Below are 276,609 nucleotides of genomic sequence, written 5' to 3' on the forward strand. Positions count from 1 at the left end.
TACATCAACCCTACCATCTTCTAATGCTAACCTACCATCTTCTAATGCTAGCGGTACATCATCACCTATATCTCCAAATTCCTCTTCTTCACTTCGAGGATTCAGCTCTTTTGTCTCCTTCTGTGGACATTCTTCTCTGTCATCAACATCATCAACATCATCATCTCTCGTCTTCGAGTTTCGAGTTGACCCACCAGTAACCTTCTGCTTCTTCATTTGTCTAGGAGACGGAGTAGAACCACCATATGGTGTCCCACGCCTTGTAACCTTCTCCGGAGATGCCACAGGCGACCCATATGGTGTCCCACGCCTCGTAACCTTCTCTGGAGATGCCACCATCGTCTTCGCTTCAACTCTTTTACTCTTCCTCGATCTCCCCGGCGATGACTGACTCACAGAGGCACCGCGTTTTCCACCTTCCTTCGCCGATTTCTTTGGTTCAAAGACACTCCCTTCACCCTTCTTCGACGGCTGAACCACTTCTTCACTCTCATTCTTCTTCGACTGAACCGCTTCTTCGCTCCCGTACTCGAAGTTCCTCATCCCTCCAAAGATCGTTACCGTTTTTCCGTTCCTTGTGAACTTCGTCCTTGCCATCCACAAGAAATCCCCAAATCGATTTGGAATCTGAGAAATTAGGGTTATGCACTTACGCGTTTTGTTTTGTTTTAATTCAGTCATCCACATCTTTTGAACAATAAAAATAAACATGTAGAGTAATCTTCCGAGAAGTCCACTAGCTTAGTGGCAAATAACCCCTTTCCAGAAACACGAGTGCCCGAGTTCGAATCCCACAACCAACATCCTTTTAATTAAATTAAACGACATCGTTTTGAGATTTTGTCTTAACAAAGATTTTGATCAAAACGACGTCATTTCGTTAAACGGCAATAATTAACGGTGAGTTAACACTGTCTTAACTCTCTGTTAACGGTGTGTTAATCTGGAAAGTCAATCGTAATTTTTTTAATATACTGAAAAAGTCAATGATAGTTCAGTGTTTTTTTGGCCAGGCTCGAGTACAGGTTTGTTTTGGTAATTCCTGCAAAGTTCAGTGTTTTTTTGGCCGATTTCCCTAATAATTATAAATATTGTTATGTATTTTATTTTTAAGAGAATTAACCAAAATTATCACATTCCTAAAACTATTTTTCATGTTTATGTTAAACACATTTACTTTTATTTAAAAAAATATAAATATGCATTTATAATTCTTGGATTAATTAATTTATACTTAAGGTTTAGATTTGAAGGATGGAGTTTTGGAATGTAGGATTTAAAGGGTTATGGCCCACTTTGACACTGTACCAATTCAGATTGTACCTCTAGATTCGAATACTTGGTGAAGTAGAAATCGTAACCAAACTAGTGCATGTAATCGATTATTTGTTAGAAATTTGAGATCTCTCAACTTAATAAATCAAATATTAAATGTAAAACTAAAAACGAAAAAATAATAGTTTTAAACTACTTGTCGACATAGTAAAGATAAAAAAAAGGGGTCAGCACTCCTCTGCTCGCCCGTGTTAAGCGAGTCTTCATAACTTGTCTTTGATGCTACCACTAACGACCAACAACAAAATATCCCAATAAACATAGCATACTCAATATAAAACACAACCTGTTGACAGAACAAATAAAAAATAAACATTAAAATCTAAAATTAAATAATCAAATGCTAATTAAAATGTACATTTGATAATTGCATCTCAATTTCTAATAATAAAAAGATTAGTTATCATAAAATTATGGCAAAAAGAAAGACTTTAATTTTACTTCCTAATACTTGAAGGATGATTGAATAACATGAAACAAAATGGTTGACTTGGCTTTACCTCGATGAGTTAGTTTGATTCACAGGTGGTGGTTTCAGTTTGTCTTGAAGCTCCTTGACTCCTAGTTTAACGAATTCATCCACAACTGTCTTCATGAAGACAGCCACATCGGTCCTAAACTTCATGGACCCGCTCTCGCTAGTTCCTTTAACTATGGAACCAACAGGAGCTCCGTCTATATAAGCATTGGCTGCTTTCACTATATCGTGAGCCCGCTCAAAGAAATGGCTACGAACAAACTCTTCAAAGTGCTGCACATTCATCGCAAAGAACAGTGTCAACACAAACCAAGAAAGCTCAAAAGTTTGACTAGATATATTATCACCTTCGGTGGTCTCCTCATGCTGTTAACCATCGTCCTTAACGACAATATGAATACGTTCTCACTGTAACCTTTAGAAAAAGGCTGGCCTAATGGTGTCCACTTGGTCCACACCATGAGCGGTTCGTTGAAATAAGGTTTTTGATTCAAGATAAGTGCTTGGATCGAGACGAGGAGCTGTAACATTGTGGACTCTTGTGGGAGCCAGTTCTCCCTCGTATTTCCGTACCAGGTACCGAGAAGACTCAAGCATACTTTACCACAGCTGTATAGATTAGGGTTGATACTAAGCCCACCGGAATGGTAATGAACCATCTGCCACCAACAAATCAAAGGTCATCATCATCAGAAAAAAAAAACAGAACACATTGAGAAAGTAGTTGGTTGAGGACATTACTGGAGGCACTGAAGGATAGGTATCAGGGAAGTAAATATCGAAAAAGAAAAGACCGTCATGGTAAGGAGTCCCCTCAGCTCCAATAATTACAGCTCTCATAAGATCAATTCTTGATTCACAAGCTCTAGCATATATCATCTCTGTTTGCAAAGAAAGTGTGAAGTTAATAACAAATAGGGGAAGAGAAACGTTGCAAAGCATTGATAAAGTGCATTAGAATATAACACCAAACCTGGCAAACCATTCTCAAGAATCTTCCAATCTGCTTGAATCTTTTTCACCCAAGTCCTTGAGCGCTGATAATATATATATAATAATAATAAAAAAAGAGGCAGCTAAACGTTACAGTATTGTTGAAAAGCAAAGAAACAAGCTCCTGAGATGATAGAATGTAATTCTAACCTGCTTTAAAGAATTCCCATACCCCACAGAAAAATAGTGATGATCTGAGAAATAAGCAACAGTATCAAATCTCTTAAAGTCCCGCAGAAAATTAGCTTGAGCTGCTCCAGGACTAGAACAAGTGTTTCTACTTGGTTTTGAGGTTCTCTTGCTGGCTAAACTCGGGAACCACCAAGGCTGATGAGAAGTAGACATCCCCACCTCTACAGAGTTTAGTATAGACTTCCCTTTGTTCTTCTTATCGACATCGACCACTTCAGGAGTTCCAGCCTACAGCAAGATCGAAGCACCAAACATAAACAAACAAAAATCAATACCACGAATATGATTCACTAGGAACAGATAAAAACAAAACTCATCAAGCCAAAAGCAAAGAGAAACAGTAGAAGCGTTGTAAAACAAAACTCAAGAAGAACCTATAACCCACATAAACCCTATATCAAAACAAAAACCCTAAACAGACATGGATGATCATCGCGCATTAACCACGCCCTAAGAGAACATAAGATCACTTTTTTCCAGGTAAATCAGTAAATTTGAACACTGTCAAAAAGGGTTTAACTGTACTAAAAGTACAGAAAGATGGAACCTTTCTGTCCACGGCGCGCTCCATTGACCAACCCAAAGGAGAAGCGCTTTTTACAAGAGTAATAATATTTCTCTCAATCGCTTTTGTAAAAGTTTATTCTTATTTCACACTTTTAATTGTGAATTTCCTTTTTTTGAGTTAATGGTTTATATTAAAATCATCTCTAACCTATTGCTGTTACTAACTTATTTTTATCTATAATAATGTTTAAAAATTATTTCACTTTATCTCATTACTATTTTTTTTTACTAAAAACAAGTCAACATTTTCTCTGTATATGTACGAGAAAAAGGTCAACAATTTATATTTTCTAACTCTTTGTTTAGAGCAATATTATTATATAAACAATATTGGATCAAACTTTCAATATATTTTAGAGAATTCATATATATATATGTGTGTGTGTTTAGAAAAATAGCAAAAATGCTGATAGATCTCTCTAAAAATTGAAAAGTTTTGACTTGATTGGTTAAATTTATTTTATTTATGTTTTTCTGGTGTAAGATTTCAGATATATTTTTGACTTGAAAATATAATTGTTAAATATTAATTATGTGTTATATGACTCATATATTTATTAATATATGTATCAATACTATTAAAATAGCAACATGACCTAGTGATATAGGTTTGGTCTAATTATTTTAATACAACTATTAAAACATCTTATTAATTATTTAAAAAAAAATACACAAATTATCATAAAGAAAAACATAAATATGAATAAAAATATAAATATGAAAACTAAATTTCTAAAAAAATGTAAAACAAAAAATATACCAATTTTTGAATGGCAGGTTAAATTTTAGTTTATATTATTAAAACAAAAAGTTTTTTTTAAGATGTAATTCTGTTTTGAAAGTATTTACACTCATGTCATTGTGTTAAAATTTAAATTAAAGTTTTTGGAATGTATTTGTATTTTGTAACTTTGAAAGTTATTTTTTAAATAATTATTTATATTTTATATATCTATAAAGGAAAGACATAAGAGTTTTTGTTACTCTAATAAAAATATATTTTTGAAAATGTTCATAGGATAAACATGATTAACGGTATCAATAATAATGTGGAGAAAATGAAATTTATCTTATTATAAAATAATAATCACAATTTTTGATAAATTTTAATAGTAAGTTATTAATATTTTATTGTTGTTCTGATGTATTATTTCAAAATAATGTTTTAATTTCTTTAAAAAACAAAACAAAAACTAAAAAATAGCAAAACCAAAACAAAAACTAAAAAATAGCAAAACCCAAATTGAAAATCAAAATCTAAAAAATCACAACTAAACAAAAGGAAAACCGAAAACAAAAATTTTAAAAATAAAAACCAAAATCTAAAATCCAAAAACTAGAACTAAATACTAGTAAAACAATCATCAGTTCATCACCTAAATGTATTAACATCATAGTTCTTGGTATGTATAAGCAGCATAGTTCTTTTACCAATTATAATTTCAGTACCAAAACTTTGAAGAGTACATAGAATTGTAATTTCAGTATAAAAAAAACATGCTCAATCAAGCTTCACTTGTGAATATATTAAATTAACATCCAATCGTTTCATAGTACTAGGAAAAAAAATGAGTGAGCACCACTCATAAGAAAAACAGAGAGCCAATAGCTAAATCAAATCAAAGGCAACAAAAAGCTTCACTGTTATTTTGTATGCTTGTCTCTCATAGAGAGCACCACTCAGAAGAAAAACAGAGAGCCAATAGCTAAATCAAATCAAAGGCAACAAAAAGCTTCACTGTTATTTTGTATGCTTGTCTCTCATAGAGAGCACCACTCAGAAGAAAAACAGAGAGCCAATAGCTAAATCAAATCAAAGGCAACAAAAAGCTTCACTGTTATTTTGTATGCTCGTCTCTCATAGACTTATCCTGGAACGTTTTGCCACATTGCATGATCTAATGCTTAATCATTCCCACAATTAACCAAATAGATATTGTTTCTCCAAAGAAACTGTAGAAAACGCAGAACACACACAAAATAAGAAAGAGCATCGTCATCTTTGACATCTAAAGCTTAAAACAAAACCCAGAAACAAAATTTGGGAAGACGATAACAGGATATGAACTACTTATAAAACCCAGATTCTTATTTATATAATAAAATACCATTACATAACGCAGTCTCTGCTCCAAAGAGCAACACAATACCAAACACAAACACAAAGACTTTAAAACAAAGAGAAACACACTGCAATAAACCCAATTAGATTCACGCACAAACTCCTTTCTACCAGAAAAAGGAGTAAAACTGCGTTATTGGGACTGTTCCGACATTCAATATAGCATTTTTAACTTAAGCTTAGGGACCCAAAACACATATATAATATAACCCCCAAACCTTTTCTTTCTCAGACAAAGAACATAACATCCTCAAGCTCCTTGTGCAGCTTGAATACTGCTTTTTCCTCCAAACTCAGAGAAGAGAGTACAGTGGCCAGTGGGGGAGGCGCTCCTCGCGGCTGCCTAATGTTCTTCTCCCGTGAACTTGCCTCGTGGTACATCCGTCCTCTAAAGGCGACCATGTCCGCATAATAGACTGGAGGAACGAGAGAGACAGGTTTGGTGCAACGAGTGAAAGTGAAGCACATGTCGAAGATAAGCTTCTGCATCTGATCTGAAGTGAATCCGAGCTCGTCCCAAAGAGCATAATAATGAGTGGGCTTGCTTGTCCCGATGCCTCCATGGTGACTGCAGAGGTAGAAATCGTACTCAAACGGGTGGATGACTTTGGTATCGACCACCGTACCTGAAGGAACATTTCCCTTGTCACTTCCGTCATTGGGTGAGGCAGGGAAGAAACGGGTTTGATGACGTTTCTGTGCCACGATCACAGTTATCTTGGGAAAGTAGTTATTCTTCTCAAAAGTAAGCTTCACATCAAGCAACTCAACATTAAGAACCATGTCAAACTGACCATCACTGACACCATCACGGAAGATGACAATCTTGTTAGGGCGTTTCCTGGTGGCCTGAACATGAGCTTTAACCAGCTCAAGGCACGTATCACCAAATCCTTCAATCTCCTCTTTCCGGTGAGGCTGTGCGATGACTCTAGCTGCGTAACGGTTAGCTTCAGGCCAGTTTAGAGTGCCCACAACAGCAACAATGGAGGGGCTCATCTTATCTCGAGAAGCTGGATGGTTAACATCCGCACCGATGAACATGACCTCATCGTCTCCTTTGAAGAAAGAGAAAGTAGTATCCATCAGCTCAACGTTACTTCCACCAACTTTAGCATTGATCTTGAGGGCGAGATTTGCCCGATACTGGTCACCTCCTCTGTTGGCGGAATTGGTCAAGAAACACTGAGTCACCAGACCAAGTTTGGTCTCGGCTATCCATTTGAGAGTCTTGTAACCATCAACCTTCCCAGACATAGCACACAGAACAAGAGTTGGGCGAGCCCCGCCATGCTTATGATTAGCCTCGTCAATCACTTGTCGAAGCAATTCTTCAAGAGCATTAGCATTAGAAAGCAAATCCATTCTGGCTGATTTGGAAATGATGGGAGCCTCCAGCTGCATCCCAAGTGTCCCACAACGATTGATAAGTAGTTCCACAAAGTCGTTAGCCATCCTCAAGTTGTTGTACTTCTCATAGTGAGTGAAGTCAAGAACAGCCCAATGCTTGACTACTGAACCCCTCGTGACTCCCTTCCTCATAAGGTTCCATTGATTGTTCTGTCTTGGATTAGGTTCCTCACGGACAGGTTTGCCTCTCTCTGCCAACTTCAACGCCGGAGCCTTGAGAACACGACCTTCCACAGGTGTCATCTTTGTATCAACTTTCATTCCAAAGTTGCCAATAATTTCCCCACCGCTAGGACCATCACTTGACTCTATCATCTTCAGTATGTTCTTCTGCCTTTGTTGTGGATTCACTAGTGACAACTTTTTCAACCACAAGGCTGAATCTTTATCCAAGCCTTCCTTTGGGTAAATCTGTCCTTCAACCAAAACGCACAGCTCCATGGGCACCAAGTTTTGCCGTCCGTTTTTACCCAAATCCAAGCACGGAATATTCTTGTGAGCAATGTCTTTCCCATACTTAATCCTGAAATAATCAACAATGGACGTCTTCCTCGGCGGCTCATTCCCCTCTGGATCGATAAGATCGAAACTCTCGTCTTTCGTGGCTCCTCTACTCAGTCCAACTATGGTGAGTTTCTGTTTGTTCTTCCGGTGAGTGACAGTGACTTTCAACCCAGTCAACTCATTTTCCACATCCCGTCTGTTGAACTGGCGCTGCAAATCAGACCAGCCAAAGTACAGCTTCAGATACTCGATGACAGACATGGACTTCCGGAACGCCAACACCGAGTAGTCCAAGCACAAGGACAAACCTTGTGCGGTCGGTTTAAGAGCGTGTCTGTAGCCTTTGGCAGCTGCAACACCGAAACCAAAGTCCTCGTCCCTCTCGGTCCCACGAGTGAAAAAGCTTTTACCAACGGTGATCATACACTTGGAAGGATGCTCCTTCATAACGACATCCATTCCTTGCAATACATCACGAGGGTTGAGAGACGAACCCCCTGTCATGTACTCTTTCAAGTCACGGAGCTTGAGCACGTTCACCTCCTTGATAGTGAACGTATAGCTTCGAGCTCTCGTCCCTTCTTCCGTCTTGGGGAAATCCACCTTATACGAACCAGTAGGCAGTTGAGCAGCGCTGAAGATATTCTTCTGACCATCGTAGGCAGTCATGGCGAGTGGAAACTCGCCGGGATTGTCGGAGAACACCTTTTCCCTGACCATAGAGAGCTCGAACCTTGATATCTTCTTAGTGGGATTCTCTCCTTTGATGTCAACATCATAATGGCGTATGACACTCTCGGGATCAATGTGGACTCGGAAGTGGTTGACAAAGAGGTTAACACGACGCACAGCTACAACACCTCCTTTATCAGGACGTCTTATTGGTACTTTCCTCTCGGAAGAAGCAACTTGAACCTTCTTCTCAGTAGAAGACGAAGAAGAAGCTTGAACTTGTTGTACAGATGGTCTCGGATTCGTCATTACAGGACCTGTCAAAATGAAATTTATTGTTAATCAAAGAAACATTAATCAAAGTTATTGACTAATCATCCAATGTAAATAAATAACGTTCCAGTAATTGATAATTAGAACATTGCTATAAATTAGGTTTTATTGGGGCAATACCACGAGCCGTTTCAGAAACTGTAACGGTTGACGGAGAAGAAACTGGAACCGCCGCCGCATCAGAAGAAACCTGCGGCTTACGACCCCACGCGCCTCTGCCGACGCCTCCTCCTGCCGCAACGGATTGACTCACTTGAGCCTGTGGCGGTTGCTGGACCGCCTGCGTTCGAGTTTGTTGCTGCATCTGCGTCCCACGGCCACCACCTTGACCCGGCGGTGGTCCCCACTGACTCTGGCTTCGGAATTCCTGTTGATTCCGATCGTATCCGCCGCCACTTCCACCGGAACTCTGTCCACCTCGCTGGGAGCCACGGCCACGATCTCCACCGCCACCAGCTCCATAACCACGACCGCGATCTCCGCCGCCGCCAGCTCCGTAACCACGACCGCGATCTCCGCCTCCGCCAGCTCCGTAACCACGGCCGCGATCTCCTCCGCCGGCAGCTCCGTAACCACGACCGCGATCTCCGCCTCCGCCAGCTCCGTAACCACGGCCGCGATCTCCTCCGCCGGCAGCTCCGTAACCACGACCGCCACCACCACTGCTGTCACCACGGGCTCCGCCGCCTCTGCCACGGCCATCACCACCACGACCTCCTCGGTAACCACCTCTCTCCATGCTGATTGGATCTGATCGGGAAAGACTCGGTACGATTAATAGAGGAAACTTTCTTATTCTTATGTGATTTTGCTTTTAACTTGTGGACTGAACCGAATCCGAGAGATGTCTTTATAAAGGAACACAGATAAGTGTGTGTGAGAAGTTTATTAGCTTAGCTCATAAGGAGTAGGACTTCGCGAATGTTCCTCGAAAGAAGTCAAAAAAAGTTAGGGTAGTACAACCGTCTTTAACTTTTCTTATTTTAAAGGAAAAAGTTACAGTCGTTAATTTGTGGTTATATATACTTGGGCCCAAGGAAATAAATTTTGTTCAAAAAAGCCATTTATCAAGTTCAATATAAAAAAATATGAGAATTTAATTAAACTATCAAATTTTTAATACTATTTTCATCTCTATGTTAATCATATTTATTTTTACTTCTAAATTACAACAAAATCATTGTCTCTAATTAATTGAGTGAATTAAGCGAAAATCTTTTAAAAATTTGGAAATTAAGAACCCTTTTTTTTTTTGAAACACAAATGCATTAGTAATGGCTTCCGCCAGAATTTGGTGCAGCATTAATGGCAAGTTCAACAGACAAGTAGAATGAAAATGTCAATATCCAGCATTAACTAAGAACATATCTTTTTTTTTTTTCACAAATTGAAATTTATATATATAAAACGGGCCAAGCCCAATTACATGAATGCAGCCCAAACACCCGGCCCAAACCACATGTAACTCAAAAACAAACCAAACTAAACCAACACCGGTTTACTTCCAACCCTAATAAACCGGACTTTACTCGAACCAAACCAACACCGACACTTCCGAGACACGTGTCTTGCATCCGCCGCCCGAAGTATCCACGCGTCACGCCTGCGACGAATCGACCGTCACCGTTCTGCATCACCGATGCACGCCACGGCCGGAACCCTCGATTCATCGGAGCCGCCTGGTTTTCATTCCAGAGCACGGCGGAGTCTATCCCGTCACCCTCGTGGTCCTCGTCTTACTCCTGCCATGGAAAACTTCATCGGATCTAACTCTAACGCTTCATCCACCGCCGTCGTAATTAGACTCAACCGCTTCATCTTCTTGACCACCGCTTCCTTCCACCGAGAGCTTCAACCAGATACCAAGAGCTCCTCGAGAAGCCAAACCCTACCAACCAACCGGATCGACAACTAATCGAACACACCTAAAACCTTAACTGAACCGCCGTCGCCTATAGAGTCTCGGCGACGCGGAGACTAGAGCCAAACGCCCACCATTGACGGAACGATGCAGCGCCGACGAGCAAAACCGAACGTCCACCGAAAGAGAGGTGCGACGCCGGGAGCAAAACAAACTTTTCTTCTTCACACGCACATAGATCAAACAAGAAAACAGAACAGACGAATAAAACAAACGCCGGGCCGACGGTGACTGAGGAAGCCCCGCCGTCGGCCGGAGAACCAAATCGCTTTTCTTTTCTCTCTCTCTCGAGCTAGTTGACACTTGAGAACCAAAATATAGAAACGGAATTTATTATTTGGCCTTTGAGATATTTGTTTATTACTACTAGAGAATAACTAGGATTGTGTTTATGTTGAATACTTTGGGAGCAACACGAGAAGATGACAAAGGAAAGGAATCTGGGAGACAACTAAGAACCTATCTATAACACAAATTATGTGGAGCTTTTAATTGATCAAGTAGAATGAAAATGTCAAAACTGATCTTATTTGGTTTAATATCATTCACCAATTAGTGGAATAAAATAGCATTTAGGAATAGCAGATCTGTCAAAACACATTTACCAAATAGTGGAACACGGTAGTTTTAGGTATACAACTAAATACACTAAAGACTATGGATAAGGAGTGCAACTACCCATTAATTAAAGAAGACTTTTCAGGATGATCAGAAAAAATTATTATAAATATAGCCAACAAGATTTTTTTTTTTTGTCATCTTATGGATTTATATTAATCTTGAAAATGGGAGTACACTTAAGCAAATAAGATTAAACTAGATTTCTGACCCGTGCGTCCGCACGGGTGATATTTTATTTGTAATAGATAATATTGTGATTTAGTTATAACTTATAGATAGATTATAAATATTTCTAACTTTGTTGGTTGTTTATATCTTGGTTTGATGCTAAAGTAATAAAAAATGATATCTAAATAAATTTGATGATTTTTACTGACACGGACAATTTTTATATTGTATCCGTTTAATAAATAATGATTTTTACTAATGCATTATTTTTTCTAAAAATATACTTATATAGCAAATGTTTTCTTATCTTTTTCAAATTTAAATGTCTCTTTGTTTAATTTATACTGGAAATAAATGAGGAACATACCACACTTAAAAACATAAATCTTAATAACCTTATATTTCAAGTATTACATTTTGATAAATTGATCAGTGATATATTATATAAGTTACTTTTATTTGATCCATATTGTGTATGCCTGAATAGTATATATAAATATTGAGAAATTTTTAGATAGTCATTTTTAAGTTTTTGTCACAAAATAACCTCCCAAAGAGGAAAATGACCAAAAGAGATTTTATTTAAGAATAAATATGCATTTATAACCCTTGGATTAACTAATCTAAGACTTATGGTTTAGAGTTAAGAGGTGTGTTTCAAATATCAAAAATTTAAAAATTAAAATTAAAATTTTGAAACGAAAAATGGCTATTTTTGTCATTTATTTTTAGGGCTATTTTTATGACAAAAACCAAAAACTTAAAAATGGCTATATGAAAGAATTGCCCTATAATATTTGTCTTGGAAAAAAACATTATTACATTTTTGAAAATAAATAGTTATTTTGATCAAAAATAATATGAATTTTTGACAAATTTTGACCAAAAATAAGTTTGGTATTTTTATCTGAGGCTACTAACCTTAATTTTTTCATAATCTTATTGTTTAAATATAGTTGGATAGATAATGTCTATATGAGAAAACTTCACCTTAATATTTTTGAAAACCAAGCTAGTGTTATATATTTATACTATTCGATACTTTATAGTTGAAGGCTTGAAGCATTAGAATATAAAAAAATCAGTTTGGTTCAATATATATATTTAAACAATATATTATAATGGTTGTGTATAGCTAAAATGGTCCTTCACGTGTTGGTTGAAAAATGGTTAACAACTTAACATGTATAGTAAGTAAATCAGAAGTCCATTAGCAAATTAACAAATTTTTAAGTCATAACGTTCGGAGAGGTTTCCATTTTTAATATCCTACTTAATTATGCTAGATTTATGGGAAATTATAGGGCATATAAATTAGAATATTCCTTTTGGAATAGATTTGAATTCCGTAAGTTAATATCGTTAATGCATATCTTTTTTATGGAAACACACAAGATTAGGTTCACTCCGTTTTTGTCTCGAATTTAGAAAAGGTAAGCGGTTCAAATTTAAATCGTACATTTAGTTATTAGGTAAAACAACTGTGTTTTATTCCAGTGGCAATCTTTGTAAATATTAAGAAAAACTAAGGACTAAGTACTTTTTGTACTTCAGTTTTAATAGATTAGATGATCAAAATTTTCATTAAAGAAGCAAATAAGCAATATTTTAAAATTCATTAATCTACACTTAAGCAATATTGCAAAACAAGTATGCCTCCTTCCACCAAACCATTGCTATGCGTGGAGCGTGGTTAGAGCCTTTTTTCACAATGTTTGGTTTCAATTTCTCAATTTGAAGTGTTTTCATAACTAACATATGATCTCTCTATCTTTTATAGGTCTCGGTATTCATGTTTCTTGGAACGTTCAACCTCTCTAGTTTGCTTAGTGAACCAAGAACCATTGCTTTAGGAGAGAGTGATCGAGTATTTGTGGTTCAAGCAGCAAGAAAGCTTCTGCAGGTACTAAAAAATAGCACATTAGGTGACCCTTTCTGAATCTGTAAAACAACAACTAGATCTTGACCCGCCCAACCGGGCGGGTATTTATTTTATGTTTTTAATTTTTAATTTATAAATGATATATTTGTAATATTTAAACATAAATTTAGATTGAAAATTAACATTTGTAGTTATAATAAAAATTAAAAGTTTAAAAAAAATATTTTGATATAAATTTTAAATTCCTAATTAAAATAATATAGAGATTGATCATAATTTTTTCCAATTCCAAAATCTTAGCATTATTAATAAAAAATAAAATAATTTATAAATAAATAAAATATATAAACATATTTGAAATTAAAATAAATTTGTTAAAAAAAATCTTACGCCATTGTTGTTTATTTTTATAGTTTGACCCGTGGCCGTATAAATATTTGCTTTCGCTTCAATTTTTTTCTTTGTTCTAATGATAATATATATATATATATATATATGTAAATTAATATGTATTACATAATTGTTAGTAAAACATTTTAAAACAAAATTTTTATTTATTACTTTAAATAATTATATTATGTGATTTTAATCGTCTATTATATCACAATGTATCATATAAAAATCTAATATTTATAACTAATTGGACTTATACTATAAAAGTGTTATACTAACAATTTATAAATAAAATATTTTATATTTTATTTATATGATATATAAATTGATTTTGATGTGTGATTTTTATTTTATTATTATTATTAATAAATATTGAAAAAATATAATGTTAACAAAAAATCTATAAGGAAATTTATTTTGGTTAAGATTCATTCTATTAAAGAAATCTATTATTTAATTTAGGAAAATACATTTACTTGTTTTGTGTTAAAGATTCTCTAGTAGCTTTATTGAGTTTTTTTTTAATGAAATCCAATAATAATTCAACTTCTAAAATTTGAAAAAAAAGTTAAGAACTTCAAAGGGGTTATACCATTGGACCTTCACAAATTTAATCACATTACAAAGAGTTCTAAACTTCACAAACTACAAATTTTACAACTAAACTAATCATTAGAACCCATTATGGGTTCTAACCAATGGAGGTAGTCTAAGGATGCTTCTAAGGATTTCTAAATTCCAGTTGAATATGTTGAATATCTCATGAACCTAACATCGAACTAACTACCCGAACTTATAACATTGACTAATGTCACTAGGCTCATGTTTAAAAGATTCTAAAAAGGAGCTATGATGTATTTTTAACCTCATAAGATGGAACACTATATAAATATGTTATAAATGAAAAAATATATTATAAAAATATATCTGTTAGTTAAATATTAAAAATATATATTTTACCAAAAATATAGAAAAACATATCAACTTAAATTATGGTTTTTATATACCAACTTAAATTATGATTTTTAACATTAAATTTTAAAATATAATATATGTGATTATTTATATGATGGTATGTATTAAATACTATTAATTTTATGATTACTTATATTATGGTACGTATAAAATACGATTAATTATATGATGACACAAATATGATATGTAATAGTGACTGGAGACGTTCGGGTATCCATTCGAGTTCGGTTCTGGTTTGTTTCGGGTTTTGGGTACTTTTAAATTTTTAAAATTCATTATATACTTTAAATTTCTCAAAATATATAAAAAATTAATATATTATATATAAATTTGAATAACATATGTCAGAATACATAATCTTAACATATAAATTGATTTAGTTTAAATATTTGGATAGAGAATCAGTAATTATTTTTAAGTATTTTTGGTGTTTTGAGTATACTTTAAATATTTTAGAAAAATACTTTTGACTATTTGTACATATTTTCAAGTATTTAAACAACCTAAAAATTACCATATATGTTCTCAATGTTTTTATATATATTGAATCCAAAATAATTAATTTTATAAGTATATAAATCTATTACGGATACATTCGGGTATCCGAAATACTTCGATTCGGATCAGATTTGGTTGCAGTTCTTTAAATACCAATTGAATAATTTAGATATTTAATCAATTTTGGTTCGGATTTGGTACTACATTTTGGATTGGAATAGGTTCGGTTTTTTTGGATTCGAGTTTTTTGTCCAGCCTTAATATTGACATGAAAAATAAATAATAACATATTTTATAAAAAATATACCTGCACGGACGTGCATATCAAAATCTAGTATAAACTTAAAAACAAAGCTAATTAAAATGATATTTACCAGGAAAATAATTAACTTTACGTGTATTAAATAAATTTTAAAACATTTATGGTGGCACTTGCATCCTCCTTCGGCAAATTATATCCGCCATTGCCCTCATGATGGAATGATGGAATCAGTGATAATTCTTTTTTTCTCAAAATTTTCATCATCTGCTCATCCTTTGATGTAGAGAGAATATTTAGATATATCCTAAATATTATTATTATTTATTAATGGGATAATTACTCTTAAAACATTTTAATAGTTATTCTATATTAAATTAGATTAGAGTTTTTTTAAGATTAGTGTTCTATTATAAATAGAAATTCAAGTCTAAAGTTGTATAAGTTTTTATGATGATTAAATAAGAAAATACTTTTATACGATTTTTGTAGCATAAAAATCTTAAAGAACTTTTAATTAAGCACTGAAAAGAATATACTCAAAAACTAAAAACTTCTGAATTTGGTATCTATGGAAAACCATAAATGTTTTTTTTTTTTGAATCTAAGAACCAAACCGAAAAATGAAGTTCAATATGAGTTATCTGGTATCTATGAAAAACCAGAATCATAAAGGAGGTGGAATTATGTTTTTAGCTCAAGAAAAGGATAGAGAAGTTAATAAAGAAATGCCCATTCAAATTGAAGAATCATGTTTTTCACTAATTTTCTTTAGAATTTAGGACCCTAATCTGTCGCCAAAAAAGAAGGACCCTAATCTACAAAAAAAAGACATTACAAAACAGGGTCCAATTTATTTTAATGGTTATACTTACTAAAGAACATTTTAAAAAAATATTTGGACTAGCACTAGGTCCTAACATCCTTTGAGGCGGGCCTGATAACAAGGTTTGGTATGACTCAATCTTATGTTGCCATTCGATGTGGTTGAAATACGTTTTTGTTGATGAGGAATGCTCACCATCTGTTTAATTATAGTGTCTCGCATGTTTGTACGGAGTGTGGTCTAATTCTTTTGTGTATGACCATTTTGTCTCATTGATTGGTAGAAGATGGCTGGTATATTATATTCTGGCCACAGTTTTACCGATGGCTGTGATGGGCGAGGTTTGTGTTTGATCTGCTTTTTGGTGATATCGCCTTAGAGAACTGTTCTAGGGTTGGAGATGATTGGTCTTTGTGACTTTGGACTTTCCGTTTGGGACTAATGTAAAACAACTGGTGGATAAAAATATATACGTTATTTAAAGCAAGAGAATTGCCTTATTTTTTTTTTTTATGAAAAGTAATGTTGGGGGAACTTCTGAATTTTCATAAGAGTAAAACCAAATCAATATTCATGTTATTTCAAGCAAGAGAATTGTCTTGTTATGGCTTCGATTGGTAACCATCGTTTAATCGCAGAATCATGGAAATAATAGTTAAAATGTGGAAAAAATTAATTAAGCTGCTGAAAAATTTAAAATTTGCGGAATGGTGGAATACATATTAATTGATTAAACTATTTTATATGGTAATTAATTTGTTATAAAAAATAACAATAGATAAACTAATTATTACAAAATGTGAAAAAACTAAGACTTATTAAAAACATTTTAGTTTTTATTATAAATATCTAAATTATCTTTCAATATTTTTTAACAATAGATTAACATTTTATAATATAAAAATTATAATAAAACTTTATTTACAACATAATTATTTATCATTAGAAATTTATTGCTATGTATTTTAAATTTTAAGATAGTATTAGTATATAATTTAATAATATAGAAGTGTTAGTTTTGAAAAAAAAAAATTCACCATAATCCACAAAAACTGACTTTTCCACTTAATAAAATTTCTCTTTATATTTTTGTCAGCAAAAACGCAGATCTGCGTTTTTGCGTTTTTTTTTTCATTCCGCAATATTCTGTTGATTGGCAAAATTGTTGCGTAATCGCGTTTCATACGCCATTCCGCCATGGTTACCAATCAAAGCCATATTTTGATGAAAAATTATGAAAGGGAAACTAGCGTTTGGTAGTTTGATGAAAAATAATGGTAAGGAGTGTCAGTGAGAACGTGGTGATTAGATTTCACTGTTAGGATTTGACTGTAAGAAAGCTTCTAACAAGTAAACAATGTCATTGCCGGCCATGTGCACGATTTGTACCAACTAAAGTAAGCTAATAGTGCGTGTGCAAGACGCTAGTGAAACAAACTGTACAATCATATTAACCTACAAATGGGACGAAAATATGCTATACGATAAGGCATGTAACCATATGTTTACGCTTTTTTCACAAATTGACAAGAGAATAATAATGTAAATATATAATATAAAATAAGAATCTCAGGTTCTCCTTTCAGAATGAGTTTGATTGGGATTAATAGGGGATTTACCCAGCATATTATATAACAAGACAATAAAAAACAACACAAAATATATTTTGAAAAAAACAGCCGTTTTAATTCTTTGATCTTCTGAATATGTGAATCCAAACTAGTTATTGTTTGATCTTGTCTGAATTCGGACAGGTGTTTTCAGTTTCCTTTTTACCAAATCTGAAGATGAATTTTTTTTACTTATCCCACAAGATAGAACAATACCTAAATACATCATCAATCATACTTTTCTCTCCATGAATAAACAAGAAAGAAAACCCAAGAGATCCCTAGAGCTATGTCTCCAAGAGCTTGTTTAGGCCATTCATAAGCAAGATCTTCAATTCTCCACTCGAACAAAACCCTCCACGAAGCCATTAACACGTAAAGAATCACAGACCCTCCAGCGAAGAAGCTATGAAACTCTCTGTCCTTCACGAAAGACACCATGAACAATACGAACCCAATGGCAAAGAGAAGCAAACCAGAGAACGACTGAGAAATCTGAATGAGTAGCTCATCATGTGGCGTTGATCCTTTGAGTTTGCTAGCAATCTCGCTTCCTGGTCCGAAGATGGACGCTTTCTCTGTGTAGAACATCATCAGGGTTCCACTTGTTAGAGCTATTACAGAATGGAGTATACAGATTACACGAAAGAGAGACGGGTTGTTCATCGAAGTTGCTGTAGTCATGATGAGAAAGAAACAGAGTTTGTGAATTGTGAGTTAAAAGCGAAAAAGGAAAGCTTTTGTTAACAGGATCTTGCTTGTTTAGGAAGTGAATGAAGGAGGAAGGTATCGACTTGGCTTTTGGGAAGAGAGATGATCTGATTTTGGGATTTGGACTTTCGACAGATTCCATGATTTTAATGTCTTTAATAAGTATATAAAAAGGTTTTATAATAAGGTTCTTGGTTTGATGTGGGTCACTCTTTGAAGAATTTTATTTTCTCTCTTCTAGAAAAGTTAGACAAATTCAAATCCCACGTCCAAACTTATTCTTGATTATATGATTAACTTAAATAAAGAATTATCTTCTCCATGATTTTACCATGATTTTACGATAAATTTTTAACTAGTACTATTATTTAAATTTTACTAGGTGTTTTCCTGCACCATGTGCAGTAATTTTTTTTTTAAAATATTTTCTAACAGATAAACATAAATTATATTTATATCTTTATTAATATTATAAATTTTTTTTTCTTACTAATATTTTAATATAAATTTGATTTAACTGAACATTAAAATTAAGATAAAAACAATTTTGTTTATTTTGAAATATATTTAAGAATGTGCATGTATATATTTAAAATTATAATCTTAGGTAGATTTTTCTATCTATTTATTTTAATTAAATATATTACATAAATATGTAAAATTTCATAATTGTCAAAAATTAAAATTAAACTATATTTATAAAATCTGTAGATATATATATATATAATATAAGAAACTAATGATTTTACGATTTAATTTTGATTTTATGATTTAATTTTTATAATTTTCTAAAAATATGTATATATTTTGAAATATTTTTAGTTTAAATGAAATTTCAAAATTTGAAATATCATAATTGAATATATTTATTTTAATGATGATTTATGAGTTATTACCATATTTTTAAAAATTCCAAAAATATAAATCGACAATAAATGTAATACATGAGTTATTACCATATTTAAAAAGTTTACCAAAAATTTAAATTAACATTAAATATAATTTTCCATGTCATATTAATCTATAAGACATATCAATTTTAGTAGCCATGTCATATTACTTTTGTGAAAATGATTGTAGAAGACATGTGGTAAAATCACTTCTCAAATATAATCTAGGGGATGAAAATTTCATAATTTTCAAAAATTAAAATTAAAAAATATTTATAAAACCTGTAGATATATATAAGAAACTAATGATTTTACGATTTAATTTGATTTTATGATTTAATTTTTGTAATTTTCTAAAAATATGTATATTTTTTGAAATATTTTTAATTTAAAATGATATTTCGAAATTTGAAATGTCATAATTGAATATATTTATTTTAATGATGATTTATGAGTTATTACCATATTTTTAAAAAGTCCAAAAATATAAATCGAAAATAAATGTAATATATGAGTTATTATCATATTTTAAAAAGTTTACCAAAAATATAAATTAACATTAAGTATAATTTTGCATGTCATATTAACCTATAAGACATGTTATCAATTTTATTAGCCATGTCATATTATTTTTGTGAGAATGATTGTAGAGAAGACATGTGGCAAAAATTGTCCATGTCATATTAATCTATAAGACATGTCATCAATTTTAGTTGTCATGTCATATTATTTTGTGAAAATGATTGTAGAGAAGACATGTGGCAAAATCACTTGTCAAATATAGTCTAGGGGATTTTACAAAACATTTCGTTTTAAGATAATTAATGAAAAGTAACCTACTATTATTTTTATCCATGATTTTAGAATAACCATTAATTAATATTATTATTTCTCATGATATTTAAGATAATTAATAAAAATATCTATTCTACCTATATATATATATATATATATTATTTTGTTTTAAATATATATATTTTAATATATATACTTATCATGATATTTAGGATATTTAATTAATAAATAAATATTAATAATTGACATAAACAATATCTACTGATATTATCATAATTATGTTTATCTTATATTTAGTTTATGATTTTGATGACTAATATTATAACCAATTTCTCAGATTTTTATTGGAAATATTGATCTAGATACATAATTAATACATTATTACAATATTAAAGTTAAAATTAAAGATAAATCATAATAGTACATATATCATAAAATATCAATTATATACTTATGTTCAAATATTTTATACATGTTTAATATTAAAAAAATCATATTCTTTATCTAAAATAATTAATTTATTTTTGTGACGAGCATTAAAATCATAAATGAATTTTATGCTAATAATGAATATATCCATAAAATCACAAAAGTTATCAAAATAACATATTTAAACCCAAAATAGTAAATATTATATAAATGTCAAAATGAAAATTAACTATAAATATTAACAAATATATGGAAGCACTAAAAATAGGATTAAAAAATTAAATAAAACTAAAAATTTGACTAATAGTATTTTTTTTTGTCGACCATTTTACAGACTCATGTGGACTCTGTAAACCAAACTGGTTGCTCTGTATCCATATGGACAGTAAAAGACGTTTGTTGCCTCACACTGCGTGCTAAGCTATCCGCCTTGTTGTTTTGCGTCAGTGGTATATGAATAATCTCTGAGCTGTTGAAACTTCTCTTCAGACTCTTGATGTCTTCTAAGAGAAGTATAAATATAATCTAAGAGAAAACATTGATAAGGTTTTGTAACTTATTATTATTTTTTTCTGTCCAAATCTTTTTAAATTCTAAATTATAGAGAATACATAATATTGTAGCCTATTGTCATTTTGTTGATGTTTTGTAAGTTGTGATTGTTTATAATCATAAGTCCCACTAGATTTCTTTGTAATTCACAAATACAATAAGTATTTAGTTTCAAGTCCAAGTTTTCAAATTTTATTATTACTATATAAAAGATTTTGATCCAAATTCTACATTCCATAAATAAAGCTATTAAACAAAAGAACATAGTTTAATATTTGATTACCGATATGAAATAGTGAAGTTTTATAATTTATATATTAATTTAAAATTTTTACCTAATCTAATAATTTTTTTTATAGAAAATAAAAATTAGAACTAAACTTTAAGTATATATATATATATTAGTCCGCACACGATCCAGACCATCAACTAATAACTTATTGTTTATGAGAGAAAAGACTGGATTGCAAATTTATTTTTGGCTATTTCACACATAGTAATATAATAATTATTTATATTAACTAATATTTTACTTTTCACATAGTAGTATATTAATAATTTTTTATTGGCAACAAAAGAAAAAGAAAATCAAGTTGTTTTGGGCTAATGTTAAAAATGTTTCAGTTGGAATTTTTGTTTTAGGTTCGATTTTCTTTGGTCACTTAGCCATGCCACTAGATGGATTAATTGTATATCCAGATCAACGGTGAAGGCAGGATAATTAATCATAAGGGTCAAAATATTGTTTTAATAGAAAACAGTATAAATATTAGTGGAGAGCATTTGAATTAAAATGTGAGAGGGTCAAAATGTTATTTTGTTAGGGTCATTTTTGAAAAAAAGGTAAAATTTAAAGTATATTTTCAATTTTCATGTGGGTCAACTGACTCCTTCCTTAATATGATGTCTCCGCCATTGATTCAGATGTAAGGCCGCTGAAGATTAGTCTCTAGAATTAGAAAATTTCTGAGATTCTCACAATTATAAAAAAAAAAGACACTTGTTAGGACATAAATTACCATTACACATGTTAAAACACAATTTAGTTGAGTTTTACTTGAACTGTTGAGCATCTGTTATTAAATTACATTTAAAATATAAATGCATAGTTAGCATAAAATATCAGTATAAAAATATAATACTGATTTGGGTTTCTCTCTTCTTCTGGGCTTCGGCATAAGAGCATTACAAGGAAGCTGCAGGGCCGGCTTAGCATGGAGGGCGGTCAGTGCGACCGCCCCAAGATCCACCCCGATTTCTTTTTTTTTTTAGTTTTTTTAATGGCATATAGTATACTAAATTTAAATTTATGTAGTATTATAAAATGTGAGTACAAAAATTTAATAAAAATTCAAATAAAACATGCATATTAGTTAACTTATATAAAAATAACTTAAATATATTTTAAATTAGTCATTTTATAGAACCTAATTTTTTTTTCTTTTTTAGTATAGGGTCAAAAAAAAATTTTTTGCCCTAAGACCCTTAATAGTATTGAGCCGGTCCTGGGAAGCTGCATAAGAAAGGGAAAGCCAAAGAAAGGCTCCCGTCTCAAATAGTATTAGATAGGATCACTGATCAATAAAATTTACACACGTCTACATATACTGATATACGTGTCCTTGTCCAGATGAATAACATTTGAAAATATTTACCAAATGGGCATCTTTCTTCCAACATTACAGATAGATAGTACTTTATAACAAGAGTTTCAAAAATATATATATAAAAACTTGTGATTTGATAGAGAGTTTCAGAAAGATAAAGATTGTTTTAGCTCCATAGTGTATGAATTATTTATCAAGAGGATAGATGAATCACATCAAAGATAAACCGAAGATAAGTTATATCTAATAAACAAATTAAGAGCCTAGCTATAGAAAGATCGGGGATCTAGTACAATCCTTATGATAAGACAACTTATTTTTTTTGGTTCAAAACACTTATGATAAGACAACTTAAGATCCAAACACTTACATAAACTTGACGTCCTCTATATGGTCTAGAGAAATGAAAACTTTCTTACCCTTAACCTTTGGCATTTCTGGGATTTCAACTCTTCTGATAGTTTCCCTCTCGAGATTGTAGTAAAAAAAAAAAGGGTCGGTTACTCTGTTCCGAAATAACACAATTTCATTTGTACCAGTGACTCCAGTATAGTAAAACTTGTCCTGTATAACTTCATTCCTCGACATGAGAAACTTGTAAGTATGCTTCGACCATTCTTGTTTTTCAGTGTCTTGTAGAACCCACATGTCAAAACTTATACTTGCTTCAGCATAACCATAAGACCTTTAGGATGCACTGCTCCAATGGAACTTTCGCTGACTCCAATAAACTTGTACTTCTCAGATCTAACATCAAAGCACACACAATCATATAAGCATTTGGAAAAGGCTTTCTCATAAGCTTTGTAGTACAAAACACCACTGATGCATACACCAGCAGAACCAGGAGAATGAGGTGTACCACATTCAATCCTTCTCCATGACATTTTATCAGTTTCTAATGTCAGAACTTGATGATGCTGGTCAGAGATGGCATTATCTCCATGATCCCCTGTTTATTGTCAATACCTTGACTTGCTTCTCAACCGGATCATACCCAAAAAAAAAGTTACAAATCTTCCACACAAACACATCACTACTTCCGTTTAAGAAACAAATTTCGCTAATACAGACCAAGCCATTGACACGTCTAACATTATAGAAACGTCCACACGGCAAACTCATATGAATATATTGGCTCCTATGGAAGACGAGTTCTCATCTGTATTTTGAGGCTGAAGTGAGAAAAAGAAGAACAAAAGCTGAGGCTGAGAAGAAGATCTTGTCAGGAAGGTCTCTGTGAAATCTTGACGACTGAGTATGGAAGCCCAAAGCTTCGATACACAACGACATCTAGCTATAGATCTCGTCGGTAATCTCAAGAGTATCTCGATAGTGAGATCAGATCATCTGGAATCTGTTCTGAGTATTTTTCAGCATTAGCAGTTGAGTTTGAAGATCGTGTAAGGATGGTTAATTTGATGTTCCTTCTGCTGCAGTGATTCCATGGCGCCTAGACACTTTGCGTTAAACCTAGCTTGTTTTACTATATATATACATTATTGTAAAAAAAGGTTTTTGGATATAAAGTAGGTATCATTGTACAAAAGGTTTTTTGGTTTGAATACTCCAAAATTTTGCTTTCAGTTCGGAAAATTATATTTATACTTTTTTAAAAAAGAATTTTTTAGAAAATCATTTTTTGTAGGTGTCATCGTGATGCAAACCACACTTGGAGTGCCACAACTGCATCATGGAACTGGTCCATGTGATGAAACTTCAGCTTCAAAGACTGTCTCCCTAAAACCTCTAGCGTGAAACACACACCAAAAGCAGATCAATGCACAAGAGAGTAAGGTGACGAAGATGACGCTTTGCATATATCAGAGAAAAGAATTGCACAAGAAAACAGAAAAGATGAAAAAACAGAGCCCACATCATGGAACATGTGATCCATCCTTCTCATAAGCTTGTAGACTTCCTCTCCACTCTTCTTCTTGATAAGAATCAAGATTAATAATGCCTTTTTCAAAAAAAAAAAAAAAAAGAATCAAGATTAAGGCTTGGGTTTGGGTTTGTGAAATGAGCCATAACTCTTAGTAAACATGAGCAAAATCAAAGATTCGATTCCATATACATTAAAGTTATACGTTGATGGTTTAAACATATCGAAATCATTGTTAAAACCTTGTCCCAGTGCGTTTCTATTATATTATTCATCTTGTTTTACTATCCTACATCTACATGTTGAAAAATAAAACTAAACACATGGGTTAGTAGAAAACACAAACATAATAATAAATCATATCAAAAAGATAAATGGTTGATGTATGAATTGATTATATACATATAACTAGCGTAGCCGTCTCAGAGAGACAATGGGCCCAAATGTGTTGTATTGTCTAAACTGGAGAAGACAAGTCCATTAAGTTTGGCTGTAATCATAATGTGGATTTATAACATGTTGTTGATGATGATGATTGATGGGGTAGGAATAATATGTTGATTATTGTATTTCTATATAAAATATTTTTTTTATCAATATCAAATCAATCATGTTGCCATAAAACTGAAATTTTGTTTCAAATAAATATCATTGAAGTATTAGTCCTAGTTTGTATTAATGGTATGAAATAAGATTTTTGTTTGATTGTGTGTAAACTAATACTAGTTGACCATTCATTGCAATTATTGCTTTCATTTTTGTAATAGCAAAATTAGATTATAGAATTGTTTTCTGAAGCCAAATTCATTAGTGCAAGGATTATGGAGATAAACAAGAATATTTTTATGTTTTCCTGGTCATTAATGAAACTGGAAGCGAATACGAAAAGACTAACTAACGTCTTTCTCTTTCGTCCCAATACGACGACTCGGCTTTTACTTCTTTTCCACGGAACTTTCAACACTCTCGTCCTACTTGCTTGTAATTGCAAACTTATATTTTTACTCGATTTACTTTAAGCTACTCAACTATTGCTTTCTAAACGCTAAATTTCAATTTGGTTATCTTTTAGTTTCAAGATCCATCATTTAAAAAGGTTGTTTTGTTTATCTCTGTTATATAGTTTTTTTAGAAAAGGTTTCTAGAACAGTAAACATAACTTTGAATTATGGTAGGTAGAAAATTAAAAATGTACGTTGTTAATAGAATATTAAACTATGGAAATATCTGAACAACAATTCAGAAATACAAAAAAGGTTCAATGAATAAAAAGATACATCTGCCCAAAGAAAATAAAAAGACAACTTATCAGAAGAGGGATTTGATTAGTTATCTAATCTATGATTGTGTTAAATACTGTATTGCGTGTTTTTGACGAATCAAGAATGTCTTTCCTAGCTTCGATTTTCCAAAAAGAAAAGCTATTTAAAAAAAATATTTTCTTTAGCTATTTTTGTCTCTTATACGACATTTTACTGTTTTTTATAAGTCCCCTTTTTCATATTTTAACTCACCCACCACCACTACTCATAAATATACGCTGAAAATCTTTAATAATACCGAATATTATTATTTATCAATTTTTTAAAAATATACTTTTTTGCGAAACTTGTAATTCAACTTCTGCATCAACACATACATGTGTCTCTCAAAATCTCTCCGCCCCCTTAGATCCGTTCCTCTCTCTCTCTCTCTCTCTCTCAACCAGCCTCTCTGTTAAACCCTTTTTGATCTCTCTCTCTCTCTCACTCTCTCTCTCTCTCTCTCTGGTGTTAATGAAATTTCCCAGCTTAACATTTGCAACTGCTGTTTTACTCTCTGCAATCTCTTGAGAAAAGGTACCTGCTTTACGCAGACAAGTTCATAGTTTCTGACAATCATTAGTTCCTGAAAACCGTCGTCTTGATCCGGGGCACATTTCGCTAATTCAAGGGAAAAAATCATTTTTTTTTGCCTTTCTGGGTTATACTCAATAGTTTCTAGGGTTCCTTTTAATTTCAGACTTTTGTTGGGTTCTTTCTCTCATGTGGGGGGGCCCACTTGATTGGATGAGTTTTCAAAGTAGCTTCTTCTTCTAGTATAGTATAGTATTAGCAGTGGTTGAGTGAGATTGAGCAATGGGTTGTGTTTGGTGTAAGCCTTCTTCTTCTGCTATAGAAGACAGCAAAGACGACGACAGCCCAAGAGACCGTTTCTCTAACAAGTCCTCTTCTGAGTCAAGACCTGTTCCTTCTTCTTCTTCTAGAAGACTAGACCCTCCTCTTAGGAGGACAAAGGAGCAGCACCCTGATGTTGTTGTTAGACCCAAGCAGCAAGCTAATGTCTCTCGTGTGGAGAAGAGTTTGAGTAGTAGAAAGAATAAGAAGACAGAGAGTCTTGTTCCACCTCCCAACTTTCCACCTAATGGTATCACCATAGCCAAAGGAGTTGAAGGAGAGTATGTAGCTGCTGGCTGGCCTCCCTGGTTGGCTTCTGTCGCTGGAGAAGCTATCAAAGGATGGGTCCCACGCCGTGCCGATTCTTTCGAGAAGCTTGACAAAGTAATCTTCTTCTATTAGCATGTTTCCAAATCTAGAAAACATATCTTAAAAGACTTTTTTTGTTTTTTGTTTTCTTATGCACAGATTGGGCAGGGTACTTATAGTAACGTGTACAGAGCTCGAGACCTGGACCATAAGAAGATTGTGGCTTTGAAGAAAGTCAGATTCGATAACTTGGAGCCTGAGAGCGTGCGTTTCATGGCGAGAGAGATCCAGATTCTGCGCAGGCTCGATCACCCCAACATCATAAAGCTAGAAGGCTTAGTCACATCAAGAATGTCTTGCAGCTTGTATCTTGTTTTCGAGTACATGGAGCATGATCTCGCCGGACTCGCCTCCCATCCCGCTGTTAAATTCTCTGAATCGCAGGTTAAATGCTACCTGCAGCAGCTGTTACGCGGACTAGACCATTGTCACACTCGCGGTGTGCTTCACAGGGACATTAAAGGCTCCAACCTTCTGATAGATAACAGCGGAGTTCTGAAGATTGCTGACTTTGGCTTAGCTAGCTTCTTTGATCCTCATCAGACTCAGCCTTTGACTAGCCGTGTGGTGACACTCTGGTACCGCCCGCCTGAGCTTTTGCTCGGAGCAACTCGTTATGGAGCAGCTGTTGATCTGTGGAGCACAGGCTGTATTCTTGCTGAACTATATGCAGGCAAACCTATTATGCCTGGTAGAACCGAGGTGGAACAGCTGCATAAGATTTTCAAGCTATGTGGCTCGCCTTCAGAGGACTACTGGGTTAAATCCAGGTTGCCTCATGCAACCATCTTCAAGCCTACGCAGCCGTATAAACGCATTGTTGATGAAACGTTCAAGGAGTTTCCTCAGCCAGCTTTAGCCCTTCTTGAAACTCTGCTTTCAGTTAATCCAGACGATCGTGGGACTGCCGACTCAGCGCTTCAGAGTGAGGTAATCATCACAGTTCTTAGGCAGTAATTTGCTCTCTGTTCCTTATTCTTTCTTGTAATTTTCAAATTTTCGTTCTCTTGTTCTCAGTTCTTTTCCGCTAGACCTCTGCCATGTGACCCTTCAAGCTTGCCTAAGTATCCTCCCAGCAAAGAGCTCGATGCGAGGATGCGCGATGAAGAAAGTAGAAGGTCTGACATCATCTTTAAACTATGCTAGATCTCTCTAGTAGTGCTCAGCTTGAATCTTTCTTGCTCTGTGTGTAGACAAGCTGGAGGAAACAAGGGTGACCAAAGACACCAAGAAAGGAGAGGGACTAAGGACTCTCGAGCCATCCCTGCTCCTGACGCAAATGCAGAGCTGGTTGCATCAATGCAGGTATAAAGAATCTGATATAGCGACCGATTTAGATCGTTTCTGTTATAAAACTTATAATCTCTTTTGATGTTAAAGCTTCTTGCTTACACTCGCTTTACTTGCAGAAGAGACAGAGCCAGGCCCAGGCTTCTAATAATAGAAGCAGAAGCGAAAAGTTTAATCCACATCCTGAAGAAGTTGCATCTGGTTTCCCGATCGATCCACCAAGATCATCATCACAAGCATTTGAACCAAACAGAGAATCTCAGGGCAACATTATGGTTCCTCACAAGAGAGCTTCACATTCTGGTCCTCTGACGCGTAGATCTGCTTCCGCAAAGGGTAGAAGGAACTACCAAGATCCCTCCTCTCAGAAAGTTTCATCCATAGCTGGCTTTGCTGCTACAAGAACAGGTGCTGCATCACAGCAAGAGACTTTCAGAGGAATGAGTCGGCTTCCAGGTTCATTCAAGGAAGCCTCTGAAGAAGCAAACCAAGAAGAGAATGGTAGAAGCAACAAGAAAGACCCAATTCTTGTAAGTCCCCTCCTACAAAATAGTCAAAATATTTTCTAAATTTTTAGTAACCAAACCAACTTTTTTACTTTGTCTTGTTTTGTGGTTGCAGTTGGGTTATGGATCAAAAGGGCACAAGATTCATTACTCGGGACCTTTGGTGGTTCCATCAGGAAACATGGATCAGGTGCTAAAAGACCATGACCGACACATCCAAGAAGCTGTGAGAAGAGCAAGAATTGATAAGGCTCGAGTTAAGAAACATCAAGCTGAAGAAGAAGCATCGAGCCAACAAGTGTCAACCAATCATCCCTCATCTGTTTCTAGCCGTTGACCATCTCTCAGAGGCAAAAAGTATATTATCAAAAATTCATTTGCTTGAAACTTGTTAGCACGGGGTATTTTGAGTGAAAAAAATAATGTAATTTTTGTTGATTCATGATCATAGAACCAAGTCGTGTCACGTTTTTTTTTGGTTTCATGTAATCTTAGCGATGTGTAAAAACAGGCTATATATAAATTAAAATCTAGAAGAACAAAACCCATAAAATATTATTACTTCTGAACTGTTTTTATAGATATATGAACTTTTCTTGTTAACCTGATCGTTTCTTTTTCTTTTTATTGGAGAGAAACACAACATCTATCTCGGTAGTTGAGACATCCTCGTTGTAGCTTCTTACAAGCGTGCATCCTTGACTAGTCAGGCTTTCTTTGTATTTGGGTTTTGGCCATGTGGATGGAAACCTTTAGAAGATTTGTTACTTGAACTTATCAACTTAACGTCAGGGTTAAATAATTGTATTTTCATTCTTTATTCGGTAGTTTTGAGTTGAACTAATAAAAGAGAAAATGTTTTTCTTTCTCGTGTTCCTTGTTTTTGGATATTCCTTTGAGCATAAAGACGATGAAACACTCGGTTTACAAATTATAATCTCGCAACGATGTGCAAAGTTAACGCAAGTGGCGAGCAAACTCAGCATGATTCCACCTTAATGAATCAATGACATGAGGTTTCTTTGTTCAAAATCCACGACAACATACTAGGACAGATCAGTATCAAGATTATTATTAGTAATGAACCTGGCTAATAAAAAAGTTACATGTACGTTCAATAAAGCAGTGTCATGATGATCGATGATGTATGGAAAACATAGTCGGTTGGTATTATGATTTTAAAGATCGAAGATAGATTAAAATAAATAAATAAGAATTTCTTTAAGCAATTTGAAAAGTATATATAGCTTTAATTGGTTGAACATATCATAAAGTAATAGCAGAATGTTATAGAGCACTTACTAAAAGATGTATAATCTATAATATGTTCTAATTATAGAGCACTATATAGTTCATATAGAAAAAAATATCACATTACATTATTAAATAAAATTTATTTATAAATAATATATACTTATATCGATAGTATGTATTTAATATTTTTATTATAACTCCACCAAAATTCTGTTATCACACTTGTTAACTTCTTGCATACCAAATAATTATGGTTTATTTAATTATATATTACATTATATTTAAAATTTAAATAGCATTTTTATAAAAAGAAAAAATCTATTTATTTTAAAAAATATATTTAATTATTGGATACAATCATAAATTTCACACTATTAAAGAAAATAAAAAATTATATAATATTTCGTAGATTTAAATAATAACGCTCTGCCAAATATAGAGCATTTACAATTCTAAATGCAAATGTGAAAGATTTTCTATTAATACTAATTTAAAAAAAAAAAAATTTGTTTTGCAATGCTCTCTCAATCGATGCTATGTATACTATTCTTTAGAAAAAAATTCTTTCAAAAAATGTTTTATTTTGTCTTTTTTTCTTTAACACTAATGTTCAATTTTATGTACCCATAATATTTATAAGTTTTGGTTTATTCGTTATCTGTTTCGCTTCAAACTGAACTATTTGGATATTTATAACTATACGAAAAATAAAATACTAAAATTATTATGAGAGAATATCAGATCCGATCAATTATATGATATACTAGATTTTGACCCGCACGCCCGTGCGGGTGTATTGTTCAAAAATATGTTGCTATTTGTTTTTTATATCAATATTAAGGCTGAATAAAAATTCAAATCTGAAAAATCGAACTGATCCCGATCCGAAAGAGTAGTACCAAACCCGAATCAAAATTGATTAAATATCCAAATTATTCAAAATTTTGATGATTAGAGAACCAAAACCGAATTCGATCCGAATTGAAATATTTCAGATACCAAGTGACACAAACTGTAAATATTGAGATGCATTAAGGTTTAATTCAAATTTGTACTTCAGTCTATTTGGATATATTTCGGTTCTTACAAACCTACCCGGAATTTTATAAGTTGTGCAGTTTGTTTTGAAATTTTTATAACTTGTGCATTTTGTTTTCTATGATATTGTACTAATAATTTATTAAAAACTTGATTTTTGTTAATTTATTTTAAAATTTAACAACATTTTAACACTAATGTTCAATTTTATGTACCCATAATATTTATAAGTTTTGGTTTATTCGTTATTGTTTCGCTTCAAACTGAACTATTTGGATATTTATAACTATACGAAAAATAAAATACTAATATTATTATGAGAGAATATCAGATCCGATCAGTTATATGATATATATACATATATTAAAAGAATTATACATATTATATAATTATTATATTTTATGTAAGTTTTATGATAACTTATAAAATATCATTTTATTTATTAAAGCTTCAATTTTTTTGAAATAGAATAATTTTATCCTTTTTTAATTTTATTAATTATTTATTTTTATTTTATATATACAAATCCATTATAAATATAAAATCTTCATGACACCCAATCGCCAAATATTGGATAGTTGTAGAGTGGATTGAATCAGATGATTAATTATTAAGAAAACATATCGGATCATTAATACTTTCAAAAATCCGGATATTCGGTACATCCCTACCTATTTTGTTTTATAAGATTTGAAATTTTTTGTAATCTAACTATATATTAAAAAAAATACACGTGGCCTGTTCCAAAACGCTTCCAAAACATGTGGTTTTGTTTTTTTCGTGCTACCACTATAGACTTGTCTCAATCCATTTCATGGAAATAAAACTCCAATCTGCTTAAATTAAAAGCTCCCACCAATACATTCTCTTCTATTCACCAAAACAATAATACAAACAATTTTGTTTTCTTGTCATTCAAATCGTAGTACCTTTATTTACTTTTGTTAGGTCTTCAACCAGTTTGTTAGGTCTTCAACCATTTTGTTATTGTTCTCATTCTCATTTTGTACATCTTCTTTCGGACATTTATCGACTATTCGTTATATGCTTATTTGTTTTATTCAGGTATATGTACATCAGTACTTGTAACATGCTTAGATTCATAATGTAGGCTTACAGAAAATAAATAGGATGAAAAAAGTCAGGACTACAAAAGTCAAACTGTGCTTGTTATGTGTTCAATTTTGATTTTTCTTTTACCAAATACTTATTTTGACTGATCAATTTTTCAAACACACCACTGATATATATTTTTCCAAAAGTATTAAAATAGTAATAGTAAATTTTGGTAAACTAAGAAGAAATTATATGCAGCTTTGCAAAATTCCCCAAAAAACGTTTGTTATCATTATTGACCCTATATCTTCACTTATTTACATAATGGAGCCAAAACGATTATTACGAAAAAAAAGGTTGAGCCTTTAACGTTCCTAGGTCGTGGTTTCACCACGTTGCTTGCGTGGAAAGAGAGAAGGAAGAAGAGATTCCAATCAAATAAAAACCCTCACTATGAAGTAAACACTCGTAGGCCCAAAAACACAACAGAACTTGTGTGCTTTTGGCGATGTGTGGTTCCAGTTTCTCGGTGCCTCTTAAACCCCAAACCACTTCTTCTTATCTTCTTCTTCTCCCTTCCTTCTCTGCTTTATTTGCTTCTATAGTTTAAGTGGTCGAGAAGCTTCCTCTTTGTTTGTCTCTTTATGTCATCAAAGGTTGCATTTTTATATCTGAGTTTGGTCTTTTTCTGTCAAAAGGCTCATTTAAAAATCATTACTTTCTTTTTTAAAATCTCTTTGCTTTTTAGTTAGACATGAAGTAATTGGTAGTATTGGTTTAATCAAAGTCAAGTAATGGATGGTTCTTCAGAATCTAACTCCAGAGGATTAAACACCTCAGAGTTCTTACCAGCCGAGAGAATCATTGCAGACCGTTCTAAGTCCAGCTTCTCTCACATTGGTTACGTCAGAAGCTTACTTGGTTCTTCACACAAAGAAGAAGACAGCTTCAGAGTTAATTACGATGATGACTCTGGTGGTGTGAGAGCTTTGAAACGTGAAGATGTTAGCTTGCGTCAGTGGCTAGACAATCCCGAACGATCGGTGGTGGATGCGTTCGAGTGTTTTCATGTTTTCAGACAAATCGTCGAGATTGTGAATGCAGCACACTCTCAAGCCGTTGTTGTTCACAACGTTAGGCCTTCCTGTTTCGTTATGTCTTCGTTCAACCGTGTTTCGTTTATCGAATCCGCTTCTTGTTCTGATTCCGGGTCTGATGAGGAAAGGCCAAAGGAAGCAGCAACAAGAAGAAGAAGAAAGTCTGGAGAGATTGGTGGTTCGAGCAAAGAGGAGTTTCAACCTTTTCCTATGAAAGAGATCTTAGCAAGGGAGATGAGATGGTATACAAGTCCTGAAGAAGATACTGGTTCTCCTGGTAGTTATGCTTCTGATGTTTACCGTCTTGGTGTTCTTCTCTTTGAGGTTTGTGATCTTTAGATGTTTTTTTTTTTTGCTTTCTTGAGAAAAAATATGATGAATGTTGTTAAGCGGTTGTTGCAGCTGTTTTGCCCTGTTTCCTCCAGAGAAGAGAAGTCAAGAACCATGTCTAGCTTAAGACATCGTGTTCTTCCACCTCAAATACTTCTCAACTGGCCTAAAGAAGCTTCTTTTTGCTTGTGGTTACTCCATCCTGAACCTAGCTATCGACCATCCATGAGGTGATTCATTCATTCTCTCTTTAATGTTTTTGTTTCTTTGAGAAAAAGTTCTTTAGAGTCTTCTCTCTGTTACTGGTGTGCAGTGAGTTGCTGAAAAGTGAGTTTATCAATGAACCAAGAGAGAGTTTGGAAGAACGTGAAGCTGCGATAGAGCTTAGGGAAAGAATCGAGGAACAGGAGTTACTTCTCGAGTTCTTGTTTCTGATTCAACAAAGAAAGCAAGAAACCGCAGACAAGTTGCGTGATACGGTCTCGCTTCTTTCTTCAGACATTGATCAAGTCCTAAAGAGGCAGCTGAGCTTGAAGCAAAAAGGAAACGACGTCCTTTCCTTCTTGATCTCGAGAAAACGGATCAGACAAGGAGCTGAGGGAGTTCCAGCAGACGAAAACGAGGACAATACTCTAGAGAGCAGCACGCTTCTTGAAAGCTCTCGGTTAGTGAGAAACTTCAAGAAGCTGGAATCAGTCTACTTTGCAACAAGATACAGACAAATCAAGGCTGATAAACCGTTGGCCAGATACTATTCAGCGTTGAGTAGTAGTGATGGTAAAAGTTCACTGACACAACAACCATCTAAAAAAGATCAGAATGATTCTAGACAAGGCGGTTGGATTGATCCATTCCTAGAGGGTTTGTGCAAGTATCTGACTTTCAGTAAGCTAAGAGTGAAAGCAGATTTGAAGCAAGGAGACTTGCTGAACTCAGCTAACCTCGTTTGCGCGATTGGGTTTGACCGTGACGGGGAGCTTTTCGCCACGGCTGGTGTCAACAAGAAAATCAAGATATTTGAATGCGAGTCCATAATAAACGATGGCAGGGACATTCACTACCCTGTGGTGGAACTAGCTAGCCGGTCTAAGCTAAGTGGTATATGTTGGAACAGCTACATTAAGAGCCAGATTGCATCGAGTAACTTTGAAGGCGTGGTTCAGGTTAGTTCTGTTATATTTGAGGTTATGCTCTTTCTCATATCATTTAATGGGCTAAAGGGGATAAGTATTATTTTTGTTAAGGTATGGGATGTTGCAAGAGGGCAGTTAGTTACAGAGATGAAGGAGCATGAGAAGCGTGTATGGTCCATTGATATATCAACAGCAGATCCAACATTGTTAGCAAGTGGTAGTGATGATGGTTCTGTGAAGCTGTGGAGTATCAATCAGGCAAAACTCTAAACTAAAAAACCAACATGTACTTAAAATAACGGTTTCTCTGATTTGTTGAGAGTTTAGACTAATTGAAAGGGTTGTAACATTGTTGACGGTTGAATTTGTTTTTATGTGGTTTTCAGGGTGTCAGTATTGGAACAATTAAGACAAAGGCAAATGTGTGTTGTGTCCAGTTTCCATCAGACTCTGGTCGGTCTTTAGCATTTGGTTCAGCAGACCACAGAGTTTACTACTATGATTTAAGGAACCCTAAGCTACCTCTCTGCACAATGATTGGTCACACCAAGACCGTAAGCAATGTCAGGTTTGTAGATTCATCAACACTTGTGTCATCTTCGACGGATAACACTCTGAAGCTATGGGACTTATCGATGTCTGTTTCTGGTGTTAATGAAGCGCCTGTTCACTCATTCATGGGACACACTAATCTAAAGGTACCTGTTGAAAACTTTGCTTCATTTCAAGCCTTGCTTTTTTTTAGATGATGATAAAACACATTTCTATTCCTGCATTGTGTTTTAGAACTTTGTCGGTTTATCGGTGTCTGATGGCTATCTAGCAACAGGCTCGGAGACTAATGAGGTATGTCTACTCTCAAACAAGCAAAGATGATGATGAACCTTTGATCCCAATGTTGAATATATATAAATGTGACTTTTGTTGTGCTTCACTGGAACAGATTTATGTGTATCACAAGGCGTTTCCAATGCCGGTTTTGTCATACAAGTTCGAAAATATAGACCCTGTGTCGGGGCTCCAAGTAGAAGATGCCTCTCAGTTCATATCTTCGGTCTGCTGGCGCGGACAATCTTCCACCTTAGTTGCGGCAAACTCCACCGGCAACATCAAGATCTTGGAGATGGTATGAACCACCACATGTGACTCAGGGTTAAGTTAAAATAATAGTTTTCGGAGGTTTCTTATTCTTGGTTTGATTGGTATAGGAAACAATTTTGGGAGTGTGAGTAGAGTAAAAATGGAAAACACTGTTGCTACTGTGTAATTTGTGTATAGAAGAATATATGATCTTTGTATAATGTATATATAGAGTACTTGTTTTGAACCCTGATTAAACCAGTGAGTTACTTGACAGACAAGGAAGCCTTAAACCTATTCACACTGATTCTTTCCTGATTTAGCTTGTAACATAATCTCCATGGATGCAAATGTCTTGACCATCTTGACTCCAAAAGCACAAGACAAAGTTCAAAGTTTATCTATTTTTTGATCTCTTTGTTGAGTCGTAGGAATCAAAAAGCATTCTACTAATAGTTTTGTGCAGCTTCAGATTGTGTATAAATGGAATGAAAGGGGACCTTACCTCATGAAACTTCAACATAAACAAAGGGATTTTTAACACTAAAACCCCTCAACTAAGTTTATTTTGGGTAAAAACCCCCAAACTAAGTATTTAACGAAATAACCCCCAAACTAACTTTATTTAATGAATTAAACCTTCTCAGGTCATAATTACCAGTACTACTGGTAAATATTTAGTTTATGAGTTTTTACATTAAGTAAACATAGTTGAAGAGTTTTATCATTAAAATAAAAAATAAAAAAAATCCAAAATATAATAACATTATCTAAAAATTAGTAACTTTAATTTTAAAAATTAGCATTTTTAATTTATATAGATATGTGAGTCTGATTTTTTTGTCTAGATCCTCTCTATATGTATAAAAAACAAAATTATATATGTATAACTTTAATTATACATTTTTTATTTGTACATATATAATGTTGATTTTAAAAAAATCTGACTCATATATTTATAGAAAATTTTAAAATGCTAATTGTGAAAATTAAAGTTACTAGATAAGATATAATGTTTTTATTATATTTACTTGTCTTTTACATTTTTAATTTTTATATAATTTTTATTACATGTAAAGCTTTAGATAAATTTTTTTCTATTTTTGGATTTTTACATTTTTAATTTATACATATATAGTGTTGATTTAAAAGAAAATCAGACTCACATATCTATATAAATAAAAAATGCTAATTTTAAAAATTAAAGTTACTAATTTTTAGATAATGTTATTATATTTTGGATTTTTTATTTTTTTATTTTAATGATAAATCTCCTCAACTATGTTTACTTAATGTAAAAACCCATAAACTAAAGATTTACCAGTAGTACTGGTAATTATGACCTGAGAGTGTTTAATTCATTAAATAAAGTTAATTTGAGGTTATTTCGTTAAATACGGGAGTTTTTACCCAAAATAAACTTAGTTGAAGGGTTTTAGTGTTAAAAATCCTAAACAAAGCTTGTAGATTGTATCAATGTTGAGAAACCTTCTGAGCCACGGAGCGTTTTTCAAAAAAACTGTGTTTAGGATGAGAAACCTTCTAGTGGATTTAGAGGCTTTCTCCTTCCTTTTAGCCGAGGTATCAGAAACGAAAGAGAGAAGGCTATGGCTGTCACCAGCTTAGCACCTCCATGGCTCGTTCTGAGACAAGCGTTCCGTGGAACGGTCGCAGCTTCTTCTTCTTCTTATCTTCACACAACTTACAAACCTCTAATAACAAATCACCCTTCGTCTCCACTCCGACACTCAGGTTCATTTCCCATAACTTAATCTTTGTTCTGTTATGTTCTGTCTGGAAGTCTTTGATTTTTCGATTCCAAACATCATCATTCTCATTAATTTGATTCATCTTGATGGAAATTTAATCTTTGGAAATTTTGGAACTTTAATTGAGAACGGATGCTTGAAGTTTTTTAGTTAAATTAGATTCAATGAAAAGTTGTTTGCTTTGATATATAACCCACCAAAGAAAAAATTGCAGCTTTGAGAAGATGTCACGTAGCAAAAGCAATGAAAGGAGATGTAGAGCTTCTCCTCAAAGGAGTTGTTGGAGACCAATCTGTTGCCAAGGAAGTCAAACACATCCTTGAAATGGTATTCCTTCGCCCCTCCTTTTTCAAGTCTTTCTCTCTCTCTGTTTCCAATCTCATTCTCTTGTTGGTTGGTTGGTTGTAGGCAAGACGTGCAACATCAAGAAGAGAAGTTCTTCACACAGACTTTCTCACACCACCTGTTGTTAAGGAATCAGTTTCAGTCTTGGGAAAACTTGCTGATGTTGCAGTCGTTGCTCAGGGAGGTTACCCTGAAGTAAGTTCTCACCTTTTAAGTATATGTTTCCTCTGAGGTTGTGTAAGCTTAAAGCTGTAGAATTGTGTTGTCTTAGGCTGAGCGGTGTAGGATCTCGGTTGGACATCCTGATGCCTTAACCAATGATCCAGATATAGTTGCAGCTTTGAGGTACGGTACAACAACTAAGTTCATGAATTCTTGAGCTTTTGTTCTTTGTTTGAGTCTGATTATGTTTTTTTCTTTTTTCAAACTTGTAGTATCACAGGGAATTTTGGGTTTCAAGCTTGTTCTCATGGCGACTTCCTTGGAGCCATTCTTGGCTCTGGAATCACCAGGGACAAGCTGGGGGATATATTAATTCAGGTTATATATCATATGAACTGATTCTGTATAAAACAACACTCTTCAGCTCCATTAACATTGTTTTTGTTTTGGCTACTTGACTTTGATTGGTAATGAAGGAAGAAAAAGGAGCTCAGGTCCTGATAGTTCCTGAACTGGTTGACTTTATTGTTTCAGCTCTCGACAAGGTAAAATATTCATAATAACCCATTAACCAAGATCTCGCTCAGCACTACTCTTGACCTTATGAGTGTGTATCTTTTTTCATAGGTTGGGAATGTTTCTGTAACTTGTAGTAAGATACCTCTGCTTGCTCTTGAATACGAACCTCCTAGGTATAAGCTTCCTCTTTGCCTTGAAAAGAGTTTCTGCATTGGTTTCAATCTTCTTTTGTCTTTTGTTTTTTGTTAGGACTAATACCTTCAAAACCATTGAAGCCTCGTTGAGAATTGATGCAGTAGCTAGTGCTGGTTTCAAGATTTCGCGGTCTAAGCTAGTTGATCTGATTAGGTAAGTTAGTTATTTTTTATCTTTCATTGCATTCTCATGTTTGCTGAGAAAAAAAAAGAGATCATTCTTCTTTGTTGTTACCTCGCAGTAGTGGGGACGTTCGGGTTAACTGGGCAACTGTTACCAAGAACGGAACCACGGTAAAGACTGGTGATGTTGTCTCTGTTAGCGGGAAAGGGAGACTCAAGGTAAGTGAGTTTAGTTAGTAAGTGGTTTCAGAAACATTGATGTTTTGTGTTAATTGTGTGTTTCTTTTAATGCACAGATTGGAGAGATCAACGAAACGAAGAAAGGGAAATTTGCAGTTGAAATCATCAGATATCTGTAAGAATGAAGCTGTGACAAGTTATCAACGGGGATCTTTATTTTTTATCATAAACTCATACTTTTAATCTCTTTTCTTTTATTTGTTGACATTTTGTAGAGCAAAGTTCATACGAATAAAGTTCATTAAACTTGAATTTATATTATTCTTTTTTTTTGTAATGTATAAAGCCAAGGAGTAGATCAAATATATAAACCGACCAAAACCGAGCCGGTTTAAGATCCGTTATTATACTTTAATCTAATGGTTCTGCATTTTCCGGTTATAGCGCAGGATTTAACTTCTCCATCAACAACTGTCCAGCATATTAGATGGGCTTCAGTAAAGCCCATTAATTCAAATTTCGAAAGTTTAAATTCTCCTACGCTCTCTCTCCGTCTGGGTATCACAACGTTTCATCTCTGCGACGACGCTTCCTTTATCAATGGCGAATTCAAACTCATACCTTACCACGCCCACTAAAACCCCATCTTCTAGAAGAAACAATCAGTCTCAATCGAAGATGCAATCTCACTCCCAGTCCCAGGATCCGGCCGCTTCCGAGACTAGGTCACGATTCGAAGCCTACAGTCGTCTCCAAGCAGCCGCCGTCGCCTTCGGCGAGAAGCTCCCGATACCGGAGATCGTAGCCATCGGCGGTCAATCAGACGGCAAAAGCTCTCTCCTCGAAGCTCTCCTAGGGTTCCGATTCAACGTCCGCGAGGTCGAAATGGGAACGCGCCGTCCTCTGATTCTCCAGATGGTTCACGATGTATCAGCGTTAGAGCCACGGTGTAGATTTCAGGTAATGGCATCTCTCTCTCTCTCTCTCGTAACTTACTATCATCTTCTTTAGTTTGCTTTGGTTGAGAGGAGGAGTCGTGTTGAAAATTTGATTTGGTAGGATGAAGATTCTGAAGAGTATGGAAGTCCGATTGTTTCGGCAACGGCAGTGGCGGATGTGATTAGGTCAAGAACGGAGGCGCTTTTGAGGAAGACTAAGACGGCTGTTTCGCCCAAGCCGATTGTGATGAGAGCTGAGTATGCTCATTCTCCCAATCTCACTATCATCGACACCCCTGGCTTTGTTCTTAAGGTTGCTTTCTTTTTTTTGATTTTCGGTTAAGAACTAATTCAATCTTGGTTAAGAGTTTGGTTTAATTTCAATTCCATAGATTAAAAAAAAAAAAAACAAATTCGGTTATAGTTAACCGAATAACTCATTCCTGCTGGTCTATTTGTATCCGAGTTTGTAATTTGAATAGCTTGTTAACACTTTGGTGTGTGTGCAGGCGAAGAAAGGAGAGCCTGAGACCACACCTGATGAAATTCTATCGATGGTCAAGACACTGGCTTCTCCTCCGCATCGTATCCTCTTGTTCCTTCAGCAGAGTAGTGTGGAGTGGTGCTCTTCTTTGTGGTTGGATGCTGTTCGTGAGATTGATTCAAGCTTCCGGAGGACAATTGTCGTTGTCTCCAAGTTTGATAATCGACTCAAGGTACTACTAGAATGTTTGAAAACACAATCAATTAAGTTAAATGATTCTTTGTCGTAACATGAGTATCCAATCACTTCCAGGAGTTTGATGATCGCAGCGAAGTTGATCGTTACCTCAGTGCTAGTGGGTACCTTGGGGAGAACACTCGTCCTTACTATGTGGCATTGCCTAAAGACAGGAGCACTGTCTCAAATGATGAGTTTCGTAGACAGATATCTCAGGTGGACACTGAAGTTATAAGGCATTTACGAGAGGGAGTCAAGGGAGGATTTGATGAGGAGAAATTTCGTTCTCATATTGGTTTCGGGTCGTTAAGAAATTTCCTAGAGTCTGAGCTTCAGAAGAGGTACAAGGACGCTGCTCCAGCAACACTAGCTTTGCTTGAACAGCGCTGCTCTGAGGTGACTGATGATATGCTGAGAATGGATATGAAGATTCAAGCTACTTCTGATGTCGCTCATCTTAGGAAAGCAGCAATGTTGTATACGGCTTCTATTAGCAATCACGTGGTAAGTAAATTGTAAAAGTACAGCATTTTGTTGCACCATCATATTTTTGAAACTATATTTGTAAATGAGTTGAAAAATGACATTGTTTTGCTTTTGTTTGTTAAGGGAGCATTGATTGATGGAGCTGCAAATCCAGCACCTGAGCAGTGGGGGAAAACAACTGAAGAAGAACGTAGAGAGAGTGGCATTGGGAGCTGGCCAGGCGTGTGTCTGGATATTAAGCCGCCTAATGCTGTTCTTAGCCTCTATGGAGGAGCTGCTTTTGAAAGAGTGATTCATGAGTTTCGTTGTGCGGCTTACTCAATCGAGTGCCCTCCAGTGTCAAGAGAGAAGGTATATTTGATCTGTTTTACTCAGTAAACTAACATTTTTTCTTTACTTTCAAACTCAAAGTTAAACAAATAGCCTCAATTTTTCAGGTAGCTAACATTCTGCTAGCTCATGCTGGGCGTGGAGGTGGTAGAGGAGTTACAGAAGCTTCAGCAGAAATTGCTAGAACCGCAGCACGGTCATGGCTCGCTCCTCTTCTGGACACAGCCTGTGACAGGCTTGCCTTTGTGTTAGGAAGTCTCTTTGAAATTGCTCTCGAAAGAAACCTGAACCAAAACTCAGAATGTAAGAATCTTTTAAATGATCCTTGATCTTTTAAAATCTCATAGTTACCCTACATCTCATGAAGTCTCTTTGATAGCAGACGAGAAGAAAGCTGAAAATATGGATGGGTACGTTGGTTTTCATGCTGCTCTACGGAACTGTTACAATCGTTTTGTCAAGAACCTTGCGAAACAGTGTAAGCAACTAGTTAGACACCATCTTGATTCAGTGACCAGCCCATACTCCATGGCATGCTATGAGATGGACTACCACCAAGGAGGAGCTTTTGGCTCTTATTACAAACCTAACCAAGCCTCAGGTAGTGGTTCGTTTTGCTTCGAGCTCTCTGATACAGGGCGTGATGAGCCAATGAAAGATCAAGAAAACATTCCTCCTGAGAAGAGTAAGGCCCAGGAGACAACACCAGGAAAGGGAGGAGAAACCCACATAACAGTCCCTGAGACGCCATCACCAGACCAGCCATGTGAGATAGGGTATGGTTTGATAAAGAAAGAGATTGGCAATGGTCATCATCATGATGGTGGTGGAGCCAGAAAAAGAGTGGCGAGAATGGGAGGAAGCAGGAACATAGAGCCGCTTAGGATTCAGAACGGAGGAGGTGGGCTTCTGTTTGGTAACACGGATGACGGAATGAAATCAAGCTCTGCTTACAGTGAGATATGTTCATCAGCTGCACAACATTTTGCTAGAATACGTGAAGTACTTGTGGAAAGAAGCGTAACGTCGACTCTAAACTCAGGGTTTCTAACTCCTTGGTAAGTGTTCTACTTGTTTCATCGCAAAAGAAGAAGATTTTTATTTAATTTGATTGTTTTTGCTAATGCAGCCGAGACAGGCTAGTGGTTGCACTTGGAGTGGATCTGTTTGCAGTGAATGATGAGAAGTTCATGGACATGTTCGTTGCACCTGGAGCTATTGATGTACTGCAAAACGAACGTCAACAGCTTCAGAAACGTCAGAAGATTCTTCAGTCTTGCTTGACTGAATTCAAAACCGTGTCTCGTTCTTTGTAATAGGAAATGAGAATGATCATTGTCCTTAATGATGTTTCTATTCACTGTAACAGGGGAATATTGTCTTGTGGCTATACGTTGTTTCATGACTAAACCAAGAAAATTGATCTTGTTTTATTTGGAGGACAAGTTATTTGAAAAACGATATGGTTGGGTTAGGGAACATGTTAAATGAAAATTAGGAAGGTTCGGTGATACAGATATAATACCAAACTTAACTGTAATTTATAATGGTGTATATATGTAAGGAACAAAAATACAGGAACCAGTTGGTTTTGTTACAGTAGTAGAGAAAATACAGGAGCCAATTGATGATAGGCAAAAATACGGGTGCCAATTGGTAATAAACAAAAATACGGTAACCAATTGGTAATAGACGAAGATGTAGGACCAACTAGTGACAAACAAACAAACAAAAAAGAATCAAATTATTTGGTGTTTTTCTCTGGTCTTTCTTTTATATGTTGCTTGTCAAAGTGTTTATTATGACGTAATAAATGAGAAGGGGAATAGATAGCAAAAGAGCTAAGCTGGATCGCATAGATGGAAACACAGAATCTTTGAAGAAAGAATTGAAATTCCCCTAAACGAAGAGACAAATCTTGTTCCTCGTGTGTTCGAAAGTAGTATATTATAATATAACGCTTGCCTCTCTTTTTTTAACAGTCAACAACGCGAATCGATTCAAAGAGTGTTGGTACTACTAATCTACAAAATTTCGTTTTAACAAGCACGCAGAGAAAGATGCTCTAATTTTGTTGCAGTCTTGCAGATTAGTATTGTTTAACCTCTGACGGGCTGTTTTACAGTCTAACAACGCGAATCGATTTAAGATTATACTGTTATGTAACCTCTGACGGGATATTTTCGAGAACAAGTTTTTTTAAGAAAATTGTCTCTTACATGTTTATCAGTTAAGAAAATCTCTTACATGTTTATCAGAATGCAAAGATAGAATCAGATGGAATAGTTGAGGTCTTATCTACATGTTAAGGCTAATACTAGATATTCAAAACGCTATATATCACAATATTAATATTTGTTTCGTATGATATCAGCGAACTATATATACAACCCTGAAAATGTTAGACATATAGTGAAAATTCTAAATACTAAATATAATAAATAAGAAATAAATGTAGATTAAAATAAAATATAACATAATTCAAATAATAAAATTTTGAAAACTTTTAGCTATATACACGGTCTTACTGAAATTATAAATTAACAATTTCTATATATAAACTTGTATAAAGTTTATATAACCATAATCAAAACATTGTATTATTTATTTTTATAAAATAAAATTCATCTATATTTTTTATTTAATATTTTGGTGTATTTTATATACAACTAAAACACATTCATATTTTAGGATATTAATTCTAATACTTATATTTAAATAATCTAACAAAAGAGATGAAATCTAAATCTATAAACATTAAATAGCATATAATATCGTGAAATCAAATTTTTTTTTTTCAAACAAAATTGAAAATATTTTTTATAAATATAATATAAAAATTCATCAAATTGATAAATTTATAAATCAATAAATAATCATAATTAAAGAACTATTAGTTTATAGAGTTTTTAATGTATATGTAAAATGGTTTTATATACATCGAATAATAAAAAAAATAGCAAACCATTCCTAAAGAATTTACCAAAATATCAAAAATAATTTTAATATTTGGCGTTAAACAAATCTTGTTTTGTTTTCTTGGCAGATACAACAGATCTTGATACGTGGCGTAATACAATTGCTATGAACAAAACTTATATAGTTTGGATTCTAAAGAAAAACAAAGGCATCTTTAGATACTCGAGTGTGGGTTACGGTCCTACGGATAGTTACGTCCATTTTGTTTGGTAACGTCTAAAGAACGACGCGGAGGAACGAATGAAGTCATGCAGACAAGAATCTTTACTAAAAGGATCGAACCATTAAAAAACGTTTGAATGCAAACAAGATGTAGATTATCAACCCCATGGACTCTTTTTTTTTTTTAATTATATCATATTATAATATATCAGCCCGAAAACGGGAATTCAGTTTCGGTTACAAGGCTCGATTTGAACAAAAGCTCATAAATCAATCTATTACATTCTAGTTTCACCCACTAAACCCAGCACGTTCCACTAGTCCGGTTTTTGATATCTTTAAGAATCGATTGCTGTTCTCAACCATTGGCGATAATCACAGGAAGGTGAAGTTCTCCTCATTTTTTCGGATACCGGGACTTCCCAGATCGCCTCTAGAGTAGCTAGCGTCTCGAGACAACGTATCCAATAACGCGCTTGACGAACTAAAGAAGTGAAGGGATCTCAACCCCATGGACTCTTCTCTATGGCTGAGATCCAATAAAATAAATAAATTATTCAGTTGTCATATATTCTTATGTTTGTGAATCCAAAACTTGAATGTCAAATATTTGACTAGTCAAATGCAACATAGGTTTTTTTTTTCTTGTCAGAAGCAAAAAGATTAGCAGGAGCATCATGGGTGGTCCGAAACGAGAATGGCCAACTCCTCATGCACAGCCGAAGGTCATATACTCAGGTTGATTCTCTAATTTTGACCAAAATGAAGAGTTGGAAATGACACTTTAAAGTATGAGAAGTCTGAACCTCGATAATGTAACGTTTGCATCTACATCCCAGGATATAATTAAAGCGCTAAGCCAAGAAAATGACCGGTATATTTGGGGCATTTGGTTCTTACTGGATCTTGTCAAAATAGCTCGAAGTGTAGTAAAAGAACTGCTACACTCTACAGTCCTATTTTAACGATGAGATGAAAACTGCCGTAGTGTAGTAGTCATTGGTTTTGCTTTGTTATTGTATTAGGAGGGTGTTTTGCTGCTGCTCTTACGTGAATCGTATTCTGTGGTTGAACTTTGGATTGTTTGCTTGAGTATGAATGGAATTTTTTTTTGCTTTTTTTTTGTCAAAGAAGTATGAATGAATTCATATAGAGGAAGAAATATTTTACCAAAGAAGCTTTCGGGGGGAATTATTTTTATTTTACGCTGACATATTTTTTTTTTTTGTCAACTGGTCATTTTTAGATCTTTAATCCTCAAACTGAGGTAAGTAGGAGTCGAACTCCAGACGTCAGGGCCCGAAGGCAGAGCTCAGCAGCCACTTGACTACGAACAACCCGACATTTTACGCTGACATATAAAATTTCAATTTCCAAAAGAAAAAAAAACAATCAGTGAAGCGTAATGAACCATTGTTGTTCCTTATTATTATCCATTGGTTATAAAAAGTCATTATGGAGATATGACACATGGAAATTCAGAGTCCATTTATACCACATTAGACCATTTTCACCAAAGTCATGTTTGTTTTTGTATTTGGACTTACCTTCTAATCTGGATGTTGCATTCAAACGTTTTGTTTTTGAACTTATTATTCACATCCAGATAAAACCTTTGTTCGGAAATTTACCAGAAGCTTTTCGATTTTGTAATCACATATGCCATGTTTCCGGAGGAAAACTTAGGAATTATTGTAGTCCAGTGGTTGTTATATCAACATTGCCTAACAGATCTTGTGTTCGTTGATTGTCTTTTCTTTATAAGGTAGGGTAAGAAGATCATTTTTGCTTAATATTCCTTCTTCTAACCTACAACCCAAATTCTTTCAACATATTTCTTCAATTTGATAATTTGCTTCGTTTAATTTTGTTTCTTTGTATTGATGATTTTATACTCGAAAACCCCAAATTTTTTGTCCGGTTTTTCCCGAATAATATAGAAACGCCATAGAACATGGCCGTGGAGCGCTTAAACACAGAGGAATGAGGAATTGGCTGAAATCACCACATTTTAAAACAAGGGATAAAAATTTGGATGCTAAATTAGTCGTTTTTTAATTTTATAATAGCATTTGAATGCTATTAAATAAAAAAAAACTAAAATTATATTCGTTTGTATTTGAATAGTTATATAAATAAAATTATTTATAACAAAATAGTTATTATATTTGATGAGAAAGCAAGATTTCATGCTTTTGTCGAGAAAATTTAGTTTCATGTTTTAACGGAAAAATATTATTTTGTGATTTTGGCAACAAAAAATGTTTTGTGGTTTTAGCCGCAAAATCCACTTTCGGTTTTAGCCGCAAAATCTAATTTTTTATTTTGACGGAAAACATGAGTTTACGAGTTTGGCAACAAAATTTGATTTCATGGTTCTGACGGCAAAAATCAATGGTAACCTTTTGCGAAAACATGATCTTGTGATTTTGGTGAAAAGTTTTGATTGTAAGGTTTTGGCGAAAAACATGATTTTGTGATTTGGGTAGAAAACTCAGTTTTACAGTTTTGACGGAAAAACATAATTTCTGATTTTTGTAGAAAAAATCAATTTTCTCAATTTTACATTTTTAGGGAAAATCATGATTTTGTGGTTTTAGTAGAAAACTCAATTTTACGATTTTGGCAGAAAATTTTGGTTTTGCAGTTGCGGAGAATATCTTTTTGATTTTGACGAAAACATGATTTTTTTGATTTTGGGAAAATATAATATTACGATTTTGGCAAAAAAACTGTATTTTAGGGTCTGGCGAAAAAATTGAAATAGGATATATAGTTTTACGGTTTGTTTTTAGGTAAACTTGATTTTTTATTTTAAAATATATATTTGATAATGATAATAATTAATAGAAAACTAGTTAATTTATATTTGTATTGAAGAGTGTTTAAGTTCTTTTATTTTAAGATGCTAATTTTACTTCTAAATTTTATACTTTTTGCATCTCAAATATCTAGATATTTTAAATGTTATAGATTTTAGTTTTAGATGCAAATATAATAGAGTCCGAATAACAGTTATGGGTTCACTGATGTTTCTACACTAGAAGGTCTGGATTTCAAATTCCAGTAAAGATGAAATTATGCGAATTAATGGAAAAATGCTTACAAGATATCTACATCATAGCGTAAAGAATGCCGTCAAACGTCGATACAATATGACGGCTCATGCATGAATCTTCGTAAGGCATGTAGAATTATTGGTTGTAAAATCGTCTGTAATATTTTCATAATTTGTAATAGCATAATTATTTGGTGTTAAAAAAAACATTCGAGCATTTGCATCAACAATCAAAAACGAGCAGGGCCTAAACCAAAAAACGAACCAGTCAGTTATATATGTTTTCTCAAACCAAGCTAGTTTTAATCGAATTCAAAACCAAACTAGGTCATGTTTAATCATTGAGTTATAAACATATTTTTATTTGTTTACCAGTTTTATAAGGTTTATAAACCAAACGAAATACACTACAATTCTAACCTAATAACTAATCATCTTTCTGGACCAAACCAAACCGAAAACTCTTAGAGACTACATAATTACGCATTCATTTATTCATAAACAACAAATACAGCTTTTGGAAAACAAAAACAAAAAAAAAGCTAAGTTGCATCAGGGAGAGTACAATGTGGCATGTGAAACCTTTGTGTCTTGTCTCTTTCACTAACCAGTAATTCTAGTATTCCAGTTTCAGTCAGATACATATATATAATTCTGCACCAAAAACAAAGGAACAACAGTAAAATCAGAAGATGACAGAGGTGAAAGAGGAAGTAAAACAGCTTATCTGTTTGCTTCTGCTACTTCTTTAACTCAAAGATTCAAAGTTACATTCATTTGTTTCAGTAACTCTATTCATAGTTTTGAGGTTGTGGAATCTGTCAGCGATGAGTTATTGAGTTCTCCACAACACAACACAACACACTGTTAAAAACTAAACTGAGAGACACTATTACTTTTTTTTGACCAAAAAAAAAAAAAAAGAGACACTATTACTTTTAAACAGCTAAAAATTACCTTAGAACTCAAAACAAATCTGTCAGCTGGTTCAGGATATCTGTTTGCATCAACCCATTAATTAAAGTTATCTCATTGTTCTATCTCCATCTTTTCAATCCGTAATTCCCCACTTCCACAAAGAATCTTTATATAAGCAGTGGTGATAATAAATCCTAGCACAAGAAAATGAAGAGAATCTTTTTATAAGCATCTACTCTATTTTTTTCCTGGTCCAGACACATCTAACATACATCATCAGCTTAGGACATCAGATAAACACGATCAAAAGTAAAACAAACAAGAGATCAAATCCTAAGATTTGAGTCTAGCAAGAGAATACTCAAGGTTTGCTGAGGCAAGAAAATGAATTCAAGTCACACAAATTATTGATAGGACTTTTGTTTAGTTCCTAAAGAACAGAAGAAACTGTTATATGTGTTAAGTCCATGTGTAAATTATGGACCGTATGTACTATTGCATACAGTGACAAAGCCAATAAAAACATACTCTATAAGGCAACCAATGATATCTTCAAGATAAAACAACCAAGCAAATGAACATGTCATACTTCTAACCTCTATATACCAAAGTCAATAAATCAAAACAAACAAGTAAAAACTGTCAAAAACCTTTTAAAAGTTTCTATACCAAATATATCTAATCTATGTTTCTTTCTTTTCCACTATTTTTTAATCTTTCTGAGCTAGCTTATCAACGTAATCGTGCACTTATTCCACCAGAAAAGCAAACAAGAACACAGTGGTCCATGACCCAACTTTACTTCACCTTTTAAATACTTCAAAATGCTTCAACCTCGTCAACAATATCACCAAGTCCCATAACATTTCTTAGGCTACAGCAGCTTCCAATTCCTCTTCAAGACTAGAGCCTTAAGCTACAGCCAAAAATGGAGGGTAAAAAAGCACAAGGACGAGGGTATCTGAAGAAGAAGGCTAGTGTATCAACTTACCTTGTGGATGAAGAATTAGAGGATGATACGGACGGAGAAGAGGAAGTTGGGAGAGAGGAAGAGAAGAGGAAAGGAGCGATTAAAGGATCTAGCAGCGACCGTGTCTCATCGCGGCTTTGTCAAGTAGATAGATGCACAACTGATTTGAAAGAGGCTAAACAGTATCACCGTAGGCACAAAGTGTGTGAAGTTCATGCAAAGGCATCTTCTGTCTATCTCGCAGGCGTTAAACAACGCTTCTGTCAACAATGCAGCAGGTCCGTACCATATACACTTTACCCCTTCACCACGCTTCTGCTGAGTTTTATCAGCCACAGGGCCGGTTCACGGAGCCGGCTGAAATTGGAAGACATGCCCAAACCCAAAATAGTTAGGAATCCAATTTTATATTTTCAATTAAAAATAGAAAAATTTAGACTGAATAATATTTATTTATTTTAGTTTTCATCACAAGATATATAAATAGTTATTTCTACTTCTTATTAGAAATTATTACTTTTAATAAATATAAATTTTTAAAATCAATTTTTTTTTTGTTGGAACTTTGAATGGTTTGAAACAGGTTTCACGAGCTCCCAGAGTTTGATGAAGCTAAAAGAAGCTGTAGGAGACGCTTAGCTGGACACAACGAGAGGCGGAGGAAGAGCTCTGGTGAAAGCTTTGGAGAAGGGTCAGGTGGTCGAAGAGGGTTAACTGGGCAGGTGATGCAGAATCAAGAAAGATCAAGGGTAGAGATGACACTTCCTAAGTCAAACACATCATTCAAGAGACCACAGATTAGATAGATAGATAGAGAGAAGCTGTCTGCTCTCTCTCTTCTGTCATCTAAAATATCTCTTAGAATCTGAAATTGTTGGTACTTATTATTAAAATATCAAAAATCAGCTGAGTCAAGGTATTTGACTCCTGGTTTGGTATAAGAGAAATAAGTAATAACTACCAATCTTCTATGTATTCCTGTGATGGATGGATACCTGTTCCAAAAATGCTAAGACTTTTGCTTAACCATGATTCTACATACAAGTATAGTGTGTTCAGAAGATGTGTAATATTAATTGCTAATTGGTAAAAGGTTTTCAATACAGATTCGAGTAAGGGGTGTGCGTTATCCAACAGCACAGGAGACACTGAAGTTTCAGAGCCACGAATGAGAGATATCCATCTTAGCTTTTCATTGCAAAAAATCTTCCTCTGAGAGATACTTCTGTTGGCCATTATTAGTTAAACCTTTCAAAGTCTGTAATTTGAGTGGCAGTAGTTGTAAAGTAAAGTAGAGAAGAAACAAGAGGAGAAAAAATTGAGCTTGACATGTAATAAAATCATAGTGCTTTGCACAATATAGATCAGTTTCCTTCTCTCATTTCAAACAATAATCATATAGAGTGGAGCACCAGTTCGAATTTCATTGAGATAAAACAAAGGTTTAAATTCGTCAGCTCGATCGGCGGAGCTGTCTTTTTGACGGGTTTTAAAAGGAACAGGGCTGTTAATCTTGGCGCGAGGTCTATAGTCCTGGATTGGTTTGGGCCTATCTGATGGCCCATTAGTATAGTCTACTTTAAACTAAACGCTGCGATCGGGTCGTTGAATAGCAGTAGTAACATGGGTCGGAACATTATTGTTAAGGTTTTTTCATGGTTAGAAGAAAATAATAAGAAGTAAATAATAATAAATCGAAATCAAATCGAGGAACTTCATAATAAGCGAGGAGCACTTCTTCTCGATCTCTCCTTGGTGCTCGGGAGAGAGAGAGAGAGAGAGAGAGAGATCATTTTCTTGTTGAAGACTGAGGAGAAAGAGAGAAAAGGAAGAAATCTGCACAAATTATATTGGATCGATATCTTCTCATTGGTTGAATATATAAGGTAATCTGAATGCGATCCTGGATTTTGTCTAATCGCAATCGATTATTAACAATTGAAATTGAAAAAAAAGGATCCCTCATTTTGGCTGTGTAAAAAGCAATCTTCTTTGTCTAAAATCTCTATGCGTTTCGATGATTAGTGATAGATCTCAAATTTTTGACCCATTTTGTAGTGGAATTTAATTAATTGCTAAGTGAGATATTTGGATGTTGCAGAGGGGAAGAAAAAAGAATGGATGATGTATGTGGTTTACAAGAGGCAGCTGGAGCCAGATTTAGCCAGGTTGAGTTGATCGGCAGAGGTTCCTTTGGTGACGTCTACAAAGCGTATGTCCCTTTCTTTATCACAAGCAGGCTTTTTTGTGTGCCTTGGTGAACGACCATACACATGAATCCTCACAACTAGGGCTACTTAGGTTTCATGTGTGGTATTATATTATCATCCAGCATTACCAATAGGAGACCACCAATCTGATCCATTCTGTTTTGACATTTCTTGCTTGGAAGACGCTGAGCGTTGCGTGGTTTGTTGATATCAACTGAAACAGCAGAATCTTTGTGGAATAAACACTAATCCCATTTCCAGCCTTGTTCTAGGAGAATCTTGAGTGGCGTTCATTTCTGTTTTTTCATATAAGAATTTACTAATAACAGTGTGTCTTGTCTGCCTTATTCTTATGTTGAGTTCTTTTTTTTTTGCATCTGCTTATCAGGTTTGATTCGGACCTTAACAAAGAAGTTGCCATTAAAGTTATTGATCTTGAAGAATCGTAAGTATCTGCGTTTTCTTAATATGATTTTCTCGTTTTCGTCTACCCGGTCTTCACTTGCTCTTCTGTTTTAATATAATTGACATTGATACTCATAATCTTTTGTATTTTCTACTCTTTTTTTTTTGCGATTCTCAAAGGAATTAATCGATATTTGATTTTATCCGCAAAATAGCTATAGTTTGCAGCCCTGGCAATGATCAGTGCCCTTTACTAATTAGACCTTTTACTTCATATCTGACAGAGAAGATGAGATTGAAGATATTCAGAAGGTATCTCTTGGATTAATGTTAATGGTTATAATTATTAGCTATGCAGGATCGTCGTGCTCACTCACGTTGGGTTATTAACCGCAGGAAATTTCAGTGTTGTCACAATGCCGTTGCCCATATATCACCGAATACTATGGTTCTTACCTCCACCAGACCAAATTATGGATCATCATGGAGTATATGGCTGGTGGCTCAGTTGCTGACCTGGTACGTTATTTCACTCCCTTGCTTCTGAGTTGAGAAATACAATTTTTTTTTTGTGTGGTGATGCACACATCTCTGTGGAGTTCTTATTCTATACTTATTGGTGCAAATTATAATCCTCTTTAAAAATATTGCGAATGTAGCTACAACCAGGTCATCCGTTGGATGAAATTTCAATTGCTTGTATTACGCGAGATCTACTTCATGCTGTTGAATATCTCCACACTGAAGGAAAGATCCACAGAGATATCAAAGGTTTTGGTCTGCTAATATATTTTAAAATCTTATGCCTCTTCTTGATCCAACTGTGCTCTCATCGCTTATTGCATGACAATTTTTTTGTTTCCTATTTTGCAGCCGCAAATATTTTGTTGTCCGAGAATGGTGATGTTAAGGTATGCTCTACTTGTGAAACTTAATTCATCAAATTCGTGAATTCTTTATGTCCGAGTGGTTTAGTTGCACTGCTGATCTCCAACTTCATTCACACATCTCAGGTTGCGGATTTTGGTGTATCTGCACAATTAACCCGGACAATTTCAAGAAGAAAGGTGCTCGTCTTATTATGCTAATGAAACTCGTGTTTCATTCTTCATCATGTATAGTGCGTATTGTTCGAGGAATTAGAGTTCTCCATAAATAGGCTCCCATTCACTTTTCTACCCTTGGTTTTGTGCACTTTTAGTTAGACCACGTCACATAATTTTGTACACGTTTTTTCCAAGCCTAATCATTCCAGTGTTCGAACATGTTGATAATCATAAGTGGCCCCGTTAAAAGTGGTTTTAAAAAACAAGTGATTCCATGAAAGCTGAAGGACATAACTTTTATAATATCTACTTCTCCCCTGTGATAGTTAAGTGTTAATATACAACTATCTTTGCTGCATTTACTAATACTATACAATTGACAGACATTTGTAGGAACACCATTTTGGATGGCACCGGAAGTTATTCAGAATTCAGAAGGGTATAACGAGAAGGTGTCTTGTAGCTTCTTACTTCTTCTAGTTTACCCAATGTTCTGTCTCTTCATGTTTTTAACCCTTTCTGAACTTTTTTATGTCCTATCGTTGGATTGGTAAATCGTTTCCAGGCAGATATATGGTCGCTCGGAATCACAATGATTGAGATGGCAAAAGGAGAACCTCCCCTTGCTGACCTTCATCCTATGAGAGTGCTTTTTATCATTCCCCGGGAAAGCCCTCCTCAGGTTTCATAGTTCTAATATTATTTTTGGCATTTTTTAGGAGACCTAATAGTTCGATTGAGATATTCAACTTTTTTGTATTTCCTCCACAGTTAGATGAACACTTTTCACGTCCTTTGAAGGAATTTGTTTCATTATGCTTGAAAAAGGCTCCTGCTGAGGTATTAGTAGTGCAGTCTCTGAATTTTATCGCCAGCAGTGGCATACCAAGATCTCTTATACAACTCTTCCTTTATTCAGAGACCAAGTGCCAAAGAACTTCTCAAACATAGATTTATTAAGAGTGCTAGGAAAAGCCCGAAACTTCTCGACAGAATAAGGTGTGATGCTTGTTCTAGTCATGTTGATTTATGACTCTGCTAATTTTCATATGTAACAATAGTTTGGTATGTAGATGGTTTTCCACTAGGTGCTTTTTTTCGCTCTGCCTTATGTCAAAAGAAATTACAGAACAGGATGAATTTTTATGCTGTCCTTTTGTTTTGTTTGAAGAGAGCGACCAAAATACCAATTAAAAGAGGACGAAGAGACTCCAACAAGTGGTCCGAAATCTCCAGCTGATTCATCTGGGACTGTTAGAGTGGCTAGAGATGACAGAGGCCATGGAACTAGGTTGGATAAATGTTCTACTCTTTGGATTTCTTCTCCCTTTCTTGTTATGACAATGTTAAGAACTTGTCGTTACAGTTTTCAGGGAAGAACTATCAAAAATGCCGGGTGGGATTTTAGCATTGGGGGTTCTCAGGGTGCTGGAACTATTAGAGCTTTAAAACCTCCACAATCTAGGGAAAGACGCCAAGAAGTTACTTCTGATCAGAGTTTTCAAAAATCATCACGAGCCAGTAGTGGTAGTCAATTGTCTTCCACTTCTGGTCCTACAGTCCCCGAAAGCTCTGGAGGAGGTTTTGTTAAAAGAGATTCTTATCAGAATGACTTCCAAGAAGAGGTAAGATTCTTTGCCTCTTGTGTTTCAGGTTACTTTGTTAACCTTCACTTGGAGGAATATGTAACCTGGGTTTATCAATAGACATTAAAAGAATAGGAACTTGGTTGATCATACATTTTCTCATCCTTGTCATTCTGAATTTTAGGATGATTCATCACTCAGTGGTTCTGGAACTGTTGTCATCAGATCTCCCAGAAGCTCTCAATCATCTTCAGTATTTCGTGATCTAAGCTCTGGGGTATTGGAAAATTCCTTTCTCCCTTTTTGTTAGAACGAAGTCTGTATGCTCTGCCTTGGTCCATGTCTTACTGTTCCAACAACTAGTATGTCTGATTCCATCTATTTGTAGTCTACCAGCAGGTATACGTCTTTTGATGATGCTTCTACAAGTGGAACTGTTGTTGTCCGTGGACAGAATGATGATTCTGGATCACCTCGAACACCAAAATCTAGACTAGGTCTTCAAGAAAGAAGTTCCAGTGCCTCTGAAGATAGCATAGCAAATCTTGCAGAGGTTGCTTACCTTGATTAATACTTCTATCTTTCTAGTTTAGCTCCCATGTTCTTGCTTATTAAGTATATTCGCTTTTCCTTCTTCTTTCAGGCGAAGGTAGCACTTGAAGCAGGTTTCAGAAGGGGCAATGCTAGAGAAAGACTAGGTAATGGGAAGGTTAACAAAAGAAGGGAACAAGCAAAAGATAGTTCTGATCATTTGAGGTTAGTTTTTTTGTGTTAAGTATACACTAAGCTTTCAGCTGATCACATACTTTTTTCTTTTATTTCTGACCTGAATTTTTTTACGTTGCAGAAGTTCTCGCGATGATTCTGATAAACAAAAACCACTCATAAGATCACAACAAGTGAGTGATGATGAAGATGAGTCTGAATTGGCGTCATTATCTGCATCATTGTCACTATTGCTCTTGCCATCCCTGAAAGAGGTGAGTTCCATATATATATATATATATGTAATATCTATCTCTATTCTACGAACATTGGCCAATCTTCCTTCTCTGAATAAACTGCGAATGATGTAGGCTGTTGGGGGTGACACTTCGAAAGGATCAGTTGGACATAGAGTTTCGAGAGCCTTAGTGAAGATGGAACGCGAAAAGGCTGGTTCTTCTGAAGCTTTTATCGCCAAACTGATTGAACAGTTGGGAAGGTGAGTGAAGCTGTAAAAGACGAAACACACACACAGAATTGCATAGATTTATCAGTCATCTTATTTGTCAATGTACCTTGAAAATTGTCATGCAGTTCAAAGGAAGTGTCAGTGAAAGAAGTGCAAGACATGGCGATCCGTGTGTTCGGTAAGACAGTGAACAATGACGCAGAAAACAAAATAAAGCAAGCTAGCAAAGAGTTCACTTCCAATACCAACGTTAGCCCACTTGGAAGATTTTTATTCTCAAGGTTTGGCTGATGATGAGCATTATTTTCTTCCTCGAAAATTGAAATCATTGATAGCTTTATTTTTCCTCTTCGTGTTTGCAGATGGCTAGGCCAAACATCACGTGATCTTAACCCAAGTTGAGACATGGAGAGAACATAAGGCTGGTGTTTGTGTTTGTGTGTCTTGACATTGGTTGATGCATTGAATTTTGGTACTTATGTGTATAATTAATTTGTTCAGCAGAAGATGGGTGTATTTATGAATTTTAAGTTTCTTTTTATTGGGATCTTTAATTTTTATCTTTATTATTTCTTCCTGTTTTTTTCTCGAGAGGAAGCATATTCTTAGTTGTATAATTAAGGGCTTGCAATGTGTACAATTACTCTTTTAACATTCGTTCATCTATTACTCACGATCGAGCGAGGGTATTGCATACTTATTTGGTTCATCATCTCGTTGCTGGTTTGATTGAATAGAAGACCGGTTTGGCTCATGTCAACGACCAGGAGAACATTTGGGACAACGCGATCAATCTCTTACCTTGAGAGGTTAATCTCCTACGACTTCTAAACTAAAGGGTATTTGGTCAGAGCCGTGAGTGAAGGTTTCATGCCCATGTCTCATTTACATTATGCCCTCAACTCACATAATGTTTCTTTTATTGAGTTCTCCTGAGAGAATGAGGTGTGTATGTTTATGACAAGATATGTCGTATTTGGAAAGCGGGATGTCAAGTATGAACAATAATGTATGTGAAGCTGAATACATTATCGATCAACTAAGTCTTTGATTGATAGAGCATTAGCATTAGTATCATCCAATCAACATTTGTTAGTAAAGCATTTAGAAAAACATTTACTAAATGCTAATGTTCTCCAAATGCTATCTAGTAAATGTTTTCATATGAAATTTTTGGAAGAGCATTTGTATTTATAATTTATAAATTTAAAAAAATATATAATTAGTTCATTTATTTTATTTAATAATATTATAAAATTATTTTTATATCCCAAAAATAAATTTTGATTTCTAAAATAAATTTACAGTATAAATATTTTTCTGAAAAATAATATTTCACATTTAATTGATATAATTAAATTATATTTTAAATGTAAAATGTTATTTTTAAAATATACATTTTAATTGTAAATTTTATTTAAAAAAAATGTTTTTCGATATAAACATAATTTTGAAATTAGTAAATAAAATAAATTAATTATATATCTTTTGTTTATATATATATTCATACTGCTCTACCAATCAATTATTAAACAATTTACTAAAAGCATACAGCTTCTGCAAGATACTGGTCTATAGCATTCTGTTACATTGATTAACACCAAAGTTGAGACTGTATAAGATAATTTTGATACAGAATGATTGATTAATTGTCAAATCTTCAGAGCTACCACCAAGTATTAGCTTTTGTAATATGATATGTAGAGTCTTATAAAGAAAAAAAACCATGCACAACATTCAAATAAAAAGATTGATTACATATAATCAGGGAAGAAAACTTAACAAACAGTATCACATTCATTTTTATTTATATTGAAGTGTTTTTCATGTACGTACTTTGTTTTGAAAGTTCTATAACGATTTTGTAAGTTTATTTAATATTTAATAAAATTGCTGGTTGAAAATATACAAAGGTAAAAGGATTTTTAAAAGTACGTAGTAAACAAAATTTAGCAGAAACTTGTTCATTCTGTCAAGGAAAAATATTTATTTACATATAAATAAAATCAGTTCTTACCGATGTTTTTAAACCAGACCCGAACACTAAATCGGATGACTTTTTGGATTACCAGATCATTTAATTGATCGCGGGTGAACCGAAGATTAATAAATAAATTAATTTTACTATAGAATAATATATTAGCTATGAAAATAAATATATAGAAACTAAAGTTAAGTATTTTCTAATATTTTTATATAACATAAAATAATATTTTGGATATGTATATATTTTATGTTTAAAAATAATTAGAAAATATTTAATTTTATTGTCTATTTTTTATTTTTATTTGACATACAGAATATCAAAAATAGTTTAGATTATTTAAAAAAAATTGTAAAAAGTTAAGTTTTATAACATTTAACAAAAAATATCAAGATTTAAAATTCATAAAATATCTATATGTCTAATGTGAATAATAAAATTAAACTTCGAATCCAAAACGAAAATTAGAATCATTAATAATTGTCTATAAAAAATCTGAAAAACCTAATTTTTTAATTAAAGATTATACAAAATAGATTTTAAAAACATAATTAAAAACAAAAAAAAATTGTCTATTTGTTCAATTAGTGATTCAACCGGTAATCAGGTTCCGGGTTTTAATAATTTTTAAAAGTTTTTTTTTTTTGAGAAAATAGTTTTTAAAAGGTTTCTTTGAGTTTTTAAATTTTAAGTTTTTCGTAATACTCGGACCAGATTTATTTTAGATCACCGGATTTATCGGTTCCACCGCGGATCCGGATCGAATTTCAAAACACTGATTCTTAGCCTCTTCATCAAATTGTTAGCTTCTTTTTGTTCGTATGTATAGAGCTTCAAAAACGTAAACGTAGGCATAACGCATTATATTATGTGAATTGTGATTAATGTCTCCAAGAACGAAAGGACCTTTGTCACAGAGTTTTTTTTTAATTTTATTAATTAAAACCATATAGTCACATACTCACGGAATCATAAACGGCGTTTTGTTATCATCCACAGTTCTAGAAGCCGCACCAAAACAAACACACAGAGTTGTACTTGTATAATCGTATTTGTATATGTGTGACCCCAGTTAAACTGAAGTAATCTCAACAGACGTGTCTGGACTCTGGAGTGATTGTCTATCGCCTTTACATATATGACATCACCACGTGTTTTTACACGTGGCATTTGTGCAATTGCAAATATTTTACACTTCCTTCACGCAAAACCGTTTACTTTATGGATTGTAGCCTAAATATGTAACGTAAATGGAAACTTGTCTTTTTTTTTGCTAACTTGATTGCAAACTTGAAATAAACAAAATATTTATTTCTGTTGGGTGTAAATTATGAGAGTGATATGCAAATATATATACAAGATGCACTGTGCTTGGTCGTGCCAGCACCTGAGTGGCGTAACAATGTAACATGAATACAACTTGGTTGAGTGGGATGTAATGTTTAGGGGGGAAGGGGCCAAATGTCGTTGATGATAAGATATTCAACTGTTAGAGACATCGGCATAAACCTCGTCTACACGAAATCTGTATTACAAGTCCACTTTACTAGAAAAAAAAGGTCCACTTACACTTCATACGTTCCTGATTCTCAGCCGCATGCATTCATACTTTCTGAAAGTGAGCCGTATATATGAATCGTATATTTTGTTTTTTCGCATAGTTTTGTTAGCAAACATATTTATTCTTTGTAATTGTATAACTACTAAACATACAACAATAGTTGATTTTAATTTAAGTACACAAAACGTCTTAATTTTTTTCTGCCTCTCAAAATCAATGATAACAGTAATGATCGAAGGTAGTATATAAATGGCTTTAGTGGAGCATTAACACTCCATAGTATAAATTAGTTGAAACCTCTTGAGACCCTATACTATATTTGGTTTTCTGATAACTACTAGAGTCCCTACTAGACTCACTAACACGGGTTCTTTTAAAGCATTATCAACTTCATTCTATTTTTTCTTCTTCTATAAACTCTTAAGTAATATGTTGTACTTGATTTTCTACTCTATAATAGAATAAAATGAGTTTATTAATATAGTAATTCATTTATTTTTTGTAATCATTCTATATTTTCACTGTAAAATAGAGTATCACTAAGACCATATTTATGCAGAGTTTTTAGGATGAGGTTCTTAGCATAAAATAAAAATCGTTTCTAAATTTTTAACTAAGAAAAATTAAGAATCAGTTCTTAAATATCTTATTTAAGAGCCGGTTCTTAGTTTTTCTTAGTTAAAGTTAAGAAACGATTCTTATATTACGTTAAAAACTCCACCCCAAGAATCCTGCAATATGCATGACCTAAAGTAAAACCCAACTATATTATTAAGTTACTCTATTTTTAAAAAAATATATTTATTAAATTATTGGAGATGGTTTTAGTAGTTTTAAACCATGTTCGAAAACTCGCTAGGCGCGAGTCAGGAGCTTGGTCTGGGCCTAGCGAGTTGAAAAGAAATCGGAGATTAATCGTCGATTAATCGGGGATTAATTTTTAACACTGTTATTAATTTTCTGATAATTATATATATATTAGTGAACGATTTGCATGAAGGACATTGTTTATTGATGCGGCCTAGTGGAAAGTGGCAAGGTTTATATTGCTTGGTTGTCAGGTTCGATTCCCAACTAGTGCGTTTTGCTCTTTTTGTGTTTATTTTCATTAATGGCATAACCGTAAATTAATCATCATTTTCCTCAACATTTTTTTAGGGTTACGCAGATTTTTTTACAGAGCCGCCATGCTTTCTTTTACATATTTCTTTCATTCTTTTTGCGTTTTTTTTGCTGGGTATAGATTAAATTTATAAATTTAACATGTATCTTCCGATTTCAAGCTTTAAAAACTTAAAAACGTGAATGATAATGGTGACTCCGATTTAATGGCCGCCTATGTCGAAATCGCCGCGCTTCACCACTGCGTAGCGCTTCTCCGGCCGCGTACTCGCCGGTGCGGCCGCGTTTTAGAACCTGGGTTTTAAAGTATTTGGCTCATTTAACTTTTTGTTCTAATTAAGGTTATTAGTCTTTTTTGTTATTATCGATACATCCGTCTTTTTAACTATTGAAAATGTTATAGTAAAATATTATATCAACGATTTTGAAATTGAAAAATGAAAGTAGTAGTATTGAAATCAATTAAACAGATTTTTAGGAAATTACAAATTTATTTTATTAGTAGAAGTTACAAATTATTATATCACCTTGATTGATACCAGCAGATGAGAAAGAAAAAAAACTCGAAAAGAAACTTTTTTTTGGACAAATCTCGAAAAGAAACTAAACTTACAAATTTTAAACTAAAACGAATAAAACTGAGCACCTTAAACAATAAAAAGAAAATGTGACTGGATGTGTGTTTATGCAACGTCATTTCGTGCCATTAATAATAAAATCAATATTTGAAAGAGAAAAAATGAACTAGTTTATGTTATATGGAACCATACGCGAAAGTGAAATTGTATAAAAGCAAAAAAAAATTAAAAATTAGGAAATTGATATGTACTGTGACAAAAAAAGGATATGTATTTGTAAACGTATATCTATATATATATATATATATATATATATATATATATATTTAAAATATAAGATTATTAAATTCATGACTACAAATTATATGATTCAAATTGATAGTGATAAGAATGCAAACGTTTTTCTACCGGTTGTTGTAGGCTTGTAGCTTCAAGCTTTTTTAATTCCACAAAGCCAGAAAATCAAGAGAAACAGTTACTACGTTCATCCACGTGGAAATGATGATGACGCTGGCCGTTGGATCTAAGCGATAGTGCTTAACTGCTTAGAGCATCATTAACCCTAGCACTCCATTAGGAGTGCTTATTCATTTTTTAGTAATAATTATGTATTAAGAACTCAAATTAAAAAACTTCTAAATTTGATCCTCCAATGCAAAGTTGCTTATTTTGGGATGCTTAAAAAAATTGTTAAGCTTTTAATGTCTTTGAGCTTTCTGAAACTCTTTGAGAACTAACTGCAAATTTTTTGCCAGTTTAGCATCTGTAATGTTCTTAATTGGCTGCACATTGTTTATATTCAAACAGGTCTTTGCACATATCATCTATGATCCAATAGCTTCAACTAATTTATAAACCAAAATAAAGCTCAAACTTTCTCTAGTTCTCACAGAAACAAGCAACTCTATGGTTCCAAAGAGAAACATAAACATCAGAGGTATACATGATGTGTTGACGCAATCATCCTTCAAAGAGAAACATAAACTGAATGTTGTAATTCAGCTCTGTTTTTATCTAAGTTGTAAGAACAAGAACATGCTGACTACCAAAGGAAACTTTGCCAACAAATGAGCAAGAAAAGCCACCGACTTACACACATAGCCAATGAAGTCTCCCACTTCTCAAGTATCCTCTGGTCACTTCTGAAGCGTTGTTACACACTCCATCACACCTGCGTTGTTACACACTCCATCAATACATATCACTCTAAGAAAACCAACGACTATGTTAGACCACAAACACAAAGGAAACATGTAATCAATCATATACAGCAGAAATCTTGAATCTTTACTGACTAAAACAGAACAGGATAATATTGATAACATAACAGAAACTTCAAAAAGGCAAAACAAGAAGTGATTTAAGAATCGAATCAACTCAGCATGTGATTTAACAGGATAATCAAATCGAAACGAAAATAGAGCTATAAGCCTAAAACGTAGGCTAAAACAGAACATGATTCAACAGGATAATATTGATAACATAACAGAAATTTCAAAAAGACAAAACAATACAGTTATTCGACCAGATTAGATTTACCCCAGGAATTCATTGAGAGGATTTTGATTTTTCTTTTCTGCAGCAGCCGCCGAAGTAGAGGTCTCGTGGAAGAGTTTTATGTCTTTGAGAGAAAAGCTTGAATCTTTTAACAAAAGCATCATCATACAGATCAAACACAGCAGCAGCCAAAAAGGCTCAAACTTTCGTATCAATTCCACAAAAAGACTCAGACTTTCAATCTTACCCCCACTCAACATTGAGAGACTCGTAATCCCAATACTCTTTGGGACGGGATCATGTTCACGTCGGTGTAGATACACGAGCCTTCGACATCACGGTGGGAAGAGAGATCTCGTCGAGTGGATATGGATTGAGATGAGGATCGAAGCTGCTTCCTTTAGTGACGACGGTCGAAGGTGAGGTAGGAGTCCGGTAGGAGAAACCGACTGATCAGTCGGGAAAGAGATGTAGATGAGAGAGAGGAGAAGATTTCCATGTATGACGCGTGTCCATAAGCAACGCTGCTTCTGCCTCCTAATTAAGCCACGGCGCTTCAAATAAAAGGTAATTTTCTTTTTTTTTTAATTACAAAAAACCCTAAGCACTCCACTAAACACTCCCGTTAATGCTGCTCTTATACGTTTTGATACCCAAGTGGGGACAAGAATCCAATCAGGTCTCACCTTCCTTGTCTCTCATTATGAAACCTCCTTAGACGTTACTGTTTTAATCATTCCAAACTTGTTAATTAGTAGGATTAGTCTTTTAAGTTAATTTAATTTCTGTAAACTCAGAAAGTCAAAAGGTAGACCAAACTGTGAACAGCAGGGCCCATGAAAAATGACATAAGCGTAAAGCGTTCCTCAACGCAGCCAAAGAGTGGGGTCCTCCAACGACTGGTGCGTGTGTGTGCAGTACAGAACGCTTAATTTGTCCATTTTTTTCAAGGCCGACGATTCTACAACTATTTATTTATTTTCATTTTATAGAATACTTCAACTATAGTTATCACTATTAAGAAGTGTTTTTTAACACGATCACACGACCGCCAAAAGTACTATAATAAGTATATATTTTTTCTTTTTTTTTCTTATCGTTGCAAAAAAAAAAAAATACTACAACAAAAGTTTATACCTTCTGTTACACGCACACATTATATTATACATTACGATCTTCCCATGTCAACTTATTTAACCATCTCGATATTTTATAAAACGGGTAATATATATATATATATATATATTTTAGACAGAAACAAAAAAAAAAGATACTATATAGGAGAACGCACTTTCTCTTAATTTAGAAGACTCGACGCGTCACTGTCTGGAGAAGCGACTTATTCCGCAGGAGGAGATAAGCTAAGGTCCAGGTTGAGCTGCTGAGGCTTCTCCTCAGCTTCATCCTCGAACTCAAGGACAGACGACGAGTCAGACTCGCTCTCGGCCCCGCACGTAGCACACGCCGTCGTGTTACAGCAGTAAACAGGACGTTCAGCGAGAGGACGTGCAACAAGAGGACGTGCAGCAAGAGGACGTACAGAAAGAGGACGTGCAGCAAGAGGACGTGCAGCAAGAACCTGAGGATAACATGCGCCGCGGCTGCCGCCACCTAAGCTGAGCGGGAGCTGCGGAAGTGCTGCAAGTCTCGCCGCCAGGGGAGAGACCGAGTGGACGGTTCTGCTTTGTCTAGGAGCACGAGTGTAACCGCTGCCTTTCATTTGAAGCTCAAGAAGTGTGGGGAAATTCGTCTTAGCGTTCGCGCCGCGAAACTCACGTGCCGCAGCGTCGTAGGCACGCGCCGCATCCTTAGCAGTGTCAAAGGTACCGAGCCAGACCCGGATTCTCTTAACCGGGTCTCGGATCTCAGCTGCGTATCTTCCCCATGGACGCTTCCTCACACCTCTGTAACGAATCCCTTCCGCATTGTTCTCGACAGGGTTCGGGTTGGGGTTCGAACCACTCTTCGTCATGATAATCAAGAACAAGAAGTGCGTTGGAAGAGTCTTGTGGTAATGAGTAGAGAAGCTGTCTTTTTATAGTGAGAGAGAGTAATGCCTACACTCCATCTAGGCACCTTTAGATGGGTTATTACAGTGAACCGGGTTTTCTGGCTTGTCGTTTGTATTATCCACTTACATATGATCCACGTGTTTACGCCTTTTTCTTGCAAATATTCTTATTTTCTACCTCGAGTTTTTTTTTTTAACATGGACTGCACAAGTCTTGTAGTACAGTTGATATTTTACTCATTTCAACTGAAGTTACTGGTTTAACGAGTAAACTGGTATGATTTGGTTATCCACATTCCAACATATTGTGTAAAAAGCGAATATCACATGACCACATGAAGGTTATTGTCTCAGATAAAATTGGTAAACGCAATGACCAGATATATCTTTCAAACAAAAGAAAAACACAATGGCCAAATATATTTATATCACACAAAATTATAGGTTAGGATGAAAACATTCATTTATAGAACAAAAAACTATCGAATATAACTAAAAAGAAAATATCGTAACCCGGATATTTTCTTCGTAAACGACAAACTCGATCACTTCTGAAAGATATTATAGAATATAGCGACAAAAACTTTCTATTTCGAAGAAAGTTGTCGGATACGACTATAAAAGGAAAAATATCGGATATTTTTTTCGTAAACGACAAACTCATTACATTTGAAAATATATAGAATATAGCGACAAAAACTTTCTATTTCGAAAAAGTTGTCGGATACGACTATAAAAAGAAAATTTATCACACCGAGTAAATTAGCTACTATAACGGTAAAAGTTATTATATCAAACAAATTATTAGTTACGATAAAAAGTTTTATACCAAATAAAATTAACGGTTAAAACAATAACAATAATATTTTATCAAATAATTTGGTCAGATATATATGATAACAAAATAACATACCAAATACAATTATCAGATTTAACGATGATAAAACTATTATATTGAATAAATTATCGTATTTTATATTTATACGAACCAACATATAGATGTTATTCTTATGTGGTTATTTATATTAAATTTTAGACGCAATAAAATCATTGTGGAATAAGCATCAAATAAAATATATTGGTGAAATATATTCTATAAAAAATTATTCTGATGTGTTTTATTTAATTAGTTTTAATGTGTATTTTATAAAACTTTGTTAAATAGTTTTATTTGCAGCATGGAAATTTTTTATAGTAAAATTATATATATATATATTATACATATGGGCTTATTTGTGTAATAACGAGAAAAATGGTTTTATAGAAAGAATAGAGATAGTTAGAAAGATAAAGTATGAGAAATGGAATGATTTTTGATATTTAGTGAATTTGTGTTTTTTTGTGATTATATTGCCTGATTTCCCTATACATATATATGTATAGATTAAGAAATAATTTCTGTTTAAGAAACAAAAAGGTTATACTAAGATATCACAAAAGTAAATGTTAGATGTATTTCATTGTATAAGTGTTGCTTTATGATTTTTCACATAAATAAAAAACATGTAAACATTTTTTATATTTTACTAATGATTACTTAATACTTTGTTATATTTTTACTAAATAATTACCTAAACTTTTATCTAATTTATAAGCTGAGAAACTTGTATGAAACTGAAATTTCATTTAAAAGGATATATACTAAAATTGAAGTAACGAAGCTTTAGAACGATGTGAATTTGTAAAATAGATAAAATATAATTTAATAAATACATCTTCAAACAATCAAACATATGTGTGCAGTTGAATTTTTTGCATCAGCCAATTAGTGGTTGTTTTCTAGGTTACTTTTTGGCAAAGTAATCGTAGTCAGTCTTCACAATGTTAATTGTGAACATCATAAACATCTAACTACATGGTAAAGATATGTTCACCGAAATTGAACAGGTAAAAAACTGTCCTATAAGTTACATATTCAGGAAATAAATATGGAATCCAGCTTATTAAAGAGATGCAGATTCTGGCGTTAAATAACCTACAAAACGACGCAGCGGCTCATTAAAAGTTGAGAAGTTTTTAGTACTTGGCACTCACACGAGGACGCGCGGCCCAGGAACCGCGTTTTAATGAAGCTCGCGTGAAACTCACGTTCTTAAGGGTCCCACTATCGTCACTCGAGAGCCGTTTCAAGGAATCGCTTGAACGAGCGTTGAGCGTTTGACAGATCCCACGGTGACGTAAGCAAAAGCAGCCGCCCTTCCTTAATAACTCAAACACTGGGTCCCACTTCTTTCTATTGATCACGTGTTTGGAGAGGAGGCAGGGAGAGACAATATGAGTCCACGTGGATTTAACCACAGTTCTAACGATGGTGGGTCAACCGTTAATATTTAAGTTTTTTTCTGTGATAGGACGGTCTTAAATTTGACGGCAGGATGAGACCGAGACCGTGAGGTTCTGATTATACTAATCTAGTTTGGTTAATAAGTAGTTTAGTTATTGTGGACGTGTTTTTTCCCGTAACGACTCGGTCAACAGTCGACACTTAACACCTACTTATGCCTTGACGCCTTGATCAATGGATTGGGTTATCTTGTGCCCACAGATTAAAAAAAAGCTAACATCATCATCACTAGACTATAGTATTTAATTGATTAGTCATGACTGTAACGCAGAATCCAAAAAGCTTCTTTTATTTTTGCATGCAACGGATACTAGAATATTAACTTTAAAAAATGATAAAATTTCCAACAATTATACACTGGAGTTAATTATATATAAACTCTAACCCTTGTATTAACTAGTCGAGGCCTAAAGGGATAAACATGAAGAGTTTCCTATTCCTAATATGATTTAGCCTTATCTCTATTGTACCTTTACCTAGCTAGCTTAGGATCTCATATGTTGTATATATACTCATCATATTGTATTAATAAACGCACGCTTGCTAATATATTTCAAGCCCAAGTGGTAACTCTTGAGCACGAATTATGTGCGTTATCAATTCATACCAAATTATTTTGTTTGCAGTTTGTGATGATCACAACCAGACCAATTCTAAGATTTTGGAGATTTGAAATATTTTTTTTTTATGAATTTTAATAGAAAAGAATATTCTAGAGTTTAGGATCATATGACTAAATAAAAATCTTCGAAAACTTTTAAGGATCAAAGGCAAATGTTTCACAGAACTATGGCCAGATCCGACTTTGGCTACAATGAGTTGGTGACACATTCGTCATATTTTGTACTACAAATACAAAGTAGTATACATAGCCGGCCTTGTAAGTTCAAACTTATTTAGTACATTTACATAGATGGTTCAGAAGTAGAAAAAAAAACTATTTTGGTCCACTTAGTAAAACACATGAAAAAAAAATAATTCATGGGTTGGATTCGAAACCAGCGCCATTGACACTCGAAACGACTTTACGAGCAAAGTTACTAAACGACTATGATCTAATTTGGCCCTTATAATTTATAAATGTTTCACAGACCCCAAGCATATGTTTCTCTGGCTTCTATCAAGAATCAGTTCTAGCGGATATATTACGAGTGATTAGGTGAAGACCCTGAATTAGACACTGATCAAGAGGCAGCCAATACGAATATCTATGTGATCTATGAGCCACCACCAGCCAGAAACAAAGAGATCACACTAAACAAGGATGTACCGTATCTATTTCTACTCGCTTACATCCATGTACCAATGAATTTTGATTTCAGCTCCACCAGTGACTCAGTGAGTGTCTAATTACAAGCCACCTTGGCCTTTTAAGAGCCCACACAAATGGAGAATAAACCGTACGAGCCCAATCCTACATATCTGGTCCAACGGGTACATTTGAGTTGAAATAAAAAATTTAGTCTATTTGAGTGTTCTGTGAATAAAGTTTTAGCACGATGAGATTCTATGACAGAAGTCGACATGAGTCAAGTATATGTTCACAAACCAGATGACGTATATGTTCACCATAAACGATATCCATTGGAATAAGTGAACATTCGAGTCTAAAACCTCTTATCCAATCCAAAAATAGGCATTCTGATGATATTTTATTTTTTGTTCTAAAATAAAGTTTAGAGTAAATATATTTTAATGATGTTTTATTTCTCATTTCAAAATCGAGCTAGACTTTGATCCATGTGACTACGCGAATATTTAATTTGTGTTTGTATTTAATGATATATTAGATTTGACCTGCCTTTTTAAAAGGCGATATATTTTTGTTTTAATTTCTTTTGAAAATTCTAATTTTTATATTTGAGTTTTATTTTATAATCATATTTATAAATTGATAGAATAGTCCATTAATACATGAAATTCATAGTTAGACATAGTATTTTATCTATATATTATGTATTGTTTTAATAGAATAGATTTATAAAAGTAGTTGTATTTTTAAATATAAATATTATATTTGTACTTAATTTTATATTTTAGCATAAAATATATCACCGATATTGGATATCATATAAAAAATCTAACATTTATATAATAAGATATATGTCTAAGATATATAACGAAAAGATTTTTTCAATGAAAAGTACATAAATAGACAATTATGAATTAGCATGCTATTTATAAATTATAGATTATTTATAACATTTGTAAAAAAAATAAAATGATTGTTAAACTTCTATCAAATTTGGAACATATAAAAATTAAGATTTAAATTAAAAGAAAATGAAATGAAAATATAAATTTGATGTAACTGATAAGAAATTATAAACTGTTTTATGTTTGTGTATATTTAAACCACACCCTTGGGGATGTTTGTTTTTATTTTTGTAAAAAAAAATATTTTTCCTAAGTGAAAATATATGTTTTAAAAATTAACATGTATTAAATAATTATTTAATAACATTTATAAGTATAATAATTTTATAGTTTATATTGTTTAATTTTAGTTGTCTTATTAAGCGTCAATTGTATTACCACCATTTTAGAATATAACCCGTGTACCCATACCAATGTTTTTTTTGTAGATCAAAATTTTATGATAATGTCTAATAAATTATTTTATATATATGATAAGTTGGTAAATAATTATAATGGTGTATGTAACATATTTATATTGGTAAAGATGAAGATTTTGTTAAAAAAAAAATAGTAGCGTGAGTTGTGGGGAGAATGCTATATTGTTACATAAATATTTTATGTATATTATTGATGTTCATTAATGTTTATAATATTAATATGAAATATGTTAAGTTAAAAAAATTATATTGAACTTATTGTGAATTAAATTTAGAAAATGTTTATTATTATTTTTTTTAAATGGAAACATAGAATTAGGAATAATTATCATTTTATTAGTTTTGGAAAAGACAAAGATTATTTATTCTATTTAGATTATTTAGAAGTCTAAATGGTAATTTTAAAGTATACTTCGATTTTAATAAGATAGATACCATTGAAATAGAAATCAATTATATTATAGATTTATTCTATTTTTTTTTGGTCGGCAAGATTACAGATTCATATTGACTCTGTAAACCAATTTGGTTGCTCTGTATCCATATGGACAGTAAACGACGTCTGTTGCCTCACACCACGTGCTAAGCCATCCGCTTTCTTGTTTTTTTGTCCTTGATATATGGATAATCTCCGAGCTGTGAAAACTCTTCTTGAGACTTCTGATGTCCTCTAAGTAGCTTGCAAAAGCCGGCCATTCTTCTGGTTCTGAAACCATCTTCACCAATTGAGAACAATCCGTTGCAAAAGTAACATTATACTGCCTTAAATTCCGCATACATTCCATTGCCCAAATAAGAGCTTCCACTTCCGTATGTAAAGGTGATTGACTTGCTCTCGTATTTCTAGCACCCAGTAATCCTTCAGAGCCTGGTAATGTACTATACCAACCATGCCCAGAGAAATTATCTCCGGTTTTCCAAGATCCATCCGTAAAACACCATCGTCCTGATTGAAGCGGTAAATCAGGCTCGGATCTCGCTGGAACCTGATTTGTCTGTGTTAAAGCCCGTTGGGCTTCCGACCAGAGTAAAGATTCAGTCATAGCCAGTTTAAGAGTATCCTGTGGATCTATGTCCAAATTGCTGAAAACCTTATTATTTTTTCCTTTCCAAATGTACCAAAGTATCCACACAAAGTAATGATCGTCCAATGCAGGTTTGATTCTCCAGAATAAATAATCCATATTCGTGAAGAAGGATTGTCCTGAGAAGTAAGCCAAATTATAGATTTATTCTATTTTGAATAAAAAATAGAGTTAACAATTGGAAATGGTTGATAGTCAAACGGTGTTGGTTACTAAACCCAAAACAGCCTACGTTTTACTAATTAAATAAAAAGGTTTAAAACTTATAACTACAATCTATGAGTAAACAATATATTCGGACTCAATTGATCAAAGGCTTCACATAGCTAAAAAGGTAGAACAGTTTTATTGCTGAAAGTTCCAGAGAGCAAAATCAAGTTCCAAGCGTTACCAAGTGAGAGGAGAAAAGCTCAAACTGATTTTCTTTTTGAAAATACTATAATGTCAACAAGGCATTATATAATGTAATACAATTGTTTTAATTTTTTGAAAAGGGGCTTTTTAATACCATTGTTTGCGGCTTAAGATTAGTGCCATTATTATTATGAAAACATTCTTCATTTGCACATATTTGCGGATTTATCTTTCAAGAACGAAGAATGATATCAATTAGTGCTTGATTTTGCAACACGCATAAGATTATACGTTTTAGAAAGATTTATAACGGGAAAGAGAAATTGACCAGATATTTTATATTCCTCGTTTTTAAGTAGATTTAAAAAAAGATAGATTCTATCTCTTTAGAATTCTAATAAAATACAATAGAGTATGTTTTTTAACTAAAAACTAAAATACAATATAGTGTTAAAAAGATGGAATAGAATGTAGCTCAAAAGAGCTGTATTTTACTTTCGATAATAAGAATATCTAGGTTCTCAACTAATTTTCAGAAAAAGTAATACTCTTTTCGTTTTTGAATAAATATCACTTTGACATTTTTTACACATATTAAGAAAGTGACGAAAATATATATAAGTTGTTATTAATTACATATTTCTTACCAATTATAATTGAGATAAATAAAATTATTTATAAAATCAATGTAGTTTGTAATTAATTTTCAGCTGAAAATAAATATAATTTGCATTGAAATTATATAATGACATTTTTTGTGTAATAAAAAAATGACACTTATTATGAAACATAAAGAATATAGAAGAATTGTTGCTCATAGAAAAAATATATAAAAGAATATATTGGTTATTAATTTCATTTAATAAAATCTATAACATAATTTCATTTTCGTCTACTCAAATAATAACAACTTAGTTTTTGTTTGTGTGCTAACAACTTAGTTCTTAGTTCTTAACATAAATTAAACTCATTACCACTAAATGTATGCAGTACTTTATCTAGGCATCCATGTTCAGGTAGTTGAGGAAGTTAGGGTAGTTCCGGTTGGATAGTTGTAACTAGGATAGTACGGTTAGGTCAAAATTTCGCCGAATTGAATTAGAAAAATTAGTTCAGGTTCATAATTAGGATATTTCGGGTTTTAATTTTTTTATCAAAAATATCCAAAATTTTTAGTTTTGGTTATAACAACTAAACTTTTGGCTAAATTCAGATAATTTGGTTAGTTTAGTTAATTCGGTTAATTTGATAGTTAATTATTTTTGAAAAACTGATTACCAATTTGAACCAAAAAATCAAACTTAAACCTGCCGAATTAAACCGAATTGTAACTGAATTAAACAAAAAATTTGATTTGGTTTGGTGTTATTTCGGTTTTTGGTTCAAAACTGCAATCAATCATAACAACTTTATTTAATGCAAGAGAAGCAAAGAAAGAGAGCTATTTAGAACATCAAGCTATATATAGCTCTTTCATTAATATAATACTACATTCCATCTCAGATGTTTATCACACGCATTTATATTGAAATTTTTTTCCAAGAAAAATCCTAATTACATGGACTAAACTTCTCATGATATACAATATTGACATGTCATTTACTCATATGTGCTTCATCAACTTTTTAGTATCCACGTGGTTATATACAAACACAAAACCCTCAATGCCATGGCATATATCTATATTTATTAGAGCCATATTAAAATATCTTATAAATCACTAATCGAACCAGTTGTCATGCATACATACACATTGCGGCTCTGTGACGGAGATCCAGAACTCGTGATTATTGTTTTCTATCTACTGATTTTTATACTTTTTTAAGTATCATAAATTTTGTATTTATTCTCCAAGGTACATGGCTTTAAGGTCTTTGTATTATTAACGACTACAGTTTTACTATATCTATGCTTATTGATCTAGATAATCAGAGGATAGACAAAAAATGTATAGAAACAGAGAACTCACATGGCTTTTGGAGGGCCCTGACAGTGATTAATTATATTTTCTTAATTATTATGTATCACTTAAGCAATCATAGCTTTGTGGAACCATATTTTTCTTAGCTATGCCAAAATCAATTATTTTATTTCTCATAAAATTCATTTTACTCTATTTGTTTTTTGTCTCTATAGACTGGTGAATATTCTATGCTGGAGTAAGTTCCAATTTTAGCCTTATTTATACCTGGAAAATCCTTATACTATTTTATGCAAAAACCAATATATTCACTCCAGATATATATAATAAAAAATTGTCAAAAATAATTGAAGAAAGGCTGCCCATGTGGGCACTTCCAAGTAATCTCCAGAATCGATGCTTCAAATACATTGGATGTTTACTAAACAACACATATATGAACAAACAAACACCCACAAAATAAGATCAGAAGACCCAATCTTTGTTATAAACACACAACTTATCTCTTTTTAGAATCTCTTGTCTTACGTTTTTTTAAAACTTTCTAGTCTTTCTCTTACTTTTTTCAATCTCTAGTTTGAAAAGGAAATGGATCTTGTAAGTTCGAGTGAATTACTTATTGATGATCTTTTAGAAGATTACTGGTTCTTTGAGAACTTATTTACCAGGAGATCGAGAGCCTTAAGGTATTGTCACTCAGATCCTTACCCTTCTTCTTCTTCTTTGACTTCTCCTGAAAAAACGGGAGAGTCGGATGAGAGGAAGTCTCTAGAAGCTTCCACAGGGCGATGTTTGATCAGGGCAGCTTCTATAGATGGAAGAGAAGGAGGATCCGAGACGAAGCAGTTGTCTGAAAATATTAGGGTTCAAGAACAGACACCAGTTGGGTCTTTCTTGCATAAGAAGGAACCTGTGGTTCTTCCTAAATCTGGATCTCGGTCGGCTCCGGGGAAGATTCAAGAACCTTCCACAGAGCGCAGTTTGATCCGGGCACCTTCTTTGCCACCTCGGATAGACAGAAAAGAAATGGATTTAGAGGCAAAGAAGTTGATTAATAAGCTGACTCGGCAGTTCTCTGAGAAGATTAGGGTTCTAGACCCGGCGACAAGGAGTGATCGTTTCTTGCAGAAGAAGAGAACTATGGTTCCAGAGAAAGGCAGTAGTGAGAGAAACAGAAGAGGTGGTAGTAGTAGCAGTATCAAGTTTAGTTTGCAAAGAACTCAAACGATGCCAAATAACATTAGAAGAGGAGAAGATGAACTCGAAGATCAAGAAACTGACTCAAGAATGGGTTTCTTGATACGTGAAGCTCTCGCAAGCTCACAAAATGTTCAAAAGGTAAATAAAATGATTCATTCTTAATGTCAAAAGGAAATGGTTTTGAGGAATCTGAAAAGCTTTGAATCTTGAATTCTTGATGTAGGTTTCAGGCAATCAAAGGCAGAGACCACCAATAAACTTGAGGTCAGAAGCAACTGTTTTGGTCAAACAAACAAGCCCAAGACCCAAAACGCTGCGTAAAACGGTAAGCAGCATAGAAACAACCAAAGAGATCCAAGGTTATGATGACCAAATGGTCGAGCCACGTGTTGTGAACGGGTTAGCTACACCACCTAGGGTTCCCAAGGATTCGAGGAAAGAAATGAAGGATCAGATCAAGTTTTGGGCTCGAGCTGTAGCTAGTAATGTCCGACAAGAGTGCTGAAAACTCTTCTAATAACACTAATTAACTCTGTTCTTGTATGACACTATTCCGTACAGATGATTCTTATCTTGAACTCGTAGTGTTTAATTTCTTTCTAATCCTCCTGAGATAATGAGATTCTTCTGTTTATGTGATGATGGTGTTCTTTCTTTATTTTGGGCTAGAAGAAAGTCATGATTATCATGAAGAAAAAAGGAGATGAGAAAAAAAAACAAGGAAGAACATAATTTCTTTAGTGAACGAGAACATAATAATAAGTGATTTGATTGCGATTTATGCAGCGTTTCCTAGAAGCATTCGAGTTAAAATACTCTTTCAGTTTCGCTAACATTACACGTAAAATACGTTGAATCATGTTGGGTTAAATATTTGTTTAAGTAATAACGTGGAACTAGCTAGATTGAACCGGTTCTTGATTGCAGAGATCTCTCGTAAGACCTAAACAATAATAGTTTATGCATTTATTCAACTACAAGAAGTTGATGTCAAATGTAATAAACAAATAACCGAGCATCCTTTGAAAGGATACTAACGCAAAATCTGATAATGTAAGTATGTAATAGTTGCCAGTTTCAACAAAAAAAAAAGTATGTAATAGTTTGCATAGAGAAAATGATTCCATAACATGTGACCGTTAATTACGGACTACTGTAATAGGAATTCTTACTATTTTTGCGACCAAATCATCTTTCAAAAAGAGAAACACATTTTAACTAACAGACAAATCTCACCAGACTTTACATGTTAACAGATGACAGAAACACAGTAGCTTAGGTCAAATCTCAAAGTAGAAAATGAAGAAACTATGACTTTTTGAAAGCATTCAGAAGAAAAACTAAAGCAGAAAAAATAATTTACAAACAAGTAACCAGTTGGTGTGAAACAAACCAAACAACAAGCCATTTTTATTTTTATTTACAAATGACCATCTCTACTACGTATTAGTTAAATCACTCGAACATAACTGATTAAAAAATAAATATTTAAGAAAATTATCTATAGATGCATTGGAGTTGCTTGTCTAAGAGCATCTCCAACCCTATGCTATATTTGCCTCTATACTCTATAATAGAGTAAAATCTACTCCAACCCATCTCTATTTCTTCCCCTAAAATAGAGATTTGCTATTTTCACCTCTATATTTAGAGGAAAAAATAGCATTCCTCTATAATAGAGGCATACTTTTTTATTTACAAAATGATCCTTTAACTTTTTGTGATTATAATTAAAATACATGTTTATAGATAAATATAATTCTTTTACATATAATAACACAGTTTTAGTTTACATAATAATTTTTAAATTTTCACAATTATAAATAATCATAAATAAAAAATACTATTAATTTATTCAAAATTGAAAAAATTAACAAATGAAATTTAACGTTTTATTTAACTGAAACTAAGATTAAAATTTAACTATTAAAAGTTTTACATATCTTTAACATATTAATAAAATTTAACTCTTTTATGGTTAGGTAATGTATACTTTATTTTATTTTATTATATATGATAGCTTTTTGTAATAAAATTTTTAGTTTAAATAATATTGCAATTTTATGAAAATTAAAAAGATTACATGATTGGGTGAATTTTCAATATTTATAAATAAAAAGTCTTATTTGTAAAATAATAAAAGAATCTTTTAAGAATATTCTTTTTTAGAGGAAGAAATAGAGAAATACATTGGAAAAGAACACATCTCTATTATAGAGTTCCTCTATTATAGAGGAAAAAATAAGAAAATACATTAGAGATGGTCTAAAAGAAAAAAATAACACATCAAATATCACACACAGATTAAATAATAGAACATGCAAAGAACTTTCAAACAGAGTCATCATCATGAATCATCTTGTATACATAAATAATGTAACTTTTGAGATGTGACAACTCTTTATTTTCTTTTTTAGAAAAAGTGACAGTTTCCGTATATAAATGTTTGGCCAATACTAGCTTGGTTCAATAAAACAAAACAATTGACTAGTCTTTTAGATTTTGCCTTTTCTAAAACCACTGTCCTGATTTTGTCGTTGTGGTAGGTAGGCCTGGGCACGGATCGGATATTCGGGTTTTTGAAGGTATTTGTGATTTGCTTCGAATGTTACGGATATCTAATTTTTCGATTTGCTTTGCTTCGGAAAAATACGGATATTTGGAAAAACGGATATCCGGAAAATAAATAGATATTTGCGGATATTCGCGGATACTTACGCATCTCTCATTTGTTTTGATTAATACAAATAATCTTAAAAATTTGATACAAATTTGGTTTGTAAAATATATTTTTTGCATGATATAAAAGATAAAAATTAAAAGAAGTTGTGAATCTTCATATTTTGTAAATTTTTAAACTTAGTTAAAATTATAATAACACAAAACTTAAGAAAAAATTATAATTGTCATAAATATTTTCTTTTCCTTTTATGTAATACTTTTATATAAGTAATAATATGAATAGAATCTATCAAATAATATATTAGAATAATAATTATATAATTTTATACATTTAAAACTTTAAATATAATCAAAATATACATGTATTTATATATTGACGGATCGGATCGGATATTCGCTTCCCAAAATTTTAATATTTGTGATTTGCTTCGATTTTGACGGATATTGAATTTTAGTATTTGCTTTGCTTCGAAAGCTTACGGATATTCGGAATTTTCGGATCGAATAGCAACGAATAACGAATCGAATCAAATTTAACGGATAAAATGCCCAGCCCTAGTGGTAGGTATTTAACGATTTTTATGTGGGTTAACAGTTTAACTCATAAATCATCGGTAAATCATCACAACAACGACGTTCATATGTGGGATATCTACCTATGGAGCTTGTCGCAGATTTTATGATTATTTTATTAAATATACTAGGGATTTGCCGGCGCTACGCGCCGGTTTTGCTACTATAGTATATCCGTGCTTCACGCAGATTATTATTATTTTATTATTATTTGTTATTTTATATTTTTTTAATTGAATTATTATTTTATATTGTTATTTTATATTTGTATTGGATACATACAATATTTTTAAAACTCGATTTAGACACTGACCTGGATTAGTAATGAGCTTTATCAATGACCTAAACAGAGAACCACTGAAGTCTAAGAAATAGTTTTCCAAGACTACTTGATTTCTCAAATACATAATGCTCTTAGCTCATCAAGAAGGTGCGAGTCATGTGACCAAACATAAACTAAAAAGATCTTTAGAAAATGTTTTCTTAAGCCTACTTGACATCTCAAATACACAATGCTCTTTATCATCACTGATTTCTTCCATTGAAACCTACAACATTGAGTTTAAACTTTCCTTCCATTGAAAACTCATGTTTAGAAGTGTCACTATACAAAAGAATGTGTTGAAAAAAAAGCAATCTAATATTTTTATTGAAAAACTATATGATACATTGAAATAATATTATAATAAAATTTTCGGTTAGTCAAGTGGTTTAAGTTTTGTTTAGGTTTGACATTTGAATGAGATGATTTTTTCAAAAATCTATTTTTTTCCATGATGGAAAATAGCTTTATCAATGACTTGGAAAATAATTTCTTGGACTTTGGTGGTTGTTCCGTGGACGACGTGGAGGGTTACCAAACGGACTCCTATCACGTTCTTTGTTGCTTGATCTCCCGCTCACTCGATCCATCGATTCAGCCGAGTTCGGTTCCCACGAAGAGGACGTTGAGTAACCCTTACGTTGAACCACACAGCTACTTCCCGTGATATTGTTGCTTCCGGAAGATTCTTGCTCCTCCATGTCCTCCACGGAAGAACCACCTCTTTTAACAGTCATGTACTTCTCTAAGTTTGGCTCCATTAGATCCGCTTTCTTCATTGCTGCTGATGTGAAATTGTTGAGCTCGGTTCTTTGGTGTTTATTCGTAGTGGAGTGAAGGTCTGAAACTGCTTCAAAGATGGAGCAGGCTTTGGACAAAGATGAGCTTATGGCATTGACATTCTTCAGTTGGAAAGTTTTGAATGTCTTCTAAAAGCAAACTGCGTAAGATGCTGGTGCATTGTTATTGTTGTCGATGTGGTTTAAGAGCAATGCTTCAGGACTGAAATCGAAATCAAATCACGTGACTTCCTCAATGATCTGCTCCTGCTCATAATTGGAGGCTTAGGGATTTCAGTTCCTGACACCACTATCTTACACTCTTCCACTGCCTTTGCTGCTCCTTGGTAACACAACTCGGGCTTGCGCTTCTGCGGATTGGAGCTTGAGTACCCTTTTTAGCATTCACCTTCTGAAACACAAACATTATCAAAACACATTTACATTCCAATAATACCAAGTTCTTGATTGTGAAGCATGGACATCAACAACAATACAAACACTTGATTGGATTCATTACTGCATAGCTATGAAATTCATACATGGGCCTTGAGATTGACATATTCATTGTCTCTGTTCATCATCTTCTTGTTGCAGTTAGTGTTACCATGAGGTTGTGGGTACGCCAAAGTGTTTGGATCAATCTCCCCCAATGGGTTCCTCCTGTACGGACAATGTTCCATTTTCCTCATGAGCTTCGACGGGGAAGGCTGAGCGTGCTGCTTGTGTTAACCGCCGCTCTTACCGGAGACGAGCTCTAAGAGATGCCGCTCTCGCCGGCGACTGTGACCTCGGAGACTCCACGTTTCTCTTGACAGTAATCCGTTTGATAGACGCATCTACGTTGTTATTGCTCTTCTCCATAACCCACAAAGCTTTATCCGTAGCAGGAACCGAAACGACCTTGGCAGGTCTATTGTTGTTACTCGAATTTACAGAACTGCCACTGCCGGTGCATGAATTAGGGTTATTAGGGTTTATCTCCGATCTTCTTCCCTGAGATCTGCTTACTCGTCTACTACCACTCTCCCTCTCTCTACTTCCCGATCGATAGCTTTCCGAATCTTCCCTTTCTATGCTTGGAGTTCGTCCCTCCGTTCCCGAGGCGACTCTCCCCCGCTTTGGCGCTGCCGATGAATCCGCCGCTCAGCTTCTTCTTCTTCTCCTCCGTCTTCCACATCAGCTTATTTGGCGTCACCGTTTTTGTCGTATCAAGAGGAAATCGTAAAGGTCATAGACGACCAGAAACTTCAATGAATATGGGCCAGCATTATAAAATTAGAAACCCATTAATTGAATTAGAATAAGAAACACAAAAACCGGCCTGCATTGAAACGAAACAAAACGTTTAATAAGGACACGTGGCGTTTTTCCCCCAAAGGAGAAAAAAAGCCTACTTTATTAGTTAAGATATGGTCACAGTCACATTTGGTCCACAAAACATCGTTCTCATCCCTATATACTAAATCACAAGTCACCTAACCAACAAAATTTTGACATGTGGATTATGTTTTTCAAAAAAAATTAATTAAAAATCTGAACATTTACAAAATCAATTTATTTAGAAAAATAACTGCCTAACCAAAAGACTTCAACGAGACCACTATCCCTAATTTTATGGCACAATTTCAGTTGTTTAATTTTCTGTATAATTTTCAAGTAACTAATTTTTATCTATCTTCTCTCTTTTTCTTAATCTTTTCATATCTTCACCATTTTAGCAATAAAAATCAATGATCATTGCTGGCAGAAAAATCAATAGAGCATTACAACTACTTTTTATTCAAATTCATTTTTCTTTGCTTCTCAAAATAATACTCTTTTATTCTTTGTTGTTTGATTCATTTTGTTTTTTTTAAGGATTATTCATCAACGGGGATATTGACAAGGAGTTGCAGTTGCAAAATAGATTTAGAACTCAAACTATGAAAATGTAAGTAAATATTTTACCACTTCTTTTCGGTTAATATATAAATGTTTTATTGTTCTTCAGTTTTGTTTGGGTGAATTTTTATGTTTATTACATGTATAGAAAAAAAGAAAAACTAGAAATCATCTTCGCATTAAGGTATGTGAAGGCAATTAAGGTATGTGAAGGTAGTAATGATGTGTGGAATGATATAGCGCAAAATAAAAACTAGATTTTAAAGTAATAATTGTAAAAATGGTATTTTAGTTTATAATGATTATAAGTTGTTATAGTTTTCTAGATATATTATCAACAAATTATGGCTTTATGCAAATACACATTAACACTCTTCGAGATATATTATCTACAATCTATGTGATGTTAGTATATTTTAACAAGAAAATATAGTGTTAATACATGTTAAAGATTTAAAATTAAGAAATTATCATCCGTACGTAGTACGGGACTAAACACTAGTGTTCTTAAAAAAGAGGAAATCAAGAGTACGCAAGAAAAAAAAGACCCCCTGGAAGTTAGGATGCTTTCTATAAATCTTCTCCTTAATACAGGCTCAACTATAAAATGCTGCAGAATTTAAAAAATGAAAATAAATTTTTCCATTGATTGTAAGCGTTTAGAGCATCTCCAAAGGTTCATTCTATTTTTTACTCTAAAATAGAATGATTATATAACAGAGATAAAGTTTGTTCCAATGATACTCTACTTAGAGTAAAAAATAGAGTGATGAACAAAAAAAAATAATTTACTCTATATTTGGAATAAACTTATTTTTCACTCTATTATAAAGTGAGAAATAAAGTACTATTAGAGCATCTTTTACTCTAAAAACTATTTTAGAAATGAGTTGGAAATGCCCTTAATTTGGCAATATTACACGGTAATTACAAGCAGATTTGACTACAGTACAGTACAACCATGAACTAACTAGTTTGGAATCTCCAAGACTACATAACCAGGTTGAGGGTGCAACTCCGGATCTTACTTCATCCTCAACTATAATTCTTATTAATCCGGTTGTGCAGCACAAGACCATACCTTGATACTAAGGTGGGTTGAAAAGGGAACCCTTCCAGTGATGTACTCACACGCCGGCTGAATCTTCAGCCCTTCAGAACAAAAGATGGGTTGGGAGGGAGGCAAAACTTGACTCGAGTTTCAAAAACCTACAAAAGAAAAGAATCAAGGTCTACCAAAACGACAAAGGAGCCAATTCGGTACTGGGATGACCACACACTCCAAACAAGTCTCTTCACCGTAAGAAGAACCAAATGAAACCATTGGACCCTCGAAAGGATGCCTTGTTCTAGGGACAGAGAACCTGACCCAGTCTCTACTGCTCCACATCGGGTGACAGCAATGGGTAGATTGAGTCACCCAAACGATGCAGTTTCTGAACGTACGAGCTCATAACCTTCGTCTAAAGTGAGAGCACTCGAGGTAAGGTACGGGGAATGCACAAACAAGGAAAGAGCTATCACCAGAGAAGGAGACCCCACAGCCATAGACGACAGAGAAGAAGATGTTGCATACTTTTGTTCTTCCTTTGCTTTTCTTTTCCTATATGAGCATATCTTTTCTCTTCAACTGATACGTGCCTGTCTCTGAAAAACTATTAATATCTCCTAAAAATATTTTTGGATACCTAATTCACAAACTCAAATCAAACAACTGTTGATTGATCTGTTTTTTGAAATATTTTATAAAAACTTGTGTTTCATTGACATGATATCATATATATATATATACAACTCAAAAGTATAATCCTAATTAACAGAAATTGATAAACCCTATAATATTGCAAATCCAATAGAATTAGAACTATATCCTCCATAGCTTAATGCCCTCTCTTCTTAAATTTGTAGTGTTTTGAATGTACAACTTGAAAAGAAAATATTAAAATGTGGGAGTTGACAACGCCTTTGTAAATAAGCTGTGGGTTGTTGTTTTGTTGATATGTGCTTAGTAGTAAGTAGTTTGTGTTGAACTGCATCATGATCATATGGCAATCATGAAATACTGAATTATTAGCTATATGGGTAGCCGATTGACCATCGCAAAACAAAACATTAGAAGAAATTTGAGCCATTTAAAATTTACAGCATCTGCCATTAATCGATTATTCAGTCTCTACATAAGATTGTGAAACAAATTACTTCTTTTTTTCTTCCACGATACTAAAGAGTTGTCGAGAAAGGCTACATACACACTAAAATACCTTCTTGTAATTGGACAAGCCGACCAATTAGAGTCGCAACAAGCCTCCAATCGCATATCAAAGTCAGACTTGAGCATAATCCCTTGGTTAGGACAACCTGTTAAGCACCTTACCGCACACAATGCAGTTAACATGTGATATTTAAGGGGTTCCTGCATGAATTGAGATGAAATATATGGACAAGTAAAAGAGTGAAAAGCAATATAGATCAAACTGCCTATCAACTGTCGATACTTGCTTGGATCAGTAAGAAATGTTCATTCATCAAGAGCAACTCCATAACCCTTTACAAGAATGTTTATAGTGTTTATAAGACTTTTACTAGCAAGAGCATAACCCTTAAGGTCAAAAGCTCTAATACCAGGACAATGCCAAGTCCAAACTTCAAGACAGTAATACCTCCGAGCCAGAAGAGATTAATCTATGGTTCGTTCATTAGCCATTTTAGTCTAGTGTTTTTCCCAAGTTATGTCGATGGGCTTCTAAATGGGCATTTACTATTATTCAATGTTTAAAGCTTAGCGAATAATAATTTTGGGCTTTCTATTTCTGCATTTTAGCTTTCATTTTTGTGGTGGTATGTATATTTTTTTTTGTAATACACAGTGGTATCTATTAATCACAATATATTTTAATCTGCCATTTACTTCTTGTCCTGTTATAAAACTTGGTGATTCAAACGAAAAAATGATGTCATTTTGATTAAAAAAAAAGACATTGCACAATTCAACTGGGATCTTTTCACTCATGTTTCACACAGTGTATAACAAAATGATATCGTTTGTTTTTGCTTTATTAATGCAAACACAGAATTATGAGATAAATCTGTATCTGATACTGATAGTTTGTTTTGTTAAATGAGTTTCTTTTTCTATAAAATTTGATTATATTTCTATATCACATTTGTATGTGTAATCCAGTTGATTCGTATATACCTGAAAGAAAAGGAATAAAAGAGAGCATATTCTCTTCGTTGGTTAATTAAGACAGTCGAAAAGAATCTGATCCAAACTCTACAGTTGGAAGCAATTTTAAATGTGATTCTTCTTTATACTCCCTCCGTTTCATTTTAGTTTTCACTCTAAGTTTATACATACATATTAAGAAAACATATGATTTTATATATTTCCAAAATAAAAACACAATTACCTATATACCTAACCATATTTCAACCAATATAATATAAAATGGAGAATCTATTTAATAAAGTTTGCATTGAAACTCTAAAACGACATTTATTTTGAAATGAATTTTTTTCCCTACAACGACAATTAAATCGAAACGGAAGGAGTATGTGTTTGCTTTTCAAAACACATACTCCATCCTTTTCATATTAGTTGTCGTCATTTTAGGTTTATGCACATAGATTAAGAAAATATTTAATTTTATATATTTTCAAAATAAAAATATCATTACCAATACACCTAACCATGTTTTAACCAATAAAAAGTTGAGTATAGAATATTGTTAATAAATTTTGCATTGAAAACCAAAAACGACATTTATTTTGAAATGAAAATTATACCCTACAACGACAAATAATTTGAAACAGAAAGAGTACGTGGTATGGCTAATACGTATATATACGGCGTATGTCTAAGTTTCTTTTGTATAGCTACTTCTTCAAGTATAGTATTTCTAATTTTCTGCAAAAAAGTATATCAATTTGTAGAATTACTAGATGATACCAAACATTTCAAATTTTTCTGCAAAAAAAAAAGTATCTTTTTTTTTGAATATATGTCGATTTATAGAATTGCTAGATGATACCAAAAAGTAGATATTGTACAGGTGACGGGGATTTTGATATATATTGTTGGCATTAAAATCACATACACTAAGAACAATGTCATAGATTTTAGTGTGTGTCGATTTGATTCTTCTCTATATGTGTTTGACTAAAAAGTCAAAGTGTACATTTTAGCTCGACGTACGATATTGTTTGGTCTGCAAACAAGTGATCAACATATGCTCTCTTGGTTCGTTTGAAAGGTGTTAACATTAAACAACATTTTACAGAAAAAAAAAACATTTGAAAGGATTGTGCATTCTTTTTTTTTACTATAAACGATTGTGCATCTTTTAAGAAGAAGACCCAAACCATAGTACTTTTATAGAGAATAAGACATCTTCAGATGTTTTACAAAAAAAAAAAAAAAAACATCTTCAGATAAAACTTGATCATGTGCTTTCCAAAAGTTCTTACTAGCAATAAAGAAGTTTTAATCACTTGACCAATTAGCCGTTGGTATTTTCTGTAATTTTATTCCACATTTACCTCTAACTAGTTTTTAACGCTGATTTATTACGATATTACAAGTATGAAAACATTATATAGACGATTTAACAATCTATAATAGTATATGCTTTACGAAGATCTATGGCCGTCATATAAAGATCTACGTATGACCAGATTTACTTGGACCATGTTAAAGACTTATTCTGCATAATTGTTTAATAAACCATTTTTCCGAGATTTGAAACCTAGATCTTCTGTAACTTAGGATTCAAATCCCAGATTTTGGTATATAAGTTTTTAAACCTTAACCATTAGGTTATGGTGCTTCCGGTATCTCTAACTAGTTAGGTTATTGATAGAATTTTAAAGTTTATTTATTTATTACAAATACACGGTTTTAACTGTATTTTTTAGTAATTTTTAGTAATGGAAGTTTTGGATCTTATGCTAATAATCTTCTTCAGGTATAAACTTAGTTTTTAAGTATTTTGATTTAAAGAATAATCCTTCTTTTTTTTTGTTAAAGTCAATTCGGTTTTGCCTTTAGTTTTAATAATCTTTCATATTAAATATGGTGAATCTTTTAAGATGAGAACAAGAGAATAATCAACCCCATTACAATTTATGGCTACAGAACACTGTGAACAATCCCATTACACTAATTAATACTTCCTCTGTTTGTTTTTTAAGAAAGTGTTATTTTAGTTTTTTTTTATACAAAACATGTCATTTAAAATTTACATGTAATTTTTAGTTTAAATACTGGCAGAGCTGGACCTGAGAATCCAGAGGTCCTAAACGAAATAAAAAATTATGCAATTTATCCAGATTTTTATATTTTATTAGAAAATAGTTACTTCCTTCAAAACAGTTGCAAATTTTGTAGTTTAAAAACAAAAAAAATTGTCTTAATATTTACTATAATTTTGTTAATATCAAAGTTATAAATTTATATCATTTTATAAATTATTTTGTTATTTTTCTTTTGCATTTTAATATTTTATTCATTATTAAACTAAAAATATAAAAATATGTTTTTTAAAAAGAGCCCCACATAATGGGAGCCTCACACAAATGTTTCACATGTATTGGGTCAAGCCCAACTCTGAATATTGGTTATAGATGCATTGATTTTATAAATAATTTTATTTAGTTCAAATACTATTGGTTAAATATTGTAATTAATAAAAATTTAAATATATTTAAATTATTTTTTAATATGTGTAAAAAATGTTAAAGTTATACTCTTTCTGTTTCATATTAAGTGTCATTTTGACTCATTTTTCTTGTTTCACAAAGAATGTCATTCTACAATACCAATGCAATTTATACAATCTTTCAGCTCAAAATTAATTGCAAAATGCATCGATCTTATAAATAAAACTATTTATCTAAAATACTATTGGTTAAATATGTGATATTAATTAAAAATAAATGTATTTTAATGAACTTCTTAATATGTGTGAAAAGTGTCTAAGTGACACTCTTTGTGAAACGGAGGGAGTATTTGTTTATGATGGGGAGAGAATATTGAAAAGTGTTGCATGAAGATCAGTACTTTAAATCTGTTAATTACACAGCGCATTTGAGTATTAATATCTTGGATAAGATGTGGTTGTCTGGTTTAGATTGTTCACAACGTTGTGTAGCCATAAATTGTTAAATTAATGTTTGGGCATAATTAGGTATCAAGCTGGTTCAGCAAAGAAAGCACATGCGTTGGGGCGACACTTTCTTAAAGCTTTGTGTTAAGAAAACTAAGCAATTAAATAAATTTTCTTAAAATCTATCTAAATGCAGAGATAAATAAATACTCTATTGAGTTATATATTCCTTAACAGACTTGTAACAAAAACCAGAAGAACCATTTTTTGATGTAGTAATCAAGTTTAATAAAATCATGTTAATTTGGATCATTTAATGAAGATAAAATCCTCTATGATTTTTTTTAACTTGATTAATAAATGAAATTTAATTCATGGTTGGCATGCTTCATCAATCAGCTATGATGAAGACCAAAAAAACAAATTCTGAGATTAAAAGCTTGTAATAATTTAAGTTAGTAGTAATAAATACATAGTACTCTATGTATTTAAAAGATTAATATTTTCTATTTTTCATATTAATGTTTTACATTATAATGAATGTATTTTTGTTTAAATTAAAATATAAAAACATGAGTATTTTTTTTGGTAAGAAAATAAAGTTTAAACTGGTAAAAAAAATCATAATATATAATAATAAATAAAAGTGGTTTATCATTTATGCAAAAGACAATAGTAATGTTTTAACGGCGTTAGGTCTATAATTAGGGTACTGTCTATTTCTTTTTAATTAACTAGAATTTTTAAAATGCTGCAAAAATGAGAAACCAATGAAAAAAATAGAAAACTAAATTAAAAGAGAAAATAAAAATGAAAAAGGGATAAAATGAGGAAAAAAAATAAAAATAAAAAGCTTTGTTCCGTCAGCGTGCGAGAAGAAAGGGTTAGAACCAAGAAACCGACGTCCCTCTCTCTCTCTCTCTCTTTCCCCTCACCTCTTCTTCCTCTCTGCTTCTGATCTCTCTCTTCTCTCTCTCTCTCCCTCTCCCTGATTAAACCTTTCATAATCAGGTAATTATCACGTTTAATCATCACGATAATCGGCTCCTGAAGCCCTTTATTTTCTCTCTTGTAATTCTCCCAGGCTTCGAATCATTTTATTTATTTGTTTTTTTCTTTGGTGGGTTTTTGATTATTACGATGATGATGATGAACTTTATGAGAAGAGATTGCATTGTTCTTGGTTTGTTGGTTTTGCGATTCTGATCATCGAAGATTGTTCTAAACCTTATCTGCATGTTTGCAGGGAGCTTCGATAATTACAAGTCTCTTTTTTTTTGTCTTGTCTAGCTCGTTGCAGCCCCTTTAGACACATCTCCAAGCTTTCTCCTTTTTATGCTCTCAAGGTCTGTCTTTTTCTCTTCCTTCCTTCTTGCATTAGATGATGATGATGATAATTATTCTGATTTTAGTTTAGGCATGATGGCCTAGTTTCATCTTTTTCTTTTTTTTTTTTATTGTATGAAAGTTTTGATCTTTATTTTCTTAGAATTGTTCTTTAGTTTCTCATTTTGATTTTAGTTCTACAGCTAAGTTTGTTTTTTTTCCTTTCATGAAAATGATGATCTTGGCTTTGCCCTGTCATCATGAGTTTTGAGAATGCACAATGCAATCTGTTGTGAACATTTGCTTTATATGTTTTGATTTCGTTAATGCTAAAATCACAAGTTGATATATATGCAGCTTACAAACATGTAATATAAGCTTTAGCTTAGTTTGTAAGTATCAGCTTGAGAAGGTGTTATGATTTTGCATTAATTGATTACAAAAAGCTCAAATTCTCGCTCAGTTTGTACTTTGTTGTGTCATCATTATGGTAGCTGAGACTCTGTTTTATCGTCCTTCTCGCATTAGATGATAGTTCTGATTTTGGTTAGGCATGGTGGGCTAGTTTCATCTTCTTCTTTTTTTTTTATGTATGGATGTTTTGATTTTTGTGTGGTAGTTGTATAATTGTTCTACAGTTTTAATCTAAAATTTAGTGTTCATGAAAATGATCTTGGCTTTTTACCCTATTATCATGAACTTGAGAATGCACAATGCAATCTTCCGAAAACATGTGCTTTGTATGTTTTAATTTCGTTAGTTCATTCCCAAAATCACAAGATGACATATGCAGCTTACAAAGAGTGACATTGATTATGTGTAATAATGTTGCATTGATTGGTTCCGTTAAACTTAACAAAGTTCAGTTTCTTAATCAGTTTAGACTTTGTTGTGGTTTGCTGATGTTTTTTTCTTTATAACTCAAAACCTACCAGAAGTTGACATATGCAGATCACATAAAGTGATAGTATGTGTAATAATGTTGCATTGATTGGTTCCATTAAAATAAAATAAAAAAGTTCAGTTTCTTACTCAGTTTAGACTTTATTATGGTTGCTGATGTTTTTTTCTTTATAACTCAAAACCTATCAGAGGGCTTATGCAGCAAGCGAAATGGGACAAAGAAATAGAACAGTCGATTTAGAAATGGAGCAGCAGCACCAATCTCAACCCTCTCTCCAACCAGGACCTTGCATCCTTCTAAGCAGCTTTCCCCAACAACAACAACCACCTGATAATAATAATAATAATACCCTACCTGCAATGGCTGCAAGCTTTCCTAATTTAGAAGCTCGTTCTCTTCAAGACCCAAACTTCTATGACATGTTCTACGGTCTTCCTCAGTACCATCATCACCATCAACTTCATCAGCCTGCTCCTCCTCCTCCGAATTACTATGTTCCCTATATGGCATTTCAGGGTCCATCCTCAAGCAGTCAAGGTGTAGTTGGAGTAAGTTCTGATCATGAGTACGAGAGGAATGCTCACTTTATGGATCCTACAAGAGGGGCGTATAAGAGAAAGAACGCCGAAGGAATAATACCTATGAATCATCATCAGTCTTTAAGTACTTTAGCAGCTCCATTCAACAATACACCTGAGATAATAGCTCCTTTTGGAGGCCCAAGGAGCAGGCCAGGAGCTGTTCCAATGAACCCTGTTCTTCCTCCTCCTCCTCATGCTCCAAATAGCTTCGTTCAAGGGACCTATCCTGGTCATCATCCTTTCCCACCTCCTGGCTCAATCTGGTACGACCAACACCATGGAAGATCTGATGGTTCACCCTCGTTTTGGCCCCACTCACCTTACATGCACGGTACCTACCGACCTATGAACTCTTTTTTTGAAGCTTTGAACTTTTGTAATCTTGATTATATATCTTTTGTTTGTAGCTGGTTCCATAGAGTCTAGTAGTAGAAACCCTGCAGCGTTCATGTATCCTCCTCAATTAAACCCGAGGGACCATTATTATCATCACCCTCCACCTCCTCCTCCTGTACAAGGAGTGAGAGGCCAGAGCGCCACCTTATACCCTCCCATGGCTTCTTCACCCTCGTTTGGATTCCCTCCTGGGAACTTTGCTCCTCCTCCTCAGAACACAATCAATAGAGGTGGTCCCTCGGGTTCAGAGATGGGTCCAGTTCAACCAGCAGGGTTCCGGATATACCAGCACCATCAGCGAGATGACTCTGTACCTTTAGCAGCTCTTAGACAACACCGTGGAGGAGTTCCTCGGTTTAGAATGATGCCTGATGATGTATGTAACTTTCTTTCCTCATTTAGTTTTTTTCTCTAATACATTCATCGTTGCTCAAGATTCTGTTTGGTTCTCTCTCTCAATGTGTGTAGGAAGTTGCGATATTGGAGTTTGGAGACTTCCTTGGTGGTGGTGGTTCTGGAAATAACCACCACATTGATCATCATCGTGATATGCGTTTGGACATCGAGGAAATGTCTTATGAGGTGACTCACATCATTATTTCTTTACCTATGTTTTCTATCAGAGTTAGGCATGTAGCAGCTGCAAGTAGCTTGTCTTTTTATTATCAGAGTTAGCCGCACGTGGCTTGTCTATTTATTATCGGAGTTAGGGTATGTAGCAGCTGCAATTTTCTGTGATCATTGTTAGGTTTTTGTTGAATCTGATTTGAAAAACCGTGTGGGTGTTGAACAGGAGCTACTTGCGTTGAGCGAGCGAATTGGAACCGTGAACACTGGTTTGCCAGAGGAAGATGTCAAGAACCATCTGAAAACAAGAACATGTTCTGTAATCAACCTTGCAGAAGAGTCCTCGTCCTTCTCTCCACAAACTAAAGACAGAGAAACAGAACCTTGCACAATATGTCAGGTAAAAAGAATATAGACAAAGACCAAAGCTTTTTAAAAGGATTAAACTCTTAAAGAATTCTCTGGATTTTGTGTATTTACAGGAGAGTTTCAAGAACGAAGAGAAGGTTGCGACTTTGGATTGTGGGCACGAGTATCATGCAGAATGCTTGGAGAAATGGCTGGTTGTGAAGAACGTTTGCCCAATCTGTAAAGCAGAGGCCTTGGTCATGGAGAAGACAACTGTTTAATCTATATATTGGGTATATATATATATTTATATAAAAGAAACTTAACAAGAAGAGGATAAGAAAACGATAGTTTGGGTTTATTTGCAGCTCAAAAAAGGATTCTGTAAATTTGTACTCTTTTTTGTTTGTTTGTGCACATATTAATATGTGTTAATGGTGTCACTCTTTTTTTCATTTGGTTTCTTGGCTTATGTGACACTGAAAAAATGTACAGGCTAATTTGCTTTATCTTAGGGCTTTTTAAATCTTTTATGTTTTCCTGTTCGGAATGTTTAGGGCTTTTATTATCTTTTTCACAACAAATGGAAAATTCTATTTGAAGACATGTGTCAAATTAAAATTTTGAATCTATGTGGATAATATTGTATAGGTTAAATTCTTGCACTCTTTGTCATGCATGGTATCTTTTGGTAATCTTCTATTTGGATTTGAAAGTTACACCAACCCTCTAGGGTAGTAGATACTATAATTATCAATTCCGAATTGTTAAAATATTTTATTACTATCAAAATTTAATCATGCATTTTATCGCCAAAATTAAGGGTTCATCCACAGAAAATGCAAATCCAACTAATAGTTTAATACATTCGAAGATAAATTGCCAAAAATTCTCGTGCTACTTGATATCCAAATTTAGCTATTTAACTGTGTATTCTTTTTATTTTCTAAAGTGACATCGCAAACAAATCAACTCTTACTGTACAACTAATTGACTACTCAAGAATGATTGTTGCGTCGTCATCTTCTTCCAATGATTGGAAAACTTTGGTATTCCATACCTTCAAAGTGAATCAATTAGTTGATCCACTGTTAGGGTAAGTTCCGAATTAATATTGTTGACCGGTTTATAATCTGAGATCCAGAGGTCACTCTCAACTAAAATGGAATCACATGTACCACCTTTTTGTCTTTGCTTACTAACCGAATAGCTTACAAAATTCTGACCTATCGAACATTGTGAAGAAAAAAACTTCAAAATCAAAATCTGTGCATACATTTTAGTAGGTCCGTATCCCTTACATCAAAGTGAATCTTACAAAAGAAAATACAGTCAATATTTAGTAAACCAAGAATGTACCGTGTGTAAACTATTCTAAGTTGTATATCTTGTTCCAGTTCTGTCTGTGTCTTCGCACAAAGTTGAATAATTCTAAACTATTCTTACCATTCTCCAACATACCTATGTTGTTACTATCATTCTCTAACATACGAATGTTGTTTCTACAATTCTCCAGCAGACCATACACTTTTGTAACATAGCCAAACTCTGGTCCGTAGAGACGACTTGCACACGCCGCTTTGAAACTCACCAATCTCAACATCTCCATATCTCCTGTCAACATAAGAATTTAACAACAATCAAATAATTAAGAAAAAACAAACACAGAAGACTGAATCTGGAAACAGGGTTGCATATAAAGATGTACCGTTTATCTGTCCTGCCTCGAGCTTTTTCATTTCTGTATCCAGTATCTCCCGGGAGAAATGTCGGTTAAGCCACCACTTAGCTCGAAGTGTCCATGTCGTACCGGTGAACATTCTAGGTGTCGGGTTGTATCGAACAGAGTATGTTTGTTGACACCCTTCTTCTCCATCTCCGTTGAAACAGACAGACATTCTGTCTTCATCAACATTCTCAAAGAAGAGAATCAACAACTCTGCAAACTCTCTCCAGATTTCTGGCTCGGGGAAAGAAGCTTCTACATGCAATGCTATCATTTCGATTAGCGACTCTCTACTATACCCATCTGCAAGTTTTGAGAAAAAAAAAAACAAATGGGTATTAGAGACAGACTTAGTAAGGATTCAAGGTCTCAAGAATGATGAGATCCTAGTTTTACCTTCTTTTGACATTTCAATAAGCTTCTTCAGGGTGGTTACACAACTAAGGTCAATCTTTAAGATATCTTCATAGCATTTTGCAAGCTCGTCGCTGTTATTATGAAACTTCTCCTTCATAGCGGCCTTAATCCTACAATTTGAGCAAAACAAACAACACTTGAGAAACTTCCTAAGGAGGCACCTATTCTAAACTAACACGGACTAAGAGAGATCCTTTCTTACCTGACAGGTTTGATGTCATGTACTTTGTTGCAAATCTCCTCAACCACTTTCATCGCTTCATCTACACGGCCTCCAATTAAGAGAAGCTACAAGAAAAAATTGAAAAAGAAAACATATAATTAGTCTAAGACATTCAAGGTTTAAAGGAGGAGGAACATTATGAGATTACCTGTACAAGCGGATGTAGTGCAGCTATAGATACATAACGAGGAGACTGCATAGTAAGCCGCAGATATTCCACTGCGTCCTTATAATAAGAATCATTGACAATCTTTCCATGGCAATCAGGATCTTCTGGCGGTTTCAAAGGAAGCAACCATGGATCCATATCCCCTAACCAAACAGAGAAAAAACGACATAAGCCATGGAATCAACAGACTTGTTGCATAGGTAATAAATAGATTTGAAAGCACCACTACTACTAACCAAGAATTTGAATAAGAGCGGGATCAAATGCAACTTCAGTTCTCAAATTCTCTTCGTTTTCTTCAGACGAGGCATAGATTCGTGGTGGTTCGGTAAATTGCTGAGGAATCTCCTCCAGTTTCACATTCTCCAGTTTTACCTTCACCTCCACAACCGACCCTGAGTCACGCGTGGAGGCATCAGAATTCACTTCATTATTGCCGACAGATGCCTCTGACTCGTTTCTATCAGAGGCCGAAGACTCCACGGAGTAAACAGACTCGTTCCTGGGTGAACACTCGGCCATAACACCAGATCCTGACTCCGACATGTTAGATATGCTGTCACTGCAGTCTACATCTTCAGGCTGCAGCTCCTTTGAGTATTTACGACACCACAATCTGTAGCATGTGATTCCTATATATAGATTGGTCCGCGGAAGGTTTCCCAAATCACGGCTCCTCATCATGCTGCCAAAATAATAAGATCAGCCATCAAAACTGATTCAAGCAAGATCCTTATGATAATATACGCAGGTACAAGAAAAGCAAGCTACATGAATCCTAACACATCTTTAAAAGACTGTACCCTATTGCAGCATACTCGGCCTCCTTTTCCATCCCATGCTCGAGTAAATGACATATTTGTTCGAACCAAACCAGGAGCCTCTCCTGTCCAAATAAACTAGTTAAACTCAAATGTAAGCCTCAAGCGTTGGAACGATACTCAAATCAAAAGATAACTACAAGTTCTCTTCTCGTGCACAATGTAAATAGCTACAACACAATCAAGCTAAAGAATGACAAAATCTAAAAAAGGGACCTCTTTGTGCTGTTTACCAATCTTCCCTATCCAAGTATCATATATTCTTGTAATCTCCTCAACATTGTTCTTGTCTGGTTGCAAGTGACTAAGAATCTGTATTTGAGCCTGCCAAACAAAACACAAACCAGCAACGACAACATGTGAGAAACGGACAGAGTAACTACTACAACACCATGTAAGAAACAAAACAAACAACTCAAAGCACAACTTCCAAAGCACAAAAAAAAAGACAAAACCAAAGAAACATGAACATATAAGAAACAAGACAGCAACAACAACACACAAAACAAAGAACTAGTTTCATCATTTTCGGAGCCTAAAAAAAAAGGGAAAAAAGACAGAACCTCGTATTTGAGCCGGTTCATGGAAGGAGACGCATCTCTCATAGTCCCTTGCATCAGAACGCTAAGCACACCGCTTGCTTCTCTCCAGTTTCTCTGGCGAAGCATCTCGCTGAGGATCTTCGGCAACCGTTTGAGGTAACTGCTCCGGGTACTGCTTCGCTCAATAAGACTCAGAAGGTAAGACGGTTTCGCCACGCAGAGGACGGTTCTCTTGAACTTCCTATCCACGGCATCGGCGGAGCTAACGACGCGGCGGTGCTTACTGTCTTTGATTGTGATGTCATCGAGAATCTCACTCTTCACTTCGGTTTTCACTTTCACCATTGCCTTATTGGAATCTTCGATTCAGTTCAAGAACAAGGGGGGGGGGGAATTAGGGTTTGTCCCCGCCGAATCGAGATTCAAACGACGGTGGTGGTTCCGGCGATAGGAAACTCTCCGGCGACAAGCGATTCCCGCGACAAGTGTGTTTATATATACAGAATCTGCAGATGATAAACCCTAGGCTTAAATAAATTTACTCATTAAGAATTGGGCCATTTAAATGGGCTTTTCTAATATTATTGAGGCCCAGTTTAGTTAAGACCAACCAAATCATATAAACCGTAATGTGAGGTTAACCTTAAGAACCGACAAAACCCGTACCCAAACAAACCGAAATTGTATTTCGGTCTTTTCATTTTGTCTCCTTTCTAAAGCCTGAGCCTGAACCGAACCAAATTAATTTGGGTCTAAAACCTGAAGTGAACTGAAGCATTCATTTTTTTAGTTGCTCAAAAAAAAAAAACTGAAGCATTTTTTTCTTTTACATCACTCTCATCAACACATTTATCTTTTTAAGTATGATTTTGGTCAGCGTATTTTAAATATAAAAAGTGTGATTTTGATTTGATTTAGTATGGGTACCATGTTGCCTAATGTTTTATTAGAGGGCCTTGTGTAAGTTGTGAGTGGCTTAATATTACACGTGTTGCCGGTAAGCAAATCTGGTAATAACGAATAACGACTGGTTCTAAGGTGAAGGCAGTTCCCTAATTGCCCTTCTTCTTTTTTTACCATTCCCTAATTGCCCTTCTTACCTACTTTTTTTCTTTTAGCAGCCCATAGGCCCCATACCTACATTAAATTTTTTTAATCGGCCCTAAAAGTTGTTAGATTAACGTTCAAACTAATTTCAATTCTTTAACTTTCTTATAAATATATTCTAAAGTTAGAACAAGCATATTCTCTGATTCGTATTTTAAAATTCGTGTTTGATACTTTAAAATTCATGAAAAATATAGCCAAATTGATGACAACCATATATGTTATCATATTTTGAGGTCATATATTATTTTATTAGCTTAACTTTTTATAGAATATTACAATAACAAAATAGTGGGGAAAAAAGTAAACAAATGCTGAATAATTCAATGTTGAATTGGAGGAAGGCCATTAACGTAGGGAGAAGTCAATAAACTTTTATTTTGTGAATAAATACTTTTTTTTTTGAGCAAAGTCAATAACTACTTTGTTATCTTCTTTTTCTGAGGTGGACAATATATTATAATAAACTTTTAATTAAATAACGTTACTACACCAACAAATATGTTTATTTTATACGTAAGGAAACAAATATACGGTAAATAAAAAGAAGGTGGTATGGTTAAAATGGTAAACAAACATCCTCTGCCCTCTTCATCTTCCTTACTGCCCCACACGATTTATACACACTTAAGACACAAAACATATCTTCTGTAATAAAAGCTCCGATTATATATATACACACACGTATATATACATTATTACATACTCATCCACACATGAACGTCATCCTCTGATCTTCTTTTCAAACACATCACAATGAGACTCAGATCTCTCTTCTCTCTCCTCTTCCTCGTCCTCTTCACCTCATCGGCCTACGCTCGGTTCGTCGCTGTACAGCCATCTTCGACCGGTCTCATCTCCGATGGAATCAACGGCGGGAGTCTCGACTCCGGATCGATTATCAAAACCGTGGTCTCTGCTCCTCCGGCTGAGGAGAAAGAGGAGGCTTGCGAACAGACCTATGGGTTCATGCCGTGTACAAAGACGGCGCTTGGGAACGTGTTCTTGATTCTGGTTTATGGGTTTCTCATGTACACGGCGGCGACGTATCTATCCGCCGGAAGTGAGCTTTTGCTCGAGATCTTGGGACCTGGTATCGTCGGTGGTTTGTTTCTTCCCATGCTCGGAGCTCTTCCTGACGCTATGCTTATCATGGGTAGGTGAAATGTTGATTCTTTGTTGGTACTGTTTTTAGTTTTGAGAGATAAAGAGTCAATTTTTATGAGTTAGTAATGATGATGGTAACTGAAAGGTTGGTTCTTTCTTGTTACTGTTTGAGGTTTGAGAGATAAAAAGTGAATCTTTGTTAGGTTTTGTGAATCAGTAGTCAGTTTATGATGATGATACTTTGATGGTAACTGATGATGAACTCATGTCTTGTCGCCTTCTGTTTTTTAGCCATTTTTTTTGTTTTTTTTGTTTCAATAGAATCTTCGTTTTTTTTTTATTCTTGATGGGGGCCGCTATTGAATTGTATTTTATTTTTGCAGTGTCTGGACTTTCCGGAGACGCAGCAACTGCGCAAAGCCAAGTATCAGTGGGAATGGGGTTGCTTGCTGGCTCCACCGTTATGCTTCTCACTGTTATCTGGGGAACTTGCACTGTTGTTGGCAAGTGTGACCTTCGTGACAACATTGCCGTTAACAACCAAGACACCAAAGGCTTCCATCTTAACGGTAACGAGAAAGCAACTTATATATAACTAGTGGTCGATGATGAACATACAAAAGGTGAAATGCTAATAATAACTGTTGTTTTGTTGTCTATAGATTCTGGTGTAACTGTTGATGTTTGGACCAGCTATGCTGCAAGAATAATGGCTATATCGGTTATTCCCTTCGTCATTGTCCAGCTTCCGCAAGTGTTGAACTCAACATCTGGAAGACACTTGGCCGTGTTGGTTGCTCTAGTCCTCTCGGTCCTAATGTTGATCTCCTACTGTGTCTATCAGGTACATAGCCACTAGACTCTGTTGTCTCTTTTTTTTTTTTTTTTTTTGCTTTCTCCATCTTGTTTATGAGATTATTCTTCCTTGTTGTATATGTATATAGGTGTTCCAACCATGGATCCAAAGGAGACGCCTTGCTTTTGCAAAGCACAAGCATGTTATATCAGGAATCCTAAGGCACTTGAAACAACATGCTTTGGGAAGACTTCTTGATGATGAAGGCCAGCCTGATGAACATGTCATTCGAAAGTAACTCAAATTTTATTTCAGTATCACTTTTTAAGGTTCACCATGTGCTTTAAAGCTTAATCTGTTTATTAGGTTGTTTGAGACCATTGATGCAAACAAGGATGGAAGCTTATCAGCTACTGAGCTTAAGGCGCTTATCATTGGGATCAGCTTTGAGGATATAGATTTTGACAAGGATGATGCTGTGGGAAGAGTTCTCCAAGATTTTGACAAGACTCTCGATGAGCAAATTGATCAAGAAGAGTTTGTCCGTGGGATTAAGCACTGGCTTATTCAGGCAATGGGAGCTTCTGGTCATTCTGGTCCTGATGCTGGTCCTAGAACAATGAAGTTCCTTGACCATTTCCATGTGGTGAGTGAACACACTTGACCCACCCACCAAAAAAAAAAACCTTTCTGGAGTTAACACAATTGTTTTTGTTTTTGCAGCAAACAAAGAGAGAGCATGCTCTGTTGGGAGACAATGAAAATGGTGAGAATGATGAGGAGTCTGGTGAGGTTGCAGACCCGAAATGGATCACCATTAAAGCATCTTTGCTGCTACTGTTGGGAGCAGCCATTGCAGCTGCATTTGCTGATCCTTTGGTGGACACAGTTAACAACTTCTCTGCAGCCACAGGGATCCCATCTTTCTTCATTTCCTTCATAGCTTTGCCTCTAGCCACCAACTCAAGTGAAGCAGTCTCTGCCATCATCTTCGCTTCCCGCAAAAAGATCAGAACCGCCTCCTTGACTTTCTCTGAGGTCCGTTTATTCTGTTATGAACGAACCGTCTTCTTGTCTCATTAATACTTGTTACTAAAACCATTTTTTCTTGGTGTGTGTGTGTGTGTGTAGCTATGTGGTGGAGTGACGATGAACAACATTCTGTGTCTCTCGGTGTTCTTAGCGATCGTCTACGTTCGAGGACTAACGTGGAACTTCTCATCCGAAGTGTTGGTGATACTCATTGTTTGTCTGGTGATGGGATGTTTTGCTAGCTTCCGCACAACGTATCCTCTTTGGACGTGTTTCATAGCATACCTGCTTTACCCATTCTCTTTGGGCCTGGTCTACATTCTTGACTACTGGTTTGGCTGGTCATAGAGAGATTCCTCTCGTTCAAAGATTTCTTCTTGGAGTGTTTCTGTTCCTCTCTCTCTTCTTCTTCTTGTTTATGTTTATGGATCACAGAGGGTAAAAAACTCTCAAGTTACATTTCTGAGATTTGCTGATGTGATTGAAACATTCTTATTAAAGCTAATATTATATTTCTTGTTTCTTTGAGTATATGTTCTTCCTTACAATAAGATTATCTATACTATTAAAAGATAATCATCCCAAAATCTACTTACAATAAGATTATTGCATCTATTCAATAGCTAATTATTATTTTTGGTCTTACTTAAATATTTTTCTTAACTAGCTTTTTAACATTGATACTGTTAAAATCAATCATATCCATTTTATATTTTGTTTTGCCAAAAATGTAAATACTTAAAAAACAACCTTTTGAAAATAATATTTAATTTTGACAACTAATTTTGATGAACCTGAATCATTTTAAAATATATAAAGCAAAACTATTTACAATATAGAGTATTAATTTATCTAATTTCATCACATAAACATTGCTCAAATATGATTCATAACATACATATATTATTAACTAACTAAATTTCATACATCAAAATATTTTTTGAATATAAAAGTTTGAACGAATATTTTAAACTAACTATTACTGTACATAAAACCATTCCTCACATATTCATACCTATCATGTTAATTCTACATCATGGTTTCTACGAAATTAAAATTTTGACTAAAAATTAATTAGTATTAATAGTGATTATAAACTTTTAAATTTTGAATCTAAAACTAAATATACAAATTTATAATAATTATCTATAGTAAAAAAACAATACTGAAAACCTATCATTATACTTTAGTTTTCTCTGTCATGTTTATCTATTGTTTTTAAATAACATACATAGTATATATTCTTAAAATTATAAAGAATCACAAATAAAATATTTTGTTCAATTTCATGTACTAATCAAAAGATATATAATAAGTATGATCAATTTTCTAATATATCATCAGATTTATATTATTTAAAAGGGTTGCCATTTAATTTTGGGTTCAGTTTGGTTCGGTTTATTTGAATTTAAGAAAACCTTAACTAAAGTCAATTCAAATTAGTTTGTTTTGGTTTGTGTTCGGTTTTAATTTGATTTGATTTGTGTTCGGTTTGGTTTTAGTTTGGTTTGTGTTCATTTCGGTTTAATTTGCTTTTGTTTGTATTTGTTCAGTTTATTCAAATTGAATTTTAGTATTGTTATAGTTCAGTTACAAAAATATTAGTTATAAAAACATAAACAAATCAACATTTGACACGAAATCATTATTTTTATATTTAAACGTAAAACCAAATATCACAATAAATCGTAGAAGACGTAATCCAATCATTTATGTTATTATCTTCAAACCTAATATAAATATCATAGATAATTTTCGGTTTTGATGTTCATGTATGAAATTTATATTTATATTTATATTTTAGTTTAGATATGTTATTCTATTCATTTAGAAGTAAAATGATAGTTATATTTAGCTGTTTAGGTTAAATATTAAATATATTAAATTTCATATTATTAGTATTTTAATTAATATAATTTAAAATATTTCAGTTTAAAACTGAACCATATCGAACCATTTGAGTTGATAAAACTTTGAACAAGATGGTTTAGACATATAATTTGATTTTGTTTGGGTCATTTTGGGTTCAGATGGGTCGGTTTGATTTGTTTTTTCCACATTTTACATGGTCAACCAGTTCCAGTGACGGGTTGATAACAAAGTTTTGGATTTTTGCCAAATTTGATCAGGGATTTAAATAGTTGCTTAGTTAAATCCGAACTGAATTATATATGTCACTGGGTTATTGGTTAAACCGTAAATCCTGGCCAGGATATAGTCTACACAACTATAAATGTATTAGGCTACAAAATTTTAAAACACATAAATTTATAATTACCAAATAAATTCTTATAAATAAAAATTTAAAAAGGAAAGAAAGGTTCAACAGTAAATCTGGGTCATGTATAAAAATAATGGTCAACACAATTATAAATGTATTAGGCCACAGAATTTTAAAACACATAGTTTTATAATTACCAAATATTTATCTTTTATAAATAAATCTTTTTAAAATAAATTTTGTGTTTTCCAAAATGAGATCAAAATCTAATTGTTTTATCAATCATGGATGTTAGTATTCTACTATTACTTCAACATTACTTCAAAAAAGAAAGTTTAAGCCACCTCGCTTCTAATCTCTCTTATACATGTGCTGATGTTTATTAACTTTTGGTGAAAAAAAACTTAAAAGAAAGATAAGATGAAATAATTGATGATCAGTTCTTGTTGTTGATGTATATCATAGGGGTTTCTTCTATTTCATATTAAAGAATAATATGTTTGTAAAGCTCCCGTAGCTCAGTTGGTTAGAGCGTTGGTCTTATGAGCCGAAGGTCGCGGGTTCGAGCCCCGCCGGGAGCATACTATGATTTTTCTTATATTTAAGCATGTTAGTTTAACTATGTGTTAACAAAATAGATAATGGACACATTTTGTACAATCTTAAATTCTTTCTTTCATATTTTTTCTCTCTTTTCGACCAATACGGTGTCTTCATGTACTAATAATCTCATGTCTCATCCTTTTTTTACTTACTCGATATTATATCCTAAATCCTTCTTAAAGTATGTGTTAAATGTAGACATTATGCTAGATACTAGACATCAATATCTCTTTTGCACTTTTTCATTACATGTTTGCTTCAAATAGCCACTAGTAAGAAAGTAATTTAAAAAAAAAAATTCCAGAATTTGCAATCAATTGATTAATGAACTAAGAAATATGCAATACTTATATAAATCCATCATTCCAAATCCAAAACTCCAAAAACCAACATGACTAAGTAACACAAGATCAATGATTGTTCCAAATTCCCTTTAACTCTCAAATATTAGCAGTGGAAATGAGTCCAAAAATCAGACCACAATTGCAATGTATAATTAATAACAAATGTTTATAACAATTCTATGTAGACTAATAAGAGATATTTTTGACGAAAACATTAAACCCACATATAAGCTTGCGGTTATTAACCGAACCGAATCTGCCAAATCAAACTGACATGTTTGGTTTTCGGCTATGTTCTATTAGAAGGTCGGTTCGATTGAACAATTAAAAAATCAGTTCAATTAATTCCGTTTTCTAAAATAAAGTTTTTAAACCAGATTATACCAATCTCAACCGAAATTTTGAACCGAACAAACCAAAATCCAAACTGAAATAATTGAACTGTTATTCTTCTTTTTGAATTATTTACCAATTTAAAAAGAAATTTGACTAAATTCGAAAAGTTCGCCGTTAGAAATTTTGAATGCAAACTACCTGAAAACTAAACCAAACCAATCTGGAAAAAAAAAACTAACCGAGTATCCACATGGAAAAAATGGCAAAAGCTTGAGACTTTAGCCTTCAAGTTGGGTTAAAGGTTTCCAGCCTAAACAACAACAAGAAGAACAAATATGATACATGATACAATGTCACATGACCAGAACATAATTGAGCTTACAGGAAGTTTTCTAATTGATACATAATGACAACAAATTATCAATGGCTTGTAATTTTAAGAAGAATAAGAACCTGAAAACACTATAAGCCCAAAGCCCACAGATCATGTCAAGGCCCAATGCTCTTCAACTCTATCTTCTAACGGTAATAAAGGCAAAGATTGTGTGACGACTAAAGGTGGTCTTTGTACTGGTTTTACAGCTAAGGACATCCAGCTATCCAACCGTTTTGAGACCTTGGGATTGTGTGCTGTCACATGCTGAGCTGTGCTCTATCTTGTCTTTACCTTAGCTCTTCTTCCTCTTTATATACTGCATCGATTGTATGTAATGAAACCAAGTTGGAAAACATCAATAACAGAGTTACCTTCTTCATTAAGTTACCCTTTTGTCATCAAGCTTTTATGGTATCAGAGCCATGGAAGATGATCCATTTTCTTCTCCTTTAACTATCACTCAGTGTGTCACCTTAAAGCTCAATGCTTCAAACTATCTCTCTTGGAAATTTTAGTTTGAACAGTTTCTTAACAGTCAAAACCTCCTTGGTTATGTTACCGGTTCGATAGCCCGCCCTCTTCCAACCCTCACCGTTCAGAATGGAGAAGAGACGACGGAGACTGCAAACCCGGAATACGCGAAGTGGGTCCGTACTGATCAACGAATCATGGCGTGGTTGGTCGGATCTCTATCAGAAGACGCCATCAAAAGTGTTTACGGCCTCCGTTCGTCTCTCGAGCTATGGAACTACCTCGCTCAGAAGTACAACCGTGTCTCTCCTACGCGCAAGCTCGAGCTCCAAAGTCGCATCCAAACGACGAAGAAGGGATCTCGGTCTCTCTCTGACTATCTCTCTGAGATAAAGTCGATTTGTGCTCAGCTTGACTCGATAGGCGCTCCTCTGTCCGAACAAGAGAAGATCTATGGAGTTCTCCGTGGCCTTGGCAGGGAATATGAGTCCATAACAACAGTGATTGAGAGTTCTATGGATATGTTTCCTGGCCCCAACTTCGAAGATGTGGTTTTTAAGCTCACTAGCTTCAACGACAAGCTCGCCACTTACGAATCTCCAACGGATGTCTCTCTTCAGCAGGCTTTCTACACCAACAGAGGAGGTTATTCTTCTCGTGGTAGAGGACGCGGTGGCTCTCGTGGCAGAGGTAACTACTCCACCCAAGGTCGTGGCTTTCCACAACAAATCAGTCAGTCCTCGGGTCGTGGTTCCTCTGCTCCTGATAACCGTCCAACCTGTCAAATTTGTAACAAGTTTGGACATCCTGCGTACAAGTGCTACAAGCGGTTCGATCATTCTTATCAAGCTGATGAGTATCACTCTGCCATGGCTGCTATGCGTGCTCAAGACCCTCCTTACAATGCTGGTAATGAGTGGTGTGCTGATTCTGGTGCTACGGCCCACATCACCAACAACCCCTCTCACCTCCAGTCGGTGCAAGCCTACTCAGGAAATGATACAGTGTTGGTAGGAAATGGTGAATGCTTGCCTATAACGCACATCGGTAACGCTGTTCTGCCTAGTCTGCAAGGTAAAATACCCTTAAACGATGTTCTCATCTGTCCTGCAATGACAAAATCATTACTTTCAGTGTCTAAACTTACAGCTGATTATCCTTGTTCTATTGAGTTCGATGCTGATAGTGTTGTTGTGAAGGACAAACAGACAAGGCAACCTCTAACCAGAGGAGTTAGACAAAAAGATCTCTACGTCTTGGAGGACCTGCAGTTCACAGCTTACTTTTCTCACAGGCAGCAAGCTACTAGTGGTGATGTTTGGCACATGAGGCTAGGTCATCCTCACCATGAAGTCCTCCAACGTCTTGCAACAAATAAGGCCATAGTTCTCAATAATCTCAACCGTCAGCTCTGTGAGGCGTGTCAGTTGGGCAAGTTTAGTCGTTTACCATTTTCTAGTTCTGACTTTGTAGCTACCAAACCTTTAGAAAGAGTTCATTGTGACCTCTGGGGGCCTGCTCCAGTTGTGTCGACTCAAGGTTTCCGGTTTTATGCAGTCTTTGTTGATCATTACTCAAGATATACTTGGATGTACCCTTTGAGAATGAAATCAGACTTCTTTTCTGCATTTTTGAGCTTTCAGAACTTAGTGGAACGACAACTTGAATGCAAAATACAAGTATTCCAATGTGATGGTGGTGGTGAATTCATAAGCAATCAATTCACCTCGCATCTAGCATCTTGTGGGATCAAACAACGGTTATCTTGCCCCCATACCCCTCAACAGAACGGTCTTGCGGAAAGGAAACACCGTCATGTCACTGAGCTCGGTTTGTCCCTAATGTTTCAGAGCAAGGTACCCCACCAGTTGTGGGTTGAAGCGTTCCTAACTGCAACTTATCTCGGTAACCTGATGCCTTCCTCTGTTCTTCCAAGCAACAAGAGCCCTTATGAAATGCTTGTGGGCAAACCTCCTGTCTACAGCTCTTTGCGTGTCTTTGGAACGAGCTGCTATCCCTTTCTTCGTCCGTATGGGAAGAACAAGTTCGATCCTAAGAGCTTGCATTGCGTGTTTATCGGTTACAGTGAGAAGCACAAAGGTTATCGGTGCCTTCATCCTCCCTCTGCACGTGTTTACATAAGCAGACATGTTCTGTTTGAGGAAAGTAACTTCCCATATCAGAAAGAATATCAGTCTTTTCTGTCATCTTTAGACACCCCTCTCTTGTCCGCTTGGAGATCTGAACATGTTCAACCTCCTCCTCCTCCCCCAGAACCTGAGTTGCAAGAAGAGATCATTCCTCGCAAGCCACAACAACAAGCTCCTGCTTCCCCTGCTTCTGCAGCTTCTATCTTCTCAGATGATGATTTCCCTCCCCTACCATCTCCTGTTGCTTCTCCTGTGCCTCAAGTAGAGCAACCAGCCCCTGCTCATCCTATGGTAACTCGAGCTAAACATGGGATTCATAAACCGAACCCACGTTACGCTCTAGTCTCTGTTCAGTCTCGCTACCTTGAACCGAAGTCTCTGGCTGCAGCTCTCAAAGACCCCTTTTGGAATAATGCTATGAAGCATGAGAAGAACAACATGGAGATCACTCACACTTGGGATCTAGTACCTCCTGATCCAGCTATCCAACCGATAAGTAGTGGATGGGTTCATAAGTCCAAACTCAATGCCGATGGGACTTTGAACAAGCGCAAATCACGGCTAGTAGCTCGAGGGAATGAACAGTCTGAAGGTATTGATTTTTTGGAAACATATAGTCCAGTCGTCCGTACTGCTACCATACGCTCAGTTCTTCATGTTGCAACAGTCATGGGATGGAAGATAAAGCAACTTGATGTAGAAAATGCCTTTCTACACGGTGATCTCAAGGAGACCGTTTATATGACACAACCTCCCGGTCATGAAGATCCTGACAAGCCACATCTATGGTCTTCGTCAGTCTCCACGGGCTTGGTTTGATAAGTTCAGTAACTTCTTGCTGGAATTTGGGTTCAAGTGTACACACGGTGATCCCTCCTTGTTTGTGTACCTCCATGGCAACGATGTCATCTATCTCCTCCTCTATGTCGATGACATGCTGCTTACTGGCAACAACGATCATCTGATTGCGAAGCTCCTGGTTACACTGAATACAACCTTCAGAATGAAAGACATGGGTCCAGTACACTACTTCCTTGGCATCCAAGTTCAAGAACATTCTGAAGGCATGTTTCTCTGTCAAGAACGATACACTATGGAGCTCCTTGAAACTGCAGGAATGTTAGACTGCGCGCCTATGCCAACGCCACTGCCTATGCAGTTAGATAAAGTCCCTGGAGCTGACAAGTTGTTCTCTGAGCCGACTTACTTTCGAAGCCTTGCTGGTAAACTTCAATACCTTACACTGACAAGGCCCGATATACAGTTTGCAGTGAACTATGTGTGTCAAAAGATGCACTCTCCGACGGTAGCAGACTTCTCCAATCTGAAGAGGATTCTTCGTTACCTGAAAGGAACCTGTCGTCTTGGTCTGAACATCAACGCAAAGACTGGATTTCTTCTTTATGGCTTCAGCGACAGTGACTGGGCCGGTTGTCGTGAAACGAGAAGGTCTACTGGTGGTTTGTGCACGTTTCTCGGCTCCAACATCATATCGTGGTCAGCCAAGAGACATCCAACGGTGTCACGATCCTCCACTGAAGCAGAGTACAGAACTCTGTCTCTCACCGCTACTGAACTCAAGTGGATAGCTTCATTGCTTGGTGAAATGGGTATCTCGCTTCCTGACACACCTGAGTTATTTTGTGATAACCTCTCTGCTGTCTACTTGACTGCAAACCCGGTATTGCATAACAGAAGCAAGCACTTTGACACCGACTTCCATTACGTGCGTGAACGTGTTGCTCTGGGTGCACTCGTCGTCAGTCAGGTCCCTGCAGTGCTTCAGTTGGCGGGCATCTTTACTAAATCTCTTCATCAACAACCCTTCCTTGCCTTGCTTGACAAACTTGGGATCACGAGACCTCCTGCCCCAAGTTTGAGGGGGTGTATAAGCCCAAAGCCCACAGATCATGTCAAGGCCCAATGCTCTTCAACTCTATCTTCTAACAATAATAAAGGCAAAGATTGTGTGACGACTAAAGGTGGTCTTTGTACTGGTTTTACAGCTAAGGACATCCAGCTATCCAACCGTTTTGAGACCTTGGGATTGTGTGCTGTCACATGCTGAGCTGTGCTCTATCTTGTCTTTACCTTAGCTCTTCTTCCTCTTTATATACTGCATCGATTGTATGTAATGAAACCAAGTTGGAAAACATCAATAACAGAGTTACCTTCTTCATTAAGTTACCCTTTTATCATCAAGCTTTTAAACACTACAACGAGAACACATTCCTTATTTTGGGAAACTCCCTGAAACGTCAACAAGAATCTAAGTTACACCCAGTGATGGCTCTAGCCGTGTGCTAGCAGTGTATATGCACAGTGTCTTTGCTTTTTATTAACTGGAGTTGTTCTTCCTTCCACTCTCATGTGGTATCATACACCTCATCATGTCTTATCTAGGAAGTAAAAGTAAGACGTCAAGTCTTAGTTGGTATGTTTACTGCTTTAGTTAAGATGCCATTAAAGTATGTGTAATGCTAAAGTTTATGAGCTAGCTCTCAGAGTGTAATTTCCATACGGACTGTTTGTCTTGATACTTTATATTTTTGAACATTTGAGTTCGGACCGGTGCTGGTTTCCACAGGTGAATGTGACATGATTAGAACAAAGGAAACGTCGAACAAGTGAATTTTTAACCATTATCTTTTGCAGGAAACCACAAAATCAAAAAAAAAAAATATAGAACTGCAGAACCAAAAAGAAGGCCACACAGGTGCAACATTAACAAGAAACAACCACATTGACATGTGATAAAAAAAGGGCTATAACTATTTCAGAAGGAAGAAAGAATCCTAACATAAACTGACATGTTACATTGGGAATAACAAAGAGCCTTAAACCATGGATTTACTGATGCAAACCAATAAAGGGAGGGAAGGCAACTATAACCGGAAAATTGGAGAATAAACCGATTCAAATCGGTTAACTCATTGTTTGACAAACTTAACTCCCTTCTCGATGGAAGACTTGAGTTCTGGCTTCAGTGCTTCCAACCCTTCCTTTTCAAAGTCTGAGAGTGGCCCTAAATCAAGAACCTCCTCCACGCCGTTCTTCCCCAATCTCACCTGAATCACATTGCCAAAACCATCACGTTCATCAACTGGGTGGGTCACGAGCACATTGTGTGTTTGATTGATGCTCTAAGTTTAGAGGATTACCTTTGAGGCAAAGAAAGGAAGCTCAGTGATTGTGGATTGCACGTATGAGCATTCTACAACATCTGGAACTCCGTTGAGTCCCTTCAAGCATGCATCAGCGAATAGTGCTCCAGCATAGCTGTGATAATAGAGATTGTAAAGAACCAAAAAGTGAGGGCAGGCAGAGAGAAAAAGAATGCTTACGCCATTGACAATGTAGCAGAGCCCCTTCCTGCTTTAGCCTCCACAACTTCTGTACCTCCATCTTGAGTACGCTTGGTGAGGGCGGTGAGTACGTCGCCTGACAAGTTAGCTTGAGGAGTGGCCTACAATGTTTACAAACATAGTGACTTAGTCAAACAAGTTACAAGTAAGGCATTCAACCAAACATAGAGAGGAAGTGAGAGAGAAGTATAACCTGAGAGAAGAGTGGGAGAATAGTAACCCCAGCATGACCCCCAATCACAGGAACATTAACGTCTGCAGAGACAACAAGAACCTTAAAACACAGCTAAGAAATAGGAAGAAAGCTTATGATTACAAAAAAAAAAAGAGAGGTACAGAAACCTGCAACAGGGAGATTAGCATTTGCAGCAAAGAAAGTCTTGGCCCTAACAACGTCAAGAGTGGTAACACCAAACAACTTCTTCTCATCGTACATACAAGCCTTCTTGAATATCTCCGCTGCAATTGGAACAGTAGAGTTCACTGGGTTGCTGATCATATTAACAAGCGCCTGATTCAACTCCAAAGGTCAGTTCATTTGATTAGAAACAAAAAAAGCAGAAAAGGAGACATTTTTACACCAAACAAATCAATGCACTTTGGCTTACATGAGGGCAGTACTTGGCGATGGCAGAGGAGAGGGTTTTGACAATGGCAGCATTGATGTTGAAAAGATCGTCACGGGTCATACCAGGCATCCTGGGAACACCAGCAGGAATGATAACGAGGTCAGCTCCTTCAAGAGCTTTGTACAAGTTATCATCTCCCGTGTATCCAACAACCTTTACAAATACAACACACGTGAAAACGAGAACGCATTTTTTTGAAAAAAGCATCCAAATCAAAGGGATGGTGCTGTGGTGTTGGTGTACCTCAGCTCTGGTGTTGATGTGACCGACATCAGCGGCGACTCCAGGTGTGTTCGCGATATCGTAGAGGGAGAGAGTAGAGACGAGAGGGTTCAGTTTCATCAGGAGAGCAAGAGGCTGACCGATTCCACCGGCGGCGCCGAGGATGGCGACTTTACGCTCGGGGACGGACCCGGAGGAGAAGCTACGGCCGAGAAGCCACTGCTTTGCCGAGGATGATGATCGGACAAGCATAGATCTGAACATTTTGGGATGAGAGAAGGAGGGAGATCTAAAAGGAGATATGTGTTTTTCTTCCTTAGTTTATGTTGGTGAAAGCTCTGGCTGGCCGGCGAGACAGTCGATGATGATCAGATATGTAATGACTCTCGGGGTTTAATGCTTCCAGGGTTTAGATGTTTTCGATAATTTTGGGTTAATTTTGTGTAAAATTAGATCTTGGGATACTTGTTTGTAATATTGAAAATAAGCTTTTAGTTTAATTTGGTTTTGAAGGAAAAATATATGGATTTCTAACTTGGACCTCATGGAAACATGTTTTTTATCAGATCAATCAGATGTGAGCATACTATAACACATTGTTGTCTCTGTAGAAATTCAAAAACAAATCCCCTACTCAGTGTACAAGAATCTGTGTAATTTTTTAAAACATAAAACATGTTTTAAGTGGTTACTAGATACTGACCCGCGCTATCAAAGCGCGGGATTGACTTCCCGGTAAATATTTGGTTCAGTTTGAAATAACATTTTATAATATTAATATTTCGAGCGACATATTTGATAAAATAGTTATAAGTTTTGAGTTAGTGAAAACAATTTTTTCTATTTTAATAGTATAGATATATATATATATATATATATATATATATATATATATATATATTTCCCTAAACCCTAACCAATATAATTTAAAATTTATAGACATATTAAAAATATAATTATGATTATTTTATATAGTAATCATATAAATTTTATTAAGTGTAATTAAGAATAAAGTGTGATAATTTTATTTTACAATATAGGATAACAAATCTGTATCTTAAAGTTATACTTGCCTAATTTATAATTTATATTTGTACTATTAAAAAATGATTATGAACATAAAATATATGATTATGAAGATAATTAAATGGGCCATAATACAGATTTTTTGGAAATTATAAAATGGGCCCAAATATCACTCTAAAAACGTAATGCACACAGCCCATGTTACAAATATAATCGAATCTGTGAAAATAGAGTAAGATCGACAGTTTTGTCTTTGTCTCCTCTTTTCTACCGACAGCTTTTTTTTTTTTAATTTCAGACACAAAATCTTTGAGTAATAAAAAAAAACGATTGCAATGATTCGGCGCTTGGACGATTCGACTCTGGTTAATTTAAAGGTTCAATATTGTTTGTTTTCCTTAGAGATCTATTTGATAATTGGAAACAAATAGATGTATCAATGAGTTATTTTGTTTTGTTTTTTATTTCATAGTATGGATCCAGCAAAAGAGAAGCCGATCGGAGACATGCAAGATCAGATCGTGGTGTACTCGTACATTTTTGGAATATATACGAAGATGGCGAGAGCACCGACAGAAGAAGTTCATCCGATATATAAGGGTAATACAAATTAAAAATACTTGCGTTTCTTAAAGATCTTGTTTATCTGGTTACGTTTTTACTCATTCAAACGAAGAAGAAAGCTAAAACAAATCTAATTTTTTTTTGTTTTTTTTTGTTTTGTTTTATTGCTATGAGATGGAAAAGTGTCGTGACCACTCAGAAGCTGGAATTTGTATTTTTACAGAGTATATATAAATTCCTAAAAGGTAAGACTTTTTATTAGTTATGCATTTGAAATCCTGGAAATATATATTATATTTTTCCTCTATTAAATTGGTTAATAGAAATTAAAAATATTTGCTTTTTTTTGTACAGACTTAAGGAGAATCAAAAATGGATATATATACAAACAATGCTGAGATGAGGCACGACTACGAAACCGTTTAATAACTAAAGCAGGTAATCAATACTACTCAAATAGTATTAGTTATGAATTAGGAATGTAATTGATATTGGCTAGATAGGAAAATGGAACATTATGAAGCTTGATGTGATGATCCTATTTGCTTTAGGGGTAATACACATTTAAAAGTTTTGCCTATCTTTTCTATAAAAGTTGACCTGGTTACGTTTTAGGATTGATAATGAAGAAGAAAGCTAAAACAAATCTAATATTTTTTTTTGTTTTTTTTTGTTTTGTTTATATTGCTATGAGATGGAAAGGTGTTGTGACCACTCAGAAGCTGGAATTTATATTTTTAACAGAGTATATATAAATTCCTAAAAGGTATGACTTGTTAGTAGTTACGCATTTGAAATACTAAACATAATGTTTTATTTTCCATATATAATGGTTTATTTGGTAGGTCGATTCATACCAGATGCTGAACTTAATAAAAAGTTGGTAATAACTTTCCATTCTCCAACAACAAATTGGCTCTCGAATTGTTCCAGTAGGGAATGTTTGCAAATGGCATGGATTTTGATACCCTATAAGATCATACAAAAATACCAAATTAAATCATATACTGAATCAATATGCATATACATAATATCTAAAGTGTATAGAAAGTGAGGATAGAGAGTAAGGGTTTCTCACATTTTTGTCGCCAAGAACCATCTCAAGAGATGCACCTTTTTGGTGACTGAAGGAATTCCATTTATGAATCACTTTCACAGCAACTCTCCATGAATATTTAAATGGCTTAACTTCACTTAAAGTGCTGATTTTGATTTTGGATTCCATAAGTGTAGATGAGGATAAAAAGTTTTGAGATTTCGAATGGTTAGTTTGGTGAGTTGTGTTACCGTCCGTTATTTATATAGTTGTATACGGGGTAAATTTTTATTAATCGCGAATATACCAAAAGAATATAATTAGGAATATTCAACTAAAGCTATATTAGAATGTTGTTTTGATTTTATACCAGATTTTAATGAGTTGGTATTTTTAATGATTTAAATTGTGTGTTTAGATAGGATATTAGAATGTTGTTTTGATTTTATACCAGATTTTATTAGATGTTAATTTATTTTCAGTTTTATAATTTTTTCAAATCGTATTATTTTTCTTATACAGAGAGAATATTATATGGATTTAAAGATTCGAGATCATTATACCAGAAATCAGTTTTTAAGTTTAGATATTATACCAGAATGTAGTTTCGATTTATAAATCTGTTTATAATATTAATTAAAAAAAATATTGCTGTTTATATGAAATATTTTATTAGTATTATTAATAAATGAGAAATCAATACTATAATTATTCAAAGTATACGATATTATTCTGTAAACATATAAAACATAGTATTTGAACAATAATAAGAGTCTACATATATATATTCATATAAACGTGATATAAATATATATGTTCATTATTGTTGATGCATCAAATGTTTAATCTATATAAAACGATGGTTATAGGAGTTGGTGAGATTATTTTAAAGTATAATCAATTAATGTAAAAGACAATGACCAATTATAAGAAAATCTAGATAAATAAACCGGAAATCTATGAAGCAAGGAAATCTTAAATAATTAAGCCACGATCAGGAACAAATAAATAAAGAGTTAAATAAAAACAATACACTTAAAAAAAATGCAGTGGCACAAAAACGTAAATATGATTGAAACAAAAGGTCACCTCAAAAAAGGGCCTTCTGTTTTAATAGTATTGACTAGATTCTGACCCGCCCTTAAAAGGGCGGGTATATTTTTTTTTTATATTTTTTTTAGAAATTTAATTTTTTTTATATTTGTGTGTTTTTAGTTTTATTTGTGTTTTTCTTTGTATATTATTTTTCTTAAATGATTAATTAGATATTTTAATATTTATTCTATTAAAACACAAGTATGACCAAATTTCTAATTAATTTATGTGATAATTAGAGATTTTAATATATTCTATTAAAATAGTTGGACCAAACATATATCAATAGATTATGTTTTTGTTTTAATAGATTTAGATTAAAATATGATTAAAAGAAAAACCTTTACTATATCATTATATATAGTAAAATCTAAATTATCAGATAAATTATCAAATTCATATTTGTTTTCTAATATATTCTAATGATTTTTATATGAAATATTTTATCATAAGTTTCCTTAAAGTCTAGATTCTTACCCGCCCTTTTAAAGAACGGGTATATTTTCGTTTTAATTATTTTGAGAAATTTAATTCTATATTTCTATTTTCTGTAATTATATTTGTAATTAATATTAATATAATTTAATATAATTTTTGGTAACTATATTAAATATGTCATGTTACATAACTATATACTTGTGTCATATGCCTTTCAAAAATTATTTTTAAACTTTATTTCTAAAGTTTGCAACATATTATATTTTCTTATTTGTTACCTAACATAATTAGTCAAGAATATTCGTATTAAAAAAACCGATTCAGAATCGACCAGAAAATCAAAGTCTCATAACCAATGTTTTGAAACCTGACCCGGACCCGCAGTTAAACCGGTAAATCCAGTGACCAAGCTAAATTCGGTTTAGGTTTTGTGAAAAACCTAATATTTAAAAACCCAGTGAACCCGCAAAAAATCACTAAAACCCGGTTGCCGGTTGAACCATTGGTTGAACTAAAATATAACTTTTACTTTTTTTATTAGTTTTTAGTTATGTTTTGAAAATTTATTTTATATAATTTTAATAAAGAAATAAAGTTTTTATTTTTGTTATCGACAATTTATTAGTAACGTTTTACTTCTGATTTACTTTGGATTTGAAATTTAATTTTATTATTCACATTAAATATATAAATATTTATGATTTTTAAGTTTTGATATTATTTGTTAGATGTCATAAATTAACTTGTTACAAAAAAAAATCTAAATTACTTTTGATATTTTATCTATCATGAATATAAATGCTATTAATAAACCGGTAAATCCAGTGACCAAGCTAAATTCGGTTTAGGTTTTGTGAAAAACCTAATATTTAAAAACCCAGTGAACCCGCAAAAAATCACTAAAACCCGGTTGCCGGTTGAACCATTGGTTGAACTAAAATATAACTTTTAATTTTTTTAGTTTTTAGTTATGTTTTGAAAATTTATTTTATATAATTTTAATAAAGAAATAAAGTTTTTATTTTTGTTATCGACAATTTATTAGTAACGTTTTACTTCTGATTTACTTTGGATTTGAAATTTAATTTTATTATTCACATTAAATATATAAATATTTATGAATTTTTAAGTTTTGATATTATTTGTTAGATGTCATAAATTAACTTGTTACAAAAAAAAATCTAAATTACTTTTGATATTTTATCTATCATGAATATAAATGCTATTAATTGTTATTGATAATATATATATATACAAAATGGTATTTGGCATGGAGAAATCAAAACATCTAATGTATGAATTGCTTGCTTTCAATTAATGTAGTTGAATATTCTTGCTTTGCTTATATATATATATAGTTAATGCATACGTGATTTTTTCTAATCAAAAAGAAGGCATCCCGAAATTATAGGAAGTAAAGTGGAGGAGGTTATAAAACATCAAGTCTCGTTATCTATATATACTTGTCAGTTAATTTTTCTTGGCAGCCGATTTTTGCAGTTACCTTAATATAAAAAGGTGTATTAAAAGTATATTTACTGGCAGTTATAAAATTTAAAAAGTGGATACAACTAATATCAGTTGGTCATACTTCAACTTTAATAGTATTGATACAAATGGCGATTGGGAAAGGACTCTTTTGTTAATCTTGATTCTTTTCAGCGAATCTCTTCGCTGGTAAATCTTTTGATCTTCATTCTTCATCCTTCATAGATAGTTGAAGCTACACATATTTCTGAAACAATTTATTGATTTGTTTTGAATGTCATGTCAGATGGCTTTGATGTTATGGATAAAAAGAAATCGAAGCCGATCTGAAACTTTCTGAGGTAGATCCTCGTTAAATCATCCAATTTGATGGCTTACTGCATAAAGATAGAGATCCACCATAAAAGCACTTCAACAGATCAGTAAAGGTAAATTGAACTTAACATCTTTGTATTTCTTCTTGATCCATATATAGCTAATGCAATATAACGTTCACGAAGAACAAAAACAAAACCACAGAAATTATAAGAATAACATAGATGTTAACTTACGCGATTTCATGAAAACAAAACATACACAAAATAAATAAATAAACAGATCGATATTGAAGCTTTTATTTTTTAAATTGATTGATTAACAAAACCATATAAGATTTGACTGGACATACTTTCGCTACAATAACAAAACGTACTCTTTCAAGATGATGAATAATATTTACCTTTTTATCTGCAAATATGATTTCCAAACTCTCACCAAACCCGGCGTTGGATGGTTTGCAGGTGTGTAGCATTGACTTGGATCAACCATATCCATTTCCATGGACTAAACCATATCCATTTCCATGGACTAACTTCGTCAATGTACGATATCTTTTGAGTGGAAGACATTTATAGCTATTATTCATTGAAAAAAATATGATTGCTTTGAGGTTTAGAATGCAGTATATATAAGATTGGTCAAGGCCGATATTTTAGCATACAGTATTTCCATTCAATACAGTTTGAGAATATTTTTTTCAATATTACAAATCTTGAGTATCAAGTTAGTTTAAGTTATGGAAAATAAGATTTTCTAAATCAGCATATCCGACAGTTTGTTAGAAACTTCCGATTTATTTTGTTTCTATTTGAAAAAATGTATTTGTGGAAGATTGGTAAATATAATGATTGGCCTAGTGTATTTGATTTGTAATGTTAACGACTTTTAATTTTCTAGTTTTTGTTGTTTGTTATTAATTTGAAAAAGATTTGCAACTATAACTGGAACAGTAGTTTTAATAATTATAAACGAATTTGGCATAATAATAAATTTGATATATATATATATATATATATATATATATATATATATATATATATATTTTTTTTTAAACACGCCGGCTTTAAGTTAATAATTATCTATAATTGTATTTTTGTGGTTTTTTCAATATATGAGGGGTAGAAATAAAATAAAAACATTAATATTTGGGGTTTAGGATTTGTGAATTAGGGCTTAATGATTTATGATCATATACGTTAGGGTTTCATAATTATGAATACTGACAAAATACATTATATCAGGTTTTAGGTATATATATATTACCTGTTAATTTGATAACCTTGAAACTTTGAATCCGATATGTTATTAGACCATGATGGTGTAAGTTTCGATACACAAAACCCACATACATCCATCTACCTTATAAGCAATGAAAAACAAATGATTAATGATTGGTTACGTTACTTGAAATTATAGCTACTGTTTTTTTTTATGTGCAGAGAAATAATATGGATCGGTGATGTTACGATCGGCTAAAGTGATTTGGTTGAACGGCAAAAGAGAGATGAGGCAACAGATTGTTTGTTGGAAGAAAAAAGATATCGTGGAAATATATATATTTATATAAATCATAGCTTAAAAAATAATTCAGTGGCATAGCTGTAAATATTATTGAAAAAGAAGGTCACCTCAAAAAAAGGTCTTCTGTTTTAATAGTATTGATACAGGATATTATTGTCATGTTTCATTAATCAAAAACTAAACTCGTGATCAGGGTTTTCGAAATTCTTTTAGTAGATTGATGCAATGTTATGGTTTTTAATGATATATATAAGTGGAGCTTTTAGCAAAAAACGAGAAAAAAAACAAATCCAAAATACACAAAAAAACAATTATGCATAATCAAAAAAAAAAAAATCCACCCCAAAATGGTTGATTAAACACTAGCAGTGTTGCATACAAAAGTGTAACGACACATTTAAATTACATGTTACAACGAATTAATATCGACGCTGTCTTCTCTTTGCCACACCTCGGTCGCACCAGAGAAAGCCAAATAAAAAGGAAAAAGAAAACAAAAAAAAAGAGTAAAAACAAGAAGATGCGACCACATGATCACCAACAATGACACAAAGACTAGTCTGTTTGTGGTGGACACGAAGAGGGATCAGATCCAAGTCTTTGTCTTCACAGAATATTTTACCCAAACAAAGCCATTAAAGGACAAGTGTTTCTGACATAAAACCTCAAACGACCATTGAAAGTAACAGAATCATATTAAACTTGTTGTCATCTGAAGCAGAGTTCTTGTCAAACAATGAATAACATATATTCAAAAAGCTTCTATCATGTATGGTATTGACAAGTCTACTTGGGAAAGAGACAAATATATCAAAAGCTGCTAAAGCAAAGACATGTTCAGCACTTTTTAACCTATGAATCAACCAGTGAGAATTGATTCACAAAGAAAACCAGTGCCACTTTATTTATGTCAAGTAAAGGATTCTGTAGGTAGGTAAACGCCCAAACAGATGTCCTCAAAGATCACAGACAAGTAGAGCGTTGTGGCTACGTTTCAGAAGATTGAAAAGGAACAATAACCAGAAAACATAGTAGAGAAGAATACAGCAAATGTTATTGAAAACTCACTAATCTGACAAACAAGACCATTCATCTGACAACTAAGCCTATGAAAGAGAGAAAATACAGGCTAGACTAATCAGTCATAGAGTAACTAGGCATTCAGAAGCCAAGGGCACATTCAGTTCAAGTGCAGAGAGAGAGACAGATGTCAAAGCAGTAATACATTCATCAATCCAGAGATTTTTTAAAGAAGCTGCAATCACGTAATCACCACTAAGCACAAAATGCATCTTCTCCGTGTCACAAACCTGAATCATTCATTCACAACTCAATTTGGTCATTAGCATTAACAAACAAGTCACTTCAAAAAAAAAGATTAAACTACAAGCAGAAAACAACTACTTTACAATCATCGTATAGAGCAAATATGAGAAACATCACTGTTGCAGAAAGAAGCAAATGATGATGATGTTGGCTGCAGACAGACTAACCGATTTTGATACTAATGAAATGAACAGAATACTACCGCCTAAAATAATTATAGTTTTAGGTTTATCGAACCATTAACCAAAAAGGTAAATAACATAAAGATACTCACGTACTCAGGAATTGCATAGCAAATATCACTGATCGCAAGCAAATAGCCCCAAGTGGACACATGAAGGAGAAAGCAGAGAACGTCTAGCTAGCAAACAAACCTAAGCACAGCAGCAGTAACAAAAATACAGTGAAGAATACGTCAAAATGCTAGGACCCTAATCATGCACAAAAAAGCTCTACAACTAGCAAGATCAAGCCTAACGAATAACTCAATTCAAAGAATAGCAATCTCACCATTCAGTAATTTGGTGCACCGTTGGGGTACATTCCTCCAAGAGGAACTCTTGGCACTGGGGAGGCACCAACAGGCGGATGCTGTCCAGGATACGCAGAAGCTGACGAATGCCCATAATGCCCACTCTCTGGATAACCACCACCAGACATAGAACTCGGCGGCATTCTATACGGACCACTTCCAGCACCTGGCCCACCATAACCACCACCCATTGATCCATAACCCCCAGATCCTGCACCACCATATCCACTATAATGACCAGCATATGCACCTCCATAACCACCTCCTCCAGCACCACCACCACCACCCATAGAAGCTGGCGTGGAGTTCAAGTGATACGGCGGTGGTCCTCCCGCGTATCCACCGTAAGGACCCATCCCACCAGGTCCACCGTGATTATAAGGTCCAGGACCATCACCGTGACCACCATGCCCTCCAACCCCAGCGCCACCATCTTGTCCCTGCGGCTTTCCTTTCTTCCCATCTATAGCCAACTTACACTGCAGATGCTTCCCATCAACCACCTTCGTGGGATCAGCAAGCGCCGCCTGAGCACCTTCACAAGTCTTATAAACAAACAAAGCAAACCCACGTGACTTCCCCGTGACTTTATCAAAACCCAAAGGACCTTCCTCAATATCTCCATAAGCAAGAAACTGATTCAACAACCTATCCGCAGGCATATCAAACGGCACATTCGCCACGTATATCTTCCTCGTCGATACATCCGAAGAAACACGACCCCCCGCCCCCGCCGCCGTCCCCGTCCCACCTTGATTCCCAGCCGCAGCGAGCTGCGTGACAGTCACGCGCCCGTCGATCTTCTTAGACGGATCCTTGAGAGCGAGGAGAGCTCCGTCCGCGTGCTTGAACGTCACGAACCCGTACCCTTTCGATTTCGCCGTGACCTTGTCGAGGATCACGACGGCTTCGTCGAGGTCTCCGTAGCCGGAGAAGAGCGATCGGAGACTCTCCGTCGTCGTCTCCGCCGCGAGGCCGCGGATGAAGAGCTTCCTCAAGGAGACGTCGGAGTCGGCGGTCGATCTGACGAGATCGAGGACGTCGGGGTGCCGGGCGACGGCCTCTTGCAGGACGTCGAGGAGCTGGTCGGTGGAGAATCGGTCGATGAGCTTCCGAGCGTCGTGCGGGGTCAGTCGGGTCGAGATTGTTGTGGTGACGTGTCCGTCGTTGTTGAGGAGGAGACCGATGCCGTTCTCGTCGAGACGTCGCTTCTTCAGCATATCCATGATCGAGGGGTGGGTTTGTGTGTAGAATGATGAGATACGTTTCTTCTCGATATCCTTGATCTTAATCGAGACGACAGAGGTTACAGTAAGAGAGGGAAGGTGTGCGTATGTTGTTTATTTTTATAAAGCCTATAGTGTTTTTTAAGCGGGCTTTTTAAGGCCCAGACCAGTTAAATTGTAATTTAAGGTATAGGATAAGGCTCGTTATTGTTCCTTGGTCTTCTTTTGCCGTTGTTTTCTTCTCCCGCTTTATTGCTCTGTCAGTGTGAAGCCAAGCAAGGCCGGACCAGAAAATTTTAAACGCATAACATTTTATTTATGCTCTGTTCGTTTGATAATCGATAGCCATAGCAGTCAAATGTTGTTCATCTAGTTATCACAATGAGTATTGATTAATGACTATGCTATTAAATTTTTGGATTCAGCGGTAGTTATGAAACAAACAACAATAGCGGTATGGTAATCGATGTCGCTTATTTGCTGATCGTTTATCACTACCGATGCATAAACAAAAATGTTTTACATATGTTTTTAATTAATTCTTTTCATTTCAAAATTATCCATGTTATAGAAAATTTTGTTTAAAAGATATAATTTACACATTTTCAGTACATTTTAAACTAAATTGTAAACTTAAAAAAATAATTTTGTTAATTAAATCTTGATGGATAATAATGGTGAAAATAGCTAATCCTAATAAATAATATATTTATATTCAAATTTTAATATATTTTAATTCGCGTGAAAAGTTGAAAACATATATTCTTTTTATTTTTTATTACTTGATGCTTTAGTTTGTACACAAAAAAAATTAAGAAATAATTTGATTTCATATTTTTTCTATACAAAAAAAACATAAACTATTTTTTTGTCACTGTTTTCATTAACTATTCATCTGACTACAAATCAGCCAATAAAAACAAATTGTATAAATAAAAAAATATTTAACATTAAAATCTAATAAAATTTGTATTGAAAGCTGAAAATTTAGTACAAGCTTTCTAAAAGGTAAATAAAAAATGTCACTTATTAAGAAAACTGAGGGAATATCATTTTGAAATGGAAGGATATAACTTTAGAAGAATATTTGGTTAATATGAAGTTGATGTTGAGTTAAAAAAAAAAAAGAATAATGTATGTTTTTTTTTTTGGAAACTCTTTTACTACAAGAATAATGTATGTTTCGTAGGGAATGTTCAGTTGTGTTTTAACTTTTAAGTTACTGTAATGACGTTAAGAAGACGTTTTCTCATATACTTTAAGACTATAAATTAAAAGAAAAAATTAACAACCTCTGTCCGAAAACGGAAAAAAAAATTAAGAACCACTATCCATCCTCCAACACTAAAAAGCTGTTGGCAAGTATCAACACGTGACCGGATCCTGATAATTGGATCCACCGGATCGGAGAGTACCAAGGTGTTAGCTGCTTGCTTTGCCACAATGCAATCTCCTCGTAAGCTATTCCACGCGCGTCAATCACTCGCCACGCGCCGATCAACAGCTCTTATAGTATTAACCTCCCTAGCTATCGGAATCGCCGGATTCACATTTGGCCTCGCCGTGATCCTCTTCCCCGCTCTCCGATTAACCGGCCGTAATTGCTTGACCAACGCTCCTCCGAAGACGGTGCGAGTCGTCTGGGAAGTCGCCGGGAATAACAACGGCGCTGGTGGTGGCGGCGGCAATGGGAAGAGGCATAAGGTTATGGGATTCGTTGGTATTCAGACCGGATTCGGATCGGTTGGTAGGAGACAAGCACTTAGGAAGACGTGGATGCCGTCAGATCCGGAAGGACTTCGACGGTACTCATTGGTTTAGATTTTGTCTTTTGACATTGGTTTGATCTGGATTTTGAATTAGCAAAATGTGAGATCTTTACTTGAATATTGAGTTTGTTTTGATCTTGATTCCTGAATTTAGATTGAATCTGATTAAGGGTGCTGACTTGTGAGCTCTGATCTTAAAATAGAAATGACAGTATAATCAAATCATGGTTCATGTTTTGCTGTAGTACATTGATTTTTTTATCCTTTTCACATTTGCATAGTTTCTTGTTTTGCTGTTGTAGATGCTGTTACTATATATAGATGGATGTAGGTGTGTTGTCCTTTTCATTTAGTAACACTGCTCTTTGCAGCTTGGAAGAATCTACGGGATTAGCCATTAGGTTTGTGATAGGAAAGACCAAGAGTGAGCAAAAAATGGCTGAGCTCAGAAGGGAGATCGCAGAGTATGATGACTTTGTCCTTCTTGATGTAGAAGAGGAGTACAGTAAGCTCCCTTACAAAACGTTAGTGAGAGTGATTTTTCCTTCGCATCTGACATAATATGATCCAAGCTGCTTCTAGTCCGTGCTAGTCTTTTAAGCTTTCTTTCTTTTGTTGTTGTATAGTTTGGCTTTCTTCAAAGCTGCGTATGGGCTTTACGATGCTGAGTTCTATGTCAAAGCTGACGATGATATATACTTGAGGCCAGGTGGTTATCTCTTATGATCGATCATCTCTGTCTTCAGGACAAACTTTTTTTAAAAAAAAGTCTTGGCCTTTGTATGAACTTCTGTTGTTTTGTTTTCTCAACAGATCGACTCTCTCTGCTGCTGGCTAAAGAGCGGAGTCACTCTCAAACATACCTAGGATGCTTGAAGAAGGGTCCAGTTTTCACAGATCCTAAGCTCAAATGGTAAGAAGGAGAGAACACACCTGCGAAGTGATATATATTTTTAAACTCTCCACTCCTTGGAATTTCACAGGTATGAACCATTGTCTCATCTGCTGGGAAAGGAATATTTTCTTCATGCTTATGGCCCGATCTATGCTCTCTCTTCTGATGTCGTAGCAAGTTTGGTTGCCCTCAAGAATAACAGGCAAGTTCTGTTTCGTTACTTGACAGAAAAATAATATCATAATGTCCTCTTCTCTTTTTGTAGTAATGATTTTTTTTTTTACTTCTGCAAATGCAGTTTCAGGATGTTTAACAACGAGGACGTAACAATAGGTGCGTGGATGCTAGCAATGAACGTCAACCACGAGAATCATCACATACTTTGCGAACCAGAATGTTCTCCTTCCTCTGTTGCTGTTTGGGACATCCCCAAATGCTCAGGTTTTGGAATTTCTTTTAACACATCAACAAAATAGTACTAGTGAGATATAAAACTCTTGGTGTTGTTCTGTCTTTGGATCCAGATCCAGTTTAATAACATAAACAAGCATTTGATGATCATATAAAACTGGTGCAGGTCTTTGTAATCCAGAGAAGAGAATGTTGGAACTTCACAAGCAAGAAAGCTGTTCGAAAAGCCCGACTTTGCCATCAGATGATGAGTGATCTTTTGCCACATCTTCGACTCATACCCGCAGCAAGATTGTCTCCAATCTTAGAAGAGCGAAAGTTTTGATTTTCTTTTGTTTTTTTTTTTTTTTGTTTAACCTGGGGGTATCCCAGGCCCAGAAGGCCCAGACTAATCCCCAAGGGGAAGGAATGCCCACGGATAGACGCCCCTCCCAGTTTTTCAAATGGGCCGAAAGCATGGCCCATATCCGTGTGGGTGACAAGAGCGTTGCAAGGTAGTTCCCTCCGGCGTGGATCGAACCCCCTACCTGGGTGCAGGCGGGAACCCGTCCTAACCATTGGGCTACAACGTCTTGTCAAAAGGAGGAAAGGTGGTTTCGAACCTCGTGGCTTGATTTTCTTTTGTTCATTGAGGAAAAAAAGGTGGAGGATTTTTTGTCAGAGCCAGTATAATCTTAGTACATAGACTCATATACAATGTGTGTGATCGATTTTTTTTGTTTGTTTTTTTTTTCCTTTCGTTAACATCAAAGACGAAATGATAATTAAACAGAGTAATAGTAGTAACTTCAAAAGACCCAATAAAATGAAAAGAAAAAAAATTATACCCCCCAATTTTACAAAGATAATTTTTTCCCCATTTATTACATACCATAGTATTACTCCTAACTTTTCCACAATGCTACAATTAATAATGCATGGGACCAACCAAATTTACCAAATGATCCAGCTCATAATACCACAAATGATCATCGATCGTTGAAAACCAGGAGATTATAAAGAATAACAAATCTGTGGTAAGAGTATAATCAATCAAATTATAACTATAACATAAAAACTCAATTATATATAAGTAAAAGTTTTAAATAAAGAAATATAATAAAAATTAAAAATAATAACACGATTCTTAGGATTCCGTATTATTTTCTTATTATAAAAATTTAAACTAGGATATTGCTTATTATTTCCAAACGGATAGTACCGTCTCCGTTGACAAAAAAAAATAGTACCGTCTCCATCAATTTCTTTTCTTTTATTTTAAGAAATTTCTGAACCAATGAGCCGAATCTTTCAGCTTTCTTTTACATCCGTCGTTGAAATCCACATAAACAAGCCCAAATCGAACGGTGTATCCTGTGCTCCATTCAAAATTGTCCAACAACGACCATACAAAAAATCCCTTCACCTGAGCTCCAATCCTATTTCATCATTTAACAAAAGCATTTGCAAATGTATACATTTGTTTACGACCACTTATACAAAAAATATCTTTGTTATTAGTAATGTGGGAAGAAGAGTTCTTAAAATTAGAGACAAAAATGCTTACGAGATCGCGTCTTTAAGCATCTCAAAATGTTGAGTGTAGTAATCGATCCTATCGCCGTCTTTAAGAAATTTTTTATCAAATTTTTCACCGGTATTAAATTCATCTCTCCCTATAATTATACCATCCGTAAACTAAAACTCATTAATTGTCATAGTATATATCAATCAAATAAATGTCATGAATTTGTGAATTACCGTTTTCGGTTATGTAGATGACCGGATCTTTAAACTTATATTTTGCATAGAGGATAAGATCGCGAAGTCCCTTTGGATATATCAAAAGCCAATCTGATGCAGCCTATAAAAATAGAAACCACACATATAAAGGTTTATTAAGATTAGTCTATCTTCTATGTACCTTGGCCGGTCCATTAGACCGTGTAAGTTTTAACCCAAAATTAAAAGGGTTTATAAGATAAGTCTAGGCAAGCACCTTAGGACCGATGGGAACTCCTTTTCGTTCACCTGGTAACATAGTTTTGGGCTCTTAAATATTTTGACTAATCTATTTTAAAATGATTAAAGTAACTTGGATGATATGAAAGCCGACCTGTGGTGTTGACACACGGATCCGAGAACAGTGTAACATGTTCGGTAGAGCATGGAACATCCATTGCATAAGAGGAAGAGTAATAATTGATGCCAATGAAATCATATGAGCCCTTAAGCATCTTAGATTGTTGTTCAGTGAATGTAGGCAAGCGACCGCCTACATTGTTGACCATATCGAGTGGGTATTTACCGGTCACAAGGGGTTCCATAAAGAAGTCAAATGAGAATGCCATGAATCGTGCCACAGCTAACTTATCCTCGGCTGATTCTTCTGAATAGGGCAAGTTCCAAGGCGTGTTCAAGGCAATACCAATTTGACCTTTTTGAGATGTCTGTTTGAACGACATTCAAGAGGAGATTTGTCATTTTCCGCAGAGAAATAAAATACAAAATTCGATGACTAATATACATATTGTTTCCCAGGAACGCGGTTGGTTTTGGTGACTTGAAGATCAAGAAACAGAGTGGAACCGTGTTTTTTTCACTCACATTGTATTTTTCTCTGTAGACTTCTACAGCTGCTCCGTGAGAAAGGATGAGGTTATGACCAACGATATAAGGCTCAGTTGCTCCATCTCCAGCGGTGCATTTAGGGTTTGTGAATTTAGAGCATCTTCCTGGAGCTGTTTTACCTTGACCATACCCTCCTTGCACCACTGACAATGGCTCGTTCATTGTCAACCAGTACTTCACTCTATCTCCAAAATTCTTAAAGCAAATATCCGCATAATCGCGGAAATCGTTTCTGTTTCATCCACAAAACAAAACAAAAATTCAAAAATATTAGAAATGCTAAAAGAATATAGGTTTGGAGTTGGAGGGCATACACAAATTCTGCGCCAAGAAGTCCACCGTAAGCATCTTCAATGCCCTGTGGTGTGTCCCAATGATAAATGGTGGCAAACGGCGTAATTCCTATAGACAGTAACAAAATACTATTTAATGTAAAAAAGGTAAAATAGTGAAAAAAAATATCGCTCCAAAGATATACATTATTCCCTTCAAAGGTGTTATAAATTAATAATTCAATTTTAGCAACAACAAAAAATTAATAATTCAATTGCCAGCGTGTAAGTTTTCGATGTGTTTCAAAAAAGAAACATTTAAGTTTTTCAAATCCTTATGTGTAATTTTGAGGGCAGCCAATTTTGGTGTCATCGGGTTGGCTTTGTGTTTTTTGTACTTTGTAAATATAAATTTAAGAAAGAAACATGACCAATAAAACGTGTTTGGAAGAAAACTAAGTATATACATATAAGACTTGAAATTAATTTGTATTCAAAATATATCCACAACTATATATATATCAAGTGTTTCGCTCGCACATGCCACCGTAATCATTTTACAAATTAATAATTATTAAATGTATCATTAATTAAAAAAAATCAGCACGTTAAGTTATTATTTAAATTATACTATTAAAAGTAAAAATAAACATCAAATTAATATATAGGAACTGTATTAATATTTTTAATTTCTTTCTAATGAAAAAATTATTTTTGATGGAGAAACAAATGTTTCAAAATTAAAAAGTATTAGTTAAATTCGTCACTGGAAGTAGCTATAAGAAATATTAATAACTTTGATGTAACAAATATAATATTATCTTAGTTTTGTGAATCAAATACAATCTGATATTTAATGTGGACGTGATTGTGTATATTATATACACAAGTGTAGCTATATAAACTTTATATTATAATTATTAGATAATATGAGGTTATAAAAGATAATGATATAATATGTGATTCATAACGCGAGAAATTTTTTTGTAAAACAAAATTATGTTGTGAATTATAAATTAAACTATTTATAAATTGTTATATAGTTATTCATTAAAAATATGAACAATATTTATCACTTTAAGTTTTAAGATAAGAGTACCGTTGCGAAAAATCATTTTCCAATAATAGTATTGATAAGTCCAAGTTTGGAAAACATTGTCTTTGCTAAAACCTTAAATCAAAATAATCTGAAAAAAATAGAGTACTTCAGCCTATCTGTAAAACTGGGTTGTCTCTTACCTTTGGACAAAAGCTCATTGATCAAGTTGTTGTAATAGTCAATACCAGCCTGGTTGATTCCTCCTTTAAGATTCCCATCTAAAAAAGAAACGGCTCATTAATTATTGGTTCTGGAAATTAATCAAATCACATGTCTCCATCCTTCAAAGGGAAGAACTTACGAGGCAATATTCTTGACCATGAGATAGAGAATCTGTAAGCATTGAGACCAATTTGATGCATTAAAGCCACATCTTCCTGTAATCCAATGAGTGTTACTATAAATGATAGAATCAAAGCTTGTGGCTTATTGTGAGGCTAATGAAAAAAAAAACTAGGTGGTTTATTGCATAATGTGCTGAATTAATAATTTAATGAATTTTTTTTTTGTTTTTCAACTTGGTAGAAATTTTGTTTTGGGTTTGATTTTCCAGAGTATTTGTTCACCTTTTTTAGAAAATTTGTAATTTGGCTCGGTTTTATTTAATATATTATCCTGAGAAATTCAAATTTATTGATTTATTTTGATTAAGATATAATTAATTAAAAATATTTCATTGATTAGCTTAACAAAAAGATCATCAATTGATAATCTCTTTATACCAATTAGTAAATTAAGTACAATATTCTCTACATTCCTATTTTCTAAAAACATTTCTGTTTCACAAAGATAAATTTTCTATAAGATATTTTTCACAATTTTAAAAAACATTAATTGAGAATATTTGAACTAATTAAATTTTGATTGGTTAGTAATTACTAAAAAGTGTATAAAAAGTAAATAATAACTTAAATTGTAAACATTATTGTATTTTAAGCATGAATACTCTAGAAATTTGTATTTTCAGAAACAGAGGAAATATGAAACATATAAATATTTACAGAAACATAACATTCAAATAAACTTAGATTTATTTTGTTATTGCTAAGTAAAAGAAACCTATAATTTTAAAAAAATTAAATTAACAAAACGATTCTCAATCGTATAACCAATTTTAATCATCTTTATATCATTTATTAGTTTTATGTATAATTTTAGCATTTAAATATTCAAAACTTTAATTTAATCTCAAAAAATATTATTCATATAAAAGTACAATTAATTAGATTATTCGATTTAAAGTATTTTAGTGATGATATTATCCTATTTACAGAATTTTTCTCAAAAAAACAAAATTTCTATAACTGACATCGTATATGTCATATGGTAATGGTATATACGTAAATTTGGAAAAAAAATATTCCTAACAAATGTTTAAGAAATTTTACATAGTTGATGCCAAAAAGACAATTACCTTGTAAAGATGGTAAGAGTCAGCTGCAACAGACCCATTGCTACCATCCTTTATTCTCTCTGGAGGATTAAAACAAATGAAAACATTAACTGAGTTTATCGACTATACTTCCATTAAGAATAAAACATATTTACTCTGTTTTAGTAGGTACATGTTTTAAAGTTTTCACACATATTAAAAATATTCTAAATTTTAATTATGAATACTTTTTTTGATAAAATTATGAATACTTTTTTCCTCTTGTGCTTAGCTATTTGTAACAAATTTTATCTAATCAAAATTCAATAAATATAATTATTGTTTTTGAAACTTACAATTGACCAATTTTATCTAATAAATGCATTAAAATATAAAAACCTATTTTTGACACAATTTTTCTAAAACATAGATCAATTTGAAACAAATTGAATAATAGATAAATTTTGACTTTTTACTTTGTTCACCGATATTCCACTAGTTGGTCATTTTCAAATCTCATGAAAAACCAACCAATCATTAATAAGAAAAGATTGACATATATATATATATATATATATATATATATGCATGGATCTCTGATCTAAACTACTCTTTAGAACTTTAAAATCTGAATTAAAGTATATAACCTGGATGTTTTTCAGTGAAAGTATCCCAGATACTTGCTCCTTTACCATCCTCATGAGCCGCTCCTTCAATCTGAGAAATGTTAAATGAAAACCCATAAATTGTCTAAGCAATGATCAGATTTACTTTAAGAAACAAATAATAACAATTAGAAGAAACCAAAAAAGAAATACCTGGTAAGCAGATGTTGAAGATCCAAAAATGAAATCTTTTGGAAAATCACTTCTTTTTACTTTAGGTGTTGAATAATAATGATATCCGGTGGCTATGACAATGCCGAGAACTAGAACTAGTAAAGAAAGATATTTTCCTGTCATTCTATTCTTTTGATTGTTATCTTTTTAATTGGGGAGTGATTCAGTTGAGGTTTATATATAGTGTTTCTTTTTAATACAATATATGCAAAGACCAACAAATAAATCAAATGGTCCAAAATGTTGTTACACAGGAAACGAAAGTCGTTACAGATATAAAATTACTCCCAACTTTTACACGTGCTATATACTTCCTCCGTTTTATATTAAGTGTCGTTTTAGAGAATTTTTTTCGTTGCAAAATAAGTGTCGTTTTAGAGTTTCGATGCAAAATTTATTAACTTTATTCTCTATTCTATTTTTCTATTGATTGAATTGTATCGGTAATGATGTTTTTATATTGAAAATATGTAAAATTAAATGTTTTCTTAATCCGTGTGCACAAGTCTAAAACGACATTTATAATGAAACAGATGGAGTAACTAACAAAGCATGGGGGTATAATATTGCCCCCTCAAGGGGAGGTGCAACATGTAAATATAACTAACAACCAGATATATTATTACTCCCAAAATATTCTTTCCGATAAATCTGAGGTATCTCAGAACTATAAAAATGTCCAGACTAATTTCTAAAAAAAAGTGCAGTCCACGGATAGAACATTTCTCCGAATATAAAAAAAGTTGTAAGCATGAGTCTATATCCGTACTGATATGCAGAAATATCATGAATTAACTTCGCATAGTAGATAGATCGAATCTAAAATGTGTTAGCATTCCAAATCCCTTTTCTTAATTTGCTGCTTGACCGCAAGATCCCGGACAGTATTTCTACATCTGATCGAATGTTTTTTTCATAGTTTAGTATTACTCCCAACGTTTACACATGCTATAGCGTTTACACATGCTATAGTTAATAAGTGCATGGACCATTCCAAACTCTCCATAGGGTCCAAGGTTGGTTAATAGGAAGCTAAAGTTGCTGCATATATAGATAATATTACTCCCATCTTTTACACGTGCCGTAACTAACCGTGCATGGAACCAACCAGTTTTTACAAATGATCCAATGTTGTACAATAGGATACATCCACGTCTGATCGAATGTTGTTACATAGTTGAGTACTACTCCCAACTTTTACAACACATGCTAAGATTAGTATGCATGGAACCAACGGAACTTTCCAAATGATCCAACTCATAATGCCACAAATGAGGAAAAAAAAATAATGCCACAAATGATCATCGTCGAAAACCAGGAGACTATAAAGAAGGAATTAGGCCTGGGCGTTCGATGGTCCGTTCGGTATCGGTCTGGGTGATTCGAATTTTCGGATTTTCGGGATTGTGCTTAGAAGTACCATTCGGTATTTACTAATTATCGGATCGGATTCGGTTCGATTCCCGGGTTCGGTTCGGATCAGATGTAACCAATGTTTAAAATCGTTCAAAAGTATAATTTTAAATTTTCAAAAAGTGACAAATTTTTGTTTCAAAATATATAAATTGTTTACAAATCTAATTAAATATTAGTTAAACTAACTAAATTAGCTAAAATAATTCAAAATAACAAATAAAACAAACTACAAAAGTATTTTGAATAGTCAAAAATATCTAAATCACCTTAAAATATATCAAAACATTAACATATTTAACTAATTTTGGATATTTTCGGATCCTAATTCGGATTTCGGATCGGTTCGGGTTATAACCAAATACCAAATAGTACTAAGCTCATAAGTCCCGTTCGGATATTTTTGTATAACAGTTCGGATTTGGTTTTATTTTTTCGGTTCGGATCTAGGTAAGTACTTCGGATTGAGGTAAAAACGTCCAGACCTAGAAGGAACAAACTCCGTGGTTGAGGAAAATCAAGCAGGTTGTACTATGAAAAACCCCAATCCGGTTCTTTGTAAAAATAACTAAAAGTTTCAAACCATTCCTCTTTTTTTTGGTAAAATCAAACCATTCCTCATTATATCCGACTGAGAAAATAATGATAATTAAACGAAATGATATTTTCTCCATTTCTAAATAAGTGTTATTTTAACATTTTTCATGAAAATTAAAACATTATACAATTGATTAGTAACTTCATATTTAATATATGATTAATTAAATAAGAATGATTCAAATAAAAAAAATTTGGTTATTCAAAAAAATTAAAATTAGATTTAATATACTCTCTCCTTTTTAAAATAATATATGTTTTAGAATTTTCAAATTTTTAATAAAATATATTAAAACTTAATAATAAATGCATAGTTTTCTATAATTTTATATTTCATATATTTTTAAACTAATAAGATTTTACAAAATGAAATTGAACATTTTTCATTATTAACAGACAAAAATTGTGTTGGAAACATAAAAATACATCTTTTATAAATTATTTTTTTCTCTAGAATATGCACTCTTTGAAACGAATGAAATAAAAAAATATATTGAAATTACAGAATAATATTTATTTTGAATAAAAATGATTAAATTGCCACCTATTATGAAAAAGAGAGATTACAATTTACATTAATTGCTTTTCTCTGGAATCAATCAGCCGATTTTTCAGGCAAACCAGCTCAAAGTCTATTTCGTCATTTATGTTTTTTTCGGAATGGTACAGTTTACATTAAGTGCTCCATCTATCCATTCGAAGTTTGTCCAACAATGACGACGCAAAAAATCCCACCGTTCACATTAGCTCCAAGACTACTTCATCATTTAACAAAAGCACTTGCCGGCTTGCCGCACCGTTACCCATAAATAAATGTTTGTTCTGTCCACATATACATAGGATTAATTATCTTTGTTAGTTGTAATGTGGGATGTGGAATTCTTAATATTAGAGATAAGAATGCTTACGAGATCGAGCGTAGAAATCAGGTATTGAAGAGTAATTTTTTGGCGAGAACTTCAATCGAGGCAATGACAATGAGCACTGGTATAGAAAGATATTTTCCTCTCATTCTTAACTTTTTAAGTGAGGAGATGATACGTAGAGGTTTATTTATATAAAGACTATAATTGTTTTCGCACTAGTTTTTGTTTTTTTTTTAACACCATGTTTTCGCACTAGTTATGTGATTCTTTTTTTTTTTTTTAACAACTACTAGTTATGTGATTCTATTTATAGAGAAATTTGATAAAGATAATCTGATAGCAAGAGAAAGAGTATGACAATGTATGACAATTTCAAACTTTATTTTTTACTGCAAACAAACCATTAAAATAAAATTTCGACTAACATTATATACTTATCTCACAACTAGACAAGAAGGCGTGAGTATAAGTTTTTAAATAGTTTTTTTTATTTTACATAGTTTTTAAATAGAAGGTTAAATCAAATTTATCTGAATATTAGTATTATTTCATATTTAAACATTCTATAAATAATAAAATGATAAAAGATATGTCAAAATTTTATGAATATTGAATTGTAAAAATATAATGCTATATTAAAAAGTACAATTTTTTTTTTTGAAAAAGTACAATTATTTGAAAACATTATTGCAAAATTTTTAAAATATGAAATCTCAAATATAAAGTTTTAAACAGTAAGACTCTATATTTGAAGTTTCAAAATTCAAAACCTTAAATTTGAAATTTTAACATTGTTTTGGAATAGATAAAATTTTATATTTCGAGTTTATAAGATTGGTTTTGGAAATACTTTGACTGCAATTTTTACACATGGAACCAACCAAATTTTCCAAATGATTCAATATTGTATAATATGATATTTCCACATCTGATCGAAAGTTGTTAACTTTTACACATGCTATAATTAATAACTAGAATTTGGCTCGCGGATATTTATTTTTGTTTTATAAATAAATATATGTTTTGTATAAATGATAACATATTTTCAAAAAAAAATTACCGAATTAAATAATTTTTTGATATAGTAATATTAAACTAAATTTTTATAGTTTATATTAGGCACTTTTATGTTGTTTTTGAACGATCAATTATCATCCACATTTTTTATCATATGTTTATTGTAATGTATTTACATTGGACTATTATGTATATGATTATAATCATAAAACAAATATTTTACAAATTAATTTACATTTTATTACATATTTTATATATTGACTATTTTCTTATGGTTTTTAAGGTTTTTGCACATAAATTAAGAAAAAACAAATTTTTATACAATTAATCTTGGTTACATAAAAGTACCACTAATAAAATTAATCCAACCAATAAAAAATTCAATATTTTATAATTGGTCACAAAGTTAAAATGATATTAAATTCTATCTAGAACACTAAAAACATTAATTAAGAAAGATCATCTTCTTCTAGAACGGTGTATCCCACTGTTCATTCGAAGTTGTCCAACAACGACCACGCAAAAAATCCCTTCACATTGGCTCCGACGCTATATCATCATTTAACGAGATCATTGCAACACCGTTACATAACTATATATGTTTCTATGTCCACATATACATTCCGCCCATTGGACGGGGTGAAATATTGAAAAGTATACATTATTAGTTGTATGAAAACATAGTTTACATATCAGTTTGTTTAAACATAATCATTTGTATTTTTAATTTTAATAGTGAGCCTAGTATGTGTCAGGTTATGGGTTAAACATAACCATCGAACTGAACTCATTTAAACATAATTATTTGTATTTACTATGTTCTCTGCAACTCATCCATCACAGATGTCCTGACTTTTTTGTTGATAACACCATTTCATATTATCACATCTGTGTACACGAGATAATTTTGCAAACACCTTTCCAAAGTAACGGAGAACATAGTAAATAGAATCGAGGGTAAGAATTAATACCATCCATCATTATCCTGATGTTTTCTGACAACAGTAGCACTACTTTTAACCTCAATGATTTAATATGGAATAATGAATTAAATTAAACTCTTTTGTTTTGATCAATTGGCAAAGAAACTGAACAATACTTCCACAAAGAACACAAACCTAAGTGAGTATGAGATGCTGTTAATGCAAATGTTGAAAGATTGCAAGAACTAAAACTAAATGTATTTTTCCCTTCTCTCCCTACCACCTCGCTTCCCTGACTCACTCCGCTCCTTCTCCACCGTCTCTTCCTTCCTCCGCACGGCCACTCAGAACTCTACCTCGCCCATCTCGGTATCCTCACCGTCTCCTACATCCCCGTCTCCACCTCTGGTATCTTCTTCATCCTTGGAAACCTGCACAAGATCGTCTTCCTCACCATCTCCTACGCAAATCTCTCCGGCAACATCCCGGAAACGTTCTAGTCAAATCTCAGATTCATCGATTTATCAGATAATCTTATAAGAGGATTAATATCCCACTTCGATTACTCCACTATAAAACCTTAAAGCTCTGAACTTGTCGTCAAAATTGATCTCCGGCGAGATACCAACAACATCGGCGACCTAATCTCGAGATGTTTGGAACAAAGACTTGGTGTATTCATTTGTCTTTGTGAGATCGGTTAGAGAGAGACAAATATCTGCATACTTTTTTTATTAAACAAACAGAAGTCATGTAATAATAATTCATTCGATTATAATAATTTTTGTTTATACTATGGTTTGCTCAAATCTTCTGTAAGACTGTCATTTATTGATTTCAGAGTTATTAAAAAGTCACCACATAAGATAGAGTATTTTTATAATTTTTATAAAAATGAGGTTCATATTTTTTAAATGATTCCCAAATAATATATAGGGGATTAATTATCTTTGTTACTTGTAATCCAACGGCTTGTAATATGTGAGAAGCTAAATTCTTAAAATGCTTACGAGATAGCGTCTTGAACCATCTCAAGATGTCGAGCGTAGTAATTGATTCTATCGCCGTCTTTAAGGAATATTTTGTATGTACTAAATTTATCTCTCCCTACAAATATATATAAATCAATAAAGCTCATGGCTTGTGATTGTGAATTACCGTTTCCAGTTATGTACATGACGGGATCTTTGAATTTGTATTTTGTATATATAGGAGACAAAGATCATGAATTCCCTTTGGATATATCGAAAGCCATTCTGATGCTGCCTATGAAAATAAAATAAAAACACACATACAAAGGTTTTATGAGATTAGTCTATGATCTCTAAATAGATCGTATAGTTAGTCTAGACAAGTACCTTTGGACCAACAGGAATTCCTTCTCTTTCGCCTCGTAACATAGTTTCTGGACTCGTAAATTTATGATTGGTCTATTTAAAAATGATAAGTAACTTGGATGATACGAAAACGGACCTGTGACGCTGGTACATGGATCAGAGAATAACCTGTTCGGTGGAGCATGGGACATCCTTTGTGTAAGTGGAAGAGTAATAATTGATGCCAATGAAATCATATAAGCCCTTAAGCATCTTAGATTGTTGTGCAGTGAATGCTGGCAAACGACAGCCTTTAACGTTGTTGACCATATCGACTGGATATTTACCGGTCACAAGTGGTTCCATAAAGTAGTCAAATGTGAAGGCCATTCATGGCTTGTGACGCAGCGCTAACCTATCTTCGGCTGATTCTGTGTAGGGCAAGTTCAATGCCGCGTTCAAAGCAATACTTGGGTCGGTGGAACGGGCTCCGTGGTGGGTTTCTCTAGTTCTGCTCCGGGGAGGACTCTGTTCTGGAGGTTCTGTGAGGCGGTGGAAAGCGCAGGCGAGTGGAGTCGGTTTTTTAGGATGTTGACTTCGATGGGTCTCGTTTTTTCTTGAAGATCTACTTGGAGTTCAACGGCTATATGGAGGTGCGTGAGACCTTGGGCTGCTCTCTCCTCTGTGCTTCAAATTGTAATTGTATCTCGAAGACTTCTTTCTTCAACCTGGAGAGGTGTTTAAAGCTTTCATCTTCACCGCCGGTGCTTGGAGTCTTGTGTCGGTGGAGGGTTTTGCTTTAACTCAAGAGAGGCGACATTTTGATATTGTCGGTTCGTGCACAGTAGTTTCAGTGGTCGTGTGGCTATTGTCGCTTTGTGGTTTGCGTCTTTATTCTCTCGTGCGGTTTGAAGAGTTGTCGTCCATGGCAGTGGGTTCACCGGTTTTTGAGACTGCTCTCTCTTTGTTGTCATGTCTTTCGGTTTCTGATCTGTGTTGCTCCTGCTGCTTAACTACTGATTCAGATCATGGCGTCTCTCTGTAAATTCGGTCGAGTCTGTCGGGTTGGCGTTTGGCGTGGAGACAACATGGCTGGAGTTCGATCATCCCAGGGCTGGGTTGACTGCTTGGTCAGCTTAGCCGATTGTACTCTTTCTTTTTTGCAGGTTCTGAAGACTCACATCTAGTTACTATCTACATAGCACCCGTCTTGTTTGGTGGCTGTGTGTTGCTTTTGTGGTCTCTTGACTCTTGGCGATTCATTAACCCGTGCGTCGGTTAAGTAAGTTCGGGTTGCTCTCCTATCAGGTTGCTATCTCTACTCCTCTTTACCGATTGCAGCTAGGACTTCATGGTCAGTGAGGATAACAAGTTTGAAGAGATCATCAAAAACCAGCTACTCGTGATGTCACGAGAATACCGGCATCAAAGGAAACGAGGTAAACCCCATCTTCGAGTGGTTACCATCAACGGTTGAGAACGGTGATTGATATTTTGAAGATCTCAGAACTCTCTAGTGGAAGGCGTCGGTTTAGTGGACGAGCAAAACTAGATTAATTATGTATAAATTAAAATGATTTTGTTCGAATCAAACTTGTAATCTTAACTTGAATCTCCGTTTTTCGAATAGAAATAAAATATATATTTAAAAAATGTATCTTTTATAGTATTAAAAAATGAAGAAAAAACATTCAAGAGAAATTTTCCATACTCCCAGAAAAAAATTCAATGATTCATAACTTGAACATGGTTATTTGCCACGTAAAATGGTTATGAACATGGTCAGTTAACTTGAAGACCAAGAAACATAGTGAATCTTGTTTTTATTCACCTTGTATTTTTCTCTGTAGACTTTGACGGCGGCTCCGTGAGCAAGGATGAGGTTGTGACCGATGAAATAAGGTTTGATGGCTCCATCTCCAGCAGTGCAATTAAGGTTTGTGAATTTGGAGCATCTTCCTAGAGCCATTAGAGCATCATTATTTGAAGGCAGACACAAAAGCCCTTAATTTTTTTTTTTTTCTGATCATGAAAACATAAGGATCAGTTCTTATATAGAGTTTTCCCCCATTCTTCTTCTTGGTCCCCTCCCCCTCTTTTTTAAGAGCTGGCCCTAAGGACTGCCAATAATGATGGTCGTACACCTGCAACCTTCCCTTTGCACCACTGTTAAAGGCTCGTTCAGTGTCATCCAATGCTTCACTCTGTCTCCAAAATTCTTAAACAAATGTCCGCATAATCACAGAAATTGTTTATGTTTCATCATCAAAACAAGATTAAAATCAACAAAATCGTTTAATATAACTCATTTTCTTTGTTTTCTACGATATTACAAATTTTACGAAAAATAGGAAAATTGCAATCAGTATATTCAAACAAATTATAATTTTTTTTTGATCAAACCAACTTGTATTGAACTTAGAAGAGTTTAACCTCCATGAAAAGAGAGTACAACAAAGCTACAAGAGCCAAATAGAGTACGAAACAGCTAAAATATAAAATAAAATGAAAATACAGATCACAACAAGTAAACATTAGAAATCGCATCACAGCAGCTTCATAAGTTTCTTGAAAGATTGCATCTCGTGTAACCCTAAGAGTCACAACCACTGCACTAAAGGCAGGGAAGAGCGTTAGCCGGGAGGAGAATCCTTGCAATACCAGCCACACATGTTCATCCCATCCACTCCATACATGAAGAAATATTGGGAAAAGAGACTGCTCCAAACAAGAGCCAAGCGGGCAATCAAACAAATTATAATTAAGAAACTAACTAAAAATAAAAAGCCTCTAACATTTCTACAATATATACTATATTGCTTTCACTGTTTATCTATTTTATTTTTGGTTTTTTTTCCGGTAACTACTCCTACCTATTATTGTTTTTTTTAAATGTTAAATCCATATCAGTTTATGAACCAGACCTAACTGCTGGATGGTTTTGCATCCGGACACGCTCAATTTAAACGGCAAGGTGGCCAACGAGAGTCAAAGCCGGATCCATATTGGGTTATCCTACCTATTATTGTTTCTACTATATTCACGTATATCATTTCATCTTCCACCATCCCATGGCACCACCATGGTACCATTTTATATCTATGATCATATTTTTTTTCTAAAACTACAACCACCGGTTGCTTTATAACCACCATCGCTGATCCGGTAATCACCGTCGTAGATCTTGTAACTGTTGCCGTTGCGTTAACCATTGCCCTTGCTGTAATCACCATCACCACATGTTTCTCTACCGCCACTTCAACCATCACCTCTACCTATATAACAACCATCACCTCTTTTGTAATCACCATCAACTCCTTCATGAACACATAACACGTCATCCATCATCATAGTCACCACGACCACCACTAACTCTGTAACCTCCGCTACATCTTTTCAATATATCCAACAATTCTTTATAATCATCATCACATTTTAATATAGCGACTGTAAAATCTAGTTTTATCCTATTTGCTGATTTAGCACATACATTTATTAAATGATACTTTTTAAAAGGTAATAGATTTTTAAATATTAGTGCTTTTATCTAAAATTATTTACAAATTGAAACAGATGGAATATTATTTACAGAGTTATTCTTTGTAATAAATGAAAGAAGTGAAGCAATAAGTGAAAGAAGTGTTATTCTTTGTACACCATTTAATACATAGCTATTTCCTACTCATACTATGATCTTATAAAATTGGTGAAGAACTTTTTTTCTTACTCAAATACCTATCGTATAAAGAATATATATATATATATATATATTTTGTTGTGATATATATATATATATATATAAAATCTTATTTACAAAGTTATTTTCGTATTCAGGTTCTTACATTAATGTTATAATATTTTAATATTATTTAATCCTATGAATATATATATATATATATATATAAATTTTTTTTAAATAAATAAAATTTAAAGTTTATTTAAAATTTTCAAAAATAAAAACGAATTTAAAATTTGTTTCATTAAATAAGAGATTTAAAATTAATAAAATAAAACATTTATCAAAAATATAAAAATATATTTTAGCTAAAAATATAATTACTAGATATTGTGTTGTTGTCTGAACAAATAATTTTTAATAAAAATTTAAATAATAAAAAACACACATAACTAAATATTAAGTAAATAAAATTCTAAATTTTATATAATTAAAAAAAACTTTCAAAATATTTATAATTTTTTGAAAAGTTGAAATAATAATATAAATAATTTATTATTATAATAGTATTTAATTAGTCATGTATATATTAATAAGCAATTATAAAATATTTATATCTGCATAATACGCACAAAACACCTAATATATTTGTGATTTCTAAATTTATTTCGGTTCATTAGAATGTACTATTAACTTTGCTTCCGACTTTTAATACTTTTTACAACATGCAACATCAAATTATTTGGAACCATATGATATATAATTTTGTCCATAACTTAAAAAGTTATTTAATTCAATCCATACCTTTAGCTTTCCAAATTTTTTTTTAAAAAAAATTCTCGTACAAAGTAATTTAACCTTTGTCTTTCAAACGATATAAATAAAATATTTTTATGTGTTATTTAATTGTGAATATTCGGTCTGCTTCTCCATCTTCACTCCTCTTTTCCCTCTGTGAACCTTCTCTCTCTCTCTCTTCTTTCTTAGCAACAAACACTTTCTCTCTCTAGACACTCACATTCATTCTTTGCTTCACTCTTTTAAAATCACGAGATCCCCATCTCTTTCCCTTTTCCTTTCCCTTCCCATGCCTTTGTTCAGAGTATCTAATCCTCCTTTCATCTCCACTCTTCTCTGCCGTCTCCATTGACGCTATTACCAATAAACCTCTTTTAGAGCTCTCTTCGATCATTCATTCACTTGGTTTGTTTCTTCACCGTTTTTTTTTTAAAAATGTCACATTCAGGTAAACCGGTTACTGAATCTGATAACCGTCTCCGTGATTCATTAACCTCCGACACCAACAAACCGGACTTTCGTGAGCTAGATCTCGGTTCGCCGGTTTCTCCGCTTCGTACTCAGCCACGTGGACTCACGACAACCACAACCACTACAAGTAGCAGCAGCTCCAGCTCTTCCGGATCTGTAACCGGCCGGATTAGACATGCTCCGGTTACCGTAAGATCCGGTTCGGTTACTGTTAGTCAATCCGGTTCGAGATCGGACTCGGTTACTTCAAACTCACAACCACTCATCTCCTCCTCCTCCTCCTCCTACTCTGCAACTTCTCCGGCGAATGTACTCCCCACCGGCAACATTTGTCCCTCCGGCAAGATCCAAATCACCGAAATGACGCAGAGCCGGTCAAGAAGCGACGTTCTCGGATCCGGCACGGGAACGTACGGTCACGGAAGCATAATGCGAGGAGGCGGAGGAGGAGGAAGCAGTGTCTCTCCGGCGAAACTCATCTCCACCAGACAAGTACCGAGTTCGCCGGTTATTGTCGGTACTGGAAGTAGTAGTCCGGTTAAAGCAGCAGAGGAAGTGAAGAGAGCGGGCAACGAAATGTATAAGAAAGGTCTGTTCAGTGAGGCTTTGAAGTTGTACGATAAAGCTATTGCTTTATCACCGACAAACGCTGCTTACCGGAGCAACCGCGCCGCTGCATTGACGGGTTTGGCTAGGATCGGTGAAGCTGTGGAGGAGTGTGAAGAAGCTCTGAGATTGGATCCTAACTATGGAAGAGCTCATCACCGTTTGGCTCTTTTGCTTATTAGGTAGCTACTAGATACCAATTTTAAAAAAATTAATGACGTAGATATAACTCCCAAATTGTTTTCTTTTTTTAAATATTAATTTTTTTTGTTGTCAAAAAAAAAAAAATCGCCTACATTTTTGTTACTTTGTCGGAAACTTCAATGTTGTAACTTGGTTGCAGATTAGGACAGGTTGATAGTGCAAGGAAGCATCTTTGTTTTCTCGGGAAACCATCAGATCCTATGGAGTTGCGGAAGCTTGAAGCAGTGGAGAGACATATGAGCAAATGTGCAGATGCGAGGAAGGTCGGTGATTGGAAAGCTTCTTTGATGGAAGTAGATGCAGCTATTGTTTCTGGAGCTGACTTTTCTCCTCATGTAAGAACTCTTAACCTAATGTCGGATTAGAAAAAAAAATCAGAAACTGTTATTTAAAAACTGTTATCTTACAGCTAGGTATGTGTAAAGTAGAAGCACTCTTGAAACTCCACCGGCTTGATGATGCACAAGCAAAGCTTCTAGAAGTCCCCAAAGCAGAGCCGTTTCCAGCATCTCGGTTCTCTGGTATGGCCTGTGAAGCTTATACGTACTTTGTCAAAGCTCAGATCGAGATGGCTTTGGGAAGGTTCGAAAACGCAGTGATGGCTTCCGAGAAAGCTAGCGAAATCGATCCGCGGAGCAACGAAGTCGCTATGTTGCACAATACTGTTACATTGGTTGCTAGGGCTCGTGCTCGTGGTAACGATCTTTATAAATCAGAAAGATACACGGAAGCTAGCTCAGCTTACGCAGAAGGCCTTAGGCTCGAACCGTGCAACGCTGTTTTGTATTGCAACCGAGCAGCTTGTTGGTTTAAGCTTAGGATGTGGGAACGTTCGGTTGAAGATTGTAACCAAGCGCTGCGTTTCCAACCGCGTTACACAAAGCCTCTTCTTCGGAGAGCTGCCTGTAATAACAAGGTACATAATAATAAGACAGCCGTTCTTTCGATTAGTTTAGCTTGTAGTCTGTGCTTAAGGTTCTCTTCTTGAACTGTAGATGGAGAGATGGGTAGCTGCAGTGAGTGATTACGAAGCGTTGAGAAAAGAACTACCTCATGATAAGGAAGTTGCTGAATCTTTGTTCCATGCTCAAGTGGCGTTGAAGAAATCTAGAGGAGAAGAAGTTTTGAATAAGGAGTTTGGTGGTGAGGTTGAAGAGGTTTATAGTCGTGAACAGTTTAGAACCGCCATGAATCTACCAGGAGTTTCGGTTATACATTTCTTGACGGCTTCTGATCATCAATGCGAGCAGATATCTCTGTTTATGGACTCGTTCTGTACTCGTTATCCTTCTATACACTTCCTCAAGGTAAAGTTACATGACTCAAAACATTTCATAATAACACCATAGGGAAGCGAATGACATTAATTTCTACGAATATTTTTTTTTGTTAGGTGGATATCGATAAATGTCCTTCGATAGGTAATGCAGAGAATGTGAGGGTTGTACCGACAGTGAAGATATACAAGAACGGTACTCGAGTTAAGGAGATTGTCTGTCCAAGCAAAGAAGTATTGGAGTACTCTGTGAGGCACTATAGCGGTTAATACTAGCAAAAATTCACTCTTTAACTTCTTAAGATATGATTCATTACCAGGGAACCTCATTAGTGTAGAGTGTCAGCTCTTTATGATTTGTTCATTCATTGCCCTGTGATCTGTCTCTGTACTCTTCTTTCCATTCATTTTTCTCGAGATTGGTGAGTGGTTCCTTCTTCTAGTTTCACTTGTTTAGGTATTTTGAGAGATGCTACTGGTTGGAGATTACTTTGTGTACATAAGAGAAAAGATTGTATGTGACTGAAGAAAGGGGCTTTCCTGAAACGGGCAACAGAGGAATATTTGGATCCTTCATTTTTTTAATCCTTTTAGAGTTAGAGAAAGTGAGCCATCTTGTCATTTTGATTCTCATCTTTTTCACAACATTTTCATCAATAAATTATATATAATTTTTATTCATTTTCTACTAATTGCACTTTACTTCCGTACATTCTACCCAAATTCATGAATAACTCCATCTAAAAATACGGAATTTTGTATATAATTAAAGTTTTGTAATTAAATATTATATTTGGCTGTTGTTATTAACTTTCAGTTGAAGAAAGGGAGACAGATGATTGATATAAATTTGGGGGTTTTATAATACTTTAGTCGTTACTAGACAGGAAAAAGGGAAACGGATTAATTAGAGACTGATTTTGTTTGTGCCACAAGCGACTGTTGTTAAGGCCTTGTTCTTATGTGTTAGTTGCGATCTCTTTAAGGGATTGAAAAGCAAAGAGAATCTAATAACTTATTGCAAAAGGAAAATAATTATTAACATAAGTACATAACGCTCGAAAATAATTACTCCCTCTGTTTTTTAAAGATGTATGTTTTAGGAATTTTTTTGTTTCAAAAAGATGTATTTTTCACATTTTCAATGTAATTTTTGTCAACTAATTATGAATAATTGTGAATCTCAAAAACATTAATTGCATTTCTTGAAATTTTATTGGTTTAGAAATATAGGAAATATAAAATAACAAAAAACTATGCACTAATAAGTAAATTTTAATATGTTTTATTAAAAAATGTGAAAATCTCAAAACATGTATTATTTAAAAACAGAGGGAGTATTAACATTCGCTGTATCGTTTCTATTGCCTTGTATTCTAAGAGCAGGTTTATTGCAGGATATTGGAGGTATCTTGAGGGAGGAGAGAAGAAGTGGACCCCACGATATTGTCAAAACCAAAAGAAAAAGTCTCCCAGGAAGAAACGAAATTGGTTGAGTTTTTTCATGATCGTGGGCCCCACTTGCACGTGGCGGCCCACGATTGGTTTATCCTATTTTTTTTTTTTTTTTTTAAAAAATTGGATAAAAGAAAAAGAAAAATGAAAAAGAAAAAAAAGAAAGAACCTTCCTTTCCGGTTCTGCGATAAACGTGCTCTAAGGCATTGTTACTCTTTGAGGTTCTTCCTCCTTTTCTATTGCCGGTTGTAGTCGGTGCCTTGTATTCGTGGGTCTATTGACACCTATTTATCCGTTGAATTTTATACTAGTATTTTTTCCTTTTGTGGATAATATTTTCTTTGGTCGTCTTCAACTTTTAGCTAATATTTGAGTAAAATATTAAAAAGCTAGCATTTATTAATCATAAAAAAATATCTCTTTGATCGTCAGTCACCGACTTCTCGAGTGTGAACTTTTTGACGTTTGTCTAAATTAAAAATCTACTTATTACGCATAAAGTACGTCTTAGTAAAAACAGGTACACACCACACCGTACATGTACGCTATAAATTCCCGACAATAAATACAGCCGTTGGGGCGTTACCGAATCGTAAAAATGAAAGGCGTATCTGTAGACGAGACCTAAACACCATGTCGTTTTCTTTACACCACTTTCCTTTTTCAACGGCCTCTTTTAGCAAACATGTCTGCCGTTTAAGGACCACATATGCACTCAGTCGACATGTGTGTGAGTTAAGTTGAGTAGACGACAAAGGACAAAGAACCGTAATAGAAACAATCAAACCGAACCAAACGTGATTTCGACGGAATTATTTATTTCAGATCACTAAGCAAAGTGAAGCAAGTCTTCGTAATTAATCAAACCAACATTTCAGGCCCGGTTTGAAGATAAAACCATACAGCCAAGAAGATAAATCTGTGTGCATCAAACAATGGAAAGAAAGAGAATATAAGAGTGATAACAACAATTTGATTAATTCAGAACATTAAAACTAACTGTGTAACTTACAACCGTTACGGAAAACTGAAAAGACAGTCAACTTACCTCAGCCCTTAGCACTATATAAAAATGAGCAATCCCCTGTACATATAGAGTCTTTGATTTATTTTATCATCATGAACCACCAACCACATGTTTCCTATTCCTTTTCCTGAGAGAGAATCTGCAACTACAGATCCGACTAGACAATTTACCATCATAATTAAGAAAAAATACCACTCAAACAGAGATGAACTTCTCCATAAAATTTTTGACAAATGAAAATGGTCATATAACGGATGAGACGGCTGATCTCATGGACCACATGTTTAACTACCATGTTCTTTGAGATCAGCCGTCACATTCGTTATATTATCATTTTCAGTTGTCGAGAACCTTATGGAGAAATTTATCTCTGTTTGGGTGGTATTTTTCCTAGCTGAAGGAGAGATCTAATTATCTACTTAAGAGGAAACTTCTCTCCTAACTTTCTAATTGAAGGAGAGGCCTAATTAGTTATTACCTATCTTAAAAGGAGACCTCTGTCTTAGCATCCTAGCCGAAGCTGAAACTAAAGCACTTCGTATGACTACCCCTCCAACTAAAGAGATTTTGCTTCAGTCCATTCACATTGTGTGGACATTCAACATTGCTTTATAAGCAACTTTCGCAATACCAAAAGTTTCTATCAGGAGCGAACCAATGGGATCCTTATGTCTAAACTACACAGAAGACATCATCAACCTCACAAAAGGAGGAGAAGCTAATTTCAGTTATCTAAAAGTTCCTAAATCATGTAATTTTGCATGTAGAAACTGATAATAAAGAGAAGTAAGATAAAACTCGAGATATATAAAAGACGTCCGTCTTGGAGAAGAACAAGATGAATAAAAATAAATAAAAAATAAGGGAACTCAAGATATGTGATCTGTTGGGAAAATGTTTAGGAGAACATTTGTAAAATATTTATCTTAGGAGTTGATTGGTTATTACTGTAGTTTTAGATTTTTTTACTTTAGAAAATAGACTATAAGATTTTTATTTTGGCTTTAATTTTCTTGGCTTTGGATATTTTCAAATCACTTGATAAAAGCTGTAGAAAATTTGATTTCTAGAACCAATATAATTTCTTTTAAAGATTTTGGTTTGTAACTTTAGATTTTATTAATAAAATTTGATTGTTTGATTTTATTGCTTTAGAGAAATTTATTGCTGTGTTCGAACACTCACAGCCATCACCAATCATCCCTTTAATGTATCAAGTTGGCTACATAAAAATTGATTTTAAGTAATTTAAATTACAATTTTGTTTTCTTACTCAGAATAATTATGTGCTTATTTTATTGGGTACGTTCAACAGATACAAATTACAACACATGCCTTTACACTTCCATATGATTATCTCAAAACATTTTACTTAATAGAAAATAAAAACCTTTTTGTTTTACTTTTTTTTTCTGGTTTTCACTCGCAGGCAAGTTTAGTGCCAAAACTTGCGAGACAGATAGCAAAAGCCTGAAAAGCAGAGAGAGGCTGTCTATAATCCATTGTGAAAGTATCATCTCCAACTTTACCAAACTGAAGAAGCACCGTCTCTTCATCGCCTTTACCGCTTGGTTGACTCTGGTCAACTGTCGCAACCAGCTGGAAGTTCTTCACAGAAGCAACGGTCACTCTTCCATGGAAGTTGAGACACCAGCATTGTAAGTGCTCGTGCCACCTCGGAGCTTTGTTCTTTAGTATCGTCAAGCCTGGACCGTCCTTGATGGGTTTTTTCATCATCTTGGTTGCATCATCACATGGCTTTTGATCCGAACAAAGTCCAGCTGATGATGAGGATGGACAACGGAGTGTGCTTATCATTCTTCTCGGACCTCTTGATTTCAAGAGGTTGAATTTATAAGAAACATGACCGACTTCGAAGTTGCCTGCTGGAACTTGTGGGCTTATCTGCTTTGATGCAAATCTGCGGCTGGCTTTGCCGTGTGAAGGCTTTGCTCCGTTATGTGGCGGTTGGCTATCGTAGACTGTGAAGTTGGTCCCAAGAAAATCCGATCTGCAGAGGGTTCCAAATACAAAACTCATCAGCATCAAGTGATATGATGTTAACTAAACGGCCGCCTAGGAACAAACAATACCTTAGTTTACCAACGTAGGCGTTGCTTGCTTGAGAGAAATCATCAGCATCAAGTGAGATGATGTACTCAGTGTAAGCGCCGGTCCTGAACCTCCTTGCCGCCAGAAGAAACTTTCCTTTATCAGTGAAAGCTAGTGAACAAAAAAACAAAAGTTAATAAACCCTGAGAACAAGGTTTGATAGATATGCAAGCCCTATATTTAACCAACATAATCAAAAACTACTTCAACTTGCTTCAAAGCAACTGTACAAAAATAAATTTGACCAGATAACCATATGATTTATATGAGTTTGTATTCAACTTATGACGAAGCCAAGTTGATTGTTTCCTATAATTATTATTAGAACAGAAGCGCAGAATCTTCTTCATTATTACTCCGGTCAACAACATAGTCAACGCTTATATATGAAGACTGGTGGGTGAGTGTCATTTATTTGACGAAAGAAAGACTGAGAAAACTTAAAAATAACATGCCTAGTACTAGTAGGTACCAAGTCACTTGTACAATCACTTAAAACCTACCTAGACTTTTCAATAAAGTCATATCCTCCAATTTTGGCAGAATCAACCTCATCATAATTTTGCGTTTTCACAACTAAATTTGTGTTACATTTACAACACAATTTTAAATCACACAATATTATTATTATCAAAACATTATTTTTTTTTTTTTTTTTTTTTTTTTTTTTTTTTTTTTTTTTTAAACAGATAGAAAACCCAACCCAGTCTAATTGATTTCTCTTTGTCTTCTATCTAAAACTCCCCGGCGTCAAATGGTTCCGGCCGGCGGATGAGCTTCCACAGCCACCGCCGGTCCGGTCTCTCTCCTTTTTCTTGCTTTCCTTTGCGCTTGCTTCTTTTAGTTTAATCCTCCTGGTTTTCTTTTTTGTTTTATCAAAGCTTCCGGCGCCGCACCCTTTCTCGGTGGACGGCCGGCTCAAGTCTCCGCCGTTGCACCTATCCGATTAGGGTGAACGGTCGGCTCTCGGTTGCCGCGTCGAACGGTTCTTGCGTTTTTGACGGCGGCTCTGGTGTAAGTGTTATGGTGTACCGAAGATGTGTCGGTGTGGATGTGTGGCTTCGCCTCCGGTTGAGATCCCGACGGTTTATGGGTTCTATCCGGTGAAAGAAGCGAGAGAAAGAAGATGGCGGTTTCTCGATGGTTCGGATGAGATCTCGGGAGAAACCCGGTGAAGCTCTCCGGTGGAAAGAGTTCAGGCGTAAGAGTGGATGAAGGAAAGTTCGGGATCCTGGCTCCGGCGTTTGTGAGGTGGTCCGGTGAAGCGGCGGTTTGGCTTGCTCCGGTGTTGAGTTACTGTCGGTGAAAGCGTAGCGGATGTGTGACGCGTGTGCCTCGCTGGGCGAGATGACAACACGTGTCCTCCGCGCTTTTCAATGTCCACGCGTTCATGGTGGCGTGATGGTTAAGACACGCGCCCACAGACAGTTTCTTTTTCGTTGGTTTGGACCGGGTTGGGTCGTTGGTAGTTCGGGCCGATGTTGGGCCTCTTTTATGTTTTATGTATGTTTTTTCGGTTCCCCTTCTTGGGTTTGTATGTGGCATTGGGCTTTTAGCCTTTCTTCTATAATACTACTTGAGGGAAAAAAAAAGAAAACCCAACCCAGACTTTTAGATAAAGTCATATTCACCAATTATGTCCAGTTTCAATGAAAAGAAAATGCAGCACAAAACTTTGGAATTGACTTACAAGGTGTGAGAGCGAGGTACAAGTAAAAGGTTGAAGTCCTCTTGTTCCTCTTTATTAGGCACTGATTAGAAAAGTCTCGTGGACCTGGCTGCAGAGGAAACTCAGAAGATTTCAGATAGCTTAGAAAGGAAGGCATACTAATTAAGCCCAAAGCAAAGAATAAAACATCATTAAGGATAACAAAGTAACAACTGGGAACAACTTCTCACCACTACAAATTCAAAAAAGAATTAAACTTTACAACAATAATCATTAACAATACGATCAAAGAACGAATTTTTATCAATAACCCTAATTAAAACCTCAAATCCAAATCGATTTTTCTACTCAAATTAAAAGGCATATACCAGTTTGAGGCAAGAAGGGAAAGTGATTTTGCCGGAGTTTCTCGGAGATCCAACCATCTCCCGCGTGATCTCTCTCCACTTCTTCGACACGCAGGCGCAAGTGACCACGTCTCGACGCTGAGGCCAATTGTCCTCGGTGTCCTCCACGCGGCGTATGATTTCGGTTAGCAACTCGGGGAGCATCGCGGACCATGATGACCCGGTGATGTCTGACGAAGGAGGAAGCATCGGTGGTGATTCGGGTTCTGTCGGTGTATGTTGCTGATGATGATCCCTGGATGATATTGAGAATCTCCGCGAAAGAAGGGAGCGTGACAAAGGCATTTGTGAGGAGGGAGAGCTATGTTTCGATCTGGAAATAGAGAGAGGAGAGAGAGAGACGAACGTGCGAAATCTACTAGAAGGGATGATATTTAGGGGTAAAAGTGACACAGCTGTGATATATATATTTCTTATTACATAAAGTGCGAAGAGAATCTAATTGGGGACACGTCTGGTTGTTAAGTAAAAATCTCACTTTTGTAGATAAACATTCATCCACAATTTAAGTAAAAAAATTAAATTAAACGTTTGTTTCACCAACAAAAAAAATAAAAGAAAAAGAATTCATCCACTATCTTTTTTTTTCTTTTTTTTCTTTTTTTTTCAAAATTATTAGCGGATAACTACAATTTCATCATCATGGCTGTAATCATAGGCAATATTTTTCAACATTTGTAGAATATTAGAGGGACATGATTGTCTACTACTCCCTCCGTTTCAATTTATTTGTCGTTCTAGACTTCGGCACACAGATTAATAAAACATTTAATTTTGTATATTTACTAGATAAAAACATCATTACCAATACAACTAACCAGATTTCAACCAATAAAAAAATAGAATAGATTAAAAAGTCAATAAATTTTGCATTGAAATCATAAAACGACACTTATTTTGAAACAAAAGTTTTGCTCCAAAACGACATATAATTCGAAACGGAGGGAGTATAAAAGTCGAAAATTGTAATATTTAATTAGAGAAAAACTAATTCCACTGATTGGACATGGAGAAGGTACAGTTGCAAATAATTTAGTATGGTGCCATTTTTTTAAGACTACTAAAAACATTTTTTGTTGGTTATATCAAGAGTTATCTAAATAAATATAATATTCATATTTCATTAAATTTGATTTTAATTAATTTTAAAGTAATGCCAATCAGAGAATGACAAGCATAGAACAATATATTACACTTTTAAGTAATAATCATTTTTCTAGTTTCCTATTCTTTTTTATTTTTAACAATTTTTCATTTTTATAAATACATTAGCACTATATATGTGTACATGATTTCTGCATGTAGTTGTCTCTGTTATTCGTTGAGTACGATGCAATTATATGTTCCTTACTTCCTTTGTTTTAATAACCCACCGTGAAGAGTCACTCTCTAAAATGAACAAGAGTGACCATCAAATATGTATAATTGCCTAGTCTTGTAGCAGAAAAAATGATATCTATTCTATTAAAATAGTCATTTAAATTTTTTACTATACAAATGTTTACTTAGACCAATTCATTAGTATCTTAACAAATTAAATTATATATATATATGTACAAAAATGCAAGCCATATTTATGGATAGTCACTATATTCTTGCTAGATTTTGGTAACAATAGAATGAAGATATATTTTTACTACTATTTATGTGTGTTAAATAGATGTAATATTTTATTCAAAATCAATTATAGCAAGAGATATAAATAATCATCACTATATAGATATAAAATTTAAAGTATATACAGTAAATCAACTATTTTTATTTTATAAATAAAGATATTCAAAAATATAAGAGATATTTTATATTAAATTAATAATTCTATAAATTAATAAAATATAATAGTCCCACTATTATTAGTTTATAAAAAAATACTGTAAGATAATTTTAAATAAGAAATCGATAGGGGATTCGAGCCAAAACTTGAATGTGTTGATGAAGCCATCTCGACGAATTGCTGAAACTTAATCACCTTAGATTGTGATATTAGAGGGGCCATTGCACAAAATAACAAAATGCTAGATAATAAGATAAATCGAAACAAGTATTCGGTAGTAAAGCTGAAAGGACTTCTCTCCTTTATTATATAACAAAAACATGGAGCAAAACTAGAAAATAATTATTATAAAAAAAAAATTATTATTTTATATAAATATAAATAATTTCTAAAAATAGGAAAGCTATGAGAAACACTGCTGAAAAGTATTTATAGATTTCTTAGTGATATTTAAAAATTAGCTATTAATAAAAAAATAAGCAAAATGACATAAACATAAACATATTAAACTTGATAACAAATGTTTGAACTTCTTTTTCAAAAAGACACAAGACTTTCATTACCAAGCTAAAACCATGTCCGCTGTGAAAAACATCTCCTCCTTCAGGCTCGCCTCTCTTCTCCGCCGCGAGAAAAACCCTTCCGCCGCCATCAAGCTATTCCAAAACCCCGATCCAGAATCAACAAACCCGAAACGACCCTTCAGATACTCGCTCCTCTGCTACGATCTCATCATCACGAGACTCGGCAGCTCCAAGATGTTCCACGAGCTAGACCAGGTCCTCCTCCAGCTCAAGTCCGATACCAGAATCGTCCCAACGGAGATCCTATTCTGCAACGTGATCAACTACTTCGGCCGCGGAAGATTACCCGCTCGCGCGCTCCACGTGTTCGACGAAATGCCTCAGTACCGATGCCAACGCACCGTCAAATCCGTGAACTCTCTGTTGAGTGCGCTCTTAAAGTGCGGAGCTTTCGATGAGATGAAGGAAGTTCTTTCGAGGATTGATGAGTACGGTAAGCCAGACGCTTGTACTTACAATATACTGATCGATGGGTATTCTAGGAGCGGGTGTTTCGATGATGCCTTGAAGCTGTTCGATGAAATGGTCAAGAAGAAGGTGAAACCCACCGGTGTAACTTTCGGGACGCTGGTTAATGGGTTATGTAAGAACTTTAAGGTGAAGGAAGCGTTGAAGATGAAGCACGATATGTTGAAAGTGTATGGAGTATATCCCACGGTTCATGTTTATGCATCGTTGATCAAAGCGTTATGTCAAATGGGGGAATTGAGTTTGGCGTTTAAGCTAAAGGATGAAGCTTACGAAGGAAAGATTAAAGTAGACTCGGCTATCTACTCTACGTTGATTAGCTCGCTTATAAAAGCTGGAAGGTCAGAAGAGGTCTCAGGGATCTTGGAGGAAATGAGAGGAAAAGGGTGTGAACCGGATACAGTGACTTACAATGTACTGATTAACGGGTTCTGTGTTGAGAATGATTTGGAATCAGCTTATGGAGTTCTGGATCAGATGGTTGAGAAGGGTGTGAAGCCAGATGTTATAGGCTACAACATGATACTTGGTGCCTTGTTTAGAATCCAAAACTGGAAAGAAGGAACTTACTTGTTTGAAGATATGCCTCGGAGGGGTTGCGTCCCTGATATATTGTCTTATAGGATAGTTTTCGATGGGCTTTGCCAAGGTTCACAGTTTGAAGAAGCAGCGGTTGTCTTGGACGAAATGCTTTTCAAAGGCTACAAGCCTCGCAAGGATAGGCTAGAGAGATTTCTGCAAAGGCTATCTGAGAGTGGAAAGTTGGAGATTCTCGGTAAAGTTATCGGTAGCTTGAATAAAGGGAATTCTGTTGATGCAGATTTTTGGTCGGTAATTATGCGTATAGTGTGCAAAGAACCTGCAATATCTGATTCTGTTGATTTATTGTTAAACACATTGAAGGAAGAGGGTCTTTCATCAACAATGCAGCACTGCTAGGTCACTTCTCGTGCAAGGTTAGTGTTGGTTGCCGTGAGCCTTGTTGGGTGGGCAGAATGGATTATCTGCAGACACATGAGTTTACTCTGCATTACTGATTAAAGGGGTGGAGATTCGATGATATCCTAAAAGGTGTTGTGAACATCTGAAAATCTTCAGTTGATAAGTTCTAGTCCCAGTGAAGACTGGATTCCCCAGCAAAACAAGCTGGAGATTTGATGCTACCTAAGACCTAAAAAGTAAAAACAGAGCCGAATCAGGAATAGAGGTGTGTAGGGGTGTTTTCGTCATTGACACTGTACGAGAACCCTACTTTAGTTTCAGGTTGTGGTTTCCTCTTGTCAGTTCGGTGGGTTTTGTTTTGTCTGAGAAAGGTCATCCTTCATCGTTTCTGCTTCGATCTACTCGGTACTGTTCTCTAGTCTATCATTAAACTCATTAGTTCTCTTAAGACAATTTTCTTCTGCAGTTCTGCATAAGAATGTTACGAACAATGTTGTAAAACTCAGACCTTTATGAAATAAAAAGATATATTCCCAAAAGATCAAACGATTACAATGGTTTTGAGAAAGTTTTTGGTAGAGTTCTCTCACCTCTCCTACAACGTGATCGACAAAACTCTCGATGACCACCACAACGACGTACAACGGAATAATATAAAGCAGACTACGACTCCTACCACGTCACCAACATCTCACGTGCTCCTGTTGGCTGCATAGTTGGATCGACTACAGGCGGTTTATTGATCTTCTAGAAAGCATCTTCTGAGTCTACCGCTTGACTCAAGAGAAGCCTGTTTACTCGATGTCTTCTACTCCAAATGGGCCTTGCCCTTCCTCCTGTACTGATAGAGAATTGGTGGATGCGCGGCCTCATAGCTAACATTACCGCCCGGTTTGAAAACAACCTTGTCCTCAAGGTTGAATCTTGGAAACTGCACTGCCACTGAATGTTTACTCTCCCACGTACAGTCAAATTCTGGCAACCCCTTCCACTTAATCAACACCTCTTCTTGCCCACTCCTCTCATTTACTCTGCAATCTAACACCTCTTCCGGTTCTGCCTCTAAGACTCCTTCTGCAGTAATCTGTGGGGGGATAGCGGCTTGTGTTGGCTCATCTCCCACTGCTTTCTTCAGCTGAGAGACGTGGAAGGTATGGTGAATACGAGCCTCTGGTGGCAAGGACAACTTGTAAGCCACCTTTCCCACTTTTGCTAACACCTCATAAGGCCCGTAGTAACGCGCAGATAGCTTCTCGTTCGGGCGACGTGCCAAGGTCTGCTGCCTGTAGGGACGCAACTTCAGAAACACTCGATCCCCAACCTCAAACTGCACCTCTCTGCGATGACTGTCAGCTCTGTTCTTCATCACCTGCTGCGCCTTATGAATGTGGCGTTTTAGCAGTTCCAAAGTGGCGTCTCTGTCCCGTAGGCGTGTCTCTAGTTCAGCATTGTTTGTTGACCCGTCTTCAAAGCGTAGTAAGATAGGAGCTTCTCGCCCATACACCGCTTTAAAAGGAGTCATCTGGATGGCAGAGTGAAACGAAGAGTTGTAGCTGAACTCTGCCCACGACAGATACTGCATCCAAGTCCTTGGTTTCTCACCCGCGAAGCACCGTAGATATGTCTCCAATCCTCTGTTAGTCACTTCGGTCTGCCCATCAGACTGTGGGTGATAGGCAGTGCTAAAGCAAAGAGTGGTACCCGCCAAACGAAACATTTCTTTCCAAAACTGACTTGTGAAGACCTTGTCACGGTCTGAAACAATAGTTTTGGGAAAGCCATGTAACTTTACTACCTCTTGAATGAACAACACCGCCACATCTACTGCCGTAAAAGGGTGCTTCAGCCCGAAGAAATGAGCGTATTTGGAGAGCCTGTCCACCACTACTAGCACCGCGTTGATACCCTCAGATCGTGGTAACCCTTCCACGAAATCCATCGACACATCCTCCCAAATCTGTTCTGGAACTGGTAACGGCTGCAGCAAACCCCCAGGAGCTAGTGTAGAATACTTCTGCCTCTGACAAGTAGAACACGCAGCCACGTAACGACGTATGTCTGTCATCATCCCAGTCCAATAAAATGACGCCCCGATGCGTTTCTGCGTCTTGAGAACTCCCCCATGGCCTCCTTGTTTCCCGTCGTGATACTCCTTGAGTATTACCCCCACGAAATTTGATCCCTTCGGAAGCACTAGCTTCCCCTGTCTCAACAGTCTGCCTTGAACTACTGCGTAATCTGGATGTTTCGTTGCATCCTCTTGAAGTTCCCTGATGATCTTTTGCAAAGCCGGATCGCGTTCCACTTCACTACTAATCTCCTCAACCTGTATGGCGAAGGGACCAGAGATAGCACTGAGCTCAACGTTTGCATCCTTACGCGATAGGGCGTCTGCTGCACGGTTCTCCAACCCTGGTTTGTATTGGATGTCGAAGTCAAAGCCCAGTAGTTTGGTGAGCCACCTCTGATACTCCAAATTTATCTCTCTCTGCTCCAGCAAGTACTTGAGGCTTTTCTGGTCTGTCCTCACCAAGAACTTGCGCCCCAGCAGATAGTGCCTCCATTTCTGTATCGCAAAGACGATGGCCATCAACTCCCTCTCGTAGACTGACTTCTGTCTCTGCCTATCTGTCAACGCCTGGCTGAAATACGCAATCGGTCTCTGATTCTGCATGAGAACCGCCCCCAGTCCTGTTCCTGAGGCATCAGACTCGATGACGAAGAGAACTGTAAAGTCTGGCAAGGCCAGCACCGGAACTGTAGACATTGCTCTCTTCAGACCCTCAAATGCCAGTGCAGCTCCTGCTCCCCACTGAAAGTTGTCTTTCCTGAGGAGGATCGTGAGTGGTCTTGCAATCTCTCCGTACCCGAGCACAAATTTTCTATAGTAACCCGTGAGCCCCAAAAAACCTCTCAGCTCCTTGATAGTTCGAGGCTCCTTCCACTCCACCATAGCTTGAATCTTGCTCTTGTCAGCAGCTACCCCTTCCTTGGAGATGACATGACCCAGATACTCAATAGATGATGTTCCAAACTGACATTTCTTCTGGTTGGCGTACAGCTTGTTCTGTCTCAGCACCTCCAAGACTTGCTTCAGATGCATCTCGTGTTCGGCCTCCGACTTACTGAACACCAGGATGTCATCAAAAAACACCAGTACGAACCGCCTGAGAAACGCCCTGAATACTTGATTCATCAAGGACTGGAAAGTAGATGGAGCGTTTGACAACCCAAATGGCATGACGAGAAACTCGTAGTGGCCATCATGTGTACGAAATGCGGTTTTCGGTACATCCTCCGCTTTTACCAAAATCTGGTGATACCCTGACTTCAAATCGATCTTGGAGAAGATCACTGCTCCATTCAACTCGTCCAGGAGCTGATCGATCATTGGTATGGGGTAGCAGTCGGCCACGGTGACCTTGTTGAGAGCTCTGTAGTCAACGCAGAACCTCCAGCTACCGTCCTTCTTCTTGACTAGGAGCACGGGGCTAGAGAAAGGGCTCTCACTGTCTCTTATGATCCCTGCTGTCAGCATGGCTGCAACCTGCTTCTCTATTTCCTCCTTCTGGATTTGGGGATACCGGAACGGCCTGACACTCACTGGGCTCGCTCCTGGTTGCAATGTTATCGCGTGCTCCTTTCCTCGAGATGGTGGCAAGCCTACAGGCTCTGCAAACACCTGAGGGTACTCGTCCACTATCTGTTGCCAACGTGGTTCTGGCCCCAGCGGTGGTTCGTGCTCTATCTGAATCCCATTGTACTCGACGATGAGCCCAAAAGCCTCATGATCCATCGCTCTCCACATCGCTTTTGCTGAGAACTCAGCGCAGGTTAGACTAGGGTCTCCCCGCAACGTGTATTTGACCCCATCTAGCATGAAACTCATGATCTGCAGCTTCCAGTTCACCTGTGTGTCACCTAAGGTGGACAACCACTGAATCCCCAAGATGATGTCAGCGTTGCCCAACCTTAGAGGTAAGAAACTGGATTTGATCGTCAAGCCCTGCATCTCCAACTCCAGTTCTTGACACACCCCAGCTCCCTTCAGCATCAATCCTCCAGCTGTCAGGACTCCGAATCTCTTCGTGTCTGATGTGGTGATTGACAGTCTCTCCATCGCCTTAGTGTCCACGAAGTTGTGGGTGGCTCCACTGTCAATCAACACCACCACCTTCTCTCCATTCATCACGCCTTCCATCTTGATAGTCCTAGGGTTCGAGATCCCCGCTATCGAGCAAATCGAAACCTCAGCGACCTCCACCCCTTCGAGAGTCTCCGTCGTATCGCCTTGTGCGAGAAAGTCAGATATATCGATCTCGGTGCCGTCGTCTTGCACCAGCAGCACCATGAGTTCCGGGGACGGACATTTATGACGTGAGTTCCATTTCTCATCACATCGGAAGCACAAGCCCTTCGCTTTTCTCTCTGCAACCTCAGCCTCGGTTAGTCTTCGAAACGGAGGCTTCAAACGGTTGTGACCGACAGCGTTGCGACTCCCTGTTGGATTAGGAGTCGTCGTGGGCTTGGGCTTATTGTTGACAGGCCCATTATTGTGACCATTTGTGCTACTGGGCTTTGAAGTGGGCTGAAAACGATTTTGATGTTTCTGGGCCGATTTCGATCCACCGTAATGGGTCTCCTCCGGCCAGTCATCATCGGCGTTGTTCCAGTCCTCCACCAGCTTGGCTGTGTCCATCATCTGTTTCAACCCGCGTGGTTCCCTCACTCGAACCCCCGCGCGTATCTTAGGTCGTAACCCTATCATGAACGCCATCTCAAGGATCGTGTCAGGTACTTCCGGTGCGTTGGACGCCAGAGCGATGAACTCGCGACAGTAGTCCCTGACAGATCCGGTTTGTCGGAGGGTCAAGAGCCTTTCGCCGGCTTTGGTGTCGTGAACCGGCGAGTATTGCTCTAAAACCCTCTGCTTCATCTGTTCCCATGTAAGGAACGGATTTCGATTCCTCTCCCAGCGATACCAGATCAAGGCGTCGCCGGTGAAACAAACTCTTACCGCTCGGAGCTTCCCTTCCTCCTTCAAGTCTCCGAGTTCGAAGAACTGCTCCACCCGCACGACCCACGACTCTGCATCGTCTCCGTTGAACTCCGGAATCTTCAACTTCCGCATCAGTGCGGCGTTGTCATCCTCCAGCGTCGACTCAGCGCTCCGTTGAGACGGAGACGACGTTACCTTGTCCCCTACGCCATCAAGGTAACCCGACTCCAACCTCAACGAAGGACCGATGTCGATGCCCTTCCCGTTTCCACCATCTGGGTACGCCATGGCTGATGAAGGTCCGATCTTGCTCGAGACGGTCTCAGACAGAGGGGTTTCAGAAGCTTTCTTTTTCCTAGCCTCCTCCTCTTCGATCATCCGTTGCTCGATCCTCTCCAACACACTCAGCCTCCCCATTTGTTTTTTGATCTCGTCGAGACTCTGCTCCAGCACTGCTATACGACCAACGTCGCGTTGCAAGCCTTCCACAGCGATCTCCATCTCAGATTTCTTCGGCGGCATCTTCTTCCCGAGTCACGTAATGGCTCTGATACCAAGTTTGTTACGAACAATGTTGTAAAACTCAGACCTTTATGAAATAAAAAGATATATTCCCAAAAGATCAAACGATTACAATGGTTTTGAGAAAGTTTTTGGTAGAGTTCTCTCACCTCTCCTACAACGTGATCGACAAAACTCTCGATGACCACCACAACGACGTACAACGGAATAATATAAAGCAGACTACGACTCCTACCACGTCACCAACATCTCACGTGCTCCTGTTGGCTGCATAGTTGGATCGACTACAGGCGGTTTATTGATCTTCTAGAAAGCATCTTCTGAGTCTACCGCTTGACTCAAGAGAAGCATGTTTACTCGATGTCTTCTACTCCAAATGGGCCTTGCCCTTCCTCCTGTACTGATAGAGAATTGGTGGATGCGCGGCCTCATAGCTAACAAAGAACTTTTATAAGTGTATTTTCTCTGAGCTTGTGTTGCTAGCCCTCGATCTTTGCCTAAGTCTTCTCGGAGTAAGCTCTTTGACATGAGTGTAGAGCTCTTTTGTCTATAAAACTTTTGACTTTTCGTTCTTTTAAATTTCGTTTGGATTCAGGAATGAATCTTGGAGTGAAGATGGTGCCAAAGAAGATGGCGGTTCTCTACCATTACCCTTGCCATGACGGTGTTTTTGCTGCCTTGGCTGCTCATCTCTACTTCTCAGCAAACTCAATCCCTTCGATTTTCTTCCCAAACACAGTCTACTCTCCTATCACAATGAGCCAGCTTCCTCTCCAAGATATCAGCCATCTCTATCTTCTTGATTTCACAGGACCGCCAGGTTTTGTCCAACGAGTCTCTCCCAACGTTGACAATGTAGTCATCCTCGACCACCATAAAACCGCTATTGAGAGCCTCGGTGATGTCTCTTCCACTTGCAAGAACGTCACCAAAGTTTTGGACGTAGGGAGAAGCGGCGCCACCATTGCGTTTGACTATTTTACTCGGAAGCTGATGGAAGAGTCTCGAGGAAACTGCAGAGAGATGAATGATTTCAGGAGAATGAGGCGTGTTTACGAGTACATTGAAGACGCAGATATCTGGAAGTGGGAACTACCAGAGAGCAAAGCATTCAACAGCGGGATCGTGGACTTAGGGATCGAATACGATCTCAATCAGAACGAGTCACTGTTTCAGCAGCTACTCTCGTTGGATCATGAAAGCGTGATCAAAAGAGGGAAAGAGAGTTTGTCAAGGAAACATAAACTGATTCAGGAGGCGCTGGAACAGTCCTACGAGATTGTTCTTGGAGGTGATGAAGAGTTTGGTCGGTGTTTGGCTGTAAATGCAGATGAGATTGCAGAGCTTAGAAGCGAACTAGGGAATCAATTGGCTGAGAAGAGCGGGCGTATGAGATTACGAGGCGTTGGAGCTGTTGTTTACAGAGTCCCAGAGCTTGAGGATGAGACAAAACTGAAAATAAGTTTGAGGAGTGTTGCAGAAGAAGACACAACACAGGTTTCACAGAGATTCGGAGGTGGTGGTCATAAAAACGCAAGCTCCTTCCTGTTAAGCTCAGTGGAGTTGGAGCTATGGAAGGTGAAAAGATACTCTTCTTCTAATACATTATTGAAGTAGAGACATGTTCTCTCAATGAGTTACTTCAACTCTTTATAGTTTTGACAAATTTTTGGTTCTCCTATCCGGTTGATTCAGATTTGGTGTTGATCTTACGAACTGAATCTGGTTTGGCATTGTCTTCTTTACTCTCAACTCAATTCATAGATATCATATTGTCTCCAATGATATGATGATATTGTCTCCAAGAACAAACATTTGAAATGAGAGTGGTTTACAAGCAGAGAAAAATGTATTTAAACACATAATCCAAAACACAAAAAAAAGCATAAGAGGAGAATCGAAATCAAGTATGCCTTTTAGTTTGAACGAGAACCAGGCTTGGAAGATAAGTGAGGACAACTGGATAATTGGCCTTAGATGGCTTAATAGTATCTTCGTAAACCTGCTCACACATATCCTTTCCAACAATGTAGATACTGGTCCTACCTCCATCACCCATATACTTGTAGCGACAGCACACTGCAACTCTATTCTCCTCGTCCAGCAAGAAGCTTTCCACACTCCAGAGGTGAAATTTATCAAAACCCATTTGCAGGAGAACCACCAAGTAGCAATTCCACGAAAAGTCTTTAGCCTCCTCCTCATCATCATCAATCTTATTGGTCACCCATATCGTCATCACACCTGACCGGTCATCAATGTGTAACAAGGAGAGTTTTTCATCCTTAACAACTGACAGAGTCGCAGTGTCTTCAGAATGAATACTCTGAAACGGAAGAGGGAGACGCACAAATCTCTCCGCCGTAAAATCAAACTTCATCAAGAAAAAACCGGTTTCTTTATCACGAGCAACAAAGTAAGTGTCTCCTTTCAAAGACATGCCATTGCAATATTCGAAGTAGTCATGAGAGAAGGAATCAAGAACCCTCCAGGAACCAGAGCAAAGCTCATAGATCTCACACTGAGGAACCCAGACTTCCTGGTCGTTCAAAAATTCGAAACACCTCAAGATTTTGTAGCTATGGCCACACGAAGAAGAAGAAGAAGAAGATGTGCTGTATCCTAGAGCATAGATATCATTACTCCCGCAAGTTCTGGCTTTGATCTTCGTCCTTTGACCAGTACATGGGTTCCAAACCACAAGTTTACTGCTCCCCTCGTTGGAGCATAACATTAAACCGTCGCAGTGAAATATATCAGATGAATACAAATCTTTTGAACCTTTTAGATCTCTAAGTTTACCTGTAAGCTTGATAGGTGTATAGCTGCTATGGAGATCTCCGGCCATTGAATAAACCATATCATTGCTTCGTAACATGGACTCTCTTACAGCTTTACCCAACTTCTTGTTCTTCTCCACGAACCTGGGATCTCTGAATAGAGCGTACCAACGTTTGCAAGTCGTTTTCAGTTCCCATAGTGTCTTTGCCGAAACCCTAGAGAGTATCTCTGATTCCAATTCCTCTGGAAGATCGGATATCGTCATCATTATTGTCTCTGTCTTGCCTTGCCGAGGAAGAAGAGTTTAGGTTTTGATTTATGTATTGAAATAAACCCCTAACAATGTATTGTTATTGTATAAAAGCCCACCAAAAATGTATTACACAAATAAGTTCAAACTAGATTTTTGACCCGTGCACCCGCACGGGTGTATATTTGTAATTTGTTCATAAATATATATATATATATATATATATATATATATATTTTGTTTACATGAATATTGTGGCCAAATGTATGGTTAGTTTGTACATAATAATATTTATGGTTCAAATTGGTACCGTTCTGCAAATGTTTGTACATGATTTGTTTTCTCTTGGGAAATAGACATAGATATTGATTTGGATGTCTTTTCTGAACTCTAGGCCCTTGAAGCAAGAAAGCATATGGCTTTGGCCCAGTGGTAACATTACGTGTTGTTACGTCTATAAATATTACATGGAACATATGTTCATCTGGTTCTATTGTGGTAGAAATCAAATTAGTTGTATGTTATTTTTGGACTATTGTTGCAATAATCATCCTATCTTTTATAGAAAAAATGCATTCTTCGTATAGGCAAGATCCTCTTTACAGTACCATACTCCTCCAATATATATATATATTTTTCCAGTTTCCCCACATTACATTGCGTTTAAAAAGATCTTTTCGGTCGTCTTCTAACTCGCAAAATTCAGTATAACCGCAATGTTCATCACAACACAAACATCAAGAACAAACACACTAAGACTTCGACTTTAGTCCTGAAACAACTGTCCACATGCAATCAGATGAAAATTATATTATAGAAACAAATAGTTACAGATTAACAAAATCCAACCTTATTAGTATCAAAACGACATGAGAATTATAAATAGAATTTTTTTTTTGTCAACTTGATTTTATTAAACCTCTTTGGCTAAGAAACAGAAGCACAAAGTACAAACATTAAGCCAAACAATACACATGTCACGATCTAAAGAAAAGTAAAACAAAGCAGAGAAAACATATGTTAGTCATTCATAAAAACTTCTTGAACAATGCATTAGCAGTGGTTGCGTTGCGTGACGTCTTCATCTCATCTCCACCACCGCTTGTAGAAAGCCGCCGGTAAAGCTTTTGAAACCACTGTGAAGCTTCTTTAGTTTGATGTTTTACTTGCTGTATAGGGATGCCTTTCACTATCGCCGAGACTTCTTGAACGAATCATCTATATTTCATTATAAATTACAACCCGAGAAAATTGAGTCAAGTTGAAGAACAACTCTTTTGTCGGACTGGTTTTGATTAATCGCCAACTCTGCTGAATCATTTCAAATAACTCTAGAAATCCATCAAACCTTACCATCTTTTGTCAGAGATACTTTACCTAAAACGCCATGATAGTGTCTCATAAAGAGAGGTAAAGATTGACTCTCCTAAAAAGAGGTTCAGATAATATGGTGAAATAAGTTTCGGGTCAATAATCAATCGGGGCTGGTGATGAAATACAACAAAAACTCGCATATGGTATCAAGACCACGACTTATTATCTTTAATCAAACTGAGAGAAAGAGATCGAATATATCTTACAAAAATTTAAATCGATCAGTTGATCGAATATATCTTACAAAAAAAGACTCTCAATCCAAAACTGATGTTAAGAGGGAAGTTGAGAACTTTTTCTCTGTTCATCTGCAATAATACATTCAAGAGTTTCTCCTCCAAAACTGATGTTTGAATTCTATGAGTTAAGACACTTCACATGTGCTCCAACTTGTCTTGTAGGATTTCACCTCCTTAAGAAAAACAAAAATTTGCTTGTTTGCCATTTTGTTCTTTAAGTTCTTTTTGAATATGCAGAAAGCAATGAGAAGAAATGAGGATATATAGGGAGTTAATGCACCGTAAAGAATACTAATGATTTTTGAATTTAATAGCTTAGATTTTATGGAGTCAATCACGCCAAAAATCTTAAATTATAGGCATAAATAAATAAATACATATTAGAATATTCCTTTTTCATAAGTATAGTTATTACGATGACAATATATGCGAGATACGTTTGTTAATGCAATATCCATCGTTTGGTATGATACGTTTAATATGATTTACTTTAATTAAAAATGAAAAATATCAACTTAGTGGCATGAGATTGTAATTTTTTGAAAAAAGTCAGGGTTATTTCAAGTTTGTACTTCTGTTTTAATAGTTTAGATAATAAAATCTCATTCAAATAAGTTCTATGGAACAAGTGGATACAAAAAGAATGTAGTTATAAGTCAATTCAGGATAAATAATTACGTGAATGAGATGTAATGAAATCAAATTAGAATTATATTTTAAAATGATTTTAGGTATTATATAACTTATTTATTGCAGTCAAATTTAGATTTGTGAGATTTGAACTTTGAAAATTCTGGTAAATTTTACATTTTGTTACTAACTAAACAAAATAATAGCAATATTTTCTTCCTTAGCTAATTAATTGTGTAGATTATCAAAGCCAACATATTCTTTCCAACTAATTTTTTTTTGGGTTTTGATTCCAAATCGAAACTAGTAATCTTCATAAAAGAGTTTAATTTAGTTCTTAGATCTACGATTATTTATTAGTTTACAGAGGATTTAGGGGTTTTGTGTGTATTTATGTGATGCCATTACCTATGGCACTAAGATCATAATTTGTTTCTTTGGTGGGTTTGTTAACGACACGAATCTTTGAGATATTCAAGCCAAGAGAGATCTCCATCTTTTCCAAAGACATTCAATTGGCGAATTTAGATCATAAGCAATGCATTCGAGTGAATGATTGTTGTTCCAATAAAACTTTGTTTTTATCAAAATTAAAATATTTGTTTATTAAATTTCTAAACAATAAAAAGTTATGAATAAAAAGTTGTGGGGTTGATATTGAATTTTAGTAAACAAAACTATTGTAAAGGTTAAAAATGAAATGAATGTTAAATAATTAGGTTAAAAAAAAAGAAAATGATGTGGAGTGTTAAAAGAGAGAAAAAAAGAGGGTGTTAAATTTACCTACCATTCTAATAGATTTACTATCTCTTTGTTTTCTTTTTCTATAAATCTTTTTTTGTTTTTTTTTGGGTTATTTCATCAAGTCACCCACCAAAGACAAATCCACTGATACTATAAAGAATAAAATGTATACTTTTATCCGTTTTCTAAGAAGAATGTGTTTTCTAATAGAGTATCTAAAAGGAATAAAAAAGTACAGATAAAATAGAAGAAAAAGAGATTCGGTGTGGAGATAATTCGTTCTGTTTATTCCGATTCCGGGTGCATTTATGATTTTTAACCAAACTCCGGTTGGATTGAATCAAACATCATTTTTTTAGGACAATACTAATTACAAGATACAAACTGAAACTGGTTAGGCATTTGTCTTCTTTGCTCTCAACTCAATTCACAGAATCATAGATAAGATTCGGCTTACGCGATGATGTTATTGTCTCCAAGAACAAACATTTGAAATAAAAGTGGCTAAAAGCAGAACAATGTGCCATGATCCATACACAAAAAAAAAAGAGCATAAGAAGAGAATCATAATCAAGCATCGGACAACCTTCTTCGCTTATGTCTTTTCGGTTGAATGAGAACCAAGCTTGGAATGTAACTGAGGACAACTGGAAAATTGGCATCATATTCTGTAGTATCTTCGTAAACTTGCTCACACCTATCCTCTCCAACAATGTAGATAATGGTCCTACACTCATGACCCGTATACTTGTAGCCACAGCACACTGCCACTCTATTCTCCTCGTCCAGCAAGAAGCTTTCCACAATCCCGAGGGGAAATCTATCAAGATCCATTGGCAGGAGGACCACCAAGTAGCTACTCCACGAGAAGTCTTTGGCCCCCTCCTCATCATCATCAATCTTATTGGTCACCCATATCGTCATCTCAAGTGACCAATCATTAATGTGTAACAAGGAGAGTTTTCATCCTTAACAACTGACAGAATCGCAGTGCCTCCAGATTCAAAACTCTGAAACGGAAGAGGGAGGAGACGCACAAATCTCTCCGCCGTAAAATCAAACTTCATCAAGAAAAAACCGGTTTCTTTATCACGAGCAACAAAGTAAGTGTCTCCTTTCAAAGACATGCTATTGCAATATATGCAGTAGTCACGAGTAAAGGAATCAAGAGCCCTCCAAGAACCAGAGCTAAGCTCATATATCTCACACTCACCAACCCACACTTTCTGGTCCTTTTGATAACACCAATACCTCAAGATTTTGTAGTTATGGCCACACGAAGAAGAAGAAAAAGAAGATGTGCTGTATCCTAGAGCATAGGTATCACTATTCTCGCAAGTTCTGGCTTCGATCTTCGTCCTTTGACCAGTACATGGGTTCCAAACCACAAGTCTATTGCTCCTCCCCTCGTTGGAGCATAATATTAAACCGTCGCAGTGAAATATATAAGATAAGTCCAAATCTTTTGAACCTTTTACATCTCTAAGTTTACCTGTAAGCTTGATAGTTGTATAGCTTCTATGGACTCTCTTACAGCTTTACCCAACTTCTTGTTCTTCTCCACGAACCTGGGATCTCTGAATAGAGCGTACCAACGTTTGCAAGTCTTTTTCAGTTCCCATAGTGTCTTTGCCGAAACCCTAGAGAGTATCTCTGATTCCAATTCCTCTGGAAGATCGGATATCGTCATCATTATTGTCTCTGTCTTGCCTTGCTGAGGAAGAAGAGTTTAGGTTTTGATTTATGTATTGTAATAAAACCCCAACAATGTATTGTATAAAAGCCCATTTGTTTTAGGCAGTAGATTAGTGTTTTATTGAACAAACTTTTATGGAATAGCCCATTTCTGTAAATTCCAAAAAGAAACTATCATCTACGTGAAATAATAACAAATCTCATTCAAGTAAGTTCTACGGAATAAGTGGATACAAAAAGAACGTACTTATAGTCAATTCGGAATAAATAATTACGTGAATTGAGATGTAATGAAATCAAATCGAATTAGAATTACATATTTTAAAATAATTTTAGGTATTATATAACTTATTTATTGCAGCCAAATGTAGATTTTAAGATTTTATCTTTATAGTATGCTTTTACTTGAACCGGTTTTGGTTAACGGAATGACAAATTTTGGCCCTTAGATAATTCGTTTGGTTCCCCTTTCAGGTTAATTCGTTTGGTTTTGGGGTGCCTAGATACTATATGATTTTTAACCAAACAAACATTTCGTTTTGGATCGAATTAAAACACCTTTTAGGACAATACTAAGATAAGAACCGAATCTGGTCTGGTAAAAGAGGAACAAGAGAGAAATAATCAAGTATCCGACAACCTCCTTTGCTTATGCATTTTGGGTTAAATGAGAACCAAGCTTGGAATATAAGTGAGGACAACTGGAAAACCGAGATCAGATTCCATAGTATCTTCGTAAACTTGTTCATACATATCTTCTCCAACAACGTAGATACTGGTCCTATGTCCATCACCCATATGCTTGCTGCCACAGCACACTGCCATTTTATTCTCCTCGTCCAGCAAGAAGCTTTCCACATCTGGGAAGTGAAATTTATCGAAATCCATTTGCATGACCAAGTAGCTCCTCCACGAAAAGTCTTTGGCCCTCCTCATCATTAATCTTATTGCTCACCCATATCCTCATAGACATGTCATCAAGTTGTAACAGGGAGAGTTTTTCATCCTTGACAACTGACAGAGTCGCATTGCCTCCAGAAATAATACTCTTAAACGGAACATGGATACGCACTAATCTCTCCGCCATAAAATCAAACTTCATCAAGAAAAAACCTGTTTCTTTATCTTCAGCAACCCAATAAGTGTCTCCTTCCAAAGACATGCCACTTAAAAGTATGTAGTAGTCAAGAGTAAGGGAGTCATGAACCCTCCAAGAATCAGAGCTAAGCTCATAGATCTCACACATAGCAACCCATACTTTCTGCTCGTTTTCATAACGAGAATACCTCAAGATTTTGTAGCTATGGCCACAAGAAGAAGAAGAAGAAGATCTGCTGTATCCTATAGCATATTTATCTTCATTGTCGTAACAAGTTCTTGGTTCGATGTTCCTCGTTTGGCCAGTGCATGGGTTCCAAACTACAAGTTTAGTGTTCACCTCCGTTGAGCATAAGTCGCATAACATTAAACCGTCGCAGTGCAATATCTCGAAGAAGATCAAATCTTTTGAACCCTTTAGATCTTTAAGTTTACCTGTAAGCTCTACAGGTGTATAGAAAGCTCTGCTATGGAGATCTCCGGCGATTGAATAAACCTCATGTTTGCTCACTAACATCGACTCCCTCTCTGCTTTGCCCAACCTCTTGTTCTTCTCCACGAACCTCGTTCGGATCTCTGAACAGATCGTACCAACGTTTGCAAGTAGTTCTCAGTTCCCATAGAGACTTTGCTGGAACCCTACAGAGTATCTCCGACTCCAAATCGTCTGGAAGATAAGTTATCATCATCATCCTCTGTCTGCCTTGTCGAGCAAGAAACTTCATCCGGTTAGTAGATTAGGTTTGATTTATATATCGTACTAGATGCCCAACAATCTATAATATACCATGTTAATATTTCCAAAACTGTTTATTTCATAATAAAAGAGAAATCAATATCAAATAAGGTAAATTAACAAAAGTAAAAAAACATTACACATATATTAACTTAATATATATAATAAATTTTGAAATATAACGTTAATTATTATGAAATATAATAGTTAATTTAAAAATGCAAAATTTCCAAGTAATGTCTTTCAAGTTTAGGCTATATGCAACTTTCAAATAAACTCAACAACAAGCTCATGCATTTCGACGAAGTATTAACTAACAGTTGACCAAATCATGCAAAATGCCATCATCTCAAAACAAGAAATAACGAATAATAAATATTAAATATTTCTGATAGCAAAGCATAAGTTATTGGAGAAACATCCATTATCCAAAACAAGCACAAAACTGAAAACGAAACATTAAGATGACTCCAAATCAAAGTACAAAACTGAAGTTAGGGTTCTAAAGACTGATCTTAATTTAAGAATGACCAAGGTGCACAACAAATCAAACATTTGAAGTGAACATGGCTATAAGCAGAACAATTAATGTATTTGAACAAATAGCATCCGCCAAAGTAAGATACAAACCATAAGAAACATCACCAAAACCAAAACCAAAAGAAAAGAAAAAATCAATTCATTTAACAGCCAACCTCCCTTTCTTTCCCCTTTTAGGTGTACATGTCTGAATATAAACCAAGCTTGGGACATAAGTGATGACACGTGGAAAGCTGCAACGAAATGGCTCTACAGTACCGTTATAGACTTGTTTAAACATACCATCTCCAACAATGTAGATTCTGGTCTTATATTCATATAACCCCACTGAGTGTAAATCACAACATATTGCCACTTTATTCTCCTCGTCCAACAAGAAGCTTGCCACATTCACAACACTTGGGATGTAAAATCCATCACAATATAAATCCAACACTTTCAAGACGAAGGGGCTCCCCCAGGACAAGTCTTTGGGCTCCTCGCAAACATTATTGCTCACCCATATCCTCATCACAGTTGACCCTCCAAGAATATAGCTATGCAACACCGAGAGCTTTTCATCCTTAACAACTGACAGGGTCGCTTTATCTCGAGGATCCAGATTCTGAAACGGAAGAGGGAGACGCACAAATGTCTCTGTGGTGAAATCAAACTTCATCAAGAAATAGCCGGTTTCTTCGCCTTTACCTTGAGCAATCCAATAAGTGTCTCCATTCAAAGAGATGCCACGGTAACATAGGTTATGGTCAAGAGGGAATGGATCAAGAAACCTCCAAGAATCAGAGCTAAGCTCATAGATCACACACTCTGCAAACGTCTGGTCGTTTTTACAATACCTCAAGATTTTGTAGCTATGACCAGAAGAAGATTTGTTGTATCCTAGACTATATTTATCATCTCTATGGTAACGAATTCCGGGTTTGATAAACCTCGTTTGACCAGTACATGGGTTCCAAACCACAAGTCTAGAGATTTCGTTTATTTGGCTTAACATTAAACCGTCGCAGTGATATATCCAAGAGAACTTCAAATCCTTTGAACCCTTTAATAAACTTCTAAGTTTATAGGTGAACTCGATAGGTGGTTCTTCGAAGACGCTGCTGTCATGGAGATCTTTGTCCACTGAATAAAGATCCTGATTGCTCAGTAAAATCGACGCTCTTACTGCTTTTCCCAACCTCTTGTTCTTCTCCACGAACCTCGGATCTCTGAATAGAGCGTACCATCGTTTGCAAGTAGCTCTTAGTTCCCATAGAGACTTGGCCGGAACTCTAGAGAGTATCTCCGATTCCAAATCGTCTGGAAGATCGGATATCATCATCATTCTCTGTCTTCTCGTCTTGAAGAAAGCTTATGAACTTAACCGATTCTTTCGTTTGCTACAGTCAGCCGGGAGTTTCGGTAATAAAAAGGAAAGGAAAGTCGGTTGCTCAAAAAAAAAAAAGGAAAGTCGTGACTCGTGATACATAAATTAGGGTTTGATTTATTAAAGGCCCTTTAGTTTTGTTTAAAAGCCCAAACATTATTATGATTTAAAAGCTCATTGTTTTTTATTTATTTATAACAACATAAATTTATTGATCATTCTGCTACAAATAACAAATACATACATATTATTTTGGACTAGGTGTTTTACCCGCAAATAAGAACATAAATATTTTACGTATACTAATTATTTTACATCTTATTAAAATTAACAAACCAACATAATAAGTTATAATTTTATGTTCTTATAAAATTAAATTTAAACATCAAATTATTTATATATGACAAAAAAATTTGTCTATCAATATATTTTTATTATTGTATTTAAATTAAAACATTCACATATTAAAAATATATTAGAAAATATATTTATACAAGTTTGTTTGTTGGATTTGTCTTTAGTTATAAAATATTTTTATATCTTAATTTTAAAAAGTCTATAATAGAAAATAATATTAGTTCTAGATAATAACACAATATATTAAAATTATCTTACTTTATAAAATATGTTTTGGTAATTTATTATATCCAATTATAATTTGTTATCTAAATATAACAAATAAATATAATATATAAATATAAAATTCGTCTAAAATTTATAATATATTTAATTTCATTAAAGGTAAAAAAGATATTAACCAATCTAAATTTTACACGAGAGTTCTGTTGTAAAATTATTAATATATATATATATATATATATATATATATATTAAAATAAAATAAAATTTAAAGAATAATATTAAGTAAACTAATTGGTTATCCTAAAATCATGGTGAGTAAGACAAGTAATCAAATTAACTAAAAAGATGGAATAGATGACAAATAATCAAATTGACCGATTGTTCATCTCTCTGTTTGGCTAGAATTCAAGTAGAAAAGAATGAATGCCGTTTTGCTTTGTTTATTTTTAGATTTGGGAGACCAAAGCTACTTGTTATCTAGGATGTTGTAGGAAGCGTTGAAGATGAAGCACGATATATTGAAAGTGTATGGAGTGTGTCCCACGGTTCATGTTTATGCATCGTTGATCAAAGCGTTATGTCAGATTGGTGAATTGAGTTTTTTAAGCTAAAGGATGAAGCTTACGAAGGAAAGATTAAAGTAGACTCAGCTATCTACTCTACGTTGATTAGCTCTCTTATAAAAGCTGGAAGGTCAGACGAGGTTTCAGGGATATTGAAGGAGATGAGAGGAAAAGGGTGTGAACCGGATACAGTGACTTACAATGTACTGATTAATGGGTTTTGTGTTGAGAATGATTTGGATTCAGCTTATGGATCAAATGGTTGAGAAGGGTGTGAAGCCAGATGTTGTAAGCTATAACATGATACTTGGTGCCTTGTTTAGAATCCAAAAGTGGAGAGACGCAACTTACTTGTTTGAAGATATGCCTCGGAGGGGTTGCGTCCCTGATATTTTGTCGTATAGGATAGTTTTCAATGGGCTTTGCGAAGGTTCACAGTTTGAAGAAGCAGCTGTTGTATTGGACGAAATGCTTTTCAAAGGCTACAAGCCTCGCAGGGATAGGCTAGAGTAGAGAGATTACCAGGCGGTATTAAGCGAGGTAAGTACCATTCTTAAGACAATATATATCTACAAACGGTATGTGAGTACTTGATCCATTTATGTGTCATTGGCTCTTATGGTTGACTGTGATTGTGAGGATTGGTTTGTTTGTTTTCAATAATAATATGAAACGCTTTTACGATTCAAAACAAGACCGAATTTAATTGAGATTCCAACAAAAACAAGCCACAGGGAAAAGATCTGATAAACATCATATAGCCAATGGGAAACAATAGATTAGAGATCAGATGCAGTTCACTTCCAATGAAATACTAATTTACTTAGTTAAGAAACAGAGAGCTACATTTTCTCTGTTCCAGATACATTGTTGTCAGCTATACACCTGATAGCAAAGAATAACGAGTAATAAAAATTAAATCTTTCTGATAGCAAAGCATAAGTTATTGGAGAAAACACCCATTATCCAAAACAAGCACAAAACTAAAATAAAACGAAACTTTCTTTATTGAAGTGTCGACCTTCTATTCTACTAGATGTTAGGGTTCTAAAGACTGATCTTAATATAAGAATAACCAATATAAGAATAACCAAGGTGCACAACAAATGTTTAAACATTTGAAGTGAACATGGCGGCCTGAACATGGCTATAAGCAGAACAACTAATGTATTTGAACAAATAGCATCCGCCAAAGTAAGATACAAACCAAAAGAAAAAACATCACCAAAACCAAACTAAAGAAAAGAAAAAAAGTAATTCATTTAAGAGCAAACCTCTCTTTCTTTCCCCTTTTACGTGTACATTTCTGAATATGAACCAAGCTTGGGACATAAGAGATGACACATGGCCAGGTGCAACGAGATAGCTCTACAGTACCGTTATAGACTTGTTTAGACATACCATCTCCGACAATGTAGATTCTGGTCTTATATTCATATAACTTCACTGAGTCCATATCACAACATATTGCCACTTTATTCTCCTCGTCCAACAAGAAGCTTGCCACATTCACAACACTTGGGATGTCAAATTCATCACAATCCACTTTCAAGACGAAGTGGCTCATCCAGGACAAGTCGTTGGCCTCCTCAAAAACATTATTGCTCACCCATATTCTCATCACAGTTGTCGACCCTCCAAGAACATAGCGATGCAACACCGAGAGCTTTTCATCCTTTACAACTGACAGGGCCACTTTATCTTCACAATCCAGATTCTGGAACGGAAGAGGGAGGCGCACAAATGTCTCTGCCGTGAAATCAAACTTCATCAAGAAATAGCCGTTTTCTTTACCATCAGCAATCCAATAAGTATCTCCATTCAAAGAGATGCCACCGAAACATAACTTATGGTCAAGAGCGAATGAATCAAGAACCTTCCAAGAATCAGAGCTAAGCTCATAGATCTCACACTCTGCAAATAACTGGTCGTTTTTATAGTACCGATAATACCTCAAGATTTTGTAGCTATGACCAGAAGAAGAAGAAGATGTGCTGTATCCTAGACTAAATGTATCATCTCTAGATGCGCGGTAACGAGTTACGGGTTTGATGAACCTTGTTTGACCAGTACATGGGTTCCAAACCACAAGTCTAGAGATTTCCTTTATTTGGAATAAAATTAAACCATCGCAGTGATATATCCAAGAGAACTTCAAATCCTTTGAACCCTTTGCACCCTTTAAACTTCTAAGTTTAAAGGTGAGTTCTTCCACGACGCTGCTGTTATGGAGATCTTTGTTCATTAAATAAAGATCCTGATTGCTCAGTAAAATCGACGCTCTTACTGCTTTTCCCAGCCTCTTGTTCTTCTCCACGAACCTGGGATCTCTGAATAGAGCGTACCAACGTTTGCAAGTAGCTCTTAGTTCCCATAGAGACTTGGCAGGAACTCTAGAGAGTATCTCCGATTCCAAATCGTGTGGAAGATTGGATATCATCATCATTCTCTGTCTTCTCGTCTTGACTTCTTGAAGAAAGTTTTTATATATAAAACAGGTGGGTCTTGGTACATAAACTAGGGTTTTAATAAATTTATTAAAGGCCCATTCTTTTGATATTACTATCAAATTTTCATCGGAAATAATACTTTTTATCATGTTAGAAAATAACAATTGCCGTTATTAAATTTTCGTGCAATTTTCTTTATTAAGCTGAAGTATCCCAGATCAACCTTTTCAAACCAAAAAAAATTCCAGATCTATAGGATATTCAAAGACTAAACTCTAAACAGAGGTACAGCTAAGCTATAATTTTTTTTTTTTGGTAAAACATTTATCCTAAACACATATGTATCACCATTACACCAAAATAAAAAGAATGTATCACAACTACGGTAACAAGTTCTGGGTTTGACGAGTACATGGGTTCCAAACCACAAGTCTAGTGTTTCCCTTTGCGGAGCATAACATTAAACCTTCACAGTGAAATATCTCGAAGAAGTTCAAATATTTTGAACCCTTTACATTTCAAAGTTTAGTGAGGGAGATTAGATCAGGGAAGTTTGATGTCGTGAGAAAAATAAACAGAATTAGTGAATGGTGTTTTTCCCTAGTTGGATTGACAACGACTTAAAATAATGTCATACTGATAAAATTGGCATTAATTATTTTATTTTTCTAGAATTTCTTTATTCATGTCGACCTTCTTTTATTTACTTGATGCTAGGGTTCTCAAGTCTGATCTTAATTTGAGAATAAACTTTTTGTAGGTGCACAATAAATCAAACACTGGAAGTGAACATGGCTATAAGCAGAATTTACAATGTACTTGAACAATACCCAAAAGCACAGAGAAAAAAAAAGAGGAACGGAAAAAATCATTATCAAGCATCAGCCAAAAGTACGTACAAACCAGAAGATCGCCAACACCTAAAAAAGAAAGTAATTCATTTAAGGGCTAACCTCCATTTATTTGCCCTCTTTTCTAAATGTGAACCAAGCTTGGAACATAAGTGATGACAAGGGGGGAGTTGGAACGAGATTCCTCTATAGTACATCTATAAACTTCTTTAAGCATGTCCTCTCCAATAATGTATATTATGGTCGTAGAATCATCTGTTACCATTTCTATAGAACAACACAGTAATGCCACTTTATTCTCCTCGTCCAACAAGAAGCTTCGGAAATACATGTTATAGTTATCAAAATCAACTTCCAAGAACAAGTCGCTTCTCCACGACAAGTCTTTATTAGCATCCTCACTAATTTTATTGCTCACACATATTCTCATCACATTTGACCAGCCATATAACATGACATCTGAATTGTCCACAATTTGTAACACCGAGAGCTTTTCATCCCTGACAACTGAAAGAACAAATCTACTCACAAATCTCTCTGTCTGAATCGGAATCGGAAGAGGGAGACGCACAAATATCTCTGTGGTGAAATCAAACTTGAGCAAGAAATAACCACTTTCGTTATCTCCAGCAACCCAATAAGTGTTTCCTTTCAAAGATATGCCATCCCGAAACATGATGTAGTGAAGAGGGAAGGAATCGAGAACCCTCCAAGAATCAGATCTAAGCTCATAGATCTCACACTGAGGAACCCACTCTTCCTGATCGTTTCGATAATCGAAACACCTCAAGATTTTGTAGACATGGCCAGAAGAAGAAGAAGAACATCTGCTGTATCCTAGAGCATAGGTTAAATTAGTCTGGAAACAAGTTCTTGCTTTGATATTCCTCGTTTGGCCAGTACATGGGTTCCAAACCACAAGTCTATCATTTCCATTTGCAGAGCACAACATTAAACCGTTACAGTGAAATATCTCAGAGAAGTTCAAATCATTTGAACCCTTTAGACTTGTAAGTTTACCTGAGACCTGGACAGGTGTATTGACAACGGTATTGTGGAGATCTCCGGCGACTGAATAAACATCACCGTCATAGGTCTGTAAAATCGTCTCTCTTACAGCTCTACCTAATTTCTTGTTCTTCACCACGAACTTCGGATCTCTGAATAGAGCGTACCATCGTTTGCATGTCGTTTTCAATCTCGATAGAGATTTTGCCGGAACCCTAAAGAGTATCTCAGATTCCAAATCGTTTGGAAGATAGGATACCGTCATTCTCGTGTTGACTTCTCGGAAAAGAAAGCTTATTTATAAGATAGGGCTAGGCGTCATACATAAATTAGGGTTTGGTTTATTACAAAACCATTATTTTGTTTAAAAGCCCAACCACTATTGTGATATCCTTTTTTTTGCTGCTTTTTCAGAAGCCCACTAATTTAACAACTAATTGACATGTGAGCAAATATAAAAGTTTCGAATTTTTAATAGTTATAATTACTAACTAGATTTTGATCCGCGCTTTCGCGCTTAAAAAGTGCGGGTTTCTTTTCGTTAACTTTTTTTTTCTTAAATAAAATTTTATTAGATGATGATGTATATGAACGTATTCTTCTATACATAATCGTTATTAGTAAGAGATGCTTTTAAATACATTATGTAAATAAAAATATTAGTATATATAGAGTCGAGCTAACATGTTTTTTTGAGATGTGTTATAGTTTGAAAATGAAATTTGTATATTTAGTTTCAAACATATTAGTAAACCGAAGAAAATCTATATCGCAACAATTCCACTTACACATATTTTCTGTATATTAACTTTCAACATAGAGAAAATCATAACCAATAATATAAAATATTGATTTTTAAAGAATCTAAAATTTTAATATTAAAAATATTTTAGATGTTTTATTTTGTACCCATGTTTGTAATTAGAGTTTTTATAGTAGTGTTTTTGCTTTAATATATTTTTACAATTTGGTTGTGGTTAAAAGCCCATCACGTTTTTGATTATAATAGGAAGGGTCACACTGGTTGTAGCGTACGCATTTTAGGATTGAATATTAAGAAGATTTGATATGATTTTCTAGTTGGAGGAATAAAGAATGTAACTGGAAAATTTATAAATACCGATTTATATAAATTAATAAGAGTTAATGTTTATCCAGTTAAAATAGGTAACATATTCTTTTTTGCAGTTAATATTAAACTTGTAGATCAAGTATTCTTAGATTTTATGTATTTAAAATCGTATGGAAAAAATATTGTTTTGAAGTCTATTCAATAAAAGTTGTTTCAAAATATATTCAGTTAAAATAGGTTAGAGAAATATATGCTAAATATTGAATTTATTAACACAGTATATTAATGTACTCAAATATATTTTTTTCAAATTTTGTGACGATTTCTTAAATATAGATTTTAACTTGTTTGAAAAATATTGTGTATTGTGTTCTAGATTGTCATGTATAACATGTTTTGGACTATCAAATATAAAGTTGCTTTATGGCTAGATTAGTTTGATTAAAATGATACAGTATACGTTAGGTTCTGTTCTGAATCATTTGGCAGATAGAGAATGAATGTGTTTTTTCATTGTCTTTAGGTTATGAATCTTATGATCGTTATTGTGTAGAATATGTATTTGGTTATAAATTGTCATGTATAACACCGTAAGTCTATCAAATATAAACTTGAGCTATCTATCTTATTAAAACAGAAACATTCTGTTAGACCTAACATTTATTTTGTAAGTTTTTAAATTAAATACACATTTATACTTTATAGTTAAACCTACATTAAATCACTAATGTTCCTTTCTTTATACTACTATCCATGTTTCCAAACAATATACTTATTTCTTTATACTACTATCAATGTTTCCAAACAATATATTTTATATACTACTATTAATGTTTCCAAACAATACAATAATTAATCTTAGTTATTTTATATCCATCATTTTCTCTTTAAAATTTTGTAGAAACGTCATAATTTCAGAAATTACAAAATAATGAACTTTAAAATTTGGATTATAAGATTACAAATTATGAAACTATTACAATTTCAATCAAATACATATCTATCTTATTAAAACAGAAACATTCTGTTAGACCTAACATTCTATTACAATTTCAATCAAATACATATCTATCAAAATCGACCCGGACAAAAAAAATCAAATACATATCTATCTTATTAAAACAGAAACATTCTGTTAGACCTAACATTTATTTTGTAAGTTTTTAAATTAAATACACATTTATACTTTATAGTTAAACCTACATTAAATCACTAATGTTCCTTTCTTTATACTACTATCCATGTTTCCAAACAATATACTTATTTCTTTATACTACTATCAATGTTTCCAAACAATATATTTTATATACTACTGTTAATGTTTCCAAACAATACAATAATTAATCTTAGTTATTTTATATCCATCATTTTCTCTTTAAAATTTTGTAGAAACGTCATAATTTCAGAAATTACAAAATAATGAACTTTAAAATTTGGATTATAAGATTACAAATTATGAAACTATTACAATTTCAATCAAATTAGATTACATATCGGTCATCCATCAGTTCAATCGGTTAGTCTCGGGTTTTAGTGACTTTTTAATATGAATATTTTAAAAAACTAAATTGAATTGTTAGATCTCCGGATTAACCGGTATAATCACAATCGGGTTGAATTTAAAAACACTGATTTAAATACAAAAAATATTTTAAATATACACTCTTTAAAAGTTAACAAAATATTTGTTAAGTTATTAGTGAAATTTTTCATCGTAAAATATTCCGCGCTTCCAAAGCGCGGGTCAAGATCTAGTGGCTGTTTAAAGTGTGGCGTTATATAACATGTTTTCGTCAATCAAAACTAAAGTTGGTATAAGGCTGGTTTAATATAGTTAGCTAAACCTACGGTTATATTTAGTTAGTGGGTTAATAATATGGTAAGACCTAATATTTATATTTAAATGAATGGGTGTAGTGACCTTGTATAAGTAGATTTTTTCAGAATGTTTCTCTTTTAATAGAATATAGATTAAATAAGAAAATATATTAAAACAAAGAAGATTATGCTAGTAACTAAAGCACCACCATAGCTTTACAATGTAGAAAAGGATCAGACAAACAATGAAACCAGTTTGTAATATCTATATACAGTCACTGGGAGAAGTGTCAATTTTTCACCCTGAAAATTTCAGTTTAAACTAAATTTTATCCAGTATTTTTATATCCGATATGAACCTGCGTCGAACCGAAAAATCCAATGACTAATAAATAATGGTTATTTGAAAATTCGATAATACTAGAAACATTTTATACCGACAGCCTAAGTATTGGTTGAACCACTAGCTAAACCACTGAGTAATATTTTTCAAAAAAAAAAAAACACTGAGTAATTTTTAGAGTATTTGCACTCTATATCCTAGTTTTTAATGTATTTAGCTGTATACCCAACTTTTATAGGAACCCCACATAATTTGTGTATTTTCATTCTATTTGTTCAATTATATATCCCCTATATAATTTATGTCATAGGTAGTTTCTTAATTTCCAACTTTCTTTAAGATTTTCACCTATTTCACTCTTTTTATTAATTTATATTTTCTTAGGTTTTTAACCTTGTTATTAAAATAAGTTTTGTAATCTAAATAAAAAGTTACTTTTATTGTTCCAAATCTTGATGGTATTTTCTAATTATTTGTTGAACTTTCTGGTTTTTCTTATGACATACGACTAAACTATGTTACTTATCATTTCAATATTTTCAAAATTTTGATATTTCAAATAAATAATGTGATTTGATATTGACTTATTTTTAACAAAGATACTATTACAATTTGGATGTTTTACTTTTGGTTTATTTATATTTGAAATTTAATTATACTATCCACCTTAGACATTTAAAACGTATGAATTTTAATTCTTGATGTATTTTCTATTATATGTCCTAACTTGTTACAAAGAATTGTTATATATATAGTTTAAATTATTTTACATGTTTTTATGTGAAGTGAAATTAAAAATAAGGAATTTTTTTAAAATATTTATATTTTCCAATAGCTAAAATATAAATATATATATTAAATTCCTATACATTAAAAGAGAATTTGTCATTAATATGTTCATATTATATTAGCCATATGACAGTTTCATATTGATTTCAATTTGAATATGCTGACGTGTCAGTTTCACAATCATTTAACAATTAATGATTTAATGTGTTCACACGTTGATTATTTTTAATTAGCTCATTTTTATTTCCTGCATTTTAAATATTTGCATTATTGAAATGAAATTATATCCGTACAACTAATGAATACTATCATTTCGAAAGAAAGAAATTACAAAATCATTAAGATTCTCATCAACTAAAATGCTGGAATGAGAATTTCCTTAGAAACTAAAAAAATTTATCTTGCCGAACTTGATCATGGTTGAGGCTTATGTGAAAGAAGGCAATAAATAATTACGATTGGTTATGAATTAAGAAAACTAAGGTAAAAACATTAGATACAAAGTTGGATCTTTAGTTTAACCAAGTATTATTTTTAAGGAGTTTTTACATCATACCAGCAATTAGAAAATAATCAGATTGGTAGAAAAAGTCAGAAATCAGAAAATTAATAAAAGAAAAAAAATTGGGAAAACGATTGAAAAACAAAATTCAGGTGCAGAATGAAGAGATCACATTATTTTCTGCGTAACTCTAACACTTTTCACTCGATTGTATCATGTTTTTATTATATTAACAAATATTTTTATAAGAAAATACAAGCTATTGTTTATAGATTACGTTAATTTTCAAACATGCCCAACAATATTGACACGACGCCTAACCGTTTTTATTGGTATTCTTAAGTATGGTCCAATAATTTTATATGTTAAATAATCCCATAATATTTATTTTACATTTATTTTATATTAATAAAAGAAAGTAAGTTTCGGTAAAATATCTGAATCAAAAGAACCGAACCGAAATAGATTTGATAGTAATACTCAAACACAAACCAAAAGTTTAATATTCGAATAACCAGACTTGAATCTGATCGAAATTAAAATATTTTGGATACCAGAAATATCTAAATCACAATTATATAATTAAATATATTAATTAATTTTAATTTATATCTATTAGATATATAAAAATAAGAAAATATCTAAAAATTATCAACATAGTCACGAGTAAATATCTAAAATAACAAAAAATGTTCATAATATTGATAATATTTATTTTTTCTCCATCCAAATATTTAAATTGAACTAAATTTTATGTAAATTTAAATATTTAGTCCTACATTATTCAAATTTTTATGTTTTACATAATTTTATTTTCAGATTTTGAGGATTTAAGTATATTTGTATTTTGGTTAAATATTTCATAATTAAAATGGGAATCCGAACTCGAATCCAAACTGAACCCGCAATGATTTAAACCAATCCAAACTAAAATTTGTAAATATCTGAATAAATTTTAAATTTATAACCGTAAAAAATAAAAATCCGAATATATCAAATGAATCTGAACTGACATATGAATGCATCTCCGTGGGAGTTACTACCTAGTTAGTTAATTTAATAAACTATTTCACACAAGGTTGACCAATAATTAGATGATCCAGAAAGTTATTTGGTTCAGCATCCTTGTTTGTTTAAAAATATTGATTTAATCTCTAATAAACTGTGGAAGCACAATAGCATAGTGGTTAAGGTCTAAAGGTTTCTTCACTCAGATCTGGGGTTCAAATCCCAGACTATGCAATTTCTTGCAGATTACAGGAAATCCAGGTTTCAAGTCCGGAGAGAGTGATTTATTAATGCAGATCACGGAAGAAAGATGTACAAGAGATCTTCAACATGTTGCAAGTAAATCTGTTCAGGAGTAGATCTTAATAGTAAACCCAAAAATATTGGTCAACCCTGCGCATCTTTTGAACGATAATGACAACAATACAGTTCAAACACAGCGAAGCTAAATTAAAGTGTTTAGATAAAGCCAAAGAGAGAGAACTCTCCTAGTTTAAAGGAGTTGAAAGACAAAAATATGTGGATCGTATCTACGGTTACTCAGGTCGAAGGAGTACAAACTCGTTGTGAAGTTGGTGCCGATTTGAACGACAAACATTCTCTTATGGACGATGTACTCCTAAATGACGACGACTTTCACGGTCGAAAACTAATTTATTTCTCTGTTCATTTATTAACAAGCTAAGTACAAAGCTGATGTGCTTAGCGTCGGAATAGGTGATTCATTGGAGAAGGACAGAGACAAGGAAAAAAACAAAAATGAATCTGAGTTTGAGCTAAAGACACATTCCTTGAAACTAGAGATTTGTATTTTGAAAGCTTTTCTTCCATTTTGTTGCTTGTTACTACTATTGCTTTTGAAGGTTTCATTTGTTATTTAGTATATTTGCGTGTATGCAATAGAAGATTATTGTATCGTTTGGATTGTCAAATTTAAAACCTACTTTTAGTAAGTTACTTGTGACTTTTGCCTTTGCAAGAGAAACCAACGTTTAATAGATAAAACGCTGCGTTTAGTTGTTTTTTTTAACGTCCGCTTCGTTTAGTTGTTTAAAAGAGACGAGTACGCGCGTTTTGAAGTTGGTTATATAAACGGGGAGAGTTTCAGCGAAGAAAGAAAGAAAGAAAGAAAGAAAGAAAGAAAGAAAGAAAGATCATCATCAGAAGAAGAAATCTTGCGATGGATGATGATCATAAGAAACCGCCGACGATGGAGGAGATTCACGAGATGATGATAAGCTCCTTTATGACTAAGATCACATCTTCTTCGAGACAAGTCGCTAGAGTCCTTCTTGAAGCTCATCAATGGGATGTGGACGCTGCAGTCTCCGGCTTCAACGACGCCAACTCCGTCGCCGTCGCAACCAACACCGCCGACGGATGGAGAAATGTTGCAAACCCTAGAGACCCACGACTCTCTGCAGCTCGAACTCTGTCTTCGATTCTCCGAGTAGACATCCCTGTTTCATCATCTCCTCCTTCGAGTCCGATACGGTTGCGATCACCACGGTCTCCTTCTCGTGCACGTCATCATCCGTTTAGCAGGGAGACGATTCAAAGCGATGAGCAAAAGTAAGTTGGTTATTGTCTCTTTTTAATCTTTCAAGAATTATAGTATTTTACTTGTCTCACAAGTTAAAGACTTAATGAACGTAATTAATTATTATCATAAAAAAAAGGAATTATAGTAGTTGTGGAAGAGATGAATGAATCTTGCTTAGCGAAAATGTATGTATTTTTAGGCACGATGTTGATGACACTGCTGAAGAGTCAGATGATGTCGAAAGAGCTCCTCCTCTACTACCATCATCATTACCAAGAAGACTAAAATTCAGAAGCATGAGCGAGATTCTTTCAGTTATTCCTCAAGTGATCACGCGCATTGTCACTGTTTGGAGGAATGGTCTCACTCTCGATGATAATCCCTTATGGACATTTGATGATCCCCTAAGTAAAGCGTTCCTCGAGGTTTATCATTCTTCTTTTACTTCAGTTCAAGGTTTTGATTTACTTGGATTATGATGATTAACATATGTTTCCATGTTGATTCAAGAAAATTGAAAGCTTGGAGTCACCACGTGCAGTCGATTCCCGAGATGGCAAACAGCGTTTCCTTGTCAAAATCATTAGGCGTCAACAAGAAGACTACCCTGTATGTATATCTCTCTGTTAATGCTTATTATGTTCTCTTGTTGAAAGTTCTTTGGTTCTTAATGTATCTTTTAACAACAGGGGTCGTCATCACCTAAACCATTCCAACCATTCTACGGTGTGGCACGAACCCTAGCCAAGTCAGACGACACTGTCTCTACTGAGCCACCAGCTTCATCAGACTCAGTGACCACAGAACCAACACCATCAGCGGATCCCACAGCGCCAACAACCTCGATCCAGCTCGTATTAGCAGATGGCACACGCCTTAACTCCCGGTTCAATACTCACCATACCATCAGAGACGTTCGAGACTTCATTGACGCGGCTAGACCAGATGCCTCCAGAGACTACCAGTTACTCATCATGGGGACGTTTCCTCCTAAACCACTGACTGACTTAGACCAAACCATCGAGCAAGCTGGCATCTCCAACTCTGTTCTCACCCAGAAGCCCTAGACCTTTTGCTTAAGCACATAAAAGATCAGTTCGATAGGTTACAAATGTTGATATCATTTAAGAAAACATTTTTTTGTTGTTGTTTTGACTTTCTTCTCTCTGGGCTAAAAGTCTTTAAGGTGCTTAACCCTCTTCTTGTACTTAGAATATAAATAAAGGAAGTGTTTGACTTTTATTTGGAGGAAAATAAAATTAGGTTTTCAGTGTGCAATTTGCTCGTTGAGTTTATATATGTACAAGTTTAATTTGGGCGAAAAAGGAGCTGCTTTTATTCAGTTTTTAAAACTAACTTTTTGTATTTTACTTTTAAGAATTTCATATGCAAAATGCCTAACTTTAATTTAGAAAGATATAAGTGCTTTTAACTCCAATTTCATTTACAAAGACATACATATTATACATATAACTCTAACTTTTAAGCTTTTCTAAAATTTTTAATTAATCCATATAAAGATAAAATATGTTTTTCAGAAAAGGAAACACGGACACCAAAAATTCAAAATAACAAATAAACATTAGGCAGAAATAAAAATTATTAAAATGATATGATAAGAAGAAGAAAAGAAAATTTGTGAAAAAAAATTAAAAATTATTAAAAAGATATTATAAGTAAAATAGTTATAAAATTAGAAAATATTTTTTTTCAAAAGAATAAAAAATGTGTTATCGAAAAACAAAACATAAATTAAAAGCTATACAAAAGTACATTAAGAAATATAAATTTACCAAAAATGTAACAAAAATTAAGATTTCTAAAAGGATAATAGTTTCCTATACTTTTAAAGATTAAGCTAGATTTTGACCACACTTTCAAAGTGAGGAATTACCTTTTTAAAAAATATTATATAATAGACATTATAATTTTATCCATAGTTTATATATTTTAAGTTTTACATAACTTTAATTAAATTTGTATATCTCATTTCTATTAATTATTTTTAATGTTAAGTTTGGATTATTTCAAATATAATCGTTATTTTATATAATTTTTTATTTAAATATTTAAGAATTAGAAGAAAATTTTATCAAAAATTCCATTTCTTAGTTTTATCACATTTATACAAGTTTATATGTTAGTCTTACATTGGTAATATAAAGAAAAAGCGTTAATTTAAAATATTAATATATTCATATTTAGACTTGTGAATAGTAATTTTCAATAAAAACAGAAAATATATGGTAATTCTATTAACTAACTGTAATATCATAATTTTAAAAGAATATTAATTTTAATAAATTAATCATTGTATTTTAATTTTTATTTTTGTCAAAAGTTTTATATAAATTTTATTGATTTATAATATTTTGTTTTACAGGATGACATATATTCATATAAATTAATTAGTAATCAGAAATTGAAAATCAGAATAATTCTTTTATTTAGTGAGTATAGTATTTATTTTAGTTTATTTTTGAAAAATAAAATAAAAATGAAACAGAATAGTATTTTTTTATAAATATTTAATATAAACTATTTGAAATACACTAAATTAGATATCACGTTTCAAAAATACACTCAATCAAAAATATTTGAACATTTGGATTCAAAGTTTAGTGATTATTTTTCATGTTTTAGTATTTTACGGGTGGGGTTGGATTTGTTAAATTTTATAAATAATTCTTAAACGTTTATAAATGGTTTAGGAGGGTTAATTTTGTCCTTTTTATGGTAAAATTAAAGTATTTATTAAAAGAATTATCATTTAAGAAAAATTGTATGAAATATCATAAGTTGACTACCATTTTTCAAAATAGCTTACATATGAGTTAGGTTTACTGATTATTGTTTAGGAATTATTATTGAAGAGTAGTGTTGGGTTTGTAAATTTTATAAATGATTATTAAATATTTATTAAATGATTTAGAAGAGTTATTTTAGTATTTTCATCATAAATTTAAAGTACTTATGAAAATTTTCATCATTTAGAAGTAAATTTTAAAAGTGGAATTAAGTTTGGGATGAAATTAGAATTCCCTCATCATTTAAAAGTAATTTGAAAAAATGTATCAAAGTTGAGCTAAAGTTAGAATTTTCCCCTGTTAAAATTGTATCATATTTAGTTAATATATTTTTGATGAAATAACTCATAAAAAAAAATTATCAATTGTAACTTGTTTCACTATAATATAAAGTAATATAATATTAATTAATTTTATTTATAAATTAAATATATATATATATATTTATTTGGTTAAATTTTTGATATTTAAATTTGAATTTTTTATTTTATAAATTATAACTAGTTATAATTGATTTACTAATTACTTTTATAATATTATTTCTTTTTTTAACAAAATAATATTTTATTTAGCTAATAAAATTATCACACTCTAGAATGATTTCTTAGCATTATACTTCCAGGATATATTGACTAAACTTAGAAAGAAAATATATACATATAATCAACCATCAAAAAGATTAGTACTCTTTCTAAATCAGTCAACTGTACAAATCAGCCTTGGTTCTTGTGAGGCTCATAGACAAGCAAAGTTCGAAACCGCATCTCAAGCATGAAACATCGAGACTCATCTGCTTATAAAAAGGCCATGGAAACATGATTTTCATATCGATAAATTTCAAATGTGATGTAAAACTAGCTTGGTTTTGATTTTGACTTTCAAAAACAGCAACACTAATTGTAAACAGTCTTTTTTGGTTGAATTAATTTAACATTCTTTCAAAAAAAAATTAGTCAACTGTAATTATGAAGGTCTATACGTCCCCTGTCCGAATGAATGAATCATTCAACGCATTTCTTCTTCTTCCTCCTTGTCGTCAAAGTCAATGATGGCACATTAACTTGCATAGTCTCAAGCTTTGTACATTACTTTAGAAGAAGTTTATCCAAGAACATGGATTCTTCAGGTCCCAATTCTTGAACTTCAATGCCTTTAAATAAGTATATTTTTTATCTGTTGATGATCCCAGTTTGATCTTAAAGAACTTGCTCTATTTAGTTATGGGTTTTGAGATTCTTGAAATTAGATTATTTAAAGTTGTCAACTTTCTCCTTCTTCATCTGAACAAAACATGAGTTGAGTAACTAACTATGTTTGGTTTCTAACTAAAGCCAAAACTAAGCTTAACTAATTCATAAATAATTAATTTAAGATGAGCCGTTTCACAAATAGTTCGTCACGTTTCATGTCACAAAAAAGCAATTGACCATCGTGTCTCCAACTTCCTTCCTTCATGTTTCTTGCCTCTTGTAATCACAAAATGTCACTCTCAAACATTCCTTTTAAAATATTTGAACAAGCCTTCTCTTCTTGAGAAATCAAGCTAGTATCTGATATAGCTGACTTCTCTAATTTGTCTTCTTTTAAGGCTCAAGATGAGTGTAAACTGGCTATACTGGCTCAAAAATGGATCTAACCTCAGATTGGTGATCTTGGTTCTGTGGTTAGTTTGTTATGTTGGTTATGGTCAAGTTGAGGACACACATGACTTCAACAATCCGGCTGCTCTTCCCCTCTTTACACAGATGTTTTACCGTAAGCTCTCGAACAGCACTGCTGCACTTAATCACGAGCTCGCAACTAGAGCCAAGTTTTGCGTCAAAGACCCGTTAGTTTTCTTTCTCTTGAAACTACATTCTTGCGTTTCCTTTGCTTTGCTTGGTTTCTAGTTTTGGATACTTGTGTCTTACTGCAATCAAATGTCTCATTTTCTACAATATTTTACCTTAGTGTGTTGTTTGTGTACTAAAGTAACATGCCCTAAAGAGGTCAATTCTTGGATCTTAGATGCACTGATAAAGCTCTTTTACCTTCTTAGGTCCTATAGATGCAGTGTGTTTTATTAGTGTTACAAATGTTTTAGGTGCAGTGTGTTGTTTTAGTTTTACAATATTATAAGATTATCCTTGTTAAAATCACAATCTCAGGGATGCTGATTGGAACAGAGCTTTTAATTTCTCCACCAACTTGGATTTTCTGTCTTCTTGTATTAAGCATACCCAAGGTAATCAACTTAATTTCACTTAGCACAAATCATTTGTTACTTCGTGGTTGATAACTGATTAGGAACTCCAAATCTTATCTAATGATTCTTGGAGTTTATCTACTGACATAGATTTCAGATTTTTGTGCATATTTTTTTATGTACAAGTGACTTCTTGTTCTTGGAACAGGTGATATTGGTAGGCGTATTTGTACTGCAGCAGAGATGAAGTTCTATTTAAATGCTTTCTTTTTTAAATCGAGTAATCCAGGCTACTTGCAACAAAATGGGAACTGCAACTTGACTTCATGGGTCTCTGGTTGTGAACCTGGATGGGCTTGCAGTGTTGATCCAACCGAACAAGTCGACCTGCAAAACTCTAAAGACTTTCCAGAAAGGACAATAAACTGTATGTCTTGCTGTGAAGGGTTCTTCTGCCCCCGTGGCCTCACTTGTATGATACGTAAGCTGTTCAGAGACTCTGTCTGGTTATTAGATATATTAATATGGTCTGAATCTAGTTCTAATTTTTTTTGTTTGTGAAAAGCTTGCCCTCTTGGTGCTCATTGCCCCTTAGCTACACTTAATGAGAGAACAAGTTTATGCGAACCGTGAGTTTTTTTGTTTGTTTTGTGTCTGTTATTAGATATGTTAATATGAAACAATGTGACGTTATATGATGTTGAAATGTCATATCTATATAGGTATACTTATCAGTTACCACCAGGACGACCAAACCACACTTGTGGAGGTGCGAATGTATGGGCTGATATCAGAAGCAGTGGCGAAGTGTTCTGTTCCGCAGGATCATACTGTCCAACGACCACTAGAAAAGTAGCTTGTGATAGTGGGTACTCATGTCTTTATCCCTTCAAATTATGTTCTATCATGACAACTTATCCTCAAAATGCTGTGTTACTACCAAACTAACTATACTTGTTGATTCAGGAACTATTGTCGTATGGGCTCTACATCTCAGAAACGTAAGTCTTTCTAGTTATCATAATAAAGCATATCTGCTTGTCTCTTCATGTTTGTTAACAACTTCTTGTTCTTTGCAGCATGTTTCAAGTTAAGTTCTTGCAATCCCAACACAGCTAATCAGAACATGCATGCTTTTGGTGTTATGGTTATTGTAAGTTTTTACTTTTCAAGTTATTGTTAGTTAATAACGAATATATCCAAGTGATTAAGCTTTTTCTACAAATAAAGAGGCTTTTATTAGGAATGTTCATATTCTACAAATAATGAGCACATACTTGTATAGGAGTAGAGCAACACAATATATTATAATTGACATTCCTAACTGTTTTCAATTTGTTTCTACAGTTTGGTGTGATCACTATTCTACTCATTATATACAACTGTTCTGATCAAATCCTAACAACAAGGGAGAGGAGACAGGCGAAATCTAGAGAAGCAGCTGTGAAGAAAGCTAAAGCTCATCAGAGATGGAAAGTTGCTAAAAAGCATGTAACTGAGATCCGTGCACAAATAACTAGGACATTCTCTGGTAAAACACACAATCATAATGTGGAAGCTCACAAGATTGTGGATCGTGGGTACTCTTCAGACGTAGGCATGTCCAAATATTCAAGTCCCGAGAGTTCCAGAGGGCATAAGAGCAAGAAATCATCTAGCCAAATCTTGAAGGATGCATATAGTCAGATCGAGAAAGAGAAAGCCATGGAACTAGAGAATAAAGACCTAACCTTCTCAGGATTAGTTAACATGGCTACTTACTCTGATCAGGTGAGGAAGAGGAGGACTCTCATGGAGCTTTCTTTCAAAGATTTAACTCTTACATTGAAATCTAACGGTAAGCATGTGTTGAGATGTGTGACCGGAAGCATGAAACCAAGTCGTATCACAGCAGTGATGGGTCCATCAGGAGCAGGAAAGACGAGTCTACTTTCTGCTTTGGCTGGCAAAGCCGTTGGGTGCAGTTTGAGTGGTCTGATTCTTATAAATGGGAAGCAAGAATCAATCCATTCGTATAAGAAGATCATTGGTTTTGTGCCACAAGATGACATTGTCCATGGAAACTTGACAGTTGAGGAAAACATTTGGTTCCATGCTAAATGCAGGTTACCTGCAAGACAATCAAAAGGCGATAAGGTTCTTGTGGTTGAGAGAGTCATTGACTCTTTAGGGCTACAAGCTGTGAGGAGTTGTTTAGTTGGTACCGTAGAGAAGAGGGGAATCTCAGGAGGGCAGAGGAAACGAGTGAATGTTGGTTTGGAAATGGTTATGGAGCCTTCGATTTTGTTCTTGGACGAACCTACCTCTGGCTTGGATAGTGCCTCTTCACAGCTTCTTCTTAAAGCACTTAGACATGAAGCTCTTGAGGGAGTCAATGTTTGCATGGTTGTTCACCAACCAAGGTATGTATCTTGAAAACTATTGTGAACAAACGCGAATTAACCACGAAGAAAGTAAGAGAGAAAATACTATTGAGGCATCGGTTTTAAGGTTTGTATATTGATTGTTAAATGAATAATTTACAACACGTTAAGACTCTTATTTATACAACCTAAAACGTATTCCCTTAGACTCGTATTTATAGAGTTTCAAATGTGATATTACAACTTCGTAGACTGGTATTTATACAGCCTCAAAGAGAAAATGTATTTTTTAACATAATGTTTCTTTGTTGCAGTTATAGTTTGTTCAGAATGTTCCAAGATCTAGTACTTCTAGCTAAAGGCGGCCTTACTGTTTACCCCGGACCAGTCAAGGAGGTCGAGGAATACTTCTCAGGTCTTGGAATTATTGTACCAGAACGTATCAACCCTCCTGACTATTACATAGACTTTTTGGAAGGAGTTGTGACTGATTTGAACTCTGATGTTGGCTACAAAGAGCTTCCTCAAAGGTGGATGCTTCACAAAGGGTACTCGGTTCCTTTAGATATGCAAAACAACAACAGTGCCACGGACCTTGTAATGAATCCAGACGTTGTAAACAATACCAACTGTGATGAAGAACAAACATTTGTCAGAGAGCTGTGGGGAGATGTGAATAGTAATTTAAGGTTGCAAAGTGATAATATACGGCATAACTTCTTACAGTCGAGAGATCTGTCCTGCAGAAGAACTCCTTCTATGTGGCTGCAATACAAATGTTTCCTTGGAAGGTATGTACTTTCTAACATTAATCTCCAAATTTTAAAGAGGACCCACCTTGAAATTTTGGGAGCCATAAACAATTTAGTAAGAATTTAAACCATTTTTAAAAAAAATAATAATTTGGGAGTCTATGCTTATATATCAGTTCTTTAAAAATTTGGGTTCAGTGCTAATGTTTCACTTAGATATGTCCAGAACTGGCTCTGGTTGAGAATCTAACTGTTCTTGATTTACAGGATAGCTAAGCAGCGAATGAGAGAAGCCAAGTTACAAGCCACAGACTATTTAATCTTATTGCTAGCTGGGGCTTGTTTAGGATCACTGATCAAAGCAAGTGATGAGAGCTTTGGAGCACCTGGTTATACCTACACCATTATCGCCGTTTGTAAGTTAAAAACTTGCTTACTACACAGTTTTTTTTTAGAGAATTTGTCTTCCAAGTCTTTCTTAATTGGTCTTTTTTTTGTCAGCTCTTCTGTGTAAAATAGCAGCTTTAAGATCATTCTCACTAGACAAGTTACATTACTGGAGAGAAAGTGCTTCAGGGATGAGCAGCTTGGCTTGTTTTCTTGCCAAAGATACAATAGACTGTTTCAATACACTTGTCAAGCCATTGGTTTATCTCTCCATGTTCTACTTCTTCACTAACCCGAGATCAACTTTTTTCGATAACTATATAGTCTTGGTCTGCCTTGTATATTGTGTGACTGGTATTGCATATGCATTGGCTATCTTCCTCCAAACTGGTTCTGCTCAGCTAGTAAGCTCTCATCTCATGAGTAGAATATGAATCTCTCTGCTAGCTTACTCTAAATTTGACTTCGGGTCTTTTGCAGTTTTCTGTTCTGCTTCCAGTAGTTTTAACACTTGTTGCAACTCAACCAAAGAATAGTGAAGCTATGAAGATCATAGCTGATTTATGTTATCCAAAGTGGGCTTTGGAGGCATTTGTGATTGGAAATGCTGAAAAGTAAGGCATAAAAGAGACATTGCCTCTTTCTTTTGGTTTGATTTATATTATTATATATATACCATCTGGTTTTACTTGTGGGGTTTCCAGGTACTATGGAGTATGGATGATCACTCGATGTGGATCGCTTATGAAGAGTGGCTACGACATCAATAAATGGAATCTATGTATAATGATATTGCTTCTCATTGGCGTGGTCACTCGTAATATCGCCTTTGTAGGGATGCTTATACTTCAAAAGAGGTGAAGAAAAGGTCTTTCCGTTACCGTTTGTAATCTGCTTTTAGCTCTCAGGGCTCTGAGGCTTGGAAGTAGGAGAAGAGTTTAATGGTTCGGCGTTTGGTTAGTTGGTTACGTTCGACGACCAAGTTATATAGCTTACTTGTGTTATTCTCATCTTAGTTCATTGTCTTATTATTAGAGTTACAGACTTTGTTCAGGTCTTTTGGTGATTTCAATGTTGGTGTTTATACAAAGGAAAAAAAAAAGAGAAAGTGTTGGCATGTTTAATAAGATGATCTATAAGTTCTCTTAAAATCTTGGTTTGTTTCTTAGATTTTGGCATGGAAGCGAACTAAAACAAAATAAAGAAAAAAACATCTAGAAGAGTAAAAATCGTAAGCAGTGGACAATTGATTGGAATGAGAACAAGATCAGCAAGACCATTGTTGTTAAAAATTTGATTGAAAAAATCAATTACGTTGGCAACTCGAAACGACACACTGGACAAAGAATATTTGATCTCTAACCACTTCACAATACATTCATAGTCAAAGTCATGTCCACAAATTAAAGTCACAACTGTTGCTCCGTTGCTAAACTCTTGCAAGCAGATTGTGCATCCTTCCACCTCTATTTTATTATTTTCTTCATTTTTCAGTTTTGGTCATGTATGTTCTCCTGGTTAGGGATTCAACCACGAGATTACTAACAGGTCGTGACGGAATATTACTAGTCTCATCGAACGAAAGTTGAGCCGCTTCTAACATTTGAGCATCATCATCATCCAACTCCAACCACACTTCCAAAGCATTACCCAAAGCATTACCCAAAGCATTACCCATATTAGGGATGTCAATTAGACATTATTCCATGGTTCACCCATGTCCAAACCCATTTGGACTAAACCAAATTAGACCAACAAATATAGATGTTCAATTGGGTTTAACCAATTAGACCCAAATTCAATGGGCTTAATCCAAATGGACATGGGCGGCCAAATAATAAAAAATTATATAATTTTTATTTTGAGGAAAAAATCAAGTCTCTCCAAAACTGTAAAATGGAGATTTCCCGCCAAAATCCTAAAATTGACTTTTTGAATTTTCCTTTCAAAACCGTAAAATTGAGATTTCCCACCAAAATCGTAAATCGATTTTTTGAGTTTTTTCGCCAAAACCGTAAAATTGAAATTTCCCGCCAAAACCGTGAAATCGAGTTTTCCCGCCAAAACCGTAAAATCGAGTTTTCTCGCCAAAATCATTAATCGAGTTTTCCCGTTAAAATCGTAAAATCGAGATTTTCCGCCAAAACCGTAAAATCAAAATTTTTAAGTTTTTCCACCAAAACCATAAAATTAAAATTTCCCGCCAAAACCGTAAAATCGAGTTTTTCCGCCAAAACCGTAAAGTCGAGTTTTTTCGCCAAAACCGTAAAATCGATTTTTTCCGTTAAAACCGTAAAATCAAAATTTCCCGTCGAAACCTTAAAATCGAAATTTTTTGCCAAAACCGTAAAATCAAGTTTTCTCGCCAAAATCGTATCTATGCTTTTGAATTCAACAAAACATAATAAAATTATGTTAAAAATGATTTTTTATGTTAAAACTGATTTTGTATTTGGGCTTTTGCAGAAAGCTTATCTGGAATTGACTAATTTGATTTGGACAATTTGGACTTAAAACAATTTAGATTTAAAAAATAAAATGTCTAATTGACTACTTTGTCCACTTGGACAAACCCATTGAAAATGGACAGCACATTTGACATCCCTATTCAATAAGGCCATACATGCGTTCACTCAAATCATCGAGATCGTCATCGTTGATTCTTATTCCTGATTCATCTATCAAGAAATATTCTCAACTTTCGTACGCACAATCGATGAATTCTTGGTCAACCCGATCGGTCTTGTAATGCTAAGATATGGTAATTGATTTTGTGGTTCGACTTAGCTAATTTCATTCTTGAAAACGATGATCAACAAAAAAAACAAAACATAAATAATCAAATTGAGACACTTTGGTTTTGTTGTTTATATTTCCTCGTTGTATGAAGATCAAAACAATGATTGTTGGTTCAGGAGTTCTTGAATAAAAGCTCTTTATATAATAAGATTACTAGTGTATGATTTCGAATAGTACTGTATTTAGGATTTGAAAGTATAATCTGTTACGGGAATTCTTGTTTTTCCTTTTTAAAGTAACAAATCAATTTAAAAAAAAAACATTTTCTTGTATCAAATTAAAAGTAAGATTTATATAATCAAAATTCCATTGCTAAAAAGGATTACAGTTGTAGGATTCTTGGGTTGATAAATACTAAAATAAATTATTAAATTGCATAATTTTCAAAAATACGATACAAATTTCAATCTTCTCAAATCTCAATAGAACAAAATTAAAAGTCTCAATTTCTTTTATTTTTCTCGTCAAACTAATCAAAAAAGCGTAAGTACTTATATCGAAAGAATAAATTACGATGACGTGGCTAGATGTGATTGGTGACTAGCATTGGATTTAGAACCCTTGAAGCTGTGCCTTTAATTGAGAAGACAGCGAAGCCAAAAATACCTTTATTTATCAAACGAATAATGTCACAATCATCAACACCGATTCATCATCGTCATCTTCAACTCGGTCTTCTCCTTTCTGCCGACATCTAACCTTTGTCTCAAGATTCGAAGAAAAATCTATTTGCTTTGTCGGAAGGGGAAGGAAAGTTTGCGACTTTGACTGGTTCTGATGAAGCTTCGACAAACCCTGAATTGATTTGGTCTCTTTCCTATTGAGATTTTGAAGGGTTGAAGAAGAAGAAGAAGAAGAAGAAGAAGGCAAGAACATAAATGGGTTGTGCTGGATCAACACAGTCGCAAGGAGAAGGTTAGATCACCACTCTATCTTTCGGATCTCTTGTAGTTTATCGCTTTCATTAGCTGTAGATTGGGCGTGAACAAATCTTTTTTTTTTCTGTTTCGTTAAGAGGAGATAAAGATGCGGACTTTCTATTTTTAGAAACCCTAGATGTATAATCAATGTGCTGAAATGTTCAACCCTCTAATCCCTAAAAGTAGGGTTTTTGTTAGTTTCTGTGTAGAAATTTAGGGTTTTGCTAAGTTTTATCTAAACTTTTATGGGCTTATATTGATTTATGTGATGTTCTAGTTGGACCGACCACACAAAGCTAGCATGTATTTGCTAGGATCTCTTGCCTTATGTAATGTTGTTGTTGGACCAGCTTGTTTTCAGATGTTGTTGTGTATTGTCTGTGTGCATATCTCTTGCCTAACCTGAAAATGCAAAGAGATCCTAGAAAATAAGACACTGTTGCTCTGAGAGGACTCTGTTTCATTTACTTAACACTATGATTGGCTTCCTCTTATGGAAAGAAACTAAGTGATATAAGGGCAGTTTCTGTCTTTTTAATCCTAGTTGGGCACTAGAACGATAAATGCATTTGATGGTGCACATAGGGGAGCACATAGATCCATTCAATGGAGACTGTCTGTGTCATGTTTTATATGGCAGCAGATGTGGATAATTTGTTGTTTATTTACAGGGTCAGTGAAGAAAATTAGGAAGCCAAAACCGTGGAAACATACTCAACCGATTACTAAAGCTGAGCTTATGAAACTGAGGGAAGAGTTTTGGGACACTGCTCCTCACTATGGCGGTAGGAAAGGTAATTCATACTTACTTATATCTCTATCTTGCCTTGTTTTGGTTCTCGAGTGGTGCTTTGTTTTATACGGTTGATTACAAAAGAAATGAATAATTTGTAGAAAAAGGGTAATAGTGATTGGAAGAGGGAAAACCAAATCATAAAATTCTAAGGGCTCTACCGGGTTCGAACCGGTGACCTATTGATCTGCAGTCAATTGCTCTACCACTGAGCTAAGAACCCTTTTGATATTCAGATATTAGTTAGACAAAAAAAGATGCTTATGTAGTTAATAGAGTCTTTGGATTTGTAAAAAGATGTTAGGAAGAGGGGGAAAAGGAGGATTTAGAGGGCCCTACCGGGTTCGAACCGGTGACCTATTGATCTGCAGTCAATTGCTCTACCACTGAGCTAAGGACCCATTTGGTATTTAGCCAAGAGTGCCACATAGAGAAGATTATGGGATAGGCAGTAATTGAAGAACTTGTTAAAAAGGGATGATATTAGGTGTGGAAATGAATTTTCAAAAATAAAATTTAGAGGGCCCTACCGGATTCGAACCGGTGACCTATTGATCTGCAGTCAATTGCTCTACCACTGAGCTAAGGACCCTTTTAATGATCTTCCTCACATGTTTGATCAAATGGAACATGAATTAGAGTGTGTCAGTGTCAGTGTAATACAGTAGTGGATCAGTGAACTCATAGAATTTTTCTGTCAGAAAAAATGATATGCTCTCTGTTTTCTGTCTTAGATGTTTTGCCTCTGATCTTAACATCAGCATGTTTGTATCTTAAAACAATGGTAATCGCAGAGATATGGGACGCACTTCGAGCTGCTGCTGAAGCTGATATATCTCTTGCGCAAGCAATCGTGGACAGCGCAGGGGTCATTGTTCAGAACAATGATCTCACTGTCTGCTATGACGAGAGAGGTAAAAAAGAAATCATATATTCTTCCTCTTGCCTCTTATTGGTTACACACTCCTGACTAGTCACCTATTCTTACTCCGCAGGTGCTAAGTATGAGCTACCTAAGTATGTTCTAAGCGAGCCTACAAACTTGGTGGAAGACAATTGATTTTTAAGAGATCAAGAACATTTCGAAAAGACGAGACAAATGTAAATCTTGTGTTGTGTAAGTAGTTCACATTAGGATTCTCTGCTTTCGTCTATTTAACGCTTTGAAAAAATGATTCCCACTTTTCTCTCCACCTCTCTCTCTGACTTGTTGTACCTAAGAACGCAGATTGTTACCGAAATGCTAAAGACAAGTCTTTTGGTTTCATCTTGATCTGTTTTTATTTTACACAATTGCTATATGTGTATTGTTGCTTTCAAGAGGTACTTTGTTCAGTCATGGTTCATGGCCAGGCTCGTACTTCTTTTTCGTGTTCATGTTCTAAAGTCTCTTTGTTTCTTTGTGGACACTATCCGACATCTCAAGTCAGACATCAATGATCTATCAATATGATCCGGGCTTGCACACAGTATCACCACTTGAATCATGCTTATTGCTTCTTCTTTGTTGTAATCTCTAGAGCTACTGTGAGTGTTGTCGTCTTCATTAAGCTTGCCAAGACCAAAGTCTTGTATTTTGGAGTTCCTTTCTTTGTCTTTATAACACACTAGTGGCTTTGATGTCTCTGTAAACAATCTTTTGTCTCCCTTCCTATGGAGATTTGTTAGCCCTCTCGTTACCCTGTCCCGAAACAGATCTTCCGGCTTGTTTGCCAACCCAGTCTCAACTGAGTTTCTTGAAGACCGAACTCAAACTTTGAGTGTTTGATCATTGATGGTGCATAGCTGAAATTATGCCAAATCTCATTCAAGAACTCGCGGTTCTCTTTGTTTTGATCACGTCGAAAGCTGTTTCACAGTAGATAGAGCTGTCAAATGGGAAAACCCATGTCCATTAGCCCATACCCGTTTGTCCATTTACAGTTTGTGGTTAGATAGTGACCATGTCCATTAAAGACCATGTCTATTAAGTACCAAACCCACAAACACCTATATTTATATGGGCTGCCATGGGATCCCATTAAGAACCATTTTAACAAAATTATAAATTTCAAATAGCAATGCATAAGTTTAAATACCATACAAATAACATAAGTTTGATACATAAATCATCCATAATCATCCATAAATCCACAAATGCAACAATACATAAGTTGATAACTTCAAATACTACAAAGTAACAAATAGCATAAGTTGATAAGTCATAAGTTCAAACATAAACCATAAAAGCAGGCTACAAAAGGAGCATAAGACTTCATTTCCATTCTTCCAAGTCAAATTCACACCTAAGCAAACACAATAAACACAAGCCTGTCAAACTTAAACTCATAAAACTCAAACTCATAAAACTCAAATAAACACAAGCCTGCGAGTAGCTTTGAAGACACACACACAGACAAGTACATGTAAGTAAACCTATCAGACACACACACACACACAAAATCACAAACAAAGCGACAGAGACAGACACTTACACAGAACTCAAACTTCTTGAACTTCTTCCAAAGGTTTAAACTCCACAGTCTCCACTTCATCACCTAAGCAAATTCGACTATCAATATCAAGTCTGATTCATCACCAAATTCAAAGATAAAGATGAAAGGGACTTACTGTCTATAGACTCGAACCCTCTTAACCAGTTCCTTGCACATATTAGTGCTCGGACATTTGAAGGTAGAAGAGAGCTCCGGTACTTGTTTAACACTCTACTTCCAATGCTGAATGAAGATTCTGAAGCCACCGTAGTGATTGGGATGCTCAGAACATCACAAGCCATCAATGAGAGCTCTTTAAAGCGACTGGAATTGTTTTTCCAATAGGTGAGAACATCCAAATCGAGATTCGACCCCATGTCTAAAACGGGTTCATCAAGATACTTATCTAATGTAGATTTTCCTCTACCATCAGCACTCTGTGAGAAGAAGGCATGAAACACCTGCAACCATTGAAACTTTAATGATCAGACACAAAGACATTAATAAAAACAGTAATGAAACAATTAAAGTGCTTGTTTACTTACACCATATCCTGGTAAAGTGGTCTTCTTTGCCACGTTTGATCTTGAAGTTCCAGCAACATCTACATCTTTCTTTGTGTTCTTCTTGTACACATCAAACAGCTTCTTCAACTTCTTCTTAATATTGTCTATTTTCATCTTACAGCCACAAGCATCTAGAGTTGTGAAGCAAAACTCTACAAAGTTTAGCTTCAGTCTTGGATCCAGTATGGCTGCAATGGCTAATATATCGCTATAGTCCTCCCAATATTTATCAAATTTTAGCTTCATTGTAGCAACCATTCCACAGATCACTTCATCTCCACAGAACTCATTCGATCTTAACCAGTTCTCAATCAACCAAACTTGCATAAAATACAGGTTGGCGGTTGGATAGGAAGAACCAGAAACAAGCCTGGTCATCTCAGCAAATGGACTTAAGAATTCGGAAATCATGCCTGCCCTCTCCCACTCCAGTTCAGTTGGACAGAACTTATAAGCTGCATCAACGTCAGCAAGATGACGAAAGGCTTCTTTGTAGGTGATGGCTCTCTCTAGCATAAGATGGGTTGAATTCCATCTTGTTGAGACATCCAAAACCAACCCTGGCAACACACCTCCTTTTTCTTTTGGTTCAATGCCCACTGTTTGCACACAGCTATCAAAGAGCTTCCTTCTAGCTTCAGAAACTTTCAAAAACCTGACACTCTCTCTTATCTTCTCCAACGCTTCATCAATTACACTCAGACCATCTTGAACTATCAAGTTCAAGATGTGAGCAACGCATCTCATGTGTAAGAACTCCCCATTGCACACCAATCCTCTTCGAAGCTGTTTCTTGAGAATGGACTGCATATTGTCGTTCGCTGAGGTATTATCGACAGTGACTGTGAAGACACTCTTCTCTAGCTCCCACTCTTTCAGCAACTCTATTATCTTCATCGCTATGGCAACACCGGTATGCGGAGGAGGAAATGCACAGAACTCAAGAATCTTTGACTTCAGATTCCACTCTCTATCGATGAAGTGAGCCGTCAGACACATATACCCTTCGACCGTTAAAGCTCTCCACAGGTCAGATGTTAAGCAGATTCTTCCTGGAATTTCTTTCAACATATGCCTTAGTTTCAGCTTCTCCCTCTCATATATCCTCAAGCAATCTGAAGCAGCTGTATTCCTAGACCAGAACTCTATAGTAGGATTCACATATGTCAATGCTTCCCTAACTCTTCTATACTCAACTAATGAGTAAGGCATGTTGTGCTCAATCAGAGCTACAGCCACCATCTCACGAAAAACAAGTTGATCTATCAACCTACCATTTCCAGGTGTTCCAGGGACAGGGTTCAAACTACACACCTTCATATGACGCAGGAGACCTGAGGTTCCACTCCTACGCAGGTTAAAGTTGTAGGTGTGTTTGCAGAATTTGCACTGGACGTCATTCGTGCCATCTGGATACTTCTCTCCCACTATACTGAAGTGCTTCCAACATCTGGAGTGTCTGCGTTTACCTCCTCTTTTTCTGTGGTTTTCAGCTGTGCTCATGAGAGTATCCTCCACTGCTTCTGCTTCTGCTTCATCTCCATCTGAGTTTTGATCCATGATCTCATCTCCACTTATGTAGTCTGTGTCTTCTAGGTTCAAAGTATCATCCATCCTGAAACAAGAAAACAGAAACTCATATACATAAGTAAACCCATCTAATATCTAATCAGAGACCATGAACAAACGTGAAGCAACAGAAGCAACTAAGAGATGCACTTGCTTGACCATGAACAAACTTACAAACCCATCATGAGTCTAAACAACAGAAGCAAACCCATCTGATATCTAAACAAACGTGAAGCAACAGAAGCAACTAAGAGATGCACTTGCTTGACCATGAACAAACTTACAAACCCATCATGAATCTAAACAACAGAAGCAAACCCATCTGATATCTAAACAAACGTGAAGCAACAGAAGCTTGACCATCTGATATCTAACCTAGAACAGATCTAGAACAGATCGACAAACCCACTAAAACATCTAAAATAGAAAGCGTTCAGAGCAAATCAAATCGTTCAGAGCAAATCGCAAACCCAAAACGAGATCAAAGCAAATACAGTTCGATCAGAGCAAATCGCAAACCCAAAACGAGACTTGATAAGAAAAGACGATAACGAGATCAGAACAGAGACCTTTTAGGGTTTGAGCTCGAGAGAAGACGAAGACGGAGACCGAGAGAAAGCGACCAATAGAGAGAGACGGAGACCGGAGACGGAGGATGGACCGATGGAGATCGCCTCCGAGAGAAAGCGACCGAGAGAGAGAGACGGAATCGATGGAGATCGATGGAGATCGACGGAAAGAGAGAGGCCGTAAGAGAGAAAGCGAGAGAGCCGAAACTGATTTTCATTGATATGCCCAATTCTAATCCCATTGGACAGCCCAAGTCCGAAAAACCCATAACCACTAAATACCATAGTTTAAATGGTTTCCCAAATTATGCCTAATCAAAAGCCATGGAAAAACGGGTTTATCCATATTAGATCCATTTTATATATGGACACGGGAACCCATTGGACGGCCCGCCCATTTGACAGCTATAACAGTAGATTCTTGTTCCATCACACAACTGTTCGTGTAGTCAAATGTAAAAGAAAAAAACAGAATTTCTGGCTTATTTTAGACATCTTTTAGTTGTGATTTTTCTTTTAGTTTTAACCTTGCGTACAGGACCATAGTATGATTAGAAATGTTTACTTTGTGAAATGTAAAAGTGAATTTAAGTATAGCTAATTAGACCTCTCGTAGGAAGAATCTTCTCTATACTGTCTAACCACCCGCATTAATTAATGTGAACATTCAAGATTAGGCAAAGTAGGGCTGCTTATAGATTGAATCACAGCGTTGCGTTGTAGAATCGATCTTTGAAATAGAAAAATGTCAAAAGTTAAAAAGCTAATATGTTAAAGTTAAAAATAGTCAAGAAAAGGCAAAAATCTTTTAATATTATATCTTCCTCTTTCTTTAGCCATTGTTTTTTAATGTTTTCGTAAAAAGTTGAATCAAATTTACTTTTTTGCATGGCTGGATACGGTCTTTTTTTATTACGAAAATATAGCATTGGACTGGACTAATTAGTTATATTGTTCGTCAAAAACAATGGCAGCCGGACGTGGATCCGTGTAGTTGTCGGAACGAGAGACTTTTCTACACATGTGCAGTTCTCCTATTAATGATCAATAAATATCTTAACAATTTTTATTATTATTTGGTATCAGACTACTGTGTTTTTAATCACTTACAAAACATTACGAAGCTCAAAACGAGAAATTATAATACTCATACAACTGCAAAAAAAGGAAACACTGTAATAAAATAAAAGAAGAAAAGAAATGCAATATAAATATTCACCGAAATTTCGCCATTATTTAAAATATAAATTATCAAAAAGCAGTCTTTTTATTTTGGGCAACATCAAAATGCAGTCATGACTCGTGAACCCCACAAAAAAAAATCATTTCTGGCGGCTAGAATTTAACACATCTTTTGAGATTTTAGTATATATATATAATATACTGTTATATATGTGTGAACACTAAAAGCTTTTCCGAGCTGTTTCTTTCTCCATATCCATATCCATCTCTCTCTCTTCTCTCCTCTCTCCTCTCTCCTCTCTCTCTCTTTTAATCGTCTAGTCTGTATTTGAGAACTGAGAGTATGTTTGTTTGTTTTCCTCCCAAGAAAAAAAGAGAGATGAGTTTCATCTTGTCGGTCGAGAAAGTTATGAATGTTCTTCTCTTCATCGCCATCCTTTTTGGAATTTTCGGAACAAATGCTCAACTCTTACCCGATGATGAAGGTGCGCATCTCTTTCTTTCTTTTTTCAGTTCATGTTAACCCTTTTAAATTTCGAGCAACTCGAAATTAGAAGAAACAATTATTCGTCGGTTCCCTGGCTAAACAAATAATTTTATTCAAAAATATATTTCTTAAACTAGGACGAAACTATATTTTCTTGATTTTCTCAAAAAAACTATACTTTCTTTTTTTTTCGGTTTAAAATTATTTGCAAACTCTTTATCATTAAAAACTAAAGAAATTGATAAAAAAACTTCAAAACCATGTAAAAACTGAAAAACAAAAGAAAAACGGCGACTGATTTCTTTTGGTATATTCTCTCCGTTTTATATTAATTATTATGGTAAAGTAAAAATTTTGTTACAGAATAATTGTTGTTTTAAAATTTAAATGAAAATTTTATTAATTTTATTTTTCATTTTTTCTGATTAAAATACAGTTAAATGTGATAACTTTATTTAAAAAATATATAATTAAATTTAAGTGCACAAATCTAAAACTATATTTTCAATGAAAGGGAATAGCCTATTTTTTTTTCGCACCAACTTAAATGTATATATAGTATTGGAATTATTGGAAAGTATTGGAATTATTTATTGAATTAGGTGGACCCACCTCAATAATGGAATCGTCGTCACTAGTGTTCGATCGACAAAGCTTGAATAAAAATATTTCGGTGCATACGATATATTTTTTTTGAAACTTGAGAACCTACGAAAAAGGTTACAAAAAAAAAAAAAAACTTGAGAATGTACCGATCCATTTCGGTGCATACGATCCATTTCCTTTTTTGCACACATTTTAATTTCGTTCATAAACTAAAGATTTAAACTGACTACCATTTATGGTTTAGCTTATAAAATGTATAAGATCAAGCCCCGTCAACGAAAACCATCCATTTATATGATTTATACAATTATATATCCTACAGCCTGTCAATTTATATTTAATGTATTTAATAATGTACCGATTAGGATAACATATTTTTTTTCAAAGATGTGTATTGCAATATGTGCAAGTTGGGTCAATGAGAGACTTTGAGATATTCAATTATCTCCCATTACCTTGTTCATTAGTTGACCTTTCCTCATTTGTCTTTATCAAAGTCTCACTTTAAATCTCAACCGTCAAATGTTTGACCTTATTTACAGTCCAAACATTGCGGACGATCTTCACAAAGCTACAACACCCAGTGAACATCGGAAGTACTTCTTGTTTCAGAGATTCGAACTTCACTTCCGGCGACGGAAACCGGACCATCATCTGTGACTGTACTGTAAACTCCACTTGTCATGTCACTCGAATGTTAGTAAAATAAAAAACCTCTTCAATGTTTCTACTCTGTAACTTGCGAAACAAGAAACTAACTTAGGGTTATTTCTTGATTTTAGATTTCTTAAAAGTTTAAGTTTGCCTGGGATTTTCCCGCCTGAGTTCGGGGACCTCACTCGTCTGCTAGAGATGTACGTTTACCATTTTGACTCATATAAAGACCTCTGTTTCTAGGGTTTCTGAAACTTGGAAATCAAGCAATCTTTCTTTGTTCTTTTTTTTTCAACTTTTTTTTTTATTGCAGAGACCTTTCTCGGAACTATCTAAATGGAACAATACCTACGACCTTGTCTCGAACCCCACTTCAAATCCTGTAACCATTCTCTCAACTTGTGTTCTGTTTTGTGTTCTTGTGAATTGTGATAATAAAAGTTGTACTGATTCTTGTTTTCTTGAATAAACAGGTCTGTAACCGGAAACCGTCTCTCCGGACAAATTCCTCCTCAACTTGGAAACGTTACTACACTTATTAATTTGTAATACTACAGATCTTAATTTGTTTTCTTCAAAACAAAACTGAAGAGATGCTAACATGGGAACATAAACATATGCAGGAATCTAGAATCTAATTCACTCTCAGGACGAATTCCTCCAAGCCTAGGGAGCTTAACAAGTCTACAGACCTTGTAAGATCCTTAATCATATATACTTTTTTAACTTTCTGTATTACAGTTTTTACTTGAGTGATTTGATTGATTTATGTCACAGGCTTCTCTCTGCAAACAACTTCACTGGTCAACTCCCTGAGTCCTTAATCAACCTCAAGAACTTGACAAGCTTGTAAGTAGATATTCAGTGAAGATTTCAATAATGTTGATTCTTTAGAATGATTCTTAAGGAAAGCTTTTCTTGTAGTCGGATTGATGGGAACTCCTTATCTGGGAAGATACCTGATTTTATTGGAAACTGGACTCAGCTTGATAGGCTGTGAGTAAAAGCATTGTCTTTCATATTACTTCTTCTCAAGAACATTTGTGGTTACTAAATTATTATGAGAAACTGCAGTGATCTTCAAGGGTCATCAATGTCAGGTCCAATTCCAGCTTCATTCTCAAACTTGCGGAACTTGACTGAACTGTAAGCAAGCAAAAAAATAGTTTTTTTTCTTGGCATGCACGTCATACAAATATTTTTTTTAGCTTAAAGAAAGCTCTCTTTGATCATCAGGAGGATAACCGATTTGAATGGACCAGCCTTTGATTTTCCAGACCTGGAAAATCTGGCCAATATAGAACGACTGTAAGTTTAATAACTTTGGCTCAAACTTAACAAAAACAGTATTCTAAACAATATGTGCTGCATGCTTCATAGGGTACTAAGAAACTGTTTGATAAGGGGACGTATCCCGGATTACATTGGTTCCATGAGTAAGCTAAAGACACTGTAAGTCTAATACTCTCTCTATCTCTTGCTAGATCTATTTGGTTAAAGGGATAATGAGTTGATCAAGATCTCACATTAAAAGTAATTATGTGTGTTGCAGAGATTTAAGCTCAAACTTGTTAACTGGTCCAATTCCAAATACATTTAGGAATCTGGATTACAACTTTATGTAAGTCTTAAAATTATCAAAATATTATATGATGATGACTGTAAAAAAAAATAAAAAACTGATTCTTCTTTTTGGTGCTTTAGGTATCTGAGTAATAACTCACTATCAGGTCAAGTTCCTCAGTTCATCCTAGACAGTAAAGACTCGCTGTAAGCAAAATAACTAATTACCTCTGTGGTTCTGTATAAATCATCTGCTTATACGTGTCGTTTAATGATATGTTTCAGGGACTTGTCTTACAACAACTTCACTCAGGCACCTTCTCGCAGCTGTAATATGCCTAATATGTAAGCATTATCATTGTTGTTTCACAGTGAAAATTCTGTTATGTTTACACATATTGTCTACTTTACTTTTTCTTTTTTAATGTTTGTTATCTAATCAGCTTTATTGGTAATAAACTTTCAGTAACATGGTCTCCAGCTACTCTTCAGAAACAGATAACTCGTTAGTCTCCTTTTCTTTTTCCCTCCTTTATTCGGTTTCAAAAAAACCACTGAAAAAAAACAAAACAATGTCTACTTGTGTAGTGTTCAATGGTGTTTGAGAAGGGATCTTCCATGTCCCAGAGAAGCCAAACGTGAGTGTATATTATACTTAAATCAACATCTCCACCTTATATAGATTCAATCCTTGAGAGTGTTAACTCACATATCTTATCTACCTTACAGAATCTTCTCTATTCATCAACTGTGGAGGAGAAGCAGTGGAGGTTGGAAAAGACAGGTATGAGGAAGATTTGAACACCGAAGGAGAATCAATATTCATGCCTGTAGGTGATAGATGGGGATACAGCAGTTCTGGAACTTGGTTAGGCGATGACGGACTTCCCTATCTAGCAAGCGACGACAGATTCAACTTGTTAAATGACTCGGTTCCACAGTATTACAAAACAGCACGTCTGGCCCCACAATCACTCAAGTACTATGGACTATGTTTGAGAAGTGAGAGTTACAAACTGCAGCTCCATTTTGCAGAGATAATGTTCTCCGATGATCAGACTTTTAATAGCTTAGGGAGACGGATCTTCGACATTTATCTTCAAGTGAGTTTTCATTTGGCAGAACAAAAAAAAGTCTCAAAAGTTCTATCTCTCTTTGTTCTAACAAGAGAATGATATGTTGTTGCTGCAGGGGAACTTGTTGGTGAAGGACTTTAACATAGCAGAGAGAGCAGGTGGAGTTGGTAAGCCTTACACTATGCAGATTGATAGAGTTCAAGTGAATGGAAGCACGTTGGAGGTTCATTTGCTGTGGTCTGGAAAAGGCACAAACATATTACCACGACGAGGAATCTATGGTCCTCTCATCTCCGCTATAACCATTACACCAAGTGAGTTCTTCAAACTTTTTTAATCAGTTTTTTTTTGAAACTACAGCATGTAATATTAGTTAGGTCCCAGGGGTGTTAATGTTCTTTCTCTCTGTTGTTTTTAGATTACAAGGTTGATGACGGAAAGCCATTATCGAATGGAGCTGTTGCGGGGATTGTAGTTGCAGCATGTGCGGTTCTCGCGTTGCTTGTTCTATTAATCCTTAGGCTTACAGGTTACTTGGGTCGAAAAAAAGAAGAGGATGACAATGGTAACAAGATAACATCAAGAACTTGTCTTAAGTCATTTTCAAGATTTACTTGTTTGTTTCAAGATCTCATTCTTGTGTTGTGTTTTTTTTTATCAGAAGAGCTTAGGGGACTTGATTTGCAGACAGGATCATTCACATTGAAACAAATCAAACGTGCTACTAATAACTTTGATCCAGAAAACAAGATTGGTGAAGGAGGTTTTGGACCTGTTTATAAGGTGATGATTCCATCTTTACATAGTTCTGTGAGATTATAGTATAAGTAGTACTGATGTGTGTTTTGGTTTATTTAGGGTGTACTTGGTGATGGAACAACCATAGCAGTGAAGCAGCTTTCATCGAAATCAAAGCAAGGGAACAGAGAGTTTGTGACTGAGATTGGGATGATATCCGCTTTACAACACCCTAATCTTGTGAAGCTTTATGGTTGTTGCATTGAAGGGAAAGAGCTTTTGCTTGTGTATGAGTACTTAGAGAACAACAGTCTCGCTCGAGCACTCTTTGGTTAGTTTCTTTAATTCATTTTTAGAATCTTGAAAAAAACTTAATGCTAAAGTCTCTTCTTAATTAAACAGGTTCAGAGAAACAGAGACTTCACTTGGATTGGGCAACAAGGAACAAGATATGCATAGGGATTGCTAAAGGGTTAGCTTATCTACACGAGGAGTCAAGGCTGAAGATTGTTCACAGAGACATAAAAGCGACCAATGTGCTTCTTGATCAGTCTCTAAACGCTAAGATCTCTGACTTTGGTCTTGCTAAGCTCGACGAAGAAGAGAACACACATATCAGCACAAGGATTGCAGGAACAATGTGAGTGTTCCTAAAGAATGTACACTCGTTTATTTTTAGCATATGTACTGATTTTTTTTGTTGTTTTCGGTTGACGCAGAGGTTACATGGCTCCAGAGTATGCAATGAGAGGCTACTTAACAGACAAAGCTGACGTCTACAGCTTCGGTGTTGTCTGTTTAGAGATTGTAAGCGGGAAGAGCAACACGAACTACAGACCAAAGGAAGAGTTTGTTTACCTTCTTGATTGGGCCTATGTCTTGCAAGAACAAGGGAATCTTCTAGAGCTTGTGGACATGGATCTCGGTACAAACTTCTCCAAGAAAGAAGCAAAGAGGATGCTGAACATCGCTCTGCTCTGCACAAACCCATCTCCGACGTTAAGACCACCAATGTCATCTGTTGTGAGTATGTTAGAAGGGAAAAGCAAAGTGGAACCACCTTTGGTGAAACGTGAGGCTGATCCAACTGGTGCGGCTGCTATGAGGTTTAGGGCCTTTGAGCTTTTGTCACAAGACAGCGAGTCACAGGCTTCTACCTTTGAGAGAGACAGAGAAAAGAAAAGCTCGTCCTCGATTGATGGTCCTTGGGTTGACTCTTCGTGCTCTGCGCCAGGCAAAGATGTTGACATGAAACGAGAAGAAGAAGAAGAAGAAGAAGAAAAACGTTCATCATCATCGTCAAGGAAGCTTTTAGATGATCTTACAGAGGTGAAGGTTGAGTAAAGAAGTGTATATCTTCAGTCAAGAGCAAAGATGTTACCTTGCAAACAAGAAGAAAGTTCATTATCTTTGTTCATGGAACCTTTTGGATGAAAGAAAAGCACTGTATAGATTCTTTTGGTATTTTGTTTAATCAAGATTTCAAAATTCACTTGCCACTAGAGAGACCTTTTTTTTGTTTTGTTAATGCTATTGTGTAAATTCTCTTTTGGATTACAGAGTTTGATTTTAGTTTTACTAACGTGAGGCCAAAAACATTTCATTTGAACAAGTTTACTTCCGCTCTAATAACAAAGCTAGACGAAGCGAGTGCATCGTCCCTTACAAGTTTATCTCCCTTTTTTTTAGCTGGACCTTTGCCTTCACCTTCATCCGAGGAAAAGCAATTACATCCTGCGCGCGCCCATTTAATCAGGGCAAGTCAAGAAACGCTAATGATTCATACTAAAAGTAAACACCGAGGCAAGAAACTCACCTTGATACTAACAGAATCTGTCAATATCATCAAGAGACGATCTATTCCCACCCCCCAACCACCTGTTGGGGGCAAACCATACTCTAAGGCTAAACACTAGTCTTCGTCTAAGGACATCGATTCCTCGACAATCTATCATTTAGCTGATTCGCAAATCTTTGCCGCTGAACCACCAGATTGTTCAACTTGGTGTAAGCATTGATGAGCTGCAATCATTATATAACAAACATGTTAGCAAACAACTATAAAAGAAAGAAAATGTGATGATTCAATTAACTACATAATCAGCTTTTAACTTACTTCACTCTTATTGATGAAAAGTTCGAATCTCTCAGATCTGTGTTCTTTTGCCAATGGACTCATTACCACCGGATGGTTGAGGATGAAGGTTGGGTTGAGACACTTCTCTTCAAGAAATTTTCCAACAAGCTGCAAGAAACCCCAACGTCGTTTCAGTTTTCAAGTTTACTATTCTTCACAACATCGTTTCAGTTTCAAGTTTACTGTTCTTCACAAACAGGTAGGAAGGATATAGAAAACTCACTTTATCTAATAAACGGGCTGTAGTGGAAGGTGGATCGTAAATGACATCTAAACTCCTACATGAGATGTCTTTTGGTATTTTGAGCTTAGTTGCCTCCTCTATCCCTTCTATCATATAGTATCCTTATGTACAACACAAAACAAACCTGAATGGAGGTGTAAAGTCGATTTGGATTGGGTCATTGTCGTAACCATCAGCATGGTAGCTTATTTTGTAACCACCAGTTAACTCCATGACTAGGCCGCTCAACATCTCCTCGGTCATTGTCATAAAGTCCTCGTAGTCTACGTAAGACATGCAAAACTCACAACTGGTGAACTCCCGGGTTATGGGTCATGTCAATACCCTCGTTCCTGAACTGGTTTCCTATCTCATAAATATATCCTTTCCATCCCTCCCACAACGAGTTGCTTTAGGTACAGTTCTGGAGCAATACGCATGTTCAGATTCATTTTCAAATCATTGTGATGTGTCGTGAATGGTTTGGCAGCTCCTCCACCAGCAATCATACTCATCATATGTGTCTCAACCTATATAGAATTTAACAAAAACGATCTAGATGAGCGGATATTTGTTTTCGTTTATTATCATATAAAGATTTTGTTTTCATTTCTAAATTAGTATATATTATAAGATATATGAAGTGTGTATATCAATAAAATAAAATAATTTTACCATATATTAGTTTTTCATCGAATAGATTATTTCAAATTTTTACATGTATTTGTATCTTCTTCTATATATATTTTTGGATTATTATTTCATTGTTCAACTTGTAAATATATGTAAGGATTGGTAAAATATTGTTTCATTGTCATCTCTAAAGATATTGTAACATTTCTCAAATTTAGAAAATTCAACAAAAATTAAAATTTTCATATTATGGAGTAAACAATTAAACATTTAATTTTTTGTTATTTTTAAAAATAAACTATACAATTTAAAATTTGTTTTCATTGGTTTAAAGTAATATAGATTAGTCATTGTTATAAAATGATGATTTTTGCTATTTTTTAAAACAAACTATATAATTTTAAAAGTTAACATTGACAAATATAAATAATTAACTTCTGAAGGTATACTATTACAACATTAAATTATATATTTAATTTAAACATGTATCTTATTATACTATCTATAAATCCAATGGGTCATCTATTGTTTAAATCTAATTACTGTTAGTCCAATAAAACTATTAATGATTGAATAATGTAATATGATCAATTCTATTAGATGGTCCATTTTAAAATATCACACATTAAAAGAGTCATGGATTCTCTTTAATAGAATAGATGAGAGACACAAGAATCTAAAAGGAGCTTAACTTAAGTTGAGATACAAAACCTCAACAAAGTCTTTGCTGTCAAGGAAGTTTCAAATGCACTTTATGATTATATGCCTTGGCTTGAAAATTTTAGGCACACCATCATTCAATATCATAGCAAGATAACGCTGGCCAATTCTAATAGCATGACTGCATAAAAAAACATAACATGAGAAACATGTCAAAAGAGAACAATTTAAATAAGTATAGAAATGATGATACCAGATCATTGATGACATAGTCTCCAGAGAGTTCTTGGCATGTCTGGAACCCAGTTTTGAGATTTCTAAGTAAAAAAACATAACATATGTTAGTGTAGAGTACATGAAAGACATAAGAAATTATTGAACAGCTAAGTGAAATCGCTTTGCATATTTGGTATTTGACAACGTATGCAAACAGTGTGACAAGAGGGTGTATGATCGAAGGTAGAGTTTCAACACTCATTTCTCTGATTTCCCTCAACAGTGAAAAAAATATGGTGTGAGAGTGCTTATAAAGAATGAATGTTGGGGAAATAATCACCATTCAACACATGAATGTCATGCTTTTCATCATTGAGACGAGAAAAAGTCTGTATATCTTAAGTGACTTATTCAAGAAAAAACATGTTAATTAAAGAGGATTTACTAAACAAACCAATAAGATTCCTGGATTTTCCTCAATCTCAAATCGACGACTAGAGATTCAACAATTTGGTCATTTTTTGTTCACTCAGACCTTATGTTAGCTATAGTTTGGATTTTCAAACAACCGCCATGTAGATCATAGCAAAGTTTTATTTAAGATAATTTTCAGTGTAAGGGAATGTGTATGTTAGATAGATAATCAACCTCTGATAAAAATGGGATAGACAATCAACCAGTAGTTAAAATAGATACAAAATATACTAACTAGAAATACATCAACATCTTTGACAACCTCATCATGTAGATTACCATACATTATAATGTATTCACAAATGGATATTGATACTGAATCAACCCTTGTTCCTTCTAATTCATCCTATTTGTATGGTATTCCTGAAAGAAAAATAGTGTATGGTTTACAGGTCCAGTTCCTCAGTTCATCTTCTCGACAGTAAAAACTTGCTGTAAGAAAATACCTAACTATCTCTGTAGTTCCTCGGTAATCGTGTCCTGATCTGTTTCAGGGAATTGTCTTACAACAATTCCACTCAGGCAACTCATCGTATAGCTATAATCAGTTTAACATGTAAGCATTTTGTTGTTTCAATTGAGAATAATGTTATGTTCACACATATGATCTCTAGCTTAAACATATTGTCTACATTTCTTATTTAATGTTTGTTATCTAATCAGATTTGTAGTTTAAGTTTCTCTTCGTTTGGTACAGTCTCCATTGCAATAACACTAAGTTTATGTCTACTGGAGTACAGATAGTTCGGCTTAGGTTCTGAATCTTTGTCAGCAAATACCTCTTGAGGAACTTGAAGCTTTGGATGAATCGAGCTCAACGGAGATATTGTGATGACCTTCATCACAACCGAGAAATGAAAGTTTTTGACTTGCCATCCAACACATTCTGGTTTGGAAACGTGCACTTATATTTTATCACGCATTTATCGCTTACTTATGCAAAATTAGATGTGATTGAAGGGAAAAATGAAATCAAGACGGTGCAGTGTAAAGATAAACTTACATTGTTCTCTGGAACATTGAAAAGCTTGAGAACTGTTTTAGCTGCGAATATTGCTTTTTTCTCCAAACTGATTGAATCCTGTAAGTTGAATCTAAGGTTATGAAAAGTTGCGGATGCAAATAAGATGATCTAATCAGTTCCTAAGTCCCTAGCTGCAACAGTAGCTGGAGGGCGAGTAAAATGCTACAATGTAAGGCAATCAAGACCATACAAGAGAGATTTATTTGAAGCATCTACGAATGTCTTACATTCAATGGTACACCTAGTCTACGATTCAACCACAAGGACTATATTTATTACAAAAGAATAACCATTCCAATATAACTTGTGCACTGACAAGTTTTGACCTAACAAGTGTGATGGATTGTTCCATACTTGTAGTCTTTATACTAATCTTACACTCCAAAACTACCTGTTCTAACAACTCTTACCAACTATCTTAGCAACTGTGAACTTAGTTAGGTAACTAACCAACTAACTCTTAACTTAACTACTCACTCTTTAACTACTACTAGTTCATAACTAACTTCCTTGTTGACTTTGACCTGACCTTGACTATTTTGCTTCTTCACTCCCTTCACTTTTCTTGATCTTCTTCCTCTTCTTCTTGCTTGTTGTTCGTTTTCTTTTTTCTGTCTTCACTCTTTCATATGCAGGTTTTACTAAGGGAATCACTTCTCCAGAAGCTCCTTATAAATCCTAATCACATCGTCTTCTTCATCGCCTGGTGTAAAGGTTATGGCTTTGCTCTGGTACTTGGAGACGCCAAGGGTTTAGACAGGGTCTTAGAAAGGGACAGAAGAGAGCAAGTGCATCAGACACTAGATATCTAAACAGACCGGTGTCCGGTTTCATTGGTTTGTACTGGGAACAGCCAAAAGTGCTTACAACACCTGAATAGTAAACCATAAGGTGGTGGTATAGTGGTAGGCGGACTTTGGGATTGCTAAGCAACTCGGTTTGAAGACACCCTACTACACCTTACCTTGTGGCCACGCGGATATGGGTCTATCTTACGGCCCATTTGAATACCCGGAGTGAGAGTCCATCCGTGGGCTACACCACTCTTTTGGGAATTAATTTGGACTTCTTCATGGGTCTGGGATACCCCCAAAGTTAAACAAAAAGAAACATATGAATAGTAGCATTTGATAATAATACAACAAAAAATGTTAAAAATTATGGCTACCATAAGAAACAACCAAGTTCACTACACAAGAAAATGCCAATGAGTTTTCTTGTTTGTTATTGTTAGGTGTAGATATGATGGCGTGACATACACCTATTTTGGAGGAGTTAGTTCATTTGCAAGTTTACTGGCACCCAAAAACAAAACAAAAACAAAAAGATACGATGACAAAAGCTTTGACTAAAAGTATCAAGAAGAACTAACGTTGTGTTGGCTTAGTGGTAAAGGAATTGCGGTTGTAACTTCCGCCACTCAAGTTCAATTCTCGTTGGAAATGACTATTTACAATGCTTAGGTTTTCGGTAAAGAAATTAAACCACATTTTTTATACCAAATAGTATCAAGAAGATGCATGTTACTTTTTTTACACATTTTTTCAAAAAGTAGGTTAAGCGAAATTTGATATAAGAAAGATTCATTTACTAAGCCACCCCATAACTTCCATGCTTAGTGCACCATATGACATGTCATTCAGTTTAGTGCTTCAATTTCACTATCCAAACCAAACCGAAAACTAAAAGTAACAAACCAAAATCAATCTGAATTTAATAAATATCTGAATAATAATATAAATATAAATTTTTCTCAGAATTAAAGTATATATATATCTTTTAATAGATCAAAAACAAATACCACTCACTTGGTGTGTATTGTAAATTATGGATCATTTCATTTCCATGACCATGTACGAGCACCCTTCTGATACGTAAATCGATTACATAATTTTTTTATTTTTTTGAAAGAAATCAGTTACAAGATTGATAACGATAACGAGTAGCAATCTGTCCATTACTCAGTTGACCAAAACGACAATTTATTTCCTCGTGACCATATTCCTGATCAAGTACATATACACTAGTTCTCTAACATGGCCTTAGTGCGGCCCTTAGAATCCGAGACACATAAAGCTATATAGTAATACAATTCGTAATATTAGTGTGTTTTCCAGTAAAACAGATGATATAAATGAAGACATTAGATAAAACAAAAGACAAATGTGTGAGAGTACTTAAGAAACAAGAGAAACGATTAACCAATACAAAAACATATTCAGGGTTTGCGGAAGACTCTGCCGGCGATAAGGGCGGCGTCCATGACAATGGAGATGACATCAATGACTTCATCGGGATCGCATGTGTTACCTGTAAACGTCGGTTGCTTCGTATTGCTGAAATTGTCCATGCAGTTTATGAACTTCTGACTACACTCTTGGCTTAGGTAATCATCTACACATATAAATAACAACAATTATGGTCAGCTAAAATTGTAAAAATTTGAAAGTGGTAATAATAGGGAAACAAAGAGAGTGTGTATGTGGTTAATTACTATTTTTGGATTGAACACAAGCATCATGCTTCATGCAACATGAATCAAGACCATCACAAGGTCTCTCTCCAGGACATCCACTGTACAATAGTCCACAGTACTTCCCATACCTCAAAAGTGGAGGCACTGTCACATTATAATAATAATTATTTTCATATACAGAAAAATGACACTTGTGTGAATTTTAGTGTTAGTTTAGAGATTGTTAACCTGAACAGAACTCTGATTCGCATTTCCGGCTACATTCTTTGCTCTGGCCAATACAATTCAAATATCAATGATCAGTATTAAACCAAAGGAATACCACATACCAATTCCTTGATTGTATAAGAGATTTGTTTGTGTTACAGATCTATATGTTTTTCTAAAAGGGGTCAATTATTAACTAATTTTATCTCTGTTTGCATGATCATATACTCTTGGAAACAGTTATTGTACAATCTTTTGATTCATATCAAAACAAAAGAACAGAAACAAGAAAGAAAGAAAGATCTAACCAGAGAAACGGTGGGATGTGTGAGCTGAACACCGACGTTAAGAGCAGAGACGGAGACAGAGAAGAATAAGAAAAGGAAAGAGGAAATTATGATCGGAGCCGCCATTGTTTTTGTAAAAAAAGAAGTCCACTGGAAAAGCTCGGAAAGTGAGAAGAATATAAACTGAAAATTATAAAGGAAGGAAGTAGGAAGGTAGAAGACGAAGAGTCCGTGACTGAATGTGTTTGTCGTTTCATGTCTCGTGACTACTCTTACTAATCATATGTAGATATTTATTTACCACATGCGTCGTCTTCATTAATTAGAAAGCTCACCTCTTTATTCATTCTATTGGGCTTTATAAAGCTTTTTGGGTCAAGTTGGTTGGTTAATAAGTAAGCATTCAAGTTCAAGGCTTCTCCCTAACTGATTTTCAGTTCCATTCTGGTTAATTATCTTTCTTTAAAGATAGCTTTATTAAAGAATGAGATAATATTATATCGATGTCCTTGTTACTTATTTATTTTGTTTTATTTTTGTATATTTCGGTACTCAAAAGCTAAATACATATGTACTGTTTTTCTTTTGAGGAAAAATACATCTATGTATTGTTAGATTGTTATGATATGATCAATACGTAGAAATTAAACGAATTAATTGCCATGGCTTCAAGAGGATAAGCTTGAGAAATGAACACGACAAGTTAAAATTGGCAGATTCACTGGTTAATTGTTTGAATCAATAAGGCATCCATTGAAGCACCAGGTGGTCCAGGACCTTGCCTAGTCTAGATGATGGAGACTCGCCAAAGGGTTTAGAGAGGAACCGTCCAAAACCAGTAGATATGTAGCCAAATCAGCATCCGGTTCAATTTAATTTGTACCGGGAAGCTGGTTAACAAACTCCAATCGTTGTCAAACCACATATTTGGGAATTAGGTTTCCGATCATCGGGGGTGAAACGATGAGCGTCGTCAATTTTGCGGGAATTTTCTGCAAAATCAAACCCATGATTGATAAAACATGCTCATAATATCAAATTGCGAAATTAGGGTTCGACATTCATTTAGTTTGAAGCTGAAAAGCATTGCGTTTTCTCAAATTCGAACTAGAATGAATTGAATTACGAGTCGCTAAAACGAAAACTGGATCGAAGAAGAACAAACAAATCCGAAAAAAAGGTGAAAAAAAATTTGGACCATTTCTCGATTTGTGCGTGTCATCCTTGCGCAGGGGCCATGCTAATCTTCTCTGTATCGTTCCAATTTTATCGGATGTCCCCGAAGGGACAATCACCTTCGTGACTCCGTCTGTATATCAACTGCGCTTCTACTTCTTCGATAAGCGATGTGGGAGGAAGATGACTCGTTGTTGGGTCTGTTTAATGAACTTAATAAGCCCATATAATATAACTGAGCCAGGCTTCTCATATAAGGCCCGGTTTGATATTAACAACAGTCAACACTCAACACTGTCAGCTCCTAGTTTTTCTGAAAATATTTTCAAATTTTGGTTTCTCGCGCCGACATCGAAATCAGCGAAGAGAGGAGGTAACGATCCTTGCGCTCTTCTTCTCCGAATCATGAGATTCCATATCCTTTGATTGCTTTTTTTTTTCTTCTTGTGGTCATCTGCAGATTCCGTTCCTCTCCTCGCGCTCTCGGGAATCGCAGGTAACCTTCTTCAGGCATCTAACTGATGTTCAAACCCTAATTTGTGTGCACATCTTCTTAATCGCGTCCCTAATCTCTATGTTTCTCAGATCTCTGGAGTCTCTTGAGAACTCTATAGAGTTTCCGTCCTGAAAAATCGCTTTATCTCGTCGTGATTCTCAGTAACGATTATCACACCAATCGTAAGATTTTGAACTTTTCCGATTACTGTAAACCTGCATCCTACTGAAGTTTCTTCAGGTTTTGTTGCTTAATTTGTACAAATTTGTGTTTGCAATTCAAAAATTTGCAGCAGTTACGATGAATGTTGGTTGCTAGTACTCTTTGATTGATAGTCTCAACGAGTTAGTTCTTAGTCCATAGTTTTCGAAAACGCGTGTTTGGCTTCTGACTCGTGGTGTAGAATAGCTGAAAAATGGAACTCTAAATAGAGAGGATTTTGGAGAATTATGTTTCAGTTAGAGCTTAATATCTTCATCTTGTTTGATATGAAGTCTGTGTCTTTCCCAACTATTTACTTCTTAATCCGTCCTTGTATAAAGGCTTGACTTTGGCTTACGACTGATAGATTAAAAATGGAACTCTAGATCGAGAGAGGACTATGTAGAATGAAAGTTTTAATTGGCGCATGATTCCTCATCTAGTTTTGATATGAAATCAGGTGCGTAGCAGCTTGAGATACTTATATTATAGGTTGACATATGAGGTGCAACGCCTGCTGGAGGGAACTGGAAGGCCGGGCTATTTCCACCACATGTGGCCACTTATTATGTATCCAATTTACACTTCTACTTATCTTTTTGTACTCTATCTGCCTTCTTTGGCCTTGTCTTGATGAATAATGTACCTGTGAGCTTCATACGATGATGATCTTAACATCATGCGCAGGTACTGAAGATGCTAGCAAGATTCTCAGTAATGATGGGGCATGTCCCATTTGTGATCAAGTACTCTCCAAGAGGTGAAATGTTAGCTAAGCTACTTTCCTATCTTCAGTTTGACCTTGTTTGTCTTGTTTCCTGCTTGACAGTTTATCTTTGTTTTCTTTTATCTTAGTCATATGAAACCTGTGGATACCAATCCAAATGAAGAATGGGTAAATGTAAGTTGTTGAGCTAGTGTACGCAAAGATTTATGCTATTTACCATCGTACATCTCCTCATTGCTTACATTTGTTATCAGATGGCGATGGCTGGAATTTCTCCACAAATACGTATCCTTTCTCTAGATGTCGCCCTTTTTACTATTGGTAGATTTTTTTTTTCAGTTGCAGTTAGTTGTTCAATTGAACAATTCCCATGTGTTTGAAATCTAAACTCAACTTTTATAACTTTTTTTCCATCCACTGACTGTGTCTTTTGCATCTGTAAAATTTGGTAACACCAAGTTTAAGGTTCGACGAACATCCTTCTGTTTTCCTTAACTGAATCAAGTGATGAAGAGTGCATACCGAAGTGTGATGTTTTACATCTCGCAAAGAGAGTTAGAGATGCAGTCCAAGATGAATCGAGTTGTTGCGCAGTGTCGTCAGAAATGTGAGAGTATGCAAGCAAAGTTTAGCGAGAGAATGGAGCAGGTGCATACAGCATACCAAAAGACGGGCAAGAGGTGTCAGATGATGGAGCAAGAGGTACAAAACTTGACCAAGGATATTCAAGAGCTTCAAGAGAAGTTCTCCGAGAAATCAAGGTCAGTAATTTAACATACGTTTCCTTTGCCTGGTTCTGTTTTTCATCTTATGCTACAATAATTGTGTTTAAACACCAGACAGAAGAGGAAACTTGATGAGATGTATGACCAACTAAGAAGTGAATATGAGTCAGTCAAGCGTACAGCAATCCAACCAGCAAATAACTTGTATCCACGACACCAGGAGCCTGACTTTTTCTCAAACCCACCAGTTAACATGATGGAGAACAGAGAGCCCACACGCACAGGTTAATTAACAACAACACTATTTCTATACTCTTATGATTATAAGTCTGTTGTTGGATAATTATCTCCAAGCCAAGTTGACTAATTTGGCGCAGACCGGTCGTTTTACTCTCCTGGAACACCAGGACCTAGAGATGAGATATGGCCAGCAAGACAGAACAGTTCAAACGCGGGTCCATTTGACATCTCCAACGACTTACCCGCAATTCCAACTGACCTTGGAAACAGAAGAGCAGGAGGAGGAGGAGGAGGAGGAGGAGGACATCATGTATTTGGTGGTGGTGGCAATTCTAACCCCCAATCAACTCTACGAAACCTTATTCTCTCCCCTATTAAGCGCTCTCAGCTGTCTCGTTCTCGCCCTCAACTGTTCACGTAAACAACGTAACCCAATAGTTGACCAAATTCACATCAGTTACTTGGGTTTATTTAAAAAAAAAAACACTTGTTGCATTACTTCTCAGGTTATAGTCTAAGGATCAAGTTCAAGTGTTTACCTGACTGGATAGAAGCACTAATGCTCACAAGTCACAACCAGTAAGGTGACACTTCTTTTTATAAGCTTACTGTCTTAGTAAGTAAAATGTTAGGGGAAGGTAGGATTTGAGGAAAGGAAAAACTCTCGTCTCTATAAATAATAATAGTGATAAATCATATATTTTAGTAGAATCAACATAGTGAAACTACTTACAAGGATGTAAGATGACGATCAAGTATAAAAAAACATTTTTGTAAAAAGAAAAGGCAATAAAAAAAACAGTTATAGGTCTGCAGCACTTATGGCAAATAGTGTATTGTTCATCGAGGCTTATGTTCTCTTGTTTGGTCCAAAGACGTATTTGATGAGTGCCTCTTTAATAGGTAGCATCTCTGGGAACTCCTTGCTTAGTTTAGCACCATCCATTTCATTGTTGCTTCGAGGAGCAACAATGACTTTTGCTTGTTCCTCCACTGTGAAGTTGGACCACTTAAATCCTGGCTCGATGTAACTCTTGTACATCTCTAGTATCTCGTTATGACTCACCACCCCTGGGTTAGTAAAGTTCCATATCCCTCTTAGGTTTCTTTTGGCCATCTCGATGGAGATTGGAAGAAGCTCGTCCAGTATGGTCATGCTGTTCGGGATGTTCACCACTTTGTTGTAGCGTGATATCTTGGTGATGAAGTTTCTCGGGTTGTTTAGGTCTGATGAGATTGGCATCCGAACTCTCAAAGTACATACATTGTCAAACTCTCTCAAGAGTTCCTCAACCTGGTCACAAGAAGAAACAAAAACAGAGTCACTTCTTGGTAATGAGAGTGTTGTCTTAGATAAAGAACATTACCATGGCTTTGGTTTTGGAGTAGAAAGAACCGGTGAAGTTCGGCTTGTCTTCCTCCTTGAAGCCAATACCAGAACCCTCGGGATGTGCAGCATCGTACTCAAATATGCAACCGGTGGCGAAATTCATCATCAAGAGACCATTCTCTCTGCAAACATCTGCAAGAGTCAAAGTACCAGCGACATTGACACGAATGGTCTCTGGTTTGTGAGATTCACACCAGTCAACATTGGGTCTCCCAGTTAAACCAGCAGCACTAAACACATGTGTCGGCTTGATCCTACGAATATCGGCGACGAGAGAAGCTCTGTCCTCCAAACGTCCTTTCCCATACTCATATGTAATCCCTTGCTTCTCACATAGCTTCCCTAGAAGACCACCGATCCACCCAGTCTTACCATAGATCAAGAACTTCAACGAGGCTTTGTCATTAGAACCAACAGTCTTGTTGTTAGGTGTTACAACCGTGAATGTCTGGACGGTGTTGCTCGAGGTGTCTTTCTTCTCGTCAGAAACTCTTCCACCAGGCATCATAAGCATCCTCGGATGAGGAAGCAAAGCTCCAGAAACATCACCCCACCACTCAGGATTCTTAGTGTACCATTCCATTGTCTTTTTCAAACCATCTTCCCACCCGGTTCGCTCCGACCAACCAAGATTCTTCAGCTTCTGATCATCGAGGAAGTACCTTTGATCATTAAAAGGTCGATTCTCCACAAACTGAATGCTTGATTCAGGATCTTTCCCGAGAAGTTTGCAGATGTCTCTCGCCACATCAATCACTCTTCTTTCTCTCTTTGTTCCGATGTTGTAGACGTGACCAACTTCTCCTTTGTGAAGAACAACCTCAAAGGCCTCGGCGACGTCTTCACAGTACAAGTAACTCCTCACGTTAGATCCATCTCCATGGATCGGAAGCGGCTTCCCACTCATAGCCAACAACATGAACTTAGGAATCATTTTCTCAGGAAACTGGTTAGGCCCATAAACATTGTTCCCACGAGTAGTAATAACAGGCAATCCATATGATCTACCATAAGCCATGACAAGCATCTCAGCACCAGCCTTAGTAGCTGAGTAAGGGTTTGTCGGTAAAAGCTGAGAAGCTTCATGGTTTCCAACAGCAGCATCCTCATCTGTTTCTCCATAGACTTCATCGGTACTCACATGGATAAACCTCTTGATCTGTCCTGTTACTTTGCAGGCTTCAAGAAGAACATGAGTACCATAAATATTGTTCTTGGTAAACTCAAAGCTATTACCAAAAGAGTTGTCAACATGGGTTTGAGCAGCAAAGTGCATGATGGTATCGATGTTTTCGGTGATGAGAAGGTAGCTAACGAGGTCATCACTAGCGATATCTCCTTTGACAAACTTGAAGTTGGGAGAAGAATTGGAAGGGTTGAGATTCTTGAGATCTGAACAGTAGTCAAGCTTGTCCAAGACAACGATCTTGTAATCTGGATAGCTACGGATGAGCCTGTTGGCAACATGGGAAGCAATGAATCCAGCAGCTCCAGTAATGAGAATGTTCTTAGGCTTATATGAAGTAGCCATTTTGAAATCAAAACCTGCAACAACAACAAAAACAACGTTAAAGCATTGTACGAATGCAAGCAAATACAGAAAAAAGGCAGATCCAGATCCAATCACCAGATCTTAAAGGACACAACAATTGAACTTTTGATATGGGATCATTTAACAGACAACATACAGGAAACTAGATCAATGGTCGTATGTTACGTTACACACGTTACATCATTTGCAAATCTAGTGTAAAGCATTAGATAATTTTCAGAAGAAAGAAAAAAGAGAGAAACATTTCACGTACCGACACAATTCAGATATCCTTAGGACGATAAGAGAGATAGAGAGATGAAAAAGAAAGAACACCACAGAGGAAGAGGGAAAATCTACGGTCTACAGAGGGTCTCTGAACACTGCCTCTTATATTCTCAGACAGCTACGGAGAACCGTAGGAGCAAATTGACCGTTTTACGCTCACTCGTCTTAATTATTACAGATTTCACCTGAGCTTCAGCTTAGCGTCCAACATTTAAAAACATGTCCGTTTTTTACACTGCTGTTTTTTTTTCCGTTTGTTCTTTTTATTGTCTTTTACTCATAAACATTTATAATAGGAAATTCAAGAATAAAAACATAAATATATATTATTAATTGCTTATTAGAAAAGAAGGGCGTAAAAGATTTTCTTTTATTATTTCTGTAATTTATGTTCCAACTAAGAATTAATATGACTTGTTTGATTTAACTAAACAAAAATATGATTTTCTTTAATCATATATGGTTAGAATTGGGAATTAATTAAAAGAAATCAGTGGCTTGTTTTATGATCTAAGTATAACGGCACATGTCAGTTTAAATATTATCAATGCTAGAATGAATGCATCTACATGTCAACCCGAGATTAGTTATCAGTTTAATTCAATTCCATAAAATAAAAAGACCTGAGATCAAACATAACGAATCATTCAATGCAGATGCTTAATGCCACAGAACGTAATCAAATGTCGTTATCAAATAAATTGAAGCCTAGTGGATAGTGACGTGTGCTTAGTTCAGGAATATATGGGTTTATGTCTCAGCCTAGTAAACCGGTTTGGTATTTATTTTCTGGCAACCATTAAGAAAATGACTAATTATAATGTGCATGAAGATTGATTCACGGAGGGTAAAGATCTAAGAGCCAATGAATTTTGTTAACTATTCCATGTTATTAGGCTTAATGATAATCTATATTATCCAATAAGATTCAAAGTTTTCAATAACAAAGTGATTTTTTCCATTGTTGAAGAACCCCACAAGGAGCGCAATGGGACCGATCTTGAAGTTTAAGAAGTATATAATCACCACCATCTTCTTCTCTTCAATGAACTACGCTTATAACAAATTCAAAGACTATGGAGCCAACAAGATAACCGAAACCATAACCGGTGACAACCCGGGATCAGACTGATATTAGCCACTAGTTTCGTTCTTGTGAGTTACAACATCAGAAAGTCTATTTTATATATCATTGCAAAGTTGTTCAAATTAGAGCCTGGTTGAAATAACAATAAGACTTTACACAAAAAAGGTAAGACCTTGGTTGTCAAAATATCTGTCTGAAATGTTTGTTGAGCCTAAGTTGCTGTGCCGTAACCAACTGTGCCTATGTTCTGGTGTGAGGCTACTGCAACTGCTGGACCGAACTGTGTCTGTGCTTGCAACAGCTTAGCATCGATGGAAATGTTGTTGCTTGACTGTTCTATATTAGGGAGCTGTGATTGGTGGTAATAAGGGTTTGGGCTGTTTACAATCTCCACGTTTGTTTGGTTAGTAGTCACAGTGACGAATTCTTGCGGGTTTGGCTGAAAAGAAGCTTCTACTTTGCGGTTATTTGGGTTAATCATGGTGTTTGGTTTGAAGTAGCAGTGAGGAGATGATACGGCGCTTCTGAAATAAGCTTCTTTGAGGTTCCTACCATTCTCATAACTAACAGATGATGATTCTACAACACGTCCTGCTCTACCTGTTAAATAGAAGATTTACATGGGCTCTATTAAAGTTTCGAACTTCAGGGAGATAATATTGGGTGTAATGTGATTTGAGGCTATTACCTGATGGTGGTACTCTTGGTGGAGGTCCTAAAGCTCTAGTTCCTCCAGAAACTACACCACTTCTTGACGGCTCGAACAAGTTGGGTTGACTTGTGGAGTGCACTACACTTGAGTGAACTGAAGACCTGTGGAAAGATGATAACAAAAAGAGGTAAGAGAAGTGTCATGTAAACTCTGCTTAAGATGCTGTGAATCAATCAGAAGAACAAGAAAAAAAACATACCGGGGAAGTGAAACGTGCTTCCTCTCAAGAGGTATGACCGGCCCGTTTCTACTGCTATTCTCCTCTAAGTAATTGAACTGCTTTCTAAGATGTCCTATAGCGCTGCAACAAACAAAGAAGTCAAGAAGATTAGCAAAACAGAATGAAAGTGAATGGTCAGTCAAAACCAAAAAAAAACACAAACCTAGGATATACAAAACTTGATCCCTCAGAACCACTCATATAGTCCTTGAGCAACTGAGGATGGTACTCAAGTATTTCCCTGTAAATAAGTTCCCTAATGTCATCCTTTGTCAACCTTCTTCTCTCAAATTCAAACTCCATCTTCGAGATTGGCTGACACGAAGGCTCTCTCTCAACCTTAGAAAGACCCTTAAAGTAAGGATCAGCCAGCGCCTCTGCAGCTGTTGGTCTATCCTTTGGATCGAAAGCCAGCAGCCTCTGCAGAAGTCTGATTGCTAAAGGATCTGCTTTTGAGAATTTTTTAGAGAAGATGACCGGATCTTTCTTCCTCATCTCACTCAAGTATTTTCTAGCTTTATCATTTCTAACCTGTAACCAATCATATATAATATTAGATGTTTCAGCTATACTACAATTTCAAACAAACATATATATGGTCATGAATCTGTAAAACATACTCCAGAAATAGTCTCAGGTTTTGGTGTGCCGAGAAGATCAGTAATCAACTCCAGCTGATGAATAATGCTTTTCCCCGGAAACAATGGCTTCCCTGTTAGCACCTCTGCAAAGATACAGCCAATGCTCCATATGTCTATAGCTGGAGTGTACTGCAAATAAAGATAGTAACTGTAAAAATCAGACTCTAATGAAAACAAAAATAAAAGATTTAGAAAATATGAAGTTCTTCTGCAGATGCAAAAGAAACCACTCAAATGGACATAATAACCTGATACAAACAAGGTTACCTGATTCACAGGTTTTCAACCTCCAGGAGAGTTCAAAAGTCATCCCTGAACAAGAACTATTTCAATATTCTTATCCCATAGGGACAACAAACACACAACTCCTAATACAACTAATATCTATTAACAGTAGTATTCCTACACCAATCATATCCATAGAGAGGAAGTACAGAAGAAGAATAAAAGGGACAAAGAGAACCAACCAGTGTGCATAGATAAAAGAGTTTAACACATACCTTAGTGAAGAATGATCCACAGAGCTCAGGCGCTCTGTACCATCTTGTGGCAACATAGTCCTGCATTGAAGAGAGAGATATATCAAAACAACAGAAACGGAGACAAGTTAACAAAACAAAAAAGAGGGCTACAAACAAACCGTCCACAAGACTGTTGTAGGAGTATCATTGAACGCTACTCTAGCCAATCCAAAGTCACAAACTTTCAACTTGCTGTTCGCATTCGCCAGTATATTCTTCGGCTTAAGATCACGATGATAAACATTAGCCGTATGCATGAACTTCAAGGCGCGGAGCATCTGATAAAGAAAAAACTGGTGGTGATCACGAGTCAGATCATCGTTCGCTTTGATAACTTGATGAAGATCCGATTCCATGAGCTCAAAGACAACGTAAATGTCTTTGAACTCTCTCTTGGAAGGGGGAAGCATGATGCTTTTGATCTCCACTATATCAGGATGCCTCAGGAGCCTAAGAAGCTTGACCTCACGGAGGATGCGAAGCGCGTCGGAGATGTGTTCGAAGATGTCGTTGATCTTCTTGATAGCGACTTTCTCTCCGGTGTGTGTGTCGATGGCCGCACACACGACTCCGTAGCTTCCTTTGCCGATTACTTCGAGGATTCTGTATCGGTTCGCGTCACCGTACTCTGTGAAAAAGTCCATCTCTTTCGTGTCCTAATCAATCAAAAAAACACAAAATTGGTCATGCAATAAGAACAAGGTAAAGGTTGTTAATTTATCAAAAAAGGTTTTGACTTTTGAATCTCTGTTTAACCAAATTGAGAGAGAGAGACTAACCCTCTTGAATTGATTTGGTAGCATCCTCTTCTTCAAAGTTATCAACTTTAATCTTTGCCCTGATTGATTCCAATCGATACGAACAAACCCAGAAACTCAAAACTATCTCAGACAAATTCTAACAGTGAATAAGACAAGAGAGAGAAGAAAACAGACAAACCCTAGAACTCTAGAAGCAGCGATCGGAGAAGAAGAGAGAATCTAAAAGGCTTTCTACAAAGTTGAAAACTAAAGATAAAATAGAATTAGTTATATCCTGTTGTTGGTACTTATTGCGTACGGTTTATTATTCATGAGTGGCAGTATCGTTATTATTACCAACTCTGAGGGTATAGGTTTTAATGGTTCCATGAGCTTTTTGAAAAAGACCCATTGCACCCTTGATCAAAAAAAAAAAAAATTGAATCTCTAATGTTGACCCCTATCTGAATATTTTAATTTTAATTATATCCACTCTTTTTTGCCAAGTGGTCAATCTAACCCTCCACCTGGAACAGAAATGAATTAACTACTAGATTTTCTTATTCTGATAATTAAGCAAATTACTGACTATAAAACAAATCATTCCAGTGAAGATAATTTCTAGGAAACAACCATTCAGTTGACTTATATAATTCATATGGAAACAGTTACTTTTAGGAGATATTTATTTTGGTATTTAATAACTAATTCTAGGAGATTATGCCGGTTTCATTAATAAAAACAAATCATTCCTCCATCTTTTTCTTTTCTTTTTGAGGAAACAACTATCCAGTTGACTAAATTCATATGTGAACAATTATTTCTAGAAGACATCAATTTGGTAACAGCTTTGACTTTAATTATTAACTATTATCAGAGATTTTACCAATTCAAAAGACAGTGATATACACTCATATATTAATTTTAGGAACAAAGACACACGTCTGATAGCAAACATTCCATATAATTCAAACCAATATCCAGAAACCGACCTTCTCACCAAGTGGTGGCTTGATATATCTGCCGTTTGTGTGTTTCATCAATTTTTTCATATTAATAACAAAAATCTAAAGAAAAATATGATTGAAATCCTCATTGGTACATAATGGCTTCAGATGGAAAAATGTATCGAGCGTTGCTGATTTAACAGATCAAATGGACCAAACGAAAAAATGTAGATTTAATAGATCTTACATAATAAGAATGGAACTAATAGATCTAGCAATATAAGATAAATGTTTGAATTATGAAAGTGGATAAAAAACGGTCTAAATATACTGTATAAGTTTAAACTAATTTATATAAAATTTTACCCCAATAAATATGATTTTTCATAAACAATAATACTTTGTAGAAAATAATTTATGAATGCAATAAAAATGATTTTACTACAGCATAAATTTTAATATAAGCTTTAATAGTATAAATAAATTATATTATACTTCATTCCACAAAATATAAAAAAAATGAGATAGATATAACTGATTTATATTATATATTTCTATTTTTCACAAGTAAAAGTAGTTATTTTTAAAATAATAATTTATAAATGAAAGAAATAGAATTTTAAATTAAAATATTTAAAAATCAACTAAAACATATATATAGCTTTTTGAGCTTTAAAATTAAATATATATAATTTTAGATGATTTAAAATAACTATTTTGGTAAAATAGATAACTATTTTTGAGTACAAAACATAAAATAAGTAATTTAAAGTATATATACTCTATACATAAGTATAAATAATAGAGACATACAAAAAGTAATTTGATGAATCACAATATCTAAATAAATTACAGCCATAAAATGTATTATTTATAAGCCATAGATTTGATGTATATAGAATGGTTCTATTATTTTTTTCTCATATAAAAGGAGTGATAGTGGCTTAATAGTACTCCCTCTGTTTCATAGTAAGTGTCACTCTGAGCTTATTTTCTTGTTACACAAAGAGTGTCACTTTACAATTCCAGTGTAAATTATACTAACTTTCAGCTGAAAATTAATTGCAAACTGCATTGATTTTATAAATAATTTTATTTATCTAAAATAGTATTGGTCAAAGAGGTATAATTAATTACAACTTACATATATTTCAACAACTTTTTTAATCTGTATGAAAAATGTCACAACGACACTCTTTAAGAAACGGAGGGAGTATTTTTTTTCTAAATAGTCCATTTTTATCTCGAAAGATATTACTGATTGGGAAATAAAAGTGTGGCATCCATTCTCTGTGTATAGAGTGTCTTTTTTTTTTTGCTAAAAATATAGAGTGTCTTTTTATCTACTCCCCCACTCAAAACCTTAGTCTTGGTGCTATTCTCAAGAATAAAATATTTAAAAATCAACAGAATTTTAATTCGTGCGAAGCTAAAGAAATTGATATCAATTTACACAAATTGGCTTTTGTATTTATTGAAAAGGCCAACTTTTAGTGTCTGGCTGAAATTAAAAGTTTATCAATAAAAGGTTGAGACTATGTTAGGGGGGCAAAGCATTTAAAGGTTGAGACTATGTTAAATATTATATTTGATGTATGTTTGTGATATGAATAAAGGATCACAAGACATTTATGTTGGGATTGTGAAAGCACATGTCCAACTCTATTTATCGGATTAGTACGATATTGTCTACTTTGGGTTTTAATAGCAAGCCCGCATTGATTTGTTTCTGGGACTCATTTCCAAAAGGCTTCGTACTAATTAGAGTTGGACTTCTCTTTATATATTAGACACTCCTTTTCTAATTTTCCAATGTGGGACTTAGTTTGATATCTCACATTCTCCCCCTCAAACTAAAGATCACTTTCATCTCCTGTCCCACAACTGATTTTCAGGATCGTCTTGACTTGATCTATGCCACACACATCTCTCATCATTCCTAACTCATAGGATATACCCGTTCATCACTCGAATGGTATTTAGGTCTTCATGCATATATCTCGTCAACCGCTCTGATACCAATTGTTGGGATTGTGAAAGCCCATGTCCAACTCTATTTATCGGATTAGTACGATATTGTTCACTTTGAGCCTTAATAGCAAGCCCGCATGGATTTGTTTCTGGGACTCATTCCCAAAAGGCCTCGTACTAATTAAAGTTAGACTTCTATTTATATATTAAACACTCATTTTCTAATTCTCCAATGTGAGACTTAGTTTGATATCTCACAATTTAAAAGCTACATATTGTTGGTCCAGTACTTACTTAAAGCATGAGAAAGATAGCTCCACATACATATCAAATAATTATTCCCTTTATGAAAAGAATAGAAACTCGATTCAAAAGCCGCATATAATAACTTCATACTATATTGTCTAAGGTATCAAATAAACTGACTTCTTACATGTGAGTTTTTGTGCATGTCAGTTTCTGCTATTTGAGAAACAGATATCGTAGTTTTATTATTGTTATAAAAAAATTGAAATAAATTTATCGTAATACAGGATCAGCAAAGATTATATTAATGATGCCCATCACTTGAGACTAGGCTCGGTATAACATACATTATACCATGATCAGGTCCGGCCCTGATAGGAAATTAAGGAAGCATGGACTTTCAGCCTTTAATATTATCAAACAAAATTGGCCTTCAATTTACAGTTGCGTGCAGTTTTAAGTGTTGTTTAGCAATTTTGTATGATTGGCATAATATTTAAAAATTGTTAATATTTTCAGAATATTCGTGACTGATTAATTATGAGATATTGTAGTGGTTTAATAATAAATTACCAATATTAACATATTAAAATATTATAAATATAAACATATTATTGGGATAAAATATAATAATTATTATCATATATTTGATAATATTATGTTAATTTATTTAATTAAATGTATATGAAAGTTATAATTCAGTAAAATTTGTTTCAAAGGTTTTAATAATATGTATGTATATATATATATTAATTTTTAAAAATTATAGTGAAGATTCTTAGTTTATTTTTTTTATAAAATAAATTATGATATTGTTTGTGAATTCAAATTAAATATATAGTATTTATATTTAAATTTTGAAAAAATATTTTTTATATTTATTTGTTCAACCGCAACCATAAATGATAGCAGGAACCACCTTTTGATCCTAAGAGATTTGGAACGGTTTGAAGCGGTTTGAACCGATTTATAGAATTTTTTGTGGTTGTTACAAATCCAACAATCATTACCAATCATAAAATATGTGGTTGCCGGTGGTATGGTATCGGAAAAATCAATTAGTCCCTAAACTGATAAACCGACCAACCAGTTAACATAAATTGAGATAATAAGAATAGAAACAGACCAATTGGACCACATGACCGAGGGTATATATTTATTATGTATCAATATTAAAGCTTGTAATTTTCAAAAAATCTATACTATTAAAGTACAAGCACATTTGGATTTTTTACTAAATATGCCCTTTCTTTAAGTCACATTGCTTACTTCATTAAGGACAATCAAGTAATATTAATAACATATCTATATTGGGTCATTTTTTTTATCCAGCCCACTCCCCATATCAGATCTTTTTTGGGCCATTTGGGCCGATCAAGAAATCATATCCAATTCTTATTTTTTTCTCCAAGTTCAAATAATTTATTTTCAACCATTCTTAATATTTTGTGTAGTGAAAAAAAAATTAATCACTTAATTATTATGTTTTTTTCTTTTTAATATAACTTAAGCATTCATAAAAAATTTTGAATTTTTTCATTGAAAAGTATAAATCTTTATTAAGAGTATATAATTTTTTATCTAAAAAATTAACAACATAATAAAATTAAGTTATACCAACTTAGTTCATTAAAAATAAACTTTAATTTTCTAAACATAAATACTCATTAGACCTGAACGTTCGGGTACCCATTCGGATACGGATCGGTTTTTTCGGGTATCAGGTTTTTCGGGTTTTGAAATTAAACTCCATTCAGATATTATAAAATTTTGGGTCGGGTTCGAGTCGGGTCTTTCCGGGTCGGTTCGGTTCTCATGCATAAGAACCTGAAAATAACCAAATAACCAAAGTATCTAAAACGGGTTTGGTTATTTGTACTCAAAGTAACCAAAGTATCCAATTCGGTTCAAATTTTTGTATCCAAATTACTCAAAAGTAACCAAAATAACCAAAAATATCCAATCTATACAGTTTTTTTGGATAAACTTTTATCCAAACTATCATATTTTATCCAAAAATACTCAAAAGTATTGAAAATAACTACTATATTTAACTTATAATATTAATTTAAAATATTAAAATAATTATAAATATAATTATAACATAGATTTTTAGATATATATTCACATTTCAGATATCTTCGGGTACTCATTCGGTTCTCGGTTCGGGTCGGGTTCGGGACCGGTTCTTCGAATATAGCAATTTAGAACTCATTCGGATATTTACCCCGGGTCTGATCGGGTTTGGAACCCTGATTTTCGGGTCGGTTTCAAGTTGGTTCTTCGGATCCGGATATTGTGCTCAGGCCTATACTCATTTAAAATGAAACACATAAAGAAAAATAAAAGGCTTAAGTCTTTTATAAAAAAACAAATATATGAAAATATGACATTTACTAAATATTTGTCAATTTTAAAAAAAATAAAGGAAAATAAATCGGCGCTGTAATTAAAAAAATAAAGGAAAATAAACCCGCGCTTTGAAAGCGCGGGTCAAAATCTAGTAATAATTAAAGCTTGTAACAAGTATAGGAGAGGACTAAATTGAAAATATAGGTGCCTTTGAGAGATTTCAGAAACTCGGGTCGCTTAAGCGAATACAAACTTACGGATAGGTCGGTCAACCAACTGGGTAAAATAGACAATTTGTACATAAGGTATACGTCATCTCGCGCTTATAAATACACATCGCCGCTGTCAATGGGTTTAAACGAAGTGCGTATGAGAGATCATAACAGCGACTACATGCTGTTCTTGTTCCGTTGCGGGCACAAATCCAAACCTTATCGTCTTTTCTTTACATCCTCTTGCAAGTAATCTTCGTTATTGCAAATATGAAGAAAAGATTGAAAATTCGTTTTTTTTTGTTTTTTTTATAAACCCTTCTATCGTTTTCGTTTTTGTTATGATTATGTCTTTTTTTGTTACGGCCGATCCAAAGGGGTTCTTGTGGTTTAACCTTATGCTAGTTCCCAATTTCACCCGGCCAATATTTGAATTGCAATGTTCTTGGGCAATCTCTTAAAATATTTCTTACATGTGTTTGCCGTGTTTGAAATCAGAGAGCCTGCCCTAAATTTTGTTTTGTCTATTTTTGAAATATGGTGTATAGAACAGAGATATAAATACGTAATATACAAAGCTTGAAACTTTCGATGTGTTTTGATGTTTCTATGGGTCTGTTCTGTTTAGTGACTCTTGTGTCTTCCATACTAACTGTTTTAGTTTTTGTATTTATATGATCGTCTTGTCTTGTCTTTCGTTTTAAACTATATCATCAAATCTCTTGTTTGAGGGATAATTTGGCTAGTGATCTGAATTGGGAATATTGTTGAGATTTATATGTAAGTGTTGAAATTATCTGAATTGGGATGAACATGGTTTGGAGATTTATAATCGGTAAATTATGCCTGAATGACTAGCTGAAACAGTTATTTAGTGTCGGATTAACTGCAAAAATAATAGTAGCAATGTTTCGACATTCAAGAATCATTATACTTGATGAACTTATAACAGTAGATCCAAATTTTTGCAAAAAAAAACTTATAACAGTAGAATAATTTCCTTTTAGATGATTGCTTGCACGACAAGGCTCTTCTTCCCGTGAAGCCAAATACTATGGCTATTGTAGCAAGGACTGCCTGTGAAACCCATGTGAAAGATTATGCTGACCTGTACAGTAGTTAGGTATCCTGGGTTTTCTCGTGGGCTGATCCTAGTACATACTCTGTTCTAGTCTTTTTTTAGCTGTTCGCGTGGCAGCAAACATGGAGTTGTATTGCATCTCTTCTCCAACTCTGCTTATCTCAGAATCATTTGTAGTCGTGACCTGGATAGATCAATGTGTCCTTTGGTAATGTAAATATCTGGTTTTAAGATGAAACAGAAATGTTTTAAATTAAATCAATTAGCATGTCGAGTGACAAGATAGTGTGAAAAACTTGTCCGTGAGTGCACAGACTCAGAGTTGATTCTTGCTTCCACCATTAGAAAAGCTAATTCGATGTCTAAATACAAAATGTATGCATCAACATTCGGTTTTCAACATGGATTCTATGCATGTTATAACATGTGTCAAAGTTCAAATCTAGGGTTCTTATAGATTTTTTTTAGTACAAGGACTGGATTCTATGCATTCACATTGCGGTTTTAGGTTCTTTAAAAACGATTTAGAAGGTGACGGAGAAGAAGAGACTAAGAACAGAGGATTAGTGAACATTGTGCCATCATCATTGATGTTATAAAGATTTTTCCGTTTTTGTTTCTTATCCCCACGAAACTGATGACGATGACGTCTTGAAACAAAAGATTGTAGGACCCACGAATCCACGATGGATCAGTACTGTAATGAATTTGGTCTGGTCGTGGAAACACTGACAAAGTTACCATGCATTGAGTTGAAGATGAGGATCTTTCGAGGAGCGAGAGAGACTCAAGTAAGTAGACCTGATCCTATTCGATTGGGCCTATATTCATGGGCCCGGCTCAAAGGAAGTATCGAAAGGAAAGGTGTTTCGCCGACATGTTAATCTGGTAACTGGTCGACATCACTTTTTCCTTTTAAAAGTCAGCGGTCAGGATCTTCTTTCATGATTCATCGTGACATGAACTTCTTTGTAGGTCCATCACAATTCGTATTCACATTTAATAATAGTACGGCCTGTCACTGAAACATGTGACTGTAACTATAGCCATATTGGTTTTGCATGTTTCTATCAAGTATTGTTTGTTTGTGTCATATTACCTTGCCATTAATCATAGCAACTAAATTAGTAAATTGTATGCTGCAGAATTTCAAGTCACCAAATTTTCATTGATAAAAACGTTACGATCAATCGTCCAACTGTAAAAAAATTGCAATTGATTTGATTTATGCAATTAATGGATATAACTAAACACATAATGTTTTTTTTTACCAAAACTAGACACATAATGTTTTAAGCAAAAAAAACTAAACACATAATACTACAACATATAAATAAAAAATAACTTATATGGAATTGTACAACTTCATATAAATCATATACTATTTATCTTGGTGGTTTTGGTGTTAAGATAGTTTGATCAGTAGAGCAATTGTTGTTTTTCTTTTCATTTAGAAAAGTAGATTCATTAGTACAAATTCGTCAAAGGAAATAGGTGGCAAATTGTTTTCGACTAGTTCTACTAAGTTTTAATTATCTTCGTAAATGTAATATATGCAGACGCATGTCAATTAAGAAAATATTTTGTAAGTTTAACCATATAGCTTTTGCTTGTATAATGCCCAAAAAAACATGTTTAATGGTCACTTGCTCTTATGGCAGTTTTGAAAGGTGCGCCTTTTACAAATACCATTAATTTTTCCATTGAATCTACAAATCTCGGGTTTCAAATTCATTTCACTAATAATTAAATAATTTTTTTTTTTGGGAGGGAGTTTTTTTTTGGGAGGGGGGGGGGGGGAGGTTCACAAAGGAGTATATTTTATTTTTATGAATTAGGCAGATATAGTAGAGCTTTATAAATAATAATATTATAAATTTTATTATTAATTATATGTAAATGAAGAAAATTTTTGCATGTTTTATAAATTTATTTTTTCGTCTTTTTATTAGACTATTTGAGATATATATATATATAATATGCAAAATAGAACGTGATTAAAACAGAATTTTTTTTTTTGAAATATAAATATTTTAATAAATAAAAATTAAATTTTATAAATATTTAAATTTATATAATAATTATTATAAATTTATATGATAAATATGATTCTATATTTACATGATTTTCTTTTTAAAATATTATTTTATACTGTGTCATATATTCATAAGCAATCCAGTTTGAATCCAACAAATTTATCAAATTCTGTGATGTTAATTTATATAGGTTTTTTAGTGTTCATTATCTTTTGCATCTAAACTGCTTAGTGTAAAGTGTCAACTGAAGAGATATTATTCTCCACTCACGTGCCATTCTTGATAGCAGATCCACTTTTATGTTATTCACTTATTCTATTTAGTAGTTTAGCAAAGAGGTTTTACTGAAATTCATCTAATGATTATAAATTGGATAAAAGCTTTATAAGTAGAAATATAAAAAATTTCAAATAAATGTCATTCTAGCATTTTATTTTCTTTTATTATACAAAAAATGTCACTTTACAATTTTTTTTGAATGAATGTAAAATTTTATTCAAATAAAAACTTTTTTACAGCAAGTACAACAATTTTGAATCTAATAAAAAACAATCTCAAAAAACCCAATACTATTCTCAATAAGCTAACTTTTTCTATTATCAAGAAATCAAATTCAAAATTTTTCCCCTCAAACTTGGAAGGCCATAAGATTCTCTTCATTAAAATCTTCATTAGAGAAAATCCAATTGAGATAAAACACTAATGAAAAAAAAGAGTAAGAACCTCATAGCAAAGGGACAAACTCAAACTGAGAAAATGTCTAACAATCTCGCTTCAAATCCCACACACCACCGCCTAGCAATCAAAACTCGTCTCAAACCACTTTACAATTTCAATGCAAATTATACATAATTTTATCTAAAAAATAATTGCAAACTAGATTGATTTTATAAATAATTTTATTTATCTATTTATCAAATAGTAATGATCAGAAATGTGTATAAAAACTTACATATATTTCTATCACTTTTTTATCGGTGTGAAAATATTTCTATCACTTTTTTTATCGGCGTAAAAATATCAAATGACACTTATTCAGAAACGGAAGAAGTAATATAAAGTTTTATAGTAATTAATTTGTCTATGTTTGTTTAAGATAAAAATGATATTTTATTTTAAAACAATGATAAGGTTATATGTTAAACAAAATATTTTTGTGAAAATACTTTTTACCTTCCACTGATAAATCTTTTTGTTTTACATCAACTTCCACTTAAAAAAACTTAGTATCAAATTTCGAAGATAATTTATTTATTCAGCAGCGGATTGGATTAGAGGGGAAACACAAATCTCAAAACATTTACGAGTCAACGAATGGTGTTCCTTTAGAGTTGAGTAAAGCAGGAAACCCCACCAAACAGTAACTCTTACCTCGTCGTCTGTCCTGTTTATTAGTATTACATTACAAATCTCTCTGCTCTCTTTTGTTTTCTTCCGCGCTAGTTTAGTTAGTATCTTCTTTCGATCTTTTCTGAGGACACAACAGTTCCAAAATTCGAATCGATTCCTGAGATCATTCGGACAGAAAAAAGATTGAATCTTTGTGAATCTTCTCTTGAGGGGATAAAAAAGATGGAGTCATTTCTAGTCCATCATATAGTGATTGTGTTGCTGTTCCTCTGGTTTCTCTCTTGGCTGGATCGATCTCACGGCTTTTTCTACTTCATGTCTCTCATTTATCTCTACTTGGTATGTATGTGTGTACTCCTTTTTGTTTGTTTGTTTGTTTTCGTGTTTCCTTTTTGGGTTAAAAAAAATGTTTGCTTTTGGTTTCTGTCCAGGTTCATGAACGGTATGTGATGAGATTGAAGAGACAGTTACAGTTTGAAGAGAGGAAGCAAGCTAATCAGAGAAGGGTAATTTGTAACTCTGTTTGATACTGTTTCCTTAGGTGGAAAGATTGAATATTTGTTGATCTTGAAATGGTTTTAAGTCACTCTACTGAAAGTGCTGGCCTTTCTGGTCTGTTTATGCTAATTATTCACACTTTTTTTTGTTCTTTCACTTTTGCCTGTGTTCAGTGATTGACTTCTTTTTGTTTTATTTTTCTCTGCTTCTCAAGTTTTCCTTACCCTGCGTGAAAACTTTGTTTTCTGTCTTCTCAGGTTCTAACGGATTCTGAATCTGTGCGGTGGTTGAACCATGCTGTGGAGAAGATATGGCCTATATGCATGGAACAGATTGCGTCTGAAAAGATTCTTGGTCCTATCATCCCTTGGTTCTTGGACAAGTATAGACCTTGGACTGCGGTACATATCCGTCTCTAATAAAACATATTTTTATCTCTTGTGCTTTTTTCACTTTCTTTTAGTACTCTTCAACAGCTCTACGAATGGTTTAGTATGAAAATCACATGAGAATTGCTGTTATTGACATCTTGTACTATGTATACGTGCAGAAAAAAGCTGTGATTCAGCACCTTTACATGGGGAAAAAACCGCCTCTCTTGACTGATATTAGAGTCCTTCGCCAATCCAAGGGTGATGATCACTTGGTATGGTGTGGTGGCAACCCATCATTGAACATCATGCTTTGATCTCTTCCCTTTGATTATCTATAGCAGAACTTATGGTTGAGCTTATACAGGTACTGGAACTTGGAATGAATTTTCTAGCAGCAGATGATATGAGTGCAATACTTGCTGTGAAACTAAGGAAAAGGCTTGGTTTTGGGATGTGGACAAAGTTGCATTTGACGGGAATGCAGGTCGAAGGAAAGGTAATAACAGCTTAATCTGAATGTGACCTTTTCTCATTCTTGTAAACTAAAGCATACTTGTTTTTTGTTTTTGTGTGCTTTCTGCTCTTAAAAAGGTGTTGGTTGGAGTGAAGTTCCTTCGTCGATGGCCTTTCTTGGGGCGTTTACGTGTGTGCTTTGCAGAGCCTCCTTATTTCCAGATGACTGTTAAACCAATCTTTACTCACGGCCTTGATGTCGCTGTACTTCCAGGCATCGCAGGATGGCTAGTAAGTAAAATAATACTACTACACAGCCTAATTAGTCTTTACCAAGAGTTTTGAATCTAAAACTCCCATCTCCTTAATTGCTTAATCAGGACAAGCTTCTTTCTATTGCATTTGAACAGACCCTTGTTCAGGTAAGAACTTCGTTTTGTAGTTTGGTTTCTTCTTCTCTGCTGGTTCTTAATATATACCCTTTGTTATAACTTGGTTGCAGCCAAACATGCTTGTTGTTGACATGGAGAAATTTGTTAGCCCAAAGCCAGGTATCTATTTATTAACTCCCATCTTGTCTGCATTCATCAGTATGTCTTAAAGCTTTCATTAATTTTGCACATTTTGTCTGTGTTGGCCTCCAGAGAATTGGTTCTTTGTTGATGAGAAAGAACCAGTTGCGCACGTCTTGGTTGAAGTCGTTGAAGCATCAGATGTTAAACCATCCGATCTGAATGGTCAGTTTTTGATATATTACCACACAACCGTTATTATTATTTCAGGTTTTGAAAAAACTTTGGATGTTTTTTTTTTTTGGGGGTTTTCAGGTTTGGCTGATCCTTATGTGAGAGGGAAACTTGGTGCTTACCGATTCAAAACAGACATAAAGAGAAAAACATTGTCCCCAACATGGCAAGAAGAGTTTAAGATACCAATATTTACATGGGACTCTCCAAGTATACTCAACGTTGAAGTTAAAGACAAAGATCGTTTTGTGGATGATACTCTTGGGTTTGTTCCTGAACCCCTGGTTTCATTACACTCCAAAAAAACTAGTGCGAGTATCAATAGTTTCTTGTTTTTGTTTTGTTGCAGTGCATGTTCTGTGAACATTGGTGAGTTTAGAGGCGGCCAGAGAAACGATATGTGGTTGCCTCTTCAGAACATCAAAATGGGAAGGCTTCATCTTGCTATAACCGTAATCGAGGACAATGAAAAGGTAAAACTCTTTCTATTTTGTTTCTCTCTGGACACATGACAGTTTACAATTATATAAAGTGATTATGATTCTTGAAACAGTGGAGTGAGGATCCCTTCAAAGGAGTGAAGCTAAGCAAGGAAGAAATGCAAACTTCTTTTGCTTCTGATACAACAAACAAAGGTTCTTTCACATCGGTGAGCTCTGAAAAGGCTTCAAGCGTTGCTGATAACGTTGAGCCGATCAACATTAAAGGGCAAGAAGAGACTGGAATCTGGGTACAAAGGCCAGGACCTGAAGTCTCACAGATATGGGAACCGAGGAAAGGCAAGAGCAGACGTGTTGATAACCAAGTACAAAGAGTTCCCAACAGCGGATCACCAAACAACGAAACTGGCAGCAGCACCGATGAGAATCAAGAGGGTTCAAGAAACCCAATGAAGTCTGTTGGTAGAGGGCTGAGGAAGATAGGGTCAGTGTTTAACAGGAACAACAAAAAAGATGATTTTTCAATAGGGAGCATTGAAGAGGAGTCTCATTGTCAGTCTCCTCGGATCAATGTGAAAGCAATGAACCAAAAGGATGTTGGAGTTAAGTACATAGTCGATGACAATCTCTCAGGTCCTCTTTCAGGGAAGAGTGTAGAAAGTGAGAGTCTGAATGGAGAGGAGAATCATGGTAAGGGTCATATGAAGGATGTTGCAAAGAGCTTTCTGAAACAAGCTGAGAAATCTGCAAAGCAGATAAAGCATGTGTTCTCGCTTAAAGGAATCAAGAAAGCAAGAGATGGGCAACAAGAGATCATTCCTGAGTCTGATTCTGTAACTGATTCTGATTCGTCTTCAGACGATGATGATGATGAGTACACCTGTGTGCAGAAAGTGGGAACGGTAGCTGGAACACCGAGAGGTCTTACACGCGATGGGAATATTGCTAGAACAGGAGATGATGATCATGTAGACACGAGTAAGACATTAGCAGAAGAAGCTAAGGAAGATCCAAGTGGTGATACTGCAGACGTTGAAGCTAAAGAGGAGAATGTAGAGGAAGCAGACTCGGAGACCACAGGTGTGGACGTTGCCATGAACGCTAAAGCTGAAGATGAGCAAGTAAAGACGGCTAAGAACATTGAAGGGGAAGAAAAAGAACTAACAGAAGTAAAACTGTAAAAACACCTTGTGCATGTTCTTGTTGATGTATCTGAACATATCTCTGTTTATTGGTTACGGAACTTAAAACCAATGGGAGGATCTTGACTCTGCACATTGATTCCCTTCTAAGAGAGATAAAAGAAGTTTAATTATATGTTTGCAGTCTTTTTTTTGTTTCGGAACAAAAGGTAAAATCGCATTTCGAGGAGATCGCATAAGTTTGCACTTTAAACCTTAGAATTCTAACAGCTAATACTTTGATCAAAAACAGCTAACACTTTTAACAATGAAATAACATATTTCCACATAAAAATTATGACATATGTTTATTTAGAGATGGCAATCAAAGATCTGGACCGCGGGTCTGACCCGTAAAAACTTGCTGCGGGGTGGAATTAGGTCTCCATTTGACAAATCCGCAAAATTGCAGGCTTCGCGAAACGAGCTCAAAATGAGACATGACAATTACTTTTTGGGCAATTTTCTCAAATAGACACATTTAAGTTTTTATCACAAAAAATAGTTCTAAAGAGAAAAATGATCAAAATAGATTTATTAACGAGGCAAAAGACCCTTATATTATAGAATTAAAAATAATAAAATGAAAAATAAAAAGATAAAAAGTAAATAATTTTTTTTACTTTTTGAATTATATGTTTTGAAATTCGGACATTTTTATAAATATTTTTGAAATTTTCTTTTTAAAATTAGAAAATGATTTTTGGAATTTTTAATATTTGTTTTTATTTTCAAGAATTTTAAACTTATCCCAAAAACTCCCATTTTTAATTCTAACCGGTCTAGATTAAGTAATCCAAAGGATATAAGAGTGTATTTACCTCTTTAATGAAACACTAGATTTTGACATGCACTCCGTGCGGGTGTATATTTATAAAATATATTGTTTTATGTCAATATTATAGTTGGACAAAAAAATCTGAATCCAAAAAACTGAACCGATCCAGACTAAAAAAAAGTACCAAACCTAAACCGAAATTGATTAAATATCAAATTTTGGTATTTAGAGAAGTGAAACCGAATTTGATCCGAACCACAGTATTTCAGATACCCGAGTGTATTCGAAATAAATTTATATATATATATATATATATATATATTAAAGATTTATTGTATATAAAACATCCATAATATATATGGTACTTTTAAGTTGGTTTAAATAATTGGAAATATATATAAATAGTCAAATGTAAATATTTAAAATAGTTAAAATATATTCAAAACACCAAAAATACTTAAAATTAGTTATTGATTCTTTATCCAATTATTTAAATTAAACCAATTTATATGTTAAGTTCAGATATTTTATCATATATTCAAATTTATATGTAATATATTATTTTGTTTATATATTTTGAGAAATTTAAAGTATATAATGAATTTTAAAAATAATTTAAATGAGTTATCTGAAACCGAACAAACCCGTAAAGATCCAAATCGAGTCTAAACCCGAATAATATGTTAATATCATTTTAATTTTTTTAATAAATAGTAATATTCTTATGATAAATAGTTATGTTAAAAATAAATTTATATTATAATTTTTTTTGATGAAAAAGTTATATTATAATTTGTTTTATAATACTATGAAATTTCAATCTATTATTAAATCATATTAAAGATAAGCTAAATATTTATAATAAGAGCTAAAGTAATTTTAACAAACTTTAATTATTTTTATTTATGTAATAATTAATTTTATTATTGATATTTATTTTTATTTTAAAAGGTGAATACCATATAAAATATTTTGATCAGTTAAACATTTATTCCATTATTCCGCAAGTTTCGAATTTTCCTCGGTTTAGTTATTTTTTTTTCGTAGTTTAACTATTTTGTCCGCGATTCTGGGATTAACTAATGGTTATCAATCGGATGCTATGTTTCCAAAAAATATTATATTGTTATTTATGTCTCCAAACAAACATTTTTAACTGTTATTCATGTTTCCAAAAAATATTTTTTTTTAAAAGCCTTATATCAAAGTTTCCAAACAAACATCTTTTTAAATTGTTATCCATGTTTTCAAACAAACCTAAGTTGTGATTGTGGTAGGTGATTGATATCGAAATAATTATGGTGATTGCTTAGATATAGAAAAAGATTTTGGAAGATAATTTCGTTTAGGAAAATAATAAATGATAATTTTATAATTTGAATTCAATTAATTGGGTCGTGATAATATCGGTTGTTTAAGATGGTTGTGATTTTGAATAACATAATATATAATAAAATGGTTTTGATTCAGGAGACCAAGAGTAACGATGGAATTATATGGTTAAGTAAAGTTATTTATTGGTACATAGGTATGTATCTTTTGACTCATTTGATTCAGAAGTCAAAGATGAACGAAGGCAGTATCAAAATTTCATTATGTTTTATCACTGTTATAAAATCTTATGTAGAAAAGTACATATTGTATTTTTATGATTTAAAATGTTTTGGTTTAGTAATGGTATTGTAGTTTAAGGGTTTAGTAAATCGACCAAAACAAATGTGTTCAATAATTTGTGCTCAAAAATATCTTAATGGGTTAAATATTATAATTAAACGGGCTTGTATTGTTTTGGTTAAGTCACATGTTTTATTTTCAAGGAATAGTTTTAAATGAAACTGGTTTAATAGTAGTGGCATAAGGATGTAAATATTGAAGAAAACTTAGGACTAAATACTAAGTGTACTTCAGTTTTAATAGATTAGATATACAGATATTATAGGCTATATTTGTGACAAAAGAAAATTGAAGGTGGTATTTCTCTATTTTTAATTAAAAAAATTAAATTATTTTAATCAAGAAAAATGAAATGAATTATAATAGATAAAAATTATCTTAAAATAATTAAAAGCTATTAAAAATGAGAAACTTATACAAAAATTTTGAAATAAAAACAAATGTTAAAATTATAAAAATAAGTACTACATATAGAAAACCGAAATTCAGAAAATTGTAATTTTTTAAAACAATCAAAATTTCCAAATTTTCAATTTTAATATTCTGATTTTATTTTTATATAAAATATAGTAAAAACAAAATACTATAAATTTTCAAATATAGGCTATTTGCAATGATAATATAGATATATAACTTATTTAAAAACTGAAAACTATTGGAAATAATTGCTATTCATGTTTTTTTAAAAAAAATAGGTTCTTGATGGATAATGATGTGACAAAAAATTTCACTATCTCTGTGAGTTGGTTCACCCCTCAATAGTGATATGTATGAAATTTTAGTTTTAAGCATATAAAATAATAAATTAAATTAAATTTTTAAAGTTTATAAAAGTTGAAGTATATCAATTTTCTTTTTTAAAAAATCATCTTTTGATTTTTTTTGATTTATTTTTTAAAATTGCAATCTTTATCATTCTGATAGAATTGTTTCTATTTCTAATTTTTATATAAGTTTCTAGTCTAATTTTTTAAATTTATTTTACATAATTTTATTTGTTTAACATTATTTTATATATATTTTAATATTTTAAGTTAAAATATTTAAAACAATGTTTTGTATTTATAAATTTAATATAATTTTAATAGATTTTATATATTTTAAGATAATTTTATATTATTGTAGCTACTTTTTATTTTAGTTATTTAACATAATTATTAAAAAAATGTCACATCATCATTTTGATGTTGTAGCTATTTTTTATTTTGACTGTGTAGTGAATAATACCGGTCATAATTTTTACGTGACGAATAAGTAAGTTAGTTTTAATGTTTTTAATAAGTAATTGGAACGACTTTCATTATTTAAAGTGTTACCTATTGAACTCGAAACAAAAGCATATCACTGAACTCGAAACAAAAGCATATCAATATCAATATATGGTGACACGTAGAATAAAATCATATAATATATATTTTTGATACAAATTTTATTAGCATTACCTAGTAATAAACTGATGATTACAAGAGATTAAACCTGAAATTAAAGAAAAAATTTGAAATCTAAGAAAAACAACAATTCAAAACAAACTTGTGAAAACATAAAAGGAATAATCAAGAAATGTAGGTTAGTGCTAACCAAATTATATAAATCTTTGCACAAAGGATTAGTTGGAGTATAGGTCTATGTATAGTTGATTGATTCGGGGGGGGGGGGGGGGGGGTGCATTGGAAAATAAATTCTCATAAACTTCAAATATTTTGAGATTTCATTGTTTTTGGTTCATAGATTCTAAAAATCTTAACAAAATCTATTGTTATTGGTTTGATTTTTTTTAAATTTAATCAAATCCATTATTATTGAAAAAGTTTAGTTGTTATTTGTTTTCAAATTCTAACTAAATTTAGTGTTATTAGAAGATGAATTCTCTTCATTTTATTGAAAAATAAATTCTCATAAACTTTGAAAATTATGAGATTTCATTGTTTTTGGTTCATAGACTTCAAAAATCTTAACAAAATCTATTTCTATCTGTTTGAAATTTTTCAAAATTTATTCAAACCCTTCAAAAATTTAGTTATTATTGATTTTCAAATTCTAACTAATTTAGTGTTATTAGAAGATGAAATCTCTTCATTTTTACTTATAAGACATAATTTAAAATATATCAAGTGTATCGATGAGATTTTCAAAATCTTTGTGATAAAAAATCTATAAAAATAATTATTTTTACCAAATATTTATTGCACTTTCAATCCAAGTTGTATGTCCAAAATTACAGCACTAAAATTTTGTATATTTATACCTTTAAGAAAAATGATCTAGTGAACGATTTAATCATTATCCAAATATATAGTTCACACCCATTTGGGTTACCAACCCAATTAACCAACAGATTATAGTGTTTTTTTATTCAAAAGCACTGAAAACACATCAATGACTATGTTCAAGAGAATGAAATATAAAGTCGGAAATATTTTATGAAAATATACCACCAATAAAAATTTATACATAAATTTCTAATTTCCTAGGCGTGTAGCCTCATTTTTTGGCCCTCCCTGCTGTATGTTGCAGGTTTCGTTGGAGAGGGCAAGGTTAAAGTTAGTTATCTGACTTGTACATTGGTGTTGGTTGATGAATGAATATTCGAATTTCCAGCGAAAAAAAATTCTAATTTCCATTCACTATGTGAAAGAGACAGTTGAATATGATGTTGGATACAAAACAAAATTCACACTGATTAGAGTTGGGAGACGAGAGTAAATATGAGATATCATAGAAGAAAATGTAAATTACACTATTGAATGTATTTGTGTTGATTTTGGATAAGTATGTATACCTCTTTCTCTGAATCTTTATATCTGACTGCCAAACCACTCGTCAGGAGCAAGTTTCTTTTATAAGATTTATGGATGCAGAATCTTACTTTTTGCTCTTCGAGATGCCAAAGACTGGAATATATCTACATAGTACTATTTGCAGCCGAAATACCAGGGACTGCTGCGTTGCTAGTTCAATGCCCATCAAACATAATTGTTTTGAGTAATGTCTCTATATGAACTCATATCTTTGTACATATATTTTTTATGATCAATATATTTTAAATTTCATAAAAAAAAGTAAAAGGAAAAAAGAAAAGAATAATAAATGGTGTCAAAAGGTTTAAAAGTTAAAAGTTCTCTTTTAAAAACGGTTTTAAAAGTTTTAGAAAATAGGGGGTGCTAGTTTTTAAATAAATGTGTTTTTATAAAATGGTCTTTATATTATTTAATATTAAAAATAACTTACCATCTCAAGACAAGTTTTTTAAATGCAAACATAATAACTATTAAATACATTGACCAATTGTAGATAATTATGTTAATACAGTCAAATTTATGATATGGAGAAATTCATTACCATGATATGGATTTTTATTTAAAAAAACTCTATATATTTGTGTAACAAACACAAACAAGACCAACACAATAAGTTCTCAAAAAAATAACCAGAGTAAAGGTGCATTGAAAAATAAATTCTCATAAACTTTGAAAATTATGAGATTTTATTGTTTTTGGTTCATAGATTTCAAAAATCTTAACAAAATCTATTTCTATCTGTTTGAAACTTTTGAAAATTTATTCAAACCCTTCAAAAATTTAGTTATTATTGATTTTTAAATTCTAACTAATTTAGTGTTATTAGAAGATGAAATCTCTTCATTTTTACTTATAAGACATAATTTAAAAAATATCAAGTGTATCGATGAGATTTTCAAAATCTTTGTGATAAAAAATCTATAAAAATAATTATTTTTTACCAAATATCTATTGCACTTTCAATCCAAGATGTATGTCCAAAATTACAGCACTAAAATTTTGTATATTTATATATGTATTTATTCCTTTAAGAAAAATGATATAGTAAACGATTTAATCATTATCCAAATATATAGTTCACACCCATTTGGATTACCAACCCAATTAACCAACAGATTATAGTATTTGTTTTTCAAAAGCACTGAAAACACATCAATGACTATGTTCAAGAGAATGAAATATAAAGTCGGAAATATTTTATGAAAATATACCACCAATAAAAATTTATACATAATTTTCTAATTTCCTAGGCGTGTAGCCTCATTTTTTGGCCATCCCTGCTGTATGTTGCAGGTTTCGTTGGAGAGGGCAAGGTTAGAGTTAGTTATCTGACTTTTACATTGGTGTTGGTTGATGAATGAATATTCAAATTTTCAGCGAAAAAAAATTCTAATTTCCATTCACTATGTGAAAGAGACAGTTGAATATGATGTTGGATACAAAAAAAATTTCACACTGATTAGAGTTGGGAGACGAGAGTAAATATGAGATATCATAGAAGAAAATGTAAATTACATTATTGAACGTATTTGTGTTGATTTTGGATAAGTATGTATACCTCTTTCTCTGAATCTTTATATCTGACTGCCAATCCATCCGTCAGAAGCAAGTTTCTTTTATAAAATTTATGGATGCAGAATCTCACTTTTCGCTCTTCGAGATGCCAAAGACCGGATTATATCTACATAGTACTACTTGCAGCCGAAATACCAGGGACTGCTGCGTTGCTAGTTCAATGCCCATCAAACATAATTGTTTTGAGTAATGTCTCTATATGAACTCATATCTTTGTACATATATTTTTTATGATCAATATATTTTAAATTTCATAAAAAAGTAAAAGGAAAAAAGAAAAGAATAATAAATGGTGCCAAAAGGTTTAAAAGTTAAAAGTTCTCTTTTAAAAACGGTTTTAAAAGTTTTAGAAAATAGGGGGTGCTAGTTTTTAAATAAATGTGGTTTTATAAAATGTCTTTATATTATTTAATATTAAAAATAACTTACCATCTCAAGACAAGTTTTTTAAATGCAAACATAATAACTATTAAATACATTGACCAATTGTAGATAATTATGTTAATACAGTCAAATTTATGATATGGAGAAATTCATCACCATGATATGGATTTTTTTTTTTTAAAAACTCTATATATTTGTGTAACAAACACAAACAAGACCAACACAATAAGTTCTCAAAAAATAACCAGAGTAAAGGTGATTTGATCTCTATAATGTTTAAATTTTCTTATTAAAGAAGACCAATTATTAAAAAGATAAATCTTTGAACAGTTCCAAAATATTTCTTACATAGAGAAATGTTTATTTTCTATATTCGTTATATAGTTAGTCTTAGATCTTAATAAGTCCTGATTATACAAGAATATCTTCTAACATTTATAGTGTACCAAACTATTTTATAGGCTGTATTTTCTTCTACAATTTACTAAAACTAAAGTAATGGCAACAGAGAAGTTTTCATCTCTTCTGTTACTTTCCATGATGGTGTTTGTTCTCATCATTTTGCCCACTGATTCTGCCGTTCCAGGTAAACATATTTCTTTGTTTAGGTATGGACTGTTTCAAACTTACAAAAAAAACTTTTCTAATCCATATTTTCTCAATCCCTTTTATTCACTCTTTTTAAACCATGTCTAAAGTCACTAAACACAGAACAAAAGTCCATTTATATATTAAAATATTGAATTGATTTATTTTGGTACTTGATGTATTGTTAATTTGTGTTTATGATGAACCAATTAATTAGGAGTTTATTACAAATGTATGTCGGACGGATGTACACTCACACCACCATGCGCGGAAAAATGCGAGTCTATGGGGTTCCAAAATGCAGGTGAATGTCGAATTTATAGTTATGGCGGTGTTTGTTGCTGCCAATGCACTGATAAAGCATGTATCAATTAAAGCATGTATAATATAACCGAACCTAGTCCTTCTCATTACTAATCAATTATATATTTATATGCACTTTGATCAAAAAAAATTATGTGCACTCTCATTTATACATGAATAAAAACCATATATTGAGTATGTTCCATGTTTAAACCTTTTACAATCAAAAATTATATTATTTTCTTGTATTATATGTACTCTCAATTCACATCATCATATTGTAAAATGCAAATTTTACAATAGGACGAATTGAACAATTGTATAATATTTTCATAAATAAATCGATATATATATACACAAAATCTATAGAGAAAAACAGGTTTACAGAAGCGAAACATTTTCTTTAAAATTATGTGGACATTCTGTATTTCGACGGTTTGCATGGTGTTCCAAAATCTCTATGTCTGTCTCAAACATAAAATGGGTTTTGTACTAAAAAAATTTGAGACCAATTTCTTCATACAATTAAAAAAAAATTTGGGCTTTCTTCTAAGCCTAAAAAGGTCAAAATAATATAATGGACCATGTACAAATACATGTACCTCTAACATATGCCTTGGACTGGGCCTGATACAACTGTATATGTTTTAATCCACAGTGAATAAAAGAATCTGTTAAACTATCAAACATATGTCATGTTGTACTCTTGTACACAAAACAACTAAAAGAATTCAAAACTGAGAGAAGATGTCTTATTTTTTTTTTTTGTCTTGTTCTAATGAATGTATTCTTTTAACATGGAAGAAGTAGGTTTTCATAAGCCTTGTCCAAAAGAAATAATAACAAAACATAATGAATTGAATTCACAACAACATTTATTCATATAACTAATTATTTTATAAATATTTATAGCAGTGACCATGGTAAAATCATCTAGTTATATAAAAACTAGAAGTTAGCAAACCATGTTGGTACATCACCTTCACCGATGCAATGACTCTTGAGTGATGATCAATATCATTACTCAAGACCTAAGGCCTTAGAGAGGGACATGCTTCCTTCTTGTTTCGAACGTTTTCATCTTCCATATTGATGATCCAAGATTCCGAGTCGAATGAACATCACAATCAAATATGAACTCGAGTTTAGAGATATTGAAAGAATAGACATATATTAACTAAAGAAACAGCTAAACACATACCCTACTGTTTTTTCCAATATGCTTGGTTAATGGGTTCACGCGACGCACTCAATGATACTGACATTAGATTCTGGTTGTGTATCAAATTTGTTCGTCAAGATATGCATGGGAACGTATTTGAAAATATTATTAGCTGTTTTCCATAGGTCTTCTGTAGTAACGCTTATCGTTTCTACCATATCACCGACGAGACACATCAATAAATAAGGAAATAATTCTTTCCGAATGATACAAATTTTCTGTACACAAAACGTATAATATATTAAATTAATTTCTGTTTTTCTTATGATAGGAATTTTATTACATATAACAGTAATTACATAGAAGAAAATTATAGTGTTTAGTGTTTACTTACATTATTACTACTAGTAGTCATATCAGACACAATGCTGAAGAAGCAAGCAAGAGAAGTTGTGAAGATATAAGAGTAGTTAAAACCGTAAACTGTTCCTCGTTTATTGTTGATACCTATGAATTTTCTGTCACGTTCCTTTGTTTGCTTGGGAAGGAAGGGACGGATACATACACTTCAAATAGTTTCATTTATCTTTTTAGAGCATGTGCAACACGGATCCATAAGGCCAATCCTTAAAACAATTAAAAGTAAAATATTAATTGTTTTGGTTTTTGTGCCGGATCAATGCCATAAATAACTAAGCTAAGAGCAACTCCAATAGTGTTATCCACCATTGGAGTTCTTAACAATATAATATATTTTTCTTTTTGTTTTTTGAATAATTAAGAATTTTACTTTAAAATGATGTCCAATAGTGTTACTAACATGGAATCCTTAGAAATTTGAACTACATATGACAAATCTAATTAGTACCATGTTGTTATCAACAAAGTAGCTTTAAGACAATGGTTTTTAATTATCAAACATGAGAAGAAGAGATAAAAGTAGAAAGGTAAGGAGATTTTTACCATGTTGATGGTTGGTGTGTGATGGGTTCTTTGAGAAGGGTGTAAGAAGCTAAGAAGGAACAGGAAGAGAAGCCATCATGTACTTGTATATATTCCTCTGTCTCTCAAGCTCCTGCCATTGAGCTTCACTGAAAGCTACACCTTCCTTTTCACTCATGCTTCTTTCCATCTCCCCTGAATTTTAATATCCACCAATTTTCACATTAAAAATCCAATACCAGCAGGACAGTGACACAAGGAAGCAGAGAAAGGCGATGAATACGAATGGTAATGATTATGAGATGGTGGTAACATAACGTCTTTATAAGTGTGTTCTGCAACTCCAAAACCCAACCCACCAACAAAATCTTTCTTATTACGCTCTGCTCTTGTTCGCATCACAAATGCAATGAAACATGGATGCTAATAGTGTTGCAGCCATACCAAAGAGTTCAAACCTCAAAGATGGAGACTTTCTATACACAATTTTCTACCAGAGTCAACAGATATCCATTGACTGAAGTTACTCTCATAAGTAAGAAATGATAAAGAAAAGAAGAAACTTACATGAATTTAGTACCCACTTGAGAGTGTAGCCTCTCCAAGGAACCCATGAACAGTTTAGAGTCAGCAATCACAGCTTCATAGGTTGCTTCAGGTGTAATGCGGATGTTGTCCATCGGCATTGGCCGTTGCTTAAGACAAGAGCTTGATGACAATCCTTACACACCAAAAAGAAAAGAAAGTTAAGAACTTCAAGATCATTTACCAATCACTCAACCTTCTTCCTCATTTACTTTCCTGCTTATTAATTTAACAAAAGTCGAAAACTTTAAGGCTCTGCATATCTAAAACTCAATGATACACAGCAGAGGGGATAATCCACAGAGATGCAAGTGAAGAAAACTTAAAGGAACAAATTTTATGATGTAATGATGATAACAGTAACAAAGCAGAAACATAGAGCAAAGTCCAAGAACAAAAAACAATAAAGGCTCCTCTGTTTCTTATATGCAAAACAAAAACTAAATAGACAGATTGCCATTAATGTATAGCGACTTGTGCTTGAAAAGTTCTACACTTTTTAAGGATTCAATAACAACGACACATCTAGCCACCCAACTAGACATATAGACATCTAAATCAATGTAGATAACAACGACACATCCAGCAAAAATTTCTGGATAAGGCGTCTGAGTTGAGAGCTCTGTGGAAGCGATTCTGGAAAGTGGCGGCGCCTTTCTGGTATTCGGAGGGATAAAGACCAGGCCAGGCTGCGTCTTGCCGCCGTCTTCGCTCTAACTCTGGCCACCACCGGTATCAGCGTCGGCTTCAATTTCCTCGGCCGTGATTTCTACTGTGATTCCTCGGTGAGGCCGCTTGAGGAAGAAGGCGCCATTGGTTTCGTCTCTCTCGAGAGAGTTTTTTTGATCGAAAGTGGTTTGGTGATGATGTTGATCGTAGGGTGGAGAGGATGTTGATCCTGGGGTGGGGAGGAGATGAGGAGTTAAGGACTTAATCCTTAAAAGCCTTATTTAAGGATTCATTCTTAACAGACTTGTGTATTATAATGTTATTATAATCAAATAATACTAAAGATTGGTGTTAAGGATTTGCTTAAATCCTCCGTTGGAGGTGGTCTAAGGACTGATCTCAAACGAGTATTGTTACTGTGTCGCGGGTTCCATAACACGTGGTGGTCCATAATTAATTAGTTTTTTTTAATTAAATAAAAAAATAAAAAATCTAATAAAAAATAAAAAAGAACATGGGAAATTGAGTTTTAAAGGACTTACCATTGCACATGTTCTTATGTTCATGTTCAAATTGTTAATAGCCTAATAAGATTTTTGATGTTTATCATTTTTTCCTAGGGCTAGTGCGGATGAGTTAACGGATTTTATATACCTTGTTAGATTTGTGATCTTCCTTTTTTTGTTTGTTGTTGGAGGCAACCAGAGCTTCCTGTAAGTGCCTTCTTATGCAAGGTTTAACTTGTATAATTAAGCTTTAATATATACACTAGTAGGACTTAAGCTCTAATTAATCTGAGTTATAACCTCAAAGCTGAAGTAAAAAGAAGGAGGCAAGTTGGATGAAGTCACAAGATAAGTAAAAAACAAAGGCTTGTTTTGTTGGCTTTAAGAATTTAGGGGCTTATTTGATCAAAAAAAAAAAGAATTTAGGGGCTTCATATCCTACGTAAATGGGTTATCCATATCTTGTATTTCTCACCACCGGTTAGAGAGCCATTCTTTAGTCTCCAAAGTAATGTCATGAGGCCAATAGTCTCGAAAGTAATATCAACAGTAAACTTGTAATCATATTCCATAAACTCGTCACAAAAAGCAGCCCAAGTGAGCAAGTAGCACATGTGCAGTGTTTTTTTTTCTTTCTGAATGCCCTTATTACCATTTACCTGTAGTTGTATAGTCTTGTAGATCCAGTAAAACTTAATTAAATGAAAAAAAACATAACAAACATTGATTTCAGTACCTGGTATCTTAATTTGTTTAAAAGGTTCACCAAGGCTTCTTGTATTCTTCTCATTCATTTCTACGGCTTCAAATATATACTTTTATCTTCATCGATGAAAAATCTTAATCGGCTGGTTAATAAAGAAGAAAACAACGAACGATTTACATATTCATTTACATCTCCCACACCACAAACTCAATTTCTTACATTCATATCTTACACAAAAAGAATATTGTAAGGAATGAAAAAACAGTACTTATAAGTTATATCAAACCACGGTTGTAGTCGTCTTATCAGCAGTTTCTGTGTCTTTGCGGTCATTTTTGTAACAATAGGATACGATACCCAAAATGACAAGTATGATGCCTATAAGAGGACCCAGTATTTTGACGATCAAACCTGTCGTCGTTTCCATCGATCTTTCTTTATTGGATTTCTGTTTTTATTGATTGATAGAAACAAATGACCATCGACAGAATCATCTACTATATATACTTTTTTTTTTTTTTTCAAAGATGAGCTGTTTGCCGTCTTTGTATTTGCAAAACTTTACTATAAAATACCATGTATTACGTTTGACCTCAACTGTGTATATATTTTTGTTAAGATTTGATTGGATATAATGTGTTTATTATACTAGTTGAGACGTGTGATTTACCCATTCTACTAGTCGGGTTGTCTCAGTATTTAGTTTGGTTCTATATGCTTTACAAAAAATACATTTTTTTCTCAGAAACACGATGTCAACTAACATAGAAATCTCATACCAAAAAAAAGCTAACAAAAAAATCAAAATAGTTATCACGTTCCTTCTATTTTGAGTAGTACAAATGCATATATATGTTTACATCTCTTGCACGCAACAACTCAAGTCTATAACATATTAACATTCATGTTTCACACAAACATATTGGAAACTAGGGGTGGACGTTCGGATTGGTATTTTGGATTTTCGGATATTTCGATATAGAGGCATAGTACCCGTTCGGATATTTCTGTACTTTCGATCGGGTTTGGATATTTTTAATTCGAGTTTAGTTATTTCGGATCAGGTTCGGATATTTAGATTTTGAAAGAAAAAAAAATTTCATTTTAAGGTTCTTGTATTTAAAGTTTTAGTTTTCGATTGACTGAATTTTCATTTTTAATAGATTGAATTATTAATAGATTTTGTGGTAACATTTCAAAAATAAATAGATATTAATTTGGCTATTTTTTTAGAATTTGGATGTAACTTTTGTTAATACATGAAAGAAAAAGCTTGATATTCATTTTAAGTGAATATCAAATCATTTTTCTTTGTAATTATATATGTATTATATAATCTTAAAATATGTGTGACATCAGTATAAATATTTTAAATAAAATGAGAGATGAAAACTAGAAATATATATATATATATATAGTTATTTTTGGATATCTATTTGGATTCAGATATTATCCATTCGGGTTCAGATATTATTCATTCGGGTTCGGATATCCAATCTCTATTAAATCAGTATTCATTCGGTATTTTGCTATTTCAATTCAGATTTTCGGTTTGAATTTTATGGATCGGATATGAGTGCGATTTCAGATATTGGATAAAGTGTTCACCCCTGATGAAAACAATGAATGGTGAACACTATGACGTGTTCCGAAAACTAATTATTCATATGAATGAAGTAACAAGATAAGGTACAATTTTCAGATCCATCAAGTTTTCTATTAATGAATTATTATCAAATATTATATGATTTGACTCTCATGTAGAAACAATCAACGATTATCATTGATTTTCTGTATTTGTGTGTTACAGTTTCCAAATACATTTACAACTGGTTTCGTTGACCTTACATTTTTTTTTGTAATATCATATATCTTAAGAGAATTTGATTCATTATACTATAGTTTATGCTGCTTGAAGTATGTGATATATCCATCGTACATGTAGAGTTTTTTTTTTTTGATAAAAAGAAAGTTAAATCTAGATCTATTAAAAACATAAATTTTATCTTCGGGTGGAAGGTGTATTCCACGGATAAATCTTTTCCTAGGATATTTAAATGGATCGTAAACATGAATCTATATCCGCGTAGCCACGTGTGAAACTAATAATCTCGCACTAAAATAAAGTTAAATTCTGATCTGGACTAATAGGATATTCCTCCTCTAGTAGAGATCACGTGCATGTAGAGTTGCTTCCATCTTTCATTTTTTTGAGTTTGATTATTTATCTATATGTCTCTATATTTGAAGTATATGCTTTAGCCTTACAAACTTACAATATTTATCATGAAAAAGAAGAAGTCAACCAACAAAGAACGATTTTCAAAAATTATTTTGACCGAAACTAGAAATATTAAATATATATTGGTTCTGAAATATCTCTACGATCTATTTATAGATTATATATATAAAATTAAATTGTTGGAAAAAAATATTTATAGATTATATATTACCAAAAATAATTAAGTTTGTCAAATTGTATACTCCCTCTGTTCCTGAAATTAAGATTTTCTAGAGTTTTCACGTTTATTAAGACTACAATAAATATTTGCCAACTTTAGTTTACTATTTATGTTTTATACAATTTCCAATAACTATCAACCAATAAAATTTAATCAATTCAAATATTCATAATTAATGATCCTCAAAAGTATACAAAAGTACCTCAAAAGTATACAAAAGTACCTTAAAAATATAGAAAATCTTTTTTTGTGGAACAAAAATAAAATCCAAAAAATCTTATTTTTAGGAACGGAGGGAGTATTCCTTACGGCTCAAAATATGTACGTTATTTTTATACATATTAAAAGTGTATTAGATTTTGATTTTTTTATAATTAAAAATTTCTATAATTTTAAAATAATAAACGTTTAATAAATATAATTTCTTTTTAGTATTAGAATATATTTTTGTCAATAGTATTAGAATATATTGTTACTAAAATGCAAAGTTCGAGAGAAATTTTGCTATTTCTGAAACAGTAATGTAATGTAACTCTACGCTTGCTCTCACTAAACCACAAGCCCAATACACATTCAACAACAACACCAACACGGAACTTTGTGGAGACGACGACCAGCACATCTAAAATTCTCAAATATGGAAACGGGAACCTCCAAGAAGCCGAAGCTATTTTCAAACAGACGTCTCGGAGAAGTATAGTGTCTTGGAACGCGAGGCTAAGCTATTCGACGAAATACCTGACAGAGCTACACCTTCTTACAAACACGATGATTACGGTTATGGTTAAGAAACAAGTGCGCTTCTGACTTGTTTCGTGATATTCTCGAGAAGAATGATGTGCCTAACATGATTACCTGTTTTGTTAAGCGAGGATTATCTGGAAGAGAAGAAATCTCCAAATGTGTAGAGCTGTTTAGAATGATGCCTGAGAGTAACATTGACTGCTATGATATCTTCTTTTTGTGAGCAATGGATACTATTTTCATAAGATGCTCCGAGGAGAAGTCTGTCCAAACTCATACACTTTCAACCATGTATTCCGAATGCGGGGAACGCTAATGATGCTTACAAGCCCAATGTTGTTTCTTATAATGGATCGGGAAAGAAGCTGTTTAGTTCTTTCCTTTATTGGAAAGTACAGAAAACAACCAAACAGTGTTACATTTCTTGCCCTGTTACCAGCTTGTGCTCGTGTCGGATACTAGACTTAGGATAGACATACATCCGATCGATGATATCTTGGTACGGTATTGAACCAGGACCTGATCACACAATGCATGTATTGTTGATCTCCTTGGAAGAAGTGGGATGCTTGATGAAGCATATCACTTAATCTTTTCACTGCCTTTTGAGCCTCAGTCTGGAGTTTGGGGCAGTCTTCGTGGTGCAAGCAAGACTTGTTTACTTGTTGATCTTGCAGAGCTTGCTGCTAAGAAACTGATTGAGCTTGAGCCTGATAGCGCAACACCTTATGTGGTATTGTCTCAGCTGTTGAGAAAAACAGAGATGGAGATCGTGTAAGGAACATCAAGAAATCGAAAAGAATAAAGAAGGATCCTGGCTCTAGCTGGATCATTTTAAAGGGTTGTGTACACAACTTCCTCGCAGGTGATGAATCTCGTTTAGATCTGGAAGAGATAACGTTTACACTGAAAATGTGGAAGCACCTTAGCCTAATGTTTAAGGTCTAAAAGTTTTTACACCTAGGTCTGGGATTCGATTCTCAGACTATGCAATTTATTGCAGATTTTCTCAAATCCAGATTTCAAGTCCCGGAAAGAGCGCGATTTATTAGGCAACTATGCATATTATGGAAAAAATGATTACAGGCAATTATACGATTATGGAAAGAATGATTACAAGAGATTTTCAACATGGTGCAAGTAAATCTGGTCAGACGTAGATCTTCATAGGACGGCTCAGATGATGCAGTTAGGCGTAGATCTTCATAAGACAGATAGTATTGTCGGTTGTCGAATCGTCTATGTAATGTTCTTAATAATTGTAATATCATAATAAATCAGCGTTAAAAAAAAAGAAATGAAATTGATTTGTCAGGCCATGTAATGTGAGTTTATCAATTATCCACTATGGGTGTCAGTTAGGGCTAAAGCCCGCAGCCCAAACCTGTCTGATCCTAAAAATTATCGGGTTTGGGTTTAGTTTTATAAACCCAAGTAAAATTGGGCTTTTCGGGCTAAACCCATTTGAACTTTGGATATTTTGGGTTTAAACCCATTTAGGTTCGGACCGGCCCGAAAACCCGAAACTTTTCATTTTACTTTAATTATTATCATTCTTGCAATCAAAAATTTTATTAGTATTAACATATTATTTAATATTTTTAACCTATGCTCTAATAAAAATATAAAAGCTGTTAATGTATCTTATTGTTTGATCATTACAAATGTTATATTTTTTGCAAATGTAACTTAAAAATGTGTTCAAAGAAAAGAAAAAAAAACTTCTTATTTAATAACATAGTTTTTTCAATATAAAAACTCTGAAATGTTTGATTATGTTTATCATAAATTTTGTTCTCATATATGTTTAGTTTAAATTTATATTTGATTATTTAAATCTTATTAAATTTGGTTAGTTTATAATATGTTTTTAAAGAATACGAAAAAGTAAAATATTTTGATAAAGAAGAATAGTTTAAATTCACTTTACATTTTAAAATAAAAAGTTGAAACTGATTTTTTTATAAAAATTCATATATGTTAAAACACTAGAAATGACAACGACAAATTATTTTTTGAAAAACCCAAAAAAACTCGAAAAACCCTATAAAAACCAGACCGAGTTTTGAATTATAGGCCCAAAATATATTCAGACTGAGTTAGACCGGACTCAAATATTTACGGGTTTAGCGGATTTGGGTCGGGCTAGACCGGACCAACCCGGATTGACACCCCTAATTATTACCCAGCCAATCTGTATAATATATTTTTATATTTACTTTTAGGTCACCTAGTTTTTCAAAAGACTAACCAATCACGTAGTCTATGTTATGTTATCATTGCACACATCTGCTGCACAAAAATACTCTCATCATATATCAGGTATGCATGTGTTTTTGTCGTGCAAGTCATGCTATATCGGATGCATTTTGTATAGATTTTGTATTTGATACATCTATGATTGAGAAAACCAAACTAGTACTTACCTTGCATGCATATGAAAATAAATTGGATTTTTTACACTAAAATAAATTTTAATTCACCAATGTAAATCACCTAAACTTTAGTGGAACAAATTTCTAACCAAACATTTCTAATTTATATATAATACATCTTCAGAATTATTATGTAGAGATCAATTATATATATGACCAATTCCATTCTCGTACAGTCAAATTAATTCAATTATTCGGTACAAGTGAAGCATTAATACCTTAGTTGATTTTAGAATATGCAGGCGGATCGACTAGCACGTAGTGCCAGGACACAATCGTCTTTTGTTGTTCACATGGATGCAGAGTTGCCGGCATGGTTTTCAGTAACCGGATGAGAGTGTGTTTGTTTTTCTGCTGATGACAAAAAAAAAACATATTCAACAAGTGATATCATTTGAATATCATTTTAACTTGTAATAGGGCTCGGTATAAATTTTGGAACTGAGATCCGAACTGAATCTGAACTAAAAAAGTCTGACATGTTATCTAATTTGAAATGTAAAAAATATCTGAACGGATTTTCTAGGATATCACAAAATATATCCGAACCTGAAATATTATTAACCGAATCCGAAGTGGTAACCCGAAAAATCTGAATTAATAGTCATTATAAATATTTAAATATATACATTTTCAAATACTCAATTCAATATTTATGTTGATATGATATATAAAAATTAAATTTAAACTTAAATAAATACCTTAAATATCCAACTAATTATAAATAAGTACTTCATATTTTGATCGTTGAATTAACAAATCTACTATATCTATAAGGTAATGCATATTGTTAACAGATAATGTTTGTTTTCATTTTTTATTTAACATTTTATATTCTATCAGTTTTACGTGTGTTTGATTAATCTCTATTCAGTCTAAGTGCTTTTTTTGTTTTGCTTTAAAATTTTATTTTTACTTCGGATATATTTGAATTGAACCGATATAACCTGAATTCGTACGATATATGGTTAATTTATAGATTTTAGGACAAAATATTGGAGTGAAACTTACGAATGTAAACCCGAAAATCGAAAAATTCAAATACTGGTATGAATTTCAAAATACTGATATGAATTTGAAAGAATACCCAAAACATCCCTATGTAAAAACATGACCATCGGAAAAGTTCCTATTACATTTACAAGAATATAAACGAAATTAAGAATTATATGTAATAGAATGAGTATCTCAGATATTGAGATATTCATTTTACTAAAAAGATTAATGATAAATATCTAGAATTTATAACTCTTCCACTAATTTTTTGTTTTTTGTGGTAGTTTGGATCGTCCATATTCGAAGATCCAAATAAAAAGACAAGCCATGTAAATTATCTTTTGTTTTCACATATACGCAGTTTATCTAAGTGGTAAGTTTTGAATCCCAAATTATTTGCCACCTTTAAGAGAGTTTAATTATCTTTTTGCTAAGGAAGATAGTTTAATTATTGTACATAAGTCTGTTATTTGCAGTGGGGACTGGACATAGATCGAATATATGGTTTTTTAAGGTATTTATTTAAGGTATTTATAGTTTGATCTGTTATACCTGAATATTTTTAATTTGATTTGGTTAATAGCCATCTAAATGTTTGGTGTCCTGGTTATTCAAAAATTTTAAACAGATATCTAATTCGATTTTTAAAAATAAAGTAAAAATCTAAAACAATAAATAATGAAAATATTTTTATTACAAAAAGTATTTACTTTCTAAAATTTAATAACTAATATAATAAATTTAATAAATAAAATATTATAATACTTATATAAAATGTAATATTTATATTAAATATATAATTTTTAAATATATGTGTATATATGCATATAACGAATTAGACCGAATATCTATTTCTATAATATTAGTTTTATAGTTTGTTTCATTTTACAGATATTGCATATTAATATTTGATTTGATTTGTAAAATTATACATATTTATATTTTTGTTTGAGTGAAAATGAAATATGAATCAAAACAAAATTTGTAAATATATTTTTAGCCCTGTTTTGCAGAGTATATTTGGATGCAATCTTAGAGTCTGTATACGCTGATGACAAAAAAAAAAAATTGGATGCAATCTATTTATGTTTGTTCTGTGGCAGCTCTTCCACTAATGTTGCTCCAGGCCATTTCTTTGAACTGACACATGGTCAACCATGCATTACCAACATGTAACAATAACATATATTAACTCACCGAAGTAAGATTTAGTTAATTCTCTTACGTCAACATGAACCTTTGAGCCTTGCGACGAGACGTGGACGTTACCCATGCTGCGGTTCCCTCCGGTCCACCCCCGGCTTCTGCTCTAGCAGGTTTAAGGGGCTAGATATATGTTTTTTAGATAAAATATATTAAATAATCTAATTTATTTATTGATTCTTTTTAATTAATCTGAAGGTGATCCGGCGGCTGTAAAACCGATTAATTCCTCTGAATCCAGAATTAACCCGTGTCTATATTTTTAAGATGTCTAAATTATTCCATACCAGCGTGAATCGAATCGAGTCCATATTAGAACTGAAACTTTCTCAAAACTATTAGACTAACTTGCGCCGATTATTTTTATTGGTTATTCCAACGAACCAATAATCAATTAGTTAAGTAAAAAACACTCACAGTTAAATCCTAGTAAGTTTAAAATTTTGAAATTCGGTTGGTTATTTATACATCTGTTTTTTTTTTTTGAAAAAATTATTTATACATCTGTTATTATATCTAAATATAGTTTTTAGGAGAATTTTCATTGTATATGTATGAAATACCTTTATTTAGCTAGTTGGAGAATACACTATTCGAAGAACTATTAACAGTGTAACACCATACGTTATGTCGATAATCTACTGTAGATGATTGACACATTTTGTTTAGTAACTATAACATAATTTAGTTTGGGTAAAATACTTCAATTTGTCAACTAAGCAAGTTGAGATTTGTGACGATGAACCATTCATTCTCTTTGTTTGATAAGTCTTTATTTTGAATATTAAATCTGATAGTTAAGCTAGTTGAGGCATGTGATTAACCATTTTGTTTTTCCCTAGTCTTCAATTTGATCATTCATAAATAGACAGAACATAATTTATAGCATATACATTCTTACAGATTTTATCATTATTAAACAATGATGTCAACCAACATAAAGTAATACTATCTACTGGTATGGAAATGGTATCGACTGACTACATGGAAAGTCTTGTCGTTTATCCCTAACCAGAAATATCTAATTCGTTCTAAAATACAACGATGAAATGTTCGTACACATGACCCTCTTCGTATTCCGAACTGATAATTACCTTGTGTTGGACCATCTGATTAATTAACCTTATATAATTTTAGTATGTATTTGTTACATTGTTTATGTTTGAAAGGTGACATAGAGTCTGATTTTTTTGTTTGAAGTCGTTTGAAACAAACAATATTTATACTTTCTAACTCTATATGTAAACTGTAAGTTCATACCTGACGGAAATGGCGAAACTAAACTGAACTATCCTTCTATCTTTTTTATGTGTAAATGATAGTTAAATATAAGAAGTTTACTTCTAAGACACATAGTCTTTTATGCAAACATATATATACACATTTTTACAAAAAAACATAGTTATACACATTAAATCTATCTTATTAAAACAGAAACATTCTATTGGACCTAACATTTATTTTGTAAGTTTTTAAATTAAATACATCTTTATACTTTATAGTTAAACATACATTTAATCACTAATGTTCCTTTCTTTATACTACTATCCATGTTTCCAAGCAATATACTTATTTCTTTATACTACTATCAGTGTTTCCAAACCATATACTTATTTCTATATACTACTATCAATGTTTTCAAACAATATATTTTTATACTACCATCAATGTTTCCAAATAATACAATAACTAATCTTATTTATTTTATATCTATCATTTTCTCTTTAAAATTTTGTAGAAACCTCATAATTTCATAAATTGCAAAATAGTGAACTTTAAAATTTCGATTATAAGATTACAAATTATGAAACTATTACAATTTAAATCAAATTAGATTACATATCGGTCATCCATCAGTTCAATCGGTTAGTCTCGGGTTTTAGTGATTTTTTAATATGAATATTTTAAAAACATAAATTGAATTGTTAGATTTCCGGATTAACCGGTATAATCACAATCGGGTTGAATTTAAAAATACTGATTTAAATGAAAAAATATTTTAAATACACACTCTTAAAAAATTACCAAAATATTTGTTAAATTATTAGTGAAATTTTTCATCGTAAAATATTCCGCGCTTCAAAAGCGCGGATCAAAATCTAGTAAACATTAAATTACGACATTGAACTAAAATAGTCATGTAAAAATTGGAACACCATCGTAGACACGTATACAATAATTTCATACAAGGGCAATATACATCTCACATAAATATCAAAATTGCATGTCGCCACAATCTCGATTAAAATCAATCATACTGTGGAACAATCGCTGCTTTTGTTGCCGCGTCTAGCTTACCTTTATGATGGTAGAGGAAATTGATGAGCCATAGGATGAACATTAGCAAGAGAAACGCTCCAAACACTATAACCACAACCACAGTCATCGATTGATTTTTTCTTATGATTTGATTCTTAGAAGGAAATAAGATGAAGACTATATATATGTATATATACGTGTGGACGATGACTACTTGTGTTAAAAAATATGAACCTTTTGGATACTTGAAATTCATCTCATTGACCATTGACTTTGTCTTGGTGTTTTCTTTTCTCTTTCTAACCGAACCGTGTATTATTCCGGTTAAGCAGCAACAAAACTCGAATTTCTGGTATAATTTCTCGAACCAAATTAGTCTAGACTTGTATTCATTTAATTTTACTAGCTGATTCACCCGCATATATATGCGGAAATAAATAATTTTATTTGTTCCTAGTGTTCCCGAGATGGTTACCAGTTAAAGACTTTTTAGTTAAACATGTTATTTATGAATTGTTGAATATTGATGTTTTAATAGACTTTATTTTCAGAATATTTAAATTTGCTATGATATTTGTTTCTAAAGTTCTAATTTGATTTTAATCTTATGTAGTTAGTTTTTTTGTTGTTTGTATGGTTATTGCAGTTATAATTTTGTATTTTGTTTTACTATCACAAATCATTTACCAGTTTATAAACAAATAAATCAGTTTTAAAATTTCATTATTTAAAATATAACTTTACATTTAAAAGGTACACATAACCATAAATTAAATTAAAGCTATGTTTTAGAAAATTTTCTTTGTAAATAACATATTTGATTTTATTTTGTGAAACCAACATTAAATAGAAATTTTATGTACTACATTCTAAACCGAAATATCAATATATGTGGAGTAAAAACATTACAAATACTAAACCTTTAGCTGGCTATATTACATATTATAAATATTTCCTCGATAAAATATTTAGTTAACTAAGTTATTTCAAATCTTTTTCATCATATAGTTTATTTTATGATATTCACTTTGATATTTTCGTTATTGAAAGATGAATGAATTTATGTACCAAAACGATGGTTGTGTGTTTTTACTGAAAAAATCATATTTTTAGTGAAATTAGTAGCTTAGATATTAAAATATTTAAATTGATTGTTCAAACATCAAGAAAATACTTATTTATTTATATAAAGATATGCAAATCCATATATTAAGTTGAGAATTTTTAATTATAGAAAAATATTGATTATAAATTAAAAAGTGATTAAAATAAAGTTAAATAGTAATTATGATGTTTAAGTAATGGGAAAAATTATAAACAATTTTTTTAAAAAATTATATCCTACACAAATTTGACATATCCATTTACTAGTGAGAGATTAGAAATTATCATGTCGTAAGAATACTTATTTTAAAACATTATTTAGGGGAAAATTTTATAGTTTTGTGAATTTGAGATTTTAAGGGGGGTTATTATTTTTAATTAAAACATGTTATAAATATAAAACAAACTGTGATATACTTATATATTAAATATATTCTATCTTAGATATTACATTCTTTTGATATATATAAAATAATTAATTTTTCTAAAGTTATAGTTTTAGATATATTTTATATATTTTTATACCATGTATAATACATATTTATATTATATTCCTTTTTGGTATATATAAATATTTTTATCAAAGTACAAGATTTATATATAAAAATGATATTGATATATTTATATTAAAGATATTGTATTTTTATATTAAAATCCTTTTTGAGCTATATAAGAGGAAATTCGTTTTTATTAAATTATATGTTTAAAAATGTTATATATTTATGAAATATATTTCCTTTTTAATAAAAAGGTGATTTGGAAACAAATATTAATAAAATTCGTTAAAATTATCAATAATAGTATTTTAACAATAAATTTTATTCATTAAGATTATTATTGTAATTAACTTTACTAAGAATTAACATGATTATGACACGTAGGAAACTAATTTATCAAATAATATTACGGAAATTGACAAACTGTACCCCACTACCCTTTATATTATTTACTTCTTTTTGAAAATCAGTTTTAGCTCACAAAATCATAGCACTATCAGCTTTTATTTTTGTTCCTTTGACTCAACTGATATTCTCTTGATTTATATCGTCTTTACAAAATTACAAGATGTTTTAAAAGGGAAGGACAACAGTAGCCTTCCTAGCTAATTTACCAGTACATTTATTAGTGTACCTCTTCTTATGAACAAAACTGATATTATGAAACATAGTTTTTTGGTAAAAAATTATGAAACATAGTTTTCCAATTTTCTTATCCTTTTCTATATATAGCAAAGTCATAGGGAGACATTAATCATTCTTGAATCATTTTTAACTTCCATTTGGCTAATTGAAATGGTATCATGTTTAAATATATTTCAAAATCTGATAAGTGAGGTATTCAACGATTATATTCTCCTTCAAAAATTAGTCTGGTGGTATAAGTCTACATTAATATGGTTAACGAAAGAAAAATAAAGTAAAAACATTTTTGAAATTAACTCTTTAAGAAGCCATTCCATTTAGTTAATTTTTGAGTAATCAGAGTTGTATTTGAAGATTTAAATTACAAGACTTTCTCAGTAGTTACAGGTTATACAACAAAATAATTATCTAGAAAATCATAAAATTCAGATTTACATATATAATGGTTATGTTCTCTTTTTTGAGTGATGTTTATATTCACCTTATTCCGATCCATTAATTAGGATTGCAATTTTAATTCATCAAGGAGATCACACTTAAAACCTTACAATCACAATTTAAAACCTTCCATGCACAATTTATTATCGGACCAACATATAAATTCACTATTACATCACTAATAACTATACAGTCTTTAACCTCCACACCCGCCACAACCGCCGCAACCACCGCAACCTCCACATCCTCCTCCACCATCTCCACCACCATCACAGTCTCCTCCACCTTCACCACCTCCTCCGCCACCACTAATTTCATCGGACGTTCCGGTGCTTGCAGCCGTAGCTACAACGGCTGTTGTGACAGCAGTGCCTGTCAAAACAACAAGCCCTCCATCTCTTGCGACACTGCTTCTACCTTTTTCAACGTCTCTTGCCGGCGGCGGACGCGATGGAGGAGACCACGTCTTTTTCTTTTTGCGGTTTTGAAGACAACATAAGATAAGAACAACCGCGATTATAGCGACGCAGCCACATACTATAAGAGCAATAATGTAACCTTTCATTGTTTTTTTGTGTGTTTGAAACTGAAGTATTGCAAAATTATGACTTTCGGTGTCCTTTTATAGATCTAAGTAGACGTATATTTTGAAAATGTATAGAAGGTTATTGCATAACCTAAACATTTTAAATTGGTTTATGAGAACTACAAGAAATTGCAAAGGAATTTTCAAATGTGCTTGCAAAATTAATAAATGTGACATTTTCTTCTTAATTACTTTTTCTTTCCAAGAAAACAAAAACGTACGTGACAACTTAATCACTTTGTTTCTTTGACCATAAAACTCAAAGATTATTGAGATAACTATATCTTTACTAAGTCAACTGTTACGGGTCTGTGGGTATATCAAAATGTACAAACAATCAAGAATCAACTATACAATGAGATCACCAAAAATAGGTTGGATAATTGGAAGTCATTCCAAAGCGCGTCCATGACAATACATACACTGATAAACTATTTTTGTATGATCTTTACTTCTCATTCATTAGATAAGTTATGATTAGAAAATAAATATGTCAAGTTCTATAATACAATAAACTTCTGATAATCTTAATACAGTTAATTTGGCATAGCTAAGTTTTTTAGCATAAAAACTTCTTAACATTTTAATTTTTTCAGCTTATTATTATTTAATTAGTCTACATGAATAAATTTAACTGAAGTTTTATTAGAGGTTGATATTTTCCACTAAATATGAGTAATAACAGGATCAACATAAAATAACGAGTTAAGAAAATAGCAGGATAGAAACAACTTGAACAAAATACAAATTAGAAGGACCATGTATATAGAATTAGACAGTATGTGAAGCAACACTGAATGATTTATGGATCCAGTAGCCAGTAGCATAACTTAAAATTATTCATTTGAAATTTTGATTTCCAGAACTTTGTCTATGCATAGAATGCATGAAACTAACTAAATTATATAGCAATTTAATAGAATAAAACTGAATATACGATGCCATATATATTACGTACGTGTGATGCATAATATTCGATTTCCATTCTAACAATAAATTAGGTTAAACACAAGAAGTTATCATTATACAAAACGAATTACCGAATTATCATCTTTTAACAGCCTCCACCTCCGCAGTCGCCTCCACCACCATCATTTCACTGTGGACGTCTCTACCTCCACCTTCTCTGCTTCCTTACTTCTACTCAGTGTCGTGCCTAGATTAAGACGGCTGTAAATTTTTACCAAATATTTTATTTTATTTAAAAACATAATCTTAAATTTAATGATTTTTCATTATAATGAATCAGTATATACTTGAAAACTTCAATATCATTTTAGGACAACGTACAATATTTTTTGGGAATTGTTTTAACAAATGTTTTACCATGGTATTCTTTTTTAAAAAAATCCATAAGAAAAGTAGTTTGTTTTACATACTTATCACTCAAATGATATTAGCCTGTAAATCAAAAAGTTAACATAAATAAATTATAATACATAAATTTTATTGAAATAATATTATAAATCATAACATTTAACTAATCATACAATCTATTTTTTAATTTTAATTATACCAATCACAAAGAAAGTGAGCTTCTTACTCCTCTCCTAGAGAGAGCGTTCTCTCTCGATTCGTCCTTCTTATTACACACATGTCTTTCAAAATGATGAAAGTTTGAAGGAAATATTCTAATGAAAGTTTCAGTTAAGAAAATATTCTAAAAATCTCCTAAAAATATTCTAACTTCCTAAAACGTGTTATGGTCGATTTTACTTGTGAAAAATGATTTTGCTTGTGAAAAATGATTTTGCTTGTGAAAAAAAATGATTTTGCTTGTGAAAAAATGATTTGCATTTTTTCTTCATAAATCTATGATATCTCCATAGTTATCTTGTGATTTTCACAAACTTTTGTTCTATTTTTTATAAGTTTAATAAAACTAAAATTTACAAACATTTTAAGCTTTTTATAAAAAAAAATTATAAACGTTTTTTTATAAAGTTTGTTTAATTTTTTTACTAAAAACTTTTTGTAAAGTTTTATTTTATTTTTATTTTTATAAAGTTTAAAAAGTTTACCTTTATTAAACTTTTATTACAAAAATTAAAAAGTTTTATTTTTATTAAAAAGTTTGATAAAATTAAAAAATTTACAAACATTTTAAAAAAATTTATAAAAATAAAACTTTGTAAAATATTTTGTATAAAGTTTTACAAAAAAAAATTTATAAAGTTTTATTTTCATTTTTATTAAGTTTACAGATTTTATTTTATTAAAGTTTTATCAAAAATGTTTTAAACTTTTTATAAAATATAAAAAATTGTAAAACTTTTTTAAAAAAATTATTTAATGTTTTTTATTGAAAAAATTTTGTAAATTATTTTTTTATAATTTTTATGAATTTTATTTTATTAGAAAGTTTTTAAAAAGTTTTATTTTTATTTTTCCTTTTTAAAACGTTTTTAGTTAATTAAAAAAAATCTATTAGTTTAATGTGTTTAATTAGATTAATCAAATGTTATTTTTGGAATTATAAAAAAAATTATACTAAAGGGACAACTAAATGATGGTTTTATACCATAAAGACAACCATGCTGAATTTTTGTTCTATTTTGGGAATTTTCCTTTATTTTTATTGTGTTTTGTAAGAAAAAAACATAACCCGCGTATTAACCCGGATCATAATCTAGTTAAGGTTAAATTTGCATAAAAGTTCACTTACATAAAACCCTTTTAAACAACTATAGTGATACTGTCTTCCATGAAATCGTGCATCTAGTCTGATATAATAAACTAAATTTCTTTCTTTTTGTAAATTAAATAAACTAAAATTTATGCAACACAAAACATTCACATTATTCAATTGTTTATTCACTTGTATATAAACCTTTTTATTTAAACTTATACTAGATATTGACCCGCCCTTTAAAGGGCGGACATATTTATCTTTTATATTTATTCTAAAATTTTAATTTTTATATTTATTTTTAATTATACTTGTGTAATATATTTTTTAATGATTATAAGAGGCTTTAATAATTATATTAAAATAATTAGACCACACTTATATCAATATGTTATGTTCATGTTTTAATACTATTGATATATATATATTTCAAACTTGTACACCCACATTTTTAGATAAGAAGTTAATGAGAAATCAGTTTTGAAAATATATTACAATATATGGAGTTTAATGAATAATTTAAAAATAACTAAAATAACTAACCTTAAAAATAGGAATGACATTTTTGTTAATTCCTTGAAACATCAAGGGGATGTCAAAATAAAAGCTGCTGTTCTAATTATATTGATACATTTAATTTTGATGATTACATGTTAAAATCAACATACACATATAAAACAACACCCTGCGCAGAAGAAAATAATCACAGTTAACTACGAAACCTCAAGTCTTCAATATAACTAGCTATCAGCCGCCTCCACATCCACCACCCCCACATCCACCACCGCAGCCTGCGACACCGCCAGCGTCTTTACCGTAGCGTTTGCGACGACCTGAAGCCTTTACGGGGGGCCTCGGAGAAGGCCGTGGCTTTTTCTTCTCCGCTTTGACCACTTTGGATGGAGGAGGAAACGGTGGAACTTTCTTGCCCGTTTCAACCACTTGCCGTGGAGGCGACGACGGTCTTATCTTGGTGCAGCTGATAAAACAGCAGAACAGACGAAACATCACCATCGTTGTAGCAAAATTAAATGTCAAAGTATTCTGATACGTGTAAATGATACATTGACCCTTCATATATATAGCTAGTCCACAATGTCCGTTGACTTCAATGTATTTTGGTAAACTTGACGACATGAGCCGATAAACTTGCCGACATGAACCACATTAGCTTTTCTAGTCTTCTTTCGCACACTATATAATAAGCCAATAAGGTACAAACACATCAGGCTGATTAGTATATAAAATGTTATTGACGAAGACTATATATTTGGTTTTAAGTAGGAAAAGAAGAATTGTGGAGGACAACCAACTAACCAAATTGCAAAATTATATAAAACAGTCTATGCGATTTGCTTATCATTGACTGTGTATTATATTCTTTGCTTAGCTAACAGCTGTTACTTGATGTATTAAAATATTGAAATAAACACGGGAAATATTGAAGGCATTAGGTGCACTGTAACAAATTGGTTTGTATGATGGATGCTGGTAAGACTATATCCTGAACAATTTTTTGCATACAATGATGAATTAATTAGTTATTATGAAGGTTCTAAAAATCGGTAACGACCACAACCACAGAGTTAACATAAAGTGAATGTTACTAAATCCGCTGGATAACCACAGTGTTAAACTAAAACACTGAAGAAGCATCATTACGATATATACTTAAAATCAACTTTGTTCAGCTGTTCAGCCCCCACAACCACCGCCACCACCACCACCACCATTACTGCAACCTCCATCACCACCACCGCCAAATGTGAGATGTCAATCTAAGTCTCACATTTGATATTAGACAAAAAGAGAGTCTAATATATAAGGAGATGTCCAACTCTAATAGTACGAGGTCTTTTGGAATGGAAACCAAAAGTAAATCCATGCGGGCTTGCCATTAAAGCCCAAAGTAGACAATATCGTATTAATCGGATAAATAGAGTTTGGACATGAGCTCACACGATCCCAACAATTGGTATCAGAGCGGTTTGACGAAGAAATGCAAGAAGACCAAAATAACCTTTAAGGAAGAACGGGTAGAAGAGGAAAAAGAATGCCTGTTTGCAGAAACGTCATAAGATCATGGAACATGTGATGTTGTGGGAGAAACATTCTCAAAGTAAAGCCCTGTGATTAGGAAACACACAAGAGATGAGTTGTGGTTCTTAGTTTGAGGGAAATAATGTGAGATGTCAATCTAAGTCCCACATTGGATATTAGACAAAAAGAGAGTCTAATATATAAGGAGATGTTCAACTCTAATAGTACGAGGCCTTTTGGAATGGAAACCAAAAGTAAATTCATGCGGACTTGCCATTAAGACCCAAAGTGGACAATATCGTATTAATCGGATAAATAGAATTGGACATGGACTCTAATAACCCCAACAAAAATCGCAAGAAAATATTGCTGAAGTTGAATCAACTTTCATAACAGCAAAACTTCCATCATCTATTTTACTCTGAAGCTCTCCCAAAATTTTAGGCGCCTTTCGCAAGCTATCTTTTATGGCGTATGTCATGAGCGGACTAACAGGCTTCACAATGGTGTCGCTTCTACTCCCCGAGCGATCTTAAGGAGAACCGACAGTTAAATTTTCTACACCTTATCAACCAAAAGAAACAAATGTTGTTCGGTCTAGCACAAGGTTTGAACCTTTTTTGCAAGAAACCTCATTTCATCTAACAAGTTATAGTAAAGAATTATTTTATTTTTCTGTAACAAGCTACAAATTCCCCTCATTTTGCTAATACGAATAAATATTTCAGTAAAGGAAATAATATGTTTTTGTAGGTTATTACAATATTTAGCTTGAAGAAAAATTAAAAAAAAAAGTATATTATGAAGACTTAGTCCAATTTGAGTTAAGATTTCATTTCTTAATAAATCTTACCATAGTTCACATGAATTCCCCTTGGCTGATGTGTAGGATCCCTGATTATCATCCTCCGTTGAACCTGCGGCGGCTCAGGCAGTCGAAGTTTCTGCTTGTTATTTATGCAACAACATACTGTAAGAACCAGTCCCCCAACCAAAACACTGGCGATGACTGCTATAACAATAATTTTGAGTTGATAATCCATTTTTATTTAAAAATTTTGTTTGTTTGTTTCGTTGAAGAACGCTAAACTGAAGAGTGGAGAGAAAGAAGATGAATCACACAAAGGAGAGATAAAGGAGCAATCAATATGGTAGTTGGTTTAATCCAGTTCAAGAAAAAGGTTTGTGGAGTCCTAATGAATGTAGATAGTCTATTTCCGGAAAACATACAAATGCATCATTATTGGAGGTCCAAGAAGTCTCGACCGCTAGGGATCTTTCTTTTTCTGCAGCGATGTCATTCAACGCGCTCAAAGTTCTAGGAAAAACGGCGATTTCATAACTTACATATGGTGATATATGTTAAATTTATACTCGATTTATACTCGATTTATACACGACTGTGTCAAAACATATATGTACTTGCAGAAATAAACATATTATTTTTATTATTTTTTGCGAAATAACTTTGATGATGTAAATGTTACGTCAACTAATTTTGTTGATGAAAATGCCACGTGTACAATTTATTTTGAAAAAACAAAATAGTCATTTTATGAAGATGCCACGTGTAAATTTTATTATTTAACAAAATTAACCAAAATTAATTAAATAATTAAATTTTAATGTTATAAAAATATATATTCGTAAATGGTTTTACCCATCGTGGGGCGGGTGCGAGTAGAGTGATTTGAAAAATTGTTAATCTAAATTTTTTTAAATGTAAATAACATAAACATGATTAGTCAAGAGTAATACGACAACAACATTAACATTAAATTTGAATCATTACAACACATATATAACTCTTATAAAGATGTATTGTGATATGATTTAAACATCTACAAATATACCTCTTTTATAAGATTAAAATAACATATTTTAATTAATTTTTTTAGTTTTATTAAATAATAAAATTTATAAAATTTTACATTTTCTAAATAATTATTTTATAAAACCTTTTAAAATTGTACATGTGGCATCTGAATCAGCAAATTAGTTAACACAACATCCACATCATCAAAATTAGATGACATGACATGTGATGTAGCAATAGCAATTGGTGTATAATTTCACTAAAACAATAAATATCAGATATATTATTTAAAAAAATTTAGAAGTACAGATATGTTTTGCACTCTCGTATAAATCGGATATGAATTCAATATATTACTATATATTGAGTATAAAATGATCCTTTTCCCATTGTCTATCCTTTTTCATATGTATTGTTTTCTACAATATATGTATATAAGCGTACATGACTTTTTTTTCAAACTAGCTCATACATAATAAATATTATTTAGTTATTATATACAGTCCAAAATCTTACAAGTATGTTAGAATAACTTTTTATATATATATTCCTTTATATATATATATTTTTTGATTCAGTTTTGTTCTAAAGAATTATAATTTTCACTCAAAAACTGCTATATATATGACTCATTTTGAAATATACATATTTATTCTATTAAAACATTATCATCTATTCTATTAAAATATTATCATATCTATTAAAATATACCTGATGCGTGCCAACAAAACGGAATTATAAGTTTAATGTTTTTTATAAGAGTTGATACCCAAAAAGTTTTTTTTTAGGTTTAGAGCATGTCCAACCATTAAATTTCCTTAAGTGGGTATTTACACAAATAAATAATATATTTTAATTTTTTCGAATGTCTGATTAATTATGCTATTACAACGATGAAAATATTACAAAGCAATTATACAACTGACAATTTTACCATCCTTATGAGAATTTACGTCTGACTGTATCATTCCAAACCGTCATATGAGATTTATGTTCGATGGTACACTCTCCACTAAGCTGAATATCTCTTGTAACCTATTTTTCCATAATAGGTATAATTTAGTATTTTATAAGGTTTGAATCTCAAATCTCTAGGTGTAGAAACATTAATAAATTATTAGTTAAACTACTAGACCAAGACTTTTACTTTTAGTTTATTTAAAGTTCTGTTTTAATTTTTATGTTCAAATGAAAAATAAATGGTCAGAAAGTAACACATATGGGAATAAGCTTCTAATAAATCAATAAATTAGATACTTTGTTTCTTCTCTTTCTTTTTCTTCTTTGTTTATAATTTAATTTCCGACAAAACCGGCCATTCTAAGAACTTGTTGTTGGATATGTTTTTATAGACTAATTCCACAGGACTTTGTATCCAAATATGCGTTAATCCAATAAAAACAGACTAAATGACCAAAGAAAATTAAATCCAGATAACAGAAATTTGATCTGAAACTCCTTTATTATTTGAACCAACGCGGTTTGGTTATAACTTTAAATTTAAATTTAATTATCTTAGATATATAAATTAGATGTACTAATTTCACTGAAGTATTCGTTTGGACCATCTCCAATGTATTTCTCTGTTTTAAAATAGTGGTGAAATTTAGTCCAATGTATTTTCTATAATAGTAATTTCATTTTATAGAGTAAAAAATAGAGAATTACTGTTTTCTCCTATTTATAGAGATGAAAATAGTAATCTCTATTTTGAAGGAAAAAACAAAGTAAAAATAGAATAAATTTGACTATAAATATTATTATAGAGACAAATATACAGAAAGATTGGAGATGCTCTTAGCTTTTTTCGCAACTGACTGTGCGAGAAAACTTTTTCTTCTTGGAGTTCAAGAAAGAGCATAACATAATATATTATGACACGCATATCAATATTGTTTGTATACATAAGCTTATGCCATATTCAGAATCCTTTTATTATTTAGACATAAAATAATATTCAATTATGCAAATGGATGTAACTGTAATATCTTTCAAATTTATAGAAGAGCCATTCAAAACCATATATCTAAGCAAAATGATAAAGACGAGTTCATTCTTCCATCCAAATTACGAATTCAAACTTTGTAAGGAAAACTATTGCATGATTGTCTGTTGGCACCTTACACAGATATGAATTCTTGCTTTAGATCTATTTGAAAACCATGTACACCAGTCTTCCCGTGGATTATAAGCCCCATAATCTGAATCAGTTTGGACATTAAATTTTATTTTTGAGTTATCAAAATATATATCTAAGCAAAATGTAGGAAAAAATAAATAAATTTCTTTGAACACATCACCCACTATGTTTTATAGCTACTTGCTACCACCATATCTGTGTTAATATACATTACTGAATGTGGTCAATGAATTAGGACAAAGCAACGTTTGGATTAGTCTCGGGTTATTTCTGAATCAAGAAAATAAAATGATTGTACTGGCCGTATCAGAGTTGGTGCGTTGACCTGCCTATCTTGGTCCATCATCATGACGTCATAAGGTAATAGCATAAGAGAAGACCCATCGCGATAGTACGTAGTAACAGTTATTAAAATAGCAATGATGAAGGTTTTATCTTTGATTTTTTTCTGAAAATGTAATGCTGCAGATATGAAAATAACCTATTTAATTATCTGACATATACGATTGAACTGGTAATATCAATCTACTAGCAGGAAAATGGAAATTTTCTTGTTTGATAACGTTTCAAGAAAACCAAACTTGTAAAAATAAATATGGTCAACCCAATTTTACCTCTAAATAAAAAAATATATATATATGGTCAACCCTAAAATGAGATCCCAAGTCATAGTTTTTTTTTTTTTTGAAAAAGCCAAGTCAGAGATTTCATAAATGGAAATTGAAATTCCATAGAAACAAGCACAAGAGATTTGTGGATTGAATATTTATTAGATATGTCAGGTGTGCAACAACGAGACTTGAGAATTAGTAGACATTCTCTCTTTGAAAATATATTCTAATGTAACTACGAATTAGAAAGCGCGTGACTTGCCCAGTCTATAGACATCAGTCATTCATGCTGGAAATGTTGGAAAGACTTTTAACCTTACTTAATCAACAGTGAAGACAACTCGAATTATCTGATAAGATAGTATTGGAAGTGTGTTTGGGAACGTATATGTGTACATACAATACAATAATAACCGTTTCTTTAAATACTACATTATTATTGTCGTATTAAAGTAAATTTCCGAATATTATGTAGTCAGACCCGGACTTAAGCAGATACCTAAGAAATATTTGCATAAAGCCTACAATTTGTATACTCCCTCCGTGTTTCACATTGTAGAAAAAAATTGTTGTAACATAAATGTTGTTTTAGTATTTCTATGCATAATTTATTAATTTTATTTTTCGGTATAGTTTTCTATTGGTTGAAATATTAATATGTGTATGAATCATGATATTTTATATAGAAAATATGCAAATTAAATAATCTCTTAATTTGTTTACATAAGTCTAAAATAAAAATTAATATGAAAGGAAAAATTAAATGATAGAGTATTTTTGGGTTTGTATTTTCTGTTTTTGTTGTTAGCATATGAAAGGAAAAATAAATTCTAAGACGTGTTTTGAACATATAACATGATAAATGTATGAAGATATTTTTTATTCTCTTATATAAAATGAAATAGAAATATAATTTATGAAGATATTTTTTATTCTCTTATATAAAATGAAATAGAAAGATAATTTTCAGAATTTATACTTTTATAAGTTTAAGGATACAGTAATTCTTAATTTTAAATTACAGTTTTTAATAATTTAAAATTTTAATTTATTATTTAGAGTCTATATTTTTGGTTTCGAATTGGACCCGTTATACCTTAGGACCGGTACTGTATGTAATTAATATGTAACATGTTATACCCTTGTTATATAGTATATATAAACAACTTTAACAGTCGTTGGATGTAATTGAATTTCTATAATTGTGTATGTCATTCACAAAATATCGATGAAATGTTGATATATAATAGTGAAAGTTTACAATCGGCTTATAAGGAAAGAGTGAGTTAATTAACATTTGATATTTCAAAATGTAAGTCTCACGTGTGATTCGTTTTACAGTTCTATGTACATTCATTTCCACACATTGGAGATAATCACACATAACACAAAACCTTACGTGTAAATTAACCTTA

General features: G+C 33.8%; 38 protein-coding genes, 5 long non-coding RNA genes, 5 other non-coding genes and 7 pseudogenes across 64 annotated transcripts; 23 read left to right on the forward strand and 32 right to left on the reverse strand.

Annotated features, from left to right (window-relative positions):
* Positions 1–1,368: 1,368 nt before the first annotated feature.
* Positions 1,369–3,680, reverse strand: LOC108860077 (putative ubiquitin-conjugating enzyme E2 38). 2 transcript variants are annotated; one of them, XM_057010158.1, is made up of 8 exons: positions 3,546–3,680; positions 3,088–3,226; positions 2,957–3,000; positions 2,787–2,850; positions 2,555–2,694; positions 2,161–2,472; positions 1,836–2,086; positions 1,369–1,621 (listed from the first exon to the last, which is right to left on the reverse strand). In XM_057010158.1, the coding sequence occupies exons 1-8, from the start codon at positions 3,567–3,569 to the stop codon at positions 1,564–1,566; spliced, it is 1,032 nt and encodes a 343-aa protein (XP_056866138.1). In that variant the 5' UTR covers positions 3,570–3,680; the 3' UTR covers positions 1,369–1,563. The 2 variants fall into 2 exon arrangements, with proteins under 2 accessions (XP_056866138.1, XP_018489493.1); XM_018633991.2 differs by having other exon boundaries at positions 1,371–1,621; positions 2,957–3,226.
* A 1,953-nt stretch (positions 3,681–5,633) lies between these two features.
* LOC108860977 (protein argonaute 2) lies at positions 5,634–9,464 on the reverse strand. Its single transcript, XM_018634812.2, has 2 exons — positions 8,727–9,464; positions 5,634–8,590 (listed from the first exon to the last, which is right to left on the reverse strand). Exons 1-2 carry the CDS (start codon positions 9,343–9,345, stop codon positions 5,916–5,918), a joined length of 3,294 nt encoding a protein of 1,097 aa, XP_018490314.1. The 5' UTR covers positions 9,346–9,464; the 3' UTR covers positions 5,634–5,915.
* Positions 9,465–17,827: 8,363 nt separating this feature from the next.
* Positions 17,828–18,624, reverse strand: LOC108860252 (uncharacterized). Its single transcript, XM_018634153.2, has one exon. The coding sequence runs from the start codon at positions 18,441–18,443 to the stop codon at positions 17,988–17,990; it is 456 nt and encodes a 151-aa protein (XP_018489655.1). The 5' UTR covers positions 18,444–18,624; the 3' UTR covers positions 17,828–17,987.
* A 7,629-nt stretch (positions 18,625–26,253) lies between these two features.
* Positions 26,254–29,421, forward strand: LOC108862082 (probable serine/threonine-protein kinase At1g54610). Its single transcript, XM_018636109.2, has 6 exons — positions 26,254–27,168; positions 27,253–28,083; positions 28,171–28,271; positions 28,347–28,458; positions 28,563–28,973; positions 29,065–29,421. The coding sequence occupies exons 1-6, from the start codon at positions 26,746–26,748 to the stop codon at positions 29,284–29,286; spliced, it is 2,100 nt and encodes a 699-aa protein (XP_018491611.2). The 5' UTR covers positions 26,254–26,745; the 3' UTR covers positions 29,287–29,421.
* A 3,285-nt stretch (positions 29,422–32,706) lies between these two features.
* Positions 32,707–36,186, forward strand: LOC108862081 (protein SPA1-RELATED 4). 3 transcript variants are annotated; one of them, XR_008934380.1, is made up of 8 exons: positions 32,707–33,718; positions 33,785–33,954; positions 34,038–34,887; positions 34,969–35,115; positions 35,244–35,425; positions 35,518–35,555; positions 35,644–35,703; positions 35,801–35,879. XR_008934380.1 is itself a non-coding variant. In XM_056986202.1 (7 exons), exons 1-7 carry the CDS (start codon positions 33,092–33,094, stop codon positions 35,987–35,989), a joined length of 2,355 nt encoding a protein of 784 aa, XP_056842182.1. In that variant the 5' UTR covers positions 32,710–33,091; the 3' UTR covers positions 35,990–36,186. The 3 variants fall into 3 exon arrangements, 2 of the variants coding, with proteins under 2 accessions (XP_056842182.1, XP_018491608.1); XM_056986202.1 differs by having other exon boundaries at positions 32,710–33,718; positions 35,244–35,555; positions 35,801–36,186; XM_018636106.2 differs by having other exon boundaries at positions 32,714–33,718; positions 33,797–33,954; positions 35,244–35,555; positions 35,801–36,186.
* Positions 36,187–37,502: 1,316 nt separating this feature from the next.
* On the forward strand, positions 37,503–39,545 carry LOC108862083 (uncharacterized). 2 transcript variants are annotated; one of them, XM_018636111.2, is made up of 10 exons: positions 37,503–37,689; positions 37,921–38,033; positions 38,115–38,246; positions 38,323–38,396; positions 38,486–38,591; positions 38,690–38,758; positions 38,841–38,905; positions 38,982–39,080; positions 39,172–39,268; positions 39,346–39,545. In XM_018636111.2, exons 1-10 carry the CDS (start codon positions 37,545–37,547, stop codon positions 39,406–39,408), a joined length of 963 nt encoding a protein of 320 aa, XP_018491613.1. In that variant the 5' UTR covers positions 37,503–37,544; the 3' UTR covers positions 39,409–39,545. The 2 variants fall into 2 exon arrangements, with proteins under 2 accessions (XP_018491613.1, XP_018491612.1); XM_018636110.2 differs by having other exon boundaries at positions 37,505–37,689; positions 39,169–39,268.
* Positions 39,546–39,765: 220 nt separating this feature from the next.
* Positions 39,766–43,137, forward strand: LOC108856850 (dynamin-related protein 5A). Of its 2 annotated transcripts, none has more exons than XM_018630743.2 (8): positions 39,766–40,189; positions 40,289–40,480; positions 40,677–40,883; positions 40,964–41,392; positions 41,498–41,725; positions 41,812–42,007; positions 42,084–42,762; positions 42,834–43,137. In XM_018630743.2, exons 1-8 carry the CDS (start codon positions 39,830–39,832, stop codon positions 43,018–43,020), a joined length of 2,478 nt encoding a protein of 825 aa, XP_018486245.1. In that variant the 5' UTR covers positions 39,766–39,829; the 3' UTR covers positions 43,021–43,137. The 2 variants fall into 2 exon arrangements, with proteins under 2 accessions (XP_018486245.1, XP_018486248.1); XM_018630746.2 differs by having other exon boundaries at positions 39,771–40,189; positions 42,087–42,762.
* Positions 43,138–48,351: 5,214 nt separating this feature from the next.
* LOC108859692 (uncharacterized) lies at positions 48,352–49,946 on the reverse strand. Its single transcript, XR_008945832.1, has 3 exons — positions 49,813–49,946; positions 49,629–49,737; positions 48,352–48,557 (listed from the first exon to the last, which is right to left on the reverse strand). It is a non-coding gene; the product is annotated as an uncharacterized LOC108859692 (long non-coding RNA).
* Positions 49,731–51,148, forward strand: LOC108859691 (squamosa promoter-binding-like protein 4). Its single transcript, XM_018633599.2, has 3 exons — positions 49,731–50,069; positions 50,375–50,540; positions 50,898–51,148. Exons 1-3 carry the CDS (start codon positions 49,750–49,752, stop codon positions 50,961–50,963), a joined length of 552 nt encoding a protein of 183 aa, XP_018489101.1. The 5' UTR covers positions 49,731–49,749; the 3' UTR covers positions 50,964–51,148.
* Positions 51,149–51,478: 330 nt separating this feature from the next.
* LOC108805312 (uncharacterized) lies at positions 51,479–56,778 on the forward strand. 3 transcript variants are annotated; one of them, XM_018577329.2, is made up of 21 exons: positions 51,480–51,677; positions 51,893–52,003; positions 52,390–52,446; positions 52,691–52,718; positions 52,803–52,925; positions 53,066–53,177; positions 53,280–53,317; positions 53,420–53,473; positions 53,836–53,904; positions 54,018–54,134; positions 54,224–54,292; positions 54,372–54,451; positions 54,624–54,743; positions 54,819–55,077; positions 55,223–55,315; positions 55,427–55,591; positions 55,682–55,794; positions 55,889–56,018; positions 56,115–56,242; positions 56,338–56,493; positions 56,575–56,778. In XM_018577329.2, exons 2-21 carry the CDS (start codon positions 51,909–51,911, stop codon positions 56,612–56,614), a joined length of 2,046 nt encoding a protein of 681 aa, XP_018432831.1. In that variant the 5' UTR covers positions 51,480–51,677; positions 51,893–51,908; the 3' UTR covers positions 56,615–56,778. The 3 variants fall into 3 exon arrangements, with proteins under 3 accessions (XP_056842244.1, XP_018432831.1, XP_018432830.1); XM_018577328.2 differs by having other exon boundaries at positions 51,481–51,677; positions 55,886–56,018; XM_056986264.1 differs by having other exon boundaries at positions 51,479–51,677; positions 54,624–55,077; positions 55,886–56,018.
* Positions 56,779–64,184: 7,406 nt separating this feature from the next.
* Positions 64,185–64,942, reverse strand: LOC108860785 (ethylene-responsive transcription factor 4-like). Its single transcript, XM_018634637.2, has one exon. The coding sequence runs from the start codon at positions 64,924–64,926 to the stop codon at positions 64,294–64,296; it is 633 nt and encodes a 210-aa protein (XP_018490139.1). The 5' UTR covers positions 64,927–64,942; the 3' UTR covers positions 64,185–64,293.
* Positions 64,943–73,546: 8,604 nt separating this feature from the next.
* LOC108859860 (uncharacterized) lies at positions 73,547–75,084 on the forward strand. Its single transcript, XM_018633766.2, has 2 exons — positions 73,547–74,583; positions 74,669–75,084. The coding sequence occupies exons 1-2, from the start codon at positions 73,834–73,836 to the stop codon at positions 74,948–74,950; spliced, it is 1,032 nt and encodes a 343-aa protein (XP_018489268.1). The 5' UTR covers positions 73,547–73,833; the 3' UTR covers positions 74,951–75,084.
* A 3,408-nt stretch (positions 75,085–78,492) lies between these two features.
* LOC108858740 (uncharacterized protein At1g65710-like) lies at positions 78,493–79,285 on the reverse strand (annotated as a pseudogene).
* A 64-nt stretch (positions 79,286–79,349) lies between these two features.
* Positions 79,350–79,947, reverse strand: LOC130494647 (uncharacterized protein At1g65710-like; the record flags this gene model as incomplete). Its single annotated transcript, XM_056985847.1, has 1 exon — positions 79,350–79,947. A coding segment is annotated over one exon (405 nt), but the record flags the coding sequence as incomplete, so codon positions are not given.
* A 7,693-nt stretch (positions 79,948–87,640) lies between these two features.
* LOC108863245 (uncharacterized) lies at positions 87,641–91,439 on the forward strand. Its single transcript, XM_018637613.2, has 7 exons — positions 87,641–87,800; positions 88,036–88,135; positions 89,208–89,931; positions 90,008–90,372; positions 90,465–90,578; positions 90,790–90,963; positions 91,046–91,439. Exons 3-7 carry the CDS (start codon positions 89,229–89,231, stop codon positions 91,190–91,192), a joined length of 1,503 nt encoding a protein of 500 aa, XP_018493115.1. The 5' UTR covers positions 87,641–87,800; positions 88,036–88,135; positions 89,208–89,228; the 3' UTR covers positions 91,193–91,439.
* A 724-nt stretch (positions 91,440–92,163) lies between these two features.
* On the reverse strand, positions 92,164–95,291 carry LOC108863244 (uncharacterized). The gene is made up of 9 exons (XM_018637612.2): positions 94,831–95,291; positions 94,484–94,591; positions 94,250–94,332; positions 93,683–94,131; positions 93,426–93,589; positions 93,257–93,342; positions 93,034–93,164; positions 92,620–92,940; positions 92,164–92,525 (listed from the first exon to the last, which is right to left on the reverse strand). Exons 1-9 carry the CDS (start codon positions 95,152–95,154, stop codon positions 92,281–92,283), a joined length of 1,911 nt encoding a protein of 636 aa, XP_018493114.1. The 5' UTR covers positions 95,155–95,291; the 3' UTR covers positions 92,164–92,280.
* A 1,273-nt stretch (positions 95,292–96,564) lies between these two features.
* Positions 96,565–99,382, forward strand: LOC108805136 (sodium/calcium exchanger NCL). Its single transcript, XM_018577105.2, has 7 exons — positions 96,565–97,072; positions 97,407–97,592; positions 97,686–97,867; positions 97,968–98,113; positions 98,186–98,465; positions 98,543–98,857; positions 98,951–99,382. The coding sequence occupies exons 1-7, from the start codon at positions 96,673–96,675 to the stop codon at positions 99,197–99,199; spliced, it is 1,758 nt and encodes a 585-aa protein (XP_018432607.1). The 5' UTR covers positions 96,565–96,672; the 3' UTR covers positions 99,200–99,382.
* Positions 99,383–101,579: 2,197 nt separating this feature from the next.
* Positions 101,580–101,653, forward strand: TRNAI-UAU (transfer RNA isoleucine (anticodon UAU)). Its single transcript has one exon. It is a non-coding gene; the product is annotated as a tRNA-Ile (tRNA).
* A 6,318-nt stretch (positions 101,654–107,971) lies between these two features.
* On the reverse strand, positions 107,972–109,980 carry LOC108859076 (malate dehydrogenase 1, mitochondrial). Its single transcript, XM_018632923.2, has 7 exons — positions 109,590–109,980; positions 109,326–109,499; positions 109,060–109,228; positions 108,911–108,972; positions 108,697–108,818; positions 108,514–108,631; positions 107,972–108,420 (listed from the first exon to the last, which is right to left on the reverse strand). The coding sequence occupies exons 1-7, from the start codon at positions 109,830–109,832 to the stop codon at positions 108,283–108,285; spliced, it is 1,026 nt and encodes a 341-aa protein (XP_018488425.1). The 5' UTR covers positions 109,833–109,980; the 3' UTR covers positions 107,972–108,282.
* An 858-nt stretch (positions 109,981–110,838) lies between these two features.
* On the forward strand, positions 110,839–111,924 carry LOC130512532 (uncharacterized). Of its 3 annotated transcripts, none has more exons than XR_008946090.1 (4): positions 110,839–110,971; positions 111,067–111,403; positions 111,513–111,596; positions 111,853–111,924. It is a non-coding gene; the product is annotated as an uncharacterized LOC130512532 (long non-coding RNA). The 3 variants fall into 3 exon arrangements; XR_008946089.1 differs by having other exon boundaries at positions 111,861–111,924; XR_008946088.1 differs by having other exon boundaries at positions 111,513–111,918.
* A 3,324-nt stretch (positions 111,925–115,248) lies between these two features.
* LOC130512643 (uncharacterized) lies at positions 115,249–116,483 on the reverse strand. The gene is made up of 2 exons (XR_008946214.1): positions 115,934–116,483; positions 115,249–115,592 (listed from the first exon to the last, which is right to left on the reverse strand). It is a non-coding gene; the product is annotated as an uncharacterized LOC130512643 (long non-coding RNA).
* Positions 115,271–117,074, forward strand: LOC130512642 (uncharacterized). 2 transcript variants are annotated; one of them, XR_008946213.1, is made up of 4 exons: positions 115,271–115,404; positions 115,502–115,643; positions 115,995–116,075; positions 116,973–117,074. It is a non-coding gene; the product is annotated as an uncharacterized LOC130512642 (long non-coding RNA). The 2 variants fall into 2 exon arrangements; XR_008946212.1 differs by lacking the exon at positions 116,973–117,074 and having other exon boundaries at positions 115,995–116,117.
* Positions 117,075–118,054: 980 nt separating this feature from the next.
* LOC108863554 (UBP1-associated protein 2C) lies at positions 118,055–120,228 on the reverse strand. Its single transcript, XM_018638017.2, has 2 exons — positions 118,891–120,228; positions 118,055–118,364 (listed from the first exon to the last, which is right to left on the reverse strand). The coding sequence occupies exon 1, from the start codon at positions 120,136–120,138 to the stop codon at positions 118,894–118,896; it is 1,245 nt and encodes a 414-aa protein (XP_018493519.1). The 5' UTR covers positions 120,139–120,228; the 3' UTR covers positions 118,055–118,364; positions 118,891–118,893.
* Positions 120,229–121,424: 1,196 nt separating this feature from the next.
* LOC108857779 (probable beta-1,3-galactosyltransferase 14) lies at positions 121,425–123,935 on the forward strand. Its single transcript, XM_018631790.2, has 7 exons — positions 121,425–121,943; positions 122,279–122,431; positions 122,534–122,616; positions 122,721–122,820; positions 122,891–123,004; positions 123,101–123,243; positions 123,380–123,935. Exons 1-7 carry the CDS (start codon positions 121,582–121,584, stop codon positions 123,466–123,468), a joined length of 1,044 nt encoding a protein of 347 aa, XP_018487292.1. The 5' UTR covers positions 121,425–121,581; the 3' UTR covers positions 123,469–123,935.
* Positions 123,936–124,336: 401 nt separating this feature from the next.
* Positions 124,337–129,696, reverse strand: LOC108861285 (beta-glucosidase 15). The gene is made up of 12 exons (XM_018635123.2): positions 129,385–129,696; positions 129,214–129,283; positions 128,609–128,667; positions 127,496–127,571; positions 127,335–127,412; positions 126,138–126,225; positions 125,800–126,055; positions 125,309–125,642; positions 125,192–125,223; positions 124,954–125,056; positions 124,760–124,868; positions 124,337–124,631 (listed from the first exon to the last, which is right to left on the reverse strand). Exons 1-12 carry the CDS (start codon positions 129,526–129,528, stop codon positions 124,466–124,468), a joined length of 1,515 nt encoding a protein of 504 aa, XP_018490625.2. The 5' UTR covers positions 129,529–129,696; the 3' UTR covers positions 124,337–124,465.
* Positions 129,697–133,789: 4,093 nt separating this feature from the next.
* LOC108858741 (beta-glucosidase 15-like) lies at positions 133,790–140,360 on the reverse strand (annotated as a pseudogene).
* LOC108857128 (TPR repeat-containing thioredoxin TTL1) lies at positions 140,138–143,249 on the forward strand. Its single transcript, XM_018631063.2, has 5 exons — positions 140,138–141,270; positions 141,432–141,627; positions 141,702–142,208; positions 142,288–142,599; positions 142,686–143,249. Exons 1-5 carry the CDS (start codon positions 140,447–140,449, stop codon positions 142,836–142,838), a joined length of 1,992 nt encoding a protein of 663 aa, XP_018486565.1. The 5' UTR covers positions 140,138–140,446; the 3' UTR covers positions 142,839–143,249.
* Positions 143,250–146,269: 3,020 nt separating this feature from the next.
* LOC108862557 (tubby-like F-box protein 7) lies at positions 146,270–149,607 on the reverse strand. The gene is made up of 4 exons (XM_018636717.2): positions 149,201–149,607; positions 148,854–148,941; positions 147,145–147,274; positions 146,270–147,062 (listed from the first exon to the last, which is right to left on the reverse strand). Exons 1-4 carry the CDS (start codon positions 149,522–149,524, stop codon positions 146,471–146,473), a joined length of 1,134 nt encoding a protein of 377 aa, XP_018492219.1. The 5' UTR covers positions 149,525–149,607; the 3' UTR covers positions 146,270–146,470.
* Positions 149,608–151,535: 1,928 nt separating this feature from the next.
* On the forward strand, positions 151,536–153,566 carry LOC108862554 (putative pentatricopeptide repeat-containing protein At1g53330). Its single transcript, XM_018636715.2, has one exon. It carries the CDS (start codon positions 151,589–151,591, stop codon positions 153,002–153,004), a length of 1,416 nt encoding a protein of 471 aa, XP_018492217.1. The 5' UTR covers positions 151,536–151,588; the 3' UTR covers positions 153,005–153,566.
* On the forward strand, positions 153,280–160,240 carry LOC108862558 (uncharacterized). The gene is made up of 2 exons (XM_018636718.2): positions 153,280–153,412; positions 159,124–160,240. The coding sequence occupies exon 2, from the start codon at positions 159,126–159,128 to the stop codon at positions 160,143–160,145; it is 1,020 nt and encodes a 339-aa protein (XP_018492220.1). The 5' UTR covers positions 153,280–153,412; positions 159,124–159,125; the 3' UTR covers positions 160,146–160,240.
* A 164-nt stretch (positions 160,241–160,404) lies between these two features.
* LOC108862556 (putative F-box/kelch-repeat protein At3g17540) lies at positions 160,405–161,620 on the reverse strand. Its single transcript, XM_018636716.2, has one exon. It carries the CDS (start codon positions 161,575–161,577, stop codon positions 160,432–160,434), a length of 1,146 nt encoding a protein of 381 aa, XP_018492218.1. The 5' UTR covers positions 161,578–161,620; the 3' UTR covers positions 160,405–160,431.
* Positions 161,621–165,012: 3,392 nt separating this feature from the next.
* On the reverse strand, positions 165,013–166,288 carry LOC108858742 (putative F-box/kelch-repeat protein At3g17540; annotated as a pseudogene).
* Positions 166,289–166,840: 552 nt separating this feature from the next.
* Positions 166,841–168,104, reverse strand: LOC108858743 (putative F-box/kelch-repeat protein At3g17540; annotated as a pseudogene).
* Positions 168,105–168,587: 483 nt separating this feature from the next.
* Positions 168,588–170,120, reverse strand: LOC108858745 (putative F-box/kelch-repeat protein At3g17540). The gene has a single exon (XM_057010231.1). It carries the CDS (start codon positions 169,937–169,939, stop codon positions 168,755–168,757), a length of 1,185 nt encoding a protein of 394 aa, XP_056866211.1. The 5' UTR covers positions 169,940–170,120; the 3' UTR covers positions 168,588–168,754.
* Positions 170,121–170,982: 862 nt separating this feature from the next.
* On the forward strand, positions 170,983–171,700 carry LOC108858746 (putative pentatricopeptide repeat-containing protein At1g53330; annotated as a pseudogene).
* A 563-nt stretch (positions 171,701–172,263) lies between these two features.
* On the reverse strand, positions 172,264–173,583 carry LOC108858747 (putative F-box/kelch-repeat protein At3g17540). The gene has a single exon (XM_018632625.2). It carries the CDS (start codon positions 173,570–173,572, stop codon positions 172,385–172,387), a length of 1,188 nt encoding a protein of 395 aa, XP_018488127.1. The 5' UTR covers positions 173,573–173,583; the 3' UTR covers positions 172,264–172,384.
* Positions 173,584–174,346: 763 nt separating this feature from the next.
* On the reverse strand, positions 174,347–175,720 carry LOC108860298 (putative F-box/kelch-repeat protein At3g17540). The gene has a single exon (XM_057010342.1). The coding sequence runs from the start codon at positions 175,698–175,700 to the stop codon at positions 174,552–174,554; it is 1,149 nt and encodes a 382-aa protein (XP_056866322.1). The 5' UTR covers positions 175,701–175,720; the 3' UTR covers positions 174,347–174,551.
* Positions 175,721–182,066: 6,346 nt separating this feature from the next.
* LOC108860858 (plant UBX domain-containing protein 5) lies at positions 182,067–183,739 on the forward strand. The gene is made up of 4 exons (XM_018634709.2): positions 182,067–182,539; positions 182,710–182,935; positions 183,021–183,119; positions 183,200–183,739. Exons 1-4 carry the CDS (start codon positions 182,148–182,150, stop codon positions 183,575–183,577), a joined length of 1,095 nt encoding a protein of 364 aa, XP_018490211.1. The 5' UTR covers positions 182,067–182,147; the 3' UTR covers positions 183,578–183,739.
* A 3,031-nt stretch (positions 183,740–186,770) lies between these two features.
* On the forward strand, positions 186,771–191,865 carry LOC108860685 (ABC transporter G family member 24-like; annotated as a pseudogene).
* Positions 191,866–194,409: 2,544 nt separating this feature from the next.
* Positions 194,410–196,783, forward strand: LOC108857570 (uncharacterized). Its single transcript, XM_018631561.2, has 4 exons — positions 194,410–194,718; positions 195,395–195,517; positions 196,311–196,430; positions 196,512–196,783. Exons 1-4 carry the CDS (start codon positions 194,682–194,684, stop codon positions 196,574–196,576), a joined length of 345 nt encoding a protein of 114 aa, XP_018487063.1. The 5' UTR covers positions 194,410–194,681; the 3' UTR covers positions 196,577–196,783.
* On the reverse strand, positions 195,668–195,739 carry TRNAC-GCA (transfer RNA cysteine (anticodon GCA)). The gene has a single exon. It is a non-coding gene; the product is annotated as a tRNA-Cys (tRNA).
* On the reverse strand, positions 195,846–195,917 carry TRNAC-GCA (transfer RNA cysteine (anticodon GCA)). Its single transcript has one exon. It is a non-coding gene; the product is annotated as a tRNA-Cys (tRNA).
* On the reverse strand, positions 196,037–196,108 carry TRNAC-GCA (transfer RNA cysteine (anticodon GCA)). The gene has a single exon. It is a non-coding gene; the product is annotated as a tRNA-Cys (tRNA).
* Positions 196,784–197,997: 1,214 nt separating the features above from the next.
* On the reverse strand, positions 197,998–200,979 carry LOC130494969 (zinc finger BED domain-containing protein RICESLEEPER 2-like). The gene is made up of 4 exons (XM_056985848.1): positions 200,735–200,979; positions 198,536–200,171; positions 198,127–198,451; positions 197,998–198,053 (listed from the first exon to the last, which is right to left on the reverse strand). The coding sequence occupies exons 1-4, from the start codon at positions 200,977–200,979 to the stop codon at positions 197,998–198,000; spliced, it is 2,262 nt and encodes a 753-aa protein (XP_056841828.1).
* Positions 200,980–202,106: 1,127 nt separating this feature from the next.
* Positions 202,107–208,578, forward strand: LOC108862578 (probable LRR receptor-like serine/threonine-protein kinase At1g53430). The gene is made up of 23 exons (XM_018636750.2): positions 202,107–202,361; positions 203,512–203,665; positions 203,752–203,823; positions 203,937–204,005; positions 204,097–204,168; positions 204,247–204,318; positions 204,401–204,472; positions 204,548–204,619; positions 204,698–204,769; positions 204,860–204,931; positions 205,004–205,075; positions 205,176–205,244; positions 205,328–205,393; positions 205,472–205,531; positions 205,653–205,691; positions 205,775–205,824; positions 205,916–206,289; positions 206,378–206,576; positions 206,681–206,827; positions 206,924–207,045; positions 207,121–207,331; positions 207,403–207,640; positions 207,720–208,578. Exons 1-23 carry the CDS (start codon positions 202,220–202,222, stop codon positions 208,342–208,344), a joined length of 3,141 nt encoding a protein of 1,046 aa, XP_018492252.1. The 5' UTR covers positions 202,107–202,219; the 3' UTR covers positions 208,345–208,578.
* A 93-nt stretch (positions 208,579–208,671) lies between these two features.
* Positions 208,672–213,370, reverse strand: LOC108858748 (lysine--tRNA ligase, cytoplasmic-like; annotated as a pseudogene).
* Positions 213,371–214,446: 1,076 nt separating this feature from the next.
* LOC108857371 (phospholipase A2-alpha) lies at positions 214,447–215,579 on the reverse strand. Its single transcript, XM_018631353.2, has 4 exons — positions 215,359–215,579; positions 215,072–215,114; positions 214,862–214,987; positions 214,447–214,761 (listed from the first exon to the last, which is right to left on the reverse strand). Exons 1-4 carry the CDS (start codon positions 215,461–215,463, stop codon positions 214,586–214,588), a joined length of 450 nt encoding a protein of 149 aa, XP_018486855.1. The 5' UTR covers positions 215,464–215,579; the 3' UTR covers positions 214,447–214,585.
* A 944-nt stretch (positions 215,580–216,523) lies between these two features.
* Positions 216,524–216,626, reverse strand: LOC130495409 (U6 spliceosomal RNA). The gene has a single exon (XR_008934679.1). It is a non-coding gene; the product is annotated as a U6 spliceosomal RNA (small nuclear RNA).
* LOC108862443 (E3 ubiquitin-protein ligase CCNB1IP1 homolog) lies at positions 216,537–219,715 on the forward strand. 5 transcript variants are annotated; one of them, XM_018636576.2, is made up of 11 exons: positions 216,537–216,886; positions 216,974–217,009; positions 217,099–217,191; positions 217,671–217,780; positions 217,898–217,970; positions 218,066–218,111; positions 218,192–218,222; positions 218,443–218,698; positions 218,777–218,946; positions 219,040–219,319; positions 219,409–219,715. In XM_018636576.2, exons 4-11 carry the CDS (start codon positions 217,711–217,713, stop codon positions 219,413–219,415), a joined length of 933 nt encoding a protein of 310 aa, XP_018492078.1. In that variant the 5' UTR covers positions 216,537–216,886; positions 216,974–217,009; positions 217,099–217,191; positions 217,671–217,710; the 3' UTR covers positions 219,416–219,715. The 5 variants fall into 5 exon arrangements, with proteins under 5 accessions (XP_018492078.1, XP_018492082.1, XP_018492081.1 ...); XM_018636580.2 differs by having other exon boundaries at positions 219,070–219,319; XM_018636579.2 differs by lacking the exon at positions 219,409–219,715 and having other exon boundaries at positions 219,040–219,323.
* On the reverse strand, positions 219,556–222,277 carry LOC108862441 (trifunctional UDP-glucose 4,6-dehydratase/UDP-4-keto-6-deoxy-D-glucose 3,5-epimerase/UDP-4-keto-L-rhamnose-reductase RHM2). Its single transcript, XM_018636574.2, has 3 exons — positions 222,098–222,277; positions 220,270–221,837; positions 219,556–220,196 (listed from the first exon to the last, which is right to left on the reverse strand). The coding sequence occupies exons 2-3, from the start codon at positions 221,821–221,823 to the stop codon at positions 219,753–219,755; spliced, it is 1,998 nt and encodes a 665-aa protein (XP_018492076.2). The 5' UTR covers positions 221,824–221,837; positions 222,098–222,277; the 3' UTR covers positions 219,556–219,752.
* A 925-nt stretch (positions 222,278–223,202) lies between these two features.
* Positions 223,203–226,322, reverse strand: LOC108862442 (mitogen-activated protein kinase 18). Its single transcript, XM_018636575.2, has 9 exons — positions 226,232–226,322; positions 226,072–226,130; positions 225,412–225,948; positions 225,272–225,331; positions 224,751–224,900; positions 224,294–224,661; positions 224,110–224,211; positions 223,887–224,011; positions 223,203–223,798 (listed from the first exon to the last, which is right to left on the reverse strand). Exons 2-9 carry the CDS (start codon positions 226,093–226,095, stop codon positions 223,410–223,412), a joined length of 1,755 nt encoding a protein of 584 aa, XP_018492077.1. The 5' UTR covers positions 226,096–226,130; positions 226,232–226,322; the 3' UTR covers positions 223,203–223,409.
* A 9,991-nt stretch (positions 226,323–236,313) lies between these two features.
* Positions 236,314–240,053, forward strand: LOC108863600 (C2 domain-containing protein At1g53590). Its single transcript, XM_018638076.2, has 12 exons — positions 236,314–236,566; positions 236,659–236,733; positions 236,983–237,126; positions 237,276–237,371; positions 237,464–237,595; positions 237,691–237,843; positions 237,933–237,974; positions 238,055–238,103; positions 238,197–238,289; positions 238,380–238,563; positions 238,648–238,771; positions 238,852–240,053. The coding sequence occupies exons 1-12, from the start codon at positions 236,450–236,452 to the stop codon at positions 239,917–239,919; spliced, it is 2,277 nt and encodes a 758-aa protein (XP_018493578.1). The 5' UTR covers positions 236,314–236,449; the 3' UTR covers positions 239,920–240,053.
* An 8,773-nt stretch (positions 240,054–248,826) lies between these two features.
* LOC108860337 (uncharacterized) lies at positions 248,827–251,700 on the reverse strand. Of its 3 annotated transcripts, XR_008946295.1 has the most exons (5): positions 250,691–251,700; positions 250,145–250,318; positions 249,576–249,807; positions 249,221–249,459; positions 248,831–249,100 (listed from the first exon to the last, which is right to left on the reverse strand). It is a non-coding gene; the product is annotated as an uncharacterized LOC108860337 (long non-coding RNA). The 3 variants fall into 3 exon arrangements; XR_008946294.1 differs by having other exon boundaries at positions 248,827–249,459; positions 250,691–251,689; XR_001950660.2 differs by lacking the exons at positions 248,831–249,100; positions 249,221–249,459 and having other exon boundaries at positions 249,483–249,807; positions 250,691–251,666.
* A 13,723-nt stretch (positions 251,701–265,423) lies between these two features.
* On the reverse strand, positions 265,424–265,950 carry LOC108860811 (uncharacterized). Its single transcript, XM_018634661.2, has one exon. It carries the CDS (start codon positions 265,935–265,937, stop codon positions 265,569–265,571), a length of 369 nt encoding a protein of 122 aa, XP_018490163.1. The 5' UTR covers positions 265,938–265,950; the 3' UTR covers positions 265,424–265,568.
* Positions 265,951–269,182: 3,232 nt separating this feature from the next.
* On the reverse strand, positions 269,183–271,955 carry LOC108860767 (uncharacterized). Its single transcript, XM_018634619.2, has 2 exons — positions 271,481–271,955; positions 269,183–269,781 (listed from the first exon to the last, which is right to left on the reverse strand). Exon 2 carries the CDS (start codon positions 269,722–269,724, stop codon positions 269,335–269,337), a length of 390 nt encoding a protein of 129 aa, XP_018490121.1. The 5' UTR covers positions 269,725–269,781; positions 271,481–271,955; the 3' UTR covers positions 269,183–269,334.
* Positions 271,956–276,609: the final 4,654 nt, after the last annotated feature.

Source organism: Raphanus sativus, chromosome 5 (genome assembly GCF_000801105.2).
Source record: "Raphanus sativus cultivar WK10039 chromosome 5, ASM80110v3, whole genome shotgun sequence".
NCBI lineage: Eukaryota > Viridiplantae > Streptophyta > Magnoliopsida > Brassicales > Brassicaceae > Raphanus > Raphanus sativus.

What these genes read in the sequence shown, in the direction of transcription:
- LOC108859076 (XM_018632923.2), bottom strand. Translation starts at nt 109,832, where the DNA reads ATGTTCAGATCTATGCTTGTCCGATCATCATCCTCGGCAAAGCAGTGG. An exon ending in TGCTAATCTCCCTGTTGCAG is followed by an intron (nt 108,973 to 109,059) that starts GTTTCTGTACCT and finishes TTGTCTCTGCAG; the next exon opens with ACGTTAATGTTCCTGTGATT. An exon ending in TTCTCCCACTCTTCTCTCAG is followed by an intron (nt 108,819 to 108,910) that starts GTTATACTTCTC and finishes TAAACATTGTAG; the next exon opens with GCCACTCCTCAAGCTAACTT.
- LOC108862578 (XM_018636750.2), top strand. Translation starts at nt 202,220, where the DNA reads ATGTTTGTTTGTTTTCCTCCCAAGAAAAAAAGAGAGATGAGTTTCATC. An exon ending in GTTACTACACTTATTAATTT is followed by an intron (nt 204,169 to 204,246) that starts GTAATACTACAG and finishes AAACATATGCAG; the next exon opens with GAATCTAGAATCTAATTCAC. An exon ending in ATGTCCCAGAGAAGCCAAAC is followed by an intron (nt 205,825 to 205,915) that starts GTGAGTGTATAT and finishes TCTACCTTACAG; the next exon opens with AATCTTCTCTATTCATCAAC.
- LOC108863245 (XM_018637613.2), top strand. Translation starts at nt 89,229, where the DNA reads ATGGGACAAAGAAATAGAACAGTCGATTTAGAAATGGAGCAGCAGCAC. An exon ending in TTAGAATGATGCCTGATGAT is followed by an intron (nt 90,373 to 90,464) that starts GTATGTAACTTT and finishes CAATGTGTGTAG; the next exon opens with GAAGTTGCGATATTGGAGTT. An exon ending in AACCTTGCACAATATGTCAG is followed by an intron (nt 90,964 to 91,045) that starts GTAAAAAGAATA and finishes GTGTATTTACAG; the next exon opens with GAGAGTTTCAAGAACGAAGA.
- LOC108862558 (XM_018636718.2), top strand. Translation starts at nt 159,126, where the DNA reads ATGAATCTTGGAGTGAAGATGGTGCCAAAGAAGATGGCGGTTCTCTAC.
- LOC108862081 (XM_056986202.1), top strand. Translation starts at nt 33,092, where the DNA reads ATGGATGGTTCTTCAGAATCTAACTCCAGAGGATTAAACACCTCAGAG. An exon ending in TTGGTGTTCTTCTCTTTGAG is followed by an intron (nt 33,719 to 33,784) that starts GTTTGTGATCTT and finishes AATGTTGTTAAG; the next exon opens with CGGTTGTTGCAGCTGTTTTG. An exon ending in CAGGCTCGGAGACTAATGAG is followed by an intron (nt 35,704 to 35,800) that starts GTATGTCTACTC and finishes TCACTGGAACAG; the next exon opens with ATTTATGTGTATCACAAGGC.
- LOC108860077 (XM_018633991.2), bottom strand. Translation starts at nt 3,569, where the DNA reads ATGGAGCGCGCCGTGGACAGAAAG. An exon ending in ATGGGAATTCTTTAAAGCAG is followed by an intron (nt 2,851 to 2,956) that starts GTTAGAATTACA and finishes ATATATTATCAG; the next exon opens with CGCTCAAGGACTTGGGTGAA. An exon ending in CCTATCCTTCAGTGCCTCCA is followed by an intron (nt 2,473 to 2,554) that starts GTAATGTCCTCA and finishes TGTTGGTGGCAG; the next exon opens with ATGGTTCATTACCATTCCGG.
- LOC108857371 (XM_018631353.2), bottom strand. Translation starts at nt 215,463, where the DNA reads ATGGCGGCTCCGATCATAATTTCCTCTTTCCTTTTCTTATTCTTCTCT. An exon ending in CGAATCAGAGTTCTGTTCAG is followed by an intron (nt 214,988 to 215,071) that starts GTTAACAATCTC and finishes ATAATGTGACAG; the next exon opens with TGCCTCCACTTTTGAGGTAT. An exon ending in TTGTGTTCAATCCAAAAATA is followed by an intron (nt 214,762 to 214,861) that starts GTAATTAACCAC and finishes TTATATGTGTAG; the next exon opens with ATGATTACCTAAGCCAAGAG.
- LOC108859860 (XM_018633766.2), top strand. Translation starts at nt 73,834, where the DNA reads ATGGATCTTGTAAGTTCGAGTGAATTACTTATTGATGATCTTTTAGAA. An exon ending in GCTCACAAAATGTTCAAAAG is followed by an intron (nt 74,584 to 74,668) that starts GTAAATAAAATG and finishes TTCTTGATGTAG; the next exon opens with GTTTCAGGCAATCAAAGGCA.
- LOC108863244 (XM_018637612.2), bottom strand. Translation starts at nt 95,154, where the DNA reads ATGGTGAAAGTGAAAACCGAAGTGAAGAGTGAGATTCTCGATGACATC. An exon ending in TTGGTAAACAGCACAAAGAG is followed by an intron (nt 94,333 to 94,483) that starts GTCCCTTTTTTA and finishes TTATTTGGACAG; the next exon opens with GAGAGGCTCCTGGTTTGGTT. An exon ending in TATTGAAATGTCAAAAGAAG is followed by an intron (nt 92,941 to 93,033) that starts GTAAAACTAGGA and finishes CAAAACTTGCAG; the next exon opens with ATGGGTATAGTAGAGAGTCG.
- LOC108805136 (XM_018577105.2), top strand. Translation starts at nt 96,673, where the DNA reads ATGAGACTCAGATCTCTCTTCTCTCTCCTCTTCCTCGTCCTCTTCACC. An exon ending in CAAAGGCTTCCATCTTAACG is followed by an intron (nt 97,593 to 97,685) that starts GTAACGAGAAAG and finishes TGTTGTCTATAG; the next exon opens with ATTCTGGTGTAACTGTTGAT. An exon ending in TCCTTGACCATTTCCATGTG is followed by an intron (nt 98,466 to 98,542) that starts GTGAGTGAACAC and finishes TTGTTTTTGCAG; the next exon opens with CAAACAAAGAGAGAGCATGC.
- LOC108860811 (XM_018634661.2), bottom strand. Translation starts at nt 265,937, where the DNA reads ATGAAAGGTTACATTATTGCTCTTATAGTATGTGGCTGCGTCGCTATA.
- LOC108862442 (XM_018636575.2), bottom strand. Translation starts at nt 226,095, where the DNA reads ATGCTACCAAATCAATTCAAGAGG. An exon ending in TACCAAATCAATTCAAGAGG is followed by an intron (nt 225,949 to 226,071) that starts GTTAGTCTCTCT and finishes TTGATTGATTAG; the next exon opens with GACACGAAAGAGATGGACTT. An exon ending in TCAAGTTTTGTATATCCTAG is followed by an intron (nt 224,212 to 224,293) that starts GTTTGTGTTTTT and finishes TGTTTGTTGCAG; the next exon opens with CGCTATAGGACATCTTAGAA.
- LOC108860785 (XM_018634637.2), bottom strand. Translation starts at nt 64,926, where the DNA reads ATGACGAAGAGTGGTTCGAACCCCAACCCGAACCCTGTCGAGAACAAT.
- LOC108860858 (XM_018634709.2), top strand. Translation starts at nt 182,148, where the DNA reads ATGGATGATGATCATAAGAAACCGCCGACGATGGAGGAGATTCACGAG. An exon ending in TAAGTAAAGCGTTCCTCGAG is followed by an intron (nt 182,936 to 183,020) that starts GTTTATCATTCT and finishes TGTTGATTCAAG; the next exon opens with AAAATTGAAAGCTTGGAGTC. An exon ending in GTCAACAAGAAGACTACCCT is followed by an intron (nt 183,120 to 183,199) that starts GTATGTATATCT and finishes TTTTAACAACAG; the next exon opens with GGGTCGTCATCACCTAAACC.
- LOC108863554 (XM_018638017.2), bottom strand. Translation starts at nt 120,138, where the DNA reads ATGGATATGCTGAAGAAGCGACGTCTCGACGAGAACGGCATCGGTCTC.
- LOC108861285 (XM_018635123.2), bottom strand. Translation starts at nt 129,528, where the DNA reads ATGACAGGAAAATATCTTTCTTTACTAGTTCTAGTTCTCGGCATTGTC. An exon ending in CTTCAACATCTGCTTACCAG is followed by an intron (nt 129,284 to 129,384) that starts GTATTTCTTTTT and finishes AACATTTCTCAG; the next exon opens with ATTGAAGGAGCGGCTCATGA. An exon ending in ATGCTTAAAGACGCGATCTC is followed by an intron (nt 124,632 to 124,759) that starts GTAAGCATTTTT and finishes ATGATGAAATAG; the next exon opens with GATTGGAGCTCAGGTGAAGG.
- LOC108860252 (XM_018634153.2), bottom strand. Translation starts at nt 18,443, where the DNA reads ATGACTACAGCAACTTCGATGAACAACCCGTCTCTCTTTCGTGTAATC.
- LOC108856850 (XM_018630743.2), top strand. Translation starts at nt 39,830, where the DNA reads ATGGCGAATTCAAACTCATACCTTACCACGCCCACTAAAACCCCATCT. An exon ending in CTTCTATTAGCAATCACGTG is followed by an intron (nt 41,393 to 41,497) that starts GTAAGTAAATTG and finishes TTGTTTGTTAAG; the next exon opens with GGAGCATTGATTGATGGAGC. An exon ending in CTCCAGTGTCAAGAGAGAAG is followed by an intron (nt 41,726 to 41,811) that starts GTATATTTGATC and finishes TCAATTTTTCAG; the next exon opens with GTAGCTAACATTCTGCTAGC.
- LOC108862083 (XM_018636110.2), top strand. Translation starts at nt 37,545, where the DNA reads ATGGCTGTCACCAGCTTAGCACCTCCATGGCTCGTTCTGAGACAAGCG. An exon ending in CTCAGGGAGGTTACCCTGAA is followed by an intron (nt 38,247 to 38,322) that starts GTAAGTTCTCAC and finishes GTGTTGTCTTAG; the next exon opens with GCTGAGCGGTGTAGGATCTC. An exon ending in AAGCTAGTTGATCTGATTAG is followed by an intron (nt 39,081 to 39,168) that starts GTAAGTTAGTTA and finishes GTTACCTCGCAG; the next exon opens with TAGTGGGGACGTTCGGGTTA.
- LOC108860298 (XM_057010342.1), bottom strand. Translation starts at nt 175,700, where the DNA reads ATGACGGTATCCTATCTTCCAAACGATTTGGAATCTGAGATACTCTTT.
- LOC130494969 (XM_056985848.1), bottom strand. Translation starts at nt 200,979, where the DNA reads ATGGTATTTAGTGGTTATGGGTTTTTCGGACTTGGGCTGTCCAATGGG. An exon ending in CTATTGGTCGCTTTCTCTCG is followed by an intron (nt 200,172 to 200,734) that starts GTCTCCGTCTTC and finishes TTCTTGTTTCAG; the next exon opens with GATGGATGATACTTTGAACC. An exon ending in CCACTTTACCAGGATATGGT is followed by an intron (nt 198,452 to 198,535) that starts GTAAGTAAACAA and finishes CAATGGTTGCAG; the next exon opens with GTGTTTCATGCCTTCTTCTC.
- LOC108857570 (XM_018631561.2), top strand. Translation starts at nt 194,682, where the DNA reads ATGGGTTGTGCTGGATCAACACAGTCGCAAGGAGAAG. An exon ending in TCACTATGGCGGTAGGAAAG is followed by an intron (nt 195,518 to 196,310) that starts GTAATTCATACT and finishes TGGTAATCGCAG; the next exon opens with AGATATGGGACGCACTTCGA. An exon ending in TGTCTGCTATGACGAGAGAG is followed by an intron (nt 196,431 to 196,511) that starts GTAAAAAAGAAA and finishes CTTACTCCGCAG; the next exon opens with GTGCTAAGTATGAGCTACCT.
- LOC108857779 (XM_018631790.2), top strand. Translation starts at nt 121,582, where the DNA reads ATGCAATCTCCTCGTAAGCTATTCCACGCGCGTCAATCACTCGCCACG. An exon ending in AGTAAGCTCCCTTACAAAAC is followed by an intron (nt 122,432 to 122,533) that starts GTTAGTGAGAGT and finishes GTTGTTGTATAG; the next exon opens with TTTGGCTTTCTTCAAAGCTG. An exon ending in ACAGATCCTAAGCTCAAATG is followed by an intron (nt 122,821 to 122,890) that starts GTAAGAAGGAGA and finishes GGAATTTCACAG; the next exon opens with GTATGAACCATTGTCTCATC.
- LOC108862554 (XM_018636715.2), top strand. Translation starts at nt 151,589, where the DNA reads ATGTCCGCTGTGAAAAACATCTCCTCCTTCAGGCTCGCCTCTCTTCTC.
- LOC108860767 (XM_018634619.2), bottom strand. Translation starts at nt 269,724, where the DNA reads ATGTCGTCAAGTTTACCAAAATACATTGAAGTCAACGGACATTGTGGA.
- LOC108858745 (XM_057010231.1), bottom strand. Translation starts at nt 169,939, where the DNA reads ATGATGATGATATCCGATCTTCCAGACGATTTGGAATCGGAGATACTC.
- LOC108860977 (XM_018634812.2), bottom strand. Translation starts at nt 9,345, where the DNA reads ATGGAGAGAGGTGGTTACCGAGGAGGTCGTGGTGGTGATGGCCGTGGC. An exon ending in AGTTTCTGAAACGGCTCGTG is followed by an intron (nt 8,591 to 8,726) that starts GTATTGCCCCAA and finishes TCATTTTGACAG; the next exon opens with GTCCTGTAATGACGAATCCG.
- LOC108858747 (XM_018632625.2), bottom strand. Translation starts at nt 173,572, where the DNA reads ATGATGATGATATCCAATCTTCCACACGATTTGGAATCGGAGATACTC.
- LOC108862557 (XM_018636717.2), bottom strand. Translation starts at nt 149,524, where the DNA reads ATGCCTTTGTCACGCTCCCTTCTTTCGCGGAGATTCTCAATATCATCC. An exon ending in GTACCTCGCTCTCACACCTT is followed by an intron (nt 147,275 to 148,853) that starts GTAAGTCAATTC and finishes TTTGTTCACTAG; the next exon opens with CTTTCACTGATAAAGGAAAG. An exon ending in GCCTACGTTGGTAAACTAAG is followed by an intron (nt 147,063 to 147,144) that starts GTATTGTTTGTT and finishes AACCCTCTGCAG; the next exon opens with ATCGGATTTTCTTGGGACCA.
- LOC108862443 (XM_018636576.2), top strand. Translation starts at nt 217,711, where the DNA reads ATGAGGTGCAACGCCTGCTGGAGGGAACTGGAAGGCCGGGCTATTTCC. An exon ending in CACATGTGGCCACTTATTAT is followed by an intron (nt 217,781 to 217,897) that starts GTATCCAATTTA and finishes CATCATGCGCAG; the next exon opens with GTACTGAAGATGCTAGCAAG. An exon ending in TGGAATTTCTCCACAAATAC is followed by an intron (nt 218,223 to 218,442) that starts GTATCCTTTCTC and finishes AACTGAATCAAG; the next exon opens with TGATGAAGAGTGCATACCGA.
- LOC108863600 (XM_018638076.2), top strand. Translation starts at nt 236,450, where the DNA reads ATGGAGTCATTTCTAGTCCATCATATAGTGATTGTGTTGCTGTTCCTC. An exon ending in GAATGCAGGTCGAAGGAAAG is followed by an intron (nt 237,596 to 237,690) that starts GTAATAACAGCT and finishes GCTCTTAAAAAG; the next exon opens with GTGTTGGTTGGAGTGAAGTT. An exon ending in TTGAACAGACCCTTGTTCAG is followed by an intron (nt 237,975 to 238,054) that starts GTAAGAACTTCG and finishes ACTTGGTTGCAG; the next exon opens with CCAAACATGCTTGTTGTTGA.
- LOC108862556 (XM_018636716.2), bottom strand. Translation starts at nt 161,577, where the DNA reads ATGATGACGATATCCGATCTTCCAGAGGAATTGGAATCAGAGATACTC.
- LOC108857128 (XM_018631063.2), top strand. Translation starts at nt 140,447, where the DNA reads ATGTCACATTCAGGTAAACCGGTTACTGAATCTGATAACCGTCTCCGT. An exon ending in GAGCTGACTTTTCTCCTCAT is followed by an intron (nt 141,628 to 141,701) that starts GTAAGAACTCTT and finishes GTTATCTTACAG; the next exon opens with CTAGGTATGTGTAAAGTAGA. An exon ending in GAGCTGCCTGTAATAACAAG is followed by an intron (nt 142,209 to 142,287) that starts GTACATAATAAT and finishes CTTGAACTGTAG; the next exon opens with ATGGAGAGATGGGTAGCTGC.
- LOC108859691 (XM_018633599.2), top strand. Translation starts at nt 49,750, where the DNA reads ATGGAGGGTAAAAAAGCACAAGGACGAGGGTATCTGAAGAAGAAGGCT. An exon ending in TTCTGTCAACAATGCAGCAG is followed by an intron (nt 50,070 to 50,374) that starts GTCCGTACCATA and finishes GGTTTGAAACAG; the next exon opens with GTTTCACGAGCTCCCAGAGT. An exon ending in AGAATCAAGAAAGATCAAGG is followed by an intron (nt 50,541 to 50,897) that starts GTAGAGATGACA and finishes TTTTCAATACAG; the next exon opens with ATTCGAGTAAGGGGTGTGCG.
- LOC108805312 (XM_056986264.1), top strand. Translation starts at nt 51,909, where the DNA reads ATGGATGATGTATGTGGTTTACAAGAGGCAGCTGGAGCCAGATTTAGC. An exon ending in GTTATTGATCTTGAAGAATC is followed by an intron (nt 52,447 to 52,690) that starts GTAAGTATCTGC and finishes CATATCTGACAG; the next exon opens with AGAAGATGAGATTGAAGATA. An exon ending in TTCGTGATCTAAGCTCTGGG is followed by an intron (nt 55,316 to 55,426) that starts GTATTGGAAAAT and finishes ATCTATTTGTAG; the next exon opens with TCTACCAGCAGGTATACGTC.
- LOC108862441 (XM_018636574.2), bottom strand. Translation starts at nt 221,823, where the DNA reads ATGGCTACTTCATATAAGCCTAAGAACATTCTCATTACTGGAGCTGCT. An exon ending in ACTCCAAAACCAAAGCCATG is followed by an intron (nt 220,197 to 220,269) that starts GTAATGTTCTTT and finishes TCTTGTGACCAG; the next exon opens with GTTGAGGAACTCTTGAGAGA.
- LOC108862082 (XM_018636109.2), top strand. Translation starts at nt 26,746, where the DNA reads ATGGGTTGTGTTTGGTGTAAGCCTTCTTCTTCTGCTATAGAAGACAGC. An exon ending in ACTCAGCGCTTCAGAGTGAG is followed by an intron (nt 28,084 to 28,170) that starts GTAATCATCACA and finishes TCTTGTTCTCAG; the next exon opens with TTCTTTTCCGCTAGACCTCT. An exon ending in CGCGATGAAGAAAGTAGAAG is followed by an intron (nt 28,272 to 28,346) that starts GTCTGACATCAT and finishes CTCTGTGTGTAG; the next exon opens with ACAAGCTGGAGGAAACAAGG.